This window comes from Pelecanus crispus, chromosome 8 (assembly GCF_030463565.1).
Source record: "Pelecanus crispus isolate bPelCri1 chromosome 8, bPelCri1.pri, whole genome shotgun sequence".
Lineage (NCBI taxonomy): Eukaryota > Metazoa > Chordata > Aves > Pelecaniformes > Pelecanidae > Pelecanus > Pelecanus crispus.
This window is the reverse complement of record NC_134650.1, coordinates 27,347,788-27,597,122: the sequence shown is the minus strand read 5'-3', so window position 1 is coordinate 27,597,122 and position 249,335 is coordinate 27,347,788. Positions and strand designations below refer to the sequence as shown.

General features: G+C 48.2%; 1 protein-coding gene across 5 annotated transcripts; it reads left to right on the top strand.

Annotated features, from left to right (window-relative positions):
* Nucleotides 1-97,135: 97,135 nt before the first annotated feature.
* Nucleotides 97,136-235,295, top strand: GNAO1 (G protein subunit alpha o1). 5 transcript variants are annotated; one of them, XM_075715887.1, is made up of 11 exons: nucleotides 97,136-97,253; nucleotides 97,353-97,395; nucleotides 150,158-150,299; nucleotides 172,291-172,297; nucleotides 188,479-188,496; nucleotides 192,349-192,378; nucleotides 197,530-197,626; nucleotides 221,720-221,848; nucleotides 222,555-222,684; nucleotides 230,724-230,877; nucleotides 235,108-235,295. In XM_075715887.1, the coding sequence occupies exons 1-11, from the start codon at nucleotides 97,136-97,138 to the stop codon at nucleotides 235,293-235,295; spliced, it is 1,056 nt and encodes a 351-aa protein (XP_075572002.1). The 5 variants fall into 5 exon arrangements, with proteins under 5 accessions (XP_075572002.1, XP_075571999.1, XP_075572001.1 ...); XM_075715884.1 differs by lacking the exon at nucleotides 192,349-192,378 and having other exon boundaries at nucleotides 188,479-188,506; nucleotides 197,498-197,626; XM_075715886.1 differs by lacking the exons at nucleotides 172,291-172,297; nucleotides 188,479-188,496; nucleotides 192,349-192,378 and adding an exon at nucleotides 191,936-191,974 and having other exon boundaries at nucleotides 197,508-197,626.
* The last annotated feature ends 14,040 nt before the right edge of the window (nucleotides 235,296-249,335 follow it).

The following is a 249,335-nucleotide window of genomic DNA, read 5'->3' as shown; positions in this document are numbered from 1 at the left end:
CGGCTTCCTGCTTCGAGGGGAGCAGCCTGGGCCCTGCCGCGGGCGGGCGGCGGCCGCCCCCGCCTCTGCCCCGCTGGCGATGGGGCGCTACCCATCCCCTCACAGCGGGGACTCGGCCCGGCCCTCCCGGGCCGCCCCCTGCACCTGCTCCGGCCGTGCCGCTTGGGCTGGGAGAAGGGGGGAGGCGGCCGCGCCGTGCCGCCCAGGCGGGGGGTGGTGGTGGTGGTGGGGAGGGGGCAGGTAGGCGCCGTGCCGGCCTCCCCCGGCGGTGAGCGAGGACGACCCCGGGCCAGGAGCCAGCGTAAAGGCCCGGCCTAGCCCAAGGGGTGGCCGCAGCGCCGTACCTCGCCGCTGCCGAAGGACAGCTCGCCTCTGCCCAGCTGCCGTCCCAAAGGCGGCTGTGGCGGGGCTGCCTCAGTCCCTGCGCCCCTTCGGTCCCAGAGCCGCGGGGAGCGGCGCCCCCGGCAGCAGCAGCCGAGCCGCACACGGACCGCGGGGCGAGGGGCCCGCTCCCGAGGGGAGCAGGAGCACCCGCCGCTTCGAAAGGCACAGCAGGGCTGCTCCGTGGCTTGGAAATCTTGGTGTTGGCCTAGAGCAAAAAAACCCAGCACACGGGTTCGGCCAGCACGTGAAAAGTTCGCTTACTCGCATGCTAAAAAACGCAGCACCAAGGCTGCAGCCTGAACTCTTGGTTCTTCATCTTCACCAACGGGCATTTTACGGGAGCTAATTCAATCAAAGAGCACAGCAGGACACACACCACATGTCCCTAAATCCATATTTTTTTCATACATACCTTGATTTTTTTTTTTTTTTCCCTACAACCACTGCCCCAGCTTTTTAGCAGCTCTGGAGCATCGTAAGGATAGCTGCACATGCCAAAAACCAGTTGGATATTATGATACCTATTGCCAACACAAAAATATTAGAGCGTATTAGATCTTTTGATAAAGAAATGAGGTTTTCTAATCTCTCAGTATTACAATCTTAACTTTACACGTACTCATGCAAATTGGGAGAGGGCAATGGTAAGGTTAGCCAGAAGGCATGATTTGAATCAAGTACGAGCAAATTAATAAAAAATGAGGGAAGCGTCTGTATCTTTTAACTAATTGTATACAGACTTCATAAAAAAACTGCATAAGTTTTTTTTCTAAATGTAGAAAATATTCTAAGAGAAGTTTAATACATTTGTGAACTGCAGATTTAGGCAGTAACTGTGTATTCGTTCAAGCTGTATCTTCCCATTTTTGGTACGTTACTGTAGTGCAGATACATGTGTAAATTCAGAAGTTAAAAGCACTAAAAGAACTTCTAAAAGCTTCAATAATAACCAAATCTTAAAAGAAAATGCACAGAGATTGAAAATATAAAAATCTTATATATTATCTTGACTCATATAGATTAATACCAACCCTTAAGCAAAATTCTTCTGAATGTCAGGCACATTTAAAGGTCCCAAAATAAGACTTTTTTTTTTTTTTTTAAATAAAAATCCATCGCTATTCGTCTTACAGCAAGATCAATACCAAGAGCGTAGACCTGCAGGAGAACTGCCAACTTCATAAGGTAGAAATCTGCTCTCTTAACCCTCAATAATCTTTCACTACTTGCTAGTACATTGCCCAGTTCCCAGTTCCCACCTCCTCACCCCTCCCCAAACTGCCTGTGCCTTCTTCCAAACAACAATTTGCAAAAAAAATTACCAAGGTCAAAAGCAAGATGAGTGGTTGTAAAGACCTAAAATAAGAAACTGGAGACATAATCACCTAGCAAGTTTGAGTTTTTGACCTTGGCATGTATTTTTCAAGACTTTGGAAACAACATCAAATTTGACTGCTTTCCTCCAGGCAGCTCTTTGTTTAACATTTGTCATCCTGGAGTTTTCATCTCTCCACTGCAAAGTTTTTGTTTTAAATAAAGTGAGTCAATATTATTGGAAAGTCTGTAACAGATCAGACACTGCCTCTGTTCGTTGCCTCAGTTGGTCTGATGCAGAAGCGGTGAGACAAAAAACAGTGGCACAGTATCATACTATTCTTCTGAATTTATCCAGTTTCTCTACACTAAGCTGACACCAAAGAAAAAAAAAATGAACTTCTGCTCTGAAGAATACCTCCTTAGTGAAGGGATCTGATTCCTTTACATAATAACAGAGATAACAGAGAGAAAACAATTATTTTAAGGCCTGTTCTCTCAGCAAGGGAAGCTTGTAAAATCAGACCAGCTCTTCCTCTCTCTACCCCATGCAGCCCCCAACACTTAAGAAGGCAATTTGGGTCTTAAGGACAGAGAAGTTCCTACTTTTTTTGTTCCTAGCTAGACAGAGGAGAGGCAAAAAAATTAACGCCCTTGCTGCAAGAAAGGCTAGTGCATAATTTCCACAGTTATTTACCCTGTTTGGCCAGAGTCACTGGCCACCAGCCAGCCAGCCAACATAGATCAGAAGCAGCTTCACAGGTGGTAGCTGGGGGACATGAGAGGGAAAGCTGAGGTCATCATGTTGGAGATGGGATACAAACTCATGGGAATTCTGCAGCTTACCTAACTTTTTTTTTTTTGTGTGTGTGCTTTTAGTTTTTAGTGCTGTATCATCAATGCACCAAAACAAGTAGAACCTTTTTCCTTGCACATAACCAAACGCAACTGCTTCCTAAAGGTGTCTCGGTGATAATCTCTGCAAACTCTTTCAGTGTGGTTCAGGCTGCTCAAATGTTAGTAGAGTTACCTTGGTCTGCAAATCCTTGGTCTGTTGATTCACAAGAACTTAGGCTGTTCATCAGGCCCCTGAGTGAGTCACTTTCAGAAAATAGAAATGGTCAAGCTTGTAGGCATGTTGCTTTCAGAGCTATTTCTCAGAACAGATCCCTTTCCAAAATAAGATCTAACATGTTTACAGTGCATGGATAATTGAGACAAAAGACCACTTAAAGATTTACAGATGGGATGTTTTTGAGAAAGGGAGCTTTCTTCGAGTGACAAGTCCTGTATATACTGCACTTTCTATAACCCTTCTCCACCATGTCTTTAAAACCTCTGGTTTCCCCTAGGTAGCAGTATTTGATGAACAACTGCGTGGCACCAATGTTATATTGTTCTCCAGACTTCACGCATGTGAGACACTAATGAGCAAGACTCCTGTGTATCCATTGATCTATGGCAGCAGCAGCATAATCAAACACCAGTGTTATGTATATACAAGCTACTCTATGATTATAGATCCATTAATAAACTGTTTGCAAGATATAATTATGCATGTTAGGTGCATACCACTTGCGCAAGGTCCATGCTTATGGGTTCTACAAAATTTGGGGAGAGGGGGAGAAATTGAGCAGATGAATTGACTTCTTTCCCCCAGACTAATTTTTATTTCCCTACTACTACAACTGATGCTCCCAGCCAGAGTATCCTCACTGAAGTCATCCCACCCGTGATGTGGGGTATTACTGATCAGTTCGTGGACCCACAGTCACATGCAGAAACCATCCATGAAATGCTCTAACTCACCTCCAGAGCAGCCTTTCGTGTCTAGCCTGCATACATCAGCATAAAGATCTATCTTATCTCAGGACTCCCAAAACAACACTAATGAGGGACATGGGCAATGCAGAGGGCCACAAGCTGTCAGAGTCAATTTGTGTCTGTGGAAGCACTTTATGTAGAGATGGATGAAGGGACTCCAAATGCAACAACATGCAGCTTTCAGGACTTGGCTAAGTCCAAAGTTGATACCTAAACATTTTACATAGCACACAAAGAGAGATAAGAGCCATACCACAACAGCTAAACAAAATGATCTAATTTTACATTGTGGGTGGGAAGCTGCCTACCAGTTAAAAAATGCTAAGCACGGCAGGTATGAGGGAGGAAGCAGCACCTGATCTCTCTTTTCTCTAAACCAGGCTGCAAGAGAGATGCATCTGTTGACTCCAGATACCAAAGCTGGAACCCTTGTCCTAAAAGAAGATGCCTGCAGGTGCTACTTGAAATAACTGAATGGGACTCTCCCTTATCAGAACAGGACTCCTGCCTGCCTTTGTTGTTCCCAAGCATTTGGAGTACTCACACAGGGCACGGGAGACCTTTCCCACACTGAAGCTGTTGAAGCCCAAATTCCTGGCCTCCCCAGCAAGCACCCTAGTCACAATGACCCTAGCACAGGAGTAGCTGCATTCACACCTCTGCTTCAACCTGGGTTACTACCACAGTGCAACAAGAGACCCAAGTCTTCATGGGCAGACCTAAATGAAAAGCCAGCAAAAACAACCATACTTTCCCATCCGGGTGATTTGGACACCCTGGGCTATTTCTGGTTTTGAGTACTGGCAGTTTAACAGCGTACTTCACAAAGAAATAGCCTTTGTTTCAATAACATACATGTGTGGCACCTCTCACAAAAGCACAGCCTGGGACATCCACCTGAATACACTCTTCTGACACTTGCATGCCAGCAACTAATCATAAAAAGATCAGGGACATGCAACTATGGAAGTACAGTGCGATACCAGGTACAGGAGTCTGATGTAGCGAAGGCAGCCTCTGATTGAGCTTGGCACTGTCTTAGGAAAACACAACATCATAATGAATTGACAATCTGTTTAAATTCTTTCAATTAACCAGGGGAGTACAGATGTTTTTCTAGAAACCAACATGAATTGAAACTCGAGAACATCAGAACCAATTATTCCTCTGATGATGCAACGGAGGCTGAACTACACAATTAGAGAACTAAACCAGATTATCCCAGAAGGCTACTTGACTTTCATATTGGTTATTGGGAACAGTGATAATGAGCAAAGTAGGTATACATTTCTATGATTCTGTGCTGTCTATACACGTTTTAGCAATGGAACTATACAGCTTTTATGTTAAACCCCCTTTTTTCATTTTGCCAATCGCAGCAGAAACTGTGAAAAGAAATATTAGCCAAACTCAGAGCCCCCATTGTCTGGTGAGCAGAGGGCAGGACTGGATGCCTCTTCCAGCCTTGCCTGCGGCCTGCTAAGTGACTTTGGGCATATCACTTCACCTCTCATGCCTCAATTCCCTCACCTATCAAGTGACTTGATATCTCCAGATGAAGATATCAAGATCTCTATGTAAAGAGCCAGGCACTGTTGTTATCCCTGATGTTGAGCAATGAGGAGAAAGTTTCACCGAGCACAAGGCATGACTCACCCAAGCCTACATACATAAAAGGAAGTGTTTAAAAACTGCCTTTGTGAAATTAGTTCTGAAGATGCTGCTATCAGCATACAGACAATACTAATGGCACTCAACTGTATGTTGTTCAGGCATAGCTTTTGCCTGTGTGTTGTCTACTGTGCCGCTATCAGCCACACTGTCTCATTACATTGCATTTCTTAATCCATTAAAAACTCATTCAAAAGTACATGCATGGTTTTGGGGGGTGGCATGCTCTGGTAGAGAGCCTTTTACGTGTTCTAAGAAACACAAAGCACAGCAAGACATAAAAGGGTTGGTCAAGGTCTGTAATCTTGTAGCTGTTCTAGAAGTCCCTGCAGATTTTCAGATCTCAAGGGCTTCCAGGAAGCAACATGAGAATGGATGATGCAGACAGTTTTGGTTCCTTAGGCCCAGCACAACCCAGCTGTAGTAAACTGGCAGCTCAGAGCAGACATGAAGTTGCCCACCCAGGATATCTGATGTTCTCTGCCACATGAAGGAATCAGGGTGACACTAAGTGGTCACAAGAAGAGAGCCTGGCTAAGAAACAGTTAAAAACACACACGTGCTCCAGTAGCCTCCACCAGCTAAATCTCTACCTGATAAGCTAAATGCAACATCATCTCTATGGATTAATTATATTTGCTCCTCTTCTGTTTCCAGTCTTCAGGGGTTTTTGGTTGTTGTGTCCCCACCCCCGCCATTAGCATACACAGCACTGTAAGAAATTGGTTGACACAAAGTTGGTGGCTGATGTGAGAGAGGAGCTCATGTGCAGGACAGCGCACGTATGTGCGGGACAGCACAAGTATCTGGTATCTGCAGCCATCCCTTCTTGTTCCTGCATGAGCAAGACAGGGTATGTTCAAATTCAAAGCATGGAAACCAAACACTTGTAGGGATAGCTGTTCAAGGGTTGAATTTGAGATGATGGGGGAGAAAGCTAAACAGAATGACTCAAAGCCCTGTTCTTGTTTCACATGTGAATGTTTATCACTGAGCAAGCTGTGTTATAGTCTGTTATACTTTTGATTATATTCAGTACAACTGTTAGAGGTGATTCAGTCTTGGTAGAGATAACGTCCAAGTGACTCTTCAGATTCAAAAGAGATTATTCTTGTAAGCTTTGAGCTATCATTCTTTCCTCTCATAGATCCAGTGGTGGAAAGCAATTGCATTTCTGAAGCTTTTTTTACCTTTCTATGCTCAAAGCGGAAATGAACTCCCAACTGTAATCAAGGTTGTTAAGACTTTGCCCAACTGAAATAAAAGTATCAGTAAACTTCACAGTAGGGGGGATTTGCCACAGGTGCATCTTAGCTGAAAATGTTTTGCTGGTGAGAAACAAAGAAGTTTATGCACAAAAAAAACCCTCTCCTTCCAAAATTCCATGTTTGTTTAGAAGAGGATTTATCAGCACAACTTGCATTAATCTTAATAAGAATTTTGTTAGAATCCCCTGTTCTGTTTCCAGAAAGTTTTCCTGAAGATACTGTAAGTTAAAGTTTTTGTACTGCCATTCAGTCCTCTTGGTCACTCACACTTTATCCACCTTTACAACACACAGCCAACTTCAAATTTGCCTTGTAAAAGGCAGTACACTGTTGACTATCAAACCATCAGATTATTCTAAAAATCTTGTTCTTGAAGAATTAATTTCATTTTCAAGGGGAAAGTTGCATTTCAGAACTGAGCAGAGTTCTGTTGTCGCTACACACTAAACACATCAAACCCTAACATTTCCACACACCTAACACACCAGGCTGCCACATTGTATCATAACAAATGGATTGATAACTGTTTTATTGTGCTTTCAGAGAAATCAGTGCTCCACTTAGGTGAACACAGAGACTGGGAGACAAAGTCATGAAGCGTGTTGTCTAATTAGACATTCAAGGCTAGGAAGAGCTGTCACCATTTACAGATGGATCACTGAGAGGTGAAGTCTCTTGCTGAGGCCGATACTGGAAATTAGCAATATTTAAATTTGTGTCTCAAACCAAGTCTGCAAGGAAATATTCCTCTCTATCACCACATTCCATCACAGGCAGGTTTGGAGCGCTCTGGCACAGGGGATGCAGACCGCTGCTTTCATTATGGAGCTTACAAAGTTAAAAAAAAAAAAATACCTGGCTGCTGCTTTGGGGCACTACCAAACTCTGCCTGCCTCGTCAGCTCCGAGAAAGCAAAGAAAAGCCCATTTCTTGGGTGTGTACTGCTGAGGGAGCTGCCTTTTCACCTTCTTTTAATATAGTGCTGTTATTGTTTTTGTTCTCATTGATCTTACCCTTTGAGAATTTGGAAGGGATTTCAAACAGGCAGGGTGTTGATAGTAACTTTGTTTTCATGCTTCTCCTCTGTTGCTAGAGCTATTTGTTTTTACTGACTAGGAATTAGGATGGCCCCAATCCTCCACCTTGATCCAAACGGGTGCACCCTGGGTCAGAATGAAGTCTCATAGACTTTCCCTTGACTTTGTAAGAGCATAAGAATTTCCCCATGCAGATCTGATTGCACGTTCAAGGTTGAAGGGTGTATTTACAGCTGCCCCTTTGCCTTCTTTATGTCCCAAGACAGATTCCTCAGCACACTCTACCATAGGATTTTCCTATTAGATGTGGATTCCCCCTCCCTCCCCTCAAGTCTTTAGCGTTGTAATTTGCTGCATTTTTGTGCTTTGCTCCCCCTTCCCAGGCCTGTGCTTACCAACAGGAAGGAGACAAGCAAGACATCTACGAGCCAATGCTACAGCAGCAGCAAAAGAAGCAACACACAAGAGCAGCAGAGGTTGCTCTTCACCTCTCAGTCACCTTTGTGGTCTCTGTTAGCAGCTGCAGCATTTGTAGATGTCCAGTTAAGCTTGAGACTGACCCACAGAACAAGGAGAAACAAAGGTCACTTCCAGTTTCACCAGAAAGAGATTCCAGTGGCTACTCCAACCCCATAATCTAGCCATGATTAATGTGTATCAAAAGCAGATCTGGCTTCATCAGAGAACCTAAATTTTGAGCAGTGTTAACTGTTTGGGGGGGAACACCCTTGGAAGCTGAAGGAGGAAAAATACAGCTCAAATACAAAGTTGGACCCTGTTGCAGGGGAGTTAACAAATGACTATGTTCTACACAAACACAGGCTGCTCTGGGGAGCATTAAAACAAAGGTAGGCTGGTTTCCTCAGGATTTGCACCTCCATTCTCCCCTTTCACCCGTATCACCTAATTTAAAGGCTTTGGAAGGAATTTCTGAACCCCACTTTCCCTCCCACTCTCAAATTTGCTTGAATTTGACCTGCAGACTCAACAATTTGTGGTGTAGGAGAACAGAAAAGAAGAAAAAAAAGGCACACAGGTGTAGTGATCTCCCACGCCTTGCTTTACTATGAGTCCAGTGTCAAATTGACTTTGTGCAGGGTGAGACTTTTTTGGACAGAAAGTCCTTTCAGGACAAGGAGAGTGACTCCTGAACTTCTCACAAGAAACATCTCAGTATCAACTGAGATCCCCAGGCTGGAGCCAGACCAACTGACCCGTGACTGCCATGGAGAGCTGTCATTTTGCGGGGGTTAGCACCTGGCTGGCTGATCTTCAAGTCACAGCCCCACTCCCAGATTTCAGATCAGAGCACTCAAGGTTTCCAAAAATAATCACATCACCAAAGTTCTTCCATTCAGCCGTAATGCAGCGGTATCATTCCCTAACCTCGTTCTCAGAAACAGCTGAGATTTTTGGCTGCATTTTAAAACAAAAAGGCAAAGAGGAATTAAAAAGCAGGGGGTGGAAAACAGCTTGAGGGAAATGCCTGGCATGGAAAAGCTTTAGCCTAAATAGCTGAGCTTTGGCAAAGCTGTAAGCAGTCAGACTGCTTCTTACAATGGAAACCACCCGACACAGTTGATCAGTGCATACCCACTCATAAAAACAGACACCTCTTGTATCTACAGAAACCTGCGCTCCACGGCAGATAGGGTGAGCAGTAATGAATGGGTTCAAATCGCAGCAGCAAGATCAAGATCAGGAGAACATTTAAATGTAAAGATAACTTGAGTCCTGGGAGAGATTTCCCAGGAGAAATCAGTTTCCATCACAGGAGGTTGTCAGAAGCAGATGGAGTGTAACCATCCCTGCCACAGCAAAAAGCAGCTTAAAAAGCGAACCAGGTGACACATCGAGACTCCTCAATATTTACTCTATACACAATCATTTACAGATGCTAAAAATGAGCAATAATGCTTTTTCCTTAGTAGAAGGATTTTGTAACTGTTGAAGTGATCTATTTTTCTCATCCATGTTTTAACAGAGACAGTATCTCTACCCCCATCTGACAGACATGATGAAGCAGAGGCACATGGATGTTGTGCGACTTGTCTGTGCTCATAGAAAACTAGCTCAGGTAGGGCTGATGACACCAGTATTTAGAGTTCTGCATTCATTGCTTCTCAACCCAAATCATTCTTCTCCCCGGGAATTTCAGAAGAGTTCACACACGCTTTCGTGGCCACTGATTGATGGAGTTCCTTTTTTTGGCTGCTGCTGCTTCTGCTCTAGGGTTTCTCTGAGCCCAATACCCTAGGATCTCCTTACAGCTACCTCACCGTCTCTTTCTTCTTTTCTCCAGCCAGGGGATTTCCACTCTATTGTCAAATCCAAGGTTGCATACGTCCCTTTTATGTAGCAGTTGCTGTGCTTCATCTTTCTGAGGAAAGACCCTGGATGAGAGCTTTTTCTCCCTGTTTTCATCATCTACTTTTCAACTCCTTCCCTTCACTTCCAACATGGCAGGTCTTCACTCTATGTCCAACTACTTCATAAAATGGGGATTCCTGTTTATTTGCTGTTTCTGTTCCTTCTCTTTGAAGGGTTCATTATAATTGTAGGAAGCCAAAGAGAATCCTTTGGGAAGCAGAGGAAGCCATTGAGAGTGTCAGAACATTCAACAGAGAACATCCTACCGCTGCCCAGCCAAGGATGTCTGGTGGACAGCTCATGACCCTGGGAACAGCTTGTTTCCTCACCACTTCTCTTTTGCTCTTAGCAGCAGCTTCCTCGATGTTATCATCTACCAAGAAATTTATGAGTATCAGTTCTGAGCTTCACAGATCTTTTGAAATCCAGGGGTTTTTGGTTTCTTCCACCCCATTGTCTTTTAAGACTTGAGTTTCACATCCTTCATATTTATGGCCATTTTCTCAGTAGCACCAAATTGTTCACCTATTTTTCTTTGGTTTGCCTCTAGATGGGAAACAGCTACAATTAATTCAGGATCTGTTCTCATTTTGCACTCTGCAGACCGATTTCCCACAGTGTTGGATCCCAGCCTCTATCACATCTGCTCTCACTCAGTTTGGCAACATACTCATTTTCCACCATGGTATCTTAATGGCTCTTTTCTGCTCTCATAAGGAGTCTACTGCCATTTCAGTGTTTTTCCCTTTAATATGTCTTTATCTTGCATGAACCTGAAGCAACATTCATTTCCAAAGATGAAAACCAGGTGCGTTCTTCATGCCACTGTTTTAGGGTGAAGAAGGGGTATGTTTGGCCACCCAGTTTAGGCTTCTGCCTCCAGTAAAAGCCAAGTACAGATTCAAGGGATTCACACCTTCAGCTTCACTAGTAACCAGTCTGGATGAAAGTGTGCCGAAGACTACCTGCAATGGCACTCAAGGATTACCTTCATCGCAGATCTGCCTGCAGGTAGCATAGTCCTTCATCACCTCCAGGGTGAAGCTTGCAGATTGTTATGAAGGGGAAAACAACCTTAACTAATTGTTACTTTGCAGCTCCTTCCCAGTTTGAGAGTTGTCACAGCAGACCTGTTTCTCTCTGCCAAAAGAGAGACATAGTCTGGACACCACTCAGCTGAGAGGGGACAAGACAACGACCAGGGAAATTGTTTTTAGCAGGAGATATTAATTCAAGCAGTTTAACTTTCATGTAAGAGCTGCCAATAAAGCGTTTCAAAGCAGAGCTTTAAGGTCCAACTCTCCCTGTTTCAAGGTGTGTCACCCACCACATTTTATGTCTCGGTTGCAAAAGGCTGCATTTCAGTGGGTTTTCTCCCCTAAGCTGTACATGGCTGGAGTTTTATCTCCTATGGAAGAAGCCATAGATACCTGAAAGTGTCTCCAGGAAGCGAATTCCCCCTGAGAACCGCAAAGCTGGGAAAAGCCTCCACTTTCTGTCCACTAAAAAAAAATATTGTAGTAATTTTAAATTTACTTAGTTACAGTCCCTGAATTACTTTGGAGCATGCTGAAATCAAAGCTGGTTGAGTCAGTCTGGTTTTTAGGTAACCAGAGCTCAGTGTCAAAGCCACACACCACTGCCGTCCCCACCCAGGCACAGGAGTACAGAAAGTCCTAGCAGTACTCTCCCGTGGGTCTGTTTCCCAGCATTTATCACTAGCACTGCATTTAGGAATAACATGATTGTCAGCAAACATCTAACAAGAGCCCAGGAGCACTGTGCAGCGATTGAATTTGCTGCCTGGGAGCTTCTTGCTCCCGCGGCTGCTGTCCACACACCAGCTTTTACACTGCTTCATGGGAAGAGTGTGCAAAGCACTTTGAAAGTCAGGTCTGCACATTTTTCTCTGAAGCCGCCTGTAATCCACCTTTTTATGCTTACGTAGGCAAAACTGAGTACCTTGGATGACTAGCGGCAGCCCCAAGCACGGAGACAGGCTGTTAAACATGCTGCTGCCCTTGGTTTGAAAGCAGCATCCTGCTCTACTTTGTTTCTCAAACACCAGTATTTAATGACAAACAAGAGCTTTTCTCCAAGGAAAGCAACATTGCCACAAACACAAAAGTGAGAAAACAGGATCATGAGCCCCAAGTTATTAAGTGCAAGAAGCTACATTTAAAGTACAGTCAAATCAGAGGTGTGCATGAATATGGACATAAAGCTGGGTCTCTCCATCTCGATTCCACTGCACTGCCTTTGAACTGAAGAGGAAGTGCTTGTGGCAATGCAGGATGCAAAGCTGATTATGCTTTGCTCTGTAAGAAAACATATGTAGCCAGTGAACACAGGACTGCTGAAAGATTAAAAGGAGACTAAAATTCAGCACTTTGTCTTCATTAGCAGTTCCACAAAGTACTTGGGTATTTTCATCCTGCTTTCTCTTCAAAGGCTTCAGAAAACACGTTAGAGATGATTAAAAAAAAAAACAACACCAAGTCCTGAGAGCAGAGGTAGGGAAACTGAGGTGTAGTTTATGTTCCTGCTCAGCTGCATAACATGGGCTAGAGAGAAGCAGCAACTGCAATTTGAAGACCTCCAGGCACAGCCTCTGTCTCCTGTAGCAGCTAGTTATACTCCCACCAGCTATTTGCTTATAGGTTTATGAAAGCAGCCCAGCACTGAACTTTTCTAATGCATCCTCACCTTATTTCACCAAGCATTTCAGGAACTCTTGGACCCGCACAGAGACCATGTTCCCTCCTTTGCTTTCCTGAATTTTCTATTAATCTACTCAGAAACTATTTAAATATCTTCATTGTCTTTTTGATTTCCTAATTTTCATTTTAAACACATGGAACGCTGTCATAGCAAAGGCTTCCAGTAGTACACCCGTTTCTCTGCCAGTGAGCCCCTAATTTAAATACAGTGCCGAGCACCTGTGAGGAGATGCATGTTCAAAAGGACAATTACAGTTTCTTGGGGTTTTGAGCCAGCAGCAGCTATTAAAACAGTCATCTGGGGCAGAAGGTGCTCCAGCTGCTGATGGCTTGGAGCTGAAGAAAGGACCAGTTTTCCATTTCTTGCACTCCCAGTGCAAGCAAGACGCACACACCTAGCATGTAGCTCAGAGGTACTTTAACAGCAGCGAAACATAAGCTTCAGCTTCATTTTTCTTCCAAAATTTCATTACTCTTGTGGGATTTTCTTGCAAGATGTACTGTCCTAGCCCCAGAGGGTTGGCTTGTCAAGGACAGCTTTATCGCAACTTGTAAAGGCAGAAATACTAGATCAAGAGCAGCTGCTTTCTTTACATTGCCAATATGTTTCCAATGACCGGTGCTTGCGCTGTGCTCACAAGTGCGGCCCTGGTTCAGGAAGACATTTATTCAGCACATGCCTAAAAGCCATTGACCTGAATGAGACTCGAGCTTGTGCTTCAGATTTGTTCTGAATCAAGGCCTGAAAGACGTGATTTTTTTTCTGCTCATTTAAACACTGAAACCTAAGACTGTAACACAGTATATTGAAATGTCCCTCTACCACTGTTCCATCAGCTCATGAATCTTGTGGAAAGGCCATCAGTTACAGGTTGCTGCAACTGCGGTAAAAACTGAACCTTACATTTATCTTTCCACAGCATACATTAGTGACTAAGATGTATGATGTTTTCTTGCTATCAGATTTAGAAAAGTTTTGGAAGCATGTGGCATATGATGGTCTCTTTGAAATGTTTTCCTTGGATTGAGTAACAGGTTGCATTTTGATTAGGAGAAATATATACCGGAGCAAGGCAGGCAGTGATGAATTAACAATTTCCTATCGCTTTCTCAGGCTTACTATTCATTTTAGGTGGAACAAATTTGTGTCAATTGAATAATTCCATAGAGGCATTGATTTATTTGGAATTTAAAGGTATAGTAAAGAAAACATTCAGAGTCTTAATCATAAAGAGCATAGTTTTGATTAACTCTAGGATTTTAAAAAAAGGACCAATTATTTTCCAAGCTGTGGCAATATCCAAAAAGCTTTCTCTTTATATCAACAGTTTAGGTTGAGGCACACTGTTTCTAAAAAGCAGAACAGCACTTTCTGGGTTCCTATCATGGAGCACTAACTAGCCTCATCTGTCATGTTCTGCTGCCATTTGCCTTTGGGTATTTCTAATTAAAATAACCATAAAGGGGCCAACATTGGACCCCACCCACACTGAAGTGGGGAAGCTTAAGACAAACACAAAGTTACCCACTGGAACAAGCGTTTGCTTCCCTGATAGCTATTACCCTCTTGAGAAGCTTTTGGAAAATGCAGCTTACAATAAAATTCTCCATCACTCTAAGGGCAAAACAATTGGTCTATATTTAGGACAAAAAATTAAACAGTAGTAACACCAGTGAATTATAAGCAAGCCTGACAGTTGTGCTCAGAGGAACATAGCCACGGATAAAGGGTCACGCCAGTGGTCTGCCTGTGCTGGCCACTGTCATGACGATGTCCCTGAGCAGGCTGGTATCCACAACCACATTTCCGACACCAGAACAGCATGAACCAAAGCCCCAGTGATGCTGACAGTGTCTTGCTCTTTGGAGGTATGACCCAGCTGAAGCCACGCGTTCAGTCTCATGGAGGGGATGATTTACAGCCTGAGCTGTTTTAGGGGCTGGCTGCTGGACACCATCTCCTGCAGAGCAGGGGGCTGAGAGAAGGGAGCTGTGACTCTCCATGGGGGCAGAGAACTACTACCTCTGATGATGCTCCAGCCTGTTCCCAAGCCCATACAATGAGATGCCCAACCACCACCCACTGCACCTGTGCTGCAACATCCGCACGTGCCAGACCTCTGGAAACGGAGTAACTCAAACGGTGTAAAACCCACTGGTGCCTCCCAGCCATCCTGAAGTAATTTGAAGTTCAGACTAATGTATGTATCCCCATACACTACTGGAAAGCAGGCATGCAAGAATATATACATTTAAATGAGGAAAGGGGTTGTGAATCTTTTAGATTTAAACGAAGAATTGAATCATGTGCAGTAATTACAGCCTTTGCAGGCAGCGAGTGCTTCAGTCAAGTTCACACTCCTTTAATTAAAAGGGCTGTATCTCCTTCCATGTTAAATATCCTCATCTAAATAATAAACTTCCAATACACACAACCCAATAAATACTGCCTCCAGATTGCATATTTAGTATCTTCAATAAATAAGGCTATGATTTCAACTACTAACTAGTTATGAATAGCAGTTTAAAATAACAATGCAACCATTCAAATGCAAAGTTGAAATGGTGTGTCAAGTTCTACAATCATTTGAAACTGCCACTAACAGGAGCCATTCTCCTCCAGTCAGCAGCCTGTTGTCACAGAGCTGGATGCTCCAGAGACTCCTACCTCTTCATCAAGCTAGACTCAACTTGGCCCTTGGGCTCAAGCTAATGAGAGCAGGCAATGGACGGCCAGAGCACGACCTCCTTGGCTTTGTTTACGGAGGAAGCTCTTCTCATTAGATAGCTGGATGGGTCTGCACATTGCTGGGAGACAAATATATGGACTTTCACTTGTAGGTCAGCAGTTCAGATCTGATGGGGATGAGTAATGACAAGCTAATTGATCTCAGATGGCTGTTTGGTGGTCTCTGCAAAATGAATTTGGTGGTCTGGGTTCATGTCTCAGGGGACAAGCATCCATGTCATAGAAAAACCAACACTGTGCAGCTCCTCTGCAAGGGCAAGGTCTGGAAGGACACATGAAAAACAGCCTCTCTTCTTATTCTTAGAGGGGGTCCCTTCACAGCAGGGCTGGAACGCACTGACAGCTGGAGTTGAAAAGCTGGCTCTTGCTGAGAAACTTCACAGCAGCTCTGAAGAGATGGGCTGCATTTTCTCAGCCCACTCCTGTGCTCCCAACAAAGGAGACGAAGGTTTGCTAACAGCCCCTTTGCGTGCCAGGGAACTTGATGCCCACGCCTAATTGGAGAAACACTGGTGTTCTGTGGGTGATGCTCTCTTCTAATCAGAAACTGTTTGCATTATGGCTCTCTAATAATATATCCCTTGTCCTTCCAGCATATGAGGAAAAGCATGACCCTTTGCAGCTCATCTACTGGCTAAAATTAGTGATTTTTAGCAGTAATGTGTTTCTTAAATTATGTCCAGTGGGGCAGAAAGAGCCTCAAAAAATCCTTCTCTCAGGAGGGTCATTTATTCTGACAGAAATGCTAAAGCATATATCTTTCTGTCACAGCTCTGGCCCTCAGAAGAATTTCTAGATACAGTATTGCTTTTTTTATTTCTTTCGTTTAAACATTATTAATTGCCTCCCCAGCCCTCTTTGCTGAAAACAATTGTCTGGGGTCAGACTTGAGGGCTGTTGTTTCCATTCCTGCTATGCGCAAAGGACCGCTTCATTACAGAGCCTTTCTGGAAGAGCTGCAGACGGACTGATCCTGCTCTCCCACTGCTTAATCCTGGACTAGCTGTTTCAATACCAAAGTTGCTGAGCAGGTTTGCTCCTGATTTGCAGGGACAGGCAAACCTCAGCCTCTCCAACAGGATTGACCTAAAGCCAGAGGTACCAAGGCTGAGGTGCGCCTCCCAAAAGGGCTCCAGAGCAAGGGGGTGTCGGCGCATCCCCTGTTTGGTAGCTGGGCTCCTCAAAGGCAGCAGCTCCACCAGGTAAATGAGGAGGACACCTCCTCCCCAGCACCCACGGCCAGCCCCATGGGTGTTTCTGCTTGGCTTGTCCCCATGGGAAGCAGCCTTGGAAAAATGGTAAATACTCCAAGGAGGAAGTCTGCTCAGGTCGGCAGGGAGGCGAAGCGCCAGCTTTGTTCTCAGTCCCAGACACAGTGCGTGTCCTTGGGCGAGCCCGTGAGCCCCAGGGTTCCCACACGGCCGTGCAGGCAGGTGTGGGCACTGGCTCTGCCCACACACAGCCCCGGGTGCCCAGGCAGGTCCAGCCGGGCAGGCGCAGGGATGGAGGCACTCAGCACTGCTGGCACCCACAGTGGAGACAGGATGGCATGAGCTGCCCTTCTTCCCACCAAGCCCTCTGCAGCCCAGAATGTGCAGAAGAACATCCAGTACATTAGCAGTGGGAAAATACACAGGGGCACTCAGAGGGAAAGCACTAGAGAACCAGAATACTGTATTTGCATGTATAATGGCCATGTTTGCTGCTTCCTCCCCTACTCCCCCTCACTTTCCCCTCCCTGCTTCTGCTGCCATAAATTAGGGAACAGGCAGGAGGTGCACCTATGCTCATCTGCTGGTAATTTGGTTGAGGCAGGGTGTAGCTGCGGCATGCAAATACGCTCCTGCTTCCTCTTCTGCCTCGAACAGGGTGCCTTCGCACCCAGCTCTGCTGGCAATAGAGATCTATATGCCCAGTGCCAGATGCTGTGCCCTGGCCACCATGATTCCTCAAGGCTGACCCCGGCTGGGACAAAACCAGCTGAGGAGGATCCTCTGGTGGCATTGGGCCAACATACCAGGACCTGCATTTCTTCCCTCCCCATGATGAGTGCACCAGGGCTTCGCAACAGCTCCTGCCCCTCCAGGAGAGCACTGGCACAAGTTCACCATTCACATAATTTTGGCCTGCTTTAAATTAGGAGGAGGGCCCAGCTGGGGCGCAGTGTGTGAGCACCAAGGCCATTCCTCCCAGCACTTCCTGAGCCTCCCCACCTGCTTTTGGGGAACACAGGGACGAACAGGAGGGTGGCCCCGCAGTCGAGTCACAAGCTTCCCAGCTCTCAGCCCACTTCCCTCAGGCAGTCAGGGCCACTGCGCTCCCTCTTGTGCATGCTTGGTTCCCATGCCAGCACTGCACAGGATTTGCACTGGAAACAGGTTATTCTGAGTTAGAAAACCTCATGCTTTCTAGGAGGGTGCCAGCACAGCTCTTGGCAAGGGGAGGACTAACCAAGCCCAGGCATCAGCACCTAGCCTTGCAGATCTCATTGCAGTGGCTGTGCCCCAATGGGACTGGGACCCTTTTGTGGGGTGCAGCAGGCTGCAAGGATCAGGCAGAGGAGAGCTGAGCTCCCAACGGGCAGCAGGCACAAGAAGCAACGTGGGGAGCAGCAATCACTCTCTAGATCTACTACCACGGCTCCTCGCCTTCCTGCTGCTGTGGTTGTTGTTGTATTCAAATCAAGGCCTGACGTCAAAAATAACCACGGCTAATGCTGCTTGGTCCTCATCAACCCCTTCAGTGGATTTGTTTCTGCCAGTGGCAACCACATCCCGCCCAGGCACCCCACGGGCTATGGTCTAAGCAAGAACCCTCTCCCAAGCTGCTGCACCCTCCTCATGGGTGCAGCAGCCACATGCAGCCAGTGCTGGGGTCAAGCAGAGCCTCAGCCTTTCCTCTTCCCTTTCCAGCATGCAAGGGGCAAGTTGGACTAACTCCCAAACAGCCTGGCAGGGGAACATTCAATTTGTTTGCCCTCAACCCCCCACGCCCAAAGAAACCCTCCTGTAGCAGTAGCTGCTCAGTCCCCCATCCCAAAGCACACAGCAGCACGCACAAGGAGACTATCTGCAACATCTACAATGTTTAGTAGGAGAGAGCACATAGGTATATGTGCTCTTTACTCTCTTACCTTGTTGTAAAACACACAGCCTTCCTGTAAGGCCATGTTCACTTGACTCAGTGCCTCTGGTGAGCTTGTGGTGCAGCAGCACACGTGGCTCGCCACATGAAGAGGAAGATGCACGCCTGGTCCTCCTCCACGGCAGAAGGGGAGTTTGAAGAGGTGTTTGATAACCCACAGGGTTTGTGACTCTCAAAACCCCCACAAATCTCAGCTGAGAGTCTGCGAGTGCATTTGCTCCAGTGTTGGGTTCAGGACCAAAAGCTTTTACCCCATTCCTTTCATGCAGCAACTTGTCCTCTTTCCACCAAAGCTTCTCTCTCAGAGCCCCTGTTTCAGCACCAGGTGACACCAGCCAAGGAAGAGCTGCCCTCTGGTTTCAAAACCTTTCTATACACACAGTCTTACATTCATGCTTCCAGGCCCTGCTCACCCCTGCAATCAAACAGCACATTTCAAAAATACCACAGGGCAGAGGTACATTTAACTCCTAGCAAAGTCTTCACACAACAGACTCCAGGGGCTCCTCCACTCTATCACTACCTCCAGGATTCTGGACCAGAAAAAAAATCCTCCCTCTGAGATCTGTAAGTGACTTCTGCAGTTGCTGAGATCCCCAGCTTCTTTTTTTCCAGGAGACACTCCCATTTTAACATCTCCTTGCTTTGACACCCAGACCCTCATCATAGCCCCATGGAACAGAACACCCCACAAGAAGCAGCACCACCCCACTGCTTCATATTTACTTGTTTTGCAGTATTTCTTCCCTTTCTGCAGGGAGCAGAGGCTCAAGCAGCTCCTCAGCCTGAAATCAGGTACACAAGCCCTTTCTTCTTACAGAACCATCATAAACACCCCTACAAGGACATACTGAGCCTGGCTACAGCCTTTTATAGTCCTGTGGGAAACTGCCTGATGCTCCTCAGGTGTGGGGCTCCAGAGATGGCTGGGATGAGCCCTTCCCCACGCTGTTTCCCGGGGGCAGGAGGGGGTCCCACCTGTCCCTCAGAAACCAAATCCATGGGCCACCCTCCACCTCCTTGTTCCCAAAGGGTCCCCGACCCCCCGCTACCTCCCGCCATCCCTTCCTGCCTTATTCACTTTGGCCTCAGTGGCCCCATCTGTAAAATGGGGCTGTCGTAGCTCCCTTGCAGAACTGGATGCAGTCCCGGGGCATGCTGAGAGGCTTACCACCAGCCTGCCTGCCCCCAGGGCCCTGCACCCAAGCCCACCGCCCTGCTGGTTGGGAGGGCAGCAACCCTGAGGGGATGCCCCTGGGGGCTGCACATCACCCGGGGAGGATTCAAGGGTTGATTTTCCCCTTGAGTATGGGAAGCTCTGGGTTTGGTACGAGGGAAATGGGTGCTGACATAAGCAGGGTTAGCCTCACGTTTGAAGGAAAGCTATTTTCTGGAAAATATATATAATACAATAAGCAGGTTTAATATTTTTATAATGTACATTTTTCATAACAAATCCAGGGCTATGTTTTCCATGCATTGTAGAGAGGCAGATTTTGAGAGCTGGTGTTTGGAGACATTGAAAACTTATGCTTCTTAAGAGAAGGTGGGAATTTCTGTGGTGTAAGAGCTCAAGCCCATCGCGGGGTGAGGGAGGGGGCTGGAAAGATCCTCCTCACACTTCCCAGGAGCTTTCAGAGGTGGTGACTGCCAGAGCTAACTGGGCCATTCACAGTCCTTTTGGACCATCAGCGTTGGCTCTCCGAAGGCTCACAGGCCAGATGCAGGCTGTCTAACATTAAGCACGTAACAGAAGAGCCTACATTAGCTGGGTGCCCTGTTTCCCCCATGAGACATGGGATGCAGGGGAGGAGGGAAAAGGCTCCACTGGTCACTCCTGCCTGCAATGTTTTCCAACCGCTTTTCCTGCCTGGCCAAATGAAAAGAGCTCATTTCTAAATGATAACACGTGGCAGACGATCCCAACAACAGATGGGAAGAGCCCAGCACGATTTTCCATGGGATGCAAGCCTTCTCCAGGTGTTTCCCAGTGATGGAAATATCACCTTCAGATCAAAAAACTAAACTCGCAGCAGAATGCAACCCAACGGCTGATTTATATCATGGAAAAGCCAGAGGTGCTCGTCAAAAAACAAACTTATAAATAGCATTGTGGTTGATGTTCTCTCAGTTCATAAATATGCCCAGTCACTCCCATTTGGGGGGGGGGCTTTTTTTTTTGGAGGGGAGGAGGGAAAGTGCAGCAGACTGGGATTGTGAGCTCTCTTTTTATGTTGAATGCCAGGGGAAGAAAAAAAAAAAAAACCAACTCTGCATACAGAGCTGCCTGGGCTTAGCTGTTGCAGGAGAAAACAGCTCTGCCCTTTGCTCCAGTGTCCTGATGCCAGGCTCCTCACGACTGCCTGCCTTTGCAGGCTCAGCAGCAAGCCCTGGAGCCCATCGCTGTTGCATTTTTCACTGGAACACTCCCACAGCAGGCAAACCATGCTGGCTGTGACCATACTCCATAGTGTGCCCCGGTCTTTGGCTGGGTTTTAGCCCCGGATAAAGATCGATTGTTATTTTATACCAGAAATCCCTTGGGCTGCAGTTCACCACCTTCCCACAGGCGAAACAAATCACGCCTTAACCTTCCTCGCACACATACGGATGCATTTGCACAGCGGGGACTAAGCCAGAGGAGAAGGTGAGCTGCGTTTGGCCACAGACGCATGTGGCCATGGTGCACTGACTCCTAAACCACTTGGCATTTTGGGTGCTAATGCACAGCAACACCATTACCTTGCTAGGCAGCTTATGGCAATGGCTGCTTGTTCAAATAAGAATAGCAACTGCCTTGTTCCATGCTGGAGAGGAATAAAATAAGGCAAGAAGTCCTCCTGCTTATCACATTGTGACATTATGTGCTCCCAGATGTATGGGACGGGAGGTCCCCAAGGGGAGTCTGGGGGTGCATGCAGAGCAGCTTTGCCGGCCTGGTAGAGGATCTCGGAAGAAACATGAAAATCCGCGTGTATGACTTGGAAGAAGAGACCCGGTTGCATCACAGCCCAGACCAGCTATGTCTTGTGAAACCAAGCTGTGATTAAAACAACAGACATGTTTTGGTTTGTCTTTTTTTTTTTTTTTTTAAAGTGCTTTAGATCTCTCATTGAGGAAAGCTGGGAGATGACTCACCCTCAGCTTGCAGACCAGGGGAAAAAAAGAAAGAAAAAAGAAAAAAAAAACCAAACCCAAACCATTTTCTAACCAAATGTTTCAATGCATTTGTGTTTAGCGTGCCCTTGGGCAGGCTGCGAGACCAGCCCTGCGAAGGCTGCCTGCCCGCCCGCCGCTGCATGCAGCTTGACTCGAATTTTGAGTAATCTGCACAGGCTGTTTGATGTGGTTGAGCCTGGCAAGAAACGGGGTCGATACAGGTGAACGGCTGCGCTCTCTCTCTTCCCCATCTACACAAACTTGCCACCATCTGATGGGCAAGACCTGGGCACCCTGCTGCCACGGACCGGGGTAACGTGGCCATCCCCGCCACAAGCCTTGGGGAGGTCAGGATCTGCCCTGGGAGGTCTCTGTGGAGGAGAGGTGGATCTTGGTGGTGTTTACTGGGAGCTCGGGGAGGCACCTTTGGCGAATACATGAGTAAACATGTCTAATTGTTGGTTGCAAAGTCCCCCAGAGCACCAATTACACTTAGGCGGCACGGACCCCGGGCTCCACCTCTGTGTGGGCACGTTGGGCACGTCCCTGCCTGCCCCCATCTCCCCCGTGCATGGGGGGGGACACAGGGTACTCCCTGAAAAGAGCAGCCGCAGATGGGCTGCGTGAGAGTTAATGCTGAAAGGGAGAGCAGAAAAAAGATCAAATACTTCAAAAGCCTCTGGAAGGCTTCTGAACGTCTCATACCAGTAATCTAATAGAAAATTATAGGAATTACCTCCAGTAATGGGTTGATTTTGGCTTTGACATTGCTTTTAGCCCCAAGCTCTGTATTAAGTAGGCCAAAGCCCACAGAATCGCTCTTAATAGATTATTGCTTAATAAAGCAACCCAATGTATTTTCTCTACAGATTTCAGCGTCCTCAGCTTCATCCCTCTTTCTTGGAGAGAGCTGGGGTGTGCACAGGGCTGTGAGCCCTTCTGTGGGTGGCTGAGGAGCCCAGATCTGTGCTCAAACAGCCCCTTCCCACAGTGAAAGCTGGGGTTTTTTGGGTGCATAGGTGAGTTGTACAAGGTTGGGGAAAAGGATGGTTGAAAGGAAATTGACGCTCTTCAAGGGATGGGAGCAGACCCTGTGTCTCACTTCGGGAGTGATGTTTGACCCACCACCGTTCATTAGAACATGACTTTGGAGGAGAAAGGAGAGGGCAATGTTCAAGGGTTGCTGAGGGCTGGGGGGAGAAATCATCTTACAAGCCCTCCAAAGCCCCGAGAGCGTTTTGTGGAGGGAGGAGGTGCTGTGCAGGGCCAGAAATAGGGGATGAGCAGGAACGCCAGCAAGCCAGCACACATGGGGAACTACCAGCAAGCGAGAGGGATGCTTCACCAGCCAAAATCATCTTTCTTTTCCACACAAAAAAACCACCTCAGAAGCTCTACCCTGCTTCTGAGCCCGGTGCCTTTGCGTGCTGGATGTCTATCAGAAAAATATAGCATTCACCCAGGGGTTTTTATTTAGCGTCCCTGCCTTTGTGCCAACAGACCTTGCACGGCAGGTTCAGTGACTTTCCATGGGGCCTTAAGAATTCAATTTTGCTTTTAAATTTGCTGCCTCTAGGCAAGATGTAGCAAGTTTTTATGTGCATGGTGCCTCTTTGTCTGTGTAGTGGTCTCATGCATAACAAGGAGAAGAAAAACAAAAAATCTGTCTATATAAAGGATGCTATTGTGTGAAATTATTAAGTAAACAGGGGAGCTGGGGCAGGATTTGCCCACACCCATGCGCTGCAAGTGTCTGGGCTGGCTGGAGCAGAGCTGGGGTGGGCTGCACTGTGAGATTTAGTCCCCCTTTTCCAGCAACATCGCTTGCCAGGCCCGCCTTTCACAAGAGTTTATTTTCAGAGCTGCTCCCTCCGAGCAGAGAGGAGCGGGAATGCTCTGGCCCCGCATCCCGCTCCCGGCACCATCCACCTTCCCCGCAGGGAGGTTTTGGCATGAGCTACCCAACTCGTTTCTCTCTTTACTGCTGCCAGAGACTCAGCCAGTGATAAACAGCAGCGGGTGCCTTTTAATTAACATCCTTATTCAAGGCAACATATTATTTTCATTAAAATCAATAAATAGTCTCTGCTTGGACTTTTTCGTATGCCTTATATTTAAAGCAAACCAAACCCTACTTCTGGCATCTGGATCCCATACTTCCTCCACGGGATGCTCCACCACCGAGGCTGCACCTGAGTGGGCTCTGCTCGTGGGACGGGGATTTTTGAGTAGGAAAGGCAGTGGTGGGTCGGATGCCTTTGGGGATGCTTCTTCCTGAGTGAGGAAGTTATTATTTCAGATACAACAGAGGGCAGAGCTGGTGAGCGATGGAGCGCAGCATCCCTGGCAGCATCCCGCCCCAGACCGCATCCCTTCCTGCCCCACGTGGACCTTCCTGCCCAGGGTGGATGGACCGGGGCAGCTCTGGATTTGTATGGAAGTGACCCTTTTCTTCTAAAAATGGGTGCTGTTAAATTAGGCTCGTTGAGCCGGGTTAGCTGAACCAGGTTAGGCCAGGCCTGAATCTACAGTAGTTTGGGATCTGGGCTGAATGTGTGGTTTAAGTGGAAAATCACCCCACAAAAAGCGGGCAGGGGGCCACTGCATTGGTGAGAGGTGGGTCCTGGCATGCCAGGCTGGGAGTGGGGTGGTGCATGGGCATGGGGGTGCACGTGGGTGCAGATAGGAGCAGGGATGTGCATTGCTACAGGGGTGTGCACAGGCACGGGGCTGCACATAGGAGCAGGGGTGCACATGGGTGCAGGGGTGCATGCATAGATGGGAGCTTTCCTCTGCAAAGCAGGAAAAGGGCTGAGCAGGGTTTTGTCCCACAACAAGCCAGCCAGCACAACTTGTTTCTCTCCAACGTGCTCACAATATGTTCCTGGCATTATGTCCCCAGTGTGATCTGGGCAGGCCTGCCCAGGCACAAAGCGGCCTCCATCCCTGTTCTGTTTCCTACCAGCAATTCTTCAGTCCCTTCTCTCCCCATACTAAAGTCCGCTTTTACACACAAAGCCTCAGTTTGTCCTCAAAACTCCCTGGTGCAGAAGCGCTGCTGTCCTTTCCTACAGGCAAGGGGCCAAAGCACCGTGCTGAGAGATTTCTCCTGTTGAGATTAGCACCACACTAAGAGGTTTCCCACGGCCACGCAGCAAACTGGCAGCCCCGCTGAGCCGTACCCGCTCCCGTCTCCTCCCTGGCTCAGCTCTGACCCCCAGGCTCATCCTTGCCTGCTCTGGTGTGCCGGAGACTGATGCCTTTGTTGCAGTGGCTTTGGCAATGACTTTTATCCCGATGACTTTTCCAGGAGAGCTGGTGAATGGGATGTTTGTCTCCTGGTTCTTCAGTTTACCCAGCCAGGTTTATTCTCAGGGAGTGGCTGGGGTTTGTGCTGCCCCAGCCTGGGAGCCAGCTCGAAGGGAGCCAGCTCGAAGGGATCCAGTTCCCAGGGACAAAATAAATCCATTAGTTGAACATGATCTGTGTGCAACACGGCACCATTGGACTCCACCCAGCACAGAATTTTCCTCCTGTTTGGGGCTTTATTGCAAATCTGCAACAAAGCCTGGATTTGTCGGACGATTAATTTTGACTCCAGTATCCAAAAAACCCAAACACAGAACTCACCCCTGAGCTGATCTACCAAGCGGTCTTGAAGCCCTGCCACGCCGGGGCAGATGTTGATATAATGAAGGGGCCATGGTGGTTTGGCACAAGTTGCTTGGGCTTTTTGTGGAGGGGGATAAATAAATGCAGGGTACCCACTGGCTGTCCCCACGCGACTGCTGCAGGACCTCCGGGTGAAGACATCCTTCCAGACCTCCCAAAAGGCTCATGGAGCTGCTCTGTTTAATGGCTGAAAAATGGTAAAAGCCCCTGTGCCTTGTCCCTTGCAGCTGGTGGGGACACATCCTGCTGCCCCTCTTGGTAGGCATGTTCCCAGGAGTGCTGATGGCCTCAGTTTGCCCTCAACAGGTCTGATGTCTTTGAAACAGAAGATGTCCCAGGGTCTGCCTTGGGCTACAGCCCAAACTTGAGCATGTGGAAGCTTATTCTGCCTTTGGTTTCATATTTTGACCAAACCAGAGCTTCAGAGACCTCCAGACCCTGGTAGCTGGAGGTGGCAGCTCACTGCAATGCTCCAAAACCCAAGTGGCCACCAAGCCCAGCGAGCTCCTGCAGAGCCATGTCCTCCTGCAGCCAGGGTACCCCTGCGCCCAGCACCCTGGGCTGCCATTAGTGACAGGGAGGAGGAAGATCCAGTTGTTTGTCACTGAGCAGATCAAAAAAATGGATTTTTATAAAGCACACCGGCTCCATTCACAGCCTCAATCAGCAGCCGGCTGCCCGCCTGGTAGATTATGTGCTGTGATAACCATGTTTGCTAGCTTGGATCTAAACCAAATGATCACCTGCATGTAGAAATAATGATCCCAGGACAATCTGGTGCCCCTTAAAAACTCCCAGCTGAAATCAAACCCCGGGAGAGCCTGGCACGCAGAAGTGGCCCAAGGGGCAGCCACATGTCCTGGCTGCGGCCGCACGGAAGGCTGACGGCTGAGCCCCGCAGCTATAAAACGTGCCTGGCTGTTGGTTTCTTGGCCAGGCTTCTCTTGAGCAAGGAGTGTCTGAAGTGGGATTTCTCGCTGTGCTATTGTCCCCTGAAAGCTGCCATCCAGCCTTAGTCTGGGGACGCCGCTCGCCGGGGCTGGCAGCCCTCGCCCCCAGCAGGCAGGGATCTGAAAGCCCTGCCAGACGAGCCCTGCCTGCTTACATGCTCCCCGCTTCCCGCTTGGGGATGAGTGAGGGGAGAGGGATGTCTTCTGGAGCAGCAAACTGAAATGTATCTGATGTTCAAAACAAAGTCTGGAGTTCATTAGAGCAGCAATCCGCAGATTGGGAATCGGGCACTTCTGAGGGATCACACAAAGGCCCTTCACGGGGGTGTTAGCTCGCGTTGGCGCGTTTTCTTCATGGCCCAAATTATTAGAGGATCCAGATGTGCTCAAAGGCGCATCCGCAGTGCGCGTAAGCCTGAAGGCAGGCTGGGCGCCCGCAGAGGCTCCTGATCCCTTTTATAACCCCGCTGATGCAATTCCTGCCTGCTGTGCAGCCCAGCACCCAAGCCTTCCTCCTGCCTGAGCCCTGGGGAAAAGCAACAGGACCTGAGGATGTGTCACGTCAGGAGCAAACACTTTTTTGAGCAGAGACAGTCTTCACCCCAGGCTTAAAGTTAAGCCTGTGCTTGAATGTGTTGCGGCCACATACTGGCCCTTGGCTGATTCATTGCCCCGCTGCACCCGGCCACAGGGCTCAATTGAATTACGGCAATCAAGGGACATTAGTGCTTCTGCTCCCAGTAGACCCAAGCTCAGTCCTTTGGCTGGGCAATGGGAATGCCGGTTCCTCCCCAACAAAAACCCATTTTATGGGCAAGATGGTCTGGTTTGCATAAGCACAGGTCTTTGCAAAATCCCTACAAGCTGCTGGGCAGCCCTGGAGTCCCCTCCAAAAGAAAGCGGGGACAGCTTTACCTTCAAAGCAGGGCTCTCCTCCTCCTCCCATCCTCGGCAAAAAAATCCTGACCACCCCATCTGCTTGCCGGGCTGTGGGGTCCTTGTGCACCTAATGATGCTTGTATAATGAGGGATGAACACATCCCGCCCTTGTCAACAGGTTAAGTCATGAGAAATTTAGTGATGTTGGAAAAGAGCTGCTTGTGAGCGGAGCCCCGTTGGATTAGTCCAAACAAAACACATGTGATGGATTAAAAATAAAAATGCTATTAAATTCTTTCAGGATGTGAAATTTAACAAAAGGCCTGTTGTGCGCAGAACGGAGGGAAACGCTGGAGTCAGGACCGGGAACTTAGCGAGGCAGTTTTGGAAAGACCACCTTGGATTTATTTTATCCCACTATTTTTGGCCTTTGCGTGCAGATTTTGTTTGTGGGGTGATCTATTAATGCTTCCGTCTCGTCTTCTTGGGTTCCCTCTGCCCCACGCCTCCGCAGCAGGCTGTGGGCGAGCTCGGGCAGCCAGGCTCCCAAATGACAGGGCAGGATGGGAGTGAAGGGCTGTGTCAGAAAGCAGAGCTCTCCCTCCCTGCCCGGGAAGCCGTGACCTTTCCCAGCAAGCAGAAACAAAACCCGACAAATTCCAGAAAGTTTCAAAATCACGACGGCAAAACCCCAGAGCATCGTCTGGGAGCGGAAAAGCCATTTTCAGATCAATGCTGGAAGCTTTTCGGCTTTGATTCCCAAATGCTTCAGTCTAAAAATCCACTTTATTTTTCCTTCCCCCCGCCCCCACCCCCCAAGAAGAAAATTTTAGCTCCACCGAAGCTGCATGTTGCACAAGGGTTTTGTCAACCATCGCAGCTTAGAAAGCAGGATGGAGATAAGCCATCACTGCCCCAGCAATTGCTACACGCCCACGTTTCTTGCTCCCCCTGGGGCTGCTTTCTGCCCTTTGCTGCTCTGCGCCCAGCTCGCATAATCCGTGCTTCTTCTGCCGGCCGGCCGAGAGGAGCCTGCCAAGCTGGAGGAGGGCCCGGAGCCCTGGCCCACCGCAGCTAATGCAATATTTACTGCTGCAGAGCAGCGCTGGAAGCTGCTGAGAATGAGCTGCTTTGTGCAGGGCAGCTGTGGGAGGGTGGGGGTGCCCAGAGGGTCATGGGGGTCCCCCCCACCCTGCCTGCTCGTGGCATCTGGGGTGAAACCAGGCTTCCCAGGGCACGGTGGACCTCAGAAGTGAGCTGGGCATGGTCTGTAGGTCAGGCAGGGCGAACGTGCACATGAGAGCATCAGCATGCTCTGGGACCATTTGGGGATGCGGGGACAGTCCTCACGGCCATGGGGCAGCCTGGTCACTGCTTCTGCCAGGATGGCTGGTCAAATCCTTTCTTTTTGGAAAGATGGTAATAAAAATTGGGAAAGTGGCCTGAGGATCTCAATTTGCAGGAACAAGCAACCATGGAATGTGCCCTGCTGCAGGCGGGGCCAGCGGGGAGATGCCCCTGCCACTTGCTGAGAGCCCTGTGCGTGGGCTGTTTTAGTTAATGAAATGCAGTTTTTGTGCAACCTCCTGCTTTTTCATCAAGAGGATGAAAAGCACTTTCCAATGGCAGTGGGCAGAGCTCTGCAACCCCTACTCTTTCTGGGTAGATTTATTTTATTGACCTGTTTTACTGAGAGTTTATCCACAGGACTGAATCTGCAGCAGCTCCAGTGACCTCCGTGGGAGCACCAGCAAGGATGCCTTCAGCCCCAAGAGCAAAAGCATCGCATTTTCATTGAGGACTCAGCTGCCAATGAGGCTTTGAGCCAGCGAAGGTGCTGTGCCGAGCTCCCAGAAAATCCAGGCTGGCAGAGCTGAGGTGCTTTGGGAAAATCTGGCTGGGATGCACACTGCTCTTTGCAAACTTGGCATGGTGCTCCTCTGAATATCTCGCTCTGGGATGTATCTGAGGTCAGCCAGGGAGGCAATTACAGAATAGGAAAGGCCATCCCTCCACAGCGTCTCTGGGGCAGGAGGTGTGTGGGGCACAGGGGGCTGGACCCCTGCAGCGAGATGCTCGTGCAAGAGCTTTGGAGGTGGAGGGACCATCTGCATCCTCACTGTGGGATGGCTGCGCAGGTCAGGCTTCCCATACCCACCGCTTAACCAGCTTGTTAGTGCCAAACAGTTAAACCTGGGTGAGAAATAAAGGTGGGTGGTACAGGCAGCTGAGCTTCCATCCGTATTCTTCTGTGATCAATGGCTATTATTCCTCACACAACAGCCGCCCCGCTTTGCCCAGTGTAAGAGGGCAATTAGCACAGGCGAGGTATTCATTTGCAAAATTATTAACAGCGTGTTAATAATTTAATTCTGCCTCCAAGTCCCCGATTCACAGACATGTGTGCCGGTGGGGCAGGCGGGCCGCTTTAGCCTTTCCTGTTACTTCTGCCAGGGGTGGAGGGGAATGACTTCTCCAGCATGAGTCCATTTGGTGTTAAAAACGGGAAATCAGTTTTCTATCGATTGGCATTTCTCTTAACGTATTCTCGCAAGTGCTCATTAAATTTTCATTCAATTATCCCGGGCCGTGTTGGGTTTTTTTTTTCCCCCCATCCTTTTCAGAGGGAATAGGCGATAATGGACGCATCCATCCCTCCCACAGAAGCAAGGCGTTCAATGTGCAGCTAATTTAATCGAGGAGAGGCAAATCTTAATAAAGGAGGAGGGAAGAGCAGTGCTTGTACCAGGATGGCTGATGGTATAATGACCCATCTTCTGAAGAAGCAGAGCAGCCAAAGCTCTCCCGGTGCCATTAACGTTCAATATGTCAGAGCTGAAGGTACCAGCGAGAGGAAAACAACATCATTAAGCGGGACACTCTCACGCTGGAAGGGGAGTCACATTTATATTCTGACAGGGGATTATCTAGGCAGCAATAATAATAGCAGGAGTAATAATAATAATAATAAATCATTATTGCTTGGCATTGCTGGCTGTAGTGGGACCCAAGGGTGTGAAACGGCTCCGGTAGAGTTGAAAGGGTGAGTGGTAGACATGAGCATGAGCAGGAGGAGGTGGGTTTGCAGGGTGATCTGGGACAAGTCCCTGCCTGCTCCAGCCTCAGTTTCCCCAGCTGCAAAGCTGGGCAGTGATACCTGGCTTTGCAGAGAGTGCTGCAGCTGCTCAGTTGGGTACCAGTATTTAATCTTAAAGCTTTTCCATCTGTTCTTCTCTACCAAGACTAAAATGGTACACTGTCCATCCACCATCATCGTATTTTTGGGGTGGAGAACTGCAGCCTGAGCTCAGCTCTTGCAGTCGTGTCCATCCCCAAGTCCCCCAACCTCCCCCATCTCCAAACAGGGGATATTAAGTCTGGATTTGCCTCTGCTCTGCCCAGAGGAGCTTTTCCCCACAGGAGCATCCCGCTCAGCGCAGAGGCCTTAAGGATACACTGGCCCTCACTCAGCCCTTTACACAGGAACAGGGGGGATGATGCCAAATCCAGACTTCATCCGAGCTTGAAGGTGGGCTTGTTCTTGGATCCTTTTCAGATTTTCACATTCAGACTCATGCGAGTATTTGTCATAATGCTTGTGACAACAGCTCATCCATCTGCAATGCTGACAAGCCCGGTCACTAGCCAAAATACATTCCAGATTCAGCTCCAAATACCACGTGCTTGACCTGTCTCTGAGGACCATAAGTCTCAGATAGACGTGTTGTTCCTATATGCAGCACGTTACCAGGGGCAACGTCTGTATGGCACAGTTGTGCGTGTCATTTGCTAATGCGCGAGCAAGTGTTCAGTCTCAGGGAGACATGCATGCTGTTATCTCTAGCTTAGGTAGGTAGGGCTCTTGGCAGAGCCACGCAAGCAGAGGAGAGCTGGGCTCTGTCTAATCTCTCCAGCGTGTCTGAGTGGTTATGTGCAAGGTTGGGAGCCTTGCTGCATATGCCACTGTTTATCTGGGTTTCAAGACAGCCTTTGATAAAGAACCACAAGGCAGACAGCAGCAGCAGCTGAAAGGGATCGGGGATCAAGGTACCAAAGAAAGACCTGGCTCTGAATCAAAAGGATCTCAGCGGCTGCGCCGAGGGGGCCAGCTCTGACTTGGGGTGGATGGGGATGCTCCCTCCTCTTCACAGGAGGGGAACGGAAGGGGAGAGGGGGAGCAAGGGCCTGTAATTTAAATCCAGTCGGGGCACAGAGAAAGGAGTTCCATGCCTATCACAGGCATAAGATGATACTCCATTGCTTGTCTGACACCCATGCATCTCACCCTCCCCTTTGCCATCACCCTGCGCCATCCCCGGCACACTCTTGGCAAATGTGGGCCTTTGAAAGGAGGGAAGAGATTCAGAAATTCAGGATGTGCTCAAAGCAAATAAGTGTATTAGCTGAAGCGATGAGAGCTCGTTTCCTGAGTGCTTGCGGTAAGCTCCATTACCGCTGCCGCGCCGCGCGCCGGGGCTTGGTACCTTCGGTGCTGTGCAGTTGGGGAGAAGCGCTCCTTAATGCCAGATTGGAGCTGTCTTTCGTAATGCAATTATTCTGCAATAATCTTGAAATGGAATATAATTAGGAAAGGAGGAGGGGAGAGTGTGTAATCATAGTCAGGAGCTATAATGCATGGGTTGTGCCGGTGCTGCAGGGAAGCTGGACACAGCCCCTGGCCAGGACCATTGGCCGTGGGGCATCCTCTCCCCACAGAGCCTGCTGAAGCCTTTACCTTCAAAATGAGGAGTAAAGAGGAAGGTTTGGGTTTTTTTTTTCCTTTTATCTTGAAAAATAATTAGGCCAAAACGTGTTTCAGAAAAGGCTCACAAGCTTTAAATCAAGCTTCTGAAGAGCCTGATCAAAGCAGCAGCATCTCCATGTGCAAACCCCTCCCCAGGTTATGGGGCTGTGTTGTCGTCCCTGGATAACCCCTCCTAGCCAGAGGGATCCCAGTCCAGGATGCAGGGATGGGAAGGGATGCTCATTGCAGACAGTCCATACACAGGTGGGAATACCCTAATACCCAACAGAGAATTTGCTTCCTAGCACTGACTCTGAAGCCCCTGATGGTCGTGTGGTCTCTCTCTCATATCCCTGTAGGCAAAAGGTTTATTTAAACTCATGATTAAATGCAGCCGGCGTCAGGAGCTGAAGGATGAAAGGGTGTCTGCGGGGATTGTGGGGGCTCCAGATCCCTGGGGATAGGCGCAGGGAACACCTCCAGACCCCCATTCCGCCTTTATAGCTTTAGGGCTTTCTCTGGGGGGACCCATGGAGCCCTTGGGCCACAGCTGGATTTGCTTCACCCGTCCCTGGACAGACACCCCCCTAGACAGATGGCTCACCCATTTCTGGGAACTCTTAGCCATGGGAAAAAAATTCCCAGTCCTCCAAGTGAGTCACAGGGGAGATAATTGAACACAACACTTATTTTTCTTCCTCCTTCTGCCTAAAGAAACCATCATCTCCAGTGCCCGGCACTGGGACACCACAACTTTCACCGTTTTACTTTGTTTTCTTTAACTCATTCACTCCTGGTGGGGGTTCTCCTGCTGCCGGAGCCCCCAGCGGGAGCACAGGGCTGGGGACGTGCTGAGTCCCTGGAGGAGCCACCCTGTTGTGGGGATTCTCCGGTGGCTAGAAAGGGTTGTGCCTATGGTGAAAGTCCCTCCCTTTACCCCAACCAGCAATTTCATGAAACCTGCAGGAGCACAATCACCCCTGGGGCCTGATTCTGTACCCCACTGGATTGGTACCTTGTGCAGAAGTCAGGACAAGACCCACAAATGCTGCACACATCCCTCCCGATGAAGGCACCAGCCTCATTTGCTGCAGGAATGAGGCTGGAGAAAAAAAATAAAGGCTTTACAAGCATCCCAGGGCTCACATGCCAACTTCTCCTACCTAGGGGCTCCCTGTGGAGAGCCTGGCCTGCGCACCCCGTGCCGTTATAAAAGCTTTGCTGAATCAGATCTAAACCAGGCCTGGAAATTCCTTTGGCATGAGCCAAGCCGGGGATTTCAAACCACATATAGCTTTTTCATTACAAGGCCTGGGTTTTTGTTTTTACATATATATTTTTATATATATATGTGTGTGTATATATGTGTGTGCATATATATATATATATAAAAATTCTGATTGTCAGAGTCAGGGGGTTTGCTGCTTTCCCAGCCTGCAGGTTTGGTCGGGTTCCCATCCCGATGCTGCTCAGCATCCTGGGGCCATCCGGCTCCCATGCTAAGACCTTTTGCCTTCTGGCTGCTGGCTCATTAATACAGCTCAATTAATGCTTACTCCCTATTGTCCAAAGGTATTGGATTTCCAGTCCCTTATCTCCAGGGCAGGCTGAGCTGCCAGAGTACCGCTCCTCTGCATGCACAGTGCTAGAGAGTGAGGCAGTGAGGCCCGTCACCTCTCTTTAGGGTTAAGAGTTTTTATGGAGATTTTCCCCTTTCTGCCCCAGGGAGGGGGGGGGTTATTGTGGATCACTAGAGCAACACTGCTGCAGAAGGATGGGATGGGGAAATAAAGACACATAAGCTCCACCTTGGCTTTATCTCATGACCTATAGAGCACATTTAAACATGTATCCTGGTTAAGAGAAGGACGCAGCGTTGGTCATCCCACAGCCACCTCCCTATTTCTCAGGGTGAGACCCTCTCTGTGCTGCCACTGGGGCATGAACCAGCTCTGAAACCATGAGAGATGAAAACTGGGCAGGTGGGAGAGTTTTTCCAGGGTGGGATTAACATAAAATGATTTCCAGCTGAGCCCCTGCCTACCACGGCTGGGCAGGGCTCCTGTCCCACACGTCTCCATCCCCCTTGCCCTTCCCACCTCCATGGAAAACACCTTCACAGGGAGACGCTGGGAGCTTTTAATAGAAAATCAGAAGTTTAAATTGTCACAGCAGCAGCTAAAGCAGTGCTTGGAGCCATGCTGTGCTGACAGTTTATTTAACAAAAAAATAAAATAATAATAATGATATTATAGATGCAAAATGGAGCGAGGGAGAAGGGGACTGTTCTAGCAATGCCTTGCTTCTCTGTTTGGGGAGAGTAAGGAAACATTGCTCCTGGGCGGTGTGTAAGCAGCACATTTAATGCTTAAATTGCATTTCTTTGCTGTTTGTCTAGCAGAGGTGATTTGGTTTGGGGGACTGGGCAAGGCTTTAGAGGCACCATTGGTCCCTGAGCTGGGGCCCAGAGAAAACCCAGCAAGAGACCCCAAACGCAGGGGGCTTCCCCAGGATGCTCTGTCATGGCTCCCCGGGGCAATGACTTGAAATATTTCCCTTCGCCCATGGGGGAAGGCAGCAGGAAGACCCCAGCAGCAGGATTTATCCCCTTCCCTCATTTCCTAGACTGCCCAGGCAGACTTCTGATAGCAGAGGGTTTCTTTTGAACAACTTCTCATTGCAACAACAACAAAGAAGAAGCGAGGGGGAGACAAAGGGGATGAAGAGCTTCATTTGCTTCGCCAGCACAAGGGTGTCCTGGTCGGGGCAGGTTGGAGGCTGGAGAGGTGGCAGGGAAGGATGGCGCTGGGTCCCCCTGCCTCATGGCGATGCTGGGCACTTTCCTCCAGTGGCCGGTGAGGTCCTGGGCAGAGCAATGAGCAGCTGTGTTCACCGTGGAGGAAAAAGAGCCTTCAAAAGGATTTCTTTTGGAAAGGGGGCTATAACTACCTGTTTATAGTTATAATTATTTCCTACCATCCCTCACAGCCCTGCCCCAGCTCAGTGCTAAAAAAAGCATTCCCGCCCCCACCCTGGGGCATGGGCTACAAAGTGCCTGGAGGTCTCCATCCCAAATATTTAACATCCAGCCTGTGACCACTTTTCTGGTAGCAAATTCCTTTCCATATCTCCCCTGCAATTTGCGGTGGGCAAACCTTGTTTGAGTTTGAGGATTTAGCACATTTTTGCCACACCGTTTTTCACAGGGAGGGCTCAGGGCTGTCCAGGCTGCATTTTGTGTGGTCTCGCCACCCCCAAGCACGGCATCCCGCACCCTGCCTTGCCAGAGGCACCCCGGCACCCATCGCGCCTAGCCCCGGCAGCGGGAGGGCACCAGACCCCCCCATTGAAGGACCATCCCCAGACCCAGTCCCCTCTGCCCTGTGCCCCTCCAATCTGGGGCTGCCGCCAAGACCCAAGGTCATCAGGCTTTTTTGTTGTTCTTTCTTTTTCCATTTTACGTGGTTTGTGGGCACATAATGGAAGGTGGATTCTGGAGGGTTTTGTTCTCTTGCCAGCCTGAATTATTAATCCGGCTGGGCTTCTTTCTTTCTGCTTTTCTTTTTTCTTCCCCCCCCCTGGATTTTATTTTAGACAATGGCAAAGTCACCAGCTAGCTATGCCAGCACTCGCACCAGCCTCTGATAGCATCACTCACCAGAGTGCAGCCACACTCTGGCCCATGGCAGCAAGGAGCTGCAGGCCCTGGGAAGCATCCAGGGTCGGCATGGCCAGCGGGGAGGACCCATGGGTGCCCACGTACTGGCGTGCAGCAGCCCTGCACCTCTGCCCCCATGTAATCTATAGGGTTTTGCTGGAAGAGGGGATTTAAGGACCACGCCAGCCATCCCCTTTCACCATCAACATCTGCACTGCGGGGCCTGCGGGTGAGCTGAAGCCATCTCCTGCGAGGGGTGACGCTGCCTGTGCTGGAGGAGATGGGCACACAGGAGCCGGGCTACCATCCTCACCAAATAGCACGGCACTGGGGTGGTGAGAAATTAAAAGCCTTGGCAGAGGCAGTGCAGGACCAGAGATGGTCCAGCTCCCTGCAGCCTCCATCAGCACCCTTAGCCATCCCCGCACTACCCTGGGCAGGTCCCTAAGGGGCTGCAGACCCCCGGGCAGTCCCCAAACCGCACAGTGGGAGCGTGCTCGTTCCCCATCCGTCCCAGTGCAGAGTCACCTTGCCCCAAGCTCGCCGGGGCAGGGACATCCCAGCCTACGTGCGCCAAGCTGGAGGGGCCAGCCCCAGCCTTCCCCTGCCGAGGGGAGCATTGGGGGCCCCCCCGGCCCTCCTGCCTTCCCAGCGGGGTGGTTGTCAGCAGGAGGCGGGCAGGGAGGCGGCGTCCCAGCTCTGCTCCCCGGGGCACTGGCGGCCTTGGCACCCGCCATGGTGGCTTTGGGTGGCCCCGGCCCACCCAGCCGCACCCGGGGCTGCCGCCCACCCACCAGACACCGCGCTCCGCTTTAATTAGCCAGGCAGTTTAATGAACGGCAGCTCAGCTGTGACCGCGGAGCCTTCCTGGCTGAGCAGCCGTGGTTTGTTATGGCTGTGTCTGCTTGTCCCCTTTTGCACCCTGTATGCCTCCTCCTCTTCTCCTGGGGAGCAGGGTGCTGGGGAGGGGGCTACAGCAGGGACCCAACCCTTGTTATACACCAGAGAATCCACAGCAGAGGGAGCAGGTGGGAGTGCCCCAGCATGTCGGAGCAATGCAAGGGCACTGGGGATGCCTGGCTTTGCCAGCTCTCTGCTGGAGGCTGCCTGGGTTGCAGCTCCCCCGAAAGCTGCTGCCATTGGCACCAGCCAAGGGGTGACGCATGCCTCCGGTTTTGCTGCTTTGCCCTCCCACTGCCCCATCCACGGGCAGGCATTGAGGCATAAATCTCCTGGCTTGGGGCTGGGGGCATTTATTTATACTGGGAAGACTGGGAAAGCGTTATTAAATCAAGCATCACCACATGGCCACTGCAGAGGAGAAGATGCTCCCTGCCATCGCCAGGGCTGATATTGCTATTCCCATCACACGGTGCTGGGCGAGCAGCCTTGGCCTTTGGAGGGGGAACACGCCTTCCCATGCTCATGGCACTAACGAAGCCCCCAGGAGCCGGGGCAGCGTGCATGCAAGCATGCAAGCCTGCGGCAAAGAGACAAAAGCACTTGTTGAAAGAGCCAGCCAGGCGGGAGCAACCCTGGGCACCTCGGTGTCTCATCACAGCACGGCAGTGGGGCGCTTGGCCACGCGGCACTGCTGGCACCTTGCCGCCTAATTGGTGACCCCCAGCCAGCGGCGTCAATTAGAGCCCCAGCCCTCCCCTCTGCCGAGGACTCTCATTAACCACCTCTGGCTTCACCCTGCGGGGAGTCGGGGCACGGAGGCTGGGGGTGCAATGAGCACGCTGCCTGCCATGTGTGCTCTGCCCACCCTTGCTGGAGGAGGAACAGGGTGACAATTTATAGCTGCACTAATTGGCCTCACTGCTGCCGAGCTGTGCTGAGCAGGAAGCAGGGAGGTCAGCAGATACGGGGTCATCCTCCTCCTCCTCCTCCTTGCAGGCTCCTTGCTCAGAGCAGAGGGTACCCATCCCCAGGAGCTTCTCCTTTGCTTTTATTCCTTTCCCTAAAGCAGGTTTTGGGGGCAGATACTCACATTTTTGTTTACAAGGCTATTTTATCCCCATCTGGCTTAAGGTTATTTTCCATGCCTTGCAGCTAAGCAGAATTGGGATGCAAGTCATTAATATCACGTTCTGAACTGCCATTTCATAGGACCTGAAAAAGGGGAAAATAAGTAAAAACCACAAGTGTGGAGACAGTCTCTGTGCATCAGGTTGAGCAGCTGGAAACAGCCTCATCCACTGCCAGCAGACAGCTGAGGCTTTGCTGAAAAATAGGGAATTGGTGTAGAAACCCGGGTCTGTGGGCGGCCAGCAAGGGCCCAGCCCCAAAATTACGGTGCTGATGCAGTGGGCTTGGAAAGCGTGGTGAAACACAGCGCCCATGTGTCCCCTCCATCCAGACATCGAATGGCTCCTCTTGCCGAGATGAGATACCCAGCTCACCATGAGAAGCCAGCGGCTGCCGAGGACGGATCCTGCGGCAAACACAGCATCTTTGATCTTGCCTTGGCCGGCGCTGGTGAGGCTGCCCTGTGGGGTCAGCTGCGAACACGGCACAGCAGGCTCCCTGCTCCCAGCCTCAAATATCTGTCTGCTCCGCTTTGGCCACAAACCCTCCCCCGGACTAGAAAGAAGGAAAATTACATGCTCCGATTTGCAGATTTGGCGGAGATAAGTCCCCCTGGAAGGTGCGGCTGGAGATGCCGTGGCTGATAACGCTGGGCTGTGTGTGCCACAGGAGCTCCCTGTCTCCCGCCGTGCCCGCTGTGCCGGCACTGGGTCTGCCCCACTCCCAGGGAGAAGCTGGGAAACTCCCTCCCACCCTGCTCCGGGTGGCAGAGGGCCAGGCTGATCCTGTAAAACCCTGAGGGTGGATCGCTTCATGGGCAAAATGGTCTCGGATTAAGCGCAGGAGGAAAAGCGGAGCAGTGACACATATCGGGTGGCCACTCATGTAGCAAGAGGGTTCAGCCTCAGCTGCTGGGGAGGGCAGCCAGGCTCAGTGGCAGCCCTTCACTCTGGAAGGGGCAGAGGGGACGCCTGGGACAGTCAGTTTGCAGGAGACTGCCAGCAGGGAGCAATGTGTGTGTACCAGCCCCTCTGGAATGATGCTGGGAGGGCTAAGGAGAATCTCCATCCTTTATTGGATGCAGGGGGAAACACAGTGACAAAGGATGAGGAAAAGGCTGAGGTACTTAATGCCTTCTTTGCCTCAGTCTTTAATAGATTTAAAGACCAGCTGTTTTAAAGACCAGCTGTTCTCTGGGCATCCAGCCCCCTCAGCTGGAAGACAGGGATGGGGAGCAGAATGAAGCCCCCATAATCCAAGGGGAAATGGTTAGTGACCTGCTGCACCACTTAGACACACAGAAGTCTGTGGGGCCGGATGGGATCCATCCAAGGGTACTGAGGGAGCTGGTGGGAGTGCTTCCCAAGCCACTTCCAATCATTTATCAGCCGTCCTGGCTCACCAGGGAGGTCCCAGCTGACTGGAGGTTAGCAAATGTGACACCCATCTACAAGAAGAGCTGGAAGGAGGATCCAGGGAACTACAGGCCTGTCAGCCTGACCTCAGTGCTGGGGAAGGTTACGGAGCAGATCATCCTGAGTGCCATCACGCAGCACATACAGGACAACCAGGTGATTGGGCCAGTCAGCATGGGTTCATGAAAGACAGGTCCTGCTTGACTAACCCGATCTTCTATGACAAGGTGACCCGCTTAGCAGATGAGGGAAAGGCTGTGGATGTTGTCTACCTAGACTTTAGTAAAGCCTTTGACACTGTTTCCCACAGCATTCTCCTGGAGAAACTGACTGCTCATGTCTTGGATATGTGTACTCTTCACTGGGTAAAAAACTGGCTGGATGGCCAGGCCCAGAGAGTTGTGGTGAATGCAGTCAAATCCAGTTGGCGGCCTGATCCCCAGGGCTCAGCAGTGGGGGTGGTTCTGTTTAATATCTTTATCAATGATCTGGATGAGGGGATTGAGTGCCCCCTCAGTAAGTTTGCAGATGACACCGAACTGGGTGGGAGTGTCGATCTGCTGGAGGGTAGGATGGCCCTGCAGAGGGACCTGGACAGGCTGGATCGATGGGCCGAGGCCAACTGTATGAGGTTCAACAAGGCCAAGTGCCGGGTCCTGCACTTCGGTCACAACAACCCCATGCAACGCTACAGGCTTGGGGAAGAGTGGCTGCAAAGCTGCCTGGCTGAAAAGGACCTGGGGGTGTTGGTCGACAGCTGGCTGAACATGAGCCAGCAGTGTGCCCAGGTGGCCAAGGCGGCCAACAGCATCCTGGCTTGTATCAGGAATAGTGTGGCCAGCAGGAGCAGGGAGGTGATTGTCCCCCTGTACTCAGCGCTGGTGAGACCGCACCTGGAATACTGTGTCCAGTTTTGGGCCCCTCAGTACCAGAAAGACATTGAGGTGCTGGAGCATGTCCAGAGAAGGGCAACGAGGCTGGTGAAGGGTCTGGAGCACAGGCCTTATGAGGAGCGGCTGAGGGAACTGGGGTTGTTTAGCCTGGAGAAGAGGAGGCTGAGGGGAGACCTTATCGCTCTCTACAACTACCTGAAAGGAGGTTGTAGTGAGGTAGGTGTCAAGTCTCTTCTCCCAAGTAACAAGAGACAGGACGAGAGGAAATGGGCCCAAGTTGCACCAGGGGAGGTTTAGATTGGATACTAGGAAAAATTTCTTCACCAAAGAGTTGTCAAGCATTGGAACGGGTTGCCCAGGGAAGTGGTTGAGTCCCCATCCCAGGTGGTATTTAAAAGACATGCAGATGTGGTGCTTAGGGACATGGTTTAGTGGTGGACTTGGCAGGGCTAGGTTAACAGTTGGACTTGATGATGTTAAAGGTCTTTTCCAACCTAAACAGTTCCATGATTCTGTGATTCTATGCTGGGCTGAAGGGCTGCTGGCTCTTGCAGGCAGTGAGCTGAAAGCTGAGAGGAGCCCAGGAAGGGGAAAAAAACCCCTGACCTGTGCCATATTTCATAACATGAGATATGAGACTTTAATGGGCTCTGAGGTATCAAAGAGGACAGGAACCTTAAACCTGTAAGTGGCACGTAAAACCCAACAGCAACATGCAATATGATCACCTCACTCCTTTGCCTGCGGCATTTGCCTGCGGCCCATGAAGACAGACCCTGCTCACCCACAGAGCACTGGCTTTCTTGCTTAGCTCAAAGACACATCAGTGCAAAAGATCCTGACCTGAAGAGCTGTGCCAAAGCAGTAAACAAAGTTTTAAATAAAAAGCGATGCTGCCTGAGGCTGGGCTCTGGCAGGAGAGGCGAGCTGGGAAAGCATCCCAGCGGCACGGGGCCGGCAGGTACATCACTGTGAGTTGTGGCCAGCGCTGTATTTCTCTGTTGCAAAGTTGAGCAGTAAATCCGAGCCAGGGTATCTCTCGGAGGCACTGAGGGACAGTCACCACCAAAATTTATGGCTCAGAGGCAGCAGAGCCATGCCATAAATATAAGAGGTGTGCAGAAGAGCTGGCCCCTGTGCTTCCCCAAGGGGAAGTTCATCCCCTTGCCCATCCTCTCCCCCACCCCAATTTTCTCTCGTTTTGGTTTCACAGCAAGCACTGTTCATTGCTGTTAAAATGTCCCCATCTCTGGAAGGAGCTGGTACTTGTCCCTGGCAGTGCTGGGGATGGCCGTCATGGATAACAACCACCATGACTCACACCAGCGGCATCGGGAATAAGAGGGAGCCGAGATTTGTGGTGGTCATATCTGCAAACCCTCTGCTCTGCAGCAGCAACCTCTCCCCATCACCACCATCCAGGCTTTGCAGCCGGTGGTCAGACTCTCCTGCGGTTTAACCACCCCCCCAGCTGCATCCCATGGGCTCACTGCCCATCAACCTCTTCCAGGTCTGAACCCTGCGGCTGCTCCCACCTCCTGTTTAAGGCCAGAAAAGATTATTTCAGCTGCACTAGCACTTATTCTGGCTAATAAATCTGCAGCAGTCACAACTTCTGTGCCAAGTGATGCTGACGGTGGCCGGCTGGGCTGTGCTAAAGGTTAATGCAGGTCTCAGCTGAATGTGCCAGCCCGTGATGGGTGGCACTGGGATGCAAGCTGGTGGGCTGTGAGCATGATGGGGTGTCACTGCGGGTAGGGGAAAATGAACATCTGTGCTTCCGAACAGCAGCCCAGGGATCAGAGAACATTATCAATGGGCTGGAGAAGGGAAGGGAAAGGTCTCCCAGGAGGATTAACCGGGTATATGATCCCATAGCAATGATTATACTGCAGGTGTGCTGAGTCCAGCGGCACAGGAAGAGAGCCCGAAAACAGGTTCAAAAGGACAAGGTGGAAAACCCCATCAGAAATGTGAAAGAATAAAAGCAGCCAAGGGGGGAGCTAATAAAAATGTACCCAGGAATTAAAAATAATAATAATGAAATAAACTAAGGTTCTCCTGTTGACTTCACTTTGGGATTTTGCCCTGATGGTGGATTTATAAGCCATGCATCCTTCTCATTTGGGGAAGGATTTGCGAGCCTGCACCCTTATCCATCACATAAGACAGCCATGGGTACCACGCGCCTGGCTTTCCTGGGCAAGGCTGATGCTTCTGCCTGGAAACTGCATCAGGAGCAAAATCTACGCCCAGGATGAGGGGTGACCCCATCCGGTGGGGACAGCCACCACAATACGATGGGGCAGCTACGGCCGCGACCGCGAGCTGAGAGCATGTTGATGGGGAGAGCATTATTTCAGGCAGGAAAGTGCTCCTCTAGGCTGGCCAAGTTCCTGAGGACAACAGGCGGCTGAGCTCTATTAAGCTCATCACAGCAAAGCCATTTCTGTCCAAAGGTGGAGTTCCGTTTTAAAGGTCTGCACATTAAGAAGTCTCAGCGAGGAAGTCATTAAAGACATGGAAGAGTTTCAAAGAGACGCTGCAGGCAGGGCTGCCTGCTTTTACTGCAGGGACCGGGAGAAACGCTCGTTTGGCATTTGCAGGCAGTTGTTTACCTCCAGCATTAAAATCTATTGGAGGTGGAAGAGCAGTAGAACTCAGTTTCCAAAAATCGCAAGTCTCATCCCTTGCCTAGCAACGTGAGAAAATACCGCGGACAGAGACAGGCGCAGCCCCACGGCCCCTGCGCCCGCCGGGCACAACACAGCCTTCGGGGGGGGGGGGGGGGGGGAATTAATTAAACAAATAAAACCCATACAAAAGCAATTAAGAAACCTCCCCCCCCCCCTTGCTTTGCCCCCCCCCGGGCAGCTCCCGCTCGCGGCGCCCGGCGCGGCGTGGGCTGCACCGCGGCGCCCCCTGGCGGCCGCAGGGGGGCGGCACAGGGCGGGGGGGGGGGGGGGCGCGGGGGGGGGCTGCATCCCCCCGGGCTGGGGCAGCCGTGGGGCACCGCGGGGTTTGTGGAGCACAGCCCCGGAGAGACGGGACGTGGCTGCTGCCGACAAATGCCGCAGCCCGAGCTCGGAGGACGCCGGGGGGAGGCCAGGTTTGCAGCCCGGCCCCGGGAATATCGCATGAGGTAATAAGGCAAGGAAGGTATTTGGGCAGGAGAAAGCCCCGCAAAATTTGCCGGGCTACCTCAGCTAACCCCGTGCTGCAGGAGGCGATGGCCTGCATCCCCCAGCAAGGTGTCCTCTCCAAATCGCTGGCGGCAGCAGCTTCGCTCCCTGCAGTTGGGAGCATACACTCCGATGGTTTCAAATCCTACTGGGCTTTTAGAAAAGGTGCTGTTTTCTGTTAAATCCCACAGCATTTAAAAGCTATTTAATGTCTGGGCTACTCCCCGCTGAGTTGTAAATAATTTTTTCCAGCGCTGAAAGTTGTTTACTAACATTTTATTGAGGCCTTATTTTCCGAAAAGGGGATGCAGCTTGGAAATGAATGGCAAATAGCTCAGTCGCAGCTCTGGGTCGCATGCAATGGGCTCATCAAAACACTCTTTGAAACTTATTTGCAAAATTCAGAGTGAAACTTTGCACAGTTTGGAAAAAACCATTGTCTCCCCTCTGTCTCCATGTTTTAGTCACAGTTTTCCCATATTCTATCCCAATTCCATGTACCAACCCCTAATCTATCCAGCTGACCAGGGGTTTGAGTCCGGATTTAATGCAAGCACTGCAATGTCTCAATGTTTACGGTATTACACATCAGCGTGTCTGCTGGGATGTCTCCAGCCACCTCAGGAGAGCGGTAACAGCAGAGGGCTTGGCCCACTGATTCCATCTGGAAACCCGGGACGTGTGAGCCTCCCCCGCCAGGCCCCTCCAGAGAAAAACACCGTAGGACCAGGCGCCAAGCTCACAGACTCCAGACCAAACCTCTTCCTCCCACCAGTGATTTCTGCATGGGGCCTTGTCTCTGTTGTTGAAAACATCCTGCTAGTGCCAACCCTGGAGTCAGGAATGGAAATAAAACACCTCCCTGGGGGGGACACCCCATGCAGGGAGCTTTTCTCTAACTACTATAAGTAGCTTTGGCATTGGAAAATGGCTGGGTGCAGCAGCATGGGCACGGGACACGCTGGCCCGTAGTGCACGCAGTGCTGCCGGCTTTTTGGGTGCTCGACCCGTGGCTGCTGTCGGAGCTGGGAGAAGGGCTGCACCACACACCCATGGTGTTTCCTGGGCTAAAACCTCACCTGCGACTGCCCGGGTATCGCATCCTTGTACCTCAAGCCAGCCATTTGACGCGGTGCCGAGAAAGCGCTGGGCTCTGCAAGCGCAGGTGGGCAGCCAGCGGGGACCTCAGCCTGGGTACCCATGTCACCACCCGCCCACACACCGACGTGACTAAGTCCATCGGCAGCGCCAAGGTGAGTTCTTCTCTCTGTTCCCTATTTGGGCTCTGCTCTGCACCTCTTGTGTTTGACTAGAAGTGGTTCCGGGGTGTTCAATGCCTTCACAGGACTGAGCGGCTCCGGCAGCGCTGCAACACGAATGGTTGCTCATTTGTGTAGAAAGCAATCGCAGACAGGGCAGGTGCTGGTGTAGGGTGAAGTCAGAGCAGCTAGGGAGAGGCATTGCCCTGGGGTGGAGTTAGACCCTGTTACACCATCCCTAAATCCCTGCCCTCCTCACCCTTGCCCTCACTCTTTCAAAGCATTGCTGGGGTGCTCTGTATATGGGGCAGGTAAGCAGCTGGATAACAGGGCAGCCAGCGGGGTCAGTGATGCTCATGGTCCACCAAAGGACCTGTGAGAGCCTATCCAAGATACCTGTGGTACTGTAGGGAGGAGGATAGGAAAGTATCGAGATACTGCTTTCCAGGAGAGAATGATGTCAGCAAACAATTGGGCTTGAGCGTGTTGCACAATGTATATGTAAAATATACATATATATTTTATTTATGTAAAATATACATATATATTTTATTTCTTTTTATATTTTATATATTTATTTATGCCTGTGCTAGAGACAGCGCAGAAGCTGGTGGACACAGTTGCATATATCGGAAATGCACAGCACAGTGGAGAAAAGGGAGCTGGGGCTCGGGGGTCGGGGCTGGACCCCTTTGGGTGGCTGTTGGGTGCCACAACATGCTCTTGTGTCCCACCGAGGGTTGACACCCATGGGATGAGCAAGAGCCCGCAGTTGAGCTGGGGCTCAGGTGGGGCACTGGGTGCACCGCAGCCCCAAAAGCGGACCCTTCAACGAGCAAGCCCTGACAGCTGGAGCAGCTGCATCAGGCCGGGGGTTTGCAGATGGCTGGTGGGGACACAGCCAGGGCAGGAGGGGACAGTGGGGAAGGATGCGCTCCCCTGGCCTCCTGGGATCCAGAGAAACCCCCAGGAGACAAATTGGGTTTTTTTCCTCTGTGCAAAGCAGAGTCCCCAGGCTCAGGCACGCAAACCCCGGCTGTTGGGGCGGTGTTGGGGAAGTAGCAGGGCTGCAACATGACGCTGGGAAATTATACAGTCAATGGAGCTGCTCAATGAGAAAATGAACCAGACATCATATGGTGCTGATTTAGTGCTTGAATATAAAGAATAGGGGAAAGAGAGGAAAATAACACCAAACAAACCTCAAACCCGCAAGAGTTTATAAAGGTGCTTTGTGCAAACGCACTGCTTTTACCCCGAGAAGCAAGCAGCGTTCCTCCCAGTGCCCATTCAGGGCTGCAATTAATCTGGTTTTGGCAAACCAGAAATGAAGGCCCCAACTCTATTAAGACTCCTCTTTGTGGAGTCTTAAATGTCTGAGCAACTCAAAACTGCTTTGTAAAATGCTGGCGAAGATGAAGAAAATTAAAGCATCGTTCAGGATGACACCATTTAGCTTTTTCCCACAACAGTTTTAATGATGTTTTTATCATTTGAGGCACCTGATCAGCTCCCAGAAGTGTGGGCCGGCGTCGCCTTTGGAAACTTTTTGAAGACTTTGAAGTTTTCCTGCTGTTTTCTAAAAACTGTGTGTTTGGGATGCTGTGAGAGGTGCTCTTCCCGGGGGATGCTACAGACTGTGACCACCTTTCATGTCCTATGGCTACAAAAACTAAACACCCCTTGTAAGAAGTCCCAGGACTGGTGTCTAAAGGAAAAATGAAGGCTATCTGGCTCTGTTTTAGAAAGCTGAATGCCAGCTCTTAGCAAAGCAAATGCACCCCACAGCCAAAATCCAGGCTACTAAACCGAAGCAGGTTTCCTGAGTGATGTGACCCCAAATCTTCCTTGTATCAGGGTGGCTCTGTGCTCCCCGGGGCCATGGCTGCAAGGAGCTGCAGAGGGCTCTGGCTTTTAATCGGATACCCAAGTCTGGACTGAATTATTTTTTGAAAACCAATCTATTAAAAATTTGACACAAATATTGAAACACCCTGTGGCTAAGGGTGTTCTGCTGCCTGGTCAGCCTGCTTAGGAGAAACGTGGGAGTTCATAGAATCATAGAATCATAGAATCGTTTAGGTTGGAAAAGACCTTTAAGATCATCCAGTCCAACCATTAATCTAACATTACCAAGTCCACACTAAACCAATTAAGGGTAGACTAGACTAAACCGTGTCCCAAAGTGCCACGCCTACCCGTTTTTCGAATGCTTCCAGGGATGGGGACTCCACCACCTCTCTGGGCAGCCTGTTCCAATGCTTGACTACCCTTTCCATGAAGAAATTTTTCCTAATGTCCAATCTAAACCTCCCCTGGCACAGCTTGAGCCCATTTCCCCTCGTCCTATCGCTAATGACTTGGGAGAAGAGACCAGCACCCAGCTCACTACAACCTCCTTTCAGGTAGTTGTAGAGAGCAATAAGGTCTCCCCTCAGCCTCCTCTTCCCCAGGTTAAACAACCCCAGTTCCCTCAGCCGCTCCTCATAAGGCCTGTGCTCCAGACCCTTCACCAGATTCGTTGCCCTTCTCTGGACACGCTCCAGCACCTCAATGTCTTTCTGGCACTGAGGGGCCCAAAACTGGACACAGTATTCCAGGTGTGGCCTCACCAGCGCTGAGTACAGGGGGACAATCACCTCCCTGCTCCTGCTGGCCACACTATTCCTGATACAAGCCAGGATGCTGTTGGCCGCCTTGGCCACCTGGGCACACTGCTGGCTCATGTTCAGCCAGCTGTCAACCAACACCCCCAGGTCCTTTTCAGCCAGGCAGCTTCCCAGCCACTCTTCCCCAAGCCTGTAGCGTTGCATGGGGTTGTTGTGACCCAAGTGCAGGACCCGGCACTTGGCCTTGTTAAACCTCATACAGTTGGCCTCAGCCCATCGGTCCAGCCTGTCCAGGTCCCTCTGCAGGGCCATCCTACCCTCCAGCAGATCGACACTCCCACCCAACTTGGTGTCATCTGCAAACTTACTGAGGGCGCACTCAATCCCCTCATCCAGATCGTTGATAAAGATATTAAACAAGACTGGCCCCAAAACAGAGCCCTGGGGAACACTGCTTGTGACCGACTGCCAACTGGACTTAACTCCATTCACCACTACTCTCTGGGCTCGGCCACCCAACCAGTTTTTTACCCAGCAAAAAGTATGCCCATCCAAGCCATGAGCCACCAGCTTCCTTAGGAGAATGCTGTGGGAGACGGTGTCAAAGGTTTTATGTCCAGGTAGATGACGTCCACAGCCTTTCCTTCATCCACTAGGTGGGTCACCAGATCATAGAAGGAGATCAGGTTGCTCAATCAGGACCTGCCTTTCATGAACCCATGCTGGCTGGGCCTGATCCCCCGGTTGATCTGCACTTGCCTGTTGCGTTCACTCAATATGAACCACTCCATAATCTTCCCCAGCACCAGGGTCAGGCAGACAGGCCTGTAGTTCCCCAGGTCCTCCTTCCGGCCCTTCTTGTAGATGGACGTCACATTGGCAAGCCTCCAGTCATCAGGGACCTCCCCTGTTAACCAGGACTGCTGATAGATGATGGGAAGTGGCTTGGCAAGCTCCTCTGCCAGCTCCCTCAGTACTCTCGGGTGGATCCCATCTGGCCCCATAGACTTGTGAGCATCCAAGTGGCATAGCAGGTCATTAACTGCTTCCTCCTAGACTATGAGGGCTCCATTCTGATCCCCGTCCCTATCTTCTAGCTCAGGGGCCTGAGTACCCTGGGGATGACTGGTCTGGCTATTAAACACAGAGGCAAAGAAGGCGTTAAGTACCTCAGCTTTTTTCTTGTCCCCGGTAACAATGTTCCCCCCCACATCCAGCAAAGGTTGGAGATTCTCCTTGGCTAAGACCATCCTGCAAACCAAAGCCAATTTAGAAATCTGAGCCATCAGTAGCATGTGGAGTTTGAATCACCCACACTGAGTCCCCTCAGTGAAGGCAAAGGCAGACCTGTGTTTGGGGAAGATGTAATTAGAAGAGATCCCAGACCATTAACTTCATTACTGTAGCCATGATTAATAGCAGCAGAGGCAGCAGCGTGGAGCATCGCCAGGGAAGATGCATGCGGGATCCCAGCCTGCTGGTGATTTCCCACCTCCAGAAGCTGCTCTCAGTGGCTGAAAAGGGAATTGAAATTAATTTCCAGCCACTACCTGCTCCACAAAGCAGGTACCTCCAAAAAGCAGGTAGTTCAAGCCTGCATTGGGAAAAGGAGCTGCAGAGCTCCATGGCTTGGTCCCAGGGTTGTAGAGTCAATGGAACGATGCTGGGAATACAGCGGCTTCAGGTCTGGGGCTGTTGGGCTTACGGACACCGCATGTCTGTACTGTGCCATCACCTGTGCTCTCCTACGATAAAGACCACTTGATTTACTCCATAGATAGACATTACAATGCTTTGTTAGTGTACGAGACGCTCCATCTAATATATAATACTCCAGTAATGTCACATTAATCTGCTTGGGATTTTTTTTTTTTTAATTAGTTACACAGCTGTGCTGTGTTTGTCACCCACCGACTCTTGGCTGGGATGCCAGCAAGCGGCTGCAATTACGCAGATCCTGCTACTCCTGCTGCCATCGGCTGCTCCCACTCTCCCTCCCCAGCCTGTGTGTGGCCAAGTGTACACCCTGATGGGATTTCTTCTTTAATAACTAAATTAACATGCCAGTGGCAAATGCCACTGAGCAATAGCCAGAAGAAGCCAGAGAGCCTGTTCTTACAGCTGAAGGAGACAAGTGGTGAGGCTGGCTTGGCTACAGGCAGAGCTGGCTCCTCCTGTAAGATGCTGAAGATGGCAGCATGTACCAGCAAAAGCGAACCAGCCAGCAGCAAAACTCTTCTCCCTGAAAAAAAATGATGAGTTTATATGTTTAACCCCAAAGCTCACAAACTCCGGTCTTACAAACCTTGAGAAAAACCATTCATGTGCATGTATATGCACTCATGGGGAAGAGAAGGGTTTGACACAGCTCATTTATGCCCACACAAGCCATGTGCGGAGCTTGTGTTGATGTTCGTCTTCCTACCCTGAAGAGGATATACTCTGGATATGCTTTTTGCTCAGAGTATTTCATTCAGCCAACTTTCAGATGCTTTGCTCTGGACCACGCCATGGTGGCTCTTGGTCAACCTGGCTGCTCCCTCCCTTGCACAAGCCTCGTGGGCAGAGATTTTGGGTGATAAGAGTCTCCCTGAAAGGGAGACCCAGGGGAAGCACCCCACATCTCAGCTGGCAGGCAGACAGCTGCAGAGCCAGCACTGCTGGGAAGCTGCTGCCAGCGCGCTGGCTGCAGCTCGGCGGGTGAAGGGGCAAGTGAGGGTAACAAGAAGCGATCCTTCTGGCCTGTAAAGCAATCAGGGAGGCAATTAGGCACATAATGAACGGCGTTTGTGTCGCACCTACCAGGCCAGTGCAGAAAGTGGCTGTACTGCAAAATTTATGGAGAATATGGTTTGGGCTTGGAATTGGCTTTTTTTTATTTTTCACAGCGTTAAGTTCAAACCCAGGAGATTTGCTTTGTCAGATGGGAAGCGCTTCATTTTGGAAAGAACTGTTTTCAGTTCTGAGCTGTTTAAAGGCATGTTTCATTTTTTAAAGAGGAAAAAAAATAGAAATTAAGACATTTTGGAGAGTAGAAATAAAGAAAAAAAAAATTAGTCACTTCAGAGGCTTATTTCTAAATGAATAGTGCACCAGAGCTGACACATTCATTTTTCTTTCTGTTGTTCCCAGAACAAAGTGCTCTCCCCATTGATAAAGTCCTCCAAGACTCAGGAAGAGAAACCACTCAGCATCCCATGGAAGCAGCGGCAAAACTGTATAGAAGCTCAGAGTATGGGGAAAATCAAATGAGCATCACTCAAAAAGTGTGAGGGAGGCAGCGTGTACTGCTGGGATGTGGCTGGGCGCCTGCCCAAATCCCCGCTCTTCCAAGTGCTGCAAAATCCCTGAGTATCCCAACTGCGGCAGCCCTGGGGCTCCTGGGACTCAGAGACCTGGGACTTCAGCCCCAGCCCTGGGGCTGCATCTTGCGACCACCGCATACGCAGAAAAGAGCGAGGATATTTGCAGAGTTTGAACTCCAAGAGGTTAAACATTAGCCAACAAAACTTCACCCTAAAATCCAAGTATAATCCAGAGAGCAAAGATTTGGGGGAAGGAATCAAATCCGTGCAAAAGCTGTCTCTAACCAGCGAAACGGCGGTTTCAAGGCAAGCCCAAATGTCTGAGCTTCACGAGGTCATTAAAAATGTTTAGCCTGGCTTCTTCCAGGAGCCGGGACTGGGTGGCCAGCAAAGCTGTCCTCTGCCTTCACCGGCACAGCAAGCGCAAGATGCCAATGCACTCAGTGGATTCAGTGCTTAAGTGATTTGGTGGCAGTAGCACACAAGGCTGCTGCAGTGGGTGGGAGATTTTCCCTAAGGAAAGCCTATTTGGCAATTCACAGCACTGATTTATTGAGAGGTGTCAGGCCTGAAGATGCAAAACCATGACAGCCCATGAGGATGAAAAATCTGGACTCTGTAAAACCAGGGCTCTGCGGTAGGGAGAGCCATCGCCTAACGAGAGCTGATGGACAAGATGGCTCTTAATTACCAAAATGTTCCTTTGGAGCTGATGACCACCTTCACCCCTCCTGCAGGCCAGTGTGACCCCGTGGCAGTGGCTGTGCGCAGGGGATGGCCATGGCCAAGGCTGGGAAAGGTGGGTCCCGCCTGTGCCTCTGCTTTCAATTACCTTAGCAAAAGTTTATTAAAGTACTATTTTTTTGTTTATCCACCTGCTTGTAATTTTGGAGGCGGGGGCAGTTTTGCCTGGGAAGGCACTGCTCCTCCGCCGGCTGTGCAGCCCCCAGTGTGGCTTCACAGCCACCACCTGCTGCAGGAGTCCCCGGTACTTCGCAGGGGGGACCAAAAGCAGATCTAAAGCAGCTCCACGGTCACCCCAAAATCATCTCGTTCACCTGGAAAAGGCATTGCAGGTGCCACTTCCCAGCCTGGTCCTTCATCCAGAAATGCCCCTTCCTCTCCGCACCCCCAGGGCAGATACTGGGAATTTACTCGATGCTATAACCACCCCCAGTGATTGTGTGGCACACAATGACGGAGAAAGGGAGGAAGCTGGGCTAAAGAAATTGGAAGCAAGTAAGTGGTTTCCTGCAAAGGGACAGGGCTGCCACTGGAAGGGGACACACGGCCCGAGGGTGTGACGGGAACACCCCCGGGAGATGGGAGCATCCCCCACGGCCCTGAGCTGCTCAACACTCGCGGGCGCATGACAAACAGAGAAAAAAGAAATGCAAGGCAGCCGCTGGTGAGTGGCAGCACTGAGTGGCAGAGGATGAAGCCATCCTCCTGATTAATTGGAATTGTTTTGGACAAAGCAGGAGGGAGGGAGAGCAGCCTCTGCCCACTGAAGTGGGAAGCAAAGAGCCTCTGGATGGAAATTTGGGTGCTGAAGGAGCTGCAGCTGCGGCTTGGGCTCAGGTGCCACCAGACCCCAGGGAAGGGGCCGGAGCCGGAGGCGAGGGCTGAGACGGGAAGGAACCAGCCGGCACCTCTCACCCTGGCCGGATGTGGGTGGCCGGGGGATGCCCCGCGCATTGTTCCCCGGATCCGGCCGGGGCCGCAGGATATCCTGGAGGAGCTGCCGGACCCCATGGCTGCGGAGATGAGGTGGGGGGGCTGGATTGGGCCCTCCCCCAACGGGACGCTTGGTTTTATTTCATCTTGTCCCGGAGAAAAGTCGCATGTAGACAATGCCGAGGTTGCACTGGCTTAATTTGCTCTCACCTGTTGAAAAGTTACACCCAAGGGGTTATAGTGGCCTACAACGTTATGTGGGTGTTGGGTGAAGGGGTTGGGTGGAAAAACCGCAGCCAGCAAGCAGCCGGCTGGAGGGAGGGGAAGTGTCCCAAGGTCTGATAAGCCCTGGGGACGCGGCGGTCCCGTGCTGTCTGTCCCAATGATAAACTGGGGCCGGCTGGCGCCTGCTGCACCCTGGCAAGGCCACCTGCCCCCGCCAGCGCCACTGGCCCCCAAGTCCCCAGCAGGCCTACTGCAGCACCCATGGGTGCCCAGCAGCACCAGCAGCCCTCGGGCTGGAGACGGACCTGGCCTCGCCATGTGTCGCCCTGGCTTCTTGCCATTCTCCCAGTACCAGGCTGCTAAAAATAATCTGGAGGCAGCAAAGAGAAGCCGACGAGTACCCAAGCCTTCACAGCTTTTCTTCACAGGCCTTTTTCATTTTGGCAGATGGGGCTGGATGGGCTGCCGTGGCCACACTCTCGTCCCAAGGGCCCCTGGGAGCCGGCGGCGGGGGGGACCTGCCTTTCCCCAGCTGCCCCCCAGCCAGGGCTAGAAAACTCCACCGAGGTGCCAGACCCAGTTTGGTTTCCTCCCATCTGCTTTGCCAGCAATGAGAGACCACTCACAGTGATGGCACTGATCCTGCCACCTTGGTCACATGCCTGCACCCCGCTGCCCCCCACAAGCCAGGGGACCCCTTGGCTTGCACCAGCAGGCGGGGAGCCCTGCAAGCTCCGTCCCTGCCACCTGCATGGTTTCCTTTGGGGGTTTTTTGGTGTTTTTTGACTTTTTATCAGGGCTTGGGTGGCAGGCAGGAGGGGGAGGATGGCGACCCCATGCTCGCACCTTCCTGCGAGCACCTACAATCTGGGTGCGCAGCTCCTGTCTGCCCACGCACTGGCAAGCTCTCTGCCGGCTTCTGCTCCGGGAGGTGTCACAGCTCCGCTGAAACGCTGGGATAATACTCCTTGGGTTTTCCTCTCTCTCTGTCACTGGCTGATTGAAACTTCTGAGAGGTCTCAATTATTCAAAAAGTCCCAGCAAGCACCAGAAATACATATATTTATCCTATCTGGGTGATTACTCAGTTGCTCATGTATTATATTTGCACCCTGAATACATGCACCAGGAGCTGACAGGAGAGCAGCAAACCAGGATGGGTTTCTCCAGACCACAAGCCAAGAAAAAACATCAGGAAAGGAATTTCTTTGGTGGGAAACAGAGATATAAAAAGTTCATTTGGGCTTAGTATGAGAAAAGGGCAACTGAATCGGGTGAATTTTTTCATTTAGATTGGATATTAGGAAAAATTTCTTCAGGGAAAGGGTAGTTAAGCATTGGAACAGGCTGCCCGGAGAGGTGGTGGAGTCACCATCCCTGGAAGTGTTCAAAAAGTGGGTAGACGTGGCACTTTGGGACATGGTTTAGTGGACATGGTTGTGTTAGGTTGATGGTTGGACTGATGATCTTAGAGGTCCTTTCCAACCTTAATGATTCCTAGTTTTTACTTTCATTAAAAAATAATCCAGCCACCAAGCCAGGAAACATGAAATTACTACTCTACCCTTAACTTGGTAGAGTGGCGGACTTGGTAGTGTTAGGTTAATGGTTGGACTGGATGATCTTAAAGGTCTTTTCCAACCTAAACGATTCTATGATTCTGATTTTGGAGCCTGAATTACTTATTTAAATTGCACTGGGGTACATTTGGTGAGGAAATGTCAGCACAGAAATTGTCACATCCTTCTGAGACAACCAGTGTGAGTCTGACTTGGGGGAAAAGAATTTTTTTTTTCCTTCCTAAAAAATGTGATGAACAAAACAGGAATTCATTAAATGTTTGACTTAACATGACTTTGCCTATATCTGTGTGGTAAGAAAAGAGAAAGCCCACAACACTGTGACTCAAAAATGCTGCCCTGTTCCAGCAGCAGCTCCCGTGCCGCTCGCTACCAGCATGCCTGGCTCCACGCTGCCCTGAGCATCACCAGCGGCCGTCGATCAGGTCAGCCCAGCATCTCCCGCGCGGGATGTCTGTCCTGATTCTTCCCCTGCTCAACATCACCTGGCGACGTGGCATCAGCCACCAGATCCTGACAGCGGTAATGGGGATAATACCCAGCTTTTAAGGGATGAAGTGCGTTGGGCAAAGGAGCCGGTCCTGGCTGCCGGAGCAATTCCTTGTCAGCATCTGTCAGGGAAGATTAATGCCTAAGTAGGTTGTGGGCTGTCTGCCAGCAGCATTTTTAATAATCAGATGCCGTGCGCTGTTTGAGCAACCCACAGAAATGAAGTTGCCTTGTTACAAAAAATAAATAAATATGTTGACATGAAGTAGCTCATTTGCTGGGGATGTTAAAGCTGGTGACAACCCCAATTCACGCCTGGGGGTCTGGCACCCCCAAACCCTCTCCTGGGTTGCAGCATTGCTCGTGCTGGCCCTGGGGACCATGGCTGGACCAGCCGGCTGAGGAGGGCTCTTCAACCACCACAGCTCCTGCAAAAAATGTAAACAAGGCCCCGAGCTGGTGCTTGCAAGGTCTTGCAGATAAAAAAAGGGCAAATTCCTGCCTCCTGGGGAAGGGGCCAGGCTGGGTTTGCTTTGGGGCCAGGAGCCCGCACGCCAGGGTTGCACCTCAGGGCACAGCCATGGCTGCGGTGGCACCACCGGGGAAAGCGTCACCCTGCACCTCATCGGCAACATCACCAATCCCCGGTGTTTGGGATACGGTGGAAAACAGCTCTTTTCCATCTGCCAGTAACCAGCGCCAAACCGCTGCCTGATGCTGCCATAAAATCCAGGTTGCTTTGGAGTTTGCACTTCATTTTCCTCTGCCTGCAAAGTAGTTGTTTTAGGAAGAAATTACAGATATATAAATGTACAGTCCTCTTGCACCAGATCATCAGCCCTAATCCCACAGGTGCTGTACCACTGGCGGTGAGAGCTGGGGAGCAGAGGGGAGGACCTTGTGCACCCACAGGGGCCAAAGGGGGTCAGACACGTCCTGAAGCTTCACTGGGGCTGGCGACCCCGACCGGCTCCCAAACCATCCTCATCCTCCTGGAGGCTCATTTGGCACCAGCCCAGTATTAAACAGCAGCTTAACTGCCTGGAGAGGCTGGACAGGATAGCAGCGTTATTAATAGAACTGAGGCAGAGTGCGCCCGAAATAGGTTGCCGAGGCGAGGGGATGCCTGACTGGGGGGGGGGGGGGGGCTGCCCTTGTAAGAGAGCTCCCTGAAAGGGTGGTGAGGGCAGGGGCCAGCACAGCTGGAGCCAGGATGTGTCCGGAGCAGCTGTGGGCATGGGGCAGCATTGGGCCCTGTCCTGGCCCCATCCTAGGGCGGCGGCAGCCAGCGAGCGTCGGCATTTCACCACCGCAGTGAAAACACGTTTCTCCTCCCCGGCATTATACAAAGGCTCCTACAGGCGCCCCAGGCTGACCCCCGTAAGAGGATTACTGGGCTATTAGTGGATTGGGACTGTGGGGAGGATGTTTGGAGAAATTTGCTCTCCCACCCCTCAGGAAGGGATGCTCGCAGTCCCCAGTGAGTGCCCTCCCACACACAGAGCCATGGGTGATGCCAGGGCTGCACTCCCCATCCCTGTCCCCGTCCCTCTCAGCCAAAGGCCACTGGCAGAGATGAGGACAACTGCGGGGTGAGGACACCTGGTCAGGCTGCAGCCGGCACTTGGAGCCCTGGATGGGCTCAAGGACACGATTTGCTGGGGCTGGGATTTGCACCGGGCAACTTGCAATTGCAGTTTGCAATTTGCATCAGTGCCGGCCACAGACTGCGGGACACAGCCAGCTCACCCGGGAAAGCTCCTTCCCCCAGAGCTGGAGGGATCCCAAAGACTTACATTTATTTAACCTGAAAACGTAGCAGAGTGGAAAGAAATCTGGGAGCAGTATCGACAGCAAAAACCCATTATTGTCCATGAAATATGCATACACTGTAACTGTGTGGGAAGGGCATGGGCTGCATCCTCAGCAGGCTCTGCCACCAACCCCCGGCCGAGCATCCTCAGCCCCTGTTGTGGGCAGGGAGGCAGGCAGCGCAGGCAGCTCAGCAGATCCCCATTTTACGTGCCAGGGCACAGAACGAATCCCTCCTTCTGCTGCCGGGGAGCAGCCCCACACCGACACGCCGCGTTGCAGCACTTATCAGGCTGGCAGAAGTGGAGTGTGCCTAAATATACTCCGTAGTATTTATAATTCAAGGAACAAGTTGAAGCCGTGCTGCCTCTGCGCTTGCCATGTGCAATGCCCTTTGCATTTCTTCCCTCGTGTTGCTCACATCGAGCCCCTTAAATCTCCTTCTTGACCTGTTGATACTCGGGTCATTTGGGGATATTCTCCCACCAGCTCCAGGGAGGAAATTCCAGGTTAATTAATTTTCGCTCTCTGCTGCTCCTGCTACCAGTTCCCATCTCTTTCTGCCACTCTCAGGAGGGCAAACATGGAGCCACAAAGATGAAAAACCTGGTGAAAATCTCCGCTGGTGGAAAGCCCTCAGGAAGGGTGGGGACAGCCCAGAGTGGGCCTTAATTATGGCTCCAATTAATTGTAGGTGGCTGCTGGAGCCAGAGAGGGCTCTGCAGGAGCGAGACCTCGGCCATGAGACCACAGAAATGGAGTACCCCCTTGCCCAGCCAGCTTCTGCCCCGAAACCAGGGTGCTGCAGAGTTTGCAAGGCGCTGACTGGCCGCGCTTCTTGCCAGGAGATGGTGCTGCCTGTTCTGCCGGTGCTGCAGAGCTGCCTGCGAGGAGAGGCGGGGGCCTGGGGAGCATCCTGCACGCTGCTGCTCAGCATCAGCACCAGAGCATCCCACCCGGGGGTGCAAAGCAAAGCGCCTGGCTCCGGCCCACCAGGGGATTTATAGCCAGATCCGGCCCCCCACATCTCCGCCAAAACATATCCCATGGGATGTTTTGCTGGAATACTGTGGAAATCGTTTGGTTTTGCAACCCCGGGGGCAGGATGCTCCTGCCTAGGGTGAGGGTGTGGATACCACCCTGTAGGGTACATCAGGCTGTGTTACACGGCTGCTTCGCCTATATTATTTATGACTCCTTTTCTCACCAAGCTGTGCTCAGGCGTGTCTCCATCCCTCTTACCAGCTGCCCTGATAAGACTGCACTGCCAAAACACGCTGTGGGTTTAAACGGACCAGCGACAAGCCCGAAGAGGGGAGGTTTCATCCCAAAAGTAGCTCCATCAGCTCAGCACATCCCAGGAGCTGCTCTGCACTCACAGTCACATTTTAAATCAGAACCCAGCTAATTACTCCAGCAGTAAGGAAACCCCATGTTTGCAGTGAGTATCTGCTTTAAAATTATATTTTACACAACATAAAAGGATTATTTTATAATTAGCTGTCTTCTAAACCCTGGCCTATTGAAATTATGATATTAAACCATACACCGTTCTCTGCTTTTTAAATATCATCTGGAAGTTGATTAGTTTTGCATTACTAAAGAGCAACCCATTGAAATATTTAATCATCATGAGCCCTTTTTCATATAAATGTTAACACTTGATTTTTAAAAAAATTTTTTCCCCCCGGTAATTACTTTAGTTTTGCTTACACAAAAAAAAAAAAAAAAAAATTGTCGAAGCAATTTTCCTGCAATGAAAGGATCAAAATAGTCCTGTGATTAACACCTGGAGCATCCTTCGATGTTCGCTGCCTGGCACAGCTCCAGGTGGAAGTTAGTGCTGCTGCTGCTGCAAGCCCAGCCACCACCCTTAGGACCAGCCTAACGGCGTGCAATGCCCTGGGGGGGATTTTCCTTTCCCAGGGGTTTGATCCTGGCTCTGGGAGGAGTAGACGGGAACAGGGCAGGTGACATCAGGCAGTCTGCCCCAGGTGATGTATGATTTTATACAGGGTGGTGAGAGATTTTAGGAAAGACAGGGCTGAGCTGCAAACCATGACACGAGGATGCTCAGAGCCTGGGGCAGGCACCTGGTGCTCAGCAGCCAGTGAGCTGGAGCATCACCTGTGGACACCCAACACGGTGTGGGGATGCGGAGCCACACGGGCAGGGATGCTGGGAGCTTCTGGTATGCTAAATCCAAAAGGAGAAGCTTTCGGGGGGCTTATTGCCTTCAAAACCACATAGAAATGCATGTGGGCATCAAGGCCTGAACCGTCATCACGTGTGCTCGGGGACAGGCAAGTGCCAAACTGTGCGGGGACGGGCGCAGGGGACGAAGGACCAGACGTCCTCAGCCCTTCAGGTTTCAAATGCAAAGAAAAGGAGCAAAGCCTGAGCCGGGAGGCCCAGGAGTCGCTGGGAGGAGCAGGATCTGTCCTGTGGCTGGGCTCTGCCCCCGGCACAAGGAGCAGCCGGCTCGGCTCAGCTTTCCTGGCCATGTCTGCACCTGCGTGGGGAATAAACCACCTGGGTTTAGACATACTTGAAATTCAGCTCCTGCTCCATGCCAGTCATCAGAAATGACGCATTTGTTGTGAAATGAAGCCAAGAGAGTAGTATAGAAAGCTTTCTTTCAATATGCCTTAAATAGCCAGAACGTTTGTTCTACAGGCAATGAAATTCTTACATGTTTCGGTCAAATAATGAGGATAATGCTTCTGGCTTAAGGAAAACACTCCTAACATTAGCAAAGGAGAGATGCACATTTAAATTTATAATTTTAAGTTACAAATTTGCATGCATATGTATATTTAGAAATTTGAAAGAGCTCAATCATACATTTTTGGCAGGCAAAAGAAATTTCCAGCATGGATATGGCATTGTAATAAATTGCATTATATTGCTTAGGAAAAAAAAAAAATGCTATAGAAAAGCGACAAAGCTCTGTGAAATGCACCTGGGCTTTTCCCTCATGCACGTCCCATCGTGCAGCTGCACTGGTGGGGCCTGGGAGCTTTTGGTCCCCGCTAGAAAAAATGGTCCCAAATTGACATTTGTGGATTGGTTTTAGTAGCCTGTGCATGTTGCATTTGCCCCCAGATTTTGGGTTCATTTCTCGTTGGGGACCCCCAAAACCTCTTTGCAGAAATCAGGGTCCATCTCTCCCTACCCAGCGAATGGGGCACATCCCTGGGTTTTGGATAGATACCACACTGAAAAGCCCTGAGATATTTGTTTTCTTGCAATTTTCCTTTGTAAATAATATTGGGAGAGTTTTCTTCCTGTTTGACCTAAAGGACCCCAAAAACATTTGTCCTCATCAGAGCTTTATTTATTTTCCCTGTGGAAAACATTCATTCCCCGTGACCCAAACCCGCAAAGCTTGAAATCACCATTTCCAGCAAAAAGCCACCCTACCCAGTAACGACACATATTTCTGCCCCACCATGACAAGGAAAACTCTCCTCCAAGCAGTGGCACACTTTTAAATAACTTTAAATATGCCGTTAAAATTCTTCCCCTCCTTGTTTAAGTACCTAATTGTTCTTATTTGCAGTAATCTTCTCTGAGAGTTCATGGTTTATTTATTAACCCCTCCTGTGTGCATGGACAATCACCCATTAGTCGTGGAGAGCTTGGTGCTCCATTAAGCATCATCATTTTGCCTATGTTTTCACTTGACATCATCACCCAGCACCCAGCACCCAGCACCCAGCACCTGCGGGGCCGGGGAGGGCACTGGCATGCATTTCCCCGTGGTTACACACTTTCAGGAATGCCACTTGTTTTGAAAAACAGGCAGTTTGGGTTGCAAAAGCAGGACAGTATGTCTTGGTACCCATTGCAGTGATGTTTGTCTCCAAGCCCTGCCTGCCCCTGGCTGTGCCATGGATGTGTGGCCGCCTGCCAGGCCGCCTGCCCAGGTTCTCCTTTGCTCCAGGGACAGTGAGTTTCTGTGGCTCAGAGCACAACACGTGAAGCATCCCCCCAAAAGAAAAAAAAATAATCAGGAATTAGAAGCAGCAGTGTTGCTAGGGAACCAGACATGAGTGCTCAGCTCCTTTTTCCCCTAAAGGAATCCAAGAGAAATCCCTGAATTTCAGGTCATGTGCAAAGAGGCACTTGGCCGGCAGCTCCCAAGCCTCTGCATGGCTCCTCCAGAACTTCAGTATTTCATGGAGCCGAGGGCTGCTCCTGCACCCAGGGTGCAATGATGCTGCAATCCCCTACAGCCACCCAGCACATGGAGAGGGCAGCGATGGAGGGTGGGGAGGGGGATGATGGAGGATAGAGAGGGCAGCGGTGGAGGACGGGGAGGACAACGATGGAGAGTGGAGAAGGAGATGATGGAGGATGGGAAGGAAAATGATGGAGAATGGACAATGATGGAGGATGGAGAGCAACTCATCGGGGGGAGTGGAGTTGAGTCAGGAACAACCGAGGGCTGTGGTTGTGGCCACTCGCTCAACCCAGAAGAAAGTTCATTAAGCTTTAATGCAGTCTCACACCAGTGGACATTATTTATAAGCCTCCAGCATTCCTGTATCATTAGGCTTGAAAAAGGTATAAAATATGAATGATGCTAATGAGAAACACAAGGCTAAGGGCCTTCCAGGCTGCCGGGGAAGAGTGCGCTTCATCACCTGACCGGCGACCACCCGCGTTTCGCCTGCACGTCCTGGGGTTGCTGCCAGGGCTGGGAGCACTGCATGTCCCCAGCCTGGCCACTCCAGCCCCAAACTCAGTCAGTCTGCAAAGCACAGATCCCCCATCCTCCACAGGGTGCTCTTCCTTGTGGAGCTCGAACCTGAATCCTGGTGCGCAGCCACGTGTAATTTCAGAGCACTGAAATGACTTTTACCCACGTTGTCTTCCAGCTCGGGAGCCGATTGGCTTCTGTTACTAAACATAACTCTGACTTTTCCTATTTTTTTTTTTTTCTGAAAATATTCCAAATATTTTCCAAAGCAAAGCCCCAGAGGATGCTATTTTCATCTCCCCAGTGGGCTGAGGAGCTAGCTTGTTTTCCACCCACCAAAATAGCCACGATTTTACATGGATTCATCATTTCTTTTCAAGTTGCTTCCCATCAGGGTCCCCAAGCAGCCAGGGGAAGGAGAATCCCCCGGTGCTGCCTGGGCTAACACGTCTCAGACCTTTACAGAGTTGCTGGTGCACTGCTTTTTTTCCCCTCTTCCCTGCAAGGATTTTGATTTTCTAAAACTTCCTATTTCTTTACTACTGACAGTTGCAGAGCTGATGGTCTCATCATTTTGAGGGACATTGAATTGAAGGGAGTTTAAAAGACACAGCCAGGATAACAGGATTGTTGCTGGTGCTGCAAAATGCCACCTGGATCTCTCTCCATGTGAAGTCAGCTGAGAGATTGCAGTATTTCCCAGATTAAGCCATTTTAAAGAATTCAATGGCACAGGGGCTGCTGGCAACAGGCAGTCCTGAGATTCAGCTTGTCATCACCCAGGATTGCTATCAAAGGCTGAAATTTCGGGTTCTCTGGTTTAATTCAGAGCAAAGGCATTTATTCACCGTCCCCATGGGGTTATTGGTTCTGGAGAAGGCATGGGAGGCTTCAGCTCCAGGAGGTGGGCGGTGGGCAGAGAAAGAGGATGGATGTGCATGCTGGAGGCTGAGCAGGTTGATTTTGGAGGAAGAGCCCTAGTAAAGCAGAGCAGACCTTGCCTTGCACCATCAGGGATATGAAGGATGCTCTTTGCTATGAAACCAGAGTGACAGCACACGGAGCCCAGCTCCCGGGCTACTGGCTGCTGCATTAAACTTGAGCGGAGAAATCCCCACAAGCAGCCCACCAGCTGCTGCTCATCCTTCAGCAACTCTTAACAATTTAAGGGCCAAATTCAAACCCTTCAAACTGGAGGGTTTTAATGGGTGGACCGGATTAGGCTGCTGCTAATTGGGAGCTGAATCCCTCTGCTCTGAGAGCTCTCAAGCAAAGTCATGGGCTATACTGAGCCACTGTCTTTCATATTTCTATAGCATTCAGGGCTCGACTTTATTTGCCCACAGTAAAAGCCATTAATGCCTTATCACAGCTGAGGCCTGTTGGGTGGATGCTTGGAGGGGAATCTGACATCTGGCTAAGACCCAAGGACTTTAAAGAAGATTTTCATCTAAAACTCTACATAATCCTATGATAACATAGCCTGAACTTGTTCTCCGAGTCACCCTTTTGCTACCAAACCAACCCAAACTTCAGTAATGACCTGTAAGCCCCCTAGACCAGCTCAGGGCTGGGAAAACAAGGGCATGTTTGTACATACCCAGAGCTGCAATTTAATCCCGCCTAGGCTGGGGGAAGAATGCAAGGGACTGGCTTTTCTCAGAAAATATAAACCAGCTCCTTCTTCCTTCAGTATCCCTTTTCTAATTTAGAAGTTGAGTAACTTCAGCCTCTGGGGAGGACAGCTCTGGGGAGGACCCCGTGACCAGGTCCCAGCCAGAGACCTGATACACTAGCATCCTCCAGCCCTTTCTATGCACCACCATGGTCTTCCTCTGAACTGGACCTGAGCTTTCCCACATCACAGCCTGTGCCCCAAAATTCATGGGCCCATGGGTAGCCTTTGGCATCAGAAAGGGCAAGGGACCCAGATCCCTCTTAGCTACGACCAACTCTTTCTCTCCTTCTCCTGCCACAGCCATTTTGTGTAATGTCTCCGGCCCTTCTGCAGTCCCAGTGCCCTGTCAGACCCTGCCTCCCTCCCCGTGCCAGGCACCTGCCCGCTCAGACGCTGGCTTAGCCCTGCCAAGGGATTAGGATTACACACACTGTCAGGCAAAAACATGCCGGGGGAAGAAAGCACTTAGTGTTGGGTTTTTTTTTTCCTAAGTAGGTAAATATCCCTGTTGAGTGAAATATGAATATCCATCTTCAGGGTCAGAATGGGATTTGGAACTGTAAATCTTTCTCCAGGCCAGCTCGCTTCATGAGGTTTAACCTGGGGTGACCCAGGCTGGAGCATGAGATCCGTGTCTCAGGTGTGGACGAGGCCGTCCCATCTATCCCGTCCATCCCAAAAAGGAAAGGGACTGAAGGGAAGGGAAAAACCTGCTGTGAAACCTAGCTGCTGCACATCAACAAGGTACCGGGTTGGCAGCCGCCCCAAGAGTGGTCTGGGCTATTCCGGAGGGTAATTCATGGAAATGTTTCCTATCAGATCGATAGGAAGGTGAGTAGCCACTTCAAGTGCCACTTTATTCATTGGTATTTAAATGTGCTGATTTTTCAGCATCCCAAAGGGAAAACCAACAAAGCAGCAATGTGGAATAAATAATACAATAAAACAATAAATGCGCTGATGTAGGCGAAGACGAGGGAACAGCAACGATTTGGCTCCAGACCTTGCAGTGGCTGCAGAGCCATCTCAGATGCTAGAGCCATAATCTGTCCCAGGCCTACCAGGCACAAAAAAGCAACTGAGCGCACAAATAGCAACCCATGCAAAATGCTGGGGCACTTAAATTCCACACTAGCATTCTTCCAAGCAGAAATGTTTAAGTCTCAGGCAGGGGAAGCTGTGAAAGGCACCCAAAGGCTCACAGAGCACAGAGGATGGGTGGGGAGCACGCAGGGGAGGGCACAGCACTTTTTAAGGTCCCAAGTGGTGGGATTAGTGCTGGGCACACTGATTTCACTGTCGGGGATGGAGGAGAGGGGCGTGATCCAAGCAATAACGGCTCTCGGCAGCAGCCCGAGCAGAGGTCAGGGGATGATGGAGACAGAATTGCTGCTACATGCTGCTCATGTTCACAAGGTGGTTTGGGTCAGGGAGAAGAAACATCACTAGTCAAAATTTCTTGTAATCTCTTAATTTCATTTCTATGGCTCTGCCTTGGCATCTCAGCTTCAACACTACTTAATTCTTCTATTTGCTTGCTGATCTTACACTATTTCTTCTTTGGTTTTTTTTTTCTGTCCTTTTAAGCTTGAATGCGAAACCACAAAAACTAAAAACATTAAGAAAGGAAGATGAATAAGATATGATAATCTTATAAATCACTGGACTCCAGGAGCAAAGGCTTAAGGGAAAAAACAGCAACCCCAATCTGAGGAGGATCGCAATTCCCACCGCCAAGAGACCCTCCCCTGTGGGGATGCTGCCAGAGGCTCTCTTACAGGCTGGGAGACCCTGGTATGTCACCCACACCAGTTTTGTAGGTCCAACTACAGTCCAATATCATGCACTGGTCTTCCCTAGTCCCAGCAAAAAGAAATAACCACCTGAATCCCAGCAGAGGTGGTGATAGGGAGATGCATTTTCATGTCATAAAAATGCTCTTCAAATAATTTCTTTTCTTCATTTGCTGACATTTAATGATGGGAAGCCAGAATAAAAATTCATTTCAGGGTGAGCCAATGTGACACCGGGTCTTCAGTTTTTCCACTGAAGTAAAAAAAAGATGGAGCGAAACAACTCATTCCACACTCAGGACCTTTTGTTTGGTTTTAATCTTTAATTGAGGCGAGGTAATTTCATGGCCAAAGGTCAGTTCAAGGCCAACATTTGCAGTATTTTGCTTAGAAAACAGCAAAACTAAAGGCTTTGTCATTTTGGGAAGGTGCATTGCTGGTTTTCCTGCTGCTCTGTGCTAAAGCATCGGTGTGAGAGCCCCCCATGCTGGGGTCTGCCTCCTCCTGCTCTTCCTAATGGCAGGAGCAGCTGAGGCAGCTCCCAATGGAGGTGCCAGCCTTGCCTAGAACTGGCTGGCATGTTAGCCCTTATGCACAAGCAATTTTATTCCATATTAAGCCCCTGCCAAAATGCAGCTTTGATCCCCAGAGCACAGTCAAAGGTATCTGAGCCTTGTAGCAATGTCTGCACAGAGACATCACTCCAAACCACACGAAAAAAATGCCTTAACCCTTATTGTCAGTGTAGTCCCCAAAATATCTTCCTCAGAGACTCCTGTATTTAAGTTTCACAGGCTCATGATGTGACGGACATCTCCACTTACATTGTGGTGGCTATTCCCAGCAGCATCTTGCTGTCCAGCCTCTGCCCCTTGTCCCCACGTGCTGGGATAGATGGTGCCCCCTCCCCAGTTCAGAACAGACCACAATGCTATATGACACTTTTTTTGCCGTGTACTTTTTTAAAAAGTCTTGCTTAAACCCAGGGGTTTCAAAGCTTAGCAGAGGTTTCCTTCTAAATTAAGCTCTCAAACCCAGTGTGACCAGCACTACCCTCAGCAGTGCTGTTTTATGGAGAGCTCAGAATAAAGCCTGCTTATTCCTCAAGAGAGGAGATAGCCACACTGTGCACCCTCTTTTTCTCTTCTTTAATAACAACACAGTGATGAGAGCAAGCAGGAGAAATAGCATGCTCCCAAAGAAATCAAACCCTAAGTAACATCCTAAACCCTAACCCTAACCCTAAACCCTAACCCTTAACCCTAAACCCTAAGTATACATCGAGTCACAGCCCACTTTAAAAAAGAAATCAGCCAGGTATTTGTGCTGGAGATGGGGTCTTCACAATCATAGCAGAGGGCAGTGCCTGAGGGCAGTGTCCCCGTGAGGGATGGGGTTGGTGACAAGCACATCTAAAGGCTGTCGGGGTGCTCCAGCGATGGGCTGGCCACCAGCCACGTGCAGGGCCTAGCCCTTCAGTGGTCTCCAGCCACCTCTTACCGTGGCAAGTCCTCCTACCGCCTGACACAGTCTCCTTTCCATCATATATCCAGTTGCCTAAAGTACCCGCTCACCGGAAAAAGGACAACATTTTAGATGCGATTAATATCCAGGGAATATATATCTCTACTTCCTATCCTTGTACATTTGTAATCCGAGTCTCTCCGCTCACTTCCTCACCTCCTCTGCAATGCCCTCTGGGGACAAGGGAGGCTGCGAGCGATGCGGGGGGTGCCTGCCCCCTCCCCAGCCTCCATGGGCCCTCCTGGGTCCATCCTTGTTGGGGAAGGGCGGACCCCAAAACCTGCCAAAGGCCACGGGCAGCATCCCAAGGTGAGTGGCCTTTCTCCTCCCTGCAGCTCAGTTTTCCCTGGGGAGCCGTGCCCTTGCCTTAAATCTGAAAGGCATTACGAGGGCTGAATCGGGATTAGCTGAGAAACCCAAAAAAGGCTGGGAGATTATGTTTCCATTTAATTAGCCACACAGCTCTGCTTTACCTCCAAAGACAAAATGCACAAGTGACGCCGAGGAGATGCCTGGGCACCACATGTCGCTCACATTCATTTGAACTAAGTGCATCTCCCACAGCCCATTTCATTACTCCTCGTCTGCTCTGAGCAGGGTGATTAATTTGAGCAGGGGGCTCATTGGAAGTTGCCAGTGTTGCACCCTGGGCTGTATGTGGCCTCGAGTGATTTTCCGTCCTGAACTGAAAGAAACCCACCAGCAGCTAGGACAGGCACAGCCAGCTGTCACCTGCATTCACCTACGTCAGTGTTATTTTCCTCAAAACTCTCCCCTACCCAGCTGTCAGATGCCTAAGCCTGCAGTTGCAGCTGATGGAAACTGGGCATTGAAACTAATGCCCACAAGCAGCAGCGTGCTGGCAGTAATGCCAGCGGAGGCTGAGAGATGATCGAAACTCCCAGAGCATCCTCAGGTGGAGAGCAGGAGGAACGAAGAAGTTCTGTTGGAGCTGGGGAAAAGATCCCATCCCACCCAGAAAATACTTAGAAAAAAATTTGGTTGAATATAACAGCTACATTGTGGTCATCTTTCACAGAACAAGCAAAGCCCCTTCCAGCCTAGCTAACAGCCTTGCAACTAGGGCACTAAGCAGGGAGGCATTTAAAAGACGTGTAGATGTGGCGCTTAGAGACATGGGTTAGTGGTGGACCTAGCAGTGCTAGGTTAATGGTTAGACTTGGTGATCTTAAAGATCTTTTCCAACCTAAATGATTCCATGATCCTATGATAGGGGGAAATGGTGTTGAGTAGCTTCTAAATCAGGGAGCAGAGGGTGAAGACAAGCCCCAATCTGCAGCTGAGGCTCTCGGTGGATGAACACATTGCTGAGCTGGTTCTGGTTCCCGGTCCTAGCACAGGACTGGAGGAGACCCCGGGAAAGGCAGCACTGCCGAGCCAAGAGCATGGGCGTGGGCACGGCTTCATCCCTGCACTCCCTGGCTGGCCCAGCAGTGTGCAACACCAGTGCTACCAGCTCTCACCCGCTGGAAGTGCTGCCTCTGCACCAACACATAAATTAACACTAGCACAGCGCATTTACTCCATGTTACAACCTTGAAGAGCATCCTCGTTAGGTGCTCTCCTTCCTTGTGGACACTGGAGGGTGTCGGAGTGGGTACCGCTCCCTGCAGGCAGCAGCAATCCTGGGAAAAGGGAGGATCAAGCCCCAGGAAACAGAGAGAGGGGGATGTACAGCACAGGGGGCCAGGAGGAGCCCAGGTTTGTAGGGAAGGGTGGGCAAAGCACCAAGGTCCCTGGTCTGGCTGTCATGATGCCTGGGTCATCCTCCTGGCAGTTCACTTTCTGGTTTTAGGACGTGACACACCTGTTTCTAGTGCAACTGGGTGCTGTGCTACAGCCATGCAGGATGGCCATAGGCTCAGCTCAGCTAACTCTCAGTGCCTAAACATTAGATTTCTATCCCCAAGCCCCATGGTCCCTTGTAAAGCACGTAGCCATAAGAGAGCCCCAGGCAGCATAAGGTACAGCAGCCACCCTAGCACACCTCTGTGTTCAGATGTGGTGATTAACCTCGCTTTCCTCCTGGGATGATAAAATGAGCCCAGAGTGACTGATCCTCACTGTGGCTGTCAGCTTCCAGCTGCCGGCGTGGGGGAACATGTGGGCCAAATTCTACCTCCCTCCCTCTTCCACCAACCTGAGCTGCCTCCTACAAGAGCAGTTCAGCCGCAACGCCTTGCAGAAGAAATGAGGTGGGAGAAATCCCCTCTGCCCTGCTCCAGGTGCAGCAGTGTACTAATTGCTACATCTCTTGGACCTCACGGTCACAGGAAGCTCAAAGTCATTGGGCTCGGGACGTTGCACCTCCATGAGGTGGATGTCTCGCCTGCATTGGGGCCGATGGAGACATCCGGGACGTGGCTCTTGCCACCTGCCTCCAGACAGGATGAATTGCCATCTGGAGATGCTATGCTCTCTCCATTGGCCATGGAGAGAAAATTGCAAAGCAATTTAATGAAATATTAAAATCTGAGCAGCCCTTAGAAGAAGGAAAAACAGAGAGACCCTGAAAACCCCACAAAGCAGCCTGGCTTTTCCTCCTTGATAGCCCAGGGAGCCCATCTCAGCTCCACTCTGATCTCAGCCAGGGCCTGAGCATCCCAGGACCTGACATGCTGGGGCTTCCCTCTGCATCCCAGGGTGCCCCTACTGCCCCTCCGAAACCCCATGGGACACCCCTGCAATTTCCCAGCACATGCTGACATATAAATCACAGCGACATCCCCCTCCCTCCAGGGCAGCACCCCCAAAGGGCAGCATGGTGCATGTGCTCTGGGGTGGCTCATCCCAAAGCAGGTCCACGTGTCCCTTCTGCCTTACAGTCCCCCACGTGCCACCGAAGCAGGGACTAGAGGCAACCCTGCTGTCCACCCTGCCTCGCTGGCGCTGGCAGCTCCTCTGTGGAAGCACATCTTTTGCTGGGTTTCCATGGAAACCAGCATCACTCACACATGCCAGCCAGGCCGGGTGGCTCCCACCCCCTGGGAGGTGCCCCACATCAGACCCCGCATTTCCATGGGCACCTCTTCCTCCTGCCCTGGCTCTGGCATCGCCCCGAGCCTGTCGCTCCTTGTGATACTTACTGCCCGGCGGCAGCGGTGAAGAGCGGTAGGGCAGGGAGCAAACCCATCTGCTCGGTAATTCAGAGGATCCTGTGGGCACGCAGCATGTGCCCATTGGCATGCCTCACTCCCTGCACAACGTGCTTGCAGGTGGCACATTGGAAATGCCTGGCTCCTGGCCTGGGGTGATGCAGAGTAATGCAAGAGATGCATTCCCAACAGAGGAATAAGATCCACACATGAGGCTTTTTCTTATTATAACTTGCTGCCCCCAGGTCTCAAAGAGATTTTTGGCAAATAATCACAGCCCTGCTGTCCTCACCCTGACCCTTCTCTCTCCTACATACATTTCTTTGCAGCTCAGCTTCCTGCTTCTTCTCCCAGGCTGTTATTTAATGGCATCACGCCAGCATCTCGGCTGCTTAAGGAGGGACGCACGCTCCGAGCAGCTCCGGGGAGATGCTGCACCGGCTCTCCTCCATCCAGCACTGCAGAAAGGATTGAACTGCTCCATGGAGCCAGGCTGGTGAAGGAGCACGGGCTCGTTCCCACTGCACCAGGCTAGTGGGCAGCGGGCAGGGCTCTTCTTACCACTTTCCACCTTCTCTCCTCCAGGACCTGGAAGCCCCATAGTTCTCCCACACTATTAAACCCTTTATGAAACAGAAATTCTGACAATTATGCAGTTCATCAGACTAATCACTCTCCCCGACGTTTCCAGACACATCGCTCTGGTCACTCTCCTCCGCACCTTCCCCACTATTAAATCACAAATACTTCTGCAAATGCAGGCAAAGCACCTGTCACCTTCCCTGGGCTATGACACCTGCCAGACAAAAAATACCACTGAAAAGTGAATTCTTGCCCTTGCCCCTCACTAGCAGTGATGCAAAACCTGCTCACAGTTAGCAGGACATGTTTACTTGATTCCCACCACAGAAGCGAGAAGACAAGAGCTCTGCCAATAAATACAGCCCCAGGAAAAGGAGGAAAGAGAACAGCAGCCCACAGCCAACGGCCACGTGGAGCTGCAGTGATCCTTGGCAGTGATTTGTGGCAATGTTAGCATCCGCATTAATGCCCATAAGGATTTTTAAACCCTCTTACAAATCCTGTGGGTAACCCCTGGGTAAGAGTTATCTCTAAGGAAAACATCCGAATTCAAGAAAGGGCATGAAAAAGGCAGCCATAACACTTTCAAAAAGGAGATATTGTTTCCATCTATGTCCAGCTGTGGGACTGGTTTCATCTTGAATTGAAATCATGGGGCGGGGGGGGGGGGGGGGGATGCAGAAAAGTGGTACCCTTAGGCGACGTATGAACACATTTACTTGTAATAAAAGGCAGGTCATTTTTATCTGGTTTGCCAGTTTCTTGACTGGTGAAGGAATATGGAGACAACCTCTACTCCCAACACATGATGTTTCGTACTCCTGTGTGTTCGCACATCACGTCCATGACCAGCACCACCTGAAACTCGCTGGGGTCAGTGGGACTCACCCTGTTTGGGCACGGCTGCTCTGCAAATCCCCAGCACCCCACTATTTAAGGAGATACTTATCCCTAGACATGTGGCTAATACTATTGACTGGAACAAAACTTGGGCAAGTCTCCTTGTTAAGCACACAGCCAAGTGCTTACTTCCTCCAACAGGATCTTGAAAATACTCTGTTTGCTAAGGCAAAAGTAGATTTTAATTTTTTTAATGCAGCCTTGAACTTACAAGCTCCTGAAATCCAGACTTCTCGGGTTGCTTCACTGCTGTCTTTGCTTTCTCGTTGCATACTATGCAGTAAGGATGCCACGTCCTTGTCCCCACAAGCACTGAACCTTGTATTTATCTCCTGAAAATTGCTATGCAATGCAAATTACTCCATTTCCAAGAGTGCCGGATGGATGGAGCACATTTTCAATGCACAGGGCAGAGGATTAGGAACAGCCTCCATCATTTGCAACTGTTCTGCGCCAAGCGGGAATAAAAGTTTCATACAGAATTAGAAACACGGCTCCCATTCCTGTGTGCAGATTTCTGTTCTGTGAATACAGCCAAAAAGAATGAAAAAAAAAAAGAAACTTGGCATGCACTCACTCACTTTGAATGAATTTGCTTTGACCGACTGCACGAGGTTTCCATATTTGCAGCCTCGCCAAAAAAATGCTCCGTGCTCGGTCAGCAAGGCGAAGTCCTGAGGGGCAGCGGGGAAGCCCCAGCACCACGGGGAAGACACAGCCCCTAGAGAAAAAGTGGGTACCATGATATTCTGGTGCATACAAAATGCATGGTGATGCTCAGCTGGCCATGGCACAGGGGATCGTGCTGCACACATGTATTTTCTGGTGTTCCCCACTTCTCCCTCATGAGCCCATCCATATCTGTCAACTCTCCTGGTTTATCCAGGGACTTCAGACTCTGTTTCTGAAGCAGTGGGATGCTAATCTATAATCAATGCTCCAGAAACCCAATGCTTTGGGATCTTATCTTAATGCACTGATTGCAATATACTCCTGAGTGATTCCTCTATTTGAACAGCGCTAGTCAAAACACTTCACATCTTGAATTTCATCTGGTGGATATCACTAATGAACTTCTGCATTTTCTGTAGTTCATAGATTGTCTGCTGAAGGGTGAAGGGAATCATAACGTCTTCCCTGCAACCTGCAGAGAGAGAAAAGGGAAGAGCTCTGTCAAATAAATGATTCATTACCCAGCCTTCTCCCAGGCTAGGTGTTCGTGTTAGCATCTTAAGAAGCCATCTCGACACGTGGCTTCTCTAATTGCATGGCGAGAGTGGTTGGCGATGCCCTGCCAGGGCGAGCAATGCCTTGGGGCTGGCACTGCATGAGCAAGGTGTCCTCCCTGCCTCTGGGGACACCCTCAGTGCCACCGGCTTTGAAGGGAACAGCACCTCTTCTTAACCTTAAGTAAAAAGCCCTGCTTCTTCTACAAGACACCCCAAAAGCCAGAAACCCCAATCCCATGCCAAGTTAAAGAGACAGGAAAGAGAAACAAATAAGCATTATATCTCTCTGCAGGGCCAAATATATGTATTATCAACACCAGCAAGATGCCAAAGTCTACTGATGGGCTGCTGTATGCGTGGTCATGAAAGAGTTATTATTCCATCGAGTTCCCAGCTCTTGATGATGCAGAGGATAAACAGAAGTTTCCTGTTCGGGGCTTCATAAACACCCTGAGCAGATAAACACTCATAAGTAAGGGGCTTGGGACAGGGAGGCAACGGGCAGCAATCCTCTTTTATGAGAAATGAGATTGGAAAAATGGTAATCTCCTAAATGGGCATGGTTGTTGGGCTGATAAACAGAGCTCCTGGTTATTACGGTGATGAGCTCAAGAGAAAAAGTGTAATCCCAGCCCAACTGTTCGGGACATTGCTGCCCAGCCTCTTCCCCCTCTCCCAAATCATCACATTAGGCTGATGGGAGAAAGTAAATGAGATGTCTTTGCACCAGGTTGTATAACATCACTGAACAGAAGCATCAAGCTTCGTACTTTTATCTGGGGACATCAGTGACTTCCTACTCTGGATCAGGGAAAAGAGCCTCAATCTCCCTGTGTGCAACTTGTGTCCTCTGGTTCTCTCTGTTCACTGAGCATCTCTGATGGGTCTGGCCCCATCTTCTCCACCGAGCAGCAGTGACCATAGCTCTCTTTCCTGGACGCTTTTCCTGGCGTCTTTTGCCATGCAGGAGCTGAGCGCCAGGGCTGCCCGGCCACCCAGAGCAGGCTGGTGGGCACTGGTACCTTCCTGCCTCCCAGCAGCAGCATCACCGCCAGGCAAGCCTTGCCAAGAGGACCAGCACCCACACTTACTGCTGTATGCAGAGGAAGATGTGTCAGGGGAAGCCCAAAACACAGCTCAAGGATGTAAATCCACAGGTTATGGGGGTTTTTTCACAGCTTCCTCAGTAGGACTGCAGAGGAAGGCTTTGCATCCTGATACATATGGAAACCCTCTCCTGACTGCCAAAGCTGCAGGCTGGGGCCAAATTAAAGACAAAGGACAAAATGCCATTTGATGTATTTTTGTTTAGTCTTAAAATGCAGGGGGGTGGAAAAAAGGCCACGTAAAAAGCTGTAGGCAGCATGACAATTAGTGACAGGATAATGACTACCCAGCAGCACCGAAAACCCGTATGAACATCACAGACCCACAGCACCAGCCACATCAAAGAAATATAAACAGTACCAAATTAAATCAGCCAACCAGCAAATCAAAGCAAAGGGACAAGCTCCCCATTTCTGGGAACATACCCTCAGTCTTTCCCCCAAGTCTTTGCAAACAAAGAGCTTTCTGCAGTTGGTCTGGAAGGTCATAAGGTTTGTGCTAATGCAAGTGGAGTCAGAGGGATGGCAAGTGACGGGCAAACAGACAGTCCAGAAAAGTTAGTTTTTAAGGCGATAGTTTTTAAGAAATAGTTTTGAACACAGAGATCAACAAACAGACCTCAAGCATTAGTGGCGTGGGTTTGGTTTTTTTTTTTTTTGATGTAATTTTCATGAAATGAAAAACTAAAACAACAAGCAGTATATACAGTAACAATAAACAGTGCAAAAATACAACAAAAAGAGGATTATCATTTCAAATCGGCATGCCCTGCATACGCAGTGCTTCAAGCGCTAGGGAGCAGGTCTGCCCTTATTTCTGCTGTCTGCAAGGCTGGGTATAAAAGATGTCAAACAGCAGATAAAACTGAGTGTGCTGGGATAACGATAAGGTAAAAAGATGAAAAGGAGGTTTCGTATGGCTAAACCCATGATTCACATTCAAGCATTAGGCTCTAAAAATAATTCTGAAAATTGTGTTTGAAAAAAAATTGCTTTTTTCCCCCCGCCCTTTTCCCCACTTGAACAACTCCTGACTCTGGAGTTGGTTGTGGGATGGACCCAGGTATTTAGGTTCATGATTTACAGCCAAGAAGCAGGAAGATGGGATGGTTTTGAGGTCCCCTGTGCCACGACTGGGTCTGGTTGAGCTCAGGCTACCAGCTGGGAGAGACCACATGATGCAGAGCCATCATCTGCTCGGGAGGTAATCAAAGACACAGGAAGGTGGAAGGAGTGGGCATGATTCACCCTGGACTTCAGAAAAGCTTTTGATGCCTCAGCACATGAAAGCTTTGCTACAGGGGTAGTAAAATAGGATTGGAAAAGAGCGATTCTTGGAAAGATAAAAAAGCTGAAAACAGGAATGAGGGTATCAAAGGCTGCGGGGATTGCACACGCTTCTGCATGCCAGTGAAACATTGATGCCACGAGTCCTGCGGGCTGCGGGACTGTGCAGTATCCATTGGAAATCCGTAGGCACAGCGGCAATGAAGTTGGCAGCATGGATTTGTAACTATGGGAAACCTCAACAGGGCTCCGACCCCTGAAACGTGGGATCTGAGGGCTTTAAGGATCTTGAGCACCATGCAAAAAGCTTCAGCATCCTTTTTTCTCCCCTCTCCTGCTTTCCCCAGGAATATCCATCCCTCCTTCCTCCGCCTTTGGCAGAGTACCCTGAGAGGGAGTGGGAGATGTCCCTTGCTGGGACTCAGGGACAGGGAGTAATCCCCACTGAGCCTTATTCGCCAAAGGAGTGCAAGACATCTTATTAAGAAAGATCAAGAAGTTTCAACCCATCAGTTTGATATAACACAAACATAGTTTGGCTGGTCTGGGAAGAGGAAGGGGTGGGCTTAGAGAAAAAATATCTCACTCTCCATGCATTTAATTGGTTGAGAAAAAGAAAATTCCACATTTTCCCCCCTAGCAGGCAGACCCTTTTCTACAAACATTTTCAGCCCATCACAAGCCCAACACAACACCAAACACCAGAGCCCGTGGCTGTCCGATGGCCACGTCCAGAGCTGGGAAAAGTAGCCACAGCTCTTAAAATAAACCTCCTCCATCCCGCCCCTCCCCAAGGCTTGGAAGAGGTCCCAAGGGCTCTGGTTTGCTCTCTCCCATTCCTGTTTTTCCTCGCTTTGAGTCCATCAGAGGATGCGGGGAGGCGATGCTGCGGGTTGCTATAAGAGCCAGCCAAGGCCTCTCCCCCAGGTCAGGGGCTCAGGGTGCTCTGCAGCACCACGGGGTGAGCAGCCGGGATGCTCTGCTGCTCTGCGCTGCTCCCATCCTGCTCCTTCAAAGCTTTTAAAAAGCATCTAGTATGAGAAATGGTATATTTCAAGGACACTTCATGCAAAAAAAAAAAAGCCCTTGAAAGCCTGCTCAGTACATGGGGTTGTGTTGGAGGCTTTTACAGAGATGGTGAATCCTTTTTTCCTGTTTTTGCAGGGATGAAATGCTGCAAGGACCGTTGGGGAACCTGAGATGGGTCTGTATGTCTGCACCAGCCTGCACACAGGACTGTTGTATCACTGTTCTGCCAAATCAGACATGGGAGTCATCCCCTCTTCCACTGAAATGAAACCTGTTCTGGGGAAAAAAAGTAATTTTAACATATTCTGATTTTGGGGCGACTCTAGATTAAGCCCTGGCTATGCCCAGTGCTGTACAAAAATTAAAGTAAGAAGGTGAGCTTGGCTCTTGCAATTGAAATATGAGATGGGAGCCAGGGGGAGGATGCAGACAGGGGCGGCATGGGACCAAACCTCCTAATTTAGGACAAGAAACAGAGTTTTTGCTTCAGCAGGGATCTGGCAGACGGCAAGCCAGGGCTCAAATCCCCTCATAGCCCCTCTTGTCATACAGGACCTCGCGGTGTTAGGGGCTGTTCAAAACACAGAACAAGCAATAGTCCCTCCTCTGCAGGGCGTACCAATAATGATACCCAGTGCTTCCTTCCCGAGGGAGCTGGGAAACTTCATTAATTGAGAATCTCAAGGATCTTTGAAATCAGCAGCTGAAAGATGCTCCAGAAATACAGAGCAGTTTTATTTTTAGAATGGATGTACAGTAAAATCTCTCCCCTTATTTTCTGAAAAGGGCTTTCTCCCAGTCTGGAAAGGCCAGCTGGGCTATCTGAGCAAAACTGCAGTGCAGTGCAAGGAGAGGGAAAGGAAAAAGAGAAAACAGAGAAAAATAAACCCAAGATGAGACAGACAAAGGTTTTTTTCTTTTTATTGAGAAGCATGATATTAAAATGCTGAAAAATACTGCCAGGGTACCATAAACCAGAAGGCCATGAGAAAACCTGGATTACTGGAGCATTTTCTGCCAGGTGAGCAACAGCAGGAGGAGCCGAACCTCCTCGAGCATCCCTGCACCACACACCACATGCACTGGCATTGCTGCAGCAGGTACAGCAATGGTGAGCTACTGCCAAGCAATTTGCCAGCCCTGCAGGGAGCCCAGGTGCTTGCTGGGAGCAGCCGAATTAGATGGGCTTTGCTGAAGACAGGTCTTGAAATGAGACAGGTAATCCGGTCAGACCAGGCATCTTCTGGGGATAAGACCAGCCTCCAAGCACAGCCGGAGCGGGAGGGATGCAGCTCTGCCCTGAACTGAGGGTTTATGCCAAGCTTTGCTCACCTCCAGTCATCACCCCGTCCTACACAAGGCCATGTGTTTCCCTGGGGAACTCTGCTACCTCCAAAAGCCTCCAGAAATGAATACTTACCCCAGTAATCTACTTCTGCTCATCATTTCCATTGACCTATTGCATTCTCTTTTCAGGGTATAATTTAGCCCTGGTTTATTCAAAGAGGGCTGAAAGAAAGCAACACAAAGAAGAAAGATAAAATTGGCTGAATAGAGCAAAAACTAGATCTGTTTGGCCTTGAGAAAGGTACAACTCCTGTTACAGATGGGACTGAATGACTGTTGAATGACATATTTGAAAGGTACTAAAACTATTTCCTGTAAACCTGAGGTTAAGCAAAGCTTATGTGCCAAATGATGAGCCAGACTGTGTTCTGCATAAAACCTCTACCAGTTGGACACACCCGGGTTTCATCCATCATTCATTCAGCACTTTTCAAGTCATTTGTGTTTATCTCTCCTTTTCCATAAGACACAAAAGCCTTTGAACAACGTCTCCTCCAAAACACCCATTTCTACATAATCAGAGACTAAAAATAGGGAGCTATCAAAGTAAGATGTTTTGGTCAGGGCATGCAAGCACACTTTGCCCAGATGTTGCCACAACTTAGCTTGTCACTTGGGAATTAGTTTCAGAAGGTAGCGGTGGATTTTGGGCGCCCAGTGGATCTAAGGACAGGTAGGGGAGAGAGCAGGGAGGGAGTATCTCTCCTCTGCAGCCTTACTGTTCCTTATAAACAGCTGCTGTGGCAGGATGAAGAGAGGGGTGTGCCAAAACCAGTGTGAAGTGGCACCTGGGAGCTGAACCCTTCATCCCACAGCCGGTGGATCCCACTCCCTCACTGGCACGGGACCGGGGAGGAAGGAAGCATGGCCGAACAATGAGCTGCAGGAAGCGGCGGTGGCCGCCCCTGACCAAAAGCGAAGGCCTGACTCAGCAAACATTGACTTGAAATGAAGCCCCCACCAGCCAAGGCAGTGGCCTTGGGGAGCTGCAGCCCATGGCTCCCCTCATGTCAATGCCCAGGGCTGAGCTGGGGGGAGCCTGGCCACAATGCATCCGGTCCATCTTCCTCATGGGAGACATGCCCTCTGCATCCAGCATGGGCCAGATCCCACCCTCAGCCATACAGCAAGTGCACCCCATGCCCTGGAGGCTGGGGTTTTAGCTCAGAGACAGGTAGGAAGAAAATGGCTTTTTAAAACAGCCAAGTCTGAGGAAGGTGGCAGAGAAATGCATGTCTTCTTGGCTCTCATCTGGTGGGGTGTTGTCCTCCCATCCTAGTTTTTCCAGCTTTCAGTGGCTCACTGGGCTGCACAAACTCCATGTCCCCGCCAGGACTTTGGGAAGGTTCCCTTTTTTTCACTTTCCTTTAAAATTTGGCTTTTGGGTCCCAGAGTGTGCAGGAGAGTCCTGTGCTGGGGCATGCTGCTGGGACTCAACCCTTATACAAAGCACAGCATGCAGCACATGTCCCCACACTGACCCACGTGCTGATGTGGGAAACAACCAGAAATAGAAATAAATAATAAATTATTACTAAATAATGCCTTTTCTCTCTCTTCTTGTGCTTGCTCCATGTTCAATTGCTAAGTGATCTGGAGGTCCTTGGATCATAGGTGGCCTCATATAACAAACTGGTGATCATTCTGATTTTTATTGACTATCTAAAATGTTATTCTGTTGCAATGTATTGCCCTGTGTGCCGGTCCCCCTGCAGGAGCCCTGCAGTGTTCCCGGGGTGCTGGGTTACAGCAAACCCTTCCTTGGGGGCTGCAGGGTGGCCAGAGCACCCCTGTGTGGTGCTGGAGTGGGAGTCGTGGGGACAGCGTGGGGGTTTGGAGCATGGGAGGAGGCGAGGAGATGGGGGGAAAGCCAGCCCGCATTGCTCAGCTGTTGCCATTGAGCTGCCAGCCTGCGCGGTGCCCGGCTGCTGCAGTGCATGAGCACACACCATCCAACAGCTTGTCTGGGAGGGAAAAAAAGCCAGGCTCATGCTGCCAGCCAACACCCTCTCTCCTCTCTAAGGCACCTTACAAAAGCCATCTGCGATATTAATGCTGATAGCCCAGTGTGTCGTCCCCCCCTGCACACCTTTTCCAATCCTGTGCCCCAAAAGGCAGAGGTTGGGTTTAGGAGATTAACGCTGCCTTCAGGGAGCTTCACCTCGCAGGCTGGACTCAGCCCCGGCACTGCGCAGCACCTCTCATCCAGGGCTGTGGTTCACAGGGCAGAGCCCGTCCTGCTAAGCCCCTTCAGATGCTCACTGGTGGGCCCCTGAATTGTTTAGCTCCAAAAGGCAGAAACAGTTTTTTCTATTCCATGAATTTTCCCAGTGGCTTCATCTGACTGATTCCTCTGCTTTCCCAGCCCACTACCAGGATTTCCAGGAGGAAGGAAGTCTCATTCCCAGTGAGAGTAATCAAGCATCTCACCAGCAAAGGCACGAAGCAGCCGTTCACACGCCCAGAGCATCGCGCTGGCTCCATGTGAGCAGAAGTGCCTGCCCTGCTCCCTCCGGCCACGCTCCCTGCACTCATCTTAAGGGCTCCAGCACAACATGTCAGGACCTCATGTAGACATGACAGCCTTGATTTTGCAGGGCGCTACTGCAAAATCAGCAATGACCGTGCCTGCTCCCCTACTGAAAGGCAAAGCTTCAGGCTATCCTGGATCTCTGCTACTCATCCCAAGTTTATAGGGAAACACAGACAGCAAAGAGGCATGTGAGAAGCAGGCATTCACCCCCGACGGGATGATTCACTCACATCAGACATACAGAAGTTGTTGCTCTCCGAAACAGAGTGGAGCCCAGCTCAGGGATGGGTTTAGCTCTTAAAACTCAGTACCACCGGGCCAGGAAAGGCAGAAATTTGCACTTCAGTCATCCATGCCAAAATCATCATGTGCCCAATGCCATGTTTCTGTTTGGGGCAGGACAGTGTCTCAAGCCTTCCCCATGGAGAACTTCTTCACCATCTTCCAACATGAAATCTGTCCCCAGCTAGCCCCCAGTATTGGCAGATACATGGCTCAAATACAGCATCGATTAAAGTGGTGGGTGACAAGGTCCTAAGCAGCTGCTTCTTTACAGTGGATCTAAATGAGTCAGAGGCAGAAGAGGCTGGAAGAAGACAGCGCTAAGGAGATGTGGATTTAAGAGACCTGCAAGCAAAATACAACTGCAGCTTAGAGGCTGCAACAACAAATGTAGGACAGTAAATTTATAGAGTGAAAGCAACCTGAACATTGATCAAAAGTACAGAGAAAGCATCAGGGAGATGGAGAAATAACAGAAACTTTAATTCAGGTTCCTACCTGCCAGTGCAATAAATATTAATGGAGTAAGTTGGAGAAAGGGGAGGCTTCCTTGGAAAAGCAATGGCAAAAACACTGAGATTGATTTCCCATCAAACAATATTTGACAAACTAAAGCAATTAAGGGCTGAGAAACAAAACCTAATTTTAGGGGGGTGATAGGCAGGATAAATGGGTTTCCAAAGAACCAATAACCAAAGCTTTTGACTTTACTACAGGCCCACTGATGCTGGCTCAAATTAAAGTCCCCAGCACTTCACCAGGCTGTGCCCTTTGAGCACCCTCTCTCCAGAGGGTCTCTCCTGCTGTTCAAGAACGAACAAAACAATTTTCTAACCTCAAGGCTCTCTTGGCCCATAAAACTTGGACCCATCCACAGAAGTGACTTGCACTCCATATAAAGCCACATCCACACGTTGAGCACTGCTGTGTCAACCTCCCATCCCACAGCCACCAGCTCCAGAGCCAAAAATGGTGAGGAAATACAACTGTCCTCTTCTTTTCGGCCTCATGGGCCACTGGAAACTATTCCTGTTCCCCATCAGTTCCTCTAGCAGGATAGGTACCTACAAATGTTCCTTCTTAGCCTGGACACATATCCATACACATACTCCCAAGAAAATAATTGCCTCCATCGTATAAGCCTGAGGACTGCTGCTCTTCCAGTTACTTTGGCTAGTTTTTGTCCAATTTACACTAGGAGATATGCACAGTTTGGTCTGAAGGCATCATTGAAATGGCCTTGGATCTTTATCTTTCAGAGAAGCTCATTGCTGTCCATGAAAAATCTCCTGTTGATTCCCAGTGAGCCTGAGTGGGGAAACTGGGAGGTTTCTGCCTAGTTGGACGGTTGATGAGGCATCCTGTGAGGGACTCCCTGGGACTCCCACTGGCATCAATAATGTTGCAAGTAATGAGTTCATTCAGTGCCGCAGGCCAACTTTTTACTCCAACAGAAACTTGCTTGTTATCTTCAACTTCCCAAGTGCTGGTAAATCACCAGTGTACAAATTCATGTGGGGTCTTCCACTACTGGGATAGCACCCCTCCTCTCCCATACCTTTGATGCTCCCTCAGCAAGGCAGAAAGTAAAGCCCCTTCATCAATTCACCACCCACCCCATCCAAATCTTGCTGAGCAGCTTCCGCTGCGCTGTGCACCACAAAAGGAGCTCATCGAAGCAGCCTTTTAATTGCTAGAGTAACAACTTAGATGTACAAAAATTCCAGTGAAATTGGTATGACTAATTAAATAATTAAACACAGCCTGACAACTAAGGAACACAATTGTGCATCCAAAAATCAAAACCACCTCCTAAGCATCAGCAGCAAGAAATAGGGAGCGATTCACCACCCTGCACATCCTGTCAGTGAGACTTGCTGATGGTTTGTGTCATTTTGATTAGAGACCAAGCATAAGTAACGGCACCACCATTCTCTGGTGAAGCCTTTGATCTCTGCCCAAAGAGTTGCTGAATCCTGAGCTCAAGCTAGCAGCCACATCACTAAAGCAGGGCTAAATCTGGCTGTGCTGCTGGTGCTGGAGGACCAAGGACTGGGTGCTCCGTGCAGCTCCATGAGGACCTCTGTGTAGGGTCTGCAAGTCCAGCCTTCGATGGAAAACTTTCAAGGCTGCAAACCACGATGCTGGTCAGCTTTGGTGTGCTGACCCAGCACCCCAGCATGAACCTGGCATTAGAAAGGTCAGACTCATGTCTCACGTCCCACACACCTCTCAAATTTAACTTCAGTCTTCAGCAAAAAGCAGATCCCACTCCCTCCAGCCACATGTACCAGACCCAAAGGGTTAAACAGTGTCATTTTCCAGCAAGGACAAGGCAATCTTTCCCACCTCTTTCAGCCCCGCTTTTTCAAGCAAGCTTATAAAACCCACTTAGAATATTAATACAGAGATGGTCAGAACTGCATGGGCTAAAGGGGAATTTAAAAAGATTAACTCTGTATTACAATCAAAGCCTTGATTTCATAACCTTAGAAAGTAGATTCCCCGAGACTTTCCTGGGCTGCGGCACAGCATCTTGCCACGACACCAGGTTTGACAACACAAAGACCTGATAGAAGCCAGAATCTGACACACTTTTAATTCTTAAAAAAAGACCAGCAGCAAGACAGGCTTGAGGAAGGAGGAAGAGGAGACGGGAAATCCAGCTCTAACGGAAAGGCTTGGGATGCTGCCAATATTTTACATTCTTCATGATACAGTTTGCTGCTGGCTCCATTGCCTGATGTGATTAGTCTGAGAAAAAATTGGCTGGTGCCTTCCCAGACCAGTACCATCAAGGTGGCTCTTGATTCCCACTCTGCCCACAGCCAGCGTCCTTGCAGTCACCAGGAGCCCTGCAAGCTCCCCGGGTACCTATGTGGGAAGGTCATTATTTCTTTCCTCTGCATTTGGTGATATTATCTGGAAGAGCACTGGCACACTTTCAGTCCAGATCTTATCAACACACAGACACAGAGGGGAAAAATATCTTCCTAGAGGAGTAGAGAAGGTCTAATATGCATTTTAGTTCCAGAATAGCTCTGCTAAATGATTGCACCTCGCAGCACTGGCCACTAGAAGAGCAAATACTTCTTCCCCATCCCCATGTTCTCACAAACCCTGCACTGGGTTAATAGAAACTCTTTTCTGAGTCAACACAGTTAAACTAGTGCAAAACCTCTACATGCCCAACCTTGCATGTTTCCACCATGCTTATATAAAGTGATTAGTGATAAACCGATAAAAATCCAGTGTGTGGATGAAGCGAAATAGCTGGACGAGCCCATCACAGGGCTCCACTGGAGCAGCTGTACTGACCACACCAAATGTAGAGCAGCTCCTTACCACTGAAAGCTGAGAATCAAACCAGAGAATCACATTGATTTCTCCCTGCCCGAGTGTTTGAAACCAAACTCTCTCCCCTGGGCTTGCTGCTAAATGCTGGGTCCTAGTGCTGAGCATGCCTGAGCCCGCTGTGCTGCTCTGGGAGGGTGAAGATTGCACAGCCTGGGTTATCCATGGCAAGAACAGATCCCCCAAATGGCAGCACTGCCATAAATGGTGACGGTGCCATTAATGGACCTTGGCTTGCCTCTTTGCTAACTGTGCAAATAATTTCTGTACAGCGGAAGTCTAAGTAAATAGATGAGAAGCATATAAGAAAATGTATTTCTCTAATTTTCTGAAGCAGCTGAGAAATATCAGGGCAATTTTTAAAAACTGCTCAAGCAATTGGGAGCTTAAATTCTGTCCATCTCTAAAAAGTTTATTATTTCTGGCTGTATTTACAAATCCAGGTAAGAGACTATCTAGAAAAGCAGATCCATTTAGCCTCTGTAGCAGAAGTGTATTGGGGACTCAGTGCACATAGTGGGGACCCAGAGCAACCATGTTACTGCATTTGCCATGATTTAGACCTTTCCCAGGTCACCAAGCCCACATGTCCAAAATGTAAAAAAGCACCCAAAATCAGGCCCAGAGAAACAAGTTTCCTACATCTGCGCTGCACTGGCGCAACAAGAGCTCTTGCTTGCTGAACACTTGTAAAACTTGTAAAAAAACACCAGTCATTTTTCATGCCTCTGAGTAATTTCATAGATTTGGCCCCAGAAGATGGCGTTGGAAAAACCAGGACCCTTTGAACCAAGCAGAAACCAGTGCTCAGGTTCCCTGACACATGCTCAAGCAATATCCCGCTGCTGGAGCTGCTCCAGACTGTATTTTTCTCAGCACCTCAGTTTGTTGATTTGTAAAGCTGATAAATAAAGACCCACCTCCAGGCTTGCACAGCTCCTGTGTGGCTTAACCATTTGTCATATCAGCGATGTCAGAGCTGGGGTGGGCTAAGGGTACAAGAGAGACCAGTAGGGGAGAGTTACAGCTGCAAAGGCAACGATTGCCATGTTAATAATTAGCATCTGTTGCCATCAGAGCCTGTCAGGCAGATCCAGGCAGGGGTGAAAATGCTGTGTGCTGAGCCAGCACCTCCAGTGGGTTTGTGGCCGATCACCGAGAGTCTCAAGCTTCCCACCACCTGCAGGGACTGGTGCAGCCTCTTGGAGACAGCAAAAAGTGTGTGTTTAGAGCAGGGTCTGTATGTCTGGCAACAGCAGCTGATCCTCTTTCTTGCCAAATGAGAGCCCAGAGACTTTGCTTAGCCATTCTGCACAAACCTATTTTGGAAAAGAGAGAAAAAGACCACCCCACAATGAAACCTCAAGCTTCTTGCACTGAAAAGCACTTTGTTCCCAAAGCACAAAGCTAAACACAGCCTGCACCGGCTCCTGAAGAAGACCTCGCTCAGTCGATTCACCGAACAATGTGCACACTTGCTGCTCAAAGGGTTTCCAGTCCTGGAAGATGCTCACACCTGCCTAAGAAATGGACTCCAGGACACAGTTACACTCCTGCTGCTTCGGGGGCTGGTGTTTTCCACCTGTGCCTTGAAAAGCTCTGCCTTGCCATCACTCCTTGCAGCTCAGGAGCTGAGCTGGGCAGAGCTTTTCATAGGGGCCCCAGCACATGCCCGCCAAATCACCCTGACGTCTGTCTAAATAGCGGAGATGAATAGCAACACTCCCATCCTGGTCTTCTCATATTTTAATGAACACATAACATCTCAGTGAACCTTAGAAAACATGCTCTGGAGTCACCTTCGCTACCAGGAATCTTTTTCCATCTCAGTGGTCCCCTTACAACCCGGCCAGGATTGCAGATCCAGCTGTAAAAGTGCCTTCCGCCTGCAGCCAGCCCCTTCCCCACCACCTCTTCCCTCGGCAGATGGAGCAGCGCTGGGCAGGAGGTTTGCAGAGAAACCAGGAGTTCCGAAGCGTAATCCCGAACAGATGGCAGCTCTAGCCGTGCTGCCTCAGAAGGGCACTTTTTAAAGTAAATAGCAACAAATGTTTTGGTGTGTAATGCGTTGAAATCTTGATCTCACACAGAGCTGCTTTTCTTTTTTCTTCCCTCTCCCAGCAGTGGCAAATGGCTGAGGACAAATGCTGCCGAAAAGAAAGAAGGAAAAAAAACCTCAATCAATTAAATGTTTTAGAAACAATTGTGTTTCAAAATCAACAAGACGAATTCATGAAAATCAATCCTAATTCAAGAGGGCTGTACTGATTTGTTCATCTTTCCCTTTCCTTGCCTAAGCAACCAAAGCAATAAAAATGATAGCTCCATCTCAGGCAAGGAAGCAATTGAAACTTCAAAAATGTTCAACATCGGCTGATGAAGCTTGATGCAGTCTCCATGGCCTAAAAGCTAAATATACTGCAAGAGAAGCAATGTACCAGGCAGATGAGTGGGAGTTTCAGGTAACTCCTACCCATTTAGCTTCCTTCTCTCAACAAAGGTGAGCTAACCAAGGTAAGATTGTCTTGCCACAGGGGAAAAGCACAACTGTTTGTATCAGCAAAGGCACTGCACAGACAGAAGCTGCCTCAGTTGCTCTTTGCCAGTAGGAAACAGCCACTCCACTCTTATACAGTGCTCACCTAGGGCCACCACCACTGGGATGGCAACAGGGCAAATCTCCTGGCAAGGAAACCTAGGAATTATAATGCAGATGCTGCTACGCCTTTCTGAAACACCACAGCCACAGGAACACAGTCAGTGTGCCACAAACCTGCAGCTCTTCATCTCACTGCACAAAGCTGGCCCAGAGGAAAGGCTTCTCGGGAAACCCAAAGTGGGGGGTTTGGGCACCTGCTGCTCCCCAGACCTGGTCCTGCACCTCAGCAAACAGGGTTTGCCCTGTTCTAAGCTGACCTGAAGTCATGTGAATGTGATTCCCGCAGCACCCAGCCTTGTGCAAATAAACCCCATCTAACCACCTTCAGACAGCTTCCTGGCAGCGCAGAAAGCAAGCAGATCCAGAGCAGGGCACTGGCACCCGCACTCACGTCATCTTGCCTTGGCACTGCTGACAACATCTACTGAGTTTTGTCTTGAGGCAGGCAAACTCAGACTCAAGCGTGGGTTTAAAGGTATTTGGAAGATAAAAGCTTCCTAGATAGCAAGGACACGCTCCCGAAGGAGGGTTTCTGTTTAACAGGCAGCAACAGCACCTTGTGCCACTGTGTAGCAAGAGCTGAAACAGCTACTCGCAGTGGAGATTGTGTATCTGTGGGTTGCAGACATCTTCCCAGCTATCCCCAAAGCTCTGTAAAGGAGAGCAGGAATTTGAGCCAGAAAACAAACCTGGGAATAACAATGTCTATGCTCAAGCACATGGAAGACAGGGAGGTGATTCAAGATAGCCAGCACGGATGCACCAAGGGCAAGTCCTGCCTGACCAACCTAGTGGATTTCTATGAAGGAGTGACTGCATCAGTGGACAAGGGACAAGCAATGGATGTCATCTATTTGGACTTCTGTAAAGCCTTCAACATGGTCTCCCACAACATCTTTCTCTCTAAATTGGGGAGATATGGGTTTGATGGGTGGACTGTTCGGTGGGTAATGAATTGGCTGGATGGTCACATCCAGAGGGTTGTGGTCAATGGCTCGATGTCCACATGGAGACCAGTGACAAGTGGTGTCCCTCAGGGGTCTGTACTGGGACCAGTGCTGTTTAACATCTTCATCACGGACATCGACAGTGGGATTGAGTGCACCCTCAGCAAGTTTGCAGACAACACCAAGCTAAGTGGTGCAGTTGACACGCCAGAAGGACGAGATGTCATCCAAAGGGACCTGGACAAGCTGGAGAGGTGGGCCTGTGTGAACCTCATGAGGTTCAACGAGGCCAAGTGCAAGGTCCTGCACCTGGGACGGGGTAACCCCCAATATCAATACAGGCTGGGGGATGAAGGGATTGAGAGCAGCCCTGCGGAGAAGGACTTGGGGGTACTGGTGGATGAAAAGCTGGACATGAGCTGGCAATGTGCGCTTGCAGCCCAGAAAGCCAACCGAATCCTGGGCTGCATCAAAAGAAGCGTGGCCAGCAGGTCGAGGGAGGTGATTCTGCCCCTCTACTCTGCTCTGGTGAGACCCCACCTGGAGTACTGCGTCCAGCTCTGGGGCCCTCAGCACAAGAAGGACATGGACCTGCTGGAGCGGGTCCAGAAGAGGGCCACAAAAATGATCCGGGGGCTGGAGCACCTCTCCAATGAGGCCAGGCTGAGAGAGTTGGGGTTGTTCAGCCTGGAGAAGAGAAGGCTGTGGGGAGACCTTATTGTGGCCTTTCAATACTTAAAGGGGGCCTATAGGAAAGATGGGGACAATCTTTTTAGCAAGGCCTGTTGTGACAAGGAATAATGGATTTAAACTAAAGAAGAATAGATTTAGACTAGACATAAGAAAGAAATTTTTTACAATGAAGGCTGTGAGGCACTGGAACAGGTTGCCCAGAGAGGTGGTAGAGGCCCCATCCCTGGAAACATCCAAGGTCAGGTTGGATGGGGCTCTGAGCAACCTGATCTAGTTAAAGCTGTCCCTGCTCACTGCAGGGGGGTTGGGCTAGATGACCTCTAAAGGTCCCTTCCAACCCAAAGCATTCTATGATTCTATGAATGTGGAATGAAATGAGGAAAGGGAGTTAGGAGAGAAAGAGAGAAAACCTGGGGACAAAACATAGCAAGAAGAAAAGAGGAAATGTAAAACACGATCTGGAGAAGGATCTCAGACATCTGAGATTTGCACAGGTTAAGATTTCCTTCAGACAAGGCTTTTCCAGATGTCTCTATAAAGTAATGAATTTTTTTAGACTTCCATCTGCCCAGTACAATCACAAAAGTTATTTGGAGACACTCCATCCTTCTTCCTACGTGTCCAGTTGAACCAGACCTGACAGAGATTTTAGGAGGGAGCCAGTAGGGTCTTACATGTCCTGCAATGGTCATAACCCAAGGGATTTAGATACCACTTGATAACTTTGTATATATTTAAGGATTCAGTGCCCTGTTCTGCTACTTCCTGCAATGTATTCCTATTACTGCACCTTGAGCAAATCCTTCTTTGAGGACTTGGCATGTATTTCTCCACAGCACTGAAACAGAAATTGTAAAGAATATTTTTAGGGAAGCAGCCCCTTTCAAGATGGCACCCAAAATTTGGGGTCTCTGTCACTCTCCTAGCAGTAACGTACAGCTAAATTTCCTTCTTGTCTTTTATTCCATAGGAAAACACACTGCAATTTCACTGTGGCTCAGCAGAGGCCAGGGTCCAAGAATAAGACATGGGGCTGAAGTTCTTACAAAGAAAGAGAAAAACAGGCAGAGATTTATGCTCTGTTGGCCCCTGCCTGGACCAGCCCAGTGACACAGGCATGTGTTTGTACTGCCGTTCAGCGCTGGCATCACCCAGCAACCAACGATGTCGTTCGCTCACCAGAGAAGGTGCAAGAAGGTGACCGAGTACCCCAGGGCAGGATGGCCTCCTGGGGCTGTTCCTGGCATGGTGCAATCAAGGAGTGCATCGCTGGCACAGCCTAGCCCTGATCGACTGAAGGGTCGTTGCCAGAGCAGGCTGGCTCGTCTGGGCACAGGGCAATGGTCCTGCCTGTCACACCGAGCCTTGTCCTGGGCCAGAGAGTGAGCAGAGCAATCCATTTACTCAGCAGCATAGCCACATTTGCAAGCAGATCTTTCCTTCCTCAAATATATTCATTATATCTGTTAATTTAGCTGGGATTCACTGGAAATGATTTGCTGTAAGCTTTGTCAAGGGATTAAAACTGTATTTATTCCTGACCCAGCCAGGAATTTTGCTACAATGGATAGATGAATTACATGACCTGCCTATTTTTTTATGTCAAAACTGCTCAGGATATAACCTCAGTTGCTTGTTGGGCTTTGGTTTGATTATTTTGTAATCACATGCTAAGGTACACAGGGCTGATGTGAGGGCAAGGCGTGCTTTATTTGCCTGACAACACTTCCGGAGCTGAGTGGCCAGAGATCCCTCCTGAACCATCCTCCTCTTGCTAGGAGTACAGGTGCAATTGCAATCTGGCTTCTGAGATATACACACCTCTGTTCATGCAGGTCAGGGCTACCCTAGGACAGAGAAGATCTATCTATGGTGGTCACATTAATCTCCAAACCCTTCACAATCACTGATTATTATCAAGAAGAATAAATGGCTGCTAAGATCCTTGGTCTCTGCCTTTGACAAAACACATTTTAATTCTACCTTGGCATCAGCCTGTTGAAGGCAGTGGACTTACATCCAGCCTGAATTTTCTCTCAGTACCTTCATCCAAACAACTTCCAGTTTTGCATACGGAGGTTAAATCCTACCACATTTATCTTCAGTACTTCAGTACTTTAAAAAACCCTCTCATTGACCTATTTTGTTCTTCATATCAAGGAAAGCAAAGGAGAGAGGGTAGAAAGAAACACCATTTTTGTCTATATGCTGAGCGATCATCTACCTTTTTCCAAAGGTGGTCTACTGAAAAAATCAAGAACCTAATAATATCTTACATTTACACAATGCTGTTCATCCCAAATATGAACACCAAACTATAGGACTATCTATGTCTCACGTCACCTCCTGCTGAAGGGTGGAATAGGGCAGGTGTTTAATAATTCAGTGTAATTGTCCCCAACAGTGTAGGAAGTGAAGAACACAACATTCCATGAAGAATTCAAGGAGAGAGAAAGCAAGGGGCAGCCAGCTTAATACTCATGTGAACTATCGATGCAGGTTGCCAGAGACCACCCCAGCATCCAAAGCTCCTGGAAACAATTCTGTTGAGAGATCAGGGAATTCATGCAGTACATTTGAAAAACATTTCTTCAGCCACAGAATAAGCATTTTCAGCCAAAACTGGGATCTTCTGGTTCAGGTAGTAGTCAAATATATCTCAGATAAGCTGGACTACTACAGAAGTCTGGATTCTTCATGCTGTGATGATGCATTTTTCAACATCTTAATCATTAATGCAGAACTCTCTTCAGCTGGCCAGATGCTAAGTTTCTGACACCACTGAAATTAAGGGGAGTTTCGCTGCTGCCTGGTGAAGCCATGAGAAACAGCCAACAGCAGCCCTCTAGGGAAATGCACTCCTCTCGGTAAGTTTGGTATTTCCTGGCCGTGGTCGAACTCAGCAGGTAAGGATGGCTACACCAGGCTGGACCGAGGGGCTGCCCAGCCCAGTCTCCTCGATTCTCATTAAGGCCAGTGGAGGCTGTGGTAGGACAGCACGTGAGTAAGGCATGCATGCGGCAGCCCTCTCCTCTCACACTCACAGCTCCTGACAGCTGGTCACCTGGGGACATCTTTAGCCACAGGCAGTAATTTTGTGTACTTCATAACCTTTGATGGATCTTTTCTTCGTGACTTTTTTTCTTCCTGCTTTTTGAACCTGGATCGTGTTTAGCATCCAGCCAATACTTTGATATTAACTGAGTGCACTGATACTCCAAATACGGAGTTTGCTTCAGGTACTGTTTCATCCTTGACTGAGATGTCATTTCCCCCCAACATGACCTTCCCAGAGTAACACTGCCTGTTTCACACGTGCAGAATTTGTTCTCCCCCATTCCCTCCCAGTGAAAGCAAGTCCTTGGCTTAGAGCATTGTGAGGGATGCTCATGAAGGTTAACTTCAGCCAAGGACAGCCAGTCTCTATAGGCTCTCTTCAAAATCAAAGGTGAGAGATGATTCCCATTATTCGTCCTCCGCTGGAGGAGTGCCTCGTTTCCTACACTGATTATAGCCTCTGTCAGCTACAGCTAGCCTTCGTGAATCACATCAGTACTTACAATCAGGAAGCACTGCATGACACTGAAATAACACTTGGTAAAGCTGATGCTTATTTTAAATATTTTAACATGTATTTCTAATAGAAGAACAATGTGATAGTTCTATGCAAAAAAACCACCGAAAGGTTTTTGCAGAGAAAAAGAGCAGGAGTTGTATGTAACTAATGGTATATTTGTACTTGAGTTAGCTTCTGAGAGCTGTGAAGTAAGTATACACTCATATTTTCAGGGGCTGAATTAGCATTCCTCAATAAGATCACTCATCAGGACTACTTGTGTGAATGAGAGCTGCAAGGTTTCTGGATAGCATTTATATAAAAACAGGAATGTTCCTGAAGTGCTGTAAATGGAGCTGCTTAAATTGTCTATCCAAATCTTGCATCTGGTGACAGTAGCTGAATGAAATGACACTCATATGCAATCAGTTGCATGTTTGAGCTTGAATGCCTAATGCAGAAGGTTAAGCTTCGTTTCACCGAGACCAAGCAATGACTGATTTTCCTACACAGAGGAATCAAGACTATGCCTCTAACCAGCGTTCCTGGATCGTGGCAGGAATTGTTTCATTCCTACTAAATCATCACCCTTGATATTGCGGAAATAGGGATAGTAAAGGGCTGACAGGGTCCTTGTCCTCCTTAAGCCCCAAGCCAAGGCCAGCTACCCTGTTTCATTCTTGGCACTATCTCACCCTTGCATGAAGGACAACATTGTATAGCTTCAGTTTCGTGGCTTTTCAAGGTTACTAGTGCACCTGCTGAATCATTAATGCTATTATATGTTTCTTACTGCAGAAAGTGGATAGAAGTAAGCTTCTTCTCCACTTCTAGTTCTGTTACATTTAGGTTCTCACATCACCACCAAAGTATGGATATCTGCACTACCATACAAGCAGAAATTGGATCGGATGAAGGGACAGAAAATAGCGCATCTTTATGTAAAACTGTCACAAAAAAATGAAAATACCCATAAGGGAATCTGTACTGATCTCCTCTCAATAATCAGCAGCAAAATAGTTAATCATTTAGCTTCTGGGGCTTTTTTGTAGGCCTACAAGCATTTCTCTTTATCTGCCATGTGTCCCTGAACCACTAGAAAATGGAAAACATTGACACTGAAAAGTCTCTTTAAAGCTGGGAGTTGAAAGTCACTGCAGAAAAAGGAGAGGAGTTCACACCTCATTAAGGGTTACTGACAAGTTCTTTCCCACTTTGAGAAACCATAACTTGGGGCTCTCTGCAGACTTAGGTAATGTCCTATTTCAGACCACACAATAAATTTCTTTTCACAATAAGTAGTAGAAACCTTTAATTTTATATATAAAGAAACCTTTATTGTGCAGAAACTGATGTGGATCTTTGGGAAATCGTTGGTGTGAGCCACAGTACTGAGCAGTGCTTTCATTCAGCTGCTGTCTTCTGGGACTGGTAGACAGACCAGCTCCAAGAGCTCCTCCAGCCCTGGTACCTGCAGTTCTCCTCCGCTTCCCTGGCAGATCTTCTATCTGGAATTTGTTACTTTCCCCTGACTACATCCCGATCTCTCTCTGTTCTCCTCTGTGGCATGAGAGACTTGAACACAAAACTTTCTAAGGTTACTTCTAAGTACTTTGCAGACAAGCTGTTGTATCTCTCTGTCATGCAAATGTATTAATCACTGCCACTCCAGATGGCAAACATTTCTAGCCCCATAAGCCCTAGCCCCAAAACGTCACCTAATTCCAAGACAGGAGCTGTCAGTGACTCCCAAGTCCTGTAGTTATTATCATCCACCCAGATAGGCATGAAAAACTAACAACAAAAGTAGGATTTTCAGTATTTCTCTAAACTTGGTCAAGCTGTCCAACTTCTTGATGCCAAGTATATTGCAGGTCATACTCTTATCCACAGTTTTGTGGGTTTGTTGTGTTTTTTTTACTATTGGTATCTCATTCTTGTTTTGATGCCAGTTTTCCATACAATAAACCCACCCCACACCTTCTCTTCCTTTAATACTGGTCTCTACTTCTCCAAGTTGCTAGTCAAATTCTAAGGTGTTTCCTCATTTTATTTGCCGGAGTAGAACATATTTGTGGGGTATGGAGTGAGTAAGAGTGAAGTAAGGGTATCTGCAATTTGACCTAGTATCTGTGCATTTCATTAATCCTTCCTCCATCAACCACTTAACCTTTATGGGTGTTCTTATTGCCGCTCATTGTATTGATTTCTGTCCATTTCTCCAATTTAGTGAGATCATTCAGCATTTTAAACCTGTCTTCCACTGCATAACTAGGTTTAGCTGGGGGATAATTGACATCAATTTAAAGAATGAAAAATTAGGCTGAATATCCAGGGAAAACTTCCTAATGGTGAGATCTGCTAGAATGCCTTGCTGTCTCTCCATGGGATTGGTGGCCATTCCATTAGCATGTGCATTAAAACCATACTGAAGGAATATAAGATTATAGATTGGACAGAGCAACCCTGAAGTAGGAGGGGAAAGACAAGCTGCAAAGCATTGCAGCTTGCCTCCTATGGTCACCTCATCCTGGATTTGCCCTGCTCCCTCTTCATACCACCCACCAGTTCACTGAGGATATGCTGAACCAGAAATATCAACTAATTACGGGGATGGGATCCAATGTGCTGCTCCCTCCAATATTATTGCAATTTCAGTTGTGGTGGTGGGAATGTTGTGGTAGCTGTGGGACTTTTAAGTCAAAGATTCATCTCTCCTGAGGCCCACTGGATTGTTTCCCTCCCACCGTTTTACCACCTCCTGGCAAGCTGTGAAGCATGCACTGGTGGCATCCAAGAACACACGCTGACATAGGTGGCAGGGGTTTGCAGCTGCTCCCCGAGGCCGTGTCTGGACCGTGAGACCCAGATGGGCTTCCTAAGTCCTGGGTCCAGATGTGCTCCCTGGCTCCCACCTCATCCCACCACCTCCTACATTTCTATGTGAAAGAAAACAAGATGTCTGGGCTGGAAGACAGCCAGAGCACTCTGCAAACCCCTGACCTGGGCAGTCGGGGCATGGGATGGTGAGGTGTGCTGGAGTGCAAGTCTCTCCCCAGTCTGGATGCAGCCAGGAGAATCATTAGAGATACCCATCACCTACAGGAAGACAACACACCTGAGATCACAAAGTCATCATCTATCCCGCAACATCACTTTGGCACAGTCTGTTTCAAAGGCATCTGTCAGTTCTGTTTACCATCCTTCACCTCTTAAAGAAATGACTATCTGATTAATTTTTCTAGCAGAATTGTTGAAAAATGATTGCAGAAAGAAGCCTGTTTGTGCCGAGGCACAGACCAGAGACATAGGAGAATAAGAACTTCGGTTTAAAATACACTGCTAACTCTTAGGTTTCTAAAGATAACAGTCCAAGAAGAAACAAGCGTGTTCCTTATGCACCTCAAGTGAAATAGTTTAATTCCAGGAATGGCCAGAAAAAAGGTTCTCCTCCCCACCTTTTATGGAGAGGTTCTGTCATATTTAAGAAAAACAAAGTGCCCATTTTCATCTGAAGATGTTACTGCCAGCAACCACGTTTTATTAAAAGAGGACTTCTGTCAGCTCCTGAAAAATGGAAACATCGTTTTCAGCAACAAAACCCAACATATTTATCTCAAAAGCCAAGTGGGCTGGTACATATTTTGATTGTTTGGTGGGGGAGGCAGGCTTTTTTCTTTTCAGGTTCTTGAAATTCGTCTGCCATGAATAAGCAGATTTTTCAAAAAATGAAATTACCCTCTAAGAAAATTTCAAAGGAAACATTTCCATCAGCTCTGCTCAATTAGCAGCAGCATAAAAATGGCTCAAAAATGGCTCAATTTCACAGCTGCTCCCCTGAATCTTTCTGAGAGCTGAGAGAGCAAGGAGAAGACTTGCCCATTTCTGATTTTCACTTAAGAAAGAAATTAGCAGATATTTGCATACATGGGACAAAGGGCTGAGCGCGGACTCCGCACTGGTCAAGCAGAAGAGAAATAATTTTCTCCATGGCAGGAGGCGCAGGCTACAAATTTGTCAGATAATGAGTAGCCAGAGGCTGATACAAAAGACTAATGCCCTTAGTAAAGCCCTTGGAGAGTATCCCAATATGACTCCGAGGCTGGCAAGCTGCTGGAGAAGATGGGAAGTAAATGCAGCCATCTCATGAGGACACTGCCTCTGGATTTCTTGATTATGCTTTTCCTATACGGCACTTTTCATAATGCCCTCTGGCTAAAACCATTGAAATGAAACTTATTGATTGAAATTCTGATCCTATTGATTTTACACAAGAGATTTGTGTGAGTATGAAAGAGCAGGAACTGCTCTGTAACTGCTCCCATCTCCATTTATTCCCTGCTGAACACATGCGGTAGGCTTGCTTGTCCATCTCAGTCCCCTGAGCTTCCAGAAATAAATTACCCAAAATTCAAATATACAGTACCTATTAGCTCACAAATGTGCGGTAAATATTACTGGTCCCTGAATACACTAACATTATTTATGAGTTCCCTTTTGCTTTCTTTTGTCTGCTTCTGCCTCACATCTCTTCTTTATCTTGTTAACCGCATGCCATGTTCTCCCCCTTTGTTTCAGAGGTGTGGAGGGAAAATGGGAAGAACGTGTTCTGGGAGGAAGGTGGGATGGGCAACAGTGCTGGGAGGAGATGGCGTTTGCCTGGAAGGAAAGCGCTGGGGAAGCAGTGCTTCAAATACTGTAAGTGCTATTAGAAATTGTATTTCTACCCCTAATAGAAGGGTCCTGGATATGGGAACTGCAGGACTCGGGACAGCAGGTCAGAAGATCCCAGAGGAGGCAGTGAACAGAGGTCTGTGAGGTGGCCCCGGTGCAGCTCAGACCCAGCATTTCCTTCCCACAACACAGGGATATTCCTGTCAAGCCTCCTGTAGCCATTTTCTTTATGGCAGGGAGGTGGAGTGGGCTTTAGAGGCAAAATCAGCTGCCTTGCCGTTCACAGATACTTCCTAACAACCGAACCTCCCTTTGCAGACTTCTTGTTTATTGAAGTGGTGGGTGTCCTTTCTATGTATCAGGCAGCGGTCCTTGATTGTGTTCATTTCAGTTTGATGCATTTTAGCTTGCTGAGCTCAACACTTCATTCTTTCCTCTCTAGATCTTTTTATAGTGAGACTGTCACATATCAATCAATGTTATGGATTAAAGTTGAATATGTCGTGACTTGTCTGGGCCAGTAGGAAAGCATTTTAAACAAAGTCCTACGTATTTTATTTTCCCTACTGACATTTGTTTTCTTCTCTATTTCCAACCTTGTGAAATGGCAAAACCTGCCCAGAAAAATGCAGGATTTTAACTTACTAGAATTCCTGAATAATTGTTAGACATTGTGGAATGGTTATGACAAGAAGAGAGGTCATCTGGTGAGAAGTGATTGCACTGCATCACAAAAAAAAAAACCCAAACCCTGTTAATTACACCGATGGAAAACATAATCCAAAATGGTGGTGCCACTTGATGCCTTGCATCAAGCATGTAAACGATTCGCATTGCAAGCGTTCGTCGAACGATGTAACCGTGAGGAGCTCGAGAAGGGCTGCTCGCAGGTTACGTACACCTCAGCGCGGGGCAGCTGCAAGCGCAGGGCGTGGGCGCAGGAGCTGTGGAGGACCCGCACGGCATGCGGGGAGCCAGGGCCTCCGCACCGCGCGGGGCCGGGGTACGGCAGCCCCGGGCCTTTGGGGGGCCCGACGCCCACATAAAGACGCTGCTGTCGCCCGGCCCCAGCCGCGCACCTCCCCGTCCCCAGAGCACCGAGGTGCTCGGCCCTGCGCTGCTGGGCCAAGGCAGACCCCAGCCCCGAGTGACCGGGAAGGGGGAGGCAGAAGCCCGAGTCACGGCCTCGCCCGTCCGGGTGACGGCAGCGGCCCGGGGGAAGGCGCAGGAGCCCGGGTCACGGCCTCCCTCTGCCCCGGGGCGAGGGGGACGGGCACCCAGGCCGCGACTCTCTCCGCGCCGGGCGGCGGGGAGGGTCAGGCAGCCCGGGCCTGACCCCGTCGCGGCGGCTGCGCTCGGGAGCGCCGCTGAGGGGCCGCGGGCCCAGCCGCGCCCTCGCCGCGAGCCCCCCCCCCCCGGCGGCGCCTCGCGGGCAGCGGCGGCCGCGCTCGGCGGCGGGGAGCGGAGCTGGCGGCGGGGCGGGGGCCGGGGCCGGGGCCGCCGCGAGCATGCGCGAGCCGCGCGCGTCACGGGAGCGGGCGAGGCCGGCGGGAGCGCGGAGCCCCGGCGCGCCCCCCCCCCCCCTCTCTCTCGCCGCCGCCGCTGCCGCCGCTCCCGCGCCTCCATCCGGCTCCGCCGAGCGCTGCCAGCGCGCCCCGCCGCCGCCCGTTAGGGAGCCGCCGCAGAGGGGAGAGCGCGACAGCCGGGAGCACGGGAGAGGGAAGGACCCTCCCCCCGCCGCGAACCCTCTTCCTCCTCCTCCTCCTCCTCCTCCTTCTCCTCCTCCTCCTCCTCCCCCGCCTCCGCCTCCCGGCCGGGAAGAGCTCGCCGTGCCCGCAGCAGCCCCGCTGGATGCACTGAGCGCTCGGGCGCGGGGAGAGGGGCAGGAGGGAGCCGGGAGCCCCGCCGCGGAGGCGCTGCGCTGCCCGGAGGCTCACGGCCATCCGCTTTAATTCTTTTATTCGCCCCCCGCCCGCCGGTGGCTGGCTTTGCCCCTGCCTGCTCCTCTCTGCCCGCGGGAGCCAGCCGAGGCGGCGGCGGCGGCGGCGGGGGCTGCATTCCCCCCCCCCCCCCTTTTTTTTTTTTTAATTTTTTTTTTTTTTTTAAATTTTCGTCGCCGCCATGGGATGTACCCTGAGCGCCGAGGAAAGAGCCGCCCTGGAGCGGAGCAAGGCCATCGAGAAGAACCTGAAGGAGGACGGGATCAGCGCCGCCAAAGACGTGAAACTCCTCCTGCTCGGTGAGAAGCCGCTGGCCGCCCCCCCCCCCCCCCGCTGCCCCGCGTCCCCTTACCCGCCTCCTCCCCCGCGCTTATCCCCCCTCATCTTTCTTTCAACAGGGGCCGGAGAGTCGGGGAAAAGCACCATCGTGAAGCAAATGAAGTAAGTCCCGCGGGGGAACTCTCAATAAACGGCGTTAATGGGAGGGAGAACGGGGCGGGGGCTCGCTGAGGTGAGTGAGGGCCGCGGGCGCCATGTTTACCTGAGGGGACCGGGAGGGCGGGAAGGCAAGCGGCGGGGGGAAGGCCCCGCTCCCGCCGCTCCCGCTGCTGTTCAGGGCCGATGTGGTGCTGAAGTGGCTCCCGGCGGCCTCGCCCCGCGGTGGGGTGGGGGGGAAGGTGGGCTGCGAGCGATCGCTCGCAGCCCACCTTCCCCCCCACCCCACCGCGGGGCGAGGCCGCGCAGATGTCCCCCTGAAGCGGAGCGCTGCCAGTTAAGCTTAAATGTCGGGGTGTTATCTGCCGGCGCTGCGGATTTAAATCAAGGCTGCCTACCGCTCAAAGCCCCTTTGATTGAGATTTTAGCCTCTCTTTTTAATTAATGAAAGACGAGCTTGGCCGCCCATCACCAATTACCCTGGGGTCCGGGTCTCCCGAGGCTGCCTGACGGGGAGCGAGGTGGCTTCCAGAGCCCGGGGCGGCCCCTCGCTGGGGCTCCCCTGCACACGCTCTCCCTGTGTTTAATTAGACGTTGCTGTGCAATAAACAGCAGTGAAAAACCCCACCGCACGGTCTCTTCCAACGCGTCACCGTGGCTGGAGTAATTGCATCCTATAGGAAAGCGGGTGCAGGGGAAGGCTAATGAAGGGGTGGGGGTACTCCCGCGGCAGGGTTGTTCTCCCCCCCCCTCCCCCTTCCTCCTTTTTAATTAAAATACAACGAAATACCCCGGTCTCCCACCGAAACAGACATGACGGGCTGCTTGGAGGCGGGCGCCATCACGGCACAAGCCCGGGCGCTGATTCAGGGTCTGGGTTTCGGTTTGGGAGAGGCACGGCGCGGTTGCTGCTTTGCGATGCCGGCGGTTGCAGAGGGATCCGTGGCTGGGAGGGGCCCTCCGGGGACCGGCGTTGCTTAGCGAGGGGGAGAGGCGGCAGAGCTGGGTGTGGATGGGGTGCCGGGAGGCGGGGTGCGGGCTGCGCTCCGCAGTCCCGGGAGCGGCCGCCTTTGCGGGGGGCCAGGCTGTGAGCTCGCCGCCGCGGGGGCAGGGGCCGTGCCGGCCGGCGGGCAGGTCCCGGCGCGGCGCGGCTGCGGCTTTCAGGCGGTTCGCGTGGTGGACAGCGCCCAGCGGGGACTCGAACCGCCGGCAGCACTGCCGCTTGGGCACCGCTCGGCTCCTCCCGGCGGCGGCCGAGCGCCGCGCTCGGCTGCCTTCGGAGGCGGTCGGGGAGAAGCCGAACGCGCTCGGAAATAGCCGAAGGGGCTCGTCGCCGCTCGGCAATCTGTTGCCCTGCACTCCCGTAGCCGCCCCGGGTGTGCGTGTGTGTTGCGTGTGCGTGCGCCGCGGGGGCAGATCCGGGCCTTCAGCCCAGCCTCTCTCCAGCCAGAGGGGCTTAGCGGGTGACCCGGATATTTCTGTATCAACCCTGTGGCCGCGGTGTCCAGCCCTTGGGGGTTCACAGGGGACTAAAATGTCTTCCCCGCCTGAGGCAATGCTTTTCCCAAGGCACTGCAGGTCTGGGAGGTCTGGCTGCGAGGAGGCTTGCTTCCAGTGCACGGCAGTCTCCACAGCTTTTCCCCACCGACATTTGTCTACCCTACTCCTGTAAAGGCTCCAGGCTTCCCCTTTCATGGTTTGAAAGGGGGCTTTCCACCCTGACATTTTGATTTGGGGCTGGGGTGGGGTGGGTTTCGTTTGCACTTGTTTGTGTGCGAAAGGTGGATCGGGGAGATGTTACTGCAGATGAACACCGATAAATTATTTAATCTCTAGGAATTGCTTCTGCAGAAGCATGCTGGAATGGCGGGCGATGGGTTTTGGTTGAAGGGAGAGGCTGTAGGTACCACAATAGCCGTGCAGCAGTTCATACACAGGGAGCCCATAGGCAGGAGGGCAGGCGGTGACCACGCTGGCTTACACAATTCATGTACAGTGACTCTTGCTTTCCGAAGAGCAGAGCCCTTGGGTTTTTTTAAGCAAACTGCATCAAGATAATAACCTGTTTGCTGGACTAGATCAGTATATTGAGGACTGAAAAATACCCTGTCATATATTTTATTTTTTAAAAATATATATGCGCATATATATATATATATTTATCTGTATTTTCCATGAAACAGTCTTAAAGTAATGCATACTAGGCTTGCAGCTTTGTACCTGACTTGAAAATGCCGAGAAGGCTGCTGTGGTGAAAGGGCTCATAGTGTCAGAAACTGGGAGGTGTCTGCCAGTGTGGAAACTCCAGCGAACTGTGCGGAGGCTGGGGTGGGGACAGCGGTGTTGCTATGAGCACAGCAGCAGGCATCTGGAGAGAGCCGCGCAGCCGCAGGCACCGGGGAGAGCTATGTGCAGGGAACAACTCGGGGAAATTAATATTTCTGAAAATTGATTTAAATATAATGTAGGCATTAGTATTTCACCTGGTCGAGCTCCAATAGACAGGCTTGCTGAGAACCTAATGAATTCTTAATAAAAATTAAATCGCATGTTCATTAGATTTTGATGAAAGAGACTGCTATTTTATTTTTTTAATACTGTGTTATTGGTGTGCTTCTAGATAATAAATCTCATCCTCATGAACGGCTGAAGCAGCTTCACACTTGGATATTGCCTTGAAGTACAGGAATCTGTAGACAGATGAGAAAATGCTAAGACAAAGGAACAGAAAGCAGACATTGTTACAGAGGACTAAGAAGAGGTTACACGCTGTCCAGTTAATCCTTGAAATATTAGGTAGGGGGAGAAGAAGTGACAGGTAGAAATTACAATAATTTGAGAGTGTAGCCAGGATGGGGATTAGGATTTGTAAAATTAATTAAGGATGTTTTAGTGAAATATTTGGAGGTACCTTTCAGCTGGTGAGCAGAGAGTTATCCGGCAAAGAAAGAGCTACTGGTGAATGGCAGAGAGGTGGAACCGGAGACTAGTGCGTACATCTCGAACAGTGGCAACACAGGCTAGGAATGGCACTTGTCTTAGCACCCAAGGTCATTTTGACACCCTTAACCCTTGCGCTTTGACTACACCCATCGTGGCTGATTAGGTTTGCTTGGTATTTTCTCACAACCAGTCCTGCAGTCCAGATACTCGCACCCATGCCTCAAAATGCAGGATCAGGGCCAAGCTAGTCAGGGGAGTGGTCCTGAAAGGTGCCGTTGTGCCATGCAAGCCAATGAGACTCCAGCGTGTGCCACAGTTCAGAATCAGGCTGTGACCAGGTTCTGTTTTCACTCAGCTGAAACTAAAAACCAGCTTTAACCAAGCAAACCTGGGGCCTCCTTTGAAGATCCAAGCCAGAGGGTGAGAGTTACTGGACGAGAGAAATTCGCCTTCCACTCCCACCACCCCATCTCAAGAAATTCACTTTGATATAGGACTGCAATGGATGTCAAGATTTTTTAGATCTTATCTCTTGAAATAAATGTTGAGCACATGCAGAATTTGGAATATGTGATCTTCTTTTCTGGAATACCTGGACTGTAGCATGGAATTGAGACTGCTGTTATTCTAGGATATTTTTGTGGGGACTTGCAACTCTAGTGAATGTGTTTGTTCATCAAAAGCCCCAGCCTAGGAAGACACCAAGCATATCTCCGTCCGTTACTGCTCAGCAGAATACTTAAATACATGCAACGGTCCAGTGGTGAGCAGGGATAGACTACTCGGGTGGGGACACCATCCACTGCCATCAGCATGAAGCTTCTAGGGAATTCAGTGTATAAGCACGCTAATGCAGAGAGGCCGAGTTAGCTGGCATGGCTTCAAAAACAAGGTCCTGCCACCTACTCAGCAGCAGCCGTTCTGGATGGTGAGCTGGGACAATGCTTCACTTTCCCAAATGAGGGGTTAGTGGTGGCTGTGGCATTCAGGAGGAGACATGGCTTCACCTGCCCACAGGATAAATGTTGGGTTTTCGGGTTTGCTTTTGGATTTTGCCTCTGCAGAAGCAGCAGCTTCTGTCCCCTGCTGAGCTGGGAGCAGAGAGCTGGGTCCGGCTCCCTTTCACAAGATGCCGGAGCTTCCAGCCCTGCATGTCCTCCAAAACAGCCGTGTCTCTCTTCACCAGCAATGCTGGCAGCACCTCAGTTGATAGGCTTCTTTGCTGTGCCATTTTTTGCAAAATGTTTTTATATTATATATGAGAAGGATGGTACTATGCAATCAGGAGAAAAATACACTTGCATACAATGCTTATCTTTAAATATCTACTATCTTCTCCCCAACAGCCATCAGTCCCAATAGCCATCTGATAGATTGTTTTGACCTTTTTCAAAAAGTCCCTCAAAACAGCCCCAGGCTCTACTTGCTCTCTGTGTAACTGAATTACTTGTAATCTAATGAACTTCTTCAGAGTGAGAAGCAGTCCCCGCCCACTGGTTTTAGAGCCCATCTCAGCAATTTGATGGTAAATGCCGTGGAAACAAAACGATGTGTTGTGAACACTCACTTGAGTGCTCTTTGCCGCATGTCTGTGTCTCAAAGCTGTAGTGATTTCACACTTGCAGTCCCTTCCCCTGGGAATACCTCACTCCACGGGGCTTATGGCATGGGGCTGCTTCGCTTCTGTGGCGTGTTCCCAGCGAGAGGACTGCGACCTGCATCTTCGTGGTCTGTCCCACTCCTCAGCGCAGCTTTTCTGCCCTGCGGTACTCGGTGCACACCCCCACTTGGCCCAGAGCATGAGCTTGATCACGGTGTGAGCTGGCAGCCCAGAGGCACGAACCTCACTAGAGCATCAGGTCAGGCAGAGCTATCCTCATCCTTACTTGTCTCCTGCTCTGTTTTCCAGGATTTCTGTGACTTAAGGCCCAAAGTAGGGCAGCGCCAGGCTGCGCCTGGGCAGTATTTGAACTAAGTTTCAATAAGCAGGGGAAAGAGCTGCAGCTTTCTGATGAAGCTGTGTTGTTCTCCCAAGACCGGCTCCAGTGCACTCTGCCCTGGGTGTGGATTTGGCGCAATAGGTATGGCATACTGTTGCTCTTCAGACCCCAGCAGAGAGGCAGCTCTGGTGGGGCTGTTTTGGCAGTGAAACCTGTATCTGGTAGTGAACTGCCTGCTGTGGCAGTTCTGGGGTGTAAGGATGGCAGCTAATCAGTGCATTGCCTGCCTTGAGGAAGGCAGGGTCTCCTGCCAGGGCATGAGCAATCATCCCAGTGGAGTCTGCTGCAGGAGGGGGCTCTCTCTCGCTGCAGCTTTTTCCCCCACCTCCTTCCCAGATGCTTTCTTGCATCCCTGGATGCTGTGGGTACCACTTTCCACACCCTGCAATGGCACAGCGCAGGATGACTGCCTCTGACCCAGGCAGCAGTAAGACCTGCGAACCGAGGAAAGCGAGGCTGTTCATTTTGGCTTGTAGTTGCAAAGGGTAATCATGTTTTCAGCACTTATTTCCTTCCTTTTGGATTATTCATTGTGCTTATAAGCCAAAACATTAACAACCATAGTTCGTTCTTTTATACTTCAGGTTCTTGTTATTAGACTGAGAGAGGTTTCAGAGAAAAGTAGTAACAATATTAGCAGGCAAGATGGAATACATTTTGAGTTTGGGTTTTTTCTTTTTCCTTGACAGCTCTTAATTTGTTTCTTGTTTTAGGGACTCATAAAAGTAAAAATATCTTTCAGTGACAACAGAGAACTGCATAGCTTCTCTTTCAACCTAGTTTTAAAACCTTAAAAGAAATTTGCCTGTCATATTCTGACATGACACATCTAGTCCTGTTGGAAATGTTTTAGCAATCTAATGAGATGAAAGCGGTTCTTTTAATGAGCTCTGAAGAAAGAGACAAATCTGCTGCACAAATGTAACCAGGGATCTGTTTTGTTTTATGGCTTGGCTAACTCAGAAGTTGTAAGAGACATTAGATTGAGTCATGACAAATGAAAAAAGGTTGTGGTTTTCCTGTTCGGTCTGTCCTTTTCCATCTGTCTGGGAAACAACTTCACATCTGGTATGAGTTCTCCAGTATGCTTACCTGGGGAATATGGGAAGATAATAAAAATGGGGGAGGAATGAGAGAGAGAGAAATAATGGAGTTACAGGCGCTTTGTTGGCTCTTCTGCTTGGTCTGGTCAAGAGAAAGCATGAAATGAAGAAATGCTTTGCTGCTGGCCAGGGCAGGAGCAGGTTGCTGATCACCTGGAGAATAAGAGCCAGGCAGTCAGTAATGTCTTACAGACTCATAATTAGCTACCTGTGGTAGAGCTACTTTTTTTCTTCAGCTGCTTTGCAGAGTTACAGCCTACCCCTGTAAGTATCAAGCTCCCCTGGTTTCTCTTGGGTTTGCAGGATAGAAAGTCACAAATGAGTATTGAAGCTGGTGGATTTGCAGCCAGAAAGCCTGATGCAAGTGCAGGGTCTAAGAGCTCGATTTTGCAAACTTCTGAGTTCATTCACCTCCTGCTCAAGCTGTGAGGAAAGTAAAAAGCTTTTCTTATGAGCCAGCAGCAGTTCACAGTGCACAGAAGGACCTATCCTCTACTATGAAGTCCATGGTTAAACCCTGAGTGCAACTGAGTGCAGAAGACAGGATTTGGTCCTTTATTCATTACAAGAGTGTGAAGGAAGAGAAACTCTGGCAGAAGAGAATTGGCAAAACCTTCTCAAATTCAGGTGGCCAGGGTGTTTAAGAGTCTTGTCACTCTTGCTGGTGCAATTGCAAATCTCATGAGATTTGCGGTTTTCTGTAGAGCCTGAAATTGCTTCTGTGGAGTCTGGACTCGCATGACGACTGGGTGAGCTGTTTTCAGGGGTTCTTTGCTTAGCTCTCTGTTTTGTTTTTGAACGAAAACTTCCAGCTCTTCTCACTTTAGAGAAAAGTTAAAAAGTAAATGTCCTTATTCTAGCCTAGGAATTGGGTGCAAAATAAAAAACGGCTCAAATGAAGACAGGGAAACCATCTCAATTGCTTGGTTATTTTTGAAGCCTGATTCCTGTTTTTTATTTTGTATTAGCAAGATTGAAACCAGCAACCTCACTTATTTCAAGTCAATTTGAATGCTACTGACCCCAAATCCTCTCTTTGACCTCACAGGACTTTGGACCAAATTCTTCCTACACTGAAGATGGTGTCTGTTCAATGTATAATTTTTATGAGATCAGATGTATTTCAAATGTTTGCATGGCACTTGGTGGCATGCTGGAAATGACTAAGTTTCATTCACAAAAGCAAAACCAGGAAACAAAAAGCTCTGGAAATCACATAAAAAGCATTGGCAAGTGCAGATCAGACAGGGGATCAGGCCCAGCCAGCATGGGTTCATGAAAGGCAGGTCCTGCTTGACCAACCTGATCTCTTTTTATGACCTGGTGACCCACCTAGTGGATGAAGGAAAGGCTGTGGACGTCATCTACCTGGACTTCAGTAAAGCCTTTGACACTGTCTCCCACAGCATTCTCCTAGGGAAGCTGGTGGCTCATGGCTTGGATGGGTGTACTCTTTGCTGCGTAAAAAACTGGCTGGGTGGCTGAGCCCAGAGAGTATTGGTGAATGGAGTTAAGTCCAGTTGGTGGCCGGTCATGAGCAGTGTTCCCCAGGGCTCTGTTTTGGGGCCAGTCTTGTTTAATATCTTTATCAATGATCTGGATGAGGGGATTGAGTGCGCCCTCAGTAAGTTTGCAGATGACACCAAACTGGGTGGGAGTGTCGATCTGCTGGAGGGTAGGATGGCCCTGCAGAGGGATCTGGACAGGCTGGATCGATGGGCTGAGGCCAACTGTATGAGATTCAACAAGGCCAAGTGCAGGGTCCTGCACTTCGGACACAACAACCCCATGCAACGCTACAGGCTTGGGGAAGAGTGGCTGGGAAGCTGCCTGGCCAAAAAGGACCTGGGGGTGTTGGTTGACAGCTGGCTGAACATGAGCCAGCAGTGTGCTCAGGTGGCCAAGAAGGCCAACAGCATCCTGACCTGTATCAGGAATAGTGTGGCCAGCAGGAGCAGGGACGTGATTGTGCCCCTGTACTCAGCGCTGGTGAGGCCGCACCTGGAAGGCTGTGTCCAGTTTTGGGCCCCTCACTACAAGAAAGACATTGAGGTGCTGGAGCATGTCCAGAGAAGGGCAACGAATCTGGTGAAGGGTCTGGAGCACAGGCCTTATGAGGAGCGGCTGAGGGAACTGGGGTTGTTTAACCTGGGGAAGAGGAGGCTGAGGGGAGACCTTATCGCTCTCTACAACTACCTGAAAGGAGGTTGTAGTGAGCTGGGTGTTGGTCTCTTCTCCAAGTCGTTAGCAATAGGACGAGAGGAAATGGGCTCAAGCTGCGGCAGGGGAGGTTTACATTGGATATTAGGAAAAATTTCTTCATGGAAAGAGTAGTCAAGCATTGGAACAGGCTGCCCAGAGAGGTGGTGGAGTCCCCATCCCTGGAAGCATTCGAAAAACGGGTAGGCGTGGCACTTTGGGACATGGTTTAGTCTAGTCTACCCTTAATTTGTTTAGTGTGGACTTGGTAATGTTAGGTTAATGGTTGGCCTGGACGATCTTAAAGGTCTTCTCCAACCTAAACGATTCTATGATTCTATTATTAAACCCAAGACCATTTTTCTTGCCTCAAAAATGCTTTTATTTCATTCTTAGAGCTGAAGAAATGTTCTGCCCAATGTAAAAATTGCCCTGAACTGTTGATTGAATCATTCTCATTTTATTTTTAAGACCATTCATGCAAATGGCAGATGTGGGGAGGTTGGAGGATTACAGTCCAGATTAGAAGATGCTGTTAGGATTCTGTCTAAAATCAGAAAACGCAAAAGCCTGAAAAATGCTACTGGATAACACAAAGCAAAGGAACTGATGGTTTTCTAGTGCTGAGCAAAAGGGAGAAAAAAGTCCTTTAATCCAAAGCTCAATCATTGTGTCCTTATTGCAATAATAGAATAAAACTCTTGAGGAGGCACTTCGTAGCTTACCAATAAAAATGCTTATCCTCCCCAGCTTTTAAGTTAATTGAGAAAGAACTGAGGAGTGCGCTCTCAGAAGGGAGCCCAGGGAACTGTGTAGTAAGCTGACATCATGCCTGTTTTCAAATTGCTAATCAATAATATTTTTGACATTGAAAGAGAAGGATTGGCAGAACTGAAATGGCTTTGTTTTTCTTTATTCTTGAGCATGTCCTGCTCTGCTTGGTCACCAAAAATTATGTTGGTTCATCAGCAGATCTTTCGTCTGGAGGAGTGGAGGTACACCAGCTTGAGAGAGAGAAAAGAGGTGTGGGTAACACAGTGTCCTCCCATGCCTTAATGAGTTTGGGCCATGGCTATTAGTAAGCCCTCTCTCCCCCATCAGGCCATCCTGTGGGATTTTGTGTACTCAGGAGCCAAAGAGAATTTATCATATACTCTATTTGATACAGGATAACTTGTTCAATCTTTCAACAGAAATTCTGCTTGGTTAACATTGTAGGAGTTGCTTTTGGGGAAAGGTTGGGAGACGCCGATCCTAGTAAGTGTGTTGAGGTGCTAGCTGCCATTTCCAAGAAAGCCTAAAGGTGTTGGCCTGACTCTGTTTAGGATTATGGTGTTCAGGAAATTGGGAGGAGGTTTTGGCAGAAGCAGGATCCAATGCTGGTAGGAAATACAGGGTTTAATAACAAGGAAAGGGATTTTCTTCTCTTGGCATGTGTCAGGCTACTTTGCATAAAACCACAGGGGTATGTGTTTTGCATCAGGAGGCCATGAGGGATGTCTCCAGGAGTTGCTTTAGTGAGCAGAGAGGGGCTCAGCAGCTGTCACAGGTCCAGAAGAACACCCTACTCCAGAAATACCCTATTCAGAGAATTCATCACCTCAGTGTTGGCACCTTGGCAGGGAGGCCGGGAATGGATGTTTCACCTCTGTGCATGTCCCTTCTCTGAAATGTCACCCCCCCCAGTGTTTAAAACAGTCTGAAAGGCAGAGCAGTGACTCAACATGCTTTGAGGCTCTCCAGCAACTTCAGACTTGTATTAAATGCTCTTGTCTACAAGAGCATCATCCACAGCAACTTGTACACACTGTAACAGTCTGGTACAAGACTTGGAACATTTCTGCATCAGCTGGGAATCGTTACAGAAGGGGATTAGGTAAGAACAGGCCTGTATTGAGGAAAATATCACTTAAATGATAAAAATGTATACTACCTCCTAGCAGAATTTGGTGATTTATCCTCTCCCTGTTAGAGCTGATTGGAGTTAGTAGCTCCAATTTTAAAGCATTAAGCAAAAGCACATAGGAAAGGCTGAGCACACAAAATGGATGTTAGGCAGAATAATCTAGATAACAAATGAGAGGTTTTATTGCTAGATTTCTGGAGCTGTGGTATGAGGTGGCTCACAGTGATGTTTCCTCACTGCCACTACAGTGCTCCTTATTCATTACAGCCCTGTTCTTCGCTGCCTCAGTAGCGTGGGCCTTGCTGTAATCCAGCTCCTGCCTTTACTGCAAAGGTGGTGGAGTTATCTCATTTTGACAGCTCCCACTGAAAAAGTACCATGTCTGTATTTCTGGAGGAATTTTGTGTGGAACTGATGGTGGCCAGCTCTGGGTCTCCCCAGAGTTCATGGTGAGATTTTCAAATCACTTCTGGGACACCACAACATGGACCTGCGTGTCCTAATTTGCGATCGCGATAGCTAAGTATATGTGAATTTGTCATCCTCTCTCATGCTTCTTCATGGCTGGCATGGCAGGACAAGTGCTCCTCCACAGCATGCAGGTTTCTGCTTAGCTTCTTCCACAGGAGGGACATACCATCCTCATAATGAGTTTTTAATATAACAAAATCAGGTTGGCTACTTAAGTAGTGCAGAACTGAGTCGTTGATTCAGTATATTTTGGGAATCTGTTCCTACAGCCTCTTTACATCTATAAGCAGTGCAAAAGGGTATTACAGGAGGGGCAGTTAGAGCTTGCTGCAGCTAAAACAGCTCTTTCTACTGGCCAAATAGAGCTCTTTCCACATGGCCCTTGTGAGAATGAGAAATTAGGCACTTGTTGGCAGGTTGGGAAGGTGCATTGATGCCCATGGGGTAGATGTTCCTTTCCAAGGTTAGGTGGGGGCCCCATCTCACTGCCTACAAATTCTAAAATAGGCAGATATTTATCACTGTAATGTACATAGAATCATAGAATCGCTTAGGTTGGAAAAGACCTTTAAGATCATCCAGGCCAACCATTAACCTAACATTACCATGTCCATCACTAAACCAATTAAGGGTATAGTAGCAATTTCATGTTTCCTGGCTTGGTGGCTGGATTATTTATAATAAAAGTAAAAATTAGGAATCATTAAGATTGGAAAGGATCTCTAAGATCATCAGTCCAATCATCAACCCAACACCACCGTGCCCACTAAACCATGTCCCAAAGTGCCACGTCTACTGGTTTTTTGAACACTTCCAGGGATGGTGACTCCACCACCACTCTGGGCAGCCTGTTCCAATGCTTGACTACCCTTTCCCTGAAGAAATTTTTCCTAATATCCAATCTAAACCTCCCCTGGCACAGCTTGAGCCCATTTCCTCTTGTCCTATCGCTAGCTACTTGGGAGAAGAGACATACCCCCACCGCAGACATTGCAGAGCCTTTGTCATCACACTTCATCAGTAACACTAGCACAAATCACTGGGATGAAAGAAGATTGCTGTGATGAACACACACCTCAGAACATCATCATACTGTTCATTAATCACCAGTTACCATTCGGTGATTAATTATTTAGCCAAATTGGACAATTTTTTCCACATGAATGAGATGTTTACTTAATATATCAGAAAGCTCCTAGTAGCATGCCCCTGTTTTCCTCAGTTTAGCTGTATGATAAATTTATATTCTCTTGATTTACAGCTCAGCAAAAAATCTCAAGTGCTGTATCAACTTGTTACTTTCAAGGTGGTTGCTGCCTGGCCAGTTCTTCAGCTGGAAACCTGATGTGCTCAATGTGTCCATTTAAGATGTTCAAATTGAACGGTAGATTTATGAGCTGTCTTTGGTTTTGTTATCTGCATATCTCTGCATGCGCTGAGCCCTCGTGAAACACTGGTAAGGAGGAACGGGAGAGTGCTTTGCCAAATCCCAGCTCAAGGGTCAGCATTTCTCCAACATTGACTGATGGCATCAGGGTCACATTAGAAAAGAGGAAGGGCCCCCAAGACCCCCATCCTGCCAGCAGCCTTGTGCTCGACAGGAATTCCCCTGCAAGCGTGTTGCTGCGTTGCCGGGACTGGCCAGGTCTTACCTCTGCAGTGAGGTGGGATGTGCAAGAGAGATGAAAACTGGTGTTGGCACTGGGGGATCCAGGTACTGATAGAGAATCAAAATCTTGGTATGCTCCTTGGTGATACTGATGTCTGTTCAGTGTCTTTCACCATAGCTAAAAGAAAACAACAAAACATACGAAGAGGATAGAAATACCAAGAGAGAGCCCATAAATGATAAAGAATTAGAAATTAGTAATTTTCATATAGTTTAGTAAATAATTCAGAATTTAGGCTTTATTTAGCTACTTTTTTATTTATCTACTTCTTCTGTTTACCGATCCTTTCAAGAAATAAGTTTATTTTTAATTCATATTTGGATAAACAAATTGTAATGTTTTTCCTACATGACAGAGCATGAAAATTGAATTATTACATTGGTACTTTTAGTTCTGGTCAGAGACATCAAATTGTACTATTTTTTCCCATCTGTGATCAAACAAATAGGTGAGGCCTCCTGGCACAAAAGCATATTCAGGTCTAAATTTACTTTCTGATTTTTTTAAGTACTCCTGCATAGGACTTCGAAATAGGTTTTTGGAGTTTCCAGTAAAAAGTAGAAAAATTTTTTACAAAGTGTGCATAACAGTGATACAAACCCAGACAAAGTGGTGTATTTAGATTCCATAGTAACTGGATAAATATACTGAGATTTTCAAAATAACCAAGATCATAACATTTTTATTGGCTCCCTCATTAACTTGGGCACAAACCCATGCAGTGCAGAGCCTGTCTAAAGCTCTGTAACAAACACATCCCGCTCTGTCTGTTCTCCAGGAGAATCCTCCTCATTCAACAGAATGATTGTCTTGATCCTCCTGAAGACTTGCTCAGTGCTTAACTCTCTGCGGTCAGTTTTCAGAAGCGCTGAGCCCCACATCTAATCTGGCTGATTTCAAGACAGTAACAACTGCTCAGTATTGCTGAGAGCGAGGACACAGGACTTGCGGTGCTGCCAAATTAGAGATACTACTAATCTGTATGTAGTTAAGTCCTAATGTTAGACATAGCTCATGTTTCATTCACGCTTGGATCCCAAACCCCAGAACAGTTGAGTTTTCTAATAATGTGCACATCAACATCAATGGGCTTGAACAGAACTGGGTTATTGCACACAAATAGGTTTGCATGCACCTAAGTAAGCTTTATTGAAGACCACATCATCTCTGCTTGTGCTGATTGCCACCCAATTTTAGTGTCACTTTGTGTATCCAACCTTTGTCCAAATATTCATTGTTTCTTACACCTCTTGGAAAATAGAGATCAGGGGAAAAAAAAAAGATTCATTTGTTGTGGCCTTTTTCATGCCACACTCGTTTCCTTTTTTCCTCAGGTGCTCTCAGGTACCAGCTCTCAAATTTATTTTGGTTACAGTTATTTGGCATGTTACTTGTATCAGGAGAAGAAAAAATACTGTCAGGTTTTAGGAAGTGCAGGTTTAACTGTAGTGTTTTATAGATGTATTTATTGACTTCAAGAAATGAGGTTGTGTGAAATCATTTGGGACTAAATCTTGCCTATTCCCCCCTACTTGGTGCATCTGAAATGCAATGTTCAGTTTTGGGTCTCCTAAACCAAGGGGTAAACCACTGGTAAACTGGGGCCACCAAGGTGTTTGGATCTGGTGCACAGGTTGAGTGAAGGGAGGCTCAGGGAGCTGGAGAAGAGAAAGCTGAGGGAGATCTCACTGCTCTCTTCCAGCACCTAAAGAAGGCTAGAGATAAGATGAAGCCAGACTCTTCTTAGAGATACAAAGTGAAAGGACGAGAGGCAACAGACACGCGTTTCATGGAAATTAAGATAATATACAAGGAAAAAATTCTTCACGGGGAGGTTGATGCAAAAGTGGAACTGGGCCCAGGGAAGGGGAGAGTCATCATCCCTGAGGATTTTCAAAACTCAACAGGACAAGGACCTGCATAACCTGACCTACCTGAGATGGTAGCTCTGCTCTGGGCAGGGACCTCTAGCCCAAGTTATTCAATGATTCTATGACAAGAAAATCAAAATTAGTCTCCTTATTCGATGTTCCTAACCTCTGTTTTAACTAGGGAACTACCCCTCTATTTGGAAACCAGTTGAGGGACAATGTTGTGCAGCGTTACCAGAGTTTTCCCTTAGAATGCATAAAAAGCGAGGGTCAGCTGGCAATATTTGGTCACTGTTTTTAATTCCCCTTCCCACCACTCCGGTTTGTTTCTTTGCTTCTAGGTGTTGTTTTCTTGGATTTATTCCATGCAGCATTTCACATTCTGAAATCCTAAGCTGGGGTTTGATTAACATCTCTTTTTGTTGGTGATGTGGGTTTAAGTCACCTCTGTCTGTCCTGGCTCAGCTATGGTAGTATGGTGATGCTTGTATGGTGATGTATGTCAGCGCAGTGAACCAGACTCTGGCACTGATCTGAGTTAACATAACTCAAAAAAAAAAAAAAAAAAGCCAACCCAGAAAGAAATGTCCATCAAATGGTCCCATAAGGCAGCAGTGTACTGAAGGTTGAGATGTGAAATTGTATTGAAAGATTCAGTCACTCCTGGCTAGTTCTGTGTGTTAGGGCTTAATTTTTGAGGGTAAATCAGTCACATTCAAAGACTTTGAAAAGTACTTTTCAAAAGTCTTTCTGTACCTTTAGGCATTTAAATGATGGGTGTTTTTTTTCCAAACCAGCCTTACTTTCTCCTATTAGTTCCTGTAGAAGAAATGCAAATCTTTCACTGGCTTGAAATTTCTGTGTTGTTTTAAATAAATTTCCTGTGATCTACAACACAGTGAAAAGGAAAGTGCAGCCATTTGTTGCTGTTTCAGTGTATTTAGACCATCTTTTTTGCTTGTGGAGGTCAAATCCATTTAATCTGGTTATGCTATTTCAATCACATTTACATTTTTAATGCAAAGCTCAGGTTTGCTTCACACTAGAATGATCTCTCTGGTTTTGTAACAAGCTTTAGTTGTCCTGGGCTTTGGAGACTTCTCTCTTTTATTTCCCCTCAGCCTTAGACAGAGTCTTTGTAATTTATAAGGTAACTTTCCTCCACTGGGTTGCCAAAATGCTGCAGAATTCTGATTACACAAGTGATGAACAACATTTTCAAATTCCATTTTATTGGGAGGAAATTTTGAAGCCTGCATTAAAAGCCTGGTATTGCTGTGGTTAGCCTAACAGTGGTGCCCAAGATAGTTTGCATAGGTCTCCGCTGCCCTTCAAAGGGAAGAGCACTGCATACAGAATCACCATCTTCACCCAGTATCCCATTCAGACAGTGAGTTATTCCAATGCTCCCCTTGCCTCACAAGGACTCAGCAGTTCACAGTTTCAGTAAGACACCTTTTGTGCTCTTGCTGTAAGTAAACCAGGCTAGAAAGTCCTTCTTGTGAAAGATAATTGTCACATTTGTAGCTTCACAAAAGCTCCAGAAGGAGCCTGCCCCATCTCTTTCCTCCGTAAGTCATGTGTTTCCTCTTTTCCTTAAAAGAAGCTTTCACACAAGAAGCCTTTTTCCCAAGAAGAAGGTGCTACGTGTTAAGTAACTTCAGAAATAACAAGAAAACACACCAGACGGTTTAGTGTTTTCTGAAGCCCCGCTTGCTTCTGAATTTGAACAAACCACCTCTCCCATTGACTTTTGCACCAGTGACCTTCCAGCTTCAACTAGGTTCCTGCATTGAACCCTGAGGGAATAGAAATTGAGGCCCCAAATACTTATTTTGTTGACTTGTAACATCACTTATAAACAAGCAGGAGAGAAATGGCCAGCCTGGCAGGGATTTGGCACCACCACTCAAGACAAGAACTTAGGGCAGACAGTGAATGCAGACAAGAGGCAGAAAGAGAGAGAGCTTGATCTTTAAAAGCAGGAGTCAAATGAGGAATTATGATCAAGTTCAGGCTCTGGATAACAAAACGAGGTTGTTTCCTAAGCAGTCATCCAGAAGACTGACAACAGCTTGATACAACAGTGCACGGGCTGGACACTGACACCTTTATGTGAACCTTGCTCAAAGCAAGTGCCAAGAATAAGTGGATCAGAGCTGTCAGAGCTGTTAAGAAGGGCAAAGGCTGGCAGGAGAAATGGCAACCCCCCATTCACAGTGTTAGATGTGTGTTGTAGGATGCGACAAGAGAATGCCAACAAGAGAGATCCTAGCAAGTCCCCTTTTCATGGTAAGCCGTGAAGACTAATTTCCTAAATGAGGCTGCAGAAGCAGGACCTAAAACTCTGGAAGCTAAAAGACAAAATGATGCCATGTGCTTTTCCTTTCTTAAAATACATCCTTCCATAACCAACACTAAAGCACAGAGGAAACTGTTTCAATTCAGCTTCAGTTACAAGCGAGCCTTCTCTAATCTCTGATTTATTCTCTCCTAGAAGACCTCCTTAATATAAGTTGTCATGAGTAGTGGCACTGACTGTAAGTGGAGAGACAATGGACCATTTGTCCAAAGTTCATGCAGTATATATCCAACAGCAGTGTGATGAGTGTAAAAAAAAATGCAAACGTACATAGGAACAGAAGCAGATCTTATATCCAATAGCAAAGTCACGCTTAATTATCAATGACTGAAGTGCTGTAGTCTTTTACTTAGTAGCAAAACATACCCTGAATGTCTCTCAGGTTATGTCAGATTGACAGAGCATCACTGTGAAAGACAATGTCAACTTTTCAGTGATGGATCAAGTGCTGTGTATAAGAGCAAGAAAGATAGATATTCAAATGAGAATCTTGGTTTCCTCTGATAAAGAGCCAGGAATTCCAGGTTCAATAACTGATTGATGGAAGTTGCCCTTGCCATGGACAAAATGGTAAACAGCTTCAGAATAATGAATTACAAGCAGAAATAGTACTAGTCAGTGATGGAGTAGGCCATGGAAAGGTCATTTTGTCCAGCTCTGTCCTAACGTAGAACTCTTCTTGATCACATATTCCTCAGTGTTCTGTGTAATTTACTTGTAAATGACCTAAAGACAGCAAGATTTTCACAATTGTACATCACTCCTAACTGCAGATAGATTTCACATTAAAGAACTTTCTCCAGTAGCCTGAAATTTTTGTCTGAAATTTCCTCTTCCTTCTCCTAATCACTTCTCAGCACAGAAGAGCTCTTACCAGTATCAGCTGTTGGAGCAGAAATACAAACTGGTGAGTCTCTGGCCTAAACTGTATCTTTCCTAGCCTTTTTACCAAAGTTTGAATGGAGAGGTTGGTGGGGCTTTCCTTTTCCTGCACTGAAGATGTCCAGTGCGAGAGAGGCTGTCCTCAACCACAGACAGGAATTGTTCAGTCCCCACAATGGAAGGAAGTGGTTGGAGGAAGCGATACCAGTTCAAGGTGGAAGGTTTCAGTGGTTACATCCCAGATCCCTCTTAGTGAATTTGTAATAGGCTGTGCCAAAGAAAGCAAACTCAAAGCTGAAAGAAAAATTATGCTGATGGCAAATGAATCTTAAGTAGAGAGGTCATGGCTAGACTGCATTTTGAGTGCTGGCCTGCCAGGAGCTCAAGGCAGCTTTTGGGGAACATGGAGGAGAAATCTAGAAGTGATTCTTTTTAATGCTATTGCAACGTCCTGGGTGGCTAGGCTGACCCAGTAAAACAGAGACTGTAAACCCACACCTGGCTTTTTGTCCTCTGCATTGACAAATGTGTAGCTCTGCAGTCCTCCATGTCCTATATGTGTTTTAGAGAGAGCAGTAGAGTTAATAGAGAGACTGGTCTTTCTGAAAAGCAGGCTTCAAGCTTCACGGAACAAGCACGGGTGTTATTTGGCCTCTTGGTGTTTTTCTAAAAGTAGAAGATGCCCAAGAACTTGCTGTATCCGCAGCTGGTGCTTGCCAGAAATGCTTGTATGATCTATATGGATGAGTGGAGAAAAGGGGGGTGGGAGGGGGGAAAGGCCTTGGAGGGGAAACAGTTGAGGAGATACAAATGAAAATTCAATTAAACAGACGACAAGGAAAATTCAAACTAGCATTGACACCCTGCTCAAGGCTGCTGACGAGTCTTGATTTCATCTCTAAACCTAGCAAACGAACAACAGTGAAGAAGATAAATGACCACCCTTGAAGGAGTTAAATTAGATGGCCAGGAAGATAAAAACATTCAAATAAGGATCATCTTTTATGATATGCCTCAGGCTTGTAACAAATTCAACCAGAACAATAGATCTTGCACTTGTAACCATTCCAAAGCTTGTCCAATGTATGAGAATTTTTTTTTTTCCTAAAGGACTGAGTTTCTTTGCCAGCTGGAAGACTTGAAATGGACAATGAACATAATGCCCTGTTGCCTTCTACCCTATGTAGCCATCAGAATAATGCTAATTGGATATATTAAAATCAGAATGGTGGCATTTTGCAATCATTTTACCTTCTGCCCTCAGTTACGCTGGTATGGGATATAGAAAGTGATCTGTTGTGGTTGGTCTGGTTGCTACTGGTTTCCGGTTTTGTGGGAGAGGTGTGCAAATGCTCAGTGTCATAAGCTGTTGTAGCAGAGAAGCTGAATGGTCTTTTTGTCTTTTAAGATAAACTGTCATTCTTCCAGAAAGTGGTTGTCATCAATTTATTTCAGCTTTATGTTGCTCCTTGCCAGCTGTGTGAGGAGCACGCTCAATATAACCAGTCATTCCAATAGCTTAATTTCTCCCATAAGTATTTTGCTTCTTTTGGGGTGTCACCACAATCCCATTTAAAAGCCTACTAATAGTAATTGAAAGCCATTTTAAGCTTGCATGTAGTGTCAGGGTTTGAGCTGTGCTTTATTTCTGTAAAACAGAAATGATAGTTAGCTATGACAGATACTAGGAAGCTAGACAACAGCCAGGGCTACCACGCTTTTGGAAACCTACATTGGTAGAAAAAACTCACGGTATACAGGATTGATCCAGAACCCAGTGAAATGAATGTGAATCTTCCCAAGGACTTCACTGGGCTTTTGATGATGTCCTGAGTGCAAAGTGTGATCAGCAGTGGCCAGAAAGAGGTTAGGCACAAAATAATGAGGAATTTTGCCTTTGCAAAGAGGGTGCCTGGGTCTTCAGCTTGTGTTTAAGAGGGATGTTGTTGATCCTTCTACAGAAAGCAAATGGGAACAGAAGCGAAAGGGTGCTGGCGGGGTTGGACTGACCTGTGTTTAGACCAAGTGGTCTTCTAGACTACTTTCAAAAGGATACCAGCTTTGTTGGGAAGGAGAAGGCACCTGATGCTATCTGTTCAATTCCTTGTTCTTAATTATTTTAGCTGATATCATCTATATGCTAAGTCAATCCCAATGAATGGCATTTGAAACATCCAGACCGAAGCCATTACATTATCACATTCAGGCCAGGCTTTAAGTAAAAGAGATTTGGCTTGTTCTTCACACTGCTTGGCCCCTGTCCCGAATGTACTGCCATTATAACGGACGTTTATCTGCACTGGAGGTTTTCTTCATTTCCATTAGGAGAAAAAATTTCATTCAGCACAGCAAAGGCAGCCTGAGATGGCAGGAGGAGATTGGCTGCATGCTGACGCCTTTGTTATCCGCCGAGCAGAGCCTGACATCCCCTGACACTGCAGGGGGCTTGGCGAGGGGCTGTTATTTATTTCAGTGTGTGGAACACATTGTCTTCCAAAAGGGAGGAGAATCGGCCCTTTATTGAACAGGAGTCACTGGGCAGCGTAGTCACCGAGCTGCAATAGCTGGGGTTTGTTGATATAGTTGGCTTTTCAGCAAGCGCCTTTGTTGGGCTTACCTTTTCTTTTAGTCTGCATCTCTTTGGTGGTGTTTATCTAGGCTGTCCCTGTCTTTCCCAACCCCTGTGCCTTTTCTAACATAAAAACACAGGGATAGAAACACAGGGACTTGTATTTTTCAAGCCTAGGGATCTCCATAAGGCCCCTTCCCTGAGATACATAACAAACTTCTCATATAGAGATACCATCTGTCCTGCCGTGGGTTGCCTTAGTTCAGTGGGTTTCTCCAGTCAATTTGCAGACAGTGAATTGCCCGTACTGCACTGGTAGGCAGCATGAGCTGGTTTCAAGATTGCACTACACCCACGCAAAAAGGGCTGCTGCTTGCTGGTTTACACCAAAGCTGCAGCAAAGCACTGTGGCCTCTTCTTCATCACATAACCCCTTGTAACAACCCCCATGACACATTGCATTCAAGTGGAAGCCAGCTGGTCTAGTAGCCTCACGTCTTCCTAGAGCCTAGACACTGCATACATCGTCCCCCCCTGAGAGACACCATATGAACATAGGACAAACTATGGGAACGCTTTGGAGCAGAGACCAGTGTACACCAAATTCACCTAAAAGTTGAGAAAAAACAGGCTTTCAGTTTTGTTGTTAAGCACTGAACCAGTGGCAGTGTAGGTGTGGAAACCAGGAGGAGTTTTTCTCTCTGGTATCAGGGAAGCATTAACCTAGCCTTGTTGGACAGATTCATTATACGATCATCCCAGCTTGGCCCAAGGGGAGCATTTCTCAGGGGCTTGATCGTCTCCCAGGAAAGTCTTCAGTTTGGAAATACAAACCCAGAGGTGAATGAAGCAACACTAGTCTCAGACTCTGCTCTGAACCAGTGGCTCAGAGGGCAGTCCCTCCAAGACACAAACCCAAAAGGGAAGAACAACTGCTTTTCTCTGCCAGATATATGGAAACCTGGCTACCAGAGTCATCCAGTGACCCTACACACACACAGAGCTCCCTGCCCTTCCCCATGCTTGCTCATCTCATTGCTGCAAGGCTCCAGGTGCAGCCAGTCTGCAGATCAGCCCTCAGGACCACGTGCCCTGCAAGCCTGCATCATGCTTCAGAGTAGGGTTTGGCACGTGTGGTGTTCATGCTCAAGACTAAATTCAGGTCGCTATCTTGTTAGGGTGGCTGCTAAGGTAAAGATTCAGAGGGCCAGGTGACTCACCAACCAGTTCACTAAGCGTTCTGAGTTCTTCAGCTACGAGGTTCTGCTATAAATAAATTTTTGCATGGAGGAGAGAATACATAAGCATGCAGATTGATTTTACTTATCTTTTTTTATCCTAGAAACATGTCAACAGTGAAGCAGAAAGGGCAGAGTATTTTGTCATATGGCCATAAGGAATAGCAGTAAAAGGCTTCTTGCTGACCGGGATGGAAGTGTGACTGCAAATCCAAAATGAGAGAACTTATGATCTGTAGATTTGTGCTAAGATAACTGATTCCATGCTTGATGTCTCTAGGAACCTAGTAGATAAATATGCTCTCTCACAGATACCCAAATCAATTTCATCTGATATTGAACTTTCCATTTCCAGTTGATTTCTTACATTATGAATCTTTTAAGTAAATCTGTCTGTGGGTACTGCAAAACATGGGGAAACAGAGCTCTTATCACAGCTGTGGGAGGAGAATAACCTGGTTTTTTTAATGCCTGCAGAGAACAAACTGAAAGCATCCTAGGCCTGTCCAGCCTAGCTGAGGTGTGAAGAGCTCCTTTGGTCAGTCCAGGAATGGGAAGGGGAGTCTGTCCCCAAGGCCAGAAGTGTGCCAGTGCGCAGTCCTGCATGCAGGAGTCAGCTGTAGACATGGAGATGCAGTCAGGCTGTGCAAGACAGAGCATATTCCACACTCCAGGAAAGCCAGGTTGGGGTCCAGCAGCTCAGCAAATTCACGAAGTAGCAAGGCAGATTTTATCCAGAGGTGCTATTGGATTATTTGGTGGCATTGCTCTGATGAAATTTGCTTTGTTGCCATAATAGTAAACATGGTACATGTGAAACTCGGGGCCATGACCCAGTATAAAGGGATAAGATAATGGATGTTGCTTGAGCCTTTTACCGTCTTTGTACTTAGAGCAGTTATTGGAAGGCACTAATCCCTCTCTGCTGATTATCGACTTTTGAATGAATCCTCATGCACTCTCCAGCAGCAAAACTTGTGGGTTTTCAGGCTCAGTAAAGCTCAATAGAACCAAGACCTTGTCATTTATTTTCACTGTTACTATTTTTCTATTTCAAAGCAGAGTTTTCTGCTGCGAATTCCCCACTGTTTGATCACAAAAGCAAGCAAGGGAAATTGTTATTTTTCATCCTGAGCCTTTTGTCCTTTTTATTTTTATAATCCACGTGAGGCGACTTTGCTGGTCATTAGCCGAGTTAGTAAAGGGAGCTTTCTTTGTTGGGCAATAGCAGGGAAACATCGAATGTCTGGTTCCATGGTAGCAATTTGCTCTTGAAATAAAGCAAGCGTTGATAAGTTGCTACCCTCAGCTATATTTGTCCTAGTAAATAAACATCATCAGGATTTGAGCAGAAATGCACGTTTTGCCCTGTTTAGCTATTCTGAGACTGTGTCAGGCTAACAAAATTTCCTCCACATCAGATATAATTGTTCTGTCGCTCTTGTGTTTTGCAGATGATGTGTGTTTCTGCGCACCTAGCCAAGGGTGTGGTTTTTTAGGCATTGATCAGCTCAGCAAATACCCCTGGAAATGCATCCCATTAATGCAAAGCGGTGTGTGCTTTTGATGGGCTTGCTTTTTAGAGGCCAAGGTTTCTGTCAGTGGAATGATTTGCCTCTGTGGTGCCCTGGAACGGTGGATTTGCTGAGAGGGAACTGTGGTTTGCCAGCACAGGGCACACGGGGGACATCACACCCTCGGTACCCGCACTGCCTAGCCAACTTAAGGACAGCAGTTGATACATGCTAGCTTAAGCAGGCCAGCAAAAGCCGTGAAAGTCTGTCTTTGAGAGAAAGATTCAGTTTTCCAGGATACCTATAAGAAAGGTCATTAACCATTTGGCGATGGGCTGTTCAGCTTAAAAGTGAAGCTCCTCATTTGAGCCTCACAAAATCAGGATCGTGCTTCTTCCCTGACAAGGCAGCAGGACCCAAAATAAAAAAAAGCAGCAGCAGGAGGCCAAGCGAAATACAACAGTGACATTTGTTCCACTTGGAGCAGTGGAGCCACCACTAATTTGGACTGGAGGATCGGAGCACATGGCAAGACATGGTTTGATGGGTTCAGTAGATAAACACATTGGATCAGCCCTGAGCTGCAGGTGCCGCATGTTTTGCAGTGAAGCGAATCACAGCAGAAATATGCAAATTCCATGCCTTCATCAGTAAGTTTGCCATAGCCCTTCCTAGAAAATTCAAAGGGATTACACAACTTCCAGACTGAATCCTGGTGTTTAATGGGGGTTTCAACTGTTTTGACATGCTGCAGGCTATGCAGTGCGAATCGCTCTCCCCGCTCACTTAAACAAATGGATGTCTGTACTCAACAAGTTGGCTGCCCCACCTGCTGCGCACCTGAGACCCAGAGAAAATGCTTTTCTTCACACTTCTGATTAATAGTAATTAGATTAAGGAAGTTCATAGTGATGGAGGACCATCCTGTGGAAGTTAGTAAGGGAGCAGGACAGCTCTATTGCTGTGATTAACTCAGGGTTTTGCTGGAGCACATGCAAGCTGTAACCTGAGCAAGATCCCATCATGCTGGGAACTGTAGATCCAGCATGGGAAGACGGTCCCTGCTGCAGAGAGGCATATGTTCCAGGTGATGCTCCCCTCTCCTTTTAAACGTCCAGATGAATGAAATCATGCCTTGAATAATGGAAACGGTGAGTTCCAGCTTCAGGGAGTTTCGTCTCAAGAGTGAGCACTGGTCTCATTCCTCAGTGGTATGTGCCTGCCCTGAGTGAGGGAACAGGGAGGGTTTCTCTCCTCTACCCTGCCCTGTATTTTTGTAACATTTCTGTGAGCTCATGCCTTTGAGGCCTCCACCAGATTTGGCAAAATTGGCCAAGAAACTGAAATATTACCGAAAGAGGGGCAGGAGGATCCTGCAGGAGCACACGGGCAGACATGCAGCAGGTGATGCATTAACCTGGGGACCTTGAAGAGCAGACTGAGAAACATGTTGGGGGAACCTATTGCCCAGGTTTCCAAAACCAGTGGACAAATATTAAACCTAATTACTCGTAGGCAAGTAGACATACTAAAGCCACTCTGAAAACAGTCTCCACTGAAACATTTTTTTGACAAGGAAAAACTAATTCTGGGCTTATTAACCAGTTTCAATAAATAGAATCACACTGATGAACAGACTCTGTTTAATTGCCTTCCATAACATAGCTCGGGAATTAGAAAACAGGAGCTGAAACTCAAGGCTCACAGCCCCCTTCTTAGCGTCTCCCTCTCCGTTTTCCCTGAAAAACAACAAAAAAGATCAGATCCACATTCTGGCAGAGGTCAATTATGTACTGCTTTTTAGCAGGGTTTCAGTATATTATTCTCCAATTTAGGCCAAATTCAGAAGTGAATCTGAAGATGGTTAAGATGCATGTCAGAAGGAAATTGGTCAGAAAATGGATGTCAGGTGGGCGTGAGTAGCACAGCACAGTGTAACTCACAACACTTGGCACTCAGTGGGAGAGCAAAATTGGTTTCAGTGAGAACAACTTACATGGATTTGGGGCGGGGGTGGATGTAGAAGTACAAACTCTGAAAATGGCCTTTTTCTTAGAGGAGAAGAAAAGGAGAGGCCGGGAAGGGATCTGTTTGTGGTGAGAAGCGGGTACCAGCCCCCAGGAACAAAGGGCCCTGTCTGCAGGATGTGCCCTGAGGAAAATGCAGATCTGTTCCAATCTCCCAGAGCTCCCTCTTTCTACTTGTGTCCTGTGACCCACCCTCCCTGCCAGCCCCATGCTCAAGCAGGGTGCAGAAGGATTCACTTAGGGTTTGTTGATTAAAACAAAGCCACGGAAGAGCACTGCCAAAGCTGGAGGTGACTGGCAGCCCCTAGCCCATGCAATTTCATTTCGTAGTTTCCTAAGAGAGGGAATAATGTTCAGTGCTGGTTGCTTTGGGGCAAAGAAAAAAGAATTGCTGTAGTAACAGAAAAATGCAGAGCTTAGATTTTGCGTAGATGGCTTATTAGGTCAGAGCTGGAACACACTTTGATTTGTATTCCTGATGATTGTACACGGGAAATAATTGGCCAAAGAAGCAAGGGATCTTTGTTGCTTTTGTAGTTTAATGAGGAAAATATTGTGTAATGTGATGATTATTTTCTAATCAAAAAGCAGAGGAACAGAATGGGAAAGAAAACCTGTGAGTGAATAAAGACTAATTTTAATTAATATTTCCTTGTGCTAGTCAGTTTCTCTGTTCTATAATCAGTTGTTAGCCCTAAATATGCCCTAATGTTATATAAATATTATATAAATTAATATTTAATATTATAGAAGTATTTAATATGCTAAGCATTTTGCCTATGCATACTTTTACTCACATGTATGAGCCCAATTAAGCCAACAGGACTGCTCAGGGACTAAAATGAGGCATTTATGTTTGCAGGATTGGGGTCTTTTGTGTCCTGTGCTTGAACACAGGCAAATCGTTGCTTATGTTTGTAAAAGCAATATATAGTCTCTCTATGGGAGAGCCCTGCATTCTGGACAGTGAGGCAGAGACATTTGCTGAGCTAATTTGGAGCCAGATTCTGTCCTCACTTACATCCAGCAGTGAAATTCCCCACAATCCAGTGGGATTACCCCACTACCCAACAGTAGGATATTTAGTTTAATGAGTGATTTGCTTTGATGTGGCAAGACTAGATGGATAGATGAGAATAATACCTGTCCAGAGCATTCTTACTAGTGAATCTCAAAGCACTTCACAAGGTGAGACCAATATCATTGCTCCATTTTACAGGTGGGGAAACTGAGGTGGGAAGAGGTCGAGGGACTGGCATGCGCATCTGGGCAGCGTGCTGGCCAAGCCAGGGGTCGAACCCAAAGGGTCTCCCATCCCCTTCCTCCTCCGCATCCTAACCACTAGTCCTCATTTCCCAAAACATATCCCCTTTCAGCAAGCTCAAGGTACATGCTCACGTCTTCACATTCAGTGCCTCTTGGAGAGGGGCTTGTAGCTCTCAGCAGCTGGCCCTTTTGCCTCACAGAAAAGCAGAGCTGTTTGCAAAGCTGAGCCTAAGGAAGAGAGATAGTAGGATGCCCGACACACCACTGTATTTTAAACAAAGAAGCATGAAGTATCAGAAGCAATAAAATGCCAGTGATCCCTGCAGCATTTGGAAGAGCAGGTTGGTGCCTCTCTGGGTTGGAAGGGCTGTTTGTCATGGCCACTTATGTTCTCAGGAAGTATTCAGCATGACTCTTTTCTACCTTTGGGTCTTGGAGGAAATGAATCTGATTCACTGAGCTTTCACATTTCATACTACTGCAGAGCTGTGGCTGGCCTGAGAGCCTCTTAGCTGTTTACCTGCTGGATTTTAAGTAACAAAAAAACCCCAATCCTTTTTGAAGCATAATCTAAGCAAGTAGTGTTTGAAATGAAGGAGCAGCAGGGTTGGTCATCTTTAAAACAGGCATAAAGGTTTCTGCATTTCAGTTTGACAGCCAAAATTTTCGAGCAGTCAGTGAACATAACTAGACCTTTACTTTAGTAAATAATTGTGTATAATAATCAATTTGAGCTTGGTGATTTGTTTCTTTAAAAAAAAATTGTAACGTGTCGTGGTTTAACCCCAGCCCGCAACTAAGCACCACACAGCCACTTGCTCACTCCTGTTGCGCCGGTGGGATGGGGGAGAGAATCAGAGGAGTCAGAGTGAGAAACCTCCTGGGTTGAGATAAGAACAGTTTAATAATTGAAATAAAATCAAGTAAAATAGTAGTAGTAGTAACAATAACAATATAATAATAACAGTAATAATAATATACAAAGCAAGTGATGCACAATGCAATTGCTCGCCACCCACTGACTGATACCCAGCCAGTCCCCAAGCAGCGATCGCTGCTCCCTGGCCAACTCCCCCCAGTTCATATACTGAGCATGATGTCACATGGTATGGAATAGCCCTTTGGGCAGTTTGGGTCGGCTTTCTTGTTTCTTGTGCACCTGGCAGAGCATGGGAAGCTGGAAAGTCCTTGACTAGCATAAGCAGTACTTAGCAACAACTAAAACATCCCTGTGTTATCAGCATTCTTCTCATACTAAATCCAAAATGCAGCACTATGCCCGCTACTAGGAAGAAAATTAACTCTATCCCAGCCAAAACCAGGACATAATGTTAAGATTCTGTGGCTCTACTGTCATGCTTTCAGTGCTCACTATGCTCAGAAGCCACTGCAGGGTTCCCACTCCTGCTCTTCTTGCAAGTCTCATGATACCTCCTGGATTTTCCTTAAAAGCCCCTGAAGGCATGTGAAATTGAGAGACCTGCATTCCAGGGTTTTTTTTGGAAAAAAACACTCTCATCCTCTGTAGCAGCATAGAAGTTTACAGTGGACCCATAAATCCAAATATAACTAGGAAGATGTGTGTTCATCATGCTTTAAAATAAGAGATTTGAAAAATGCAATACCTACATGCTTTAGAGCGGCAATTTCATACCAGTCATCTCTTTAAACACCTGAAAATCTGAAAAACATCTAATAATCAAGATTTTTTTTTTCCAATTTGTGTACATACCATTGCCAGTGACCACAGCAGCATGGTCATTACATGTTTCATCCCTCCCTGAAAGTCTTTTGCCTTGAACTGGCATATGATGTGGGGAAAAGGGCTCTGGTAATCCTACTCAAGGCAAGAGATCCCTTTTTCTGGCTCTTTGCTCTCTTGGTCTGGAGGTTGCAAAATTTAATTTTTGGCCTTAAAAATCAGCAGACCAGAGCCTGCATACCCCCCAGGAACAGAGCCATTGCATAAACACACACCATTTGCAGACATGTTTTTTCAAATTGCTCTTTCAGAGTATGATTTCTTCCCTGTAGCCCTTAAATCGCTAAAGTGGGAGTGGTGTCTGCCAAAAAAAACTGTTCTAAAGAAGAACGGAGGGGAAGGGGAAGAAACAGCATCCCCTTTGCTGGCGTTTCATAGAGGGCATGCCCTCTAAGAGGCAGAGCCAGGGCCAGGACTGCTTACACTAACAGAATAGGGCCAACTGCACCCCCCTTTCTTTGCAACAACATTTTCTTTATAAAATTGCAGAAGTGTTAATTATCCGGATTAAGTAATAGCAATAGCTATTTACTGAGGCTTGCTGCTTTCCCGCATGAGCAGAGCAGGGTCTGGATCCCTGGTGGAACCATTCATCAGTGAGTTTGACAATGACAGTCTGCTGCGGGTCTTTCAGAGCACAACAAAGATTTCTTCACAGCTCTGAGTGACCGGAGCTGGCTCCTGCTATAGTACAGATTTGACAAAGGCAAAAGGAAACAGAGTCACTCGCTAACACACATTTCTCTTTCTGTAGTGTATGTCTTTCTCTGTACTCTCATAGCACTTCATACAAGACAGAAAAGTGGTGTTGCCTGCATTTTACAGAGGGGAAACCAAGGCCCAGAAGGGGAAAGCGACTTCTACAAACTTTTTTGGCTTGTCAGAACAAGGAGTAGGAGCACTGGCCAAGTCCCAGTTCCCTGGCAAACCCAGCATTCATGCAGCCGTAGTGAAAGCCACTCTATTTCTGTGCACTTAAACTGTGAATTATAGGCAGAGGGGGAAATATGGAGGGTAACGCAAAATTTTATACCCCTGTTTCAGTATCCGCCAAGCCTCCACTTCCTTCCTCCTTTGCTATATCATTTACTTTGGGGACAGGCTGCACACATGCCAATAAATTGTACTTTGGGCCCCATGCATATTCATACCAATGGGGCTCCAGTTTCACTTTGCACAGGCTTTTCTCCAAGCAGTTTTTGCTGCTGTTGTTGTTGTTGCAAAACATTTTAATTAATCAGGAATTTTAATTAATTTTAACCCTGCTGAAAATGCCAAGACAAAAGCACAAATACAAGGAGACAGTTGCTTGTGTCAGAGCAGCCCATCTTCAGTTAGCTGTGCTCGCTCTGAGATCATACAGTGTAATTACAGACATGGGCACAGGGGAAACACTGAATTCTGAACGGCATTTTAATGGCATGGAGAAAGATGGTGGTGTTTTATCAAGTCAGGAAGTCTGTTTTGAAGCTCTGATGGTGGCGCTGGGTTGGCATACTGTTAACTGGAAAGCTGCATCCCAAAAGGGTTATAGTGACATTTTTTTCTGGTTTTTCAACTGCTTCAAACAATCAGTTTCAGCAAAGGGCTTAAAATGTTCTGTGTTCTTATGAAGCTGAAAATCAGGCTGTTTCTAGACTGATTTCACTTGCAATGAATGAATCAGCGTGGCTGCATAGGTCCGCCTTTGGCTGAGCCACGTCCCAGGGACACATTTTACACCTTGGGATGTTAATGGCTGATAGAGATCCCCTTCTTGCTCAACATGTCTGGAAAAGAAGAAATCTGATTCCGGCCTTGTTACTTGTCATTTGGCCACAATGCCCAGCAAATTGCGGCTCCTTTGGTATTGAAGTAATTGAGATTCCTCTGTCCAGTGATAGGAAGGCCTGGACCGCAGAGCCTGAAAGTAATTTTCTACACTCTTAAAATGCTTACATGCCTTGGTCTGGACAACCCCCAGCACACCATGAATAATAGATTCTGAAAATCTGTAAAAGCTTTATTTATTTAAAGACCTGAATATTTAGAATTTATTCATATCATTGGCATATTTATCCTGCTTTCCCTGCAGTAAAAGGTCTCAAAAGGGTTTCCACCTTTTAAACCTGGTGTGAGCAGTATTTACAGTCCGTTGGCTGATGTGCATTTAAGGTCCACAGGTGAAGCAAACAGAGTTTCACCCTCGGTGAGTTTGCAGCCCTGCCCCATCTCTTTCTGGAGAGCTAGTTGTATGGGTTTTTCATCAGCATTTTTCATCATAGAAACTCCTCTTTAGAAACATAATGACAAAGCCATGAGGGTTTTCAGGGTCTTTGCTCACAAACCGACTTCATTCCCCAGTTTTCTTCCAAATGCTGCCATGGGGCTCATGTGAACTAGGGCAGAGCATGGAGGTCTGGATTTGGCTCGCACCTTTTCCACTAACACTCTGCTGCTTTTTCTCACAATTTCCCCTCCCTCCACAGCACGTGCTGAGTCCTGCTGGAGAGCAAGCTCATCTGCGCAGGGAAAGCCTCTCACTGCGCGCTTGGGTTGTGCTCGCTTGATCGTGGCTGCCTTTTCCAGGCTTGGCTCAGGCCTAGCGATAAGCAATTTGGAGGCTTAGCAATAAGTAGATGTGAGATTCCAGTGACTCGCTAAAGCAGAGGGGATGGGTGGGAGGAGAGGAACTGTGCGCCAGCTTGGGGCTTTCTTCCTCTGTGATACCTGCTGTTTTCTTCTGTGGTGTGCGCTTGCTCGTGGGGCACAGCAGGCCAGGTCAGCCGCATCCCTGGCTACATCTGAGAGCTTTGAGATGAATTTCAACAGGAGCAGGACCAGAATCGTTTTCATGCACTGAGACTACTTCTTCTGTTGCTGTTACTAATGTAAAGCCACCGAGCTCCACCAACCTCAGCAGTGATGCTTTGGAGGGTGAAACCAAGGATAGCCATGTGCTATAGCCTGGGGCTGATGGTTTACTCAAATTGATGAACTCTTGTGAAGAAGGCTTCAAGTGACTCAGCTCTCAATCTGTTTAGACCAACTTCATGGACTGAGGTGTAAATTGAGCCTAAGTAAAGTTACTCCTCATCCCCCAGGTTATGCCTGGAAAGCAACACTTTGCCTGGGCACATTTCTTTGTCACAAGTGGTATCTTAATGGCAAAACCCCCTGGCTCAAAACCGCTCAATTCATCATTTCCATCACCTGAAGGCAAGGCTGTGCACTTCAGGGTTTTCCTGTACTTACTGGGTTATTCTGCAGACCACAGTTACTCCGTGGCATCCTTAGCTGAGCCGATTCCTCCTAACGCAGCCCATGTGAGAGGATCTACACCACTGGGGCTGTCCACGCCTTCAGCCGTGGGAGAAGCAGCTTGGTTTAGCTGTGCATTACATGGGCACACGCAGCAGCTGAAGCTGAGCTCACCTCGCCTTCTCCTCCGCCAAGTGCCACGGGTTCAGGCAGAGAGTGAGCTGAGTGCCAGCAATGGGGTCCCTGGGAAAAGGTGTCTATCTGCAGGATTAGTCACAACAGAAATTGCTGTGATAAGCACTGAATATCACTTGGCTCTGCAGATCTTCAGCTTGATGGTGGAGATGTAGGGGAGAGGCTAGAGCTGGTAGTGTGACTGGGGAGCAAGCCAGCAAGCGATTTCCCCTGGACAACATGTGCAGGGAGCAACCCCTACCAGGTTTCTGCTCCCCTTTCCAAGCAGGTACAATAAAATACAGTCATGTTTAACATGCTGTTGAACAGCAGAACACTTCCCATGTATAGGGAGCACCAAGGAGAAATGCAGAGGATGTCTGGAAAGGGAATGGCGACACTAAAAGCTTAGTCCTGAAGAGCTGAGGGAGGAGAGAGGAGACAAGATGTGCTTGCTACAGGATCCGTTAGAGGTGCAGAGGAAGGACACAAAAGGCTGGTTTAGGTAGTGCAGACTGCAGAGGTTCCTGTACTGGCAGGGGGAGATAAGGAGAAGCATAAGCAGGAAACCAATTTCCTTGTGACCACCCCTTCTACCTGCAGAGGAGCAAGCTGGGTTAGAGAGCAGACTGCAAGGGCTGGTGTTCAAGGTACCCACCCAGCCCTGTATTTCTAGGGCGCCTAAGGCACAGAGCTCTTTTTTCTAAGGAAAGTGCTTTACATGTAGAGACACTCCTGGCTTGTCCAGCTGTGCAGCACAGCTTCCACTGCTGGGGGCCCTTGCTCTCTTAGGTATGACCAGTACTAGCTAATCCCTGGAAGCCCCAGCCACAAAGGTGATTCTGGTTTCTGACTCTTGCCAGTCAGGCCCACCTTGTGCCGGGTGTGATTCACTGTGCAGGGCCAGCCAATGTCCTGCGAATTCAAACACAGCTCTTGCTCTACACTGGGGAAAACTGATCGTATTTTCCTATGGTCACTTCTCCTCTTCCTCTTCCCCCATGTAGTCTCCACTCATTGTCTCTTCTTATATCACTTTCTCAATCTTTATATTTTCTGTAAACAATTTTTCCCCCTACACTTGACTAGTCTCTTCCTCTAAAACCTACCTTTCATTTTTCTAGACATCTGGGGGTTTCTAATATTTTTCCTTATTAACAGATTTTTTTTTCCCCCTTCTTTCCTCCTTCCTGTTTTCTTTAGCCACAGGTTCTCACAGCTCTTACAGCTCCGTTATCCTCTCCCAGGCTTCCTGGGAGGGGGCTGGAGCATATACCCCACTTGCCTTCCAAATGTTGACAAGACTTTTAGAGGATGAGTGACTGACAGACAAACACCAGCCTCAAATACTCTGAATACTCTGTTACTAATGGCTTTATTCTTGTCAACACAATAGGCAAAATAGCCCTTGAAAGGGATAGGCCATATTTTTAGCCAACCTTAAACTCAGCTTCTAAAAAATAGATTGATGCTTAGCTGTCTGTCTCACTCCCTGGGTTCATGTTCCCCAAGCAGATATTCAGAGGACTGCTTTTCATTTTGACCTGGTAGGGATGTGTAATTAGACTCTTGGAAGTGACTTTTCTTCAGCCACCTCGTGATGCTGCATAGGTGGGGCCCTGCAGCTGACCCGCAGCTTGTAGCTGAGTAGGAGGTAGGAGCCAGGAGATGCTCATCTGGGGCTTTGCTGCATATTTGGTCCCATGACTTGGACGTGCACAAAGGAACCAAATGGGGTGAAATTTGAACCCCACCAAAAATAATTAATTGATAATAGAGAGTTTCCCCACCAGTTGCAGTCACCACCAAATTCAAATCTTGATTACATTAATATATCTTGAAGGAGTTAAAATTTAGAACAGCTTAGGGAAGATAAATAAGGATGTTTCTGTGCTGGCCTCAGATGTGCATGACCTTGCCTTCCTCTCCTATTGGTCGTAGCACAAGCCAGATTAAGGAGTGATCTCTTCCAAACAGTCTTCAGTTTGTTAAGCTTGTAAACAACAGCAAGGGTGGAAACCATTGCAAGATGGATAAAGCTTAGAAATGCCAGCCGGGATTTCCCTGTGATGTGCCTGTAAGGAATGTGTGCTAGTTAACAGGGCTAATTTGTTGTGTGGCGCTTGTCTCCTGGTTCTCTGTGCAGTTCCTCTTCTAGCCTGGTCACTCAGGTCCCCTATTGCTCGCTAAGGCCACCACAGCCTTCAGAAAGCCTGTTCCCCATGGGACATTAGTGGGGACAAGGAGGGGGACCTTCCCCTGGGAGGAGGCATAGGGGCTCAGCCCCCCTAGTCCCAGCCCAGCTGTGGCACTGCTGACACTGTCCCTTCAGCCAGGCACCCCACGCTACCTGCCCTTGCGGCAGCCGAGCTCCAAGCAGTGCTTTGTCATCCAGCCAAAACGACAGCATTTCAGCTTTGTTGTAGTCTGTCTTCTTACAGCACTTTGTGTCAACACATCCTTCGCTTGAGCAGTGCAGGATCGGAGGCAGCGTGCTCAGCAACGGTTTTGTGCTCACTGCTCTTTTAGGCTGGAAAGAAGCCAGGGATCATCAGGGTTGGGGGGGGGGCTGCTTTGTTGCTGGTCTGTGTGGTATTTTTTCCCTGCTCCCTCACTAGCAACACAAACCAAAAAGACTTTTGCAGTGGCAGCATTAGAGGCTGCTGTGTTTAAGTGCTCTCATGCATTTGTAAGGGATGGCTTGTTTATGGCAAAACAGCTCTGAAGCAATTACTAGGATGCAAATGGAGAGGTACACCTTTTTCTATTACGGATTACCTCTGAAGCTCAGTACAGGGGGAAAAAAGCGAGACCACTAGGTTAGGAAAACAAAGAGAGATTGCAGAAGTGAGTGTTGCTGTACCTGGACTTAATAATGAGAGATGCCATCAAAAATTAGCAAGCAGCCTTATAAACAGCAACATGTAAGACATGGTGTTGAGCACAGAGTGAGCATGCAGTAGGCTGCTAAGTGCCCACATTGTTTTTATTGGCTTTCAAACTGAGAGGATGTTTTTCCTGACATGATCTGGTCCTGCTCCCAGTGCTGTTCAGTATTCCCATTCATGATTGGGGTAGTAGTATTAGAAGAATACAACTCAAGAAGACTGCAACTCAAAAATACGAGGGAGGAGCTGCAAGGGCTGAGGAAGACAGCATCAGAAACAGTGCTGCTCAAACAGCCTGGAAAAACCAACGAGGTAAAACTCAGTAACAAATATAGAGGTGCTGCATTTGAGAGGGAGAAACTAGACTGTCCCAGAGCTGCAGCTGGCCTGTATGTGCTTCACCCAAGTTAAGCCATGTTCTTATGTATTTAACACTTGGTACCAAACAGGTGCCCTGCAAGACACAGACTCAGTGCTTTGGAGCCAGGAGTCCAGACAGATCTAAGTGAATGCAGCAAAGGAAACCTGCCCTTGCTGGCTACAGGAGCTGTAGCACTCCCTCTCTGTGAAATACCCTTTATCCACTGCTCTGCACACACGTGGAGCAGAGCAGACACCCTTCCCCAGGCATACTCTGCTTTAAGAAGCCACAGCTGCACATCCACTCGGGGAGGATGGCAAACGGTGTCTACTGGTTATAGACAGACTGCTGGAAAAGGCTTTTCTCTCCAAACTAAGAGGCATCTTTTCTGCTAGCAGGGCTTTTCTGTGCCATGGGCAGTTTCAGCTGGATATGGAAAATCCAGCCCAGCTGCAGACATTGTTTTAGGACAAGACCTGTCAGGAGGAATGAGGCATTTTGGTGGCGAGTCGCTTATGCTGTGACTGTCACATGTGCACAGGAGAGGCTATGTTTGCCTTTGTGCCTGCTGTCCTTTCTGTATCTGGAAAAAGCAAGAGCCAGTGCAGTGTTTTCCTTTGGCCATTCAGCGCTGAATGTACCAATAACAGCACAGTCACAGAGCCAGAGTTTAGGGGAAGGGACCATGTCTTCCTCATAAGGGACCAGGCCCTAGCACTCTGGTGACAATGCTGCTACTCACATCATGAACAGGAAGTAACAGTCCTCAGCAAGTTTCTCCAGTTGCCTTTGCTCCTGGCATAAAGCTTTGGTGCCCTTGGTACCTGTGATATGGGAATGTGAAAGGCAGGTCAGAATTCATATGCAAAAGCTTCCTCTAGTTTAAGAGGAAAGGTCAGAACAAGTTTCTTCAACCTTCAAGAGAGTGGTGGGGTGAGGGACAGCCAGCTCTAGCCCATGGTAATAGGCAAGCAGGTCTAGTTGGAAGCCAGCTCTGCAGAATTAGGACTCCCTCCCTCCCCCAAATCAAGGAGAGGCTGAAGAAAAGCTTTTAGAGGATGGGATGAGATGCATTCGGACTTCACAGGTCAGATTGGTTCATGATGTGATGGAGTTGATTTCATTGCAGGGAGTGCCTTAAGAAGCTCCATCACTCTTGAATCTTGCGAGGAACAAAACCCCAAACCCCACAGCTGGCCACAAGAATCCGCGTTTTCCTGTGTCACAGGACACCCATTCTGTTTGCAGTGCTTGCGTGAGGACAGGACATGTTGTCCAGACCATTCAAGAAAAGGAAGTTACATAGGAGGATGGTAGGGGCAAGTTCTCTGCTGAAACTTGACTGATATCCATGCTGCAGACCTGCAGCCAAATCTTCTGCTGAAGGACTGCCAGGTTCAGCAAATACATGGAACCAGGTCTGCATGCAGCATGAGTCCTCTGAAGCCAAATGATGGAAGTTTACTGAGTCACAGACTTTTGCCACCATGTTTCTTCAGTGCATTTTTACTCACCACAGGTTTTTTTTCCATTTCTCTGACCACTTTCTGGTTTTCACCCCCATTTTCTATCTATTCCCCATCTGTTCCTTCCCCCTGTTGTTTTCCTGAGCATTTTCTAAGCCTGCTGCAAATCCAACAGCCCTCAAGTTCTTGTTGAACTTCTGAACCCACCCTGTTCAAGTGGGTGCTAAATCAGGCAGGACAAGTCAAGCCAGCTCTAATTCTGATGATAGCAATTGTGCTTTTGGAAAATAATTGACAAACATTCTGCATTTAGACAAAGCTCGTCTAAAGGAGCGAGAATACTTATATTCTGCAACTCTGGTCTGCAGAACGCCAGTGTTCAAGTAGGACATTTTAATAACATCCTTCATGGACAAGTGTTTTGCTTGGAACCCTTTTTTTCTCCCTCCACTCAGACAATTGTCAGTGAAGGGACTCACAGGGAACAAAATGGAATTAAATCTATTCAGAAAATTAGAACAATCTGCATTTCTTTCTTTCTGTGCTGGATTCATTACTAGTGGGGCTATAATCTGCATTTTTTTGCCTGAAGCACACTCCCACTCTTACCTCTTCACAGCGATGCTGCTATTCTCACAGATAAACAGGTCCTCCCTGAATGGATTATAGCTCTCAGCCAAAGGCAGGCTGATGACAAGGGAAAAACAAACAAATGCATTCCCAGGGCCCGATCCAGCTCTTTGGGAAGAAAATAGAAACCCTCATGGTTTTCAGGAGAGTTTCTGTCCAGCCCTTAACAGTCCCTTTGCTGACGGCTAATTGCACGGGGTCCAGGAAATTTGGGTTGTAAGGGCTTGCGTCGAGTACGTTGTGTCTTTCCATCAGCCAGCAGGCAGTTCAGGGAGCTTGGGCCCATGGTTCCCCCCACAGCCGCACTACCAGCCGGCTTCATTTGAACTCAGACACTTTTGCTTTCCATGTGATGTGATTCCCTCTGCTGCCACAGGTTTGCAAGGTTTTATGAATCTATGAGTTCCTGGTTGGACAAACTGACTGAAGGAAGGACCCATACTGCCAAAGGCAGTGGCCAAAGGGAACAGGTTGGTGCGGGGTGACACTGAGCCAAGACTGACATTAATATCCACGCTCCAAGAAAAGGAGAGTGAGTAAAATAGTGAAACAAGGGGCAATTGAAAGAAAAAAAAGCCAAAAATATGTATGTTGAGATAGGAAGCTACTAGTGAGGGGAGAAGGGAGGTCTGAATTGAATGATCAGGACCTCGCGTGGGTTTTGAGGTGTAAATAATCCTCTGAGAGGAGGCTGTTCCCCCAAGCCTTGACTGGAGGGTCTGCCTGCCTCCTGCTCATGCACCCATTTATCTGTGCCACTTCTGCTACTACTGGTACATCTTTACATCCCAGCTATTTAAACAGCTAGTTTCTTTTTATTTCTCCCACTCAATTCTTGCATGCTTCTACAGCTGGGGACCAGTGCTTTCAGTGGTAATAGGCTCACTATTGCTTTGAATTAGGAGGACTCTTATCAGCCCACTGTTCCTGTAATTTACTGTGGTTTAGAGTGATAATGAGGATTTGGGTATGTAAAGAAACCCTAAAGTACACATGGAAATCAACACAAGGGAGTGCAACTCTGAGCCTTGGGCATTAGTGACTATGAATGGGTGAGCGAGTGCTTAGCACAGGAAACCAAAACAGGGGAGACAAAAGCCACACATAATCTTCCCGGGCTGGCAAATGCTGTTTATCTTATTTGTTTAAATGCCTGGAGAACAGAAAGCTTTTCTTTCCTTTTGTTGCTCTTGTAGCTGTGTTACCATTTGCCTTAGCTGTGCACAGTTGCCTGCATGACTTTGGCAAGGAAGCCATCCTGGACTGGTCCAGCATGGGACTGCGAGGTGGTCTGGAGAGTCCAGGAACCACGGGCTTGAGTCCATCACCCCACCACAGAAACCAAAAGAATCGAAGGATTCCTTTTGGTCTTATTTTGTCTGAAGAACCACAAATAAAAAACAAGAGGAGGGGAAGTTCTTTAAGATTAATGTTCTTTTTGGGTAAAAAAATGTGAAATGCTTCCTTGCCAGGAATAGTTTCTAGCAACAAACATCAACTGTGGTCACAAATAATCCTGCCAGTGGATATGCGCCTGCTTTGAGTGGATGGCAGCATAACTGCACGTGCAAGTGGGGTGGAAGCACGTTGGTTTGCTACCAGATTCCATAGCAGTGCAAATCGTTTGTAGCATTCTTGGCACTCAATTAGTGCTCACATCTATAATTTCAGAAGCCTCATTCTAAGGGGGGGCAGCAGGGGGGGAATACATCAGGCCTGTTATTTCTGCTGGCAATGCTGGTACTAAAAATAACGATGTGAATGACATTATGGAAGCTGTATTTGAGTTCGTCAATAGATAAATTTTGACTGGACGGCAGGAAATATTTCTAATGATGAAATGTGTTACACTGTGGATTATTATTCGTGGAGAAGATGTGAAAGCCTCATTGCCTGGGAGCTTTTAAAGGGAGGATTTAAGAATGAAGAGGGAACAATTTTGCATCATGCCCTGATATTCTCAGCTTTTGGAGGTCCTGGGAGGAGGTGAAGAACGACCATAGAAATCTCACTTATATCAGCCAGAGGAAGCAGTCCCACAGCCGGATCTGGTTCCCGCGGCTGGCAGTGGCAGACTGGGGTCCAGGGCTCAGGTCCCCCCTTCAGAGGGCCAAATCTTGACGGCTCTCAGGTGCGCACGGGCTGCTGCTGCCGTATGTTTCCTGGCAGGAGCTGCTGCAGCCACAACACCCCCAGGCCAACAGCTCAGTTGGGCTGCGGTGGTGTCGCATGAGCTGCTGCAGAGACCGACCAGATAGCTCATCCTGCCCGCGAGAGATGCTCCTGGCTGGCCTGGAGGTGTCTGGACAGATATGTCTGCCATCCACTCCCTGAAAGGGACGGCACCTCCACCCTGAGGTCCCATGTGGCTCGGGCTCCAGGGTGTAAGGGGTGGGATGGGAACCCCTTGGGAAGTCACAGCCTGCACCTTCAAGACTTGCCTTATGCTGTGGTTTGGTCCCTGGAGGGCATGTTGGAGTGGTTTCAGCAGGTGCCACCTTGTAGAAGTCCCCAAGAGGCCAGGACACTGAGGGAAGAGAGCAGCTGTGCCCCAGCTGTACCTGGTCCTTGGAGATGCTCACAGAACATTTTTCCCAGGGGACCCCTGCTCAGTTCATCAGCCTCCTTCCCATCTTCCCCATTCCCTTGCTCCTTTCTCAGGCTTTTGTTGTGGCATTAGTTGGGATAAATGTGAGTTCCAGCTCTCCACTCTGATTCCCAAGCAGAGGCAGTCCTGCCCAAGCGCCCAGCCTGCCTTCCCCAGCCCTGCCTGTACCCTGCCAAGCAGCATTTAGCATGAGTTATTCCATTTAACTTTATCAATTGATTGGCTAATGAGCCACTTGTTTGCCTTAGGTTACTCAGCACTATTGCCTCTACTTATAGATTAGGTGCTGCTTTTTATCACACATTTCCCCATATCCTGTAGGTTGTAAATCTATTATATAGATATTAGTAAGCTACAATAATCATGTTTAAAGGGGACGCTGGCAGCGCTACTAAATGCTAAATCAGCACTTCCTTACCTATGTTTCCCAAGTCCAAATAATCTTTGTATTTGTTTTCTTCCCACCAACATCCCCCAAAGGGCAGAGGTGCTCCCAGCAGCACGCCTCCCCAGACCTCACAGTAGCAAAGCTGGGGGCTGTTCTTGTTCATAGGCCTGCAGGTGAAGGGAGGGAAGCCGGGCCAGAGAGGAAAGGGAAGGTTTACGCTGTTTGGAAAAGGTAAAAGCTTTGAGAAACTAATGAGGTGTCCAAACTTTCCTAGATACTTTCTGGAAAAACAGAAGCCTACCCCATCAAAATGGTGCATCATCCAAACGCCAGCAGTGCACCCACTATGTGGGTGGGAAGAGAGAGTCAAAGTAGTCTACGCTAATTAAACCTCATCCTCTATGAATCCAACCAAACTTCTCCAGAAGGCAGGAACGTTTTACACCAGGGACAGTTAAATAATACTAGAGACAACTTAAACTCTGACGATCAGATGTGGAGTAAATTACGACGCAGATTTACCAAATCTTGCTGGATGCTTTATAATGTGGTTCAGACAGTCGCTTTGAACTGCGATGCGTCGTCTTCTCAGATACTCTTGGGAAAGACTTATAGGCATTTGCAAATTAAATCAATAAGGAATTTCTCAGTTGAAGATGAGGACATGGGGGATGACAAAGACTGATGAAAGTAGTAGGAGGAACATACTCATTTTCTGAGATGTTTGTCACAGCGGTTGCTTCCCAGCATAATGGGCAAACACATTTACACATGTTAAATGCAGTTTTGCTCTCAGTTATTGTGTCTACCTAGAAAGCTGGTGGTGGCTTGCTGAACCAGAACTAGTCCGTACACCAGTGACAGCTGCTTGCACCGTGGCACTTGCTGCTTCTGCCAGGGTCTGGTGGCCACCGGGCAGTGCAATAGCAAAAGATGATGGGGAAGAGGTGCCAGGCGTGCTCTCTGACGGCTGTCCCGAGAGGCTCGCTTCCCAGCAGTCTCCACATTGTTTCTTGGTAGTGCAGCGCTCCTGGGGCTCCCATTAACAGAATATGGGCCTGGCAAGGAGAACTTAAGTGCCAGCCTGGCTCTAAGCCAGGCTTTCAGATGCAAGAGAGCGTCTGGCCAGGGTACCCCAGACACTTGATTCCGCCGGCAGGAGCTGCCGTGCCAAAAGCTGACATGAAGCTCTAGGAAAGTGCAGGGACCAGTGCCTCACCCAGCGAGCGCGGGAGAGGCTGCCTCTAGCTCTCGGTGTGCCTGGGGGACAAGGGCACCCTAAGGATCCCGTCGGGCTGGGCTGAGTCACCCAGGGACACAGGGGAGCTCCTCTGCTTTCTGTCAGCGGCCAGTCCTTGGTCCACTGGTTGTACAGGGACTCTCCTGGTTAGAACTGCATCCTTCTCCTGCTGCCACCGAGACGTCGTGGGACAGTTCCTGGATCTGGTTACAGAGCCCCAGCTCACTCTGCAGAGCAAGGACAAATAATTATTTGTCGTCTTTTGGCAGTGGGTGCATTCATTGTGGCATATGTTTGTATTCTTCCACTACTCAGTACAGGCATGGGAATATTTGGCAGCACACTGCCTCCCAGTTCCACCCAGTGCCCCAGCAGCCTCATGGGGAGGCACTGACTGGCTGTCCCAGCTCAGAGAGATGGGGGCACAGAGAGACACACAGCGGGATCCCAGGGCAGAGCCCTTGGTGTCCTCTGTGCCAGGAAATACCAGAAGACACTGAGGATACCTGAGGTCTTCAAGTCCTTTTTCGAAGAGTATTGCGTTGGAATAGCTTGGCTGAAAAGCTTGGGGAAACATTGGGCAAAAATCGTTACTTCGTCCTTCTCAGGCAGTTGTAGGTGGGAGACTTGGAGCTGAGGCAAGGCCTTCCCCCATTGCCACATATAAGGTACCTCTCCCTGGATACATGTGCCAAGTTAGAGCAGTCAAGGTCTTGTCCCTCACTGGTATTTTCTAAACATCCGCTGCATATGAGAATCCCTGAAGGGTTAACATTATTTGACTGAATCTTTGTGGCAGGTGTCAGGGAAAAGCTGTGCATTTGTCTTCCCTTCAGGTAATCTGTTCTCTGACTACAAGTTAGAAATTATGATTTAAATATATCCAAATGCATGTTATTAATCACAAGTGCAACTTACCTCCTTCCTTCTGCGAAACCTTATTAACAGTGTGGGTGGAATCCTAAAATACTGTATCTGCCACATTTCAGTTCAAACTCTTCAGCTTGGAAAGCTTCAACGCAGCCCGCAGACCTGAGCAGCCAGGCTGCAAGAGTTCAGACCTGGCACCTGGAGTTACTGAGCACAGGGGCCCAAAGCAAGCTTTCACCACCTCCTGTTTGGAGAGGTGTCTACCTCTGCTCCACCCAAGCTCTTGTTTCAGCTGTAGGCAGAGACTTCCATGAGGCTCCAGTAAATACAGCCAGCAGAAACTTTGCAGCCCCACTGCAAGATATACCACAGTTAGGAAGGCAAGGTTTGGTTTTATGCTGCCTGCAGCAGCAGGAGCGACAGGCCAAACTGCTGTTCCTCTGCCCAGGACTTTTATCACATCTACACCAGACCTCCTCATTTTGATTGCAAAATTTTCCATCAATGGAGGATCCACTGCAGTCTTTGGGGATTTTTTCCCAGCAGCCAGATACTCTCCCTCGGACTGTGATCTGTGGGGCGTGGTGCTTGATTATATCCTCTAACGGAAAGGCAGCACATTGCAGAACTGGGAACACCGTGACTCAAAGATCTCTGAGCTGAGATTAGTGGAGACTAATGTCAGCTTGGCAGCACACCCAGGGGCTTGTGGCAAGCACACTGCTCAGAGATGGAGCCCCTGAGCTGTAATCATGCCAGGGAAGATGGACAGGATACAAGGAATGGCATAATCACTCTGTCCAGAATTGATTCCTTCTCAGTTTAACATGTTAAAACATCAAAAATACTGAAAAAATCCCATCTGCTACCAAAGCTAATCAAACACATCAATTATTGCTTCAGAAAGACAGTTGCTGCTAGATTTGATATTGCAAAAAAGCAAAGCTGCTTTAAAGCATCTTTTTATTTTAGCTGAGTGTTTTCATGACAGCACATGATTCCTAATGAGCGCTAGTACAGCTAGGACACACAGAAAAATATGTCAACTGTGCAAAGACCAGCTCTAGACACAGGGGAAGTAACTCTGAATCCCAATGGATTTCAGTAGAATGGGGGGCTTTGGAAGCTGGGTTTGTCGCATGAGGGCTAGGAACTGGGTACATGCTACCAAAGCGTTGCTTTGATACACTGAGAGAGTATGCACTGACCCTTAATACCTGGGTAAAATACACAAGGTTGCTCTGTTCTTACTGTGGGATTTGGTGGTGGTACTTGATTGCAAGGATGAAATGCACGGGGCGACGAAGAGGCTGTGTATGTCCCTTGTTTCCTCTATTGTCCACAGAATATTTGGTTGTGGAGAGCAACATCTGAAAAGGTTTTGGAAGGCAAAGTCACCTTCCAGCTATCAAAACACTTCAGATGAGGCAGATGGGAAACCAAAAATATTATTTAGGTTTGGGCAGTAAAACTGACATTGAACCCATTTGCCTCATTTTTCAGGCTTTGATGATAGTTAATGACAGCTTACAGAAGTTGTAAGTGATCTAAAAAAGCCATAAAAAGCTGCTTTGTGTCCTTGTTCAGGGGATGAATTTAACAAAGCCATTACAGGGCTTTAAAACACTGTTTTGACTTTCTAGAACCAGCTGTGAGATGATCCAGCTGCAGTTGGATCCCCTTTGCATCTAAGAGAACATTTAAGAGGATTAATCCCAATAAATTTAATTCAGCAAAATGACCTTATGTAACATTACTGAGGAATTAATGAGAATTTTCTCATGTGGGTCATCACCGGCCTGGGGGATTTTTTTTTCCCTGGGGGATCTCATTGGTCTCAGGCAGAGCGTGGACAAAGTAGATTGACTATGTAGCACATTGCATGGGATCAGAAGATAAGTCACTCAGAGCAGGAACCCTTTTTCCTTCACTGAATTATTGTTTGGGAACGCACAAAGAAGAATGCAGCTGTCAGCCTCCACTGGTGCTATTTGAAACCCTTTTGGCTCTGAGGCTTTTTCCAGAGAAAAATGCAATCTCATCTAATGCAAATGCTGCTGCAGGAATCTGTGTAGTCCAGCTGTCTTTTTTTAATCGAAAAAAGTCCTGATCTAATTCTTTTTGACTCTGTTTCTTTGCTGTTCTTACTGAGCTGAGCAGGATGCATATTAAAGCTAATTAGGTGCATGTAGGGTATTAAATATTTGATCTTAATATTAAAGGCCCCAGGAGAGGGCACATTATCAAAGTTACACAACTGCAAATTTTAGTAAAATCAAACTATGCCAGTGGCCTGACATTGCATAAAACCCAGCCAGGCTTGGTGCGGGACACTGGGGTCTGGGGCAGCCTCCACCTGCATCCCTGCATGTGCCTTTTGCTTCCCATCGGGACAGATTTGCCTTTTGGGAGCATAAGAAACTGATTTGGGGCAGCAAGAAAGAGGGTCTGTTGTATTGCTTCTGTATCAGCAAGTCTGATCGATTTTTGTTCCCCTGACTGCACCCCTATGCCATCATCCCCTATCTCTGTGCTTTAGGGGAAGGGTCTGAGGTTTGGTTTTGGTCCTGAGCCGGCACTGGGGGTCAGGTCCTCAGCACGCGTGTGTCAGTGTAGCTCCACTGGCCAGCACACAGCCTGCTCCTCACGGGAACTGGTGCCTCCCTATAAACAAGGTGCTCGTTTATACTGTCATTAGCACGTGGGAGCAGGGCAGTGCATCTGGGTACCGCGGCTCCTCTGGGGACCAGCGGCCAGTGGTCTCTGTAGGAACAAAGCTGTCATTAGGGTGACTCGGGTGGGTTAAACCACTTCTGTGGCTGACTCCGTGCACAGGTAGGCTCAGTGTGGATAATACTTATTCTCATGTGTAAGCCACGGGATGCTTCAGTTTCCTGACGTTGCATTGTTAAATTTCAAAGGATGAATACGTCCCTATCGAGTTTGGGTGGAGTACTAGCGCAGTAGCTGGATTTGCTCTGCCTGCTCAGCCTTGCCTTCTTTTGAAATATCAGTAGTGGTGCCTTTCATTTATCAACAGTAATTAATGACTTTCAGGATGCAGTAGGCTGTTTATGCTCTTAAACTTGTTTTATACACACACTTAAAAACAGAGTATTTCACTCCACTGCTTCCTGTTAGAAAATGTAGATGTTGAAACAGTCCTCACAGAGCAAAGATGAGAAGGGTCGTTGGTGTGTCCCAAATGCAGGGTACAAAAACCAACCCAGACCACCCAGTCTGATGGCAGGGAACTGAGGATGCAGTCCAGGAAATCATCTCTCCTCTCAGCTACAGTGTGCAACCAAAGAGCGGATCACCCCTCAAGACAGCCCAAAGCCAAAATTAAGTACTGATGTAGAACTCAATTAAAAAATAATAGACTAAGAGCTGCTTCCAAAAAGCCACTGGACTGCAGGGACACAGCACCACACGGGGGGGTTTCTTTAGTGCACTTGTTTCTGGTTTTGGTCTGTATTAAACTGGAAATGAAGAGAATTCTGCATATATTTTATACACCTGAAAACAAGCCAAATCAAAGGTTTTCAGGAAGATGCAGTATCTGGCCCCTGCATGTCTAGAAGCTCATCATCGTTAGCTCAATAGCTGCTCATCTACAGGCAAAAAATAAGATGGTAGCAACATCCATTCTGAGTATACACAAGAGAGTTTCTTACAACGTCATTTTCTAGCTTTTTGGCCAGCAGTTAAGGTGCAGAAGCACATGCCTAGCTTTAACTAGACCTCATGAAGGCATCAGTTACTTACAGGCGTTGCTATTAGGCACAAATTTAGCTGCCTTAGAAGAGCAAGAATGTTTCTGCCTTGTACAGGTCCATGAAACTTTTGCAATTGATTTGAATAAGTTCGACCATTTCCAGGGCCGTAGATTTTGGCAGCATTTCAATCGCCTGATGGATTTGCTTATTTTTTAACATGAACCAGCTGGTTAGTTAGAATAACGTCTTTGCATGCAAGAAATACTTTGGTGGTAAGAATTCAGTTTGGAGTGACCCAAAGGTATTTCCTCCAGAAAGGAGATTTCCCCCAGCTGGGAGTCTTTCACAGGGCTCCATCAGTATTTCTTGGACTGCTGTTAAAAATCCAGGTTGAAAAAATTATACTTTTTAAAATGAGCTGCATTTGCAGTTTTTAGATAACCCTGACTAAGGAAGCTGTTTTTCTTTTCAAAAAAGTGGGCATGTAGGCAAACAGTCATCTTAATCTCTATCTCGGAGAATTTCTTGTGGGAATAGGATGTACAACATGTCATTCAAGCACAGCCAGAGTGGAAGGAGAATGAGAGTTTTGAGAGATTTTCATCCTGTCACAGAGGTCTGAACTGTGCCTTTGCAGTCTTTGAAATACAAGGTCGTGGGCATCTGCGTTGATTTAGTTTAACGTAATCCAGGAGTTTTTAATCACATTTCAGGCTATTAAATGAGTGAGCAGAGAATCACTGGAATTTAGCTTCATAACTCCCCTGTAAACAAACTTTTTGACCTCATATCAAGATAAAAATAAATTTAAAAGTAGCTGATGGCCTCTAGCAGAAGATTTTCCATCAAAATTTGATCAACCCCTTCCTTACACATTAAAGTCAGATTTTTGCATCATTAGTTTTCCCCATTTGCAAACAAAGCTTACAGAGTTTCCTTCAATATTAGTTTTTTTTCTTTTTACTCAAGTTCTGCCCAGTCTCACCAGAATAACCTGCTTGATTCTGGTATGAAACATAAAAGATTATATCTGAAAGAAAAAGAGGGGTAGAAGGAAAAAAAAAATCAGAAACGTTTGCTGAGCAAAAATAGGTTTGTATGTGTGTTCGTTCCAAAATTCTTCACGTAAAATCTGCCTTGGATCAGTGTATACCCTAAACATATACGTATGAATGGGAGTCTCAACAGCCTGAGCACAAATGCATCAGTGGGCAAATGCCCATTGTCCCTCTCATGCCACCTCCTTTCTGCTGTGGCCCAAGTGATCTCCTGCAGTTGCAAACAGCACTTTACACCCTGTAGCATAGAATCATAGAATCATAGAATCATTTAGGTTGGAAAAGACCTTTAAGATCATCTAGTCCAACCATTAACTTAACATTACCAAGTCCACCATTAAACCAATTAAGGTAGAGTAGCAATTTCGTGTTTCTTGGCTTGGTGGCTGGATTATTTTTAATGAAAGTAAAAACTAGGAATCATTAAGATTGGAAAGGATCTCTAAGATCATCTCACGCTCTTTGCATCATCTGGGAGGTTTTCCCTGCACACATTGTCCATGTGGACATCAGGAGCTCCCCATACAGATAGATGGAACACTTGGGAGACCTGATGAGCTTTCCTGATGTGGATGGCAATGCTGTAGAGGAACACACACCCATCCAGGCTGAGGTAGAGCTGCGGGTGTTGCACAGGGTACCACTGCCATCCAAAACCAGGTCAGCTTCCTGGACCCCTGAGAGGTGAAACTCATTGCTGTGGCACAAGGCTCTGTACAAAAGCTGTGCAATGACCTTTAAGTACCTTAATTTGTCCAGATGAAGGTGAGGAGCAAGGACTGCTCTTAAAGGAACTGGAATTTCATTTGCAAGGTATTTGCTTGCGATACACTTCGAGTGTAATAATCTCCTGGGGATTTCTTGCCTGGTTTTATTCAAGCAAATCACTGTAATTTTAGGGATGTGCATTGATATGGGAAGACTTCATTCAGCTGGAAACATCTTGCTGATTGAAAGTAAATCACCTTAGGTAAAACAGAAACAGTATGGGATTTATTTTCTCTGATAGGCAATTGGAAGTCTCCACGTACATCTTTTACAGTGATGGAGTTTGAAGCTACACAAAGTTCCCTGAATTTAGCAGGAAGCATTTCAGAGGCATTGGCTTGAGGTTTTGGAGTGGTGACAAAGTGCAGGAGATGAGGCAGGACTGTGTCAGTCAGGAAAAGAGAACCTGCATGCAAAGCTGTGGAAGGGATGGAGGATACTGAGTGCTGGAACAGGGGGAGCTTGGGTGTCCACAACAGGCTCCACTGCCGAGTGCTGCCATCTTTCTCTCTCTGGCACAAGAAGGCAAGTTTTGTAAGATTAAGTGTCTTCAGACTGGCCGTGTTTAAGGAACTTCTTGCTCTGCTGGCGCCATCTCAGAAATACAAACACTTCTTGAGAGCGCTTGGAGGGCAGGTGAGGTACCAGAAGACAAGAAAAAAAATGTAAACATGGCGTCTATCTCTAAATATAGAGGGAGAAAAGAGGAGTAAGAATTATAGACCAGTCAAATTCTAGAAGCTTTCAAGAGAACTGAACTATCAATCAAACAATTTGCAAGCACCTAGGAGATAAAAAGGGAGATGAGTGACATCCAGCATGGATTATACAAAAATGAGGCATGTTAAACTAATCTCATTTGATTTCTCGGCAGAAGTAGGAGAGGAATAGTTGGTGCCATATCTAGATTTTGGGAAGGGTTTGACATGGTCCCACTTGACTTTCATAAAATGACCTGGAAAAACAGTCTAGATAAAACTGCTTCAGATCTTACACAAAAATGGATGAGTAGCACAACTCATTTCCAAAGAGTACTGTTACCGGTGGCTCATGGTCAGAGCAGGGGTTGATTTTCTTCAAAATTTTCATCAATGACCTGGATGAAAATACATAGTTACCCCTGGCAATGACATGGAGCTGGGAGGGGTACTTCACATCAAAGGATAAGCTTTACAGCTTAAAATGATTGTGACAGGTTAGAGGAGTGAGGACTGAGTCTAGTCTGGGGCACTGCACCTCAAGAAGGAGGAGGACCCAGTTGGAGAAGGTGTAGGGAAGAGTCATTACAGTTACTAAACCTGGCTTAGGTTGGAAGGGCTGGAAGAAAAGCGCCAGAATAGCTTGTCTGGAACTGGAGCAGGGAGGGGAGGAAATTGTAGTCTCTGCTCCAGGACTTTTTCAGGATAGATGGACGAGTATTCCCCCCAGGAGTGTCCCAGGGAAACTGGCTTCTTGCTTGGATCAGCCCAGGCTGAGAACCAGCCCTACCGTGCTGGAGCTGTTATGTGCTTTGTTCAAAGCTGCTGTTTTACAACCGCTGGGGCAGTGCATGTCAGCAGGGACATACGGCAGAATTATCTTTGGCTTTGCCTTTTTAATACATTCATTTTGTAGTGAAAGGCTGAAGGCATGTAAGTGCTTTGTTGAATGGAAGCCAAAGCGAGCTGCTACGCAGAATGCACCCCCTGTTTCCAAGTATTTCATTTATTTTGTAATTAAGCAATAACCACTGAGGCACTGGGCACTTCTTCAGGATTAATGACTTGCTGGGGGATGGCAGAAGATCTGATCTGCAGTGGAGCCATTTTCCTCAGCAAATACCTGTCTGTTAATGACATTCTATGAGTATGACAACATAACATGCAAACATGGGTTTTGCTGTTAGCAGCTGAGGGATAGGGAGCAGGCATTAATAGGTGCGTTAGACAATCAGGTTGTTTCAGTTGTCTCTCACCATTCCATTCAGAGCACAGTGTTTCATTAGTCACTTGGTGAATGAAATGGCTTTTTAATTGCTCAGAATCGCTTTTAAAAATTACAGCATTGTCTCCCCCATCCACAGCCCTGGGGGATCCTCTTAAATCTCTTTTCTTCCTTTGCCCTGGAGAGAACCGGCTCTAGTGTGGCAAAGAAGAACCTGCCTGCAGCAGTTTCCTTTGTATTTCAGACACAGGAAAAAATACAAGCCATTTAGAAAACAGAGGATTCACATTTTTAGTGCTGAAAAGCCTCTGTTCCTATTAAATTGTGGGTTGCTTAAGGACTAGCCCACCCTGCCCGAACCTTTAAAGACTTCCCAGTCTTGACACACTGTTCGCTTCTATTAGTTCCTACACACTGTGCATTTTTAATGATCATAGCTCACTACAGTATCCAAACCCCACTGCTGCTTGTGTCCTGCGGCACGCAAGCTGGGTCAAGCCATCCCCCTAACAATATACCTCCCAAGAGTGTTGTTGGAGCTTTAGATGCCTCTAGGCAGTAAAGCACAATAGCAGGCAAGAAAGGTATATCCCAGATGGGTGAGTGGCGGCATGAACATTTCCAAAGGTCTATGGAAAAAGCTGGCACAGGAGTTCAGCCATCAGATCGCCAAGACAAGCAAGAGGAGAAACATTTGCTAAAAGCATATAGGACAATAAACCAGTTCACGGTGTCCTAGCAGGCTTTGGAATGGCACTAGTCAGTGGGGATTTGCTCGCTCAGATATTAGGTAATGTGCTAACTGCATGATTGATTAATCCGTAGGTACTTCCTACAGCGAAACTTCAATATTGGCATCCGCAGCGCTGCTTTCAGTCACCGTGGCTGCCTTCCCAGAGAGATTTCACAGAACAATCGGGGTGTTTTTTTCTGCACAGTCTTTTCTGCCCCCTTTAAAAGTAACACTTTTATGTCTGCGCATTGAATGATGTCCATGTGTTGCCCAGTCAGCAGTATCTTCGCTGAGGGATACCAGAACCACTCTCCATCGCTTAATTCTGCCCTTTCAACACAAGGAACCCTGTTACTTTGATAGGGAGCTTACTGGCTTGGAGTATGTAGAAACACTATTTAGAAGTGAAAATGTCAGGCAACAACCTAATGGTGGAAGGCCAGAGACAGTTTAAACTCTGAAGAAGACCAAAGCTCACCTCTTTCCATCTACAGCTGTTCAGCCCTCTTTTGGCCATATCAAGTCCCTAGCTGATGCCTGTCAGTGAAAGGCAGAAACAAAGCGAGCCCAAGGTGCGGGCACCACTCCGATCTCCACCAGCATGGTCGATGGCTGGACCAAACAAATTTCAGCTGCATCCTCTTGCGCCCCTTACACTGCCCCTTGTGCCTTTTCCTCTTCTCACCCCTTTCATAGCCCACTCTTATGTTTCCTTCTCTTAGTCGCCCCAGAACCAACATTTAGTCCCCTCTGCCCCAAAATCCAACCCTGAGCCAACCAACCAGAAAGAATGAATTATTTCTGGTGGTGCTTTTGCTAACCGCCTGCCCACCTCCCACAGGATCCCTGCTCGGCTGAGCTTCTTGCTGTCGTGCTTGTAGCTGGGAGGAACCGGTGATGTACAGTCTCTCGTGAATTCAAAGGGGATTGATGCAGATCCTTGTGCTTTGTGTCAGCCATAACTCTTCAGGTTAGACTGCAGCTTTTGACAAAGAACACATTTCCCAAAAGTTCAGCAACTTCTCTGAGTAAAAGTAAATGATCCATGAGATCCAGTGCCAACACACAGCTCTGCTGGCCTCCTTCCCCGTTACTCAAATGCTGCTATTCCAAACCTCGGCACAAGCACTGGATTCACACAAAATAAAATCTACCGAGTACAGGGTCTGCTATTGCCCGTAAGTCTTCATCAAAATCAAAACTAGCTATAGAAAAAGATTTGACAGTTTGACAAGTCTGGATTTACTAAGTCAGAAAGGTTTTCATCCACCCCTGCTCTTCTCAGCCTAGGTGAGACAAACCAGCAGCCTCTTGTGCTGTTCCCAGCACCCAGCACCGTTCCCCCTTCCTGGAGCTGGGGTACCTGAGCAAGGGGCTCTGCCCAGTTCCTCAGATCAGTAGCTTAAAAATTTCCTGGACACCAATTAATCTGAACTACTGCCTGTCTTGGGCTGTCTTTGCCTGTAGTCGTATTTTTGAACCACTCAGAGGGTGTTGGAGCAGCTCCTCCCAGGAGCTCAGTGTTCAGTGATGAGTGAGCGAAGGTTGTGGCAGGGAGAGCAGAGAGTTGATCGCTTGTGTTAGAAAACCTTTCCGTGAGCTTCACGTTATGGGAAGTAGATCTGTGTCTTTGTCAGCATGCTTCTATCAGCCTTGTTCCTCATGTAGTCATCTGTTAATAACACGGGGCTGGCATCCAGCCCCGTTCTCCACCACCATCCCAGTACTGTATCTATTGCAAGCTCACTATGATCCCCGCTAGCGCTCCCTCTCCCACGGGGACGCCAGCAATGGTTGGGACATTGGTTTGCGTGTAAGTGATTCAGAAAAAAAAGGAAATGAAAATCCTGTTATACACAGGATGCTAGGTTTTATCAGTGACCAGATCTGTTACTGACTCTCTGTTTAGTGAGATCTGAGGATGAGCAAGCAAGGACTTCATTTCGGCTAAGCAGATCATCCTCTCTGCCAACACTTAAGAGACGGGATCATAACTTATGTCTTCACTGGGAAGAATTATTGTCAAACACAACTAGCTCTGCAAATCCTAGCTGTTTTCTAGACACACCCAGGCTGAGTTTTTGAGTTACTTAGAGATCAAGAAATTATAGGGGTCAGTCTTCTGACCTGACCAAGGGACTGCAAGAACTCGCTCCATCAAGTGGTTCCTTTTGCAGAGTTTAATAGGGACTAATGCCCAGAGCATCCAGCATGCAGAGCTGCTAGGACTGTGGATCTCATTCCCACATTACTTCGGGAAGGGATAACATAGCATGCCTTTAGGCAGAAAAACTTCCAGCACTGTTTTTAAGGGAGGGGGAAGGAGGGAGGAAGTGTGAAGGGTTGTAAATACTTTTAAGTGCTACACAACTAAGTCAATTCCCCTATCCATGCCTGTGTCCCCATGCATGCAGGGTATTTTGACTCTGGTTTCTTTTGTAAGGGACCGAGGAGTTATTATGAAAAGGACTAGACAAGAACTAGGGTTTTCTATCACTTGTTTTGGTGGTTAAGATCTGATCTGATGGTCATTGGAAGCATTGAACATAGTTCCATAAACCTTGACAAGAAAGATAATGTAGGACCTGGAAACCTCCCCGCTGTGACCAGTAAGCATGTGAACACGAGGCTGTCCAGGCTCCAGCCTCCGGCGTTCACGGTTCGCTTGGGAGGGAGGTACCATATGCGCTGACCCTGCACAAAACCTCCTTGACAGAGAGCAAAGGGGAAGCTAATTCCAGGCACTGGGCTCAGACACACTACTGGTGAACAACCAGAAAGGTTTAAAAAGAAATGCTGACTAAATTAAGTGAATCAAGCTAGCAGATGTGCTCTTCAAAAGAGCACAGCTCTCTTTTAAACATCTCCCCCATTGAAATGACATTCTCAAGAGGTTTTTGTCCTTTGCATTTTCTTCAGGATCATCCACGAGGATGGCTTCTCTGGAGAAGACGTGAAGCAGTACAAGCCAGTGGTCTACAGCAACACTATACAGTCACTGGCAGCTATTGTACGTGCCATGGATACCTTGGGCATCGAATACGGTGATAAGGAGCGACGGGTAAGTTAAAATCACCACTGCTTGGGTACAGAGAACTGAGCACCTGGAGTCTCCAGAGCACAAATAAGAGGCATTTGCACAGTCTGAATACCTTGGAGGAAAAAGGAGGGAGCGGGGAAGATTTACATCACCGTTGTATGCCTATTGCACATGCCGTTTGTGCAACAAACAGAGGCATAGGCACAATTGTATATGACATGCCATTTGTACACCTACACTAGGAAGTGTAGCCCTGGGGACCTCTGTGTCACAACAGCCACAATCTCTCATGCCCTGGCACTAGCCAGGCCAAAAAAAATTCTGTTATCTAGGGACAGTCTAGACAGAGGTACTGACAGACTTGGGGAAACAGTGAGAACATGTGTCCTGACTACTGTGCATGTGCTGGAAACACAGGCTGCAATGAGAAATGTCTCGGGGAGAAGTCTTGCTGCTGTTCAAATCCCTTCCACCAGCCTGCTAATATAGGAAAGCTTTTAGGATTAACTTGATTTTTGTGGGGGCTTGACTGGCTTTTGCTCACACATCCCCCACTCAGATATACCCAAACAGCAATTTCACTTGCAAACAAGAGGATGTATTACTTCGTTGATGTTCATATGGACAGGGTCTTAGGCAGCAGTGTTAGCACGTGTCTTATCAGAGTAACTATGTGATGTCTGGCAGCCTTCTCATGCCACACACCTAAACCAGCCTGTCCTTTTACAGTTGCTGCTCTGTTACTTTAACCGGCTCCATGTTTTTAAACAGTGGCTCCTCTGTGAGGTGCCCCTGCCAGCCTCTGCCTTTCCTTCTTGCATTTCTGGCTCAGACCAAGTCCACACGGAGCAACTCAGAGCCCTAGAGAAGTCAAGACCACCCTTTTTCCATGCTCCCATCCCAGAGAAAGTAAAACTACTTGGTTTCACTGGAAATAAAATAATTTCCGATTAAAGACCTGGTAAAGGCGAGATCTTGTATGCCACTGAGTTTATCGTGACTATTTTTAGGTAACTTGAATGACAGATGTACAGCATACCCGAAACTCCTTATCTGAGGGTTGATAATAAAAGCATTCACTAGAAAGGATGCCAAAATCCTGCTGTAGTGTTACTGTATGAGGAGGTACCTTATGTATCCCAATTACAAAGGGGTATTTTGATTTCTTTGCATCTAGGGATTTTTCCCACAGGAACTCTAAATCCTGGAGATGTTTCTATCCCAAATGTAGAGATGATACCATAATGGAGTTCTTGTGAGCTTGCCGAGAACTAATGCTGATGGCTTTCGAACGGAATACATTAATCTGTTGATTACTCGGTGACTCAGCTCTCAGCAAGGCAACGTATCTTGTCTCAGCTAAAAACCTATGCCCAGGAAAACAGAAACAAATCATTTTCTATGTCTGATAAATAGTCTGTGGCAGACAGCTTTAAAATGTAAAATTTCTTTTCTTTTTTTAATGCCTGAAGTCCTAGTTTGAGGAGGGAAACTCAGCACTGCTTTAGTGCCAGGCCTGGCAAAGTACAGGGTGTGGAGGGGGAGAGCTGTTATCAGGACTGCCAGGAATGAGAGATGGAGTGTTGGGCTGCACGAAATGTCGCGTCTGTTCATATTCCTGTGGAAAAGATGCCAAATGTTCCTAGGATCATATGATAACTCAGGCTGGAAAGGAACTCAGGAGGCATCTAGCCCAACCTCCTGCTCAAGCAAGGTCAGCTCTGAGGTCAAACCAGGTTGCTTAAGGCTTTATCCAGTTGGGTCCAAAATCCTCCAAGGATGGAGAGCGCACAGCCTCTTTGGGCAACTTGGTCCACTGCGTTACTGTGTTCACGATGAAAAGGTTTCTCCTTATGTCGACTGTGAACCACTCTTGTTTCAATTTATGCTTTATGGTAGTAGGGATCCTGAGTTACGCTTTGCAAAGTGAAAAGCAAGTTAGATTCAGTTCTCCCCAACCTAGTTTCCCCTAAGGTATTTAGTCCTAGAGGAATTACTCCTGTCTTACAATGGTGTCATGCTTACTGTGTACAGACAAGCCTGCAACCCTGCAACAAAGCACTATAAACCAAACACCAGTCCTGGAGGGCTGATTCAGAGCATCTTCTCCCTTCACAGATGGGAGTAATATTCCTTCATCCAGCAGTAGACGGAGGGGAAAGAAACCAAGTCTCTCAGGCCATGCTCTTCCAATTGCTCCTTTCTCTTAGTCAACCTCCACAGAAAGTCATTGGTATTAGTATGAAATAGTATGTATTTTAATCGTACAAAGAAGCGCATGGCTTCTGCTATCCCACTTTTGTTATTAATGCTCAGCTGCTATAAAGAGAGGCCATTAAACAGGCGATTTGTTGAGTATTATGCTACATGGTTCATCCCTTTCCAAGCAAAGCTTTTCTATTTTAAAAGTAATTCCTCAGCCAAGGGTTTCCAATACAAATCTTTTAGTGGGGGATTTTCCCCTACTCATCACTTAAGCCCCCAAGAGAAGAGAACTTGGGAAAGGGAGCTGGGACCGCGGCTGCTTGAGCCTGATTCAGCAGCAGGGAAGGAGGGAGCATGGGACCAGAACGGGTTTTCCCCAGGGATTGCTTGGCTATTACAGCTTCCCCTACCCCGGCTTCATTGGAGATGCATCTGCCCCTGTACCCCTTCCAAATGGCACCCTGACAATGTTCAGAGAAAAAAAAAACCCTTCTCTACTTAATAAATGCGAATGAGATGATTTGTCCTTTTGTTATTGAGGTAAAATAACCAAATCCTCTCTCACTGTTCTCATTTTTTCTTCTGCCCATGATTATATCTCCAGTATGTAGCCTAATAGAAGCAAAAGACTGGGGGAAGAGTCCAGGCTAAACCCCTTAGCTTTTGTCGGTCAAAGTGAGATCAACGTAGGAAATACGAGCTAAAAAGACAAAACAAATCAAGAAAAGCAGATGCTCCAGGTCTTACTGACCTTCTCTGCTGATAAGGACCTGTCCCCAGGTTAAGAACAAAACAGTCTGCATGTAGGATTTCACTTTTATATATGGTTCTTGTTTAGGGGAGTGGATTTTCTTGCAGGTGTGCCTGGCTCACGAAAGGTTCATGGCCTGCGGGCAGCACCTAGGTCCTTGTTTCATATCCTTCAGCGCAGGGAGGCAGGAGCACGTCCTGCCAGCTCATGGCACGTTACGACTGTGCACAGCCCGGAAGGTCAGTCTGAAACTCCAGAAAAGCTGTGGAAGTGCAGTCACAAATCCTTTACATGTTGCAAGAGGGCAGGTGAAAAAGGAGCAGTCAGTGAGGAGGCGTGGCGTCTGTGGGTGTTTCCTCATCTGCAGGGCCATCCGTGCCCTAGGTCTGGATCCCCGACTAGCCAAGGGCGAGGGGTTACATGAAGGAAGAGGGGCCAAGGCTTGGTCTCGCCTGGCTACTCAAGACCCTCCAGCTGGCCCATAAGGGACTACTCTGTCCTTACCTTTACAGTGAGATTAACAGGCAGGAAAGAGTCAGGCTGTAACATGTAGCCTCTGGATTAAACAGTTCTCTGAAGTGCAAATGTATTAATAAAGCAAGCTCCTCACTGATTCCCTTTCAGTGTACCCAGGCAGAGCAAACAGGAAATGGAGATTTAAAGCCAGGAATCTAGAAGTCAGTACAAGTGTGTGGGTCTGATCAAGCAGGAAGGGCAGGGAAATGATGGATTTTCATCTCTCCCATTTGAAGAGCCAGTTCTGAAGTCCGGCTTCAGAAATCCCAACCAGAAGAAACGTAAAGTCTCTTCCTTGGCAGGTCAATGCTGACCTCAGAAGCTGCTTGGAAATGCAGCACCCCAAGCTGGGGGGTCTGGGGGTGTCTGCAGCTTGGGGGTGGTCCCGGGCTGCGATGAGCCTCCTCAGGCAAGCATGCCCCCCCATGCGGGCTGGTATGAAAATTGTAGGGCATGTTCATATTAGCATAAACCAGACAGAAGCAGGCTGACATTGTTCAGAAATTACTCAAAAGAGAATCCTAATATCAGTCGCATGGCTCAGATACAAGTGTCTGAGGTGGCAGGGTCACAGGTCCAGCACTTGGGATCTGGAGGTGGCAGGCGGTGACCTTCAAATTGAACGTTTTTCCCACTGGGAGTCTGGAAATGTCTCTGCTTCAGCTGTGAAAGGGACAACTAAAAACCGGCTAAAGTGTTAAAAAATTTTGATAGGGAATTTTTCTCTTTCAGGCTTTGTAGCAAAATGTGTCTGTGGTGACCTTACACTGTATACACTGTGTAACTCCTGAACTAAACTAAACAAAGATGTACTTGGGACATTTTAAAATACTGGCTAGTAATATTTTAAAAAATCTGTTCAGTGTAATTGAACAGCCCCCCCGAGGCAGCTGGCAAAGGGGGCCACATGCACTGGAGCTGCATCTAATCTGCTTCTTAACAGCGGGGTGCATGCTGAAACCCGGTGCCTCCAGCCCCATCCCCTCTGCACATGCTGAAGGCAGTGGCAAGACCGGGGACGCAGCTGCTGTCACCTGCTGCCTTCCAGTCACTGGAAGGGAGCAGTGTGTGGGAAGAGCTTTCTTTCGTAAGACCTGCTCCTGTGTAATGGGCTTTTTCTACTTGTCAGCGCAAGATATTTGTGGATTTTACTTCATTTCAGCCAGGTATCTGTTTAGACCACCTGGCTGCTACTGCGTGTCCCTAACCCAAGCTCTCTGAGAAATGCAAAAAAGTGGCTTATAACTTTGGGGAGGGCATGCAAGGTTCATCAGGCACCACCATGCTGGTAGGAAGCCTCTGTTTGCTGACTGGTAGCTAATGGGGTGATCTGGGGGATTGACTCAGGATTCCTGGGTTTCTACCACTGCAGTGAGGATACGGCCAACCCTTGCTGGTCTGCTGTTATAAGTGATGGGAACTTCACCACGGTGAAGCGTAACTTACAGCTGCTTTGTAGAAGAGCAGGATGGAGTGGGAGAAAATGGAAAACAGAATAAGGGGGGCATTAGCCACCCCATATTTGCCTGGTGTCAGCATTTGTCTGGATGTCCAGCTGCAGCTGAAGTCTGCTTGCTTGCTGCATGCAATAGCCACAGCATGCATATAACCATTCCTGCTATACTGGGTCTGCTGGGTTCATCACTGTAACAGCACCGGATAAATATTTCAGCCTGCCCTTCACTAAGGTGTAAAGATCTGTCATGCTTTTCCATTAAGACAAAAGCCATCTTTCTCGCTCACCTCCCTGTTCATCCCTCCTCGAGGTGCATTTCAGTTACCATCATTCATGTTTTTGAGCAGTGGAGACAAATAAAAGGCAGGGCATTTCTTGAGAGGTGGGAAAACATAAAACAGAAAGGAAAGCACTTGTTATTTTCACAGCCTGCCTTGTTGCTGGGGAGATGGTTGGCTCATTCAAGAAAGGCTCGTTGTCGCTGGCTGGGTTGGCCAATATATCAGGATTCATTGCTGCAAAATGAGGCTGGAGGAGAAAGAGGGAGACAGCAAAGAACAAGGGAAGTCCCAGAGTAAGCTTTCTCTGCATGATGCATGATGCGTGACCCACCAGCCTCGCTGCATTGATTCTGGAGTCTCTCTAACCAAAAGCTCCATCTTCCACATCCCACTAATGTATTTTCCTCCTTTGCCACCTTCCAATCCCTTGAGCCCCTGAAAATACAAAATCTTTCCCTAATAAATGATCACAGTAAAGTAACAGCAGAGTGTGAAGACAGTTTATGATAGCCCTTTGCACCAACTAAAAAAGACTGAAGCAGTCTACTTCCATGACTTTGCTCTACCTCTTAGGGAGAGTCAAACTCAAAGAGACCCCAGCCAAGTCAGCTGAGACCTGTGGCCAGGCCCGGGAGACCTTGCTTTGCTGCAGCAGCAGCAGAACAGCTTGGCTCTGCCCTCCTGCACAGCTGAAGTCGTGGTCATCAAGTCAATGACATACTATGATCTTCATATAGCAAAAAAAGATTGCCCCAGAAGCAGTGTCTGGTTCGCTGTAGTCATGCTACTAATAAAGATAGCATTTAGAATGGAGACAAAATAAGCTTGTGCCATGGCTATAAACACATCATGGCTTGCTCTCGCAGACAGAATTTGGCCTAGAAGAGCCATCCAATTAAATAAGCAGGTTGTAGGGTTGGAGGTTGCCAAGTCTCCATGTAGAGTTTTACTTAGGCTATGTTCGTCAATCTGTCCTCCTTTCCAACCTGGGTAATTACAATAGAAAACTGGCGATTCATTTAGGGCTAAAATGTGATCTTAGCTCTGGCACTGCACAGATTACAGCTATTTATAGGGCAGCAGTAGTGGTGATTAACAACAGTCAGAATCCCAGTCTTCTGCAAACATGTAACGGTGCTTGTGGGCAGGAAGAAATCCTGAGTTTGTGAAGGAGGGAGATGATACTGGCCCTGAGGAGAAAGGAAGGAACAGGGACTCAAATAGAAATAGCCTGGAAAATGTAATAACAGTGGAAACAGCTAGGTGCTCTAGGCAAGCGACTGAATTGCACGGACACCGCTGCACCCAGAGGCAATATCAGCTAACCTTTCTTCCAGCAGAAGACTATCAATCACTGACAGCTCTAAAACCCTAAACTTCCCCAGGGTGGCCTAATGTACTCATTTTTAGTTAAAATTCCTAAGGAGTGAAAAAAGGCCATGTGAAATGGAGCTGAAAGGAGGCAGGGGAGAGTGGGTGGCAGTCGCGTAGCAAGTTGGAAACGCATGTCGTGTGGAAGGCTGCTCTTTGGAAGGTGCCACCTTACTGAGAGGTTGATGTGCCAACGTGATGTTTTTCACATTGGTCCTGCTTCAGGATGATATCTATGGTGTTGGCATGGCAACGCTTTAATCCTCACTCAAAAGTAAACACTGGGTCTGCTTTTTGGGTTCTCCTGGACACCGTGAGCTGGTGGTGAATGGGCAGCTGTCAGGGGACAGGGCGGGGTGAAAGTTCACCTGGTCTTCCAGTCCCGCTGTGCGGTCAGAAACCTGTTCCTAAGAAGCACATTTCTAGGGAAAAAATAAACTTTTATGCACTTCAGCATCATATTTAAGTGAGCCAGATGAGAATCACACCTCCAAATGCCACTCAGATCTGTTTCTCTGGTGAGCACTTGGCGTCAGCCAGGCACTGTAGATTGGTGGCACTTGCTGTCCATGCTGCCTTCCCAATTCTGAGATTAGCTTTATAGCTAACCGTCCTATAAAACCACTGACCAGAACAGATGCCATCAATTAAAATCAGCCTTTTCATTTTCTTTTGAAGAAAAACAGAGAAGGGAGAGAGATGTCTTGGGGGATTGCTGATAAGAGAGAGACCAGTCATCTAGCTCCAACTCCAAGCTCCAGACTGAATCTAATCACATCTTTCACCACCTAAAGAGGGCTTTAAAGAAGATGGTAGCTGAGTCTCCCCAGAGAGACACAGTAAGAGGACAAGGTAGCGGTCACTGGTGCCAGGACAGGGAATTCCAGCTGGACACGGGCTCAGGCTCATAGTGCTTTCCCTCTTCTCTCCATGCCATCAGGAGAGATCAGGATAACCTGCTCTTGAAGGGCCTCCCAGCCCTTTGGGCATTGGAATTGTGGAGGCATAAGAGAGGCCTGAGGATGTTTGTGTTGGGGAGGATCAGTGAAAATAGGAAATACACAAAAGATTATTTTTAAATTATGAGTATTGCCTTCCTCTTCAGCTAGCCACCAGGAGAAAAGCTTGTCAGATGAGTTCTCCTGGCATTGTTTGCTCCCTGGCTGGTGGAAAGCACAACCTCTTCAGGTGCAAATCCGTCTTTAGAGCTGCTTTTTTTTCTGGTGCCTCTGCTTTCAGCTGCCATTTCAGGCTCGATTTCTGAGTAATGAACAACACTAGTCCTCCAAAGGATTCTGGAAAAGGATCCCCACCTCCCCCCAAACTGTCCAACATCCCTGTTCATCTGAAAATTCAGACCCTGTGCTGCCAGGAGGTTAGTCCTTGCTTGGAAGTTCTCTCTTTTCACTGAGAGGGGATGTACTTTTTCTCCACAAGCTTTATGTGTTTGATACTGGTTTTTTGGATGATGCAGGGAGTATTTTTAGTTTGAAAAGAAGGAAAAAAAAAAAAACAACTGTTCCCTTGGAAGAAGGGCTGCCTGCCTTCCCCTGTGAGATTTGTTATTCAAATGCAGCCACAGTTAGGGCTGCCAGGGAGGTGGTGTGACAGGGGAGCACTCGGCATACAGGGGAGAGCGAAGCAGCCACAGGACTGTGACTTTAGCGGTGAACTAATGAGAGGTGGGGTGCTGCTTTCCATTCCCACAAGATACCACTAGAAGATGGCGTCTCCGGGAGCCCTTGGAATGTGCCAGAGTGGGACAACACAAAAGACAAGGTGTTCAAAAATATTTGGCAGAAGAGCACAGCTGGAGCAGAGCCCCAAGAAGGTGAAAACCTCCCCACTGCCCACAAAGGGGCTTCCTGGCAGCTCCTGGACCCAGGGTGGGATGCAGGTCAGGCGAGAGCCGGCTCCACACCACCATCCGCTCCTTCCTGGAGGGCAACACAGCCCAGCCAAGGTGGATTTCAGCCCATTTGATGGGGCTCAGCACAGCTACTCGCCACAGAGCAGACAGCAGTGGCCTTGCCCTGAGTAGCATCTGGTGTTGGTGAACACAGTCATATACTGTTTGTCCTTCTCTGGAGCCTTTCTGTCCACAAAGGGATTGAAAGACCGGTAAGCCAGAACAAAAAATACATCCAGTTATTTGATGTACTGCGCAACTGAGGCACTAAGGTTAAACACACACCATGGCAGAGGCTTCAAAGATGCTTATATGTGTTTCTGACTATATGGGTGATCGGGCACTCGCTAAAATCCTTCCAGAAAGTCACCACCGTGTTTGAAACTGAAGTTCAGGTTGCATCTGCCTGCAGCCTGATGCAGGCAGGGTGCTGTCTTCAGGTATGATTGCAAGTCAGCTCTCCCAGCAGCAATTGCAGATAGCTACAAACTACTCAGCACATTTCAAATACATGTCAGTTATTAAGCGGATTTATTTCCATCTCTTCTGGGAAGTGCTGGGAAGTGCTGCTGAGTCACACTGCTTACTCACTGGTTTTAGGAGTACCATTTAAAATATTTGTTTCCCAAATGCTTTCTATGATGTTCCTATTATTTGAATGTCGCCAGATGTAAAATGAACATTTATACAGGGCATCCCTGGCTTTAAACAGATCTCTGGTGTGTAACTCACAAAAAGGTATAAAACAAATGTCTTGGGAAGGGACCTCTCCCTTGGCTCTGTCATTTGATGTTTATTCGGGGATTGCAGTGAGGGATAGTGCAGGCTTTGCTCCAAAACAGCAAGAGTGCAGGCAGGCTGGGGTGGGGACAGCTTGGAAGGGAGGAAGAAGAGCTGGAGCAGCTGCCTTGCTGTGCCTGGGCACGTGGGAGAGGAAGGATGGGGAACATGGTCCTTGTTTACACTGCGTGCTAATAAACTTAGCACACAATATTCTCCCACTGTGGTCTGCTCTGGCCACAAACCCCAAAGCAATTTAGCACCCTGGAGACACAACATCAGGTGCCCTTGAGAGAGCATGAGGTCCAAGGGCATGGCTGAACCCGGGTGCTCGGGTGCCTCGGGCTCTGCGCAGAGCAGGTTTCCTTGTCAGCTCCAGCGGGGAGGCGTGCGGAGGTCTCGCTGACAGCCCAGTCCCTTTGCACACTGAAATTAGCCTGGATAGGGGAACAGACCAGAGCAGAGGAGCCATTTCATGGCCTGTGGCTGTGAAGTCCCATCCTTCCAAAAGGGGAATTTTGCTGAGCTGGTGAGGCAAGGAGGCAGAAGCTCCCAGTTGATACACCGAGGAAATTAAAATGTGCAGATGCTGTGCCCGAGCCCCACGCCACCCTGCTCCTCCTAAGGGGAAACCTTTCCCTCCGAAGTGAGCAGCTGCTCCTCATAGCCTTGGTAAATCAGACAGGGAGGGAGCTCTTGCAGCCACTGTGAGGACAGCTGTCTTCCCCCAAGGAGAGGCACAGCAAGACGGCGGTACCTCGAATGTGTCCCGTGTACTGCATCAGTAATGGGGATGGAAGAAGATCTGCTACACATGAGGAGTTAATTACCGGAATACAGGTTTTACTGAGGCTTTTAATCAGTATTGTGCACATTGGTAATAACTGATTAAAGATACCACATGGGAACTCACTTAAAAGCTACGATTACTGCTTTGACATCAGCCTCACCTACTGACTGGGGTGTAAGGATGTCTGCTGGTGCAGCAGGGACCAGCCTCACCCAGGGCAGCAAGAGCCTAAAGATGCTGTTCACCCAGGTCAGGGCTGCCGTGGTGGGAGGCCAGGCAGGAGTTCCCAGAGTTTTGTTCAAAGGAAGGAGAAAATCAAGCTTCAGATGAAGATGAGAAACAACAAAGCCTCAAGAGTTGCTGTAAAACAGTATCATTTTGCACTGTGGCAATGTTTAGCCTTGTGGTCAAAGACAGAGAGAGAAAATGTGCAGGAAGAAAGCACAGGACATGTGAATCAGCCTGTGTCTAGTTTAGGGGTTTTGATAGATAGTCGCTGGGGGGCCCCAGGATGCCTCATCCTTCCCCAGCAGAGACCCACATCCGCAGCACGTCTCCCCGGAATCGCTTCAGGCAGCGTAGTGCATCCCTCCGGAGTGTCAAAACCCACTCAGGAGCCAAAGAAAATCTCACCCACAGGCTTTGAACAGATTTCCTCCTTTCTGCTGTGCTTTTCGTTTTCCAGGGCTGTAGGAGTTTCTGGTTTGCAGCATGTTATATGTGTCTTGATGGCATGACTGTTGCTAGATACTTTTCCCTTGATAAGAAATAATTCCCCTAGGTCGGCTATTTATAATTAACTCTTTGTTTTTCTACTGACTGGTTTAAGACTAGATTAACTCCATTGATTAGAGGAGAGTTACTCTTGATTTGCGCTGAGATCATGGGAATGGAGAATCAAGTGATACATAGGAACAGTCCCACCGTAGACTTAACATGTCCCAGTTAGCTATATGGTTGTCATGTGCTTGTGATCCCACCTCTCTGCAGTTTGATCTCTGAAATCCATTTGCTCCTTTGTGGGAAGGAACTATAATCCGATTTTACTTGCTGGATATATACATTACAGATGTCTGGTTGGGTATCTAGGCTGTTGGGTCATTGTTGCATACGACCAGTTACTTTTTAGGCTCACAGCAAAACAGGAGCAAGACTCTGTCCTCCAGAGAAATTGCTTCCAATTTTAGGAGGTTTTACAAGTAGGGATGGGAGGGGAATACATTGCACAGAGGAAATGAGCATCCACTAACCAGAGAAGATGCAAGCAGACTTACAGCTCCAGAATAGGTCTTCACAGGTAATAGTTTGGGAAGCAAAAGGGTCCCATCCTGTTCCCTCCTACCTGCCAGCAGCTGGTGTGCTCCAGAGGAGGAAGCCTCCTTGCCAAGCCTTTCCCGGGAAGGGCACAGCAGGACACAGCCGTGCTCGCTGCCCTGGGAGCACAGCTCAACCCAGCTCCCACCCATGTCTGTCCAGCCGTGTGATCAAAGCCAAGCAACAGGAGGCAGCGGCAGAGAAGTAGATAGCATTTTCTGAGGCCAGGAGAATGTTTGGCTTGCCAATTTTATTGAGTTTTTATTTTAAATTATGAGAGCTTTTAGTGTTGTTAGGTGATATTCCAGGCAACAAAGGAAAATCCTTCTGAGAAGAAAAAGATCCCGGTAGTCACCATCCAGTGAGTTTGAGTTACTTCTGTAAAGGTATGAATTAGTTTCTTCCAAGTGAGAACCAGATCTCATCTCCATTCCTGCCTTCTACATGTCATCACATTTGTGTACTTTTTTTTCTTTTATGCAGGGTAGGTTTTGGCAACACAACCTATCTGGAGGCGCAGTGTGACATTTCTTTGGATGCCAAAGACAGGGGAATTTTAGGCAGTTTTTCCTTACCACCTCACCAGCACCTTAGCCAAGGGTATCGAATCAATTTTTCTTCCAGCTTTTATTCTCCTTAGTTACCGTTATTGGTACTATAAGCTTAGGAAAGCTTTTCTCTTGCCAAGTTCCACTGCCGTATTTATGAGGCATGCAGAGGCTTCTAACCGGTGATACTTGTGCTGTCCTTGTTCAAGTCCCTTAGTTTTAAACAGACTTTTGTTTTACTACAGCTTCCCTCAATGCGCATTGCAGGCAACCCCTCCCAAGGCGCACGGCTTTTTCCTAGCGAGTTCAAGTTCTGCTTCTCTTAGCTGCGGTGACACACACGTGTCTTCCCTTGCTCACTTTCACTGGTGAGATCCTTCACCCGGGAAACATCATGGGGTTAAATCTGCTGTCTGGGTTGGTGTACGCACGCCGCTATTGCAGGCTTCTTTATTTAATTTATTCCAGAGGCAAAAGACATACCAAGGCTGAAAAGACCATATTCAGCATTACAGTGGATCATGAGCCAAGTTCAGGCTGGTCTTGTGACAAGTGAGTAGGCAAAAATCGTTATTTTCTCAACTTTCTCTTCAAGAACAAAACCTCAGGGAAGGCTATAGGACGATTTGTAGCAGCATGCAAGGCTCCGCAGGGCTGAGCCTTTGGCTCAGCTGTTCTTTATGTCATTGCAGACGAAGAGATGAGCATCTACTATTTCTTATTGGTGATCCAAGCAAAAAAATGTACATGCACAAAACAATCCCAACCCTAAAGCCCTGAACTGCATACCAGGAGGAGGAAGCCTATACCCCCGCATGAGGACTCTGAGCAATTTCAGCATCAAGGCTTTCGGGCCATGAGGTTTCACAAACCAAGAGGAGCTAGACTCAAACTACACCTCTACTTATTTCACAGTCATGGGCTGTATGCACAGACATTTCACCGCATTGAATCACCTTAAAAGCCACCTCTTGGGCAGACACCCCTTTTCTGGCTCCCTTCTTCCCATTCCTGAAGGAGCTGTAGGGTGCAAAGCCTGACCCTATTCAGGCAGTTGCCACACTCATCCCCAGCAGCCTGCAACCACAAGCCAGCTGCACCGCTGCACGCAGACATCTCCAGTGTCCTTCCCTGGGCACCACTGCATGGTAAAGCCAAGGAGTGAGCCATGCCCAGCACATTTCAAACCAGAAAGCATGATCAGCTGATACATTTATTTGGAAGAAGAAGAAAAATTATGAGGACAGAGCTGCTAATAGTAATTCACACAGGCAGCAGCTCCAAGCTGCCTTTCCACCACTAATCATCTGTCCCCGAAAATCCTGGGCAGGCGAGACCCCAGTTCTGGGGTCATGCTGCTTGTCAGCATGCATTTTCAGCTTCATTCCTCTGGGCCAATCCAAGAGCACAAAGGATGGAGGGAGTGGACAGGCTATTGCACCATGTCCCTTTCTCCTTTGCCATCAACTTTACGAAGAAAGAGTGGGCAACAAATAAACAGTGAGGGTTGATGGGGAGCGGAAGCCTATTGCTCCACACTATTGTTATCTGACTTGCCTTGAAGTCCTCCAAGAGGTTGCCAGGAATTAGTTCAAGTGCTAGTGAGTCTTCAGTGACCCTTTAGGAAGAGAACTGAGTTCAGGGGCTGAGTCCACCACAAAGCATCAGCTTTCTGTGAGTTAAATTCCAGAATTCCAGATGTAAACAGATGTTCTCCCCAGCAGCCCTTACAAACCCTATTATATGCATCAGACAGCACCAGCACACCGTGCAGTTATAAGCCCTTTTCTGTAAGAAGCTGTAGGGTGTCATCTGGGATCAGGAAGAATTAGTCCAGCAAGGTCGTGGAGCCAGAAGAATCAGATTTCCCTTCATACTGATTATGCAGTTCCTTGTTCAGACCAAGAGTTACTGATCAGATTGCTACACTCAACACCGTGAAGGAGGTTTAATAGTGCCAGAACAGTTTCCAGTGAACTGTTTGTCCCTATCCCACTCACCAGCACTGAACTATGTTCTTCTCTTGGATGTTCTAGCAGAGGGGTGATTATCCACAGGCTAAAGATTGGGATCTTCTCAGGTGGGCAGGGGCGATGCTGACTTTGCTCTATTTCTTCCTCACTGAACCAGACAGCTCCTCTTCTCTGGGGCAGGAGCTGGGGGAAGTATTGGTGCTTCCTTCCAAGGTGAGTGTCGGGCAAGCTTCACTCAAGCACCCTCTTCGTCAGCCGAAGTCCAGGCACGCCACAGGGAGACACCAACTTAATTTCTGTTTCCTCTCAGTTGGCCTGGAAGAGGAGGCTGCTAATGAAAAGTGCCTATTAATGCTTGCAGTAAAGGTGTTAGCTCTGAGAGATTAAATTCTTCCAAAGCCACACAGACCCAGCCCTTGGCCTGTAGTGTGGGTTACTGTAATACGGGGTTTGAACTGGGCATCAGGACGTTGTGTGAAACGATTAGATGAACTGCCAGCACCTTGGTGAACACAGACAAAATTACAGCTATAAATCCAGGGCATCTGAAGCAGTGTCTAGCACCTAAATCTGGATAGACATATTCTAGAAGCAGTCAGAAATAAAGCACTTGATGTGCAGAAGGGAAGGACGTCCAATTTCACTTGCAGGACCACCAGCAAAGCTTCTCAGATGGTTGTTTCCAGCTCTTACAGGAAAGAAAGAGGTAGTAGGTTCTACTTGAATGCTAAACAGATTATCAAGTAGTGGAGTGATGAAAGTAGCATCTCCGTAACTGTAAAAGGTTGTTCTAAAGGTCAGATCTGCATGTGCTCTCCTAGCTCTGTGAATAGCTATTCCTTTCATCCACAAGTTGAGCTTTTGACTGGGACAGGCTGAAATAAACAGGGCTAAAGCTGTCCCATCCATTATCACTGGGAATGGCTTGTCTCCAAGAGCAGTCTCTGCCTCTGCACATACGACACACAATGTGGCAGGGAGCAACCCAAGAGGGCAGATGGCTCACGTGGGCCATCCTCACTCACTACTGGGCCTTCATCCCCGGGCTTCAAAATGCCGCAGTGCCCCTCTGCGGAGAGACAGGGATGCCATTGCACTCACTGCCAACGCACCCTGAGCACACCTCCTGGTCAACACCCCTCTGAAAGCGTGGGCAGAAGCCAGAAGCCTTTTGTTCTGTATACACTGCCCAAGGCTATTTATGTGGAGTTAGGCTTCCTTTTTCACCCCCTAAAGTGAGAGGTCAGGAAAGAAACCCTGGCAGTCCTGCCTGTATGTTTTCTCTCTCGCATACCAAGTCAAAACAGAAGGGTCTTGCAGCCCTAATGGCACAGACGGACAGACTGACAGGGCCACTCTGCACAGAGGGGGCAGACGAGGCTCTGATGTTTTTGCTACCTGAGTTCCTGGGGGTAACACAACCCTGCTCTTCCCATGCTTTTATTGATGTCCTTCTGTTGCCATGGCAATGAGGCGCTTTAATTAGCAAATAAGAAACAAAATTAAAACCAAAGGAGTTTATTAAATGTTAAACCAAGTTGGTGTGTCTCACAGAAGTGCCCCCAGGGCACCGAGACCGGAGCACAGTGACTCTCAGGGCGTTCATTCGGGAGCTGCACTGCTCCAGCAAATAGAAAGCAGTGCCAGAGGGGAAGGGGACAGGTCCTCTGAGTCTGCATGTTGCCATCATGTCTCCAAAGGAGCCATCCTGCCTTCTTCACATATCAGGCCAGGCCCTGAGATACCTATCTCAGCAAAGTCATTCCTACATCCACATGTAGGTGGAGGAAGGCAGATATCTCTGCAGCCTGTGCTAACCCCCTGCAGCCTACACAATGAGGTCCTGCTGCTACGACCATCTCCATGTGCCCCACAAGGAAAGTCCTCAAGCAGGTGGTGGAGCCATGCCCATTATGAACTGAGCATCTGGTCCAGGAACCCTCTGTATCAGCAACACTATCTGCCAGGCTGATATCGGTGAAGTAGTCTGGGAGATGATCTCTCAGTGAAAGTAGCTCATCTTCAACCAGAAACTTTTAAAATGTTGTCAGTGACCCCTTAGTCTGTGGCCAGAAGAAAACATAAGCTGAAAGACTTAATTCTTGCTTGTGGAACTAGAGAAACTGATCTTTGCTATCCTGGGAAACAGCGGTCCAGGGTTTGAGGCTGGAAGACCTTAAAGTGCTCTGGTTTCTGGTGAGAGCTGATCCTGTAATACTCTTTTACATCACCAGATATCAAGAAGCAACTTTTTGTTGGTCTATCCAGCTGTCCTATTTATAACCAGCTTATGTATTATAAAAAATGTATAATTCACATGCTTTCTAATTAGATGTTGTAACTACAATCCTATTTCATGCCTCTCTAATTTGCTCCATCACAGTATTTTAAAGTTCTGTATTAACTATATCATGCAGGACAAACTCTTCAAGGGTTTGAAACCAGCAATTATGTGCTGCTTTGATTTGTACGTAAAGCTGATGTGAGCTCACATGGCAACATCACATCATGACATCTGAAAACATAGGATTAACAGACACTGTTAAAGCTTTGTCCAAAGTCATGGGTCACTTAGTCTGAAGTATGGCAACTCAGAGCAAGCTTGCCAGGCTAGAAAAGATTTTGCAATCCCAGTCACTTCTGACCTTTCCAAAAGGACTGAATTTTCAAGAGTCCATATTTGGTAGATCTCCAGAGCAATCTACATCTAAGTTTGTGGCTGACATTCAAATCTCTAAAAATGGAAATGGGCCTTCGCCACTTGAACTTGAAGATTATTCATTATAGAGAGAAAGATCTTGGGAGTAACTGGGCTAATGTGGTTAAGCAAACATGACTGGATTAGCAAAGGGCAGTTTTAGACATTACCCATTAACATACTGGCATGTTCAATAGCAGAAGAGGTGATTCTGTATGTTATTATAAGTAAGTATGTGCATACCACTGCTCACCTTGTTTGTGCAGATCAGATACCCAATTTGACTCATTAAGAGACTCCTTAGGAGGTGTGAACACCAAAGATTTGCTAAATGCGCTGGCAAAATCAGCTGTAGAAAGTTTTCCCGTGCATGTTTTAACCTTGGTGCTCTGGTATGCTTTTTGCAAGTGTTTATTAGAAAGAGAAAAAAGAAACAAACACATTTCCCTGGTATTCATAGAGTGAAAAAACACAGTAAGACTGTAGAGTCCCTGTGATATTTTCAAGGAGCTGTTCTCAGTTATCTGTTTAGCTTAGGAGCTCCAATTTGGGAAGAACAGTTTCTAAAAGTGCTCTATATCTGCCTTTGCCTCCACCTCTATCTTAAAGACCGAAACCTTTGAAATCCTGCAGATGTTTGTTAACACAGCAGAATCGGTCTTGCCAAGCTTCTGCATTAAAGAGAGTAGCAGCCCTAGGTTAAGGCCTTCCTTAGCTGAGCTGCTGGAAGAGAAGAAAACAGTGAGAAGTTGCCAGGGGATCATCTCTCCCTCTACCCCCTCTTCCTCCAGCCCTCCCTGCTCCAGCCACGCCAGGCACAAGCATCCCCGCACAGAGGGCAGATCCGCAACATGTGCACATCCAGCTCCATTGAAGTCAATCTGGCCCCAAGGCTTGTTTTGCTATTTTACAACAGAACAAATAGAGCAACATTTCATAACGTCCTAATGAGGCACATTGAAGAACGCCCAGGAGACAGAGACAATATCAGTGTTCCTTGGCACAGAGAGAAAATCAAAGTCATTTGTTTGTTATCTGAAATGTCGATCTCTGTTCCTTTCAGTGGTGGGCAGACATTTTTATAGTGTAGGTTCCTGGAAATACTCAGATGTCACTGTTAGTGCGTTCCACAAGAGCACTATTTATTTTCAGATATACCCATAAAAACTGAGACTGAAGCAAGGAAATATTCAAAGCCATTATAGGGTTATTAAGCTTTAAGTAGCGCTTTGCACCCTCTATGGCCCCAAAAGACCTAACACTTGTGGATCCATTCTTCTTCCCATTGAATGGGAATTATATCATTGACTTGAGAAAGCCCTAGTAAGAGCGGAGTCTTTGCCCACTAAATCGCCCAGGGTGGAACCCAGCAGCACCCCAAGGGTGCAACCCAGCAGCACCCCAGCAGAGTTCGAACTGAAAAGACTCCAGCTGCATCTGGCCAGAACATTAAAGAAACCCCATCTATCCTGTAAGAGTGAGTGTTTGGGAGCAGTTGTTCTCGGTCTCTGCTTTGTATGTCAGAATTAAAACGAGTGCCATGAAGAGACATCACTGCAGCCATGCACATCCCACTGCATTACAATACAAGACAGCTCATGAGCGTGGGATCTGCCAGTGTCAGCCCCTTCCCGGGTGCCAGCAGGGTCCAAGTCCGACAGCCAAGGCCAGCTCTCTGAGCACTGTGATCACCCTCTCGCCTGTAGAAAAGGCAGCGGTACCTCTGTGTCGTGACAGCTGCTAAAGCCTCACCTACGATCCTGATGGTGCCTTTATAGAACATGCTGTTCATTCTCTCAAGCTTGCTGCTTTTTTTAAAGTTTCGACACTTGTTAAACATCTTCCACTTCTCTAGCCTTGGTAACCAGAAGACATATCCCAAAAGCAAAAATACCAGTATCAAAATACCTTTGGAGTCTGCCTCAGGCTTGTGCTGGGACAGGGACTAGAACCAGTGTTAGATGCATTTGCTGGGGGCAGCTGACAGCAGGTGACCTCAGATGAATCACTTCAGGTTGGGGCTCACAAGGCTCTTGAGAGCTGTCCCTTAAGAAAGCGGCAGAGACAGACTGGGCTCCATGTCCTCGCCCATGCTGGCGAAGGACTATTTGTCAGCCTGGTGTAGCTGTGGTTACAGGTGATAATGGGAGAGTTTGCTGCAGTGCAAGTCTCAAAGGAGACGTTCTGCCGGATGGGCACATCCAGGTAGGCTGATCAGAGGGAAGAGTCAAAAGCCAGGGAAGGTGAGCCGGGATGATTTGTTCCTCAGAATGACTGAAAACGTCCTCTTTAGACCCCTGAACAGTAAAGGTTGCTGTAATATTAAGAAGCCAGGCAATTGGAAGGTATTGTCCCATTAAAGGAAGTACATCTCCTGCAAAAAGTGTTTCCTGAGGAAGCAATGCTGTTCTACTAAGGTTGACCTTGACAGAGATTCTCAGTTGGATCTAGGAAGCAAGCATGTTAATAAACTCACTGCCGAGCAATTTAATGTTATTCTGTACACTCTACTCACTCTGGAAGCCAAATTAAGCATAAGAGAACAATGAGTTTTTGCTTATTTAATAACATTTTTTCTGAATGTCACTATTTAAAAAAAACCCAGCATATTAAATAGATCCCCACCCCTCATCCCCCAAGCCAAAATTATGTCAACTAGATCAGATATGTTCATTGTGGTTTCTCCAGTTAAAAAGCTATCATCCATCAGGATTGTAATCATCCATCCATCAGGACTGTATCAGCCATCCAGCTTGCAAAAAACGAACGCTCTTCTGTTATTTTTGAGGACACACAGGCTGTTCCACAAGATCGGCTCGTGCCCACTGTTTCAGAATGCCTCTGCAAGAGATTGAAAAAAGGAGAAGAGTGGTTAAAAAAGGCAATTCAGACATTAACAATGTCATGGCAACAGCAAATTAAAGCCTCAAAAGCACAGCTTAGCTCACTAAAGGTTTAGGGAGTCACTTCACTGCAGGACTGAATGAAATATTCAGCACATAAAAGAGGTCCCCAAATGTTTTTTGTATTTGTGATAATGACGCCAAGCTGACTGCTATTTATGTATATTTTTGCTAACCATGGATTTTTTTTCCCTGCAAAAGATTTTAAAATAGTATACTTGTCAGGTAAATGTGTGTCTATTTTGATTCTTGGGGAGCTTTGGCATTTGCAAGCGTAATCATAAACATCAAATTCTGCTCATGCGGAAAGCTACTGTTGTAACGAAAATTGATAGAGGGAGAAATTGAGCATTTTGGGAAAAGTTACCCAGCGAGAGATTTTGTACGTTGAGTAAGATGATCTAACATGAGGTGACAGCCTGACCCGTAACCAATAGTGAGGTATGCAATCTCAAATTCTGTGTTCTCACCTAATGCTATGCATGTGTGCAAGCAGACAATAAACCTCCTTTGCTGTTCTTTCCCCCCACTGTCCTATAGCTTCTCTTCTAGGTTTCTCAGCCTTTTTCTTCCCAATGAGGTCAATCATGTCGAGCTGTCCAAGTATCCAGTGGCCATTCCCACCTCCTATAAGCTTTGCATGCCTGATCTTTAATTCAAGCTCCATTCTAGTGCTTAGTCTAGTGGTTATATTAGCTACCCATGGCTGATACCAGTAATGGGATGGGATCAGGGGGGAAAAAACTGCATTGTGAAAAATATCTTCTAGTTTTAATTTGGGCTTATGCCAGGCTGGCGGGGAGAGAAGAACTCCAGCAGAGTATGTTCCTTACACTAAAGAGGACTCATAAGTGAGACAGTACTCAACTCTAATTTGTCTTGTTTGTATCCTTCTTTCTACCTTTTGTCCTCCACACCTCACAACTTTTACCCTTCCCTTTTGGCATTGCTATACTAGCTTGGGAACTTGAAGCAAGGTTTGAAAGACCTTGGGACTTTCTGTCCGTGTAAGTGGTCTCTCGTGGAGCACTCCGTGCTGGTGGTCTACAAGGGTCACTGCTAGTGTTTTCACATTCATCTGTCTGATACTGGATGGGAAAGTCTCTGAGCTTCTGAGGCTGTTGCAGTATTTGCCCATTCAATTGTCACATCCTGAGATTCTCCTGTCTTTGAAGATGCCAGGTGTCTTTTAGACACCTTTAGTGTCTAAAAAAAAAAAGAGACACCTTTTAGTGTCTCTACTTCCCATTAATCCTCTAAACTCTTTCAAGTCATTTTTCACAGTGCTGGAATCTTCTGGTTTTGAACCTGACCTTAAAGTGAAATTTTATATAGTGCTTACACACACACACACCCCCCAAGTTATAGGGTTAGGTCAGTTTGGAGACGTGAACTTTCCCCGTGTTTCAGACCAAGTTCTGCCTCCCAGTGACTCAGTACCAACAAGTCTTCAAGTCTCATGCCGTTGATACACAAGCATCAGAAAGAAAGCAGCCTAGCAGACCTTGAAAGTTACAAGCTTTAATGGTTTGCTGTCTGGGAGCTTCTGATACCTGGATCCAAATCCACTATCCTCCGTACCGCTGGAGGGGCTAGGAAGCACTTAGGGTTTGAATTAATCAGTACCAGAGCTGCCACTGAGCGAGGGTGGAAGCTTTTAGTGTTTTGTGCAATTAAGCTTAAGTGAGATAAAGAGGGCTTTCAGCCTGTAACAACACCTTAAGTTGGGGCACAGTAGAGTTCAAAGTCTGCTGTTCCTTGCACGCTCCCTGTAGCACTTACTGTTGGCACCGTCGTGGGAATTGTCTGGAGGGGGTTTTGGCTAGGTCTGGCCAGTGGGTTGCTGAACAGCCTTAGGCCGGCAAGACAGCTTTGCGTTTCCAGAAGGTGAGCAGGGAAATTGCACATACACAAAGCAAGATCTGAATACTGTAACTAAGAGCAAAAACTTAGCTGCAAAGAGAAATAAAAAGTGTTCAGAAGTCAAAGTACAAGGAGTTCCCAAGGGTCCAGCCTCCAGTTTACAGTACAGTTTGCCATTTTCCTCTTCTTTAGGAACTTTAAAAAAAGCAATACTAGGGCTTAGGTTTCACGCTTCCCGGGTTTCCCTCTCCTCCCCATCTGACCTCCTGACTGCTCTCAGTTACAGGAACCCTAAAACCAGAAGTACCTCCTACATTGATGCAATGCCCAAGCAGTTGGGCCAGAGCCCATAAAAGCCTTTATTGTGAAGGTGATAGAGATTATTTCTCTCCCAAAGAAAAGTGTCTTAAGATTTAGTTTCTTAGTCTAAAAGCCATGACCTGGGTCCCACTCTGCTTTGGGAGAGCGCACAAAGCTGCCTGCAGACAAACAGCTGGCTGGAGAAGAGCGGTCTGGTTGCAGGCAGAATTGACTGGGGGCAGATAGCTTGGGTAACCCTTATAAAATGGGCATTTTTTCCTCTCCAGATTTAGAGAGGTGACTATTTTGAAGGATCTATTGCATGCAGATAGTCTAAAAGAGTTAGAAGAGAAGGATGATGGTGAAGGGAAAGACAGAAAACATCAGCTGTATCCCTCCAACTTTTAACTTGGTTGCCTATCAACAGCTCCATCTTAAAGAAAATAACTGCTGTCAGGAGCTTCAGAGCCCCTCTGTACTTGCTAATCTCCTATTACTGCTTGTCAGAAGCCCCTTAAAGCAGTGTATGGATTTTCTAACAGAAGGCCTAATTGCTACATTTGAACATGACTTATCCTCTCGAGCCCTTGAGTTATCTGAGACAGTGAGAGAGAGATGTACCCTGAGCTTTCCCCTGCATCTGCTCAGCTCTCCAACATCCTGCACTCCTCAATCCCCAGAGCAAAAACCCTTCTGGTGCACTGGTCTCTCCATTTATGTGGCTCTGCTAACCATCATTAGCACATGAGTAGTACTGGCAGTGTAATCACCTGAAGAAGAGTTCCCTGATAAGGCTGGGCCCAGAATATTTGAAGGAGCATCTTTAGGCAGAGACTAGCACAGGGGCTGCTCCCCAGCCTGCCTGCCTGATGTGCACTCGCCCACAGATGCGATTCCTAAATCCCACCCTCTCTGTCCAGCTTGCTTGTGCTGGTACGGGAAATATCTGTCAGTTTTGTTAACCCTTGTTCACGTTCACGCCTTTCCCATTGCTGTGCCTTCCAATAAACCTGCAGGGTGCTGGAAAGTGGGTTTGGTGCTTTGTTTTTATGTGAGGCATGTATTTGCATGAGGCTCAGGCAGCCTTTGTTCCTGGGTGCGTGTGCCCCGTGGAGATGCACCCAGTTGTGCTCCCCTGTGCATGCACTACCTGGTAGCTTAGGAGAGTTTATCTTTATCATGCTCCCCAGGAATATATCAGGAATGAATGCGACTTAGGCCATCACAGCAGTATGTTCCCCTGACATTTTCTTGGAAAAGCATGGTTGCTGTGTGAACTGCATGGGGGAAGAGCTGGCTCTGGGTACTGATACATCCCTGGTGCTGCCCAGGGTGCGATGTTACACATATCACTCTGGAAAGTAATGTGCTGTTGGGAGCACCTTTTCCCTCCACCACTTGTTCGTCATTGCCTCCAAACCACCTACTTGTCCATAGCTTTCCCCTACCTTTTGAAACTTCCTGTCAGGCTAGGTTTCTATCGGTGCTTTCAAGAAAGGCTGTGGATGTCATCTACCTCGACTTTAGCAAAGCTTTTGACACCGTCTCGCATAATATCCTCCTCGGGAAGCTGGCAGCTCACGGCTTAGACAGGCATACTCTTCGCTGGGTAAAGAACTGGTTGGGTGGCCGAGCCCAGAGAGTAGTGATAAATGGTGTTAAGTCCAGTTGGCGGCCGGTCACGAGCGGTGTTCCCCAGGGCTCTGTTTTAGGGCCAGTCTTGTTCAATATCTTTATCAATGATCTGGATGAGGGGATCGAGTGCACCCTCAGTAAGTTTGCAGACGACACCAAACTGGGTGGGAGTGTCGATCTGCTCGAGGGTAGGATGGCCCTGCAGAGGGACCTGGACAGGCTGGACCGATGGGCCGTGGCCAACTGTATGAGGTTCAACAAGGCCAAGTGCCGGGTCCTGCACTTCGGTCACAACAACCCCATGCAACGCTACAGGCTTGGGGAGGAGTGGCTGGAAAGCTGCCTGGCCGAAAAGGACCTGGGGGTGTTAGTAGATAGCCGGCTGAACATGAGCCAGCAGTGTGCCCAGGTGGCCAAGAAGGCCAACAGCATCCTGGCTTGTATCAGGAATGCTGTGGCCAGCAGGAGCAGGGAGGTGATTGTCCCCCTGTACTCGGCGCTGGTGAGGCCGCACCTGGAATACTGTGTCCAGTTTTGGGCCCCTCACTACAAGAAAGACATTGAGGTGCTGGAGCGTGTCCAGAGAAGGGCAACGAAGCTGGTGAAGGGTCTGGAGAACAAGTCTTATGAGGAGCGGCTGAGGGAACTGGGGTTGTTTAGCCTGGAAAAGAGGAGGCTGAGGGGAGACCTTATCGCTCTCTACAACTACCTGAAAGGAGGTTGTGGTGAGGTGGGTGTTGGTCTCTTCTCCCAAGTAGCTAGCGATAGGACAAGAGGAAATGGGCTTAAGCTGCGCCAGGGGAGGTTTAGACTGGAAATTAGGAAAAATTTCTTTACGGAAAGGGTGGTCAGGCATTGGAACAGGCTGCCCAGAGAGGTGGTGGAGTCACCATCCCTGGAGGCGTTTAAAAAACGGGTAGATGTGGCACTTTGGGATATGGTTTAGTCTGGTCTACCCTTGATTAGTCTAGAGTGGGCTTGGTAGTGTAGGTTAATGGTTGGACTGGATGATCTTAAAGGTCTTTTCCAACCTAGATGATTCTATGATTCTATGATTCTATTCTAAGAAGGGGCCACCAACCTTGCTGTTACCCCACATATGTCTCAGAGCTACACAAGCACCCCTTCCCTCCCACAGTGCCCAGCACCAGCAGTGGCCAGGGGACCTAAGCAGCCCAAGTTCTCCTGGCCTTACACCTTGGCTCTCCCGCTTTGAGGATGCTGTGGACTGTTAAGCCACTATGGAGCCTTTTCATTTTGCTCATCCCACACTTGAAATGCAGTGGATGGAGAAGGCATGAGGAAAGGTGAGCATGTTTTCTTTCCAGTGACTTGCTAGGTAGCATCACCATTGCAATACCAAAGGATGAAGCTGGGAATTGCTTCCTATCCCCACAGCAAAACCACACAGGTGCTATGCTTGGTCCTTCAGCATGAGGGCAAGAGTACCTGAGATACTTGTTGCTACTTAAATACATGCTATCAGCAAAAGCTGCCTGATGGATCATTTAGTACAGAATTTCTGGTCTTCTTAGCAGAAGCAGTTACCTATAGGTTTATGGGTCTGCAGATGAATGTGTCCACAATCTCTGTAAGCCTTTAACTTTGACATGGTCATTTTGCATGGGGTGGGAATGACCACCAAGTCCAGCAGCAGCAAGTAGCACTTGCAGCTGGAGGTAGTCGGTTTCATGGTCTTCTGTCACTGTTCAAGGATAAACTTTCCTTCTTCTTGCTGTCTGACACGAACACACTCTGAATGATGGGACAGGAATCATCGAAACAAATCAGAGCCATTTTTTCCTGCACATCCAAGTGAATGAATTTTAAAACAACTCCCCTTCCCCTAGATGGAAGGAGCTGAGCTAATGCCAGCACATGCACTCTACCCAATTTTATTTATTTCCCTGGAAGTAATTTTCTGTCTAAAAATGCAGCTTTCTCAAAATCTCACAGTTCTGGGGGAAAGTGGTTCTGCTGGAATTCTTGACAGTGAAAACATGAACAGAACAGTTTGAATATCTTAGTTTTTGCTACATAGCAATAGCAATGCTTAGTTGATAAGTGGAAGTGAGAGGAAAATTAAAATGAAAGGAAAAAAATTAAAGGAGGATATTTTGTCATTACTCTAATGTAAACATTTGATACTGCTTAAGTGAGAGAACTTAATACTGTCTAAACGTGGCATGGAGAGAACAACCTGCCAAAATCTGTTGGCACATTTGTTTTGCAAAAACAAATGTAACTTCTTGTCATGGCACAGAGGAGAAACCCCAGCATCCAGCTGGCTCTGACGGACACGGGATTGGCAAAGCCGAATAGACATCTAGTGTCAAAAAAGAAAAAAAGAAGCCTGAATTAGTATGAACATAATCTCTCCATCTGCACCTAAACTGATGAGAGTGATGAGTGATCACCTTCTTTGCAAGTGTTCACTACAGTTCCTTGAAGAGGCTGGTGGCACCTTAGCCAGGCGCCCACAGTAGGTAGTGTGAAAACAGCCCCTGCGCCCCTCCTCTGCAGGGGGGAGTCCTGGACGCAGTTTGTGGTTGGTGCTGCTTGTTTCTCCCAGGAAAGCAGACTCTTCATCTGGCACTTGAGCCTCTTGGACGGGCTGCAGGCTTGCTTCCTACCAAGCATCTGTCGCCTAGTCCTGCGGATGGGCACGCTCCAACCTTCTTCTCACACACTCCTGTTGCCTTAACTTGATGGAAGAAGGTATCACATAGGCACGGGAGCAGCGGAGGAGCAGGCTCACGGTCTCTGACTCTCCTCTCTTGTATGTTAGCATAAACAGGAGCAATTTCACCAAAGCCACTGGAGTTGCAAGCTGTGAGAGAGAAAAAGCAGGACCCCTCTATCTATATACTTCTCAGGGTTGGAGATGTTCACCTTCAGTTAGAGAGACGGGGGAACAAGAGGGGAAGGTGGAAAGTGTCAGTGAAGAGACAAGAAACATACTTGGGAGGAAAGAGAGAAAAATTAAACAAGGACTGAAAGCAGGCATTTATTGTACTTCTGGAAACGCTTCTGAGCTTGAAAGCATCTGAAGTACGGGGAAAAACTGAGTGTTGCTGTCATGGTCCCAGGAGAGAGGGGGGCAGTTCTTAAAGTATGTGAACTTCAGAGAAATGCAGTCATCTGTTACGGCTATGAGGCCTCTATTTTATTTTATTTTTAATTAAAAGGATGTTTTGAATTTTTCCCACTAGCTGTTTCATTTTATTCTCTGATCTAGTCAGAAATCAACTTCTAAGAAGGACTGGACCTGGAGAAAACGGGCTCAATGGGAAAACACTAATGAATCTCTGAAGTAAAGCTCTCTGTTGGAGGCATGGGACAAATACAGCACACAGGGACTTCAGCGCAGTGGAAACGTACCCGGTGGGGCACAAGACATCTCTGCAATGGGCGATTTACTCCCCAGTCCCTACTTGGGTACTTGGAAGATACCCTGAGTGTGTCTTCCAGGAAGGAAAAGCCTGGCATTTCTCTTCTGCATGAAATGCCGTCTGGTCAGTGGGGCCCGCTGGGAGCAGTGTACCTATGCTGAGACGTCAGTAGCTTTCCACTTCAGCTCCATGAACACGATTTCTGTGCATAACTGCCTGAGCATCTTTACTCTCTGAAGATCTCCGTGATTTCAGCCGCTTCCTTTGATGATATAAATAATACGGTCTATTCTTAGCTCTCCAGCACTATATTCAAATCTTTATCTAAATTCTGCAGAATTTTCCATTTCAGATGTTTGGGCTTCCAGAGGCAACCTGCTGCTTGTCCGATGCCTGGCATTATTCCTTTGATACATGATCAGAAAATTCAATTATCAGACCAATTACTGATTTTTTCTGAAATTTACAAGGAAAACATTAAAGTTTGATTAAGTGAGAATTCCCACTGGACTGATCAGCAACGAGACCAAAATTAAATTGTGCTTTTAATAGCTTTGCCATGTTGCAATGCATGAGGAGTATTTGAATGTGAAAACCCATTGCCAAAAATCAAAACTCTGAACACTAAGCAATGAAAGATGTATTTCACTCATCGTAAAAATGAATATGTGCTGCTCTAGTGCCAGAGCATGGCCAGGCTAAGTGGTGTCAAAGGTGTCTTTCCAGTGGCAGCACTGGGAGTGAGCGCTTCACATTAATTATACATGCAGCTGAACTTAAGTGGAAACAAGATGGGGTCCTAGCCCTTTGGTGTTACAAGGTGCTGAACGGCATCACGTGGAAGAGCAAAGCAACAGGGAAATAACCACTTCTTGTTTGGAGCTGGATCAACAGCAAAATGATACAGCATCGTCATCCCTTGGTAACCCAAGAGACCTGGGCTGCTCCAGGCATCAGTCTTAGATGCCTTGCACCAGAACTAGGAGGACGATGTCTATTGTGGGTGTCTCTGAAATGCAGGTGAGGGTTACTGGTTGTGAGGCACATGCACCTAAAAGACACTTTTACAGGGTATAAAGGTTTATCCCTTATAGCTAACTGTAGTATGAACCAAACTCATTATGGGCAGATAAACATCTGCCGAGTTATGCCCTCCCAAAGATCGGACTGACATCTTAAAATACAACACTTGCAAATTAACTCATTTGCTTCTGCAATTTGCAGGTGTAAAAGAGCAAATTCATTTTAAACATTTAGTTGGGGAACAGATGAATCAGTAAAGAATAAAGGACAGAGATGCAGATATATACAGTTGCATCACCAATTAAATGACTGAAAACGGCTTAGAAACTCAGATCTCTGTCCACTGCTGGTTTACAGGCTTAGTAAGACTGTGCAGTGCCTGTGCAAGGTCTCTCTTTGGACCTTGTGCCTTCTGTTTCCTTGCAGTACCCAGAACTACATTTCTTAACAGGGTTAAAGATGAGGATTTGGGTGCTTTCATGTACTGATGATGCAAAACCGTTTAGAGAAAGTAGGGAATTTACTAAAGGGGGGTTGAAATGTTTGAATTTGGTAAGAGACGTTAACTTCAGGGGAACACACGTCCTTCAGGAACCGTGAAGCTCTTGCCATTTGCCCTGTGGCAATCGGTGTCTGGGCATGGGAGCTATCATTCCCCCAATTTTCCCCGCACCCACAACATCACTCCATCTTCCAGCGTGACACCGAAGAGTAAGGAAAAGCACAAAAATGCCTTTTAACCTTCAGCCTTCATCAAATCAGAACTTCCTGACACGGTGCACTAATGCATAATGCATAAGCATTAGGGTGCTCCCACCTCTTCCTCGCGTGGAGGGGTTAATGAGTGGAACGAATTGTGTCGGGGGGGGGCCAGATTCCTTTGGAAAGCTCGTCTCCCCTTCCAGAGCCTCTGGCTTCATCTTTCTTATTAAGTAAACACACTTCAGAAATCTTTTGGAGTGTAAATAAGTCAGGGCAGCAGCAAGAAAGCAATTGCCAGTGAATAATTTGTAGAGCTGCTTGCAGCTGGCCCGTCCTCCTGGGGCCAGACCTGCTGGTTGGCAGTGCCCCGTTTATACCTTGTTGATCTCAGCACATAAGCTCCTTCATTTAAAGAGGTTTCCATGATCCCCACTCATTTTTTTCCTCCACCCTCCCTTTTTTTGAGCTGTAATAGCCAAGACGCTGTTGACTGCGAGTACTTCAAACAATAACCTTCTGAATGATTTAGCAACGCAGCTCCTTCAATAACAGGTTCCTCTTGGATGAAACACATTCATATTTATGTAGGACAGAGGTTTTGGAATGCTATTAAATTTACATGGTGAGCTGGCAGAGCAGCCATCTTCATCCAATATGGAGAGAGGGAAAAACAGCCTCTTCACAGCAGCAGAGAAATATTTACGAGCACAGAAAAATCCTGCCAGTGTTCATTACACCAGCTGGGGGATGAGAACAGTTAACATTAAAATGGAAAAGCTTATTAAATTACAAGTCCATCAGGCTAGCCTGGCAGGGTGGGATGGAGAGTTTGGTGGTGTAGGCTATGCATGGGCTTTTCTCACTTCTTTCACAAGCCCCTAATGTTGGAGGGGGTTTTGTGTGGCTTCTCACAAAAATGAAGAAGGAAGAAGAGGAAAAAACTTGCTGAGGTGCAGTGAGGGTGGGTAGAGATATCACATCACACAAACTCTGTTTTGGGGATGGATGGGCAGGTGAAAGTAGCATGACTAAGGGTGAGGAGAGGGGAATTCGCACTCCCATGGAGGAAGCAAAGCTCGGTCCAGTGCACAGAAGTCAGGCAGAGAAGGGGACCGGCACCTGACACCACAGCCCCAGAAGGCTGCTTGCTGCAGAACACGATGCCTTAGGAGTTTGTTATCCCTAACTCAGCAATGTGCAAAGCTTGCAGATGGATTTTGAAGGCAAGACCCACCAGACCCATGACAATAAACAGAAATCGGGTTGACACAACATTGCCCGCTGTAGACCATGAGCCCTTCGGCTGAGACTCTATAAGAAGGAGACAGAGTCATCTCTCGGAGCTTCAGCAGAGCATTAATTACAGATGCAGCCAGACGCTTCCTAGTCCAGCCAGAGAGGAGAAGAGTTTTGCATGGAGCTAAAGAATGAGCCAAAAGACAGGTGGCGTGGGGCCCTGCTGCAGCGCAGGGATGATGGGCTGTGATGGAGGGGAACATGGGCCCACAAGTAGCATGTCCCCACTTTACCTCCCGTGCCAGTGTTGGGAGCAGAGATGCTGGAAAGCTCTTGTGCCCCCTCTACATCACGTCGGGGCACAATCACGGAAGACACGGCACCTCGGTGTTTCAGTTTCAATATCAGGTAACCATGACAGTGGATTCAGCATGAGCGAAAGGTCCAACAGGAGCGGCTGTGCTGACTCCTCTGCAATACAGCACCAACGCAGTCACTGCCAACAACCAGCCCCGTGTGTATTTGCTGTGTCTGGGGCCGGGAGAGCACTGCGCTGCCCTCCAGCTCGTCCGGGTTCTCCCGCTCCATGGCACCATTCCCTGGCTCGCGAGCACTGGCAAGCCAGTGCATCAGCTATACCACCAGCCTGGTGTCATTTGAAATGGTGGTGCCGAGGGCTGCCCTCTCCTCCAGCGACTCGGGCCAAGCCAGCATCAGTGCACACAAGGACAGGTTGCTCAGGCAGGCTTTCCAGCGAGGAAGGAGAGTGTCAGAGGAGGGATGCAGGGCTGCCGAGCACACAGCATCCTTCCCCTCCTCGGAGCTGGCCTACTTTTCCCATCAGTGAGAGGGGCCCAGTGCTGGCAGGAGAGATGCAACCCCGAGCAGCTGAGCACCCACGACCTTTGAAGGGCCCATGACACTTTTTTACGAGAGCAGAGAGGCATTTACAGTGGTGCCATGGCTGACCTCCAAAGCGTGCAAATTACTTTTTGCCTCCTTAAATATTCTTTGCAGTGTCTGTGAGCTCTGGAAGTGCCAAAAGCGCTGGAGCAGCTCCAGCTGAAACAGATAACTTGATGTTATTCATTTGGCAAAGCAACCTTTTCACCTCCTGTCCTAAAATGTTACACGTGGTAACCAGGCTGTTCAATAGCCCCTGTCTTTAACCCCAGTGGCAGGTGCCTCCCAGCTGTTTGCACAGTGGTGGCTCCATGGTAAATAAGTACTTTGCACAAAGTTATTTGCGATCCAAAGCAGTACGGAAACATACGATCTCTTTATTAAACTCACTGGGCTGTAGGTGGCAAATAACTTCAGCAATTCCCAAATGGCCTCAGAACGTAGCGGCTGGAGAGAGGCAAATTAGTCATTTCATGCTCTAAATACTTAATGTCAGTGCTAAAAATGAAGAGATGGAAGAACGTCCTGGAGAAGTGGACCAGGATGCAGCCAAAAACAAACCCCATCCTCATCTGGTGTAAATCGGTGCGGAGCAGTAGCGGAGCTGGCACAGCAATGCCCATTTACACCCGCTGCCCGGCTGGTAACACAAGCATCACTGACCGAGCAGCATTACGGGAGAGCGACCCATACGATGCTTGAAATATTTATACTGAAAACCAACAGCCTCCTCTCATTTCTGACCAAGCAGAGTTTGAAATGGAGGCAAAAAAGATGACTTCAAACGCGCTGCCCGCTGATGGGCCCAGGGGATGTGAAAGGCACAGCGTGAGGCTTTTCTCCTCGGTGTGGGAAATAAGGAGGGGAGAGATAGGAAGCTGGCATTGCGGAAAGGAATTTAAAAAAAAAAATAAAGGACTAACAAGTACAGGCTGTGGTGTGCCTTGAGAAGGATCAATGCGGCAGCTTTCTGACGCGGGCTAACTGAGGCAGCAGTAATGCGGACTGGGAACGGTGGAGCCCGCGGCTCTCGCCCTGGGATGGGCAGAGCAGGAGCCGTTCGGAGCCGACCGGTCCAGCCGGCGGGCATTGTATCCGCGGGCTTTGAGCTGGGAATGGAGCCTGGCACCGGAGCTCTTTTATTCGTTTGATTAGCTCCTTTTCCTTTGGCAGCTGAAAGGAAGCTTGGCAGCACCAGGGCTTCGCATCTTGTTGAGCTGAATAGGAGGGAGCAGGGTTTTGGCAGGGACAAAAGAACATACCACTGCTCCATCAATGGCCTCGTTACTGAATGCTGTGGCTCGCAAGGAGCAGCAAAGAGCAATGGAGAGCTTTCTTCTGGTAGGCAAACATGGTTTGGAAATGCATTTCCAGCTTGACTTATTATTCTGAAGATAGAAGCCCAAAGGGAAGTTGAAAGCTTGACAATTTTTATCTGCGGAGGAGATGCGAGCATGTATTGTCTATCCCTGGGCTGTGGGTCTGGAAGCCAGGCTCTGTGTGTGTGTCTGTCAAGAGCAAGCAAGCAAGCTAAGCCATCTGAAGCAGAAGGGTGGCACAGAAAATTAAGGGGCAGGCAGGTTTTCAGGAAGGGGTTGGAGTGCCCTGGGCTGCTCAACGAGTGCTCAGCACCTGATCGTTAGGACCAAGGGTAACAGCTGTATTGTCTCCTGTTCATGCCTCTTGAAAAACTAAAACAACATGAGAAATCAGCCAGCAAATACTCTGAAGAGGTAGCTGGTCACCCAGCTGGCTGTATTTTACCTCTAATGTATTCTATAAATTTACTACAGTATAGATCAATGCTTTTTATTCATTGAGACATAATGACAAGACTGTCCATGCAGATGCCATTAATGACCTGAGCAGATACATTTTTAAAGATGTCTAGGTGAGCATTTTTAATGACGTCTAGGTGAGAATTTTTAACAAGCCAATAATAATGTATCCTGCAAAGTCTATTTTCTCTATTGTTAAGTCCAAGTGATGGGATTTTCAGGAATATTCATCGTTCCCCGTTGATAACAATCTACAGCCAAGTCCAGCGTGAATCAGGTTAGGTCAATACCAAGTGTTTTGGAAAATCCCAACCTCTGTGTTAATATTATGAACTATTTTGAGAGCCAGTTGTACAGAGGGTGGCACAAGTCACACAATATAGGCCATGCTGAAGTGGGGCTTGAGCGCTTTGAAAGAGTATTTGCAAGTGAAGACTTGGCGTGGTCTGTGGGAATCATTTAATGTAGAAGTGAAGTTCAGCCATGTAAGGATGAAAGTTACGGCCGTGGAAGGTGATCCAGGGACACCACAAAGGACTTTAGGGCAGAAAATTATCAAGAGTGTGATATGCTCGGTGGGTACTTGTAAGAAGGAAGAACTGGGGGCAAGAGGGTAAAATTGCTGTACTGGTTTTGATGCAAACATCCAAGTGCCATGCTTTCCTGATTCTTAAAAACAATTCTCATCCCTGCTGATCCGTCCGCAAGCCCCAGGAGCTCACAGTCATCCGGGCTTGCCCCCACCGAATGTCCCCTGGGACAAGGGGGAGCAGAGCGACACGTCAGCCTGGTCGTCCCCAGCTTTGCCAAGAGACCGTGCCTCCCTGCCCTCCGCCCCGCAGCCGGTGACCGCAGGCAGGCTGCCTGTTCGCTCAGGCAGCCTCTTCTCACGAGTCAGGGGAGGGGGACAAACTGGCATGCCTGTCGCATACCCAGCCGGGCTTGGGCTCCAGGTGGGGAAGATGTGGTGACAGCGGCCGGGCCTGCTGTACCTCCCCTCAGGCAGACTTCACACAGCTGGAGGCAGAGGCAGCCCTCCATCTTGGTGCCCAGGGCATGGAGACAGGGGCCAAATTCCAGCCTTGCTCCGCCGTGGCAATCTGGGAGGAATTCCCTGGAGTTAAGCTAAATTAAAACCATTTCAAGGAGGGGGAGTGAGAAGCAAACATCATCTCAAAACTTACTCAGATAGAGCTTGCATAGCATACCAAGATGAATAATAAATAGCAGTCATCCATCCGTGTGGATGGATTTTGCTCTGCCCACAGCAGAGGGTGCAAAAAAAAAAGTGCGAGGGGAGCATTTCCCAGCAGCTCTCCCTCTGCAAACCTCTTGCTTACATGATACTGATTAGGAGAAGGTACAAAGGAAAGACATTAGTTAAATAAAATGTTTTAATGTCAGGTGGGACATCAATGGCCGAGTCGTTCATCATCCCGAAGAGTCTCTGAGGAAAAGGAGAGGGAGAAGCGCGAGCCCAAGGCTGGCTCCAGCCCAGGGCAGAGACCAGCACCAACACACACCGATGTCCTCCGTCCCTCCTGGCCACCCCAGGGAAATGCCCGGGCTCCCTCCTCCTCCCCTCCCCATGTCGGGAGCCCACTCCTGGCATGGTGGAGCCCCATGTCAGTTGTGCTGCTGAGGAGCTGGGAGACAGCCCTGGAGGAGCTCCTGACGCAGCGCCTGTCATGTTCCCAGGGCATCCACACCACCTCCTGGGACATGGACTAGAAGCTCCATCAGCTCACTTGGCATCATGATCCCAAGCTTTTAGGTGTTCCCGTGAGATGCAAAGGAAAGGAAAAGCAAGAGCAGGGCATCTGCAGGCAAGCATCTCGGCTGGCGCTGGGGAACCTCTCCCCTCCCAGTCTGATATCAACCCCGTAAATGATCTTGGGGGCATTTTACTGCAGCAGTCACTTACGTAAGGGCAATGTGCACATTAAATAGCACCACAGTGGAGCTGCAGACCTGCCCGCCTGCCCTCTTCGAGGGAGGGTGCTGTCAGACAGGGGCCATGGGTGTCACCAGTGGGATGTGGGGGGCAGAGGGGTCTTTGCTTTCCCTGTGCCTGAAGCCTCAAATCTGCTATCCAGGCAGCTGGCTCAAAAGGCCATAAGAGCAAAACCATCCTTGCAGCCATAGTGAAGAAACTGATTCTGCAGCTTAGCTTGCACACAGATACTCACATACTGCACAGCTCTGGAAACCTTAAAAAATGGGTGAAAACATGTTTGTTTCTTAATGGGAAGAGCTGGAGGGATGCTCCCGTGCTCTGGCACCTCCCACCTCACTGCCCTGGGGTGTGGAGGGGAGGAGGCAGCTCTGGCAGTGGGAACCCGGGGTGGTTGAAATCAATAGTGTGCTGCAGCCCTGACTGAAAAGCTCCTGGGACCCAGGAAGGCTCTGCCTTGGACAATGGATTATTTTTAACTAGCTCGAATCTTCAAACGCTGTAGCTTAAAAAAAGGGGAAAAGAAAAGAATAGCTGATTTGTGCAAGCTCCCCTGCTCCCATTAAGTCGGTCAAAGTGGTGCTATGCATTTCAATGGGGGCAGGACTGTGCTTCTCATGAGATAAATTGCACCCTGTCCCTTTGCATGCTCCATGCAGCTAGTCCTGGCTTGCTCAGCTTTGGTCTTTCCTGGCCCTCCTTACGAACACCCCTCCCTCCCTGATATGCTCCCCAGCAGATTTTTTTGTTGTTGTTGTCATTGAGCTATTCATTTTCCATAGGCTGCCTTCATTCCCGTGGCCTTTTGCAGCTAGGAGACAAGATGTTGCCTTGGAAACAAAGCCCCTTAGATGTTTGGAGTCTCTGGGATTGCTCTGTCTGCTCCCAAGTACTTTTAGGTTATTTTTATTAACCACACAAAGATGCAGCAGGCTCATAGCCAAGGCAGAAAGTAGCCCTGGGAGGTGGAGGGAAGGCAAGCGTCTTAGTGGCATCACTCACTCTGCCGGGGATATTTTTTTGCACTGCACCACGGGCTGAATGCCTGCGAGAGAAATGGCATCTCCAGAGAGTGCTGCGCACACAGGGCTGTTGCTGGGGCTGGGGATGGCTGCAGGCTGGCAGGCAGGCAGAGCTGCAGTAGCGCCAGGGAGAGAGAGGATTGCTGGGAGAGAAAAAGCAAGAGTAACAGATCAGGGAAAGAAAAGAGGAACTAAGAATGGCAGACATTTGGGTATGTTGGGGTTTCTCACTTGCCGACCAACCATGCTATGGAGGGACCACCGGGCACACTGCTGCTGAGATATACATGGTGGCCCAGTCTACTTATTTTAGAGGAAATCAGTTTTCCAGACCCGTTAGACAACTGTGAAAATCTCTGCTCTGAGGTTTTATCAGCAATTCTGCTCTGTGCCACAGGGCGAGTCGGGGGCAGCATAAACAGACCCCCAGCCTAACTAAGCTTTGCTCCTGGCCTGGTGCCTGGAGCACGGCAGCTCCTCCTGCCCCAAATCTGTGCAGAGGTCTGACCCCTTCTGCAAGGGGGCTTTGGGAGGCAGTGAAAGGCTGCACCGTTCCCATTTCCCCTTATCCAGAGGCATCACTGCATGACACTGCCAAATCCTGATTCCTCCGAGGAGAACACTTCAGAGTAGGCTTTTACTCCTTATTCTGCAAAGATGTAAAAAAAGAAACAAAAGCTGATTAAAAGAAGCTCCCTAATCCCCTGCTGGTACTTGAAATAGTTCCAAGCCAGCAAAAGCATTCAAAAAAAAAGTGAATATACATTATTTTCTAAAAAATAATCAGTACGGTATTAAGCGTATGCCGTGTTACTCATGTCAACACAGTCCTTTGCTCAGTACAACCATGAGGGAGGGCTTCCAGCTGCAGCAGCTGCGTGACTTGCAGAGCCAGGGAGGCTGGCACAAAGAGAGGGGGAGCAGCAGAGAGGAAGGAAAGCATCGAAATAGGATGGGCCTGAGAGACAGCGGGTGAGGACTGGCAGCGTCACACCCACAGAGGTGAACACCACTAGGTCACAGCTACAGAGAGGTTCGACTATGGTGCTTGAGATGTTGCAGCTATTTCCCTTCCCAACTACAGACAGGCACTGGTGCCATTCCCACCATTCTGTGGGGCTCAAGGTACTCTGCAATGGCAGCAAAATGTTTTAGGGTGGGATCCACCCTATATTCCCCATATGTATCACACAGGATTACACACAAGGGAGAGACTTTGCTGTTTTGTGGCATTTTTCCATTATAGCTGAGATTCACAGATGCCCAGGCTAGCAAGATGCTCACAGATTCTCTTATCCCTTCTGGTGCATCCTCACCGGAGCAAGGAAGTCTGCCCCATCCTCGCAAGTGTCATAAATGCTGGGCACTTTTTTTCCCATTGTTGCTGATTTTCCTTGTCAGTACTACGCGATGCCATGGTTACAGAGATGTACGACTAATCCAGCTACAGCAGGTTATGGGCTTTTTGTTTTTGACATTCTTTGATGCTATATTTGTGCCAGAAGAATAAATAATAAATACATACAACAGCATCAAAGATTTCTTCTGGGCCCCCAGCCTATTTCTGCCTATCCTTGTTAAGCTGTTATAAAGATATTTCTCTGCCAGCCTCTTATTTTATGGGCTATCCTGTCATCTAACGCTGCACCTGTGGTCCCATTTATCTAATCTCTCTGAAAAGAGCAGTTAATAAAAGAAAGTTCCCGTTAATAGCCCCGAGAACAGCTTCCCCTGGAATGGCAATGCTCATACCCAACCCACCAGAGTCCCTCTCCTTCCCCTCCCTCCTCTCTCACTTTCTGTCTTCTCCTTCCTCCTTCCATCCTCACCTCACGAAAGCATTGGGGAGCTTTCTTGACGCCGTTGTAAGGAAAATATAGGACAATTTTTCTCTGCAGCAACCTGAAACAATACATAAGCAAATCTGTTAGTGAGTGAAGTGCCTTGCTCTGGTAAGGAGGAACTTGCTGGGGGTTAGTCTCTGTAATCCCCACTGATCAAAGGAAGAGCTCCTCCAAGCCTGTTACAAGCACCCGAGTCTTGATTTTGCTGGAGATACAGCAGCATGGGAGAGATTTAGCAAAAAATTTCTCCTTCATCTGCTCTGAACTCTGGGGCTCCTTCTAGGCAGCTGCAGACACCTCAAAGAGCCACTTCTCACCCTCAGCCCCATCAGATGCAGCTTCCACTCCCAGCAGGACCTCAGCCAAATGCTCCTCCACCCCAAGGCTTAGAAATCCTGGTCCTCCTTGCAGAGAACGGTTCACAGGCAGCTGGAAATGAAGAGGGAGGGAAGCTAAACAAAGGTTGTAGTAATAAGAAGTCACAGGCAAAACTTTGCTAACCAGCCACTCAATGAATCACGTCTTGTTTCAGCCCAGCCCCTTGACAGAGTTAATAGAATCATAGAATAGAATCATAGAATCGTTTAGGTTGGAAAAGACCTTTAAGATCATCCAGTCCAACCATTAACCCACACTACCTCCTGGGTCACCCTGTGGCTCCATCGCTGGTTGTGTGCAGCTGCAGACCAAAAAGCAAAAAGTTATCAAACTGGTGCAGGCAAAGGCAGTAAGCATATGCATTACTCAGGCAGCTTTCTTGAGTATCTGCATTGGGAACTGCTGCCAGTGATAATCCTAAAACGACCGCATGTTTGCACGCTTCCATTTGCATGCTTCCATTGTCTCTTTTTGTAGAGGTCCCCGGAAAATATGGGTGTGCAACCAAGCTGGGTAAAGCAAAGCACTGCCATCTTTTCTGAGGTCCCTCTTCCCAGAGTACTAATTTAAACTAATAAAGGAAACTTGCTTAAGTTTACAGAAGAAACTCAGTTCCCAGAGTGCCCTTGCTGCCTGGCACGATGCTTCATTAGTTAATATTTAGCCAAGTGCCAGGACAACTCTTAAACCACAGTGCCAGCATGTCCTCTTGCCCTGAGTATCTGTATCCTGGCCGTGTAGGTGTTGGAATTTATGTACCTTGGTTTGCTCCTGTAAAGTCCAAGTCAAACCTAAGAAAAACCCCTTCATCTGCACTCAACGGTGGTCATCTTCTAAGATATTTGGTGAAAGAGTACAGGACTGAAAACCAGAAAATTTGAGGTGGTGAGAATCCAAATTAAAACAGCAAATAAGTGGTGAATGAAGGACTCCTGATAAGAAAGTGCTTGTACTTAATACTAGACCTGGAGAGAAATGTTTGATGAATTTGCTAAAAAACACAGTCTAAAAGAAAAAATGTTTTTCATTTGTAAAATCCAGTCAAAATCTACAGATAGTCATGGCCGAGAGGAAATCATGTGAAAATTTGGAGAATTTTTCAAAACGATTTTGCATTCCTGAAAGGGCGAAGTGTTTTGTTTTCATTTATTTATCCAACTTTTTATTTGGAAACAAAATTTTTGTTTGAAAATTGACCTACATTTAAAATAATAACACTGAGCCCCCAAATAAAACAAACCAAAATATTTTGGTAGGGCTTAAGGCAAGTGCTTTGGCTGGATGTGAAATTAATTTTTTTGCAGATTTTTCGGTCCACAGAAGAATGCAGGGGAACATGTTTGATCCAAGCTTATTTTTCACACCGCCTAATTTTTCCGTTCTGCCACCAAGTGGAAAATCCAGTATTATTTGGCTGCTGTGATACCTGCTCTCACACCAGCAATGCAAGAAATAAGTTTAAGACACTCTGTCAGGCAGAAGGCTTGGGTACGGATGCCAAGCCACTGACTGCTGTAGCTGTTTCAGTGGAGAGCAGTAAGAAATCCCTACCCAGATATACAAAGTATGGGTTACGGAGAAGAGAAGAGGCAACAGGGAGCTGAAATTTAGCATGATTGGGGTGGGGTGACTTTTCCTCTCCACTTTGTCCTTTAAGTCTGTATCTTCAACACAGATCACCAAGTAAAATAGGACCATAAAATGAAACAAGGCTCTTTCTGATTGAAACACCATCACTTTCTTCAGGGACAGATGACTGTAACCCACAGACTTAGTCCTTTGTCGTACGAGGTACTGATAAAGCTGCTAGATTAATTGTAGAGTGGAGATTAGCACCCACCATTCAGCATCAAGCTCTGAGCATTAAACTAATTACAAGGTTCCAGCACTGCACAGCTTCCCAGCAGGAAGTCACTGCCCTATAAATCATCATACATGAGCAGCATTTAGCCAGAGATGTTAAAAAAACTCTGGCTTTGTCCTGGGAATAGTCCCACCATAGGGGCTGTTTTCCCTTTCTGTTCCAAAGACAAAGCCCGTTTTCCCCACTGTGGTGGGAAAGCTTGGAATGAAACCGTGACCCCTCTGCCCTGCCACCCTTAGGCAGTCACCCAGAGGGATGTTGGTGTGGAAAATCTTGAAGACATTTGAAGAGTAGAAGATGCACAGGTTAAAGCCATTGGGAATTCCCAAACCCAGAGCGGGTTCCTGGAGAATCACCATCACTCCCACTCAGCTCGTCCTCAGCCATCCGCTTTGCAGGGAATGTAAAATAGCCATTTATTTTACAAATGCTCGGGGCCGATGCAGCTTCCCCACCTGCTCTCTTACTGTGGGGTATCAGGCATTTCTCAGTCATCTACTGCAACACAAACACTCCAGTGCCATTACATTTTATGGACTTTTACCCAGCAGAGAGGATTTTAGAGAGAGGAGACAGGCAGTAGGCTGCAAGGATTTTGTTCTCTCATCTTTACATGTTTCCAGCCTCCTCCTCAGCACCACGGCAGAGCACTTGCCTGCAGAGCATGAAGCCATGCGACTAATGTCCCCCATCTGTGACTCTCTCTCTCATCCCCTCCCTGGTGGGCAGCACTGTCTGTGCCTGCACGACCTGAAAGTCGCCAGCAAGGGATGACATTTGGGCTTGCAGGTCCCGTACCTAGTCCTTTTGCTCTGTGCTTGTAGGACAGAGGACCCATCAAAGCATCCTGCCCTCAGAGGGATGCTGGTGGAGTTTGCAGTGGCTCTCGGTCTTTCAGGGCTGCCATGTTCTTGAATTAGAAGTGACTGGGAGAGAGTGCCGTTTTCTCATCTTGCATTGCAGCTAGTGGGTGAGGACCTATTTTGAGACCATTTAACGCATGCTTTCTGGCTTTCCCATCCTTGCTTGGAAAAAATCAGGTTGGTTATCCACCGTGTTTGTCTCGCCCAGCTCAGGAACACTTCTGAGCTCCTCAAGAACAGAGGAGAACCCTACAATTTCCTAGAACAAAGCAAATTTGGGAAATGACTTGCCCTTCAGTGGCATCCCTGTTGCAGGTGGAGTTCTGTGTTGTTGGGTGGTCATTTTTTTCCACCTGTCTGGTGAGTGAAGCACTATTTCCTACAGGATGTAGCACTGTAGGAACTCTTACAATGGTGGTGGCCAACGGCAGCCCAAGCTCTTAGTCTAGTCCTGCATTATCCAGTCCCTGAATTGCCAGATAGTCACTAGTCCAAGCAAACAGGGAACATTATTGTGTGTGTGTTGCAGGAGGGGAAAAGAAGTTTATACCCACATAAGAGCTAGCAAATTTTATTTGCTCAGCTGCAGTATCATACAGAATGGGTAGGAAAAAAAGTAGTATCAAACACAAAGCAATTCACCTGCTTTAGAGCTGTAATAATCTATAATATCAGTCCTGCTCAATGTCTCCCCAAATAGGAAGCAGCAGACAGAAAACACAGCAGTAACAAGGTTTCAGGATGGAGATCCTAGACCAAGTACCAGACACACAGAAGTTGTTTGGCCAAGACAGTCAGAGGTGATGGGACCATCTTGGCTTCAGAAGGATATGAAAACCAGGGCTTTACTAATTGCTATCCAGACAGCACAACCTCGGGAGGAGAGATCTGCACATCACCGTGGCTGTCCGGTTATGTTTTCTGTACAAAATTGTCTGTCTGCCCGCAGACAGACAGCAGCCCTTTGGCATTGTACCCAAGTCAGCCAAGGTTTTTGTGAGCTCTTCTACATGAGCAGGGTAGAAGATGGCTAGCGTGACGCTGTGGAAAGCCAACCATCTCTAACCTAATTTGTTAGGCTTAGCTTTGCTGTGTGATGCAGATTGCTAGAGAGCACTACACTGAGCTTTGCATCAGCATAAACCTCTCTTTCCCAGGCCAGTAGGATCTGTGTCAGGAGCTTTCCAGATCTGCCGCTGACTAACGAGTGCAGGCAGAGGGGATGTAGTTTGGGTGCCCACCTCATGGTGTTCTCTAAAGGGCTAGTTTTGAATAAGTCACTGGATAGTATTTTACTAGCTCAGCGCCTTCCAGGGTCTCTCAGATTGCATGCCCAGAAAGCCAAATGCCAAGCAGAGGTGGGAGGCCTCAGTTAAATGTTCTGAAGGTGGATGGTAGAGTGGAGGAGGAAGGGAGAAGGTTGTCTCTGCTGCAATGCACAGCAGCTGCTTCATGCCAGACAGATTTCCACAGATTCAGAGGTCAGCTCCGAAACACAGATGTGTGAGAAAGAGAGGGTGAGTGAGGGGGAGAGTCATACGTGTAGCTATTTATTCAGCATCTACAAAAACTCCTATGGACTTGGAGCTGAGCCCTGGATGTCTCTGGAAGAGGCGTATTCACCAGCTCTGCTTTGTTTCCAGAATTCATTCAGGCTGCAAATGCCGTGAAAATAACCAGCTTTTGCTGTGATGCAGCCACACTCAGCTGTGAAGCAGGGTCCAGATTTCTGAGATGCTCTCTAAGGAGGAGGAGGAGGTTTTCAGTTTATGAGCCATGTTCTGCCCCCAAATTATGGGACCTGGTTTCTCACTGAAGTAGCAGAGGCACGTACCACTCTGCCCCAAGGTCAGGATCTGGGTCCCCCAAGAAGGTCCCCCTCCAGGGATGTCCTTTGTGGATGCTGGATGCTTTCAAGACATCAGTTGCCGCCCAGGTTCCTGGCTGGGGATAGGCCATTACTCTTTTCAGCTGTGCACTAGGTTATACAAGATTGGCTTGCTGATAACTAGTACTGTGCCTCTGATTTGTCTTGCACCACCAGCAAAATGCAATGCTTGTCTTTTCCCCCCACCGCATGGATCTTCTGAAATGTTCTGAGATGCAGCTTTGAGTACAACCAGCCACCAAAGGAAATTGCCCCAGTGTTAACCTTTGGGATAGGCTGAGTGACAAGTATGATTAATCAGAGTAAATAACAGCAAAAATGATATTTACTGGGATTTAGTTCACCAAAAGGAAAGCACGGTACAATAAGGCACAGTGGGTCAGCTCTCCTGTGGGTGTAAGTCAGTGCAGCTCCATAGGGGTTAGCAGATTTGTACCACATAGCTTCACATAAGGCTTTGCCTTTCCCTTAAATTCTCCCCTTCCAGAAACCTATTTCTTTTGGAAAAAAAAAGAAGAAAAAAGTCCCTTAGTTAATGTCCAGGCAACTTCAAAGGATCTGAGCCAGGATTTATCCTGGGATGGTCACAGAGACGGGGACCCAAGTCCCACTCCAGTGCAACTCTATGGCAGTCAGGGCAGGAGCAGCTCTGCTGGTACCTTCGCGGGCACAGATCATGGCTGGCGGCGAGGAGCAAATAATTAGGGGTGATCTATATCTGCATGACGAAAAATAACTAGCTTGCAGAGACAAACATGACTGCCAGTAATGTCAGGCTGCTAGGAAGAGCCCCTCTCCCTTCCAGCAAGGTAACAAATTAATTGGGCTATGTGGCTGTTGCAAGCAAAGTCACAAGTTTGCTTGCTGAGCACAGCCTGTGTGCTTGGTGACAGTGACATATGGGAGACAATTAAATAACTGCGGTTATGTCCAGGTTAGTGAGAAAACAGATCCCCTTATGAACTGGATTTATACCATGTGTCTGGTGCAAACGTAAACACACAACCCAGGGTTAGAAAGGAGACATGCTAACTTCCTGCTAAGTTTACAAGCTTCTTGTTCACATCTGCCTATGGATTTCACTGTTGTATAAAATGCCACTGTGCCCTGGCCCTACAGAGCCCTCTCCATTCGCTGACTGGTGTGGAGGTTTGTTCTTTAACAAATGGTTATTTGGTCTTTTAGCTTGATGGCTAAAGCCTGGATGTATAATTTGCCATCCCAGGGTTTCTGAGCTCAGCTGTTGCCCCAAGACAAGCCCAGCCAGCCAGCTCCAGTTCCCCCACTGTAGGTGGACACATTCAGCATTCAAGAGTGACACAGAGCTGAACAAAACCCACTCTCTGTAACAACCAACCCAAGGGCAATCAGCTCAGGGGTTGGGGTTTGGCCCGCTATGGAAAATGCAAGCCATTGGGAAGTGGCAGTGGGACATATGTGAAAGCTGTGGGGGTGGGCTGGGATGCTCCTACGGAGCATAGGAGACCAGCCCAACCCCTTGCCCTCCTCCCAGCCGGTTTGTACCAAGGGCATGGGAGGCAGAGCAGCTGGGGAAAGGCAGAGGCAGCAATGGAGAAAGCAGCCCTGCACCATTTTGTGGCTCCTTCCAGCAATTCCAGGGGCAGAGCGCTGCCTATTTTTAGCTCCTGAGGTAGCTGAAATACCACCGTGATATTCATTAACGAAAACCCCATCGGATGGGAACTGCAAGGCGGGGAGGGGTGGGGGGGCTTGTTGGTCTGGTTTGTTTTGCTTTATTTAATTGCTGGCTTCAGTACAGAGGCAGAGCGTGGCAGGAGGCTCGGCTCCTCTCACCTCGGGAAAAGCGGGAGCACCAGACCCAGGGGAGGCAGGTAGGGAAAAGTCAATCAGGCAGTATTTAAAAATCTACCTGCTGGGCCCAGGGGGGGCTGGAGATTTTAATGTCATTCCCAGCTTGAGATGCAGCCTGGAGAGTGAGAAAAGAAAGGGGTATCTTCTCTTCTTGGATCCTTAATTGCTTGTTAAATCACCTAACAAATGCCCGAACTCCTGGATGGCCCCATGCTCCTTGACAGAGGGGCTTCATCCTTGGCAGGGGGGAGGAGTATTTTTAAAAATACTCGTTTCACCTGCTTTTTCTGGGTCTATAAAATTGTGAGTTCAATGGTTCACTCTGCAAAATAAAACTAAGTCTGGAATATTTTTATTACCATTCAGCAGGAGCAATAAACTTTCCTATGAGCCATGCCCCTGCTCCAGCCTGTCGACTCTTGGTCTGCCCTGCAGGCAGCTGTCCGCACTGCGGAAGGGCAAACTCTCCCATCCTCAAATGGGACCTCTGGTGACTGCTGAGGAGCATGTACCAAAATAATCCCCTGCCCTACAAGCTCAGCCCCACTTCTGGCCCAAGCAGACCTGATAACCACAGCCAGAGATGCCTGTCCCTGGTCACTCTGGTTCTGCCCTGTCATCGCTGTTCATCTGTGTCTTCTGCTCAAACCCTCTTGCGTTGGGTCTTAAATCACAGGGGGCTGCCACAAGTGTCAGTAGTGGAAAAGGTGAGGCAGCTATTTCCTAGCACAGAAAATGTGATGACCTCTGATGCTTTGCAGAAAGCAACATGCAGTTAAGCTCAGAAGCAGCCCAGACCCTGCCCGTAACATCTGGAGAGCTTCAAATATGCTTTGCCATCACAGACAGATGGACAGATCCGTGATTTACACCTATAATCTCCCTGCCCCCCCCCCCAGTAGTAAGATAACATACAAAAGACCTCCTTCCTACCTGACTGAAAGCACAGATGCTTTTTCTGCACCACCCATACAGAAATAATGGGGCCACACCAGCCTGCAGCCCCGAGCAGACTGGCCATTAGCAGGTTTTGTGTTATTTAGAGTCCATGAACAGAGCAAAATTACAGCTCCAGCAGGGCAGGCAAACTGTACTGATGATTTATGGATATTCACTGAGCTCACAAAGCACTCTGGGGCAGAGAACAAGCTTTTGAAATTAACTGAACTCTTCAAGGTTCTTTGTTTGTCTTGGCTTTGAGGTGTGAGTCACTAATATTGTTTCTCCAAAACGAGAAGATTCTGTACAGACGGCTGGGAGGATTCCTGGGCACTAAAATACGAAGTTTAGTATTCTGCAAGAAAGACTTTATGTTCATAAAGCCTTCAAAGCATAGAGACTCCACCCCATTAAGTTTTATGAGATGGTGTCTCCATACAGTACTGAGACTTCTTCAGCCTGTAGAGACTGGATGTTCAGGGGACTTGAGGCTCTTTCTCTGAGCGTTGAAAACTCTGGCAGCTTCAGTCTCCAGTGCTAGCAGCTTGGTGCCCTGCGATTTTTCAACAATTTCAGTGTTTGATAAAGAGAGGCTGCAGAGGAGTTTTGATCCTGGCCGTGCAGGCCATGTCATACACCTTGTCATTCCCACCCATGCAATTAGGTTATTGTGGTGCTCTTCAACACTGGCGCTCCTCCACTTCTAATTGTACCCATGACCTAAGAAATAATTTGCTTGCTTTGCCACAAAACCTGTAACACCTTGTCCCCAGTGCTGAGGCAGTACCCAGGGAGAGCAACCCATTCAGCAGTTGGGCTGTTCCCATCATAGCTGCTAAATCTGAGCATCAGACAGGAGCATCAGCAGCACCTGGCAGGGCAGAGGAACAGGACAGAGCTTGTTGTAGCCAGGAAGGATATAGGAGCCCCTCCAGCAGGCGATGCGTGGGCTCCCCAGGAGCTGCATGCCCAGCTGCAGGTGCCTTTCTGCTCATGAGATGGGTCGCTGTGATGGACAGGGGTTGTTTGTCCATGGGATAGTGTCAGCAGAGCATGGGCACTGCCTGCGCTCCCCTTTGAGAGACTCGGGTTTCTGGTCAGCGTTTGCTGATTTAGACCAAACTCCCTGAAAGGCGAAGACTTCCACCTGCTTTTGTCCAAGAATGGGTTTGATCTAGCAGACAAGAGAAAAGGTAATAAAACAAAGAGGTTGTCTTTACTAGTTTGCTGTAAACACAGATAAGGAATAAGAGCTCCTCTTTTCCAGTTAATTATAGCAATAATAATTGGTTTTGTTTCATCTGGTAGAAATATGACTTTTTCAAAATTTTCAAAGCAATGAAAGAAAAAGTCTGAAGATTAGCCAACACCTCTGGGGTTTCAGAAGTCTGTGGGGAGTGTGGGAGATCCATTTACTGCAAAGCAAGTAGAGGGGGGTCATGAATTTGGGTGTCCTGCTTCGCAAATGAGTGATGCATCAGCCACTGTGGACTATTACAGTAGGGCTGAACTCAACTATTCCAAGGCTGTCTAGACATTCCCATCCTAAATCTGAGACATCTTCTGCACCCAAGTTGTGTCAGAACGCTATTGTTCAGGAAAAGTTGCTGTTCCAGCCAATCACATTTTTCTCACCAAAAAAGATTCCATCTGAAAACAGCCAGCTGGCCCTGCCCTCACTGCCATACTCCTTAACCACGGGAGATTCCTCTCCCTCTGAGTCACAAAGCATGACAGCCAGCCAAGGTGGTCTGTGTCAACATGAATTAGCCCCTGTAGCAGGGGCTCATAGCAAAGAACAAGAATTCGGGAAAAGCAATAAACCAGCATCTGAAAAAAATTGTTTCTGGAGCCTTTCTGCTGTCCTTTCTGACACAAACAGACCCTACTTCAGCAAGGTTACACACTCAGTCAAAACAGGTATCGTTGCAGGATATGTGTCACTTTGCTAATAATTTAAAATACACTTTTACATATATGAATTTCCTTTTGTTCCCAAGAAGCTCCACACATATGCAGTGCCAACTGGTTTGTCTGCTGAATAGAAATATTTGTTGACATGAGGTGGATTGCACAAATAGCCTCTTTCCTTGTGGCTTCTTTGCTCCATCCTCCTTTTGCCCTTTCTGCTGGATCATACGGCGTGGATCCTAAAGCCCCATCCCAAGAAATGCAGCCTCTTTACTCCTGACGGTTTGGTGAACTGTTTCTGAAATCTCTTGCTCCCAGTTCTGCCTTGAGCATCTATGTGACCTCTTGTTTCTTTCCTCTGCAGGCTGATGCCAAGATGGTCTGTGATGTCGTAAGTCGGATGGAGGACACAGAGCCCTTCTCTCCAGAGCTGCTGTCAGCTATGATGAGACTCTGGGCAGACTCTGGGATTCAAGAATGCTTCAACCGGTCCCGGGAATATCAACTTAACGACTCAGCCCAATAGTGAGTATCCCTGTCCATAGTCTTTTGTGTTAAGAAGCTGCATTTGGGCTTGTTAAAAGTTTTAACTAGAGTTAATGACCTCATAGCAGTGGATCTGAACATGGTTCTGCTTACAGACTGGGGTGCATGTTGTGTCACAGGCTGCTGCAAGGCAGAAAGGATCAGGCAGGACATTAATGTCCCCTCTGGCCCGTCTGGGGTCAGGTCTGTGACCCCCGAAGCCTGGTTCCCAAACTGCTCCCAAACAGCTCAAGGTAGGTTTCTACAAACATGGATCTAGTGAGCAGAGGCAGACCAGCCCATGGACGTGGCTGATGGCTTCTTCATTTGTCTGACAGATAACAGAAGGGTGTGATCAGCTGCTTTCTATAGCAGTACAGCTCTTGAGTTTGCTTTTCTGATAGTCATACATTGTACTGATATGCAGCTGGATTACAACCAAGGGCAAGGGACATCTTTGCTTTTACAGTGGCATTGTGTTATTCTCATAATACAGTCGATGGCATCTCTACCATTAGGGACCACATCCAGATATTTTTAATGGTGGTTGTCTGAATCCATGGCTTTGGTTCATCCTGTCATAAGGACAGGACATGTACCCATTAAATGGCTGCTCTGGCTCTGAGGAAACATTGAGTGCCTCCCCAGTTTCAGTTCAGACCCATTTCTAATGAGAATCCATCCAATCTGTTTGCCTCCATCTAGGCAAGGAGGCTAAAGCTTTTCATCCCATAATTTCAATTGCAGCAGCTGTTGCAGTCAGGCAAAATGTCCTCTGGCCCTGTACTGTGTCTTGGGCAGTAGTCAGTAAAACATGGTTAAGTATAAGTATGAGGAAGAAGCAAGCACGGAGTGATCATTTCCCTTGTTATACCCTTGGACCTTTTGGTAGTCAGGGAAATAGAGGCTTCCCCAAATGGTGACAGGGGAATGCTATATCCATGCTTTTGGCTTTCACAGTGTCCTGTGTCAACAAGTTCTCTAACTGACTCATGCACTTCTGGAGTTGTTATTGTGTGTTTGGATTGTCTGGCATCTCTGCTTAGGGTTTTCCTGGATATCTATCAAAACACGAACCCAAGCACTGGCGTGGCTGATGGTTTTGTTCTGTGTGGTGGGCCTGATCGTCCCCAGTCTGCACCAGCTCCTCCCATCCAAGCTGGCAGGGCAGTTAGGGAGCACAGGATTATTTCTGCTGTTGCGGTGCTGCAGCAGAAGGCAAGTGATGACACATCACTTGGCATTGACCAAAACCCAAATGGGAAACCTGCAGATGTGCGGTTGGTGTCACAGCATCCTACCCAACCATTTCTCACCATGAGTGACTACATCTCAGTGATGATCCTGACATTATGCTGCCTTTTAATCACTACTAGGTGGACATTCATGTTTAATCTGTATTTCATTGCCTGTAATAGCAAAATCTGCCTTCTCTTGCCAGCAGTTTTTTTTCCCCCCACAAAAGAAGGGTCTGATGGCATAAACATACCTTTAGAGATTTAAATCATATGAAACACCAGTCCTAATTGCATTACACAACCTTGTGGAAAGTTCTTCAATTGTTTTAGAACCAATTACCTTGAGGAAAGTATTTTGATTTTCCTTCCATACAAGATAGCAGTTGAAAATAATAAGCATAGCCCTCCCAATGTGACCAGCTGCTGGGCAATTCATCAGCAAGAGCTCTGAAACCACAAGCAGTTTCTAGACATCAACTGAAGAGGCTCTGTGCTGTGGTATTCACAGCAGTATCAACGTGTGGTTGCAGCCCAGCAAAATGAATTTCAGAGTCTTTAACAAAATCTCTTGCATCCGGAGGAAGATGCACGATCCTCCTTGCTAGGGGAGAGCTGTGCTGCCTCTCTCCTTAGCCACACTGTGAATCGTGCTGTGGCTGGACACTTGTTTTCTCTGGGCTAGGTCAGATGGTGAAGCTGAAGACAACAAAGTCCTTCGCATTTACGGACCTGCTGCCGTTTAGGAGCCTCTGGTGGGTCGGTCACCAGGAGCAGAGATGCCGTCACGGGGCAGGGCACTGTAACGCATCCTGCTGCACCTCTAGGCCCTGGTGCCATCACCCATCAGATGGGGGTGCAAGGGAGAGCTCAGCTGGCACTTACGCATGCCCACTGGACTCCCAGTGGAAAGAAGCATATTTTTCATTTAATCCTTCAGTGCTTTGGGGTTGTTTTCTTCTGCATAGTAAAGGATTTGAGACAGTTTTCTCCTTTCTCCCCACCCCGGGAAAGGGCTTATCTTTATTGACACTGATATTGGATTTAAAACACTAGCAACTACAAAATGTGTTTTCATTAGGGCTGAGAAAAATAAATTCCAGACAAGAACTAAATCTGAAGTTCCCCAAAGTTTGAAAAACAATGACAGGCAGTGATCTGGACTAGCATTGCTCTTATCTCGGGCTTCTCTTGGTGTTAAGCCATAGGGACTGGTGTTTTGCTGGCAGGAGGGAAGTTTGCTGCAAGTCAGAGATCACGCTCCACGGCTGCTCAGCACATGTCGCAAAGCCCAAAGGCATAAAGCAACCAGGTCCTGTCGTGGCCAGCACAGGTGGGACCTTCAGGAGTGATCCAGGCACATCCCTTTGCCCCAGAAACCACCCACTGAATGCCCTGAATGCTTTTCAGAAACCCCCCTCCACTGCCTGGCTATTTCTAAGGAACCACCACTTGGGCTTCTCCGAGTCAGTGCTGCCGTTTTCCTACATTGATCTTTCAGTGCTTTACCTTGAGTTTTTTAAATGGTTCAAACAACAGGCCTTCTGTTACGGGCCCTGGGAGACCAAGTCACAGGCTAATCAACAGCCTGCAAGAGCTAGCAGCATGGCTCTTATTAGTCTATCATTAATTTCACTGAAAATAGATTTAATATTTTGTATCAGCCTAAACAAGAAGTGAGTAATAGCTCTTCTCCCCTATCAAAGATGGGCAGGAATGCATTGCTTTCTGCTCTCCCATGCACGCCTGCCTAACGGTTGTGGACTTGCTTGCAAAGCTTTGCTTCTTTTAGACTATAAAGTCAGCCTGTCCTTAGCAAGGATTTCATAGCTACTGTGAAGGAACGGTAGAAAACAGCACTTCTGCAAAGAAAAAACATGACCGAGGAAGAGGGGAGGTTCTGTAATGGGCCTCCTGTGTCTTGGACCTCAAAAAGTAAAAGCATAAGGACAGCAATAGAAGGGAAGAGAGTAAGATGTAGCAGTTGGCTTCATCTTTTTTTGTTTAATGCATTTTTCTATCGTTCCCTAAGGCAAGTTTATGGGTGGGTTGAGTTCCACATTCCTAATCTCTTGATTATGTTTTTATTCCTACTTTGTCTCCTCTTCCTTTCTTGTCTCCATGCCTAGGAGCTAAATCTACCTCCGATCATCAAAGATTCTGGGCACTGCTGATGTCTTTTTCTTGTCTAGCTAGTTTCTGTCTGTGGAAGCACATCTGTGACCCACATTTTGCTTTCAAAATCAGCAAAATAGAGGTTTCCATCTGGTTTCGTTAATCTCCTACTTTTGTTCAGATTTTAAAATTGTCTTGTGCTCCCTAGCCTCGAGTTCCCAACTAGCCTGGTCAGTGGAGTACAGTGCATAGGGCAAGTTTGATCTTAACCACCCAGGGATGAGGACCTGCTTTGAATGGCCTCCAAACTTCAGGGGGGAATGGAGCAGACAGAGCATCCACACGAGCACCGGTTTTCCATGTGCATATCCAAACAGGCACAGGCCCTGCAAGATGTGTAGGCAGAGACAGTTTGCAAGTACACAGACACAAAAAAGCCAGAATCCATCTCAAGTTATTCTCTCGTACATTGAAAGATCATTTGATAATGCCAGGGCTGTGAAACTACCGTGAAAATGTAAAATATTTTAGGACTGCATTCAACCCATCCATCTTCACACATATCAGAGGTGTCAGGGCTAGGAAGCTTGTTGCCTTTGGCTCTCTCTGTACGGAGTGAAGGGAGGGAGAGATGCCTCCAGAGAGGGATACAGACCTCACTGCTCAGTGGAGAGAGATGCAATTGTGTCTGCTGCTCCACCATAGCTAACCGCAGCCCTGACGTCTCAAGTCTGTGCCAAATACCAAGCCCAAACTGGACCACACTTTGGTCACTCCATCTCCAAGAACTCCTCTGGCAGTGCCTTATAGAACAGCAGCACCAAACTCAGAATAAAATACCGCAGTGCCTTCCTTCTCACCCTGTCTTATGTGGGACTGTATTCTGATCGCTTCTCCTTGCAAAAGAATTGTCATTGCATGATGGTATCACCTTCCTTACTGATACTTATCGCATCTCACATGCCAACACACACTTTGCATCGAGAAAACAGTTAAGAAAGTAGAGCCAGATGTTGTTGTGATGTGGTGAACAGCTTCCAGACTGAGCCATGACAAGGCAGCATTTGAACAGGCTGCCCAGACAGGCTGTAAAATCTCCATCCTTGGAAATACTCAACACTGAGCTCAAACTGAATTTAACTTTGAAGGTGTCCCTGCTTTGAACAGGGGTATGGTCCAGATGAACTCCAGAGGCCCAATCCAAACCGGCACTTTTGGGTTTGTCTTGTTTTTTTCTCCTCGCTCTTTCTCTCATGACACTGGGTTTAAAAAGGAGAAGGGGCCTTAGGGTTGGCTGCAGTCTCCTGTTCCTCCTAGTCATGCAGGACCATGCAGCTCTATGATAATGCCCACGTCCTGCAAGTCCCATGGGCTAAACGTTTGCCTTGCTGGTGAAGCCAGCAAATGTTTAGCCCATGGGACTTGCGGAATCTGGGCATTATGCATGACTGTCAGGATATGATCTGTTTCAATGAGCTGCAATTGTTGCTGGCGCTCTCAGACTGAAGAAAGAAAAATTATAGGTCAAGGTTTTGCATTAATATTCCTGTCAGGTGAGTAGATTCCATTTTCTCATCACAGCTTTTGCATTAGAATATGGTTTTCTGCACTCCTGTCTTACTTGTGCCTGTCACTTACGCTCCCTTGCATTTAATTGGAGGAAGTAGCAGCATAAATGGAACAATCCAATTAATTGGGATGACTTGCGTTACGCTGTTTATTGAACAACCCACCTTTGTGTCTTGGAGCTTGAGCACCAATAAACCAGAAAGGGAGAATACATCACAAGTGGAGATGTAGATACGTTTGTCTGGATTTATGGTTTAATTTACCCCTGTAAGTAAATATGTGCACCAGCTTTGAATAATTAAGTTCCCCCTACGATAAGCAAAACAAAATAGCTTATAAAGGCCAGAGCTGGTTGACTGGAATCGCCAGCCTTGCTCAGTTCCCACAAATGAGATGCAAATAGATTTCCAGGGAGGAGCAGTTCTGCAATGTCTGCTGGTGAGAGGTCTGGAGTAGGGCTGTTTCTGGTAAGTGCAAGGTGGGGGAGACGGCAGGCTGAGCGTCAGCCTGTTAGAGTCTAGAAGGGCTTGGGCTCAGTAGAGGTCTCAGGCTTCGTTATTATCCTCATAAATTAAGGAATCGCTATCGTTATATGGCTACATCTAGGGCTGAGTGTGAGTTGGAGGAAGGGCACAGCAAGAAAGATGTCTTTGAAATCAGATGGATGTTTTCCAGCATCTCACCCTCAGCCTTCATCCACCTGGAGACCCAATTTCACCAAAATTAGGTGCAATCTCTCCAGGAGCTGCCTCTGTTGGCCCAAAGCAGGGTGGAGACCATGTCACAGTATCCTGAAGGCGGGTGTTAAGCAATGCTCACCTTCCCATCCCACCAAACACTGCCAGGAGAGTGTGAGGACTGAGCTTCCTCACCAGAAAAGTCACTTTCAAGCAGGGGGAGCAGAGGGCTGCAGGACTCTCCTCATAACACAGCTCCATCGTAAGACATTGCCACTTGTTATAATGCCCACCCCTCTTGGCCCCTCTCAGACACTGGCGCAGAGGAGAGCTCCACCAGACCCGCTCTCTCCTGGGGCACAGCCTCTCCGCAGAGAAGAGGCCACCCAGAAGCTTAATCCCAGAGCTGGGCTCTTCCCTTTACCCTTTCCAAGCCACACATGCAAGTCATTGGGGAAAGGGGGAACTTTGTTTCAAAAGACATTTCCTGGCTGGAGCTCATGCAAACTCTGAAGAAAATGGAGGAGAAGGAAAAGCCGGAGGTCCTGTCCCTTGTGAACACCTGGTTTCTGAAGGACTATTTCCCCTCTTGCTCCGTGTGAAGGTATCTGAGATGCCATCACCCCGCCCACTTAAACTAAGAGGAAAAGCTACAGAGCTGGACTTCAAAGGAGAGCTTGTGGCAGCACCCAGTGACATGGGAACATCTAGGAAAACATTCACCACCTGAACTAGAGCTCCGACGCTTTGCTCTCTGCCTTTCCATCTGAAATAGCAAATTCTGCAGCCAGCTCCACTAAAAACTCAGCACCTCTTTAGAAGGTGCTTTAGGCAAAAACTGCTAGTATAGTGTTGTCACTTCCCCTCTCCTAGTCCTCCTTTAACCCCAAAAAATGTCTCTAAGATCTGTCTGAAGAGACCCAGGAGATAACACAGACTGCACTGCAAGGAGGATCAGAGAAGTTACGTAGATAGTTCATTCCTCGGGGACAAAGATGTAGCAGTACCTCCTACCTCCCTGCCATTTTTCATTGCCATGACACATCATAACAATCTTGTCTTTGGCCTGGGGATTAGTAAAATCTTGACATTTTGACTAAATAAATTGCTATTTAATGACCCATGACACCAATCAGGGCTGTCCCACTTTTGGCGAAACTCCCACATGAAAGGGTAAGAGCCAGGCAGTAGTTCACGCTGCCTGGAGGAGGGGACACTGCAGAATTTGGGAACAATCTCTTATCTGTTCACATTTTGCTTAGAGATGAGGAGCAGCCAGCACCACCAATAAACACAGCACAGGGCATTCAGCCCCAAGGAAGCCTGCTGAACCGCAGTCTTGAACCCTGGATAATCTGTTCTCATCACCAACTGACAGACCCAACAGGAATTTCTTCCTGCCTTGCAAAGGGCTGTGAGTGACAGATTCGGTGCAGAAAGATTTGACTTTTTTGGGCTGAGTATTTGTGTATTTTTAGGCTGAAATGTCCTTATGAAACCAGCTGGAGCTGGCAGGCTGCCACCAAGGGTTAGGGTTCGGTGGGGTTTTTTTGTTCCGTTCAGTTTGTTTTTTCACTGCTACCCCTACTGCTCTCTGCAGCCCCCCTCTCCCACCAGCTCTGCTTTTCAGCAGGCAGCCCTCATGCCCTGCAGCTCGCCCATCACTGCGGTCTCCCGCCTTTCACCCCAGCCTCCTTCCCACGCCAGGGGACGGCAGTGCCAGGATGCAGCTCTGCAGCCGGGGAGTGCAGGCTCTCCTGGGAATCCGCAGCCCCTGCTCCTCCTCTCCTGCAGAGCCAGGGAGCCCAAGCTTCCCTCTCCCTTTCTGCACCTTGCAGTTTGACATACCGTGCACTCCCAGCTCTGCCATCGCAGCCTGCCCTGCAAGACGATGCCCTGCATCACTCATACAGGGTGAGGGCAGGAGATGGGGTGTCTCCTACCAGTGAGGCTCTCAGGGCATCCTGTTGCTGTTTGAAGCTCCTTAGGGAATCGGGTTGCTCTAGCAAGGCACTCCTTCTGCGTGGGTAATTCTTGCTTTATGCCAGCTAGTTGGCATCCAGCTCATCGGTCACCAGGGACTGTGAGCCCTGTCCCCCCGCAGCGCACGTGGCCAGGTGGGGACCAGCTGGCTGCTCTCAGCCTCATGGTTCTGCAGTGTGTCTGCAGGCAAAGCTGTCAGCAGACCACCGTGCCATGGCTCTTCTTCACACGACTGGCGTCAGGTCTGGCACTGTCTGCAATGCTGGGAGGCGAGTGTGGCAGTGGCACATGGTTTCCCAATGTATTTGCTGTCTGTTTGAAATCCTTAAATGGCAAAGGATGGCAGGAACACAGGAATTTCTTGGTGGCCGGGCTCTGGGATGGAGCAAGCCGTCTTCCACACAGGTCTGTAGGCACCAGTGGTGACAATGTGACGGGGAGATGCTGTCCCCCTCCCCACGGGTCCTATCCCAGAAATCATCCCAGTTTGGAAGGAGAAGTTGCAAAGGGACTTTGCCGCGGTCCAGGGAGTGCACAGCAGAGCATTGGGAGCTCTTGGGCAGAGCTGCCTGCCACCAGCCATGGGGTGAACAGCTCAGGAAGAGCCACTCCGGCCCAGGACAAGCACTGCCGGACAGGTTAGATCAGCTCCATGTACCCAGAATGCAGTTATCTCCCTTTCCCCATCCTCCACATTTTCACGGTGACCAGCCTTTCCCTGCCCCAGGTCTCTCAGCGTGACGCTCCCTCCCCTGACCGCAGGAAGTGCAATTCCTCCATCAGTCACCCTGTCCCCTGTCCTGCCCCTGCTCAGAGGGCTTCAGGCCCCACTGTGCAAGAGAGCCCAAGAAGCATTTGAGTGACTTCGAGAGGTGTGCAGCTGCTGCATTCCTCCCTGCCCTCTCTTGGGGTCCAGCCCATGCACACAGACGCGCACCACTCGCTAGAAGCGGGGGAGCAGTGCAGCATCCCCATGCTCAGGTGTTTAAGATTAGGAGTTAAATCCAAAACCAATCATGAGCTTAGCTAAAAAGCCACCATTTTTCAATACATATTAAGACAACCATTGGAAAATTGCTTTTATCTGCTGCTTCCTAAGCCCTCTGGCTTATACTTTAAAGCCTTTTGTCTGTGAACAGGAGAGCTGGAAAGTCCTTTTTTATTTCCTTAAGCAAATAGCCCATCTAATATCCAACCTTGAGGGGCTGAGACTTTAAGAGAGAACAAAAATGAAGGAAAAAAAAAAAAGAAATGTGGCAAACATTGTGATGCTTGCCATAAAATCACAGGACTCAGCAATGACGGGGATGAAGCACCTGGAGCTGTGCCTATTACGGGAGGGTGGCACAGCCCCCAGTAGGAAGGGGGCTCCCTGGGGTCCCCTGAGAGCCCATGGTGCCCATCGGTCATGAGGTTGAAACTCCTTGTCTTGGTTCCCTGATGGGGACAATAAGCATGCTCCTGTTTATGAGATGCCGACGTGCACGGTGGCGAGAGCAGCAAAGGCAGCAGCAGAGTGAGGCAGGAGCCTGTTGGGTTGGGCAGGCAGACACAGCATGGCCGGGGGGTGTCCAGGTGAGCCCCGCAGGAGCAGAGTCCCAGCGCTCTGCCAAGACAGTCCTGCTGAAATCCGGATTCACCTGGTGGAGCCCTGGGCACTGATCATTTCGCAGACTAATTGACATAATAACTCTAATCAGCCCTGTAGCAAACATCATTTTGTTTCTTGCTTATCCAGGCCAAGCACTGAGCCAATATTCAACACCCAGCCATTGATTTCCTACTGCTTTTTAGGTGGGAAAGGGGGAAATACGGGGTTTCTTCCTCCATATGAAGACGCGGACAGGGCTCAGCAGCATGGGCACGTGTTTGGGCATGGCCGGTGCCATGCATATGGTCTGTACGTGGGGCGTCCCGGAGGAGACCTGGCACAGGGAGTGTTTGGCTGCAGGCAGTGGAGCCGGGCGGGCGGGAGGGGCTGTGCTTTCCCTTGGGGTTTCATTAGCAACCCCGTGGAGAGCAGCCCGCAAGGCTGCTCCCCAGCCCGATGCCTCTGGCTCCGCAAAGTTGGCAGGACCGGGGGCTTGGGGCGGGGGACGACATGTTGCCCATCTGTGGCCCGCTCCGGGGCTGGCTCAGTGCCAGGGACAGCCTTCCTGCCTCCTCCCTCTCTTGGAGACCTGACAAAGGGTTCATACCTGTTCTTTCCCAATGCACGTGCTGATGAGACCATCATTGATTTGGGCAGGGGAGCCGAAGGCAGCCAAATGTGACACTGCCGCATTACTGCCTCGCATGCCAGTCTCCCATACAAGCCGGGCATGAGCCCAGCCAGCACAGCGAGCCAGATACACTTTAGGCAGATTTTTGACTTTTTCCTATTATTATCTTTTTTTCTTTTTCTTCTTTTTCCTTTCCCCTGCAAGACACAGAGCTAGTGCTAGGTCTGTATCAGTTCGTTCATGCATACCTTTTACATTGACTATCTGTTAGGGTAAAAACAACACTGGGACTGTCTATAAACTATTATTTCACTTTTCCAGATCTGTTCCTTGCCTTCGGCCCACTGGCGTAACACACAGATCCAAACCCACAACTCCTATTTTGCCAGCCCCCATCAGAAAACCCTCTAATTTCCCTCATGCCTCTGACCCCACTGGCAGCCCGTGCTCCGGCTCTGGGGGTAATTCTGTGTGGGCTGTTGTGGACAGGCACGCACTCACTCCACTCCGCAGGCACAGGCTCCGGGCAGGGCTGCTTAGTTTGGTGGCAACAGCAGAGTTCAGAGCAGAAGGAGGCTGGAGTACAGCAGAGCAAACACCCATCCTTGTGCCAAAATCCCCATGCTGACGCCTTCCCCACCTCCTATACATCTAAAGCATTTAAGTGCTTGAGTACCCGGAGAAGGCCCAGTCTCCGAGGTCCCTGGGGGTCTCTTCTGGGGCTGAATTTATTGGGAAAAAAGAAGAGAAATGGCGCTGAGCCTGGATTTTAGGCAGCACCTTCTCCATGCTGCTGGGAGGGGAGGGAAGAGATACAGGGGAGAAAGGAACCAGGCACAAACCGCACCATGGAGCCATGCCAAGGAAGTGTCGGCTCAGGTTTTGGCACTTAGTCGGAGCCTTGCTGGGGATTCATGATGCACTTTGCCTCACTGTAACCCTTTCCCTGCTGGGCTACATTGAGCCGCAGGTTTGCTGGGAGCACCAGCATTGAAAAGAAATTCAGTACTCCAAAATTGTGGCCCAGGGAATGAAACACCCCACAAGCAGTCACTGTAGCTCAGAGGCTCTGACAGCACTTTTAATGGCATAAATCAGCATTTCCCAGCCCCTCAGTGTTGCTTTTGGTACGTAAGGTGTGACGATAGCATAAGAACCATTTCCAAATCCTCATTCAGGAAAATACCAGCCAGTACATCCTACCAAGCAGCATTAATGTCAGTTTAAACATTCTCAGTTAAACAGCCCACGGTCTTGCAATCCCCAACATGAGAAATACTGCAGCGGGGAGTGTGCTGAACAGTGAGGCCAAATCTGCAACGGGCAGGAATAGGAGAAAGAAAGAGAAAGAAGAGGCTGACACTAGCTAGCAGCTGCTGAGAGCTGGGAATTCGTAAGTGAGTCCAGGCAAAAATCTTTGCTCAAATTAAACTAACGCTGGCAGCAGCAATTTTGTATTAAGAAATCCCCAGAGGAGTATCTCATTGAATAAAAATATGTAAACAAAGAAATGACACAAATACAGAAGTTACAAATAAACTCAGGAAAAAAGGATACACATTTCTACCCAGGAGCTCAACTACCTATATCCTGGCCAAGGGACCACCCTTTAAAGGTGTAAGAGCCACTTCCCCACCTACAATGAAGAGCTGCATCTCATGATCCAAAGTCTCGGCTGGGTCCCACCTGCAGAGAGTGGTGGCAGTGCCAGTCCTGAAGGTGACAGAGGGGAGCTTTCAGCGCAGGAGACCCTGGGCGTACCTCTGGGCAACCTGTTCCCACCTACAGCTGCTCTCTGGGCAGGCCTGGATGGGTTTCCCACTTGCCTGTGCTTCCCATCACCAGTGGAGCTTCCTTTGAAGTGGAGCACACAGGCAGGGCAGTGAGGCTCAGTCCTGCTGTGTTCATTCAGACATCTGCGATCACTAGGGGAGACTTAAGACCATCTGCTTAAAATAGGTGGTAGTAAATAGAAAATGTGCTAAATGCACAGAGGTCACCCGCATGACCTGTTTATCTTACCAAGGGTTTCTCTGACTTCTGCGCAGGCACCCATCCGAATGTCTGAAAGAGTTGCCCAAACCCCTGGTCTGCCTGGTTCGGTCCATTCATCCCACTGTTTATCTTCCCTTGCCCCAGAACAGAAGTACCATGGGAGGCCTGTAGGTTTTGCTTTGACCCTGCTGACTCCGCTTGATGTTTTGCTGCTTTCCACCAGCTCGATGAGAAGTCTGGGTGTAGGATTAGCACTGGTACCCTGTCTAAAGTCCCAGCAAAGAGCATCACAGAGTGGGACTCTCTGGCTTGTCAGGGCATCTCACGGTGACAGTGAGGAGCAAGCTCCACAGGAGGGGAGAGCTACTCTATGGACATATAGCCCACATCAGCAGGGAAATCCTGAAGAAAAATTGAACGAAATCCAGTATCTGCCTTTAAACACGCTACCTTGCATCCCCTGCCACGTGTTCCCATAACAACAGAGCCACATTACGCACCCCCGTGGTTTCGACTCCAGTTCCCCAGCTGCTCCCTTCACGCCGCAACGTGGCACGTCATGCTGGCTCCCAGCCCATGCATGCTGTGCCAGGACGCCCTCCGGCACGCAGGAGATGATCCCGGGGAATGCAGGCTGCCCGCTCCCTGGCTCCTTCCTCCACACTGCTCACCCTCCTCCTTTTTCCTCACTTACGCCTTAAATCTCATCAATCCGATCCTCAGCCCTAGGGACAAGTGGGTCATGCAGCAAGTGCGTGAAGACGACCCAACGTGAACAACATACATGGGTGTGCAAAGGCAAGGCTTAGCGTGAGCAATGGTGCAGACGCGACCCAGAGCCATCCTGCAGCCTTCCCTGTGTGGACGTAAGGGGGCACTCCTGGGATTCAGGGGTTATTTTTACTTTCACTTTGCAGTGGGAGCCAAAAAGCTCGTTATTTTGAGAGGCTTCAAACACTGATTGGATACGGCTGATCCTTCCATCAGCTGGTGCAGTGCCACCAGATGAATAAATCTTGCATGCGTCTGTAATTACTGCTTAGTTTCTGTTTAAATGCAGCATCATTGATCTGCAGGACTCATCAAAATCCATATAGGAATGCATGAAATTATATTGGATGGAGCAGAAAAGTACATGATAACATCCATTTTCAGCCTTCTTTGTTCACCAAAAAAAAAAAAAAAGAAAGCATTTATTAATCTCTATTCAAATTCTTGGGTTAACTTATGGCTTAATCATCAATTGTAACACCATTTTATAGGCTGCTCTTTATGTAAGCAATATATTTCTTTCTTATAATAGGCCAGCAAATTTCTACCAGCCTTATAGTATCTGCCCCTACATGGGCAAAATCCCTCTTAAAAGCATGGAATAATATTGCTTAAAACTCAGTATGGAAAGGTCTTGTGGTTAAAGCTCCTGACTGCGATTTGGGACCCCAAACTGATTTCCAAGTGCCACCACAGACTTCCTGTCATGTCCTCAGGAGGGGTCATCTCTCCCCTTAATACTTTTATTCCTCCTAAAGCAAGTATGATTAATAATATTTCTCTACTCCGGTGGGAGATTGGGAGGACACATCAATCGTGCTTAGCAAAAGTTGGGGTGCTCCAGCAGCAGAGAATGCAGAAATGTGGGCTGGGCAAGGGCGATGCTTGTGCTAACCAGCCATCTGCTCAAGATGCTCTCCTCCCCTCTGCAGCCAAGAGGAAGCTCAGCAAAAGCATTTATTGGCAATAAAGTCTGCGTTGCCTGGAAGAACTCCTGATGTTTTCCAGACCTAACACTTCTCTGGGCCAACTCCATCCTCCCACTGGAAGTGAAGTGCTCCTGGGTTGGTTCAAAATTCTCCTGCCAAGCAGGCAGGGACTCTTGGTCCGCCCACCTGGCTTACCGCAACACCCTGGCCAGTGGCTCACTCCCAAGAGTCGTGGTCACTGGCAGGTCCATGGGCAGACAGCAGAGGCTGCTTCTGGCACAGATGTGTCCCCAGGGCACATGGGAAAGTCTCTGCACAACCTCAAGTGCAGAGACAGTAGCTGTCCCCAACCCTCGTGGAGGAACATGCCTTGGAGGTGGTGTGCTCGGCTCATCTCCCACAAAGCCACAGCAGCAGTGCAGCCAGGCTGTCCCGTACAGAGTGTCTCAAGCTGATTTTACCATGCACAAGTCCCTGATGCATCTTCAGCTGAACACAGGGATCAGCCTGCAGAGACCTGGGAGCAACCCAAACTGCTATTAGGTGGGCTGCAGGAGCCTAAACTTCCAGGGGTGGTTGTCTGGCGACAGGCGGCTATGATTACAGACTTCTCTGAGGTTGCTCATCCCCGTGAGACAGGGAGAAAGGAAGATTGGGTGGTCAGCAGGGTGTCTCGCCAGACCAGCCTGGCTCAGGTGACAGCCTCCCCTGGTGGGAACCATCGAGCTATTTTGATACAGGGCAAACAAATCTCCTCCTAACAACGATGTGGCTGAACGTTTTCTATAGGGATGAGAAACTCCATGAATTTTCCCTTACATTTCTCTGCTTCTGGATCTGGCCTGGACTGAAACCAAAATGCTGCAATACCACAAGCAGAGCCATTCTTGGAGGAGCCTCAGCCTGACAGCCGCTAAGAAGGGCCAGAAAGTCCATTTGCATAGAACAGATTTTACACGCCCAAGAGATCCACCTATATCTGGTATAACAAAGACATTTTTGGTGTGCAGCCAAGGGTAAAATTTCCAGGTTTTGCTTTTTCTAGCTGTGGGTCATATCTGTCCATGAAAGAGCATTGGCTGGTTTTGATACCCACATTTTCTGGCAGGGATACTTAAATGGGATTTGAAAGCAGAAATCCCTATAGCTTGCTAATAGGTCAGGAAAGTGGACAGATGAGAAGATCCAGAAACATGATTCCCACTCCATCACCAGCAACCAATCTTCCTCAGCACAGTAAGTGTATAAATGAGGCCTCTAACTGAAGTCAGCTCCCGACAGACCCACCCCACTCTTCGTAATTGTGCCATCATCCAGCTGTGGGCATCCTCTATCTGCTTGATATGAGAGGGCAGATCTCATTAACTAATGCTTTCCTTCATAACGTTAGATCTAAATCCCTCACCAGTGCTATCCATGCTGCAGACGGACACCTAATACTACAAAAACACTGCAGTTATATCTATTTTTTCCCTTCCAGCTTAGAAGTGGAGTTGTTAATGCTACTTCACCTACGGCCACAAGCGTGTAAATAGATGCCCTGGGCCTTTGTGCACACCCTGGTGAATCTCCCTGGCCAGTGGCTGATCAAAAGGTTAAAGTCTGCAGGACTGGTTTCATCTGCAGTCACAGTTATCTGCTTTCCAGGGTTGCAGTAATTACCTCACGAGATTTCCTTGGGGCCAAATCAAATCAGCTGCCATGGGATGTAAGGAACACTGGGGCGAGCGAGCTTTCGTGCCTTTGTTGGCGTGCTCACTGCAGGGACTCAGCTGCGGCGGGCTGGGTTTGTTGATGTCTCTCCCCTGTTTGGGCTGAGCCACCAAGTGCCACGCGGGTGAGCCAGCTGCCTTGCATGGATGCGCCGGGAGCCCTGCTGCAGCACAGAGGCTGTGTCCTCTGATCAGGGCTCCTTCCCAGAACAAGCCCTTCATTATCCCAAACTCCCCGTGGCTTATTTTTAGCCCCTCCTTTTCTTTCCTTCCTTTCTTCTTTTTTTTTTTAAAGTGTAGAAAGCCACCAGTTCCACTGTCAGCAGGTTTATTACAGCAGTCCTGGAGCAAAACCAAAAAAAAACCCCTTCAAACCCACTTACTCTGTTGCATAAAGGTTTAGGCATAGATCCTGCTTGCTTCCAGGGTGCTGAGTCCCACCACACCTCATCCCTGCTCCAGCTCAGCTACTGTCCTTCAGAGCTGGTCATCAGAAGGAAGCAGAGGCTTACATAAAGCAAGAGCTAGACTGAAGCTCTTGAGCCCTCCTCTGCTTCAGCCAAATTTCGATTAGTGCCTGTGCCTTGCCCTGGCGTGCGGAGGACACTTGCGTGCAGGGCCACCGGGGGAGAAGACCTTGCACAGTCTGAGCCATGCGTCATCCCGGCGGGCTCAGATTTACGTAGCACTGCTGAAAAGATCCATCCAGCCCCCATAAAAATCTTTTGCTTATGAAAACAAAGGCAAGGGTGTTCCGTGGTCAGCGGCTCTGTGCTAAACAATGCTTTAAATCACAGAGGCTTTATATAAACAGCGATATTGCCCAGATGAGGACACTTCTAAAAGGGATCGCACCACTGCTAGCAGACCATGTTCACCAGATCTGCCCATGCAGCAGCTCCAAGCGGGCTGGCATTAAACTGTCTGGTTCTCCAAATAGCATCGTATTAAGTGGCCATAAAGCAGACGGTTACATATAGAACAAGGCAGTTGTGGCTCCCTCCTTTCCCCATCTCGGATAGGATCCAGGAGATCAGGAAAACCCCTTCCTGGCATGATGAAAGGCTTCTGTGCAGGAATGTCTCAGCAGCAAAGCAGAGCTGTTCCACAGGGGACGTGTGGAGGTCTATAGAGATGTCTACAGAGAAACAAGTGGGGAATAGGGAGGAGAGAGAAGACAGCTGTTCCCATACAATAACTAACAGAGTTAAACTCTGACATGGCATTTTAAAAACCAGAAAGAGGCAGTTTTTCACAGACAGGGTAGCTGAGCTGGGAAATTCTTTGCCGCAGATGTGGCTGTTAGAAATTTACATTGCTTCAAAAAGCGCCTAGACAATTTTCTGGACAAGAAATTGTTGAAGGGTAATAAATATAAAGATATCACACTTCTCTTTGAAACTCCATTATCCATATGAAGTATTGGACGCTGGGAAAACTGAGTACTGCATACTTGCCCTCTATTCGTACTCTTCTCTCAACATCTGCTCTTGGACACTAGTTAAGCTAGGTGGGTCATTGATCTGATCCAGACACATTGTTTTTCTCTTCTGTAAAGGCTCCAATATGTAAAAAAAAATCTTTATCATCCCCTCTTACATACCATCCAAATTTCAAATTCGCAGAAAGATGAGCCCACATCTGCTTTCCCAGGGCCACTCCAAAACCCTGAGTAGGTTGTTAGTGTTGGCTTTTCCTCCGAAGCCTACCTCTCCCCGAGCCAGAGCTCTGTGATCACAGACTCAGACTGTACCACCATGTCCTTTTATTCCAGCAGTTACAAGACCATGATACATTGCTGACCAAAATGCCACCTGTGAGCAGAGCCAGCCAGCAGCTTACGCCTGGAGACCCTTTGTGTCCTGAAGTACCTTTGTTATACGGTTGCTATTTAGTGATTCTGCTCATCCACACGCGATGCTAAAAATTATTCTGGATCCAGTCATGCCTTGGAAAACTACAAGTCTAACTAGGACAGCTAAACTCCAACCTGCTTTTGTTCATTCCTCCTGCCTATCATTAGTATTAATATCAACTTGTCAAGTTGATCTTGATGTACAAGCCCTGTACAGCCCACTGCACGACTCCTTTTCCATGGACGCATCTCTCACTTGCCCTCAGCAAGGTCTGAGCAAACAGCCTGTGGCCCTGGCCAGCAGCAGGGTCCTGCTTCAGTGCAGGGCAAAAAACATGCATCGCAATGTAGCATCCCTCTTGTCAAGGTTTGGCACCATCCTTTAATAGCAGGGACCATCCTCTTCATTTCCCAAGGGATATTAATGAAAACCGAGACCATCCAGCAGAGTTCATTCAGGAAAATAACCCAAATAATCTCTGGGCCTGGTGACCATCACTCCTGCTGCTAGCAGCCTGCAAGAAGCAGGCACCACAAGTGGCTTGTCACTGGTTGGATTTGTGGGAGGGAAGCTGGGGAGTGTCCATGCCAGTATCTCATCTGGTTGGACATGAGATGAGATTTATCATTGGGAGCAGCAGCAGGACAGCAGAGCCTGCCATGTAATTCATATGATTCCCATCGAGGCAGGACTGGCCGAACGGAGAACACAGCCAGAAACACAAAACGTATTGCCTTAAGTCCAGGAGTGAATTCCCAAGACCTTCCTTCTCTGGGCTAGGCTCAGAAAATGCCAGATGATGCTCTTGCCCTCTTAGCTGAATTCCTTATCCCCTAAGGTCTCTTCCTCCTGCCTGCCATAACCCACCTGGAAGCACCCAAGGAGCAGCACGTAATGCCTTCTGGCTTTCGCTCAGAGGATGGGAGGGCTCTGCGCAAGTGTGCACATCCTACCCTTAGGTGGGATTGATTTCTGAAGGGACACGATGCCACTTTTTGGCTACGTTTCAAGTCTTTCATAACTGATGATTATTTAAGATACATGTTATGTCATTGCTCTGTGTGCTGGATGAGTGCTGGTCTCTGAGAGTGGGCTGGGGGTTTTTTCCCCCTTCCTCTAAAATAATACAGCAGATATGGCTGGGCATGGCGTCTGCAGGAAAAACACTGCAGTACCACAGCCTCTGGGTGTTTGCCCAGCGCCAGCTGCCCTGGGTAGCCGTACAGAACTGTATCACACCTTTGGGAAGCGGCGCCCACATGGTTTCTCTCTCCTGATGGAAGATACTACAAGAGTTTACTATACTGTTGTAGAGTCAGTACTGACACTCCCTAAGCCCAGTGGTTATCCTCTGAATCCTTACTCTACAGTCACTAATATTAAATGGGTTTAATGCTAAATATACTTGGAGCTATTTGTTCACCAGGGAAAGAAAGGCAGAAGTTAGGGTACAAGCTAAGGTCAGATACAGATAACAGATGTTACAAATGCCCATTTCCATCCATGAACTAGGAAGGAGCACTCAGGTGGAGACATCTTCACATAAGCATCTAGAGTTAGATGAGATGACTCCTGCTCGTGACAACCTCGATTAAAAACTTGGCATTTGCCAGGACACAACGTTGGAGCTGACCCTCAAGTGCCTCTGTGCATGGAGTAGAAAATAACCCAGCAGTGATTCAGCTGTGTCTGTTGACAAATGGGGATCTGCTTTTTCAATCAAATACAATGCAAGCCAACAGAACGAGGCAGGGGTATCCTTTCCTTCACGGAGGAGACGTGGACAGAGGCCAGGACTGTCAGGACAGAGGAGCAGCTGGCAAGATGCTGCTGTCCCCTGAAGTTCCCACTCCCCTGTCTGCAAACCTGCCCCAGACCAAGACCCAAGCTGCGGATGCCACTGCACTGCCTCTTCTCGAGCACGGAGGATGTGAGCTCGACATCTGCGTGGTGTGAGCACCTCGGGTGTGCGCCGTGCAAGCTGGATGCTGCCTGCAAAAAGACTGCCAAGGTGTCACCTTTGAGGCAAGAAAATCCCAACAGACATTTAACCATTTTATTGCCATTAACCTCAACAGACGTGAATGCTCGTCTGTGTAAGCCTTCCCACAGGTATCCAGCTCTGACCACAGCCAGTGACCTCAGCTACACTTCTTCATCCAAGAAGGCAGCCAGTGGAGCCTTTGGCATAGGCAGTACAACCCTGGGAGAAGGTTCCTGTGGTGGCAGAGTGCCTGGGAAGGGGTCCCTGTCCACACGCTGCACGTAGGCTGCTGCCACCAGTCTGTTCGCATGGGATACCTTGGACAACAGTCCTTTCTGCATGCAGTGTCTCCGGCATCAACAGTGCTGCTACCACATGCTGTTGGAAACATCAAACAAAGGCACAAGAGACTATATTTACTCCCTGGTTTCAATATTACTGTGTGGAGATACTTAATATCAGCTAGTTCTTATATAGAGTGTCTGCCTTTTGTAGCCTCAGTTCAATGAGCTCCTCTCCCTGTGTTTGGGAAATGCCATTTTTTGTGCATTTTGCTTTTAGCAGCGTAATGTAGTTGGGCTTCACCTCCCTGAGCCTGATAAACTGAGTGACTCAGAAACCTGCAATCTGCTTCAAAACAAAGCATTTAAGATAAAAGATATAAGCAGTAATGGAGCTGCTCAGCTCAGGAGTATAAATGCTAGAGGGTTACTCATGTAGTCAAAAACCTTCTAACCTTTCTTCAGCTTTTTTTAACCCCTGCAAGCCCTGGGCAAGGCAGGCTGCAGATAAGAGCTGATGTGTCATTTCAGATGTGCTTCCACTCCAGCATGCAAACCCCGGAGCTGGGAAGTGGAAGGAGCTCTGACGCCAGCACTGTGCAACGAAGATGACGCGGAAGGGGGAGAGCTGAGCGCTCGCTCCACGGCCTCCAAAGTGCTCTTATTTCTGCTAGTTAAACAGATGCCAGCTTCTGAGGGGATTATGTGTCATTGAGCCTGTTGGCTGCAACAACTAATTATCTCCAGCAAGTTTGGCCTTTAGATTTGTGGTTCAGAGGGCATACCAGGAGTGCCGTCATCCAGCACCATGTGTAGCAATTTGTCCCCACCTGGGTTTCCCTGTTCCTAAAGAGGTGACACCCCCAACACATCCCACCCTCTGCCAGCTCAGGCTTGCACCTCGCAGACCAGCAGGTCCTTCCAGGCAGCATGGGCAGGGAGCACCAGCGCTCCGGCGCTCCGGTGAAGCCTCAGAGATAGCTCCAGCAGGAACCAAGGACAACAAGCAGCAGCTAAAGTCAGCTCAGCATCCAAACAGCAGCCTGCCTGAGCTTCCCATCCCCAGCTGGATGTTAGCATGGCAGCCGTGCCACGGCACGCTCCTCCAGCTGAGCTTTGTGGGGCACACGTGCCAACGGGGCCCATATCAGCTGCGGCCAAGTCCAGGGGAAAATATATCTGCTGCAGCCTGAGATGGGAGAAATTCCAGGGGAGAGCAGCCAGAGGACTAAACAGTTTTGGAATGCAGCCTCAAAACCAGCTCTGAAAATGTATACCTTCATAAAAGTTGATGGCTGACCCTCATCAAGACTACCAGGAACAGATGAAAAGCAGACCCAGGCAACTGAAAGAATTGAAGTAATTGAGAAACACATGGAGAATAATGGAAAAGACTAGAGATGAGGAAAGAGACAAAGAGGGGAGTTAATAGAAAAGGCAAAGGGTGTGCTGGCAAGCAGGTATTAGAGCTGGGGTGCCTGGCAGCTGGGCTGAATGCATTAGCGTGGGAGTGACCCCAAGGCATCAGACTCACAGAGCTCAGCCCACCTGAAGCCAGGAAAGGCTGAGTATTAGGGATACTGAGTATTCCTCTGTCACAGCACCAGTTAAGCATCGGGAAGCAGTGCCCTCACCCAGGCAGATGCTAGAGACCCCCCCAGCCAAGGTTCCTATGGAGATATCCCAACTGGGATTGGAAGCTGGATGCTGTCAGAGAGGAGAGGGTGGATGGGATGGATCTTGCTCAGTTCTCCTCCCTCTGTCACTATCATCCTGCCCCCTGAAGAGGCTGGCAGACTGCATCAGCTCCTCCAAACCTCTAATCCCCCAGAGTAACTCAGGTGGAGCCAGGCACATGAGGCAGCATCACCACCATGGACAAGGATGTGAAGGGAGGTGAGGCTTTCCAAGCTTCAGAGCCAGGCTGTATGCAGGATCAAATCAAATCTGGAGCTAATTCGCTGTTGGGCAGCCAAGGGGAATGCCGCGTGGAAGAGCCATAGGCTGTGCACACTGGTAGCGAGAGTGGGAACCCCAGGAGGTCCCAGCATGCAGCCAGGGGTTTAAAGGATGCTGCTGTTCACAAGCAAATTGCACGCTGAAGACAGTAATTACAGTAACGAACTCCTCCATCACTGTGCTGCTGTCCTTTGGCCAGTTTGCAGTAGATTCCTTCATTTGCTGCACTCCCAGCTTTAAAGGAGGTTCTCAAAGGCAAGAATAATTAACAGGGAATGTTAAATTGAAGAGAGTTGAATCATAGGAAAATACAGAAAATGAAGATGGAGAAAGTGATAAAGGTCTTCAGGGTACTGCCAAGAGCTGCAAGAAGGAGAGAAAATCCTTCCCTCTTACACCTCCACTTTTTACCATCACCTTGAAATATTTTGTTCCTGAGGACAGAGGAGAGCCTGGGTCTCTGAATAACAGCACTGCCAAGCCGCCTCAGTGTGCAGGGACATGTGAAGAAATGCAGCTCTCTCTTAAATAACAGGAGTTGACACCAGTTGTGAATAGATGAGCGATCGTGGCTTCAGCCGTCACAGCGGAGGATCTGATTTCAAATGAAGCCCCATTCATCTATCCAGGGCCCATCATAAGGCTATTAAGGGAGCATCTGTCACAAAACCACAATGGCTTTAAATGCTTGAAAAAGGGCACAATAAAAATAAGCCTGCTTAGCTTATATACTTTTCTCTGGGTGATGTGATTATTGCAATTCTTTAGCAAAAATGAATGATAAAAATGATGGGTAGCCAAAATACATGATGCAGGTGGGGTGAGGTTTGTTTTTCACTTTAGCGTAGAGTTTGGTTGTCTGTTTTTCCAGGCTAGCAGGGTAGGCATGAAAGCCAGCGGCAATGAGTTTTCTCCGGTAGCAGAGTGCACGGCCCCCACTCCAGAGGCCTGGCTCAGAGCACTCCCTCCAGGACACAAATGGAAAGCCTTTTCCTGCTTTCTGATGCAGCAGGGAAAGCATCGCCAGGGGCAGGACAGGGCGGCACATTCAGGCCAGGCGGGATGTGCTTTGGCTTTAACACTCTATGTTAAAAAAAAAATTGCATTTAGCTAAACTGAAAGTCAAGCTTAGACATCATGGCTATCTTATGTGAATGGTTCCAGCTCATACCTTCTTGCACTCACCAGAGGCAGCAATAACTTTTCCTTCCCTACAACTGCACAGCTCCTCTTACTACTCTTTATTCTCTGCAAGCTGCACTGGGCAAAGCTGCCGTCCTCCAGCTAACACCTGAATGGGTACCTTCCCATCCTGCCCCTGGCATGTCACCTCCTGCCCCGCTGCCTCTGGGGGTGACATCCAGGGTGCCAGAAGCACAGAGATCGAAGGACAAGACCACTGCTCAAGCACAGATCATAGAATCATAGAATGCTTTGGGTTGGAAGGGACCTTTAGAGGTCATCTAGCCCAACCCCCCTGCAGTGAGCAGGGACATCTTTAACTAGATCAGGTTGCTCAGAGCCCCATCCAACCTGACCTTGGATGTTTCCAGGGATGGGGCCTCTACCACCTCTCTGGGCAACCTGATCTGCTTTATTATGTTTATATTATAAATATATTTTTATATATATTTATATATATATATTATATTTATTATATTCACAGTATATTAAAAGCATCTCATGTGCATTAGATTAATGCTCCTGGGGCTAGAGGTGGGCATTTCGGCCCTATAATGCACATCAAACCCCCTTTAAGAGGAACTGGAGTGTCTGTGTGCAGCTCAATGGCGGTGAGAAAGACTACTGTGTGATGCAGCTCTGTGTTTATAACTCATATTTGATTGTAATTCAAATTCCTCTTTTCTTTGTAAATTATATTTAGTTGGGCTGAGTTGTTTTGAAAAATTGTCTTGAAAGTGGATGAAAAAACAGATTGTGGTCATACGTGCGCAGCTGTTGGGTTCCTCTACAAAAGCATTTTATGCCAAAAGACAGGACTTCCTACCCAAAGTTTCAGCCCATGGAGGCATTGCGTATGTTCATAGATTTTAAGCCCTGAGCAGAATAAGGGTAAATGTTTTAAAACTTTCCAAGTGTTTTAGAAAGCTAAATCTCCCCTCTACCCCCCAAAACCCCCTGATTTATACTCCCAGATTATCACCATCTAAGCAGGCCCCTGGATTTTGTCCAAGTGCTGCATCTCCTGCAGTCCCAGCCCTATGCTGGGTTTCAAACTGAAGCAGTGACTCACTTGGGCAGATTCATCTCCCTTCATTTGAGCTGACTGAAAGCAAGGCATCTCGTTGGAGCAAGCTGCCCTGTCTCCCTCCTTTCCCAGCGGAGACAGAGGCATCTCCCAAAGGTGACTTGACCTGCCTGTTCTGGGAGCAAGACCTATATGCTCCAACATCTTATCTGAAGAAACCCTTACAAAAAAGCATGTGTGTGTACAGCATCCAGCACAATGGACTGATTGGGACCTTCGTCCCTCAGGGAATAAAAATAGCAAGGATTATTAAAGCTGTGTATTTTCACAGATTGCAATCAGGGCTCACAACACATGCACACTTAATTTCCTGCTTTCAGTTCACTATCAGATTTTATGCTTAGGTTAGTGGGGTTTGTTAACATTTCTTTTCCCCAGAATAGGATTTTTTTTTCCTTTAACTACAATACATTCAGCCATGAAAAATGAGTTTGAAAAAGATTAATAGGAAGCTGAAAGATTCATCTGAGATTGACAAAGATTAATGTGTGTCTTATTCTTATGTGTTTTCTTTTTCTTTTCCCTTCTTCTCTTAGCTACCTAGACAGCTTAGATCGAATTGGAGCTGCAGACTACCAGCCCACGGAGCAGGATATCCTCCGAACCAGGGTCAAAACAACGGGCATTGTAGAAACCCACTTCACATTCAAAAACCTCCACTTCAGGTTAGTCTAAAACTGCACAGTAAATTTTCAGGGCGTCTATTTGTCACAGTGTTTCCCCATAGTTCCCAAAGGAGAAATTGTTAAACTGCTGTTAACACAGGGATGACTCCCACTGCAGAGGACACAGCATTCTAGGGGGTCAACAATATGCAATGTTTGGCAATCTTTTCTTGAAAAATCACTGCCTTTAAGATAGGAGCTCATGGTACCTTCTTCTAACCCAAACGACACTGCTTTGGTAGGAGGTATAATATGAGATTGGCCCCAAGTCTGATCAACCTCATAAATGTAAAAATATTTGGCCAAATCTTTTCTCTAAAGTGGGTCAGTGACATGCGGGTAACACTATATATTGACCCTCATGATGCCAGCCAGTAGAGAGAAGAGCGTGTGAAGACGGAAAGCCACGCAGAGAAGTATTTAGAGCATATAAAACTCAAGAGTGCGTGGTCTCCACCTCCGCAAACCCTTTGGGACCCAGCATACTGCTGAGGCTCTCCCACAGATCCCCAAATCCCTAGCTGTAATGGCTCCTCCTGATCCTCCTTGGCTCCAGGCTCTGGAGAAGACCAAGCTAGGGGTGAAAGACCTGCTGCTTTGTGTTTGGAGCCTTCCAGGGACCATATGGTCAGAAAATGCCAAGAATGCTAAAGTTTCCTCATAACTAAGAAAGAGCAGGATCTGATGGTCCTCTCCCATGCTGCAGGCTCTTCGATGTTGGGGGCCAGCGGTCAGAACGCAAGAAGTGGATTCACTGCTTTGAGGATGTCACAGCGATCATTTTCTGCGTCGCGCTGAGTGGCTACGACCAGGTGCTCCATGAAGATGAAACCACGGTGAGTCTAACCGGGTCTTGGAGGCCCCAACACTTCTTTATGGGATACTGCATAGCCAGCAACTAACTGCTCAGAGCTCACCGAATGCTCACTGGGGTGCTACAGTTAATGTGCTTTTGTCAGTCATTCCCCCTTGACTCTGAAATCCTGGGGAGAGTTGTCCACCACACTCTTCAAAATCAAGTCCTGCACACCCAGGTAACACTGCCTTGCACCAGTAAAGTCACAGTGTTTTATTTGTCCTTTCTAGCTGACCTGTGTGTTTTCAAAACGTGTTAACAGGACCCTATATTCAGAAAGAGGAGATATAGCTAGGTGGGCTTTTAAAACAAACGTAAGGAAGTGGTCATGCCGTGGTGCAGAGGTGCAGGGTGGCCGTGCACACCCAAGGCAGGCTCGGGCTAGGAGTATGACTTATTTCTTCAGGCTACAGAAATTCATTTTCCTGAGTGAGAGTGGAACTGTTTGATTCCTCAGGTAATTTGCTCTAGGAGAGCTTTTATGACTTCCAACTGTGACATTAGGCTCAAAATACCATCTGGAAATAAAGCTAGTGAGGAGCTGTGTGCTCCCTAGTATTAGAGTGCAATTAATACAAGTGAATTAAATACACAGAAAGGATGCAGGAAGACTCATTACTGTCTTCTGGCCATTCATTCAGTGTGCTGGGGACACAGGCTTTCGGGACTAACAACAACTGCAGCAAGCACCCAGTTGCATTTGTCTAATGAAAAGGAATCAGAAGCTGTACTTAGACTTTGGTAATGATTTCATCTGTGCCCAGTCTGCGGCGGCATGGAGGGCTCACTCCTGCCAGCTCTGTCTCTCTGAGGGTCTTTATTCTCCCGCTGGTACAGATGTCAGGCTTGCAGAAAGCTGTTGACGAGGAAGGAATTGAGGGAAAGATTGTTGTTAGGTATCAGTTATCTCTTCCCAAAAAGGGTGGGGCTGTGGTTTCTAGCCTCTTCCGAGCCAGGTTCATGAGCTCTGGCAAACTGTTTGATGAAGTCACCTGGTTGTCTGGGTTGTATTGATGCCAGAATTCAGGGTGGTAGTAACATCATGACTATGTCCCTCCAGACTGACTGAGACACCCTACACCCTCTCATGTCCGCTTATTTATAATCCTCAGTTGTCACCTCGCTCTGACCCTGGCCCTGGTATACTGAAGGATGCTCAGTCCTGTAGGATTTACTGGGAAGGAACCAAAATCTCCTGACGTGATTTGAAAAACCCAGCCATAGAGCTCTGCAACTGGTCAGGGGAAACACACCCAGGAGATAAAGAAGAATACATGGGGAGAGGGCAGACCCAGGAGGCAGGGAGCGAAGCTGTGATCTGAGCAGAGAGCAAGGTGCTCTGTAGGTACACTTTGGGCTGTGACACCCAAACTGCGAAGCCAAAGGCAGCCTTTAACACAGGTCATCTTTGGGTGCCAGTCTACACAAGCCAGAGCCTCTGATTCAAAGCCACAGAGCACAAAATGGAAGGGCTTGAATGCCAATGCCATTTTTTAAATGTCAGCCTTAACTCAGCTCCTCTGAGATGGAGGTTACAGCATCTCTCCTGGGGATGCTGAGCTCTGCCAGTGACTGTCCATCACCCAGTACTGTGCCAGTGACGAGCAGGGTGCCAGCTCAGCCTCCCCCCGAAGTGCCCCGCTGCAGAAACCGGGATTTGAGCAGCTCCAACTTTGCTCTTGCGTCCAGAAAGCAGGCAAGCCTGCGCTCTGGTGCAGTGCTGACATTTGCTTGCTATTTCAATCCCTTTTCACAAAGCGTTTCTGGGGATGCTGAGCAACAGGAGGGCAGAGGCAGCTGCTGTTCATTTACACATTCGGCGTAAACGGGGAAAGAATTCGGCATTGTCACAGCCGTGCCTGCAGGACACCCCCACCTAACCCAAATAAACAACCCTGAGCGAGGTCAATGCAAATAGGAAAAAATGACAGTGTCGGATCCTGTCTGCCCCTATTATACCCCCAGCACAAATGGCAGGTGGAAAACACGGTGCCCACAGACTCAGTCCTCTCCCAGCTGAACCCTCAAGCACTCGGTCTCCTCCCTGCTAACGTGGTTCCTCTCCAAAAACTCAGCATAAAAGCAGCATCTCTTCAGTCAGCTGATTTGCTGTCTGTCTGCATCCGTCACATCTGCTGGCTTTAATGACGTAAATCAGCTTTTATTGCTTCTCACTTGGAAAACACAAAGAGGACGCAGCTGAGAGAGTGAGCTGGATGCTGCTCCTCCATCTTCATTTTCTATAGACATGCTTACTACAGTCCAGGCACTTCCAGCTGTATTAACCCACTGAAGGTTTGGGGGCTGTACGGATGACTCTGTGAATATGAAAAGACTTGTAGAGCTTTCATTGCTGGCATGGAGCCACGAGAGGGAAAGAGCCCTACCACATCTCAGGTGCCCAAAAAACGATTTGCAAAGGTGGTGCATAGGGACAACAGCTTTTCCCTGTGCACTCAGCACCCTGTTGACAACAATCACAGGTTTTCACAGGGGCTTTTTGCACTTCTTTAAGTCAAACCTCACTTCAGGCTGGTGAAACTGCAGTTCAGATAAAGTCAGCATAACACGGAGCAGGGGCTCATCTTGTTAAGATCAGTTAGTGTGGGGCATTGCGATCAGTGTAGTTGTAGAGTCAGCTTGTCTCACTGAAAGAAGCTCATGAACAACAGGTTTACTGTGAATGCTTTCAAACAAGACTGAGCACAGAGGTGGTTAAACAAGGCTGGGTGAAGCACCCACTGACCTGTCCCTGCCCTTAAAAGTAAAGCGCAGCTCTATGCTTATGAAGGGGTTTTTTTGTGGTGTATTGCACGCTTTGTTTTAAAAGACTGAGCATCCATCCTCCTGCAGCAGCTGAAAAAAGGCTATTGTGTGCAAAGCCATCACTACCTAAGACCAGACAGTCTTTTATAAGGGACGTATTTTCTCTCCGAATCCCTACCACAAAGAGCAACACTACAGGAGTCAAGGAAGGCAAGTACTTCTCTATGTCTGGGTCAGAAAGACATAAATAAAATAAGAAAACTTTCTGCATCTGTGATTTCTAGGCCCATACACCCATAAAGACCATGCTTTGCATAGAAACCCCCAGTGCTGTTGAATCCGGCCTCTCCCATTGCCCCAAACACCTTCTTATGCCACTGTTGTCAGATCTAAACTGCTTCCCTGCGTGCCCGGCTCCCAGGGGAGAGGAGCAAACCTACAGGGAAATTCAAGCAGTGCCTTCACCAGTCCCGTTGCTGCCAGCCACAGCCCACACCTAGAGCTCACAAGGCAAAATTACACCCTCTGCCCAGCCCATCCAAGTCACAAGACGCTGTCTTCAAGGTATTACACCTGCCTCTGCATCTGCTTTTACCAAGTCCATCACAAGGAGTTGCAGGGCTCTCTGCTGTATTTGTACACAGTGGAAACATCCTGCTTTAGCTGACTGAACAACTCTGTGGATTATGTCTTTGCATAATGAGGCTATTTTGTCTCATTTGTGACTTATCTTTATGTTTCATAAGCTGAGGTTACAGGAGGAAAAGCCTCAGATCTGTAATCTGGGAGGAGAGTAATATTAATCAGTAAAACTGGAGAAGGTGATTAACAAAGGTAGATTTGCTTCAAAGGTAGATTAGAAGTTGTTCCTTCTAAATGGAATTCCAAATGGAATTTTAAAAAACACAGCAATGGCATGGGACCTGTTGTGGGAACCGAGACTATCCTCTTTGGGTTTTTGCTCACATATTTAAAGGAATCATGGCAAGAGAGGGAGATGTTCATGCTGCACGTTGCTGCCTGAAACTAAGATATTTAGGTCATCCATATATAGCCAAGACATGCAAGTATTGTTCGTGTCCCCATTGCTGAGCATGGGGTGGGTTGAAGGCGCTGTGCTAGTGACCCTTGTTGTGCCTTAGTGTTGGCCTCTTGGTTCGTATTTCATTGCATGACTTGGTTAGCAAGGTCTCTGCTGTCATTGGGCAAGGAAAATTGAACTGCAGCGCTCAGAAATTGCTTTAGGAGTGACAAAGCAAGTGGAAGTGGCTTGCTTGGGCATCTTAGGAAATATAAGCAGGAGGGGGGAATATGGAGTTTCTGTGCTTAGGATAACCATTAGTGTCCTTGTGTCCTTATAGTTTGCATGACAGCACTTAATCACCAAGGAAAACAAAAAAGATTGACTTGACTGTGTGTTGCAGAAATAACCAGGTCTCCTCCCATACTCTGGTGAAAAAAAGGCAGGGTTTATGGGTGTGTTCCTGCCTGGGCAGAGTCTTGACTGCAGCATCCTTTCTCCCTCACACTCAGTAGAAAGCTGCTTGCCCTTCGCATCAGTGATGGGAACACTGTTGTGCAATGACATCTGAACTCAGCTATAAGCAATTCTGTCTCTTGTCTTGCACAGGAAAAGGTAACTGGACTTCTAATTTGTATGGGCAAGTGGTTATTCCTCTGTAACATGGCTGATGGGGCTGCTTTCTTTGTCGGGGTGTAAAGCATTTGCAGGCATAAGGATTTAAAATACTGATTTTGAAATAGGAAGTGACATTAAGAAGCCAATGTTTCAAGAGCCCTCCCTTAATGACAGACCCGACATAAAGTAGGAAAAAGCAGCACAATGGGTCCAAAAGCAGGTAAAGTAATTTATATCACTTCACATAAAAGTATGAGAAGTGTGATCTTTAATGCCTCCTAGCAGATTGGGCACGTCTGCCCCATCATAGCAGCATGGGTGCTCCTGAGGGGGGCCCTGGGGGAGCTTTAAGGGACCAAAAGGGTCTTTCACTGTGGATTTACTGTTAAGAGGGGGATTATTTGGGGGCCTTAACTTCTCACTCCTCCTTTAGCAGCAGCCTGTCCTTTTACATGTGGTACCCGGAGACTGCCTCCCCATCCTCACATCGCAGCCAAGGCCTTCCTGAGCTGTTGGAGGTCTCCTACAAACATCTGTTAAACTAATAACAGTTGGGGAGGGAAAGGAAAGGGAGGCAGCGAGGCATTCCTGATGTTAGCAGGCACTGGGACAGCTTGCGTCCACGCATAGGCTCCCAGGAGCCCTTCTGGGATACGACAGCACTTCCCACGTGGTAACAAGGTACGGCAACAGGAGCATCCGTACCTGCTCACTGGGATATTGCTCTGCACCTTTTCCACGCGTCGAAAGCAGTTCCTTGCTTTTGAGTAACGTCGTCTGCTCTTTAGTGATGGGGAAGTAAAAGGTGGATTTTAAGACAAGAACCTTTCCTGGGTAAATAAGGAGGAGTGGGCAGAGCGGTGGTTATATTTACTCAGCTAACCAGCAAAGCTGGGGGAAAAAGCAATATGTAGAGACCATAAAGCCGGGTCAGGCAGCCTTAGGAAGCATTGAAACTTGTTTCTGGAATTTGAAAGGAATAGAGGATTTTTACTGTAACTCTCATTTTCTACAGGGATGTATTGGTTTGTGCTATGGGTATATTCTGATTACTACTGGATGCTAAGAGTCACTGTTTCTTGGGAAAACACTCTCATTTCCTAACAGGTATTAACGCAAATTAATCAAACCATGTAAGCGAAGCAGGATTTCTGTAGGATGCTCATGTAGTCTTGCTACTGTAGGAAAGTCAGCTTCACCTAACTGCAAAGCCCAGCTCAGGAGAAGTCCTCAGCTTGTATTTTGTAACCAAAACCAACGTCACCCATCACGCCTCCCACGCCATGAGGTGCAGTTGCACACCTCCGCTCCCCGCTGGGGCTGCGCAGCGTGGTACAGGGCTGGCGAGGTGCAGCGTGGTAAGTATGGTGACCTCCAGGCTGATGGCTGCTGCAGATGAGGTATTGGTTTAACCCACGAGCAGTGGTCATGTGTTTCTCCGTGCTTTTATTTTAAATCAGCAAGGGTGATAAAAATGTCATTAAAAATGTTCTGTGAGGGACCCTGCTTAAAAAACAATTAATTATATTTGCTTTCTGTTCCCCTGACCGCCCTCCGCTTTCTCCTCTCCTCCCAAAGGCTTTGGGTAGCCAAGGATCTCCTGTACAAAACCTTTGCAGGTTTCTACATGGTTACGATTTTGACGCAAGTGGCAAAGAGGAGTTTTGCTCTGGGGCTCCCACACCAGCCAGTATAAACTGGGTTAGCAAAAAAACAGCACACAGACATGGGATGATTCAAATAAGCAAATGTCTTACAACTGAGACCCAATAAGTAAATGCATTTTTACATTTGTACATGATTGCGTCTTCCCCGTGTGTCGGTACAATGCATGGTGGGGAGATGCTCGGTCATTTCAAGTCTGGTAGCAAAGCCTGTGGTATACGGTACAGCAAATCGCGCGCGTCCTGTTTCGCTCTGGGTTGGATCGGATGTTTCCTTTATCCAAAGAGCCACTTTTATCTAAATAAAACGTTCAGCAGCAGCTAAAGTGTATCAATGAAAAGGAAAGCGTTAATCAATAAAGTGCTGGGCTCAATTATGCTGCCAACGCGGGTGTGAAACGGAGCGGGAGAGGGGTGAAAGCCCCCCAGCTGTCTCCTGCACCACTCCGAATTACCAAATCTGGGGGGGACAGGTTGTATCCACCCCAAAAAACCCTCCAGCAACGAGACCATGCAGCCCTGTTCTCTCTAGCTTATCTCCTGCGGTCGCTGTAACCAGTCTCGTATGTGCACTAGCGGGTTTGGGGAGTGATGTCCCAAGGAGATGCCGCTGGGAAAAGCCGAGGAGCCGGTCTGGTCTGTACCATGCTTTGCCTTTGATAACCCCCTGACTCTTGGGTGTGCTTCGTCCTCACCGCGCCTGCTCTCTCCGCTACCCGGCTCCCGGCTGAGAGATGGCCACGCGACCGGCGTGCGCACTCCGGCGTCGGCCTCGCGCGCCAAACATCGCCAGCCTCAGCACCTTCACAGCTTTTCCTCGTCCGTCTGACCTTATCTAGCCAAACAAAGGCCAAAAAATGAGCATTTGAGAGACCAACCAAATTTGGCAGGTATGAAGCTTCTCTTGAACCGAGAAAAAAAAAAAAAAACCAAAAGAAAAACCGAGTTGAGAGTTGAAAGCAGCAGGGAACATGACACTTGGTTGACTTTGCCGTGAACTCTTTCTACCACCATAAAACCATGTGGCGGACTTTGCAACTCTCTAACTGGTCTGTTTTTTTCATTCCTTTTATCTCTCTCCTTTCCTGTGTGTTTTTTTGCATGACCTATAACCAAAACGCTGACTTCTCGCTGTGCGTCCATTTGAACGTATGGCTCTTCTGCTGGCGAGTAGCTAGTGTTCTTCTAGAGGCATGAGCTAACATCAGTGGTAGCTGCCTGACTTCTAGTCTGGTTGTTCTTAGATGCCCTTCGTTATGTTTTTCCTTTTTATACTATTTCCTCTTCCTTTTTCACTTTTTTTCCCTCTCTGCCAGGCACTTTCTGTTGAGCCATCTTCCAAGAGAACTAAAAAAAAAAAATTAAAAGCCCAACAACAGACAACAACACTAAACAAAATAACAAAACCAGGCAAAGGTCACGGCAAGGTCATTTCCAAAATTATGTCACCTTGATATCTGCTTCCAACTCTAGATTAATTCAAGGATCTACCAGTCCTTGGTTAATGTATCCAACCAGTTGTGTGCCACACACACTTGAGAAAGTAAAAAAAAAAAAAAAAAAGAAAATTAATGAAAGCATTTTAGAAAATCTGCATGAGCTACACCGACACATAAATCTGATCAAAGGGCAAAAGTAACTCCCCATCCATGCATGGTGCATGATGATGTCTATGAGCTGGCATCCTGTAAATTATATGCTATCCAAAGTCAAAACAGCTCTGTATAGTTAAATGCCCTTAAGTTACATACTGTATGTTCAAATGTTATAGGGATTGTATCTGTGTATGTATACGTTCAGCTGTATGTATACATAAATTTATTATGTATATTGTAGCTTTTCTTTTTTTTTTGTTTTGCTCCTTAATTTAGTTGTTTTAGATTTCCCTACATGTTGAACATCCCCAAGCCGCTGTCTTTGGCCTGATGTGATCTCTCCTTTCTGTTGCAGAACCGCATGCACGAATCACTGAAGCTTTTTGACAGCATCTGCAACAACAAATGGTTCACAGATACATCTATCATCCTCTTTCTAAACAAGAAGGACATATTTGAAGAGAAAATTAAGAAATCTCCACTGACTATCTGCTTTCCTGAGTATACAGGTAATGAGAAAACTGGCTGTGCAGGAATGCATAGCAAAGGGATCACGGAGCGTTTCCCACCCAGGCTGGTACTGTGGTGTATCACAGGCAATGAGGCTAAAGATGCATAGCTAGAGCTCCCATTCGCTTCCCTGCAAGTTTTATTTCAATAAATGCCATAGGATCACCACCACCATGTTTAGTGGTCTACTTAAAGCATGAGGATGACTTAAACCCAAGTACTTTGCCGGCAAAGGGCCACCACCGCTAAGCAGGGTGTTTGATCTCTGCCCTATGGGCAGTTTCGATGCAGGTGTGGGGCTGGCAGCACACTCCCTAAACACGTGCCCTGGCTCCCAGCGTTGCTTAGGAACATGAACCCTCTTGCAGGGCTCTCAGAAAGGTGCAGTGAGCTTAACCATTACAAATGGGTAACTGGTCTCTGGGAGACCAACGCATGGGGTTAGTTGGGCTGTCCTCAGCCGGAGTCCAGCTTTGCTGCTTCATAACCCATCCCGTTCCCCTGTGGGTCCTGGCTGACTGCAACAAGGATCCCTCTGCAGTTCCTGGCCACTAGCCCACTGCCAGGCACCGAGGGGCTGCAGGATCAGCCCTCCAGCATGCAGACAGCAGGTCCTACAGCTTGCCTGCTTCAGCTCAAGCTGTAGATTTTTATCACATTAGTTTAGGAGGTCCCCAGTTTCGTTCTCAGGCTTGCTGACATCAAGCATCTGGACATGGAAATGCTTCCAGTCAAATGTAGATAGAAAACAAGGCACTTGATATTCTCATGCACTGGCGGCCCACACCTCTTAACCCATAGTGCAGAGAGGGAATAGCCACAGCAAGCCATGCCCTGAGCTTGGCTGGGGAGAAGGAGACCTTAGTGATACCTGGAGATCAGAGCAGAGGCTCTGCAACAGGGCAGCATGCAAGAAGCCCTTGCTTCTGCCGGCTGCCTGGCATCTGACCTGCTAATGATGAGTATACATCATCTGTGCAAAGGCTGCAGCTGCACCCCGCCACTTCCCGCTGCATCTCGCCAGCTTCCACAAACCCTCATTACCATTCCGAGACAGCATAAAAATAAACTTTTATCGTCATGAATTATTTAAGCTCACCGGAGACATCCAGATGAATCAAGCCGACAGACAGCGAAGCAGATCTCTTTGTCAGGAAACGTAGTTGTGAACCGGCAGTACCAAGAGTGTCACATTTCTGGGCAGGCCAACAAATTATTAACCAGAGCTTCCTATCTCTGAGCACTTGATTTTTCACTGTGAATAGGCAAAAGCAATCCATCATTGCTGCTTTGGGCTGAATGGTCTATGACCATGGAGCTGAACGACTCGCATGTGAATTCAGAAGAACAGCTGCAGGCTTCCTCTCTGGGAAAGGTTTAGATGTTTGTCACTACCAACACATTTCAGCCATCTACTCGTCCGCTTGGTCCAGACAGAACCAACATATGCCTGACATGTTTGTCTAAAAAGATCTAATAATGGAAATTTCACAGTCTTTACAGTTGAAAGCTCACAATAATGCTGACCCCAAATTTTTCTGGTTGCAAATTAGATTGCTGCTTGCCATCTTTTGGATGGGTTGTAAAGAAGCTCATCACCATTCTCTTCATAGCAGCGTTTCTACGTACCGGAAGATTTTTCTCCTGCCCTCTTCCCTTTTCCCTTTTCTCCATGAGGCAAACCTGCACCTTTCACTCCTTCCTGATTGCGTTTTGTGGACCTGGTTTTGTGGATCTTCACTGAAGTGTCCCAGTAACCCCACTCTGAAATAATATGCTTACATATCCCTGATGGCAGAGAGACTAGAACAAGAAGGAATGTCGGCTTAGGTATAACTTTTCCTTCCCAAGCTATCCCAGCCCAAGAGAGGAGTTCAGTGGGAGAGGCAGACCCTCATACATGCGTAGCTAAGCTCTCAGCTAACTATGCAGAGGAAAAAAATTATAGCTTGTTTCTGAGTGCTTCAGCCCCAGGTGATCCAAACCAGTCCTCCCTAAATCTCAGAGTACCCCAAAGATGCTCTAAATTCCTTCGAGGTGCTGTTCTGGAAGCTGGGAGTCATCACAATGCCAGAGAGCCTCCACAGACCTCTTGTCTCTCTCGTGCCATCAGAGAGGGCTGGAAGTCTCAGGGCTGAAAGTCCTTCCACTCATCCAGCAGGGATCTGAATCAGAGGTGAAGAATATCTCATCCCAAGGCATTCAGCAATGCCATTAAAAGTTGGAAGTTAGCTTGTGCTAATGTTAAGCCCAGACTTTAGACCCAAGCATGCACTTAAGCTTGCTCGCCCCTGCTTTGCTGACCAATGCTCAGAGGATGAAACCCTTGTGGCCCTGTGAAAAAGCAGCATTATTAGAAAGTTGCCCTGGAGTTAAAAAGAATTATTTGATGAAAGCCTATATATCAAACAAGCAGACTTTCAACATCACAAGTAGGTTCCACAAACTGCTTTTGATAAAATGAATCATAAAATCAAAGGTTTAGGTTGGAAAAGACCTTTAACCTAACACTACCAAGTCCACCACTAAACCAATTAAGTGTAGAGTAATAATTAATTTCATGTTTCCTGGCTTCGTGGCTGGATTAATTTTCAGTGAGTAAAACCAGGAATCATTAAGGTTGGAAACGGCCTCTAAGATCTCCAGTCCAACCATCACCCCAACACCACCATGCCCACTAAACCATGTCCCAAATTGCCACATCTACCCGGTTTTTGAACGAAGTTTCTGATGTCCCTTAGTTCTGCTGACAGAGAATTATTAGAAGACTGCACCCGCAAATTTGCTTGCTGTATGCTGGAGCTCTGACTGTTTCCATCTCCTTAATTCACTCATGCTTCTAACTAATCCACAATACTTAGCAAAACAGCAGTAGAATCCAAGGCATATTTTAAACCAAGCTGGCATTAGTGATTCCCTGCTCTCCCAGAAGGAATCCAGCATGTAAATCCTCATGCCTTTGAACAACCATCTTCCCTTTCATAAAATACCCTCCTGGTGGTGCAAACCATGTGGAACTGTTCCCAAATTCTTTACGCAGGTCTTCATGCAAGAACCTGCTCCCAGCAAACATTTTGCGTGTCTTACTTCAAGCATATTCTCAAGTCTCATGGTCTTCATGAGCTTGTGTCTTCAACTAGCAATGCATGTACATGTAAGTGCAAGTGATTTCCCAGATCAGCTGCCTTCAACCACAGCAAGTCTCAAGCCCAAGTAAGCTTCTCCCTAGCAGATAACAACATTTCTCACCAGTAAAGCATCACGGAGGGAGAGGGATCCAAGAGCGTTAGCAGTGCTGCCAATGTAGCACCCTCCAGGGCTTGGGGGACACTGGCAGTACCCAGCAGTGCTGGAGGGCTGCACTCCAGGTCAGCCAGAGAAACTGAGTTTATCAGACTTAAGCAGGTGCCCGAGTGGAGCTGTGTGTGTGAGCAATGCCAAGGCTGACCAGATGAGAAAGGATCTGCTCTTTTGCGTGACTGCTCTTAAGCTTTTTAAACACAAAACCTGATGGTTAATAAGGTTTGGCACAGACATCTCTATACATCAAAACATGAAACTCCTCGTGGCGCAATTTTGGCCACAGCTCTAGCAGAGGGTGCTGCGATCCTAATTTCTCAAAAAGAGGGACATTTTATATCGGCTTTTTTGTATTTTGTTTGAGAAAACACCACTTTGCTCTGTAACAGAGGCTGGATCTTTTCATGTCCTTTTCTCTTAGTGATTCAGGGAAAGGAGGGCACAGTTACCAATCCTGCCCTGAATTCATGGACATTTTAGCTCCTCTTTTCCATCAAAAGCTGAAGCTTTAATCAAAAAATCTAAAAAAAAGGGAAAAAACTAAGCCTTTTCACTGGGTCAAGCACTTACCACATTCCTGGCAGGTTTTTTCTCTTTTTTGTCAGCATTCTGTGGAATTTCTTCTGGTTTTCCCATTATAGCCTGTTTAACACTCAGTTCTCTCAAGCATTTCATCTCTATAGACTATAAACAGCAACTCAGAATAAAAATACAACTGAGCTGACAGTCGGAGAGCATCTCCTCCCTTGCAGTAATCCTGGCTGGTAATAGTGCCCATCCCTGAGGTGGAGATGGGGTGGCTGGCTTGCAGCAGCTCCAAAGCAGCTCCCCACGTCCCTACAACAGGGCGCTTGCAGGAACCCTATGGATTTAGGGTTACAGGATCACTTTAACCCACGCTTTTTCCTTTCGTCTCGGCTCTCTTACAGGCCCCAACTCTTTCACGGAGGCGGTGGCTTACATCCAGGCTCAGTACGAGAGCAAGAACAAGTCCCCCAACAAGGAGATCTACACACACATCACCTGCGCCACCGACACCAACAACATCCAGTTCGTCTTCGATGCTGTCACAGATGTCATCATCGCCAACAACCTGCGGGGATGTGGACTCTACTAAAGCCCTGTCCTCCCCTCCTCTCCTCGCGCCTGCCGGGAGCATCCTCCGGTCCCACGGGCAGGTCCTCTCTCTTTCTTTTTTTTCCTCCTCAGAAGATGACGAGGAAGAAATACGTAAATCCCTCCTCCCGTCCCAGAAAACTTTGCAGCAAGTTCTTCTTTCCCCAACCCTGTTTTATTTTATTTTGGTTTATTTTTGGTTCATTCCCTTGCTGCCTTGTTCTACTCCTCCGTTCCAATTCACAGCACTATAGAGGGAGCTAACGCATTTCACACAAAGTGCATTTCAACTGCCAAAAGACAAAAATACTTCAGTTTTAAAAAAAGAAAAAAATCAAAGCCTTAAAATACTGGTCAGCAACAGTATAGTTTGGAACTGAAACTTTTTTTCATTGAAATTAAGGGATATTTTTAATTCTCCTGGTTATTTATCTTTTTTTTAAAACACTATTCCTTTGGGAAGTGCTAGATACGACATGATCATTTTGAGGGTACCTTACGGCTCCAATTCCTACCCCAAAGCTGGGGGGGTCAGTGTTGAATGCAGCCACCACAGCTTGGATTTGTATATTCTCCTTTTTTCCAGACAGCTATTTGAACAAGTAAAACAGCCATATCAAGTTCTGCTGGTGTCTGAGTAAGAGAGATGCAGTAACAAAACCTACTAAGCCTTGTCTAAAAGCATTTGTTACCGGTAACAGTTTTACCTCAAGTTTTTCAAAATTAATGTTAAAATATGTCTAGTGGTTTCAGTAACCCGTTTCTGAGGCTCTTCACTGGATGCCACGGAGCTGCTGGGCTCAGCGGCACGGTGGCAGCTGGGCTTGGACCCCTGGAGCGTAGGCAGCAAGGATGCCCTGGGGGTGGGCATGCTGATGGGGACCCTGCGCACCGGAGCATCCTGGCGAGGATGCCAGCCTGGGTACCCAGTGACCTTTCCCAAAGCACCTCCCAGCCTAAGGGATTTCAGCACAACCAATGCTCCTGCAAACACACAGCGTCTCTTTCCAAACTTCAGCCCTGAAGTGTTGGGGTGCACCAAAAATATTTAGCCCTGGCTTCTTTTAGGCAGGGTTTGATGTTCAAGTACCTGAAATGCAGAGAGGTGCTTTGGGTGACCGCAGGGTGTGCAGGAGCCTCGCAGTTCTTTATCGCACCTTGGGCACCTTTGGCATACCCTTGAGAAGCTCGACCTTGCACTCTGAGCCTCCTCGGCCAAGTAGAAGCAGGTGGCTTGCCTGTGTCATCTCCTGCCTGGGTGTCCAGGAGAGACAGCTCCAGGTTCGGTGTCTCCAGTCAGGGCATCTCTTTATCAGTATCTAAAGCGAGAGAGGTGGTTTATACTGGCCGTGTAGTGGTGAGGGAAGGCTCAGGGAGCTGATTTGAGCCAAGTGATGGAGTAGGAAGGAAAAGTGCAAGGAAGGGAGGGAAGGGAGGAAGGAAGGGCAGGGGCAGAGTTGTGGAAAAGGCAAGGGTAGCAACAAACACAGCAAAATGTGGGGGCACAGAGGGGAGGACAAACATGGCTGGGCTGGGGTACATGTGGCCATCCATGTGCCATCACCAAGAGCTCTGGGTGCCATTGGGGTGAAGGCAGAATGGAGTGTGAGAGGTGGAGTGTCGCCTCTGGGAGCATGGAGAGACCCTTAGAAGTCCACTCCGAAAGCTTGTTTGGTGTCTGAGACAGCCACCTCCGAGGTCCCGCTCAGCATGGCACCTGGGGACAGGTAGGCAACACTGATCCCTGCATCTTCTCTGCCTCTCTGAAAAGTCCATGATCCTGCAAAACTTTCTTTCCGGGCCAGCCACAAGTTCAGCTGTCCTCTCTTGGGAGCCCAGGGTAGGGGTGTCTTTCAGGTCTCAGGAGGTCTGAGTTTTCTTCAGTGCCATGCCTGAGAGGGACAATATCTCTTTTCTCGCTGTGCCCATCTAGGAGAGATGGTGCAAGAGCAATCCAAAGCAGCACAGCCCAAAGGCAAGGGGAGGCAGGGAAAAGAGCAGGCACAGTGGCATGGGACAGAGAGGACTGGCGGGACAAGTTTGGGGGGAGCGCAGTCTGGGAGAGAAGTTGCAGAAGGGAGATGAGGCAGGTTGAGGCAGCAGGGAGGACGGGAAGAGAAGGGCACCTGGGAGGTGGAGAAGAGTCCCCATCGGAGGTTGCGCTCTGCTGGGACAGTGTTTGTGGGACATCCGTGACAAAACCCCAGCCAGGGATGCGAGCAGGGGCACCGCAGGGCAAACAGGGGATGCCTGCAGAAAACAACATGGCTCTCGCCCATCTAACCAGCTCACAGCCCCGCGTGGTTGGCAGCTGTGTCAGTAACCCCCTAGATAGTGTTAAATTATAAAACTGTATTTAGTATTGTACAGTGGGGACCCACTGCTGCTCTCCTGGACACTAACAGCAATAACACCATGTCTCTGCCTCCCCTGCTCTGGCCCAAGAGAGTACCCACCCTTCTCTTCACCATCTCAGCCTTAAAATAACTCCAGCAGCATCAGCTCCCACGAAGAGTTGGCTGGCCAGCAAACCCAGGAGCCCCTCTCTGCTCCTCACACCACATCCCACCCACATGTCTTGTTTTCCTGGGTCCCAGCTCCATTTAATGCCAGCACACTCTGCTGTACAGCCACAAACCAAAGGAACACTGACCGCAAGGCCTGTGCATTTAATTGTATTTGGTTTAGCTTAGGATTTTCAGAGTCATTGGGAAGGACTTTGAAAGAAAGGATTTTCAGTGGGAAACACCTGCCCAGTTGTCTGGTTCCTTGGAAGGGACCAGCCACATGCCCCAATCCTGAAAAGATTTATGTGCATGTTGAGCTCTAGTCCGTGGAGACTAAAGCCAAAGGAATGACAGTAAAATGCAACCAACCTGTTTGTTTTTGCAGGAAGAGGAGTTCAGTGCATAAATAGGCAATGTGAAAAAGAAATATGCAGGACTCAGATCCACCCCTGCCAAATTTCCTCTTGACCCCAAGCCAAGCTTTCTGCTTGCATACCCTCTGCTGATCTCAGAGGTCATTTTATTCCAGGTGAAAGTTGGGCTGCTGTCTGAGATCATTGAATTAGTCCAGTTCTTTGCTTTGCTTTTCAAGACAGTGCATGATGGCAGTGGGAGGGTGCTTCTGCCAAAAGGGGGCAGGGAATTAGCTGGTGGGATGCAGAGGGATGGGGATGCTCCTGGAGCTTGTCCCATGCAGGTGACCAAGTCCCAGCAGTAACACCGAGTGTTCAAATGTGCATAGAGTGTCAAAGCAAGGGCAGAAAAGCTGGGTGTTGGTTACATTTGGTACATAATGACTAGACCCACAGTGAAGCACCAGAGCTGTGTGCAGTGGTGCGCTCATGACTTGCGCTGGCAGCAAGGCAGGTCTTTATTAAGCTGTTTCAGAAGGATTTGATTGGCAGCACTAGAATTTTAGAGGTTTTCTGTTCCCACCCCTTGCTGTGGGTGACATTTTATCCAAGCGAATAAGTTAACAGAAGCTGTTCCTAGTGAAGGCAGCACCAAGCCAAGGCTTCAGAGTTCCCAGCATAAAGCACACAGGAATATTTTGGTAAAGACAATTTAAATTAACTCAATCCCAAACTCTACCAAATGCAGCCGAGTCACCAGTGCCGGCTCAGTGCTCTTGTGCCACACTCCAGGCTGGATTCAACTTGTGCCTGGCCATGCTGGCTGGGAGGTCCAAACCCCCTCCTGCCCCAGCTCCGCCGCAGCTGCGGCTGGTTCCCCAGCATGTTGGTGATGATCAACGGCTGGTGCTCCACAGGGAGAAAAGGGAGAAAAAGAGGAGGAAATGTTGACAGACGGAGCCTTTTCTTTCATTTTCTTTGGCATATTGTATGTCTAAAGCTTCATTTCAGCTGCTGCTGCTGACATTCCCTCCCTCACACAAGTGTCATGAGGATTCACTGACAAAGGCTGGAAATAGCATTTGGAAGATGAAATGCTTCCAGTGTTAAACACTACTATTTCTCCCACTTGATGGCCTTGTATAGATTTTTGTCTCCAGAATGCCTGCCAAAGCATTACTCACCGCTGGCTTTCTGCATCCTCCCAGGCCTTTTCTGACAGATGTGCCTTCTGCAGGCAATCTTTTGCCCTGTGCTTTTTCTAACACCAGCAAGCCTTGCAGCAATTGCCTAGAAAGAAGACCTTGAAATGCATCCCCCACTTTCAAAGGCCCTCTTCTTAATAGCCCCTTGTGCTTTGCAATTGCAACGCACCAAATCCAGACCCTCCGAGGCCCCAGGTTGTGTTGAATTTGCAGTCGCCACATAGCAGGGATGTTGCAACTGGTAGAGATGCAACAGAAATCATGCTGGGGCATGGGGGGGGGGCATATTTTAAAAGCACAGTGATTCACAGAATTGAAACAGCTATGTGTACGCCTTACTGCCCTTCAAGCTAATGTGGGAATTTGCAAAAGATGCCCTTTTTGGGATGCAGGAGGTTTTTAATGACTGAGGTCACTTGTCCAGCAGCAGCATCGAAGGGGTGTCTCATTGAAAGCAGCATCAGCAACTCATGACGAGCTTCAGACAGCAGCAAAAAGAAAGAACGCAGGCCCCCGCCGCTTGCTCCATTGGCAATGAGAGGGTCGGGTGTGTGGAGCCGAAACAAAAAATGCAAATAGCTCCTTTATTTAAACAACTATTTCAGTGAAATAGAGAAACCTGTAGAAGGAAAGCCTTGAAATGAGCCTGTAGATGAGGCTGCAGGGTTAAGCTGCAGAGCACCATGCTCCTTGGGAGGATGCAGTAGCTAGGCTTGTTAGGAGAACTAGCAATAAACACAGACTGGTAAAGCACACTTTAAAATACAGCCACATACTTCAAAGGCCAGTTTTTTTCTTTAGCAAATAGAGTTCGCACTCTTGTTTTCACATACGGCTAGAGGAGCCCAGCCGAGCAGCAGAGCAGCAGGACCACTCGGCGAGGCCATCTGGCCCCTCCGTCTGCTAGCACCGGACTGTCCCTGCTGCCCCTGCCCGCCCGTGGGGCTCCAGCCAGGTCTAGCAAGGGGTCAGTCGGATTCCCACCACCGCCCTCCCAGAAATTCTTCCAACTAAATCTCTCTCGGGAGTTTTGAATGAGAATTAGCTTCTTGCCTTCGGCCAGCTTTCCTGGATGGCGAGGCAGCCTGTCCCTCCGCAGAGGGGAGAGCATCCCCAGGAGAAGGCTGCCCTGCCTCCTCCGTAGGTGTGATTTTGTTTTACAGGACACTAAAAGTATTAATGAGAGCAGTCTATACTGTAATGTACATTAAAATGTATCTGGTGGTTTTAATCTATTGTGTCATGAGCCCAGTGCTTGCCTGCAAGGGAACAGACTTTGTTCTCAGGTCAGGAATGCAATCTCCAAGAGGTCAAGATGGGACATCGAAGATGTCCTTTTGCCAAAACATCCCAGTGTGCCCAGTCGCTGCTGTGTAAAGCATCGGGCAGCCCCTCGCTGCGCAGCTCGACAAGGCACAGGGTTCAGCTGGGGGGTGTCAGACATCCCCCACAGGGGGATTGTGCAGTTGATGCTGTAAAAGGGATCAACCCTGCACCATAGCCTGTGCGATGTGTCCGAGTATTCTGTGGCCAAAAAAATCTCCTGTAGCCAGGGAGACATTTGTTGTTGAGTTCCTGAGAATAAGGCTGACCGTTTGTCAAGTCGATTAGAGAAGCTTAGTACTAGTGTGTTTGTGTCTTTGTCATGGGCCAGGTTTGTCTTCAGGCTTACTACCAAAAACTCCACAACCATTTCCAAGGAGACTAAAACACTCATTAGTGATCTGACACCTGCAGCCTCAAGGTCAATAGGGATGGTGCTACTGAGCATCATCCTGAACCACCCAAACCCATCACACACTTGCATCCCCAACGCACGCACAAGCAAGCAGAGCCGTGGTCCTGGTGGCACAAAGGAGCAGACCACAGTCTTGCCTCTGCCTCCCCGGAGGAAAGAGCAGACAGAAACACTCTCCCAAAGCACCCTGAGACTTGAGTGTACGTTACCATTTCTGAGCTCCTGCAATGACATGAGATAATTGATGCTGACAGATATAGGTAGTGACCTATATAAGATGTTACGCTGAGAACATGGCTATAGAAGGGGACTTCTCACAGGACCATTCGTGTCTGAACCAGCAGCCTGTGAGCTCTTTATTCGTGCTGCAAAGGCCAGTTAGTGAACACAAGCGAGTACCACCCTTAAACGCTGATGTGTTAATAAGAGCAGGAGGACCAAAGCCTCCCAGCCGGCACCCTGCAGTGGAAGGAGGCGGGAGGGAGATGGGTTGAGAACAGGGCAGAAACATCTTCATCTCCCAGAAAGGGCAACTCAGTTCTCCGCAGGCACGGGGTGCAGCAGGGATGGGGAGGAGAGAGCCGGGGAGGAGGTGGAGGGCTGGGAGCTGGCCCGACACTCGCTGCCCCAACCCCTCTCCCACCCAGTGTCTTGGAAATTAATGTCAAGACCAAATCCTGACTGTCCTGTAGCACAGGCAAGTGGCTCTGGGTCAAAACCCCCTGCTCCAGGTGGGGAGAGGAGGTCGTAGCAGGTAACACCACGATTCTCAGCTTTGCCTGAGTCTCACCAGCTTTTCCAGTGCTGGAGCAACACTGTGGCACTGGGCAAGCAAATAGGGTTGTTTAAAGACCAGCCATTGCCCCGTTAAATAGCCCAGTCCCTAATTTAACATCCTCAGCCCTATTCCCCCCAGCTCCCTTTCCACCCTTCAGCTTGACAAGGGAACAGTGGCCATCACCCTGCCTCTGGGCTCCCTGCTCCCCAACACATTTCTTCCCGAAGGATCACCGGAGGCCACCACGATTTTTCTTTTGCTGGTTTCCCGCTGAATTGTTTCTCCTGCATGTTTGATGGCCCAAACTGTATTAACTGTAATTTTGTACGAAGAGTGACTGTCCATTGGTTTAATAGAGCATTAGTTATTGTAATAATTTATTGGCTGTCAGTAATGTATTTATTAGTTACAAAATGTTAATAAAGTGCCAGCTCTTTTCTAGTGTGAGAGGGTTTTTATTGTGTCTCCCTTGAGCGCATCCAGCTTCTCAAGCCTGTTATTTACCTTACGTCTGCTCCAGGCACACATGCGTATGACGCGCGCCTGCAGTGTCAGTCGTCTGCCACAGCCTCATTCACCTGGAATAAGGAATTTGAAAAGGATATAACCAAAAGATATTAAATTTTATGTAAGTATTTGGTGGGAATTTTTTCTGCTTTGTTTTTAAGTAGAACAACTCTACCATGGTTTCTCTTTGTTCCTTGGCTTCTTGAAATTACTCTTCCCCTCCTGAAGTCCCTTGCCCCCATGTATCTGTGTCAGACCATCCATGCTTTTCCTCCGGCACTGCCAGACCCCACGCTGGCATCTGTCTGTCCACGTCCAGCTGCCCTGTCAGCGCCCATTGGTGGCAATGTTCAGCGCAGGCATTGGTGGGGCAGAGCATCCCTGTGGCCCCATAGCTTCCTCCAATTCTTCAATTGCAAATCTATTACAAGTAGCAAGCTTTGCATTTGTTTTCCACCGTCTCTTCGTGTGAACCTTGCGAGCACAGAGGCAGAAGAACCATTTCTGGTTCAAGTCAATAAACGATGCTTTTTCCTCCTTGCAGTAACACAGCACTTGGAGCACCTCTCCCTCCTTTTAAAATAACGCTTGGGCCAGTTTGTTCTTTTATGTTTAAATCAAAGATCTTCCATTATTTGGGGCATGAAACAGAAGCAAAGAACTTGAAGAAACCAAGAGAAAGTTTTCCATAAACCTCAGCAAAGGAAAATTAAGCATTATTCCTAGTGACTTGACCAATTTCCAGCAATATAACTTCAGCTGGACCTATCCTTGGACACGTATCCCCATACAGCCCATCTCTGAGAAAAACTAATGGCTGAGGGGGAAAAGTTTTTTCTTTGTATATTTGTACCTGGGATTTTTTAAAAATTCCTCCAGGATGCCCGCACAGGTATCCAGGGCTCAGAAGTCACCAGGGTTATTTTCCTTGCGCTTGGGATTTTCATTCCCCCGGGCACATGCTTTGTTTCCACTGCTGCTCCACCACCACCATCAGTCTTTTATTCAAATATAATACATATATGGGACAAGGAAAAAAAAATACCCAGATACTTTCATGAAAATCTCAAGACCCAGTGTTTTTGCAACAGCCACAAGTCAAGAAGAGCCACATCCTTTTGTGATGGTTTCTGATTTCCCCATGAATAAGGCTTTTTGTTCTTTTAAAGATAAGGATCAGATGAGATCCCGAAGCTTTGGAAAGCAACTGCTTGGCATCCCTAGCTACTCTTTGTCAAGGAACCAACAGTGTAATCTCAAAGCCTTTCAAGATGAAATCAGACATCTGCTAAATTTTGCATGCAAAAGCTACAGTTGAAGTGTAGCTAATAAAATGACTCACTAATAAAACATTCATGGAAGACTCCAAAATGTGTAATTGGGTCATCATTTCGTTAGGAAACATGTGTGTTCTCACGAATCTTCAGCAAGTCCAAAGCCCCCGCCTTGCTGCACCTCCAAAAAAGGGGGCTCTGGGGGGACATTTGCTGCAGAGGGTTTCCCCATGGGCTGCCGAGCACCCTTGCTGCCCAGAGCACGTCTCTGCTGCTCTCAGCATCACGCAAGGCTTCACCGAGTATCAGATAGCTGGGTGTCCCCCTGCGAGTGGCAGGCAGCTGAGCCAGGAGTCAGGGGGCTCAGCTCCAAGAGGGGGTTGCAGATAAGGGCATGGTGGGGCCAGCAGCTTTGGACTTCACTAAGCCCTGGTTTTGAACCAGAAGCTGTGCAAGTTCAAGTAGGCAACTAGGTAGGTATCAGCAGTGAAAAAGGTGCACAGACTGCCTAAAATGTCTCCCAAAGTTGTCAGCAGAGCAGCAGGGAATAGTTTTCTGTTTATTTTAAGAGCAAGTTAATGATGGAGAAAATTTTTGAGATCTCCTAGAGAGCCGTACCTGTCCTGTCCAGCAGCACCTTCACACTAACAGCAAGTGCATGCGCCTGCCCGCACAGACACCCTGCAGCCGGCTTGAGTGAAGCATTAACATACTTAAAATATTCTGCTTGATGGTGCCCTGCGACAGCTGATCCGGCACTTCACCTCCTTCTCCTGTCCTTCTGTCTGCTCTTCACTTCCTTTCTGATAACAACTTCTGTAGCATAGGGAAAAAATGGCTTTATATGGCTTTTGTCTACATGTGAAAGGACAATTAGTTTTCAAAAATTACAGCTTTTAGAGATTTGCCTCTATTTAGGCTCGTACTAAAACTCATGCTTAAAAATCTCCCTGGAGCAGCCCGCAAGCCCAGCATGCTCAGGAGAGTTGTGAGGTGGGCTGGCAGAGGCACCTCCATTGCTTTCCTCCATGCAGCAGCACTGGGATTTCTTAGGAGCAACCCAGCCACCACCGTGGCATTTTCAAAGATGGGATGAAGACTTCCCCAGGGGCACAAGGGCCCATCTGGGACAGGACGTGCCCCAGCCTCTGGGCAATCCCTCGGCACCAGTCTTGCCACAACAGCACTGCTCGGCACAAGCACCTTTCCGGGCAGGCCCATAGGACCACCCTGAGGTGGCCAAACCTCCCTCCATCCCAGTCCCCATACTCAATGCATCCCAGCTGCTGGCGGGCGCTGTCTATCCTTTATTTAGGCTCCGCAAGTGATGCTTCAGGGGTGCCCAGCCCCTGAAGAGATGCAGGGGAGACCAGAAAGTTGCAACCCCCTTTCCCAACTCCTCAGTTTATGCAGGTGATGAGAAAATGAGGGGTTTTTTTCTGCTTTTCCTTGAAGCTTCAGGTGTCAGCCCTGCTAGAGCAGCCAGCAGAGAGGCTCTGCAGGGAGGCAGTGGAAGATCAGCTGCATCCTCCGGCCTGGGATGAGAGCAACACCCTGTTTCCTCCACCTTTGTAACCATCTCACGTTTACCGCTGTCTTATTTTAGAGATTTTTTTGCTTTTTAAGCATTTCAATTCAGAAAAAATGTTCTCCTCTCCTCTAACTCTCTTTCTCTTTGCCTTTCTCTCTCCCCTCTCCTTTCTCCATGCTCCCCATTGCAGAACCGCATGCATGAATCTCTCATGCTCTTCGATTCCATCTGTAACAACAAATTCTTCATCGATACCTCCATCATTCTCTTCCTCAACAAGAAAGACCTATTTGCTGAGAAGATCAAGAAGTCGCCTCTGACCATCTGCTTCCCTGAATACACAGGTACGTGCCAGGGCTGACACGGCACAGCCTGGCGTGATGCCCACCACCGTGCCAGCAGGGCTGCGTCTCATCCCAGAGGTGGGCGGGGGGATGGAGGGGACAGGGCAACTTGGGCCGGGGGGGGAGGTGTGCAAAAGCGCTGCCCACCTTTGAGAGCTGCAGTGCAGCTCCATCACCCTGCTCTTGGGGTGGGGTCGCGTCCTGTGCGTGGTCAATTCTTGCGGCAAAGGTGCGCAAGCGGCCAATGGGGCAGAGAAATGGTCAAGATTGTCAAAATGAATGAAGACGAGCTTTAATGAGTCTGGCCACAGGGAGCTGCGGCAAGGAGAAGCCTTGGTGAGAGCTGACTTCCCACCACTTGAGCCATCCTCTTTGCCATCCTCTTTGCTGATGGTTCCTGAGAAGCTCCTGCTAGAGGAGCCAAGACACACGGTCGTCCAAGCTGCATCTCCTGCTTGCATCCTCCCAGGAGTGCCTTTGCACAGGGTACAGTTGGGGAAGGAAAGAGCCCCTTTACAGCAGAAGTCTGTGAAACCACAAGAGAATCACACATTTTTAAGCACAACCAACATGGCTTGGGAAAAAGAACAAAACCCAAGAAAACGGGGTAAGAATAGATGTCCATTCTGAATTTTCTAAGGGAAAGAAAAAAAAAAAAAAAAAAATCAGTTCTGATTCAGAGGCTCCAGCATCTCCTACAGATACTTGAATGTCTCAGAATTATTTCACCCAGAGCACACCCAGCCTGGACACAGGACCCCTGGGGACAAGGGGGTCCCCCATCAAGACAGCACCATTCCTTTATGGCGTAAGCGCACCGGCATTTCCACCAGAGGTTTTTAGACTTCTCCGTCATGAAAGCAGCAGTACTTTTTTCCCCAGCCACCTGGTGGGACATCCCAAACTATCCTGTACGGAGTTGTACGGCACACTGCAGCTACCGGGGAGAGGGACAGCCTGGCAGCACGGGGCCACCTCCCCTCTCCTTTGGCCACCCGCCACATCAGGAAGGAGGGGAACCAGCAAGCTGGAAAAGGAAAATAAATCTCCAGATAATAGCAGCTCTTGCAAAGGCGATTTCAGGGGCGTAATTCAGGCTTTGCAGCTTCCCATGAGGGGCCAGGCACAGCCGCTCTCACTGCCATAAGCAGCTTAATGCAATAATGCACATTTTTTGACTCAAACATCTGGCCCCTCTCCAGCCCGCCTTACAAAAGCTAAACTCCCCTGGTCCACCGAGCAAGTGGGCAACGGTGCATCTCTGAGGGGCTCCTGCCCCACCACATCCCCCTTGCCCATCCCAGAGCCTGGGGTGAGACACCCCCCCCCCAGCCCGATGGCACACAGAGAGGCTCAGCCCTACTAAGGGGACACAGCCAGCGCCCGTGAGCACTGGGGTGGCCACCAACCCTCCCAGCCAGCCTGGCCAGCGGGCCACCAAGCCCCTCAGCTTTCCTCCCTCCCTGCACTCCCTTGGGATGTGTGCTGCGGGACATGCCATGGGGACTCACTGGTGATGCCAGGGCAACAGCAATGCCAAGAGGAGCATCCCCCTGGTACAGCCCAGGGTGGGAAAAGGGAGCGGGCAGGGAGGGCAAAGCAGCAACACCTGGGGAGGGAGGAGTCTCCAATAGAGCCCAGGTGCTGCAATTTGGGGGAAAAGAGGGGGCAAATGGGGCAGAATGAGGTGGAGAAGGGGGGGGGGGGGGGAAGGAGGGAGATGGGAGGGGGGAAGGTGTGAATGGACCCTGCTGAGGGGTGAAGTGGGGAAAAAATGGAAAACAAATAGGTTTTGCCTGGTTTTTTTTTAGAAATAAAGCACTTTGCAAGCAAGCAAGGGGCTGGGTGCAGGGCAGGAGGGTGGTGGCCCGCAGCCCTGACGTCTCCCGTTCTGTCCCCCCGCTTCTGCCCGCAGGTCCCAACACCTACGAGGACGCAGCCGCCTACATCCAAGCACAATTTGAAAGCAAAAACCGCTCCCCCAACAAGGAGATTTACTGCCACATGACGTGTGCCACAGACACGAACAACATCCAGGTGGTATTTGACGCCGTCACCGACATCATCATTGCCAACAACCTGCGGGGCTGCGGCTTGTACTGACCCCTGCGGCGCAAAGCGACTTCTTTGGTGGCGGTCCCAGCGCCAGGAGAGAAAAGAAACAAAAAAAAAATAGAAAATAAAAAAAAAAACCACAACGCAACCACACACAGACACACACAAACACATGCGCGCGCGGAGAAAAAAAAAAAAGTGAAACAAAATGAGAAAAAACAGATTGAATGAGAGAAAAAAAAAAAAAATCGTAGTCATAATCATGCAAGTTGGTAAATAAAAAGGCATAAGGAAAAATTATACATATACATATATATATATAAAAAAAAAAATCCACACCCACCTTTTTAGTTTGTCTGAAGGAGCTGTGGGCAGACCCCATTCCCCTGGCCGGCTCCAGCCCTCCCTCGCACCGTCCCTGCTGTCACAGCTTGGGGGGGAGCCTGGGGGGCTCTTCCCGGCCCCGCCATCCCGGCAGCTCCCGGGGCATCCCCCCTGCGGGGCGCGGGTGCCCGGCCGGGGGCGGAGGGGGCAGAGGGGGCAAAGGGGCATCTCCCAGGGTCGCCTCGCAGCGAAAGCGGGGCCGGATCCTGCCCGCACCCCCGCCGTGGCCGTGCCTGTGCTCTTGTGCGGGGCGGGGACAATTTCTCCTCCCATGAGTTATTTGACCGTGGGGTTTTATTTTTTAGTTGTTATTATAACTAATTATTATGGGTTGGCTTTTTTTAAATGATGATGATGATGATGATGATTCATTATTTTTATTTCCTGGGCTGCCCCTGCCTGACCCCAGCCCAGGCGAGCCACTGCCTCGAGAAACTAAAAGTTACTTTTTGTTTTTTAAAAAAAAAGGAGGGGAAAAAATTGAAAACTGCCCCCTGGCCATGTGTCGTAGCTAAAAAGGGAAACAACAACAGCAACAAGAAGATCTCTTCCCATTTCCCATCCTGGCTGTTTTGGGAGGAAGGCTGCGGTGGGAGCATCCTCCTGCCTCTCCCTCTCTGGGGTTTGGGGTATTTTGGGTTAGATTTTTTTTTTGAATTCCCACCCCGCTTTAGGCCAAAGCCCTCACTAGCCAGGAGGCAGTGGGTTTTTCCCCCATTTTCACTCCCTCCTGGGTTAACAACTCCCTGCTCCGAGTTGCCGCTCACTCTCCAGGTTTGTATCCAAAAGCACAGCTTGGCCACGCCGGACAGGCTTCCTCCCCTCACCCCCTCCTGCAGGGCCTATCAGGGAGTGTGGGGAAGGTTATACATATATACATATTTAATTTTATCTTTTTTCTTTGTTTGCTTAGGGTATTTTTTTTGTTTGGTTTTTATTCATTTTTAACTCCTTCCAGTGAATGCTTTTTTGTGCTGCTTTTCTCTCCCCTCCCTGCCCTAGTCCTCTCTCCCTTTTAGTGAATGGTGTTTTTTCTCTCTCATGTGGGGATGTTTGTGCTGAAAAAAAAAAAAAAAGGAAAAAAAAGAAAAAAAACTTAAAAAACAAAATTTAAAAAAAGCAAGAATGAAAATAATTTAAAAATTTTAAAAAACACACACAAAACCACAAAAAAATAATTTAAAAAATCGAATGTAGTGTTTACATTGAAGCCACCGTTTTCATGACCAATCCTTCGTCATTTCTACTTTGACTAGTAATCAGACGTCTTCACGGTTTCACTTTTACGAGTTACCTTTGCTGAAGAAAAGCAGTCACACCTGTTTAAAAGAAAATGAATAAAGAGGAAACTAAAAAAAAATAAAA

Bases quoted from the DNA above. Each gene is read 5' to 3' on its own strand.
- GNAO1 (XM_075715884.1), top strand. From the start codon at position 97,136: ATGGGATGTACCCTGAGCGCCGAGGAAAGAGCCGCCCTGGAGCGGAGC. The intron at 221,849-222,554 runs GTTAGTCTAAAA...CCCATGCTGCAG, and splicing joins TTCAAAAACCTCCACTTCAG to GCTCTTCGATGTTGGGGGCC. The intron at 230,878-235,107 runs GTAATGAGAAAA...GCTCTCTTACAG, and splicing joins CTGCTTTCCTGAGTATACAG to GCCCCAACTCTTTCACGGAG.